The following is a 288,358-nucleotide window of genomic DNA, read 5'->3' as shown; positions in this document are numbered from 1 at the left end:
AGTTGTGCTGACATTAACCAAAGGTTAATTTGTGCCACAGTTGGAATCCATTGGATAGCTCAGTGCCTGCTCCCTCCTACAGCTCCTCTTCTCAGCAGCATCAATGCAGCTCTGCTAATCAGTAAAAACATACCATCCTCCTTTGACCGCGCAGACTCATGGTGTCAAAGAACACTTTCGTGTACCTTAGAATTCCAATGACTCCACTGGCACAGTGAAATTGCACTGCAGAAAATGAGAGCAGAGCCTGGCCACTTCCTGATGTCTCATATTGGGGCAGACAACAGCTGTGGGGTTTGGAGCATCAGGTTACTCAGAGGCTGAGCTGAAAGCTGAGACAGACAAAGTACTGACTATGATTTCTACATCTCAGTTTTTCATAATAAACATAGGTACCTGTAAAACAACACACAGTCCACACATACTGCTAATAACCTCTCAGTAAGTTACATTACTAAGATTTTAGTTATGTCTTCAGAGGAAAGATGGAATAATAATCATGATTTTATGCAGGAAACAGAGTATATAACAGGATGGATACATTACTCCCCAGAAGGGGAGTCATTCATCTTTTCCTATTCTTTTTTTCCCCTTTTTTTCAAAATTGGATGCAAACTGAGCAGCAAAAGCTCTGAGATCAAACAATAGTATTTTTACACCACAACAAAAACAAAAACCAAACCAAACCAAACCAAAAAACGTCTTTGTGTGCATTGTTCCTTAACATGCTGGGTGGAATTTGCGACACTTGGGAGAAAGAAATAATGTTGAGTTCATGACAGTTTTGAATCTGGTTGCCTGATGAAAGGCAACATGTATGAACATTTGATATTTTACTTTTATTTCTTAAAATATTTAGTTAAGCATGTTAGCTTCAAATACTAAGCCAGCATTTACAAAGAAATATTTGTGAGTGCAAAATCACTGTTAATAAAAAAAATAAACAATGTAATATAAACATTGTAACACTTGTAACTTACTTATTTCTATAAATAGTGTTCAATAAGTAACTGAACTTCCATTAAAAATGGAAGAAGAGAGGAAAGTTGCTCCTTCTTGAAACAAAAGTATTGCAAGATATGGTTCTTGGGAATTCATTAGCTCAGTCTGTTTTGTAGTTTATATTACTTATGATTTGCTGAGGGTAAATAGATTTTTCAGTTTAAGAAAGTTGAGTTAAATTAATTGAGTCCAGATCACCTGGATTTTCAGCAAGTTAAAATCCAGCACAGATGCAGATTTAATTCTTATAATCCAATCCTGCCTAATTTCAAACATAGATTAGAATACCCCAGGCTTTTTAGCAACATCTGTTGTGGACCAGATAGATACCTCCTATTTTAAAGTACAGTAATCCCACACTTGTATCTTATTCCCAAACCATCGTCCTACATCAGTAATATATATCTCATAATTTTTTTCTTGGGTCTGAGTGGTACCCCATAATTGCAAAACCATGGCTGTTTATGCTGTTGCTTATTAAAAGTATAGTTAAGATCTCAGACAAATATACCTGTCTATTGTGTCTGCTTGTTTATTTTTAACAACTGTGCTTTTAGTATGTATCTGTTCTTATGCAAGCCCCTTTATGGAAGGTTAGCTACCATAACAGGTTTTCTGTTTTAAAATATGAGCAGGCTGCCTCATCCTTGTGCTAATGTTCCATTGCAATAGGTACTGTAAGCCTGCTGTACTGTGGGAATGCTGCACAAGGGAAGAGTGAGGATCCAAGTTTCATGTACTGTTTTCCCATCCAACAAACTACTACACAAATACAGGAGTGGGAGACAGGCAGAAGCACAAAACAAAGATGTTCATGTCAAGAGCAGGTGATGGGTGCTAATGCAGTTTCAAAGTGAAACTGTAGCCCAAAGCAAAACATTTTTCAGCCTGGGTAACAAAAATGACTGTTAAGACCTACAAGATATTTTCTTACAAATCTTTTAAATACCTGACACTTGAGATAAACCAGTTGGCATCAAAGACAATTATGTTTGGGGCAGGGGGGAGAGGGGAAGTTTTGGAAAAATTTGTTTTACAGAAGTAATTTTATGTGTCCCTATGTAATTTCTGGCTGAGTTGGTTTAGCACAGTCATGAGAGAAGGCGAATGCTACTAGAAATCATCTGAATCTGAGGTTATTTTAATAGCAGGACAGTAATAAAGACAATCATGAGACCACTGAAGCACATGACTGTAGATTTAGTCTGATTTTTAACTCCTTTTTACACTTGTTAGAATTAAGGACTTACAGAGAATGTTGCCAGATCATGATAGATCCACCTCCAACTGGATATCTGGTTTGATTTAAAGAGTTAAAAATGATCCTCTGCCATATGTTGAGTATGACTTGAGGTTTTTAGCAAAGTATGTCTTAGATTAAGCCTACAGTATATGCCACAGCACCCTTGAGTTGTTTCTCTGAAGAGAAACAGCATTGCCTCTGCTCACCAGTTGAGAGGACTTTCCCTTCAGGCTAAATGAGACAACAAATTAGGGGTGGGCCCTTCAGTGTGGTCTTGTGCAAATGGAAGGTATTGCACTGTCTAACAGGGGAGATTTCTGACTAGGGAGGTGTAATAAGATTAGACAAAAACCAGTTGAAAGAACTGAATTCAGTCCTACAGATGCAGCTGCAGACTGTTCCAGTCCTGTGGGAAAGGGGAGTCTGGGCACATCCTGAAATGTGCATATCAAAGAAGAGTAACTGCTAACATCTATGTGTATATGTCCATCACACATGGCAAATAAAATACCTATGAAAATAACACTTCTGTAATAATTATGCTGAGTACTGCTTGGGATTTGAAATTTTTATGGAACAATTAACATGTAACAATTGTTCCAAAGATTAGAAAACCCCAATAAATTACTACAGTTTCTTAAGCAGCCATTATACAGACAATTTTGAAAAAGAATGAGAATTCCTCTGCTGATTGTAATGTCTCCAAAGGAAAGATTACTTGCATGTTTCATGTTAATTTCTGTATTTTGAAAACCAGCTAACAACTTCTATTATTCCAAATAGCATAAGATATATTTACTATAGATGTCTGGAACTCATCTTGCTGTTGCTTATTTCTAATGTCGTGCCAAGGTATAATTACCTAAAAAAGTTTGTTTTAATTAATCCAGACACATCTTCTGACAATCTTAGCTAGCTGAATTATGTCTCTTTAGAGATTTCAGGTGGATGAAGGGAAACCTGCTGGCAAGAGTAGGGCAGATCCAGCTCAATCTTCCTGCCGCTAACATGCAAAAAAGGCTCTTCTCATGACTTCAGTTTGTTCTAATGAGAAATGTATGTATCATTCTTTTCCCCCTTTCTGCATGCAAACATGAGCATTGCTGCAATCTGGAGCCATCTCGGTATACCAGCAGTGAGTAGCAGTTGTTATCAAGGATACTTTGAGCAGAGGACTGATGGGTCCTCTACAAAGCTACAAGCTTGATGTGTTAGTGCATCTAAACATTTGGCAACATTGGAGGTCACTGAAAGGGCACTAAAATGGATTCATGACATCCTGAACAGTACAACCTCACTCTCAGAATAGCTGTGACAACACAGATGTATGAAATGTGTCCATGACAATTAAAAAAAGATGTATATGTTATATGTGGCATTGGAGGTGGAGGCAGAGTGAAGGTATTTTTTCATGCATATTTACTTCTAGTAAAAAAAACTCCTTCCAAAATGTCTCTATACACTCCTCATTTCACATTGTAACATGCAAGGGCAGCAGCTTTCTGCAGCAGTAAATTTTGATGGCAAAGTCATGGGGGACACAAAAGATAAGCAAAAAAGCGTTTTAAAACATCATGTTTCTGCTGAATGTGTCCATTTAAAATCTACTCAGTAACTAGAACAAAAAGGTTTCAAGCCTTTTTGTGGTTATCAGAGTACTACTGACACATTAGGCATGAAATACCATCTGCAATTCTGTTTCTAAGAGCATCTTGTTGCTTCAGGTTATCCAAGGATAGCAAACAGCTCAGCATGTGATGCTACGTAAAGTGACACAAGATGCCCTCATCACACTGCACAAAAAAGCACAAAGAAACCAGGTTTTATTGTTTGATTGTTTGTTTTAAAAGTGAGTGAAAAAATGATAGGTTCTAAAGATGACTCAGAAAACTTATATCCTTGTATGAACCCTTCCTTTCCTTTTTCTTACCCTCACATTACTATTACTCATTGTACTTCTCTACAATGAACATAATCAGGTAGCCTGCTTCAGGCTGCATAGATATCTGATGGAGTGAATATTAGAATAGATTTTCACAACTTTAAACTAAAATATGTTAAAAAAAAAGAAGGTTAAATATTAGCTATTATTCCCAATTCAGAGGAAGGCAATCTTTTATTAAAATGAACACTAATTGCTTGAGATAGCAATAATCATCATCACACCAATGCCACTCTTACTAAGACATCATAGGGCACATAGGGTACATAGGGCTGTGTATGACAGCTATGCATTCTATTTTATAGGCAAGTCAAAGACAACATCTGAATCTTGAAGAACTTAAAATCCTTTGGAGAGTGGGAAAAGTCCTGCTAACCATTATTTCTAGATGAAGTCCTTACAGAATCATGTATCAGGCACTCTGTACAGATCTTAGGGGATATGTGGGTGTGAAATGATGACAAATAAAAAAATAATTTGTTTGTACTGTTAGGCCTTCACAGTGAGACCTTTCTTTCTTCTTTCCTTTTTTACTTTCCTTTTTTTCTTTCCTTCTTTTCTTTTCTTTTCTTTTCTTTTCTTTTCTTTTCTTTTCTTTTCTTTTCTTTTCTTTTCTTTTCTTTTCTTTTCTTTTCTTTTCTTTTCTTTTCTTTTCTTTTCTTTTCTTTTCTTTTCTTTTCTTTTCTTTTCTTTTCTTTTCTTTTCTTTTCTTTTCTTTTCTTTTCTTTTCTTTTCTTTTCTTTTCTTTTCTTTCCTTTTCTTTTCTTTTCTTTTCTTTCCTTTTTTTTTTTTTTTAAAGTTTCTTTGTCCAAAGAGGAGAGCACAGAATTGTTTATTTGTTTGCTTGATGAATTGCATGCTTACAGGGAGGCTTAGAGTAAACTCTGGAGGTAAAGAGCAGATGGAAGATGTGGACTAATGGGAAACCTGACTAGGAGAGAGATAGAGGAGAGTGAGGTGGAATGTGCAGAGTCCAGAGGCTGACTGGCACAGGAGATGAAATGCAAAAAGAAAGAAAACAGGCAGAAGTGACTAAGCATGGAGCATGGAAAATGGATAAGACATGAAATTAGAGTTTGACATGAAAAGCCAAAGAAACATACTAACAGAAGATGAAGAGGGCCGGCCAGAGATGGAGCATGTGGTCCCAGGTGATACAGACTGCAGAGTTATAAAGCAAGAGGCCTGGTAACTGTGGGTTGTCAAGGAATGAAGTAATAAGGCTTTGAGGCTAGGGAAATAGAAGTTATAATGAATATGGAAAGGGAGCAATAGGTCTCAGGGGATATGTGTAAAGGGAGGGAAACAAGGCCAGACGGATCATAGTAACAGCAATAGGCAGCAGGATGAAGGCAAGATATGAAGGAAGAAAAGGGACAAGAACAGGCCACAGAATAAGAGGGAAAAGAGCTGAAAGATATGGGTGTGGCCCTCAAGTCTGTTGTCAGTGTGGTTTGAAATGAAGGTTGCAGACAGCAAGAAGATACTGGCTGTCACCTGAAGCCAGTGGGCACACAGGCTGCCTGAGAGATGAAGGTTAAGCAAATGTAGACATGAGATTCACAAAAGAGAAGAGACTTAATAACAGATCCTCTAAGTAAGTGCAGCAGAAGACCTGAACATATCTCACTACTCACACTTTGATTTTTTGGAGAGGACAATCAGTCCTTTAGGGACAGACAGATGGAAGGGAAGAGTGAAGTGGTCCCTTTTTTTGGCTGTAGCCTCAACCCCGCAGATGGAAACTTCCAGGAATAAAGGAGACAGACAGAAGATGATTCCACATAATATCCTATATCTGTGATATATGTTGAAATATCTGTGAAATGTGTTGATGAAAAGTATCATCAGAGACAAAAAATGCCTCTGAGTAAGAAGGTGAAAACATTTTCCTACTAGCATCCAGAAGAACACTTGAGAGTATTTGAGAGGATAGCCACACTTCCTGCAGGCCATACTTCGATTTTAGGTTATCTGCTGTTGGACAAAGATATATGATAAAAATAAAAAGTACAGGAAGGCATTCTACCATAGTCCATCAAAACCAATACCACCTAAGAATATCAATGTTGATGATAACAAGAATATAAATTCACCACCAGCTTGTTGTCATAATTTCTGAGTGCCTTGAATACACACATCAAACTAGCACGTAGAAATAGCAACAGAAATAAGCTATTGAGATGCTGACCAGCTCCTTCACTTTTTCTGTCTATTGCATTATGAAATTACTTCCTTCATAGGTAGTACAAAGTAAGGTTTTTGTACTGTGAGGTTTTATCCTACAAAGGAAAGCAGATATGTAAATGCCATGTACTGTTATAATACAGTTCAAAAATGGACCACTGCCTTTTTTTCCTTGAGAGGAAAATCATTCCTGGAGAGGATGATCCAATTTTTAATTTTTTATTTTAAGGATGTGCCAATGTTTAGTCATTTTAGTTTTAACACTTGTCTGTAAGGAGGGCGAATGTGGGTACCTTACAAAACTTAAGACAGTCAGACATAAATAAGTTCATGATTGGGTTCCCTTTACAGTTCATAAAACGCTGGCTTGCTCCTCCTTTTATGTAAAGGGTCAATTATAGTATAATTAATATCCTATGCCATAAATCTCACTAGACCACAAGAGGGAGCAGCTTTCAGAGGTGCAGGCAGACACGCAAAGAGGAAAAAAACTCCACTTAACAAAAATAGAGGAGACGCTCTGTCTCAGAAAAGAAAAAAGAAATAGTGGCACGCTCCCAGCCAGCTGTGAGGTATTTGAAATTTTGTATCACATAACCAGCAGGCTCATCCTTCAGGCTAAAGTAGACAACAGGTAGATATTTGCTCTTCACAAATAACTCAGTTTAACAGATAATCCTGTATTCATTTTCAGACCTTTTCTTTGACTGATCTGAATATTTTCTCCCAGTTGAAGACAGAAGTTTCAGCCTTAACGTCTCAAGATGAGTAAGTATAGGGTCACATCTCTGAAAAAGAAGTACTCCTTTAGAGAACAATGCCAAGTCAAAACAATGCTAGAAGAAATATCTGATAGACAAAATTTCAGGTCCTATTTTCAATCCATCTGCTTTATTTCGACACTTTCTATAGAACCTGTACTTCAGGGTTGTTTTCCTCATTTTTTTTAGGGAAAAATACCAGAGACAAATACAACATGCCTCACTGGCTTTCTCTAATCTTGGTGAATAAATCTGTTCACTTAAGTAAATTGCTGTGAATTCAAGCCTGTTGCAATGGATCTCATCTCTTGCAAGAGCCATTAACACAGAAAGCTGGATTTTCTGCATCAGGTGAATCTGCGTGCACAGGCAGACCACTACCTCCTTCACTCTGCTGCACAATCACATGATGAAGCAACATTTCTGGGTCAGAGAGGTAAGGGCATTATGTTGTACAGTACCTTGAGAGCCACAGACTTAACAAGTGGAAGCACATATTGGTGTCCCCTCATATCTTTAGTGGCTTAGACAGTTCTAATGGGATGGAGTTACAACACTGATTAGTCCTAATTTAGTTAATAATGTGGTTTCAGATAGAACTTCTCATCTTTCTGAATATCAGCTTTCTTTATAAAATATGACAATATCATCAGAGTTGTTTTTTTCCCCTTGATTACCCAAAAAGCACAGGAAAGATTCTGTAGGACATTCGTTTCTTAATAAATGTAGTATCTTTGCATTTGTAAACAGCATGACCAGATGTCTGACTCGTGTCCCTGCCTCTTACATAGCTATAATGCCTGATTTCTCACTGGATCACACCCATCCACAGGGGCACTGTGTTTGCTGTCACCCCTGACTCCTATGAAAATAGGTACCAAGTGGCAGAAGTACACTGGCATCCCACTCTTATCTGCAGTGCTTACTGCAACATCTGAAATAAATACAAAAGTCTGGGCAGTACAGATGCAGCCAAAGAACATAGATTCAGGTGAAGGATTCAAGCTCACATCAGTTATCATATGTAATGGTAACATCTAAAGACTCAGTTATCTTTTTCTAGAACCCCTGTGATAAATCAGTAAAATAAGAAGAACAGGAACAGAGATGACAAAGGTGAAACAACTTAGGCTTGTGGTCCCTTTGGGGACCCCTTCTCACTTCCTATACACACCATAGGAAAGGTTTATTATATAAGAGAAATACTTTCCTGGTGGGAAATGCTGTGGACAACAATGCCTAAGGTATGCAATTGCATGACTCCCAATACTTTCAGCAGGGATTCTTGACTACTGCCCCTTCTCTGGAAGAAGACAGTGAGGATTCATTGCTAAAGTATTTCATGGCAGAAGGTCTTTCCCTGTGCCCTGTTGCATGCACAACCAGACTTAACTCAATGGTCCCAAGAGCAAGAGCTTACCTGAAGACAGAGATTAACTTTCAAATTCTCTATTGCCTTGATTCAGAGCAGGGAGTTGGATTTGGGTCTCCCATTCTCAACTATCCCCAAATGAGTCTTTCTTCTCTTTCAGCTTCATAAATCCCTTAATATAAATAATTAAGTGTTCAGTGAGCCACACAGGGGAATTGGAAATGTAAGGGAGTGATTCTCAAGCCTCCTGGTTAGCATGTTCAGCTGGGAAGTGGGCAAGTCAGGTTCAAACCACTGCTGCAATGACTAGTTAATTATTCATACAGAACAGCTTCAATGGGAGTGAGGCAGCGCAATTATCCAACAGACTGGCAGTGGATCTACTCTCCAGGGATTTGGGAGAGCTTAGTTCAATCCCCTTTTGAAAGCAAGGTGAGGGAAAGGTTTTGGGAATGGTCAGCTACATTGGAATAGTTTTGAGAGTACTCAGTTGATTAGAGCATGATGTTTATAACACCAAGGTTGTGTTAAATTCCTGCATGGGCCATTCACTTGAGAGTGGGATTTATCATTGTAAGTGTAAACTTAGAATATTCTGTGATCTAGAAATAAAGCTAGAGCTAACAATTTGGCTGTTAGGTGAAGTGCATACATGCAGGTAATTCTGGTAAACTCCAATTCTCTTCCCCTAAGTGCACATGCTGCCCTAACATGAAAACGTATCTGTTGAGGGTAAGCTTCATTTGTTGCAAAAAATATTTTGTTCTTCAAGTAAATAATCTCTATTTCCTTTACAGTAGTGGTGAAAAAGATCAAGGACATTTTCTGAATGGAATTCATCTCACTAGCCTAAAATCAGTGAAATAACATCTTCTCCAGAAGCTTTTGGAGATGCTTTTAGTCCAGTTCAGATGCAGATGTCTGTCTGGGAGGCATTCAAAGTAGCTGAGAGAAGACCCACTCAGGTTCCCATGATGCACCTTGTGTCACGATGCAGCCAGCCATGCATCGGGGGAGTGCCCTGATGCACAGCACTAAAGCAGCAGCAGAACCTCCCCTGGGGCCATGAGAGCCCCAGGCCTTACTAAGTGGCACATGCTCCCCTTGCGGAGCTCTCCCCATTAGTAATCTAAAATTGCCTCTTTCTTTTTGCTGCCTTATTTACTTTGGTTGGAATACACATCACAATATATGCCACTTTTCTTAGGGCTTAAACACAGAGCTCTAAAACATTGTTAAGCCTGCAAGGAGGCAGTATAACTTAGCAGCATGTGATTTGGTTTTGGTTTTAATCAGTTTACAAATTCTAAAGACTGGGACACTCTAATTCATACTGGAATGTCAGTTAATGGAAGGGCATAGTTCCTCCTTGGTGCTGTACTAAAAATGCCAGTAGAATCAATGAGTGGTAGTGTGCACACTGACACAGGCAGGGGTCTGATCCACCCAGTATGCTTGTCAGAGCCCTCTTTGAGACTAGCTCAATGCCCTCCAGATGGGGAAGCCACAAGTGAGTAGAATGAAATATTTTTTTCATATTAAACAAGTAATAAAGTTACATGGCTCCAGCCTGCATCATGCCTTTAAATGTGAAATTAGAATGTCAGTCACCTCCCAGCAGATGGGGCAAGGGGTTCCTCTTCACCGTAAAACTTCCTAGGGAAGCACACTAGGGAGAACATTTTGGCAGGAAAACCCTCATAGAATATTGGCATCCAAATGTGGAGGTATTTCTGGTAGAGAAAGAGTGTGAGTCTCATCAGTGATATAATGGACATAGTACCTAGGTCAGGAAACACAATGTTTTTTGGGTTGTTGCTCTGGCTGACCTCCAAGAGACAGTGCACATAGGACTGGAAGTACCAACGGGAAGGAGCTAGAAAGCTTACTTTGACATGAAAAAAAACACTTTTAGGAAGTACTCAAATGCGAGAAAATAATCCAGAAAAAAACACACTCCAGTAGCTATAAAGTTTTGCTGTGTTTTGAGTAATTATATACCAACATTTTCATCAAAAACTTGTCAATGTACAGTTGCCAGTGTGCATAGAATCTCATGGTTCTGGCAGTAGGAGGGCTACATGGAAATGCAGACTGTATTCTTCTGCAGCAGAGGTTATGACACTTCTCTGCAGCTAAGTCCTAAGGATGGGTCTCTCTCTTAACAGGCGAGTATGTATCTCTTTCTATGTTTTGATTAACAGATTTGAAGGCTAGCAAAAGACAGCAGGCAGTAGCTTTGGTGGCTGTGTTTTAAAGAGAAGGACCCTGGCCCATTTTGGCAGCCAAATATTAAATCCCAAGTAATGGAAGTGCTGTGCTTCAGCAAGGCGCAACAGCTTAGACACAGCTTTTCTACACAGCTGATGCTGGTGACCTCTCTGTAAGAACCTCCTCAGCATGTGTGTGTCATTGTGGCTCAGCTGCCTGTGATGCCTTCTTCTTTACAGACACTGGGCCTAGACTTTCACTGAGGATCTGCTGAGGAGCAGTGTGAGGATTTCACACTGCTGAGGAAACTGATACCTTAGAACTTTCACTTTTACATTTTTCATGTATTTGTAATACTGAAATTCTTTAGTGTGTAGCTCCCTATAGAGTGCTAGTTACTGCTTTCCCATTTTGGTCAGACAAAACAATTCCTCTCTAGGCCTGGGAATCAAGGACACTTGACTGTCTCAGACCCTGAGAAATGTACACAAAAGTGAGTTGTGGGGGAGCAAACTTGGGGTAAATGACTTCATTACCTGATGCTGTAATTGGAAGATTAACCCCCGATGTACAAATGGACCAAATTAATAAAAGTATGAAAACCTGTGACCCGTCGTCTCCTTGGTGAGGGCTTTGTCTGCCTTAAATGTACCTGAAGGCTCTTCAATAAATATAACCACTTTTTTTCCCCTTAATTTTGTCTGGCTTCTGTTTTTAGGTAGGCCTACAAGGCATCAAAACCAACTTCAGGAACCATGAAGAAAATGTCTTGCCTTGCCTTGCCCTGCCCTGCCCTGCCTTGCCTTGCCTTTGATGATTTCTCATCATCCATGCCATGCAAAAAATCATGGAGCATATCCATGTCTCTGATGCACATTAGGATCCCACAGAACAGTGCACATTCCCTCAGATACTAACATACAGATGATATGGCAACTTTGCTTCCTTTTTTTTGTACATATTTCATCCTTTAAAAATGATACACAGTAGAAAGGCACAATCCAATTTTTTTTCCTTTTTTTTCTTTTTTTTTTTTTTTTACCCTTTGGAGCTGGATAACATAAGCTGTTCAGCAGATGTGTTCAGGAAAAAATTTAATTTATGAACAGCTGCACAATTTTAGTGACAATAAATAGTTAACATGAAAATGAACTACACAAATGCAGGAATATGTGTACTTGATTTACAAAACTAGTACACATCTCTTTTTCTATTTCAAGCTGAACACATTCAATTATCAGTGTAATTACAGGGCAATTCTCTCTCTTCCACATCATGCAATTTTATTCTAGATTTAAACAATACACATGTATGGTTTGTCTGGTTTTTAATAGCTACCATATTGCTCATCTATTCTGTTAGTTGTATAACTTAATTTAAAATTCCCCATCTTTGCATGGTTCTCAAGTTTGGGTTTTTTTAAGTTTCCTCTTGAAGGGAATTGCTACTTATTGGTAGCAATTGTATTAGTTTAAATTCAGAGCTGTTTTCCAGCTGTTGTTCTTCAAGCAGGTAGGAATTGCCTCCAAAGCATCTTTATATAAATGAAGTATCTCTTGTTACACTGAGTGCAAGAAGATGGAAATGTGCCTGGTATGACATTACCATTATGTTACATATTTCACAATGCTTTATTCCATTCACTCCATTCCTTTCTCCTTCAAAAAGCAGAGAAGGAGATCTCTGTTCTTCCCAGCAGTGCTGTGAAGATGTCCTTTCTGAGATCTACTTTTTCCTAGATACCCTCTCAAAACATCCACCCTCAAATACCATTAAATAATGCTTGTCCTGAGCATCTTACCAGCTTCTCTTGCAAATTCTTCACGCTGTTACTTCTAATTAAAGCTTGCTGCACTATGGTTCTGAGCTACTTCTCTTGGTCATGGCTGAAATTGTATGTAATATTGAATTTTCATTATGCAGGGAATCTCCTAACAAGTGTTAGTGAATGCAAACACACAAAAGAGATTGTCACTGCCACTATCCACTTAGATGGGAATGGTTCCATTACATGTATGTTTTTGCACAGCGATTTCCTTTCTGGACACCAGATCTTGAAAGAAGAGACCATAAAAGGCCCTCCCATAACTTCTATATTGCTTATCCTTTTATGCACAAGAGCTGCTCTGGTTTGTTCCAGTCTGTGTTTATGTCTTTACTTGATCTCATGTGAATCATTTGTTATTTCAGCTAGTTCTTTCCTAGGCTTATCTGCCTATTTGCTGATCAATAGCAATAATGGAACTGAGTTCATTGCCAATGCCATGACAGCACCTGCTTGGTAGCTGTGTGGTTACTGGTTCTTAGCACTTTGCAGTATATGAGTAGTGCATCTGTAAATCCCTGAAACTTTCATAGAAACATAATTCCTTGGTCTCATTTCATTTGTATTGCCAGTGGACGTATAAAAAACACAGCATTTTTAAAGATATTATTACTTTTCCAAACCATTTATGATTTTTTTTTTTTATCTTTCATTGATTTAGCTCTAAAGACAGATGTCAAAATGCATCCTTTGCAATATGTTCTATGTTCAATGGGGCACCCTGATAACTGTCCTTCCTTTATCTATTTTGCACTATTTTCCATGCTTCCCTGGAAAAAGTTAATTTTTCACTAATAAGCCATATATACATATTGCACCAGAGAATGAAGTATTGCTCACAGCCATGTCTGAAGTCATTCAGTCAGCCACAGCAAAGAAGTTCAACAGTGACATTTATTTCACTTCTGGCGCCACACTAAGAGGCGCTCAAAATACATTTGCATGAAATAACATCAGCTTTAACGAATCTACTAAATTATGAGCAATTCTGCATATGCTAGTAGACATTGCCATTTATGATAATAAATAATTATGCACACACAGAGCTTACACCAATGCATGTATCTGGAACTCAGAAGACTACTGTTTCTTCCTTGGTTATGAGTGAGAGGTTTTTGGTTGCTGTTCAAATTATTTAAAAATGTAGAGGTCAAAGAGCAAAACAGTGTAAAGTGGCAAGACAAACAACTGTGCCTTGACATTTTTTTGAAAAAAAAAGTTTCTTGCAGCAAGACAAATAACTTGCACTGCAAGATTATTGCAAGATTAATAATTTGCTCAAAACAGCAAATTACTATTACTATTGGCTATTTTCAAAAAAATATTAATCTTGAGGTGATAATACATACCTTGCAATGTCAAGTGGCTTTGAAGCTAAGTTCTCCATCTGTCCACCACTGATTACTCACTGGGCTTTTTGAGCAGCTTGAGGCCATTCAACTAGTTTTCTGTGGGAAAACCTCACACACACACCAAGTATTTAAACATTCTCTAGGATATTCTCTCCTGCAGTGTGGATGAGCCTTGGAAGAGTCTGCCCAGCCACATTACCTAAATGTGCCCCATCTGCCAGTGAGACATTGTCATGACCTGGGACAACAAAATGTCACTTGTCAAGTGGGCCACAGGAGGAGGAGGAGGCTGCACTTACATTGAGTTTATACTGTCTGCCAGAACATTATGAGGACACAACAGGATTTAGGAATGTTTCATGGTTTTTCCAGGCTCAGATAAATTCAGGCATAGACAACAAAACGCAAAGACAGCACAAAGAGAAGCAGTACCTTTGTTTTCAGGACTTGCATCCTCTTCATATTCACCAAGTCTCCTACATTTATGTTGGATTACTATGCATAAAGTAATATTTCCTCTGTGGAGGATTTTGGAACAAATGCATCATTGTTTCCTATTTTAGAGAGTGCTAGCAGCAAACACTTCATTGTTTTCTATTTTAGAGAGTATTAGCAGCAAGCCAAGATGGAGTTCCCAGCACATGCCCAAGGGGTCTGCCAATTCCACTTGCATACACACACACTCCCTAGACACCACCCAAACTCAGCCTAGTGGTAAACAGTAACAAGAGATGTATCTACTACTAATAGGTGCAATTGTGTTTTTCAATGCAAAATACTTCAACAGTTTATAATCTTCAGACACACAAGTCATGAGCTGACTTCTACCAATTCAGAAGCATATATTCATAGTGTGGCTGAGCCACAGGAAACAGCAGACAATCCTACGACTGGCAAAAGAGCAGAATTAATATTCAAAGTAATTGTATTATTCTCTCAGGGTTAAAGTCTTGTGAAAATAATTTCAGAAAAATAAAACATTCAAAAATTACCAAATTTAGTATTATTATGATTGCTTCTTACAATTCAGTATTGACTCCATGACTGACACCTTTTTCCACAGCTATTCTTGATCCTGAGGAATATTTTGATAAAGGGAACAGAAGATCTGACCATGGTGTCCAAGATCTACATCTAAGAAAGATAATGAAAAAAATAAGGATATAATTCACCTATTGTTAGATGTCAATCTATTATTGCAGTATAACTCACCTATCATTATGTTATTACTTGAAGTATGGAAGCTTGGTACCAAAGTTGCTCAGGATGCAATGGAAAACAGAAATAATTTTGGTTACTATTTTTTATCGTCACTGTTCAGCGTGGGCAGGCTTGAATTTTTTTTTCACTGAACCTCTTCTCCTCAGAAATTCCTTCAAGTATTACAGTGACACACTAAAAGTAAATTTAGCAGAATCACTGCAGAGAATTTAGTAAGCCTTTCATGTACAAGGAAATGGAAAATTTTATATATCCCACACAGCCAGTTGTTACAATTAGTATTTGTGATTAACTGTAAGTAATCCTCCAAAGGTATTAAAAATCACAGCTCCACTGTCAACACTGGTTGAACATATGGACACCTAGAATTGGAATTTTGGTTCAGCATCAGTCCAGAAAAACACCTAGAGTGCTAAGGAGATCAGAAGTGATCTGAAGCAGTCATGACTAGGCAGAATTAATTGTCTTAATCGTCTAAAACAAGAAGTCACAAAGAAAAATACAGATTCAAGAAGTTTGCCTTGCATGGGCAAAACTCTCATTTGCTTCAGCAACTGCTTCTTAATATAAACCATTTCCACACATGGACCTCTCTCTCTGCATCTGTGTTTTTAATACCTTGTCATTTGCACTCATGTTCCTTAAGTCAAAGCTCTGTTTTTGGTTACACAAGTGGAAATGCAGTAGCTTTCCTCTGTATTAATATTAGCACAGTGAAGAGCAAAAATTTGACCTAAAACTCTGAAAGTTTTTATATGTATTTTTACTGGTGTGTCAGTGATGTACAATAAACACCCTGCCAGCAGTTTCAGAATTCCCATGGAAAAAACAAGAATACAAAGCCTGTGCTGAAAGGGATTGTTTCCAGCACTGTAACCAATTTCACAGCTGATAACACACACATCAACCAGCAGATAAGCAAAGAAAGTACATTTGTATGATTACCTATGTCTCTGATGTACTGTGCAGAACCTGAGTTGCAATTTTCTTCTCTTAACTTTAGAGCTACTTAGATGCTTAACCATATTGTCCCCACACTATTCAACTAATTTCTACTGTCTTACTGTGAGCATGTCTTATATACAGCTAAGAATTTCAGATTGCAGAACATCAGAAGTGATGTCTGAAAGTCCAGGGGGACACTACACAAAGCCTTTCATATTAAATGTACTTGTTCTGTATTCCTAGCCTGGAGTCTTTCCAAAGTGAAGTGGTACCATCATAAGGAAGGTTTTGGTCACCCAGCTCAAAATAAGCAACTTCCCAACACCGTAAAGGTCTGAATGGTTAATACTGACACAACGCAGTAGTACTGAGGTACAGCATCACTCCTGTGTGGAAGGGCTAGAAGAATTGGGGTTGTTCAGGCCTTTTAGTGACCTAACTGTGGCCATCCATTCACTGCTTGAAGGGACTTTACAAGAAATACAGAGACTTTGTAAGGGCATGTAGTGGCAGGACAAGAGGCAATGGATTCAAACTCAAATAAAGTAGGTTTAGATTAGATATTAGGAAAAATTTATTTACTTTGAGGGTGGTGAGGTGCTGAACAAGTTGCTCAGACAAGCTGTGGATGTCTCATCTGAGGAAGTCACATTGGATGGAGCTCAGAACAAACTTGTTTAATGAAAGGTGTGTCTGCACATGGCAGGGAGGCTGGGACTAGGTGAACCTTGAGGCCCCTTCTGCCAAACTGTTCTATGGTTCTATGACATTCCCAAGGATCGTTTAAAGTTTTCTCTTGAATTTCAAGAACATCACATATAACCCTTAATCTTAATTTAAACTTTTAATTTAACTTCAAGTAGCAAATTTTGTATAAAGGTATATAAGATTTTCAAAATAAAGAAAATTGTCTTCAACCTCTATGTATTCTGTTCTGTTAGTTTGCATATATCTCCATCAAATAATATAAAACAAAACTATCAGTCAAAATAAGGAAGTGACAATAAAAAGAAAGTAAACAGCTTTATGAATCTAATCTAAGAAAGTCTTGCAGAGAAAAGGAAGACATGTAGCATAACATACTGTTCTGATTTAAGACCCTTTCTAATAACAATGACTTCGGAAAATTTCTGATTTCATATGATCTCCAAATGAGCATTTTCAGTGAAGCTGAAATTGCTCATACTGAAAAGAAGCCCAAAGAACAAATGAACAGAAATTTTGTGCTACATCCCATGGCTTATATTCCTTTGGCTAAGGATAGCAGTAAATTATATAAAAAGGGCTGACAAAATAATAAATTACATAAAAAGGGCTCAAAAATAATGTAATTTTCTGAATATACTGTCTGGACTCTGTAGGACAGCTTCCAATGAGAAAAATTAACAATGTTAGCACTAACTTCTACTGGATTAAACTCTGTTTAGGATTTGTTGTCTTTTCAACGTTGCATTTTTGAAACATATTCAAAAAATATTTTGGAAACTAAGGCAAATTATTTCTAGGACTAAGGTATGCCAGTGAACCAGTTTCTTTCTGATGTAGCCTATTTTGGTCATGGAGGTTAATAAACAATAAAAGTGACTGATAGAGGTTTAAGTTGCATCCCATTCCCATTGTCAGCTTCCCACTACTCCTCTGTGCTCACTTGTGGTCACTCTGTGTCTTCAGCAATGCTTTCCCAGCACACACTGCTATTCACCAGCAGTGTCCCACTCCAGGGAAATCAACTGCACATTTCTGGAGCACTTTCGTTTTGCAAAGCAATGAGCTCCCTGTTGCTGTGGTCTGCTAAACAAGAAGAGAAAATATTAAATAGGCCTCTTTTGATGATCCAATAAAATGTACTTCAATAATCATCTCATGACCAACATTCTTAACTGTATATCATACAAGTAGCATGCCAGATATCCAATTTTTTGACTAAGCAGGACATGGGAGTGGTTAGGACAAAGTCCTGAGAAGCCCTACATTTTCCTGTATTTAGGCCAAGTCAGATATTCTGTCCATGACAGGCAATGCAATATATGCCAAAATAGCTTGTCTTTTTTTGAATTATCTCTGCTCACTCTCCCTGGTATAAACAGTTTTACAAAGTAAAAAAAAAAAAAAAAAGAAAAAAAAGAAAAAAAAAAGTGGGTGGTAGGACCATTATCCCTGTCTTCAGGGTGAAGTAAAGTTCATTGTCCATAATTTCCGCAAATATTTCCAGATAATGCAATCAGTGATACAGAGACTGAAAGGTATATTTGATTCTGGAAATGAAAGAGTGAAACATATAATTAGCTGCCTCAGATAACAGTTTCAGCAGATGGGTAGGAGAGCAATGCTTCTAATGGGCCTTTTTTTGACCCAAGGGAGGTCGTCAATTGCTTTTGCTGACTGCATGCAAAATGGAGGACATCTGGGAGATGAGTCCTTAACAAATGTGTTTATACAGTTTGTCAAACAAGCACATTTGTAGCAACACTACTTTAGTGATTATTCCCAGAAAAGAATCAAAAAGTTCACTAATTGCTGTAAGCCACCTCTCATGATCTGCCAAAGACACACAGGTGTATGAAATCTTACTTTAATTCTCAAATAATGCTGTACATCATCTTCTGCATACAGACTTTTAGCTGTCACATTCTCCCTCCCTCTTCTCTGTGCTCTTTCCCCTCCTCTCTTTGTTCAGTTATGCTACTATTACTCATAGGATCCCTTATTATTTCACAGATGTATTTTGAAATTCCTTACATTTTCTCCATCTCACATCTTACTTTTAATACTTGTCTTAAAGTTTTCCCAGGGTCCAAGCAACATTTTTTGCCTGTCAGCATTCTGAATTCACTTTCATTTTACAGATTATAGTAAAACTTCACATTTTGTTTCCATAGAATTAGGGAAAAAATACAGATTTTGAATTCCCTGATAATCCAAAATGTAAAAGTACTTAAACTAAAATTGTTTCTGAAAATGAATTTTCTATGTAATTTCAAAATAATTTCTTAATTCAAAATTATTTTGTGAGTGTCCTATCACTTAATTTATTTCACTTTTATTCATGCTTATCATATTGTAATAGAAAAATAATAAATTTTCTTTTTTTAATTTTTTAAAAAAATATACTAAGGGCAGCTTTTGCATAATATTGACTGAATCATCCTATCTCTAGATCAAAGTCTCTCTGGTTTGTGCAGTAATAATAAATTTTGACACTGATATTTTGATATATAGAGCAAGAAGATAAGCATCCGGTGTACTACCAGGAGAAACAGCTGGTTTCAATATCTTTGAATACTTTTTTTTCAGGACCCTGAAAACTAACACAGCAACATCTGTAGACACTGAGCATGCCTGTAATACTCAGCTTTCTAGGTTATAATATCCAGCACATCATCACCACAGCTGATCATAAACTACTTCAGGTTCAACAATTACTTCAGAATACAGTCTCTGACTGCATTTAAGATGCTGACATCTTCTAAAGTAAATCAAATACGACTGACATAAAAGAGAAAAATTGATTATGGTAACTACTTTAAAAAAATTACTAATGCAGTTAGCTATATCTCAGTGTTCTTTTGTCGTGCTTCTACAAAACCATGTGTTGGAAACTAAACTCGAAGACAGAAAGATTTTTATAAAATTAAGACAATTATATGAATCACTTCTCATTGTCTACCAAGAAAGTTTTGCTTTACTGCTCCTCTAGGTTAATTCACACTGATTTTGAAGTCCTAAAACTTTGTTATCCATGCACACATTTCTTTTTGGAAAGGCTTAAGTGCTCTCTCACCTTGGAACATGGTACATGGTAATGGAACACATCTGTGGGAGCTGACCCTGGCTGGACACCCACCAAAGCTTCCCTGTCACTCCCCTCCTCAGCTGGACAGAGTATAACAGAGTGTACTGAGTATAACAGAGTGTACTGAGGAGACAGAGTATAACTAAAGGCTCATGATTTTAGACAGGGACACTCACCAATTACTGGTCTTGGGCAAAACTTAGAGGAAATTAATTTATTACCAATTAAACCAGAATAGGATAATGAAAGAATTAATATGCTAATAAATGAAACCAAAACTTAAAATATCTTCCCCCACCCCTCCCTATTTCCTGGGCTCAGCTTCAGTCCCAAATTATCTCCCTCCTCCTCACCAGCAGTTCAGAGGAATGAGGGTTGTGGATTGTGGTGCATTCAACACACATTGTCTCTGCCTCCCCTACCTTTGTAGGAGGAACCTCACACTCTTCCATTGCTTCAGTTTGGGTCTCTTCCAAGGGGTGCAGTCCTTCGGGATCTGCTCTAGCAGGGGTACCCCATGGGCTCACATGTTCTGCCAACACATTTGCTATGTAGTCTGGTTTCTCTCCAGTGGGTACAGTTCCTTCTGTCCCCCAGCACAGGCTTCCCATGGGGTCACAGCCTGCTTCCACCTTCTCTGGTGTGGGCTTCTGCACAGGCTGCAGGTGGTCCTGCATGGGCTGCAGGGCACAGCTGCCTCACTGTGATCTGCACCAGGGGCTACAGGACACAGAATCTCAGCTCTGGTGCACAGAGCACCTCCTTCCTGTCCTTCTTCACTGACCATGGTTTTCCTCTACATATTGTCACTCCTTTCTTCTCTGGCTGAAATTTGGTCCTGCAGAGTAACTTCCCCTGCTTTTTAAATACATTATCCCAGAGGTTCTACTGCCATCACTGATGGTCTCAGCCTTGGCAGTGGCAGGTACATCTTGGAGCCAACTGGCATGCGTTTGGTTTAGGCACTTACATAGAAACTTCTGACAGCTTCTCACAAAAGACACTCCTGTAACCATAACCCCCACACTACTGAAAACTTGCCACACAAGCCCAAAGAAATGACATACATAAAAGACAGATATGCATCATAGTTAGAATTTAAGTATTGAAGTATTTCTTTCTAATTATGCCTTTATTCTTTAGTCATGTATTCAATGTTTCAACTGAAAGTATCTCATGTGCACAGTTTATTGAAAAGATTTGCCCAAAGTCGATAAAAGAAAAGCATGTTGTGTTATGGCTTCAGATAGGAGTTTACAAAGGGAATAAAAGGTATTTTTTCCCTCTAGCACATGCTGCAGCATATTTACTCTAATTAGGAGGGTTGTCTTTTCCTCTTGACTCTAAGACTGGTCATAAGTAGAGGCTGGAGGAAAGTCTGGACTCGCACTCTTAAAGTAGTACAGGGAATATCCTTTTCCTTTTTCCTGCTTGCTGTTAGATTTTGATTTTCTGACACCATTTCAGATTCAGAGGGAATTCATCAGGGTAAATTGTCAGGGAGCTTATCCATCCCTTGCTTTTCTTCAGGGACTTCAGACTGCCATGTTTATGTCAAAGCTTCCAAGCTCTGAGCCTTAAGCCAGGCATGAGCACCATCTCATACAACACAAACTGTATGACAGAATCTTCAGGGACTGAGAAATGAAAGACATGCATCACACAGTTCTGAAAAGAGGGAAACAGCACTTGAGATATGACAAAGGCCAGCTGAGGTACCTGCTGCTCCACTAGGAGACATGTCTGGGCAGCATTTGAAGCTACGTCACAAGATAAATCTGGTGTCTCTAGGATCTCCAAAGTTTATTGTCTTGTATTTCATGGGGAATTTGACCACAGCCAGACACAAATCATCAGGCAGAGGAGCTGCACTTGCTGCTTAGATTATACAGTTTGTGACACACAGATTGGTCACCCTGTATATAGTCTCAATTTCCAAGGTCTCTTGGTGTTTTTTCAAGAGATATAATCAGAAAGAGCTTGATGTCAATGATTCCTTCCAGTGTTTCTAAATTCTCATTTCTGTGGGTATGGAAGCCCTCATGAAGACATTGTCCTGATTTCAAAGGTGCACAAGGATATTTGCATGCATTCCTTTGCCTAACCCTGATAGTTACATCAGACTGTGAATTTCAGCAGCACTTGCTGTCACTCAGCCAAAGACTCAGCCCTTGCTGCCGCTCCTGTCTCAAGTCACCAAAGCTTGCATCCCATTCTGCTCTCACATCTGCCCAGGGAAATTTACAGAGGTGTGTTTTGAGGATGTGTTTTGAGAGGAGAAAAAGTTGTGCCATCAAAACAAAAGAACAGAAAAAAAGAGTCAGGATGCAGAAAAAGACAACAACAGTTATGACATCCAAAGAAACCTCAAATAAAAACAACCAAAGCAAACAAAACCAAGATCAAACCAAAACCACAACAACCAGAAAAAAACAGCCAAACAAAAAAAGAGTAAAAATGTCTCCTACAGTGTTTAATCTGAAGGTGCCTGTCATCTGCCCAAGCTTTAAAAAATAAAAGGGTTTTTCTCTCTGTGAGTCACTGAACAGGTAAATGAATCTCTAAACAAACTGAAGCCCTCAATGTGACAAACTGCTCAAAACTTTAAATAAATCCTTTAAACCCGTGTCCCTAATCACACCTATGTCCATTTGTGTATGGCCAGTAGAGACAGTAGGTTTGCAGTTGAAATGAAGGCTGTGAGTGGATGTGAATTGTTCAGCTGAACATACAGGAGTGTCTGGGGAATCTGCACAGGCAAGCTATAGTATTGCTTTTGGGGTAAAAGGCAGGCTTTGCCCAAGATCTATAGCTTTGTACTGGGAAATGGCCAGTAGTCTTTAAGAATGTGCAAGGGAAGGAAAGTTTATTTTTCAAAATACGTAGTTACTTATTTTAAAAATGTACTATTTCAAACAGAACAACAGTGGAATAACAAATGAAATATTTTGTAAACATAATAATTTAAATAATATAATGGATTTACTAACCTATATGTAAGGGACATTAAGCAAAATTTTCTGTACTAAGATTCCCTTCTGATATGCTTATAGAAAGCACAATAGCAAAAGTGAGTTAAGTGAGTTAAAAAGTTAAAAATTTAAAAAGTGAGTTAATCCAAGCTTTTTTCTCCGTGAAGAATACCAGGTATTTTACATATTACTCTGCATTTTAGACATATATATTGTGGATAGTGTGCCAGAATGAACACGCCAGAATAACATGCCAGCAAAGCATCTCTTAACAACTGAGTAATGTCTGAGCCTGTTATAGTGTGTCTTACCTTACCATTCTAATGTTTTAATTTAATGACATTTTACTGGCTAGCATTTCTTTCCCTTGCCACATTTGCATATAATTATTCTTTGTAGTTTCTTCTCTGTGGTTTGTGGCACCTGCTACAGCTAGAATATTTCTTTTGTGCTTTCAAATGTCCTTGGGTTCATTTTTTTCAAAATCCTGCTACATTATATCAAGATATACAGAAAAACGTACGCTGGCAAATTTTTGCTAAATAAGGAAAGCTTTTCTCTTTTTCTTTAAAATCCCCTTATTTTTACAACACAAGTGGAAGTTGAAAATCAGGATTCAATTTGATCTCAAAATTATTTAATATTTGGCAGCTAGATTCCAGCTACAAACACTGCTCTCTGTCTCTGTAATACCATATATTGAATACTTGGCACAGGGTGTGTGGTAAATATTCCCACAAATTTTTGTCCTTCAATGATAATAAATGTTGAAAACAATTACAGACATCGATAGAAATATTCACAAGAAAGTAGCATGTAGAAAGAATAAGGACAGTGATATTTGACCTACACAGTACTTCCACATAAGATCTCCCCTTTGTTCCTGCTGAGCAACAACTGAAGTTCAATTGTAAATGGTCTAGCTGTTGCTTTGAAGAATGGAGCATTTATTGAGTTATAACAAACAGAAATGTGGTTGAGGGGACTGCACTGTGTAGCTATTTGTATGTGATTAGATGGCAAATCTCTATGAGCAGATGAATGTAGTTATAGCAACACTCTCTCTGGGTTGGTTAATCAGTCTATGTGATCAGTAGTGGTACTGCAACATGTGGAGTTTGTCCATGAAATATCTCAATATAACATACTAATAGGGCCTCCTTGCTCTAGGGAGCAAGCACTCTTTTGCTAAGTCCACAGTCTGACAGCTGAGACACTCTAAGTCTTGGCATGAATGATGAATGGGATGGAGAACTACAAATGGTGAAGTTACATATTTTTTTATCAAGAATTTGGTCAGAGGCTGTTAGAGCCAAAACTCTTCCAATATGTCAAGTCCATGGAAACAACCAGCCCTGATCCCAAGAAACTCAGAGGCTCTGTTACTGCATGAGGTGCTGTCGGTCTTTCTCCTTTGGCGACAGAGACTACATCTGTCTGGGTCACTGGTCTGTGAGCTGGTTTGCTGCAGCTGCTAATAAGGGTGTTGTTACACCACATTACCACCATCTGCTTGTTGGATCCAAGAGCTGCTTCTCACTGAGTATAAAAATTTTAAAGTCTTTGGGGCTGAACCCAAATCTTTAACTTTAAAAAGCTGGACACACGCTATTTTAAGTGGCAAAGTTTTTATCTATTTGGGACTTGCAGGCATTTCTGAAGTAGCAGTGAAACAGCCTTCGCCTCAGATGTCTCTTCAGAATTGTCAAATACTCACACAGCTAATCTACTCTCTCTATTCTGTTACAAGTTTGTCTTCTATTCTATTACAAGTTTCTTTCATCCTATGGTTGCTGTAAAATCCACATTGCACTTGCTTGCTTCTATGAAGAGTATAAATTCTGCAAGTACATTATTCCCAACAAACTTTGCAGTGTTGTAGGGATGATTTGGGCACTTCACCAAAGAAGAAGAAACTCTGCAGCTCTAAGATCCAACCTATGCATGCACAGCCTATGAGCTCTCTAGGACCCCTTGGCAGAACACTCCAACACCCTGATGCCTGAAGTTTAAGCTTCCATATTTTCCAGATTCTGTACTGCATTGGTACATAACTCTGAACTTCATATAAAAAGTTAGGAAGTTCCCTTCACAGTTTAGAGAAAACAATCATTTTCCAGCCCGAGAATCAAGGACACCATTGCAGCTTCAGGCCCCAAAAGTATAAACAACAATGAATTGAGGAGAGCAATATGAGAGGATGGGAATTCATAACCTGAAGCTGTAACTGGACAATTAACCCCAAAATGTAAGTAGACCAAAACATAGAAAAGAGTGAAAAAGTGTGACCTGTCATCCATCTTGTGTCTCTCTTGGGTCCAGCTTGGGCAGAGCCACATCCAGGTGCTTGTACTGCCCAAGGTGTATCCTTTGAAGGCCTTTTAATAAATACCTACTTTATTCCTTTAACACTGTCTAGCCTCTGCTCCAGGTAGCCTCTGAAGGCATCAAACCAAAACCAGTAAAGCTTTTATTATTCTTCCCAGAATCTCAACAATAATCACCAGCCCAGTCAACAGCAAGAAGCGAAAAAACCAAAATTTTCATTTTGTAATTCCAGTTTTTGTTAAGATGCTGTTTGACAAAAGCAAACAAACTAGCAAATAAACCCCACAAATTTTCAATTTAAAAGCCTATTTTGCAATTACTACCAAGACGCTCACTGAAAGATCTGCTGGCAAGAAATTTCCATGACAAAATACAAGCTGAAGGGAACTCAAACAACTTGGATTTTTACGGCAATTTAATGCTACTCTAAAAGCAAAGGTTACTGTTCTGGCATTTGTACTGCCTATGCACAGGCAATTGCAGTTTAGTTATAATATTTAACTATTATGGCTTAAGCTTCTAAAAAACCCTGCATGTTTGTGCCTTGGCATTACAAAAGGCTGATCTCAAGGTCAGTTCAGTAAATTACCATGGGTAGAGCTTGGATCAGGAGCTGGGAAGAAAAGGCATACCAGTGTTCAGTAGAGCATTCTAAACCCAAATATATTCTCTCACAAGAAAATACTTTGAACACAGAGCTCTAAATATAAGGAGTGTTATTGGAGAGAAAGAGCAAATGCAATAAACAGTAAATTTTGAAAACTATGACTACCAGCATGCAGCACACGCTTTGAATAGCTTGGAACCTAGGCCTCCACCTTTGGCAGGAGCATCAGCTGAGGCAGCTGGCTCTACTACCTCCATAGGTTGCTGTCTGGGTTTACAGCACTCCAGCTTCTGGCTGTGCTGATATCCTCTCTCTAAGGCAGTTTCCAGATATCTTATCCATCAAGCTGTTTGTCATCTCCATATTGCCACTGCTTCCACTGCCCCTTCATTACCACTACAGACTAGAATAGTGGAGAAGGAAACACTTTACAGTCAGTAGGACTCCTAAAATTATTTTACTTATTTATTAATTTATGTATTTATTTATCAGCACATAAATTTAATAACACTGTCCCATGGCCCCGCATAATAAGTGAACAAGATTTGGCCCATCCAAACATCTCTTCTTGCCTGCCAGCAGATTTTTTTCTCCAGCTCAACACTTTTCTGCAGCAGGTGACTTGTCAGCATTTATCTTGGAGCGGTCTGGCTTTCCAATGGAAAATACTTATCTCCGCCTCTAATTCCTCAAAGGTTTTCTTCTGTTAGACCTTAGTCTTCCACTGTTAAAAAAAAGAATCACATCCGTTACCCCAGAACTGCTTCTGAACAAACACACATTCATTTACAAAATCTAGGGTGCACCAAACAAAGACTCCCTAAGTCATAAGAGTGGTGGAAGCAGACTCTATCAGTTTTGCATGCAGGCTTTTTCAAAGTTCCCATCCTGGAGGCAGGGGAAGGGAGAGTATTCAACAAAATATGACCCAGATTTCATAAATATGGTAATTCTTTACAATATGTGTACTTACAGAGTCCAGGACACATGCTTTGGACAGGTGAAGAAGAAGAAAACTTGAATAAACATCTCTCCTTTAAAAAGAACTCATCATAATTTTTGCTTTTCTTAAATATTACCTGTCTTTTCTTACACCCACACATACGTGTGGCTCAAAGATAGCCATAGCTTCTAGCTTTTCTGCCACTTTCCTATTTCCTATTTCTTTTTCGTTCATGTAAGAGGATGAATTATTGAGGAAGTAACATGGAAGCATGATTCCTTGGAATGCTATTGCAACCTTACTAAATGTAGGGGAAGACATGCGACAGGAGACTGCAGCAGAAAAGGATGGGTCTTGCACTGGCCTGTTTATGGAATTATCCTCCATGGAATTAAGAAAATTTCCTCTGTCTTGCTCATGCTTCTCTGCCTGATGTTGCTCATCACCTCTGTGCGCATGTGTGTGTGTACCTCCGAGGGGATTTTATGTTTTCCTTCTCCCACCCCTGCCAGTAATTACCAACACACAGTACCCGGGAAGGTAGAAGGAGGGAGAGCTCTAAGGGGCCTACCAGCAATTCAATAGGGCTTTGATTTAACAGCTCCGAGTCCTTTGAAAACATTTTGCCAAGAAAAGCTTGCCATCAACACGTATAATCTCTTATCAGGGGCCATTGAAAGCCTGGGCTCCGAGGTTAATTCTTCCATCGCAATGAGTTTCAATCAGTTCAAAACTCACATCGAGATGAAAGCTACGAAGCCTTCTCGCCCGGCTTGTCCCGCAAAACCCACTGAGATCAACCGACTGGGGAGGATTAGGGCATGCTCATCTGCTGGCTCTCCAGCAGGACGGGCAGGCTCAAAAGAAAAACAATAATTAGGGATAATTGCTTGTGTCCAAACACAGGCATTAAAGCCCCTTTCCCCTTTGGTACTTTGTGAGCTGGAATGAAAAAGACACCCCCTGTTTTGACAGCTGGGCAGGCGAACAGAGCTGGTGACAGATGAAGCGAGACGTCCCCGGGCCCCCGCGGCGCAGCGGGGCGGGCCGGGCCGGGCCGGGGAGGCCGGGCGGGCCCGGGGAGGCCGGGCGGGGCGGGCCGGGCCGGGGAGGCCGGGCGGAGAGGGCCAGGAGAGGCCGGGCGGGGCGGGCCAGGAGAGGCCGGGCGGGGCGGGCCAGGAGAGGCCGGGCGGGCCTGGGGAGGCAGGCCGGGCGGGGCGGGCCGGAGAGGCCGGGCGGGGCGGGCCGGGCCGGGCTGGGCCGGGGAGGCCGGGCGGGGCCGGGGAGGCCGGGCCGGGCGGGGTGGGCTGGGCCGGGGAGGCCGGGCGGTCCCGCCTCGGGCCCTACCCCGGCGGGCTGGGCGGCTCCGCCCGCGGGCGCTGCCGGGGCCCGGATGGGAGCGGGGCTCGGCGGGAGCGGCCCCCGCGGGAGGGCGGGGGCCGCGGGGAGCCCATATCGAAAATCCTATCTACAAGTGTTACGTTCCTTGTCCGCTTAATCGACAAATGCAGATCAGATGGGAACAGTAAGGCGCTTCAAAACAACTGACTAAAATTACGTTCTTGAGCTGTAATGTATACAACGGCATGAGTGATTAATTAGGGAAACCCACATCCGACAAGAACGATTTCTGAAAGGAATCTTAGAAAACACTGCAGATACAGCTGGGATCCAGATTAATACATTTATCTAATAAAGCTATTCCCGGTCGCCTTCCGTCTCTCGCCTGGTCCTGTCTACTTCTTCTAGCTCGCATCAGGATCCGGTCAGGCAGCGCTCTGCTGGCCTAATCGGACCAGATAAACTTCTAAACAAGAGATTATATTCGTGTGTTAACGGTCTATACAATAGATTAAGAAGTTGAACAATAAAATAACAGGCAAATGCTTTACTTTTCCACTGGGGAAGTGAAGCAAAGTTGTGATTTCTCGTCTGCGGAGCGGAAATGAAAATGTAGCTATATTCCTCCAGAAGAATGAGGCACAGCGAGAGTGTTTCGTAAACGAGATCTTCAGCAGCAGCACCACCGCTGCGGCAGCGGCGCTTGCAAACATAAATCAAGATACATTTTTGGAACTGCTGTAGATTAGGTAGTGTGTTACTACACACCAGGCTAAACTGGAGCACGGATTACCGTACAAAACTAGTCCGAAGGGTGACGGGGAAAAAGGGGAGGATGGAAAACGGTAATATATCTAATTCCAGCAGAGCAGACTCCACTGCTAGAGGTCACCTCCGGTAAAAAAAAAAAAAAAAAAAATTAAAAAAAAAAAAAAAAAAATTGTTAATTCCTTGCAAAATCCCAAACACCCGGAACCTGGGTGACCTCAGAATACACCGAGAGAGAAATAACGTGAATAGGAGGGGTTTTAAATCCCGATCTTATTTTACAGAGTTAAGAAAAACTTACAAGGGATAGCAGCTTTTCTTTCAATTTATTCTGGATTTTATGCATTCTTTGGAGCTAATCTAAATCTGTCTTCGTAGGAAGACAGTATATACTTGGGGGGGGGCGGAAAAATCACATTAAAAATGTTAAGGAAAATTAAAATTGCAGTCTGATTTCAGACCTCCAACGCAAGTAAGCACGTAAATTGCCCACATCCGTGCTCCCATTCCCCCAAGCCGAGGCAGGCGCAGCACCACGCTGGGCAGGCTGCCTCTGCCTCTGCCCCCGCTTCGCCTACGCCGTCCACACCGGCAACACCGCAACCCCATGCAGAAGTCAGGATAGCAAACTCTGGAGGGATATACGGTTTATCGCATTGGGGCAATACTAGCATATACGAGAGCATCCTCGGGATTGTTTTTTATTGTTGCTCTCTTTCTTCAGCTGCATAAAAATAATGAGTGGAAGTTCGAAGGCAGAAACATTAAAATAAGTACGCTACAACGCAAAATGCAAGCCTGGTCTCACGGGGAGAGATGCAGCACATCTCCGTACTTTCTTGGTATCGTCTGCAAATACCTATGGATCGGAAAATAAAACAATTATTAAAAAAATATTTTAAAAATACTCAAAGTATCTCTAAATTATTTTAGTTGTATGAGACACCTCTTTGAGAGTCTGGATCCCCATCACATAACAGGTTGATATTTATATGCGATAGTGTGTGGGTGTGTGGTGTGTGATTTCTTTTCTTCTTTCCCCCAAGGGAAAAGTCTTGACAGCTGTTTCTCACAAGAATCGTTTGGGCGATTTCTGTGGAGAAAAATGAACAGCTTACTGGCGTTATTTCCTAGCCCAAATGCCTGCTGCAACCTCACAGGCATGACTCGATCCCTAACCCGTCTCCCATCACCAAAATTACATGGCAAAATCCCAATTCTTTTCTTCCTAACTTTCACTTCCTCTGATTACACAAGTTTTGACAAGCTGAAGAGCCCTGATAGAGACCCTACTCTGACTCCCGGGAGTCAGCCAAGTCTGCCCAAATCCTCTATTATGCTGCCGTACTACCGTGTTCTCTGCTGCTGGATCGATACATTTTATTGGTAGTCTGTGCAATTTTCGTGGTTGTGATTATAATGGCAACAGTCATCTGTGTCTTGCTAAATGGAATAGTTCGTTCTGAAAAACGACTAGAAATCATAACTATAGGTATGAAAACACTGAGATCAAGTAAATGCACTAAGCTACCCTTCTCCAGATATTCCTGGGCAAGCTTCCTATTTAGTGCACGATCAAACCCCAAGCAAGAAACACTGAACGTCTGTATCGATGGTAGTCTGGATTTTAGGGGAGGAACAACAGTCCTCTCAATCTACTGCTAACCAGCATCAGAGCACAAATAAGAGGACATCTCGGGTTTATTCCTCCAGCTTCTCTGTTCCTAAGAAGCTCTAGAATAAAAGTAAGAAATTAAAAGCAAGGAGGAAATACGACTGGCATGGCATTTGTCTTGTGCAAGCGTACTTCCGATCTTATGCTTATTGCAAGTATAGAGATGGACAAAGTGAACGGAAATTTTAAGGAGTACTTTTACATTTCCTTTTAAAACGAGGTCACTTATTCTTTGACTACCACTGTGTGACAGTGTGTCACGGTCAAGCTCCTGCACACATCTGATTACAAATACGCAGATCAGAACCGTAGGCTGTATCAGTACCTGGTGCTTTTATTCTAAACACTACACTGCGTGGCTAGCTTTCTAACTTTTTTTTTTTATTTATTTACTTTTTCTGTTTGTCTAATGCAGTTTATGCCAGGTGGTTTTCTTTCAAATTAATCAAGATGTGTCAATAACTGTAAGAATAAGCTTGTGTCAAGTTTTAGTTGAAAAACGGAATTTGACAATGTCACAGTAGAATATTTCAACAGCCATTTACCATCAAAAAGTTCAGCTTCCAGAGTTATGTACCTTGTACTACAGTTCATAAACTTGATTTATGATGAAACCGAATTGCTGGATTTTACTGCTCTGGCCCTCCCAGCTGGTAAGAATTTGACTGCAACATGTGGGATTTACAGTGAGCGAAAGCAGCATTATATCGAAAGCTTCCCCTATATGCATGATTCCAGTCAACAGGTAGCGGAGAACTCAAAACCAGATTTTCGCCGTTGGATGTCACAGAGGAGGTTTGCCTTCCCCGCTGCTGTCCGCTCTGTCCGGTGCCGCACGTACAGCCGAAGCGCCCCGGCGGTGCATTTCAGGAAGCGGAGAAAGCTCACACCGACGACGCGCTCTCCGGTTCGGAGGCTGCCGGCGGGCAGCCGATGGGAGCGGCAGCAGCGCCGGAGGGAGGCGGTGAGCCCAGGCGGCGGTGCCGCGCTCCCCGCCCTCGGGTGCTCACACGCCGCCGACGGAGGTCGAGGGGAAAGTGCGGGCGATGAATTTTCAGGAGCAAATATTTTCCCGAGCATCCGCCGTTGTCCCAGTGCAGTCGCATGGACGCAGGTCAGGGAAGGGGATGGGATTTGTGACAGTTTGACATCCCAGTGTTTGTGCCTGGAACGAGTTGTGGATGTAGCCATGAAACCTGGCGTGGTTTAATACATCAGACTGGACAATAAGAACTATTCTATGTAAATCCCCGTATCGCGGTTCAGTCCCTCATAAAATCAGCCCGGCGCAAGATACCGTGATGGATGAATGCGTTGTAACCAAAGCATTAAAACGTTATTATTAACCAAACGGCTGAGAAATCAGAACGCCGCCCCTTCGCAGCCCCCCCACCCTCCCGAGGGGCGCACGGAACTCTCTTTGCTGTCGCTCCCCCCGTGGAGCCGCTCGCATCCTCAGAGCGCCGCTACCGGCGTTACCGCCCCTCGGGGACACCGCGGCCGGGGGCTCCCGGGAAAGGGACCCTGGGCTCCCCGCTTCCACCCGGGCTCGGCGGCCGCGGATGATGGAGGGGACATCGCCTCTGCGGGGCTTCAGCTATGTCCGCTCTGGGGTCAGCGGACGTGTGAGGGTATCCTCAGGGTCCCAATGGGCACAGCCCTGCTTTTTGTCTTCCTCCGACCCTCTCCGTTCTCCCCCGGACCGCTCTGCGGCTATGTCCTAAAATGTGCGGGGTCTTACCGAGGAACCTGGCAGAGGGCTACCTATCAACAGGGAAAAAAAAGGTGTTTCAAGCCTTTGCGAAGGAGCCGTCCAAGAAAGAGCGGCTTTTGCTGTCTGTGCCACGGAGGAGCCGTGGCCAAGCGGCGGGAGAGGGTACGTCTGGTACAGCCCCCTCCGCCCGCCGGCTCCGAGCACCGCGAAGAGACCCCCGGGGGCATTTTTGAGGGTGACTAGTACAAACCCGTGGAAAAGTCAGAGAGGAAGGGAGGGAGAAAAGAAAGGAGGGAGGAAAGTAGGGAGGGAGCGAGAGAGGAAGGGACGGAAGTGGAGAATATTTTTGAGAGTGCAAAACCCGTGCTGGTGAGGAAGAACTTGGCTTTGGAAGCACGGAACTGTATCTTGCCAAGGTGATAATTAGAAAAATATCCCTGCAACTCAGAGTTTCTACAGGTTTAGGGTTTGTTTTTTTTTGTTTTGTTTGTAGGTTTGAGTTTTTGTTGTTTCTGTTTGTTTATTTTTTTTTAATTTCCCTTATCCTCTGTCCCCCTTTTACCCTCCCCCGCCCCCGTCCCCATACAGCACTAGTTCATGTAAGATTTCGACAGCTGTTTCCATCCCTCATCCAGAAAACCCACTAATCTGAGTTGCCTTTGCAGTGGCTATTTACAGGCAATTATAGGATAGGCATATGTTACCAAAAAGAAGGAATGAATATCGTCTTCAGTCTTCTTTCATGCTTTTAATTAAATGGTTCTCTCTGTTCATGCACACTTAATCACTTTTCTTTTTTGCTTGCCTCCAAAGAAAGCTCTTTGCTTAAAAAATGCTGCCATACTGTAAATTATAAAGACCTCAGTTTTTTTACTGCAGTCCTCGGCGCTCAGTGAAAGGTGATGGTTTCACTTCAGACAATTCATACCTTGATAAAAAAGAGCCAAATAATGATTAATGACCATATTTCACTGCAGGGGTTCACATGGAAGAGGGAGAATATTCTGTGTGGCCAGCCACAGCCTGTGCTCCACCTCCACACCCTGGCTCTCTGGGTGGGTGCTTGTAGACCATGGGAGTGTTGCAAGGGTGCTGTAGAAACAGAATGTGAATTTTTCTTTTTCTTTTTCTTTTTCTTTTTCTTTTTCTTTTTCTTTTTCTTTTTCTTTTTCTTTTTCTTTTTCTTTTTCTTTTTCTTTTTCTTTTTCTTTTTCTTTTTCTTTTTCTTTTTCTTTTTCTTTTTCTTTTTCTTTTTCTTTTTCTTTTTCTTTTTTTTTTCTTTTTCTTTTTTTTTCTTTTTCTTTTTCTTTTTCTTTTTTTTTTCTTTTTCTTTTTTTTTTCTTTTTCTTCTTCTTCTTTTTCTTCTTTTTCTTCTATGTAAACAGGTGCCTTTCTATGTAAAAAAAAGGAATTCAGAGATTGAAGTGAGCAACTTCAGTGGTTTTGGGGCTTATGGCTTCTTATGGACTCAGTATTTTAATTGTTGTTCCTCTCACTGTAGAGATGCGATTACAACTGAGTGAAGTCAAGAAGCCAGTGAGAGACAATCACAGGCAAGACTGTCTCTTTTTTTAAGAAATAATAAAGGAAAACATTGCAAAACCAGTGTTACAGTCTCAGAAGCAGTTTAATTCTTGTTCACTTGTGCTTTCACCATACAGATACTATTTGTAAAAAATTCTCTTATTAAAATGGTTACTTTTCATCTGAGGTCTCTATACATGCTGTTTCATGATTTTCTGCTGTGCACGTTCTTTATTTGTGGTTCATAAAATTTACAAAACTGGATTTAAAAATAGACCCTTGCTGAGAATAAGTATAGGGAGAATAAAGAATGTATAGAGAGAAGAAAATCTACTATTAAATAACATCTTCTCTGCTCTAGATGAACTGTTCAGCAGCAGAACATGAGGCGACTACTCTTTTGCAGTAACATGGGCAAGATGAGACCCCCCCCCCCCCCCCACTTCCCAATAACTCTACTGCAAGTGATCAGGACATTGAGAAATCTTAACGCTGCAAATGCATTTTTGTAGTTAATTGGGGTGGTTTTTGTTTTGTTGTGTTGTTGGTTTTGTCTATTTGTTTGTTTTGTTTTTTAATACAAATCTCAGTAACAGTGTCATTTTCATTCTCTTTCTCAGCTCGACCTAGCCCTCCTTTCTCTAGATGAAAATGTTTCTTTTCTCTTAAGCTCTTCAAATCATACCTTTCTTCTTTTTACAGACTTTTAGGACCCTCTCTGTCATTCCTGAGAGCCACTTGATAATAAGAGACATCCTTTCAGGGCTGTGCCTTCAGCCTTGACCGCAGGCTGTATGTCTCCAGTCTGACATACTGAGGATTCAAGGAACACACTGTATGAAGGTCCAGACCAGGAAGAGTCAATCCAAATGACACTGAAGTTTGAACTGTATCATTTCCTTCTTTCTAAAATATTTATTGAAGGCAATATTTCATTCATTGGAATAAGAACAGGGTATTTCTATTAATGCAAGGGTATACCACAATTTATAGCAATTACAGACCAGTGTCATAGTCAAATGTCAACTTAAAAGAGTCAGATATTTCAGCAAAAAAGAAAGCCTGTTATAGGGTTGGAGAGGAAGGGAGAAGAGCTAGAATTAGGGGGTTTTTAGAAATCTAAAATAAGAGGCAGAACTGATTGCATTTGAGATTTTGCCATTTCTTATTTTATCCTTGTGGTTTACCAATTCCTCACTAAACAATAATAGACATTCCTTCATAATTTGATATTTAGCTCTTAAAACAATTCAGCATGTTCTAGATATAAGTTAATTAAGGCCCCACCTTAAATCAAATGCTTGCGTGTAACAAGTCCAGGTCCCAGTTGTGTGGGATAATTTCTCTGCTGCTTTGAAACACTGGTGTGGTGTGTTTGTCCACATAACATGAGGCAATTCCTGGGCTCTTTGCAGGCAGTCTCTGCAGATCTGGGCCTTTCCCTTTGTTAGGCACTTGCCATGTGATCCTTGTGGAGGACTGGAAAGGGCAGCCTTGTAACAACATTATTTCAGGAGGATAATAAGTAGCCATCATAAATTCCTTTTTTAATAGTTTATTGCCGGTTGTAGTCTATTGACAGTGCCTGCTTTATAGCATGGAGGAAAACAGTTCCTTGTTGGCACTAGTCACTAAAACTGTTTGATAGCTCTGGCCCTTTTTAGTGCCTTCAGAAAAAACCTAGTGGCTCATGAAATGAATCATAAATAGCTGAGCTGAAGTCGAACAAAAGACAGAAAAAGGGAGGAAAAACCAGTCTTGCGCTTACTGAAATATGTTTATTTTGGACAATAATCTATTAACTAGTTTAACAAAGATACCTTAAGGCTCAATCCTGCTGTCTTAGCTGGAAGAAAAAAAATAAATTCCATGATGATTGTCTCTTGGGTCTTTATAAGAAGACTGTTTAACAAAAATTGCTTTTCTTCCAGCTTAGAAATAGTACATACAAAACTCTTATGTCCCAGAATTCACCTTTTTGAAAGAAGAAGCAACACATACTAATGCTTAGAATTGTCTTACCGTCACTGTCATGTTGTGTAACATCAGACAATTTATGCAATCTCTTGGGGTAGTATACAATAGTATTTAGAGAGGGCTGAGAAAGAACTGAATGCCCAGTGGGTCTTACAAAATTTTGTCTAGGCAGCTGTGTAACATCTCTAGAAATTCACATACCTACTATAAATCATTTTATTCTAAACCCTAACACCATCACTCTTATATAAGTCTGTTGAAAATCCAGAAATCCAAGTGTCCAGGTCAATACCAGGATGTGTAGGAGGACTTGTCGTCTTTAAGGGCGCTGCTGGATAATTTTGCTAAAGGTTGCTACCCAGTCTTTCTTTTTCCTCTTTTCGTCCCCAAGGACTGATGAATGCAATCCTGAGATTTCAGTTTCACACAGAAGTATTAGTCTAAATTCTTGTCAGTTTTGTCCCTAACCAGTACTTTCCTGTGTGACCTATGTGAACAGTGGAATTCTAAGCCCATCTAGAAGACACCAAGAAGATCTGACTTTGGACCTAATTTATTTTAAATGAAGTCTGTTGCCAGATGTCAGCTTGAAATACAGGACTGAATGATGGAGTCTGTTATATACATAACAGTGTGACAAAAGTGAGACACCTGAGTTCAGTGTCCTTCTCAGTCTCAGAGGCTGAAAATATTTAAATTAAATCTATATTTCTCATTTGTCATGAGAATACCCAAGCCATTGCCCTTAGTGCAGACCTGCATTGCCAGTGCAAGGGGAGTATAGCTCTGCATGCTTTATTTTCAGGCATTCAGTTATGCTTCTGGTACATGCTTTCTGTTCTGCTAATACTTCTAATTTAATACTTTTGGTTTTAATATCTCAGAAGAGGACTCAAAGCCTCAGAACTCCCATGCTTTCCAAGTGATGTTATTCATGAGGGTTGAGCAGTGCTTACTCACTGTTTCTACACTCCTCACTCCACATAGCTAGAATATGGAATGTCAGTGCTTTTATGGATAAGGCAGATGCAGGTTTGAGCCACCAGTCACTGTGCAAAGGAAATGAAGCCGTCTTTCCTAATTCCAGAGAAAATGTGTTTCTTTAGATTATTTTATTTTTTTTTTTACTATATAGGTAATGATAACATTTTCTTCACCTGAGGTAACCTCATACTCTGTGTATGCACAGTATGATCCAAATGAAGAATTAGGCCATGCTGCCTATGAAGGTGAAGACAGTTTATATACACATATATCCATCAGGTGCTTAAACAGAAAAAATCTGGATAAGACTTCATTTGCTCCCCTTACCCTAGCATTCTTTGTGATCCCCTTCAGTGCTCCCATTTTGTAACCACTTAGGCCTTCTTCTTATTCTTCCTATTAGATGTACATGCACTGTAGAGGAAACCTGGACATTTCAGGCTGCATTTTTCATTTCAGTCCAGACAGACTGGTGTTCCTGTCATTTCTGTCAGCTTTCATTCTTTATTTTGTTGCAGTCTCATGATTTTATGGGGTGACAATCTGTGATTTTTATTTCCTCCAAGTAGGCTGCACACTGCTATATATCCCTGCATTGTTCACTTCAGGATTATATTTCTCTTGAATCCTGCTTCTGGACACTTGTCCTGAACACCACACATGTCAATCTACTCCTCCACCAAAAAACTTTGTGTGCATGATTTAAGATTGGCAGTGGTTCTCAATTTTTTCCTAGGGCCAACACGTAGCATTGGCCTGCCTGATGACTTGAAATCCTGTCCCAGCCTCTCTCTTCATATCACCTCCTCAGTGACACCATTGGCTGTGGAAGAAGACCCAGCATCTCTGGGTTTGGTGCAAGGAGAGACAGAGGTGCATTTATTTAAAAACTTTTAGTGAAGAATCATGATGGCACCAATTTTGGTGTGCCCTGTGGTAGACTTCTCCGAGAAGTGTATGGACTCTGATCTGTTACAGAATATGTTGGAAACCTCAGCAGTGGCTAGGGAAATCCAAGCAGAAGTCAATAATGAGTATCAGATCTCTCCTTCAGATCTGGCACTTTTTTTTTATTCCCTATGTACTTTTAAGACCTAAGGACATTAATAAATTAAATAAATATTGCAGTAATCCTGTCTGTTATTTGTCAGCAATCTGAAACTGCAGATGAAAGGTATAATGGATGCCAAAATGAGTATGCAATGCATATTTGGCCTGGTTTTGCTATGCCAAGAACAAGGCTTATATGAATGAATCACTGCAGTCACACAGCACCAGCAAAATCAACAGGGCAGCTGTTTGCATGCAACAGGGTGAGGGCCACAAGTCCTGATCTGCACACAGTTACACACAAGTAACTTTACACTGGTGAATGGTTTCCTTAATTTTTATTACCTCTGCAACACAGAGAATTCTCTTCCTTATTTCTTGTATGTTGTAAATGCAAAGTTGCTTGCTATCTTTTAGCCCTGGCAGGATCCTGGCCTCCAGCAATAAATTAAACAAATAATTTATTGTAAGTCACTGTGTATTTTTAAGAATTCCAGTCACCTGTGAGCATCTGGTGTAACAGCCCATGTTTTATTAGTGTGTTCTAGCTTTCTTTCACTTGGGTTTCAAAGTCCACTTGCTAGACAGAGTCAGCAAATCCCTTATTTCCACTGTCATAGGAACCCTACAATTTTTAGAACTCCACAGAAATGCTTGTGCTTGGAGAATGAGTACAGTTTTGTTAGTTAGTCAGTTTGTTTTGTTGGTGGTGGTTTTGTTTGCTTTGTTTTGTCCTGTTCTGTTTTTCCAGTGAGATAGTTTACATATTCTGCCACAACATCTTGTCTTTATAGACGGCTCATTCACTTTTTCATTTGATATGAAGTTGTAATTGCTCTCTGTCCAGCTTTTCCTCCTCTCACTGGGACAGAGTTGGGCAAGGAAACGCTGTGCAATACTGACACCTGCCAATATCTGTCTGAAGAGCAGTAACCAATTTACCAGTGCTTCCTCATGATCTGACCCTTCTGTACGGACAAAAATCCCCGTGACTTAATCAACAGTTTAAGAAGACAGGCAGAAATGTTAGAGTCTTCTATACTTTTCTCTTTTTTTCCCCCATTCAACTGGGGAAAATAAGTGCAAGGACGTCTTCCAAACCAAAGAGAAATTTAGAATCACTGAAGCTAAATACATATGTATCCAATCATTTTTGTGATATATTACTTTGCCTAATCATTAACTTAAAATGCCGTATAAGAATTTGTAATCCACAGTAAATCATTTAGTAAGAATGATTTAAATGTACTTCTGGCTAATATAAAACAGTCTAGTTTCCACACTCGGTTGGCTGCCAAACATTGTTTAAGAAAGAGGGGAGTGTGTGATCCAAGTTGACATAAGTTATAGCAGATATAATGCTCCAATATAGCGGTGGTTTGCAGATTATTGCATTTAAGAGATAGGAAGAAGATGACATATTAAGTACTATGAAGATTGCCAGGCCTATTTTGTGCCTTAATTAGGATGCTTTGCAACTGTGTTTAACTCTTCTCAAAGTCTACTTAAAAACGCCTTTATGACTATCTTATCTGCAGTGGCATTGGAAAAGTGAAATGCTAGTTGACTTACTGACACAATAAGAAAATAAAGAGACTACTATTATGGTAGATACACAAAGTTGCTCTTTTCTGTGTGATGGTGGAGGAGTTAATGTTTAAAAAACAGTTGAACCAAGTATGCTCTGTGCTGAAGTTCAGAAGGAAACAAGGAGCAGTGAGAGGTGACATGTCAAATGGATGTGTGATTGAGGAGGATGACAGGGAATGGCCTTGAGCTTAAAGAAAAGTAGTATGTGACACACAGTAAACAGTAGTAAACAGAGAGGGGATGGAAGACACCTTATGCTTTCACAAGTTCCTTAGTTTAGTTTTTTATTTGAAAGTAAAGGGGAAACCAGGGATATGTAAATACTGATTTTAGTATAGAGAACAGCCCCTTCTGTTAAGCGCTTGCTATTCACTATTTGTAACAAATATATTATTTCTGCTGTCACAGTCACAATCTTCTGGAAAATGGGACACTTGTGGATTGACTAGCATTTTCTATTTTTTATCTTTTTGTAGACTAAGATTATATTTGCCCCATGCTGGTGCAAAACGCTGGCGGCAGATCTGTTTAATAGCCACTGCAACATGATGCAGCACAGCTAAAAAATTCTGTGATACTCCTCGTAGTCCAGCTGTAGCATCATGGGTGAACTCTTTGAGTATTTACTTAGCTTTTTGAACAGTTTGTTTTTCCCTCCGTGCTGCTCCCTCTACATGATTTCCAGTGCCTGAGGCTCTAACCTTGCTGGAACTTCTTCCTTTTGTAATGCAGTCACGGAGACCAGCCATGTGGACAGGATATTTATGATCTCAGATCCCTCTGATGGATTGGAAATGTCTGTCTCGTGGTGCTTGTCTGCAAATCACCCTGTCACAACTTTGCTTGTGTGAGGTTTGAGAGCATGTTCCCAGCAGAGGAATGATACAGAACCCAGCTCATTCTGCAGTCACTGTGCAGTTCCTGCAGACATTCCCCCTGTGCCACCACCTCCAATGCTCTATTTAAAAGTACATCATAGTCAAATGGGTGTAATTCCTTTAAACACTATGCAGTGAATAGAAAACTTTGCAAAAAGATTTGCAAACTCAAGTGTTAATACAACAGAATTGGTGGGTTTACAGAAAAGCATATTTTAACAACATTGAGAAAACTGCATATGAGAGTATGGAAAGCAAGGCTATTCCTTAGGAAGTTAAAAATATCCATTTAATTAATATATTATAGAGCTCAAATGGCCACTAGTGAATAATGACTTTTAAATTAATATTTTTTGGAGTACTCAACTATAAGAGCTTAGAACTATGTATTTTTAGAGTGTTATTGAGCATTTTCTGACAGTTTTGCTGCTTGTAGTAGAGGTACTAAAAAGCAGATGCCTCCTAGTGTTAGGAGGCAGACAGCAAAGAGGGGAGGAGGCTTGTTAGAATTTTTTCAAGAGTAGGTGACTTTGAAGGGGGCAGGAAGGTTTTGTGCAGCAGGAAACAGGACAACCAGGCAATTAAAATTAAATTAAATTAATTAAAATTAAAATTAAAATTAAAATTAAAATTAAAATTAAATTAAGATAAACAGAGAACTATTTGACCTGACTCCTGCCATATCAATGACCAGCATCTGTACACCTAGTATTAACTTACCTTCTGCATGGTGCAGCATCTATTTATGTGGAGCTCTATCCCTCCTGCTTACAGGTCAGAAACCCCCAGCCAGCCTTACTTGATGTAAGGTTGTGTGTGGCCATGGCTGGAGTAGCAGAGCAGAGCCCTGGGGAAGAACACACAAACTTGAGTCCAGCTGCAAATATTATTAGTGCAGATCCAAAGGAGAGGACAGCAGAGGACAGACAACCCTGCCCTTGTGGCATTTATGTGTCAGGTCAGACAGACTGGTGGATGTGAGCGCTACTCACACTGAGTGGGGAGGCTTGGCAATGACATTGCTGGGGAGTCAGTCATCTTTGGGGAGGAGTAAGTCACCTTTTCCCCTGCTCTGAGCACTGCACTGGCACCTGACCAGGTCACTTGCAAAGCTCCTGGATCACATACATCTTGGAAGGAGAACTTGGTGAGGTTTGGTGCCACTGCCTCTCCTCCCTCTCTTCTACCCTCTGCAGGTGATGATGCAGTAGAGCTCTCATCTTAGCTCAGCTAAAACTGGCCAGTAGCATCTCATAGGACCTTGAAGGTCAGGAGTAGGGCATTGTCTCTGTGACTGGAGACAGATGGTGTCTGCTGGGCATACCAGATTTACCTGCAGCAGAAGAGCAGAAATTGTTTTCTGCTCTGGTGCTTCAGCTCCCTCTAGGAGGATTCAGGTATTCAGGAGCCTTCTGTCCAGGAGTCAGGATCTGCAGCTATCTTCCACACCATTCCCTCAACACTATTTTTCAACAGTTCTTGGCTTAAAAGAAAGCCATCTAGGCAAGGCTCCTTCAAGGTCCCTCTGCCTGAAATTCTTGCCTGTCCTTTGTTACCATTTCCTTTAATCCTGTGTCTGAACCTGCCATGAGATCTAGCAGCAGAGGGCTGTCCTTCCATCCCAGTGCATCCTGTCATGCTCCTGACTGCTTGGCCTGTTCCTATAGTTTGCACACCCCCTGGCTGCAGGCAGGAAACCCTGCAAAATGGCACTCTGGGCCATAGATTTCCTTTGGCTACCTCCAAAAATCTTACCTGCTCAGCTGATAGCCTTGCTAGCTGTGTAAACATTCTTGTGTAAGAGGAGCCATATCTGCATGTATGTACACCACCCTATCTTGTCTAAACAGCGACACCTCCTGATACCCAGGCTGCAGCTGCGTTAGTGGGTTACTATCCAATAAAGTTGTTGTTGTTGTTACACACAGTAAATGACCTCCCGAGGGCCACCCTTAACAAGAACCATGTCTGCTCCTGCGTTTCATTCAGTGCCAAGCATGCTGTCAGCACTTAACAGCTATTAATAATAACAGAAGGAATTACAAAGCTTCATGGGATAGAATAAAGCCTGCTTAAAGGCAGTTCTTTGAGGGCTGTCCTACATTGCTTGTATTCATACATCCAAACTGGATCTATTTAAGATGACAAAGTTAAAATTACCAGTGTAATGTAATTCTAAGTTTGAAGCTTTGCCAACCATTAACTGCTAAGACTATTTCTATAAACAAAGAGCACTTTCTAAAGGAACATTCACTTCAGTTTTTAACTGTGATTTCCTGGGGGAAACAGTTGTGTTGGTGAAAATTCAAATATGCAGTTTATTCATATGTTAATTAAAAAGTGTTTATAAAAGTAGTGAAGATTTCTGGTTTGGGCATTTTCTGGCAGCTATTTGATTAAAACTGGATTGAAGCATTCATCCTATTCTTCAGGTTCTGTAGCTGTCTGGAAAATGACAACAAATACCTGATATGAAAGTAATGATTTTTCAGATGTATTGCATCAGCCTGGTGTAACTGTGGGCAAGTAACATTATTTTAATTGGTTGCATCTATGGAACCATGGCTGAGTTCGTACCAATTTTCTTGATAATGAGCATCTTAGAAGTTTCTACAGAGAGCTGAAAAAACATACTCCTGTATGAAGCATGAAAAGCAGTGTGTAATTTGTCACTTTTGAAACAGATGGGTTTCTTTCAGTTTTCTGTGGCAGGTCAGGCAAAGTTTACTCCCATGATGGTGAGAGAAAAGAGAGCTGGGTAATATAATATTCAGTTGTTGAAAGGTGTCAAATTAGGATTAGGTGGTTCTTTAGTAAATGAAAGATGAAAAATTCAACTGCAAGGTACAAGTTATTAAATACTTTTTTATATATATATATTATTATTATTATAAAATGTATTGTGATGCCAATTAAATGAACAATGAAAATAATTTATCCTCTGATAATGAACAATAACATCAGTTTCTGAAAAATACCAATGGATACTTTTTCCTAGTATTTCCACTCTTGCTTTTCAGTCTTCAGTGACTTAATCAGTGTGTCATTAGGTTAAATCAAGATGTGAGCATTTCAGGCATGTCCGCATGTGATTATCAATTACACTCAATCATACAACCCAAGATGTTCTAAATGGGCTCGTGACACGACTCTGCAATCACACACTTTCTTCTGACCTCATTGCTTGTGTATTTAACTTGACTAAAATATGTGTCCAGTGCAGCAGAGAAGAATACAAGCAGAGATCCTGTGCTATGTTTAGGAACCTGCTATCACCTCTATGCCTTTGACAGAGAGCTCTTCAGGCTAGCCTACTTATCTTGTATTTCCACATCAATTTTCATACACTATTGGAACAATAGCAACAATAGTAGCCAGAGAGAAAGTGTTATAGTCAGTTCTGTTTGCTGGATGTATAAAAGCACATGGTGAATCTGGCAACCACAACATTTTTGTTAGTTTTTTTATGGGGTCTAAGGAAAATCTCTGATTTATGTTGCTCTGTGACAGTTTAATGGTGTTGCTTGTTATGAAAAATTGGGGAACCTAATGCTCCCAACACCAATATATGCAACTAAGTGCCAGATAAAATGAGCCTGAATTCATTAAGTTACACCTGCACCAACAATACTTACGCTGATGTTCATTCTGACCTGATGATATTACAAGTGAATTATTGTCCAGTTAGATGACATGTACAGCTTTGATTATGATGGCATGTTTATTCACATTAAGGTTTCATTACTTGTTTGGAAATAGGGACATAGTTTTGCAGCTCATTTGGATTTTTTTTCCTAAACAGATGGAGGAGAGGCTGGTTTTTGTGAAAATAACTGGAAGGTAACATAAAATACTTGAACATGTAATATAAAAAAAAAAAACATTTCAGTAATGCTACCCTCTGGGTCACCACCTTGGTCTGTATGGCTAAGTAAACATAAAAGATTAACACATTTGTCGCTTTATTTTGATAAGCTGTCAAGAGCAACACACAGAGCATGACCTGAGAAGGCAAAGGCATTATAACAGATATAATAATATGTAAAAGGAGTTTATTTCCCCCTCCCCCTAACCATTACCTGCCTTTTTCTTTTCTGCCATGTTAAGTCTGTCTTTCCCTTCTTGACTTTTTCCTAACTTCCATTAAAAGCAAGGCCAAATCCTAACTAATTCTTACATGGAGCTTGAACAATTTATGAAAGGGCTTGTGCAGTTGCCTACCACAGCAGGAGTCTTGCAAATATTTTCCACTTTGATGCTCCCAGTGCTGCATTCTCTCATCAACTGGCACATTAGTCCAGTTCCCACTGACACAGCCTTACAAAAGCTGATTTTAAACAAATCATTCTACTCTTTGCATGCGTGTACTGGGTTCATGTGTATCTATGTTTGCTCCCTTGGCAGCACAGTGCTGTCTGTAGGTGTCTTGATCCGTCTCTGTTTAGTCAGTGTGGAGGGCAGAAGGACAAAGCACCTGTCAGTCTGCAAAAGACCAAAACAACATAGAAAGCTCTACAATAGTGCACTGCTGGCACATTGCAAAACGCTCAAGTACCTCTGATTTGAGAGCAAAATCTGGGGAAGTGGAATAGAATAAGAATAATGCCTTATCTGAACTGATACAGGAAAAATAATATTTTTCTTCTCTTAATATTTTATCAAAATAAGTAAGATCACATATTGATGGATTATATATGTATATTTACAATAATTTGTTTCTTTCTGTACATTTTCATGAAAGATTTTGCAGGGAACTGCTGTTCAGTGGCAAAAAAAAAAGAATCCTACAGCACCTCTAGAGTTCAGAAGAGATTAATTTTTGCTGAAGTCAGTTTATTTTCTTCCGTCCCTTAAGAGTGCTGAAGCAGAGTGGGGTCAAATGGTTATCTAATGCATGCGTTTTTTGAAAAAGATAATGAAACAGTTTTCATGATGCAAGTCCTGTGGCAACTGCGGTCCTGCTCTACATAAATCCAGAAGGTGCCATGTTAAATGGTGAAAAACAAATGGTGACCAACAAAGATAGCAAAGAGGTGCAAATCACAGCCTTCTCAAGCTGCCAGCTTTTTTCTGGCCTCTGTGTGGGGCAAAGCTCTGTCAGCTGACCATGGGGATGTGTGGCAGGTGCCTGGGGACAAAAGACAGTGTGACAAGTCAATTCTGCCTTGAATGCCAGTGTTGATTGTTTCTGGCTGGGTTTGGGCTGCAGAGCAGAAGAAAAGAAGGGTACAAGAAGGGTACAAGAAGGGTACAAGAAGGGTACCCCAACCAGCCCCCATTACTATGGAAGCTACTGCCAGTTTCATGGTTAGAAGTTTAAAATTTACACCCCTTGTTTTGAGTTTGATTGTTTGTCAGTTTGTTTTGGAAATCATGACCTTGGACTACATTGTTGTTCTGTATTTCTTTAGGTATGTCTTCGGCTGACAGAGCATGAAGCTTTACCTTAGAGCTAAGCTCTTGAGCAGACTCACTGAACTGTAAATAAAGAGGACGCTGCAGCTATGCAAAACATGAAATTATCGAATCATCTGCCCAGGGCTGTTAAATAGCCTGCCCTATTCCCTAAGAAGCAAGCACAGCATCTTACATATAGAGCGACGATTCAGCTGCAAAAAATAAACAAAATAAAATCTGACATGATATAACCCAAATAAGAGAGCAATAATCTCATCCTAGGGTTTTATAAGAGAAGTACAGCAGCTAATCTGCTAAAACATGTCCCATGGTGTTTGCTAAATAGCGTGTGTAGATATAATCAATTGCTCATTAGAGATGCCACACACGACACAGATACAAACAATCATGCCATTACTGATTTACCCTTGACCCTGTGCTGCTATCACATAAGGAATGAGGTACAAGACTACAAGAGCTAGGGAGTAATTTTCCCTGTTCCCCATGGGAAAACTTCTTCACCACTTTGCAATTATTGTTCAGGAAGGCACAAACCTGCTACATCTCAAAATTAGACTACATGTACCTTTGGAGGAGTCAACACTACTCTGTGGGGTCTCTCCAAGTAACCTGACAGTACTGGGAAAGGCTCCCATGAGCTCACTGCTGTCAGAAAGTTGAGAGAAGCCTCTCTGCTCTACAACATGCAACTCCTGCAACTGCTGCAAGTCATCCCATATCTGCAGGGCAACAAGTGTCTGTAAATCAGGTGCTATTGAAGAGACTCCCTACACTCCTCACCTGCTCTGTGGGGCTTTTCATCACATCATCACATCACATCACATCACATCACATCACATCACACCACATCACAGGTGTGATATGAATAATTTCTATTGGATGAAGCTGTACCAGAAAATACACCATAGGAGAACAGTGTATTTCAGCTGCTAATCAGCATCAAGTCCACTGGAGTAAGTCTGATATAAACCTCTCCACCATGCAGTGCATGTGGTCACCGGCTTCTCTGCACCTGCTGTTTCCCTTTCAGACCCTCTCCCGCTGAGCAGCGCTGCTCAGCTAATGCAGGCACAGCCCATGGGATCCCACCTGGCTCTGCTGTATGCTTCTCTGACAGACACACTGATTCACACTGGGGATAGGGCAGCAACAGCGACGTTCAGCACGTCCTGCTGATGTCTATTCACCCTGACAGCTAAAGTGGAGCCAATAATGATACTTTCAGCAGGCACAGATTATCCTAGGTGCTGTGTACAAACAGCATGCCCTAGTTCTTTGCAAATGACCCTTGGATTCCCCCCTGCTCCTTCATGCAGACAGAAGCTTGTCCCATTAGGTCACAGCGGTGAGGAGGTGACGGGGGTGCATGTGAATGTACTGTGCAGAGTCTAGCCCCAAGCCGCAGTCCTTCCAGATGCCCCCACTCCTGCTGCGAGAGAGGGGATGGGTACCCTGTTCTTGGGCGAATTCACTGGGTCTTTCACCACGAGGTTTTCTTTTGGTTTTGGTTTTTTTCTTTTTTTTTTTTTTTTTCTATTTTCAGCTCGGTTGTTAGAGAGCACGGCATACTTTTCAACGGCGTTTTTAGTATTCTTAGCAAAGGACAAAAGCTTCGGCTCCCTGGGCTGAAATGCCAGGTGTCTCACAACGAGGGTCCGCTCACAAACTGCCGGCTCTGCTCTTCTGACACCCGTCGGGTCAGCGGGGGAACAGACCTGCTGAAACCCGCGCAGTTTTAACTCGGGCGGTCAGCACAGCCCAGCATCTCCGCGTCTGTGCCCGGGCGGTCCCGGCGCCCTCTGGCGCTGCCGGCGCGGCGGGACAGCCGGGCAAGCTCGGCTGCGGCCCGGGGGGAGCCCCTCCGGCTGGGACACGGCCCCGGGGGAGCGGCGGCTCGGGGCTCCCCGCGGGATGGAGGCTGCAGCATCCTCCCCGCGGCGAGGGGCCTGCCGTGCGTCACCAGCGCTCTCTGGAGAGGAAAGAGACCTACTTACAGGGGTTTTTTTTGGTTGTTTTTTTTTTTTTTCCCCGAGACCCAGATTTCCTAAATCCCCATCCAGTTTAAAAATAGCTCTTCGAAGGATTTCAGCGCCCCCGGCCTTGCGTGGTCTGCGCTGGCGAGCATCCCTCGCACGGGAGCAGCGGGGTCAGGAACGGCGGCGGATGGTGAAACTGGGCTGCTGGGGGAAAGGGCTGCTAAAGCACAGCGAACCGAACCCTGCACTCCCGTACGGGTCGCAGATACGGCAGGGCCGGCGTTAAAAAGCAGACTTTGGGTTTAATCTGAGATGAAATTCCCGCGCTGCACCATGTGGCTTTCAATGTCTGGAAATGGCTCATTGATCTTAGAGAAGCTGCGTGCAGAGTTTTTACTGAGATGAATAGAACATGCTCAGTTTCTTGTCAATAGACGTGTCTCTGCTCATTCCATAGGTTAACCAGTTTATGACCAAAATCTTAGAGAGTTATATAAGGAAAAATCCCAAGAACCCACGGAGGGTTACATAGCTGAAAATACATACGACATTCTATCACTACAACTAGAATGCAAGACACCTGAAACTACTAAACCCCCAATATTCTGCAGGTCTGCATTAGCACCGAAGGCAATGTGGGAGAAAACAATTTTGCTTAAAGAGCACCATCTTAAATTAAAAATGGATTTAACAAAATCTCAAATACAGTCTTCCAGGTGCTTTGTGAAGTTACATCAGTATAATCTAGAAGGGCTGTGACAGTTCACCCTGGTTGAAGACTTGGCCAAAAAGGTTGGTTCTTTCACTCATCATGGGGCAGAAAGAATTCTTAATGCTAAGAAGTGAATTCATGTGATGGTTACATCACATGTAAAACAAACCAACCAACCAAAAACTCCAAAATCCACATCCCAACCCCACCAAACCCTGAAGTTGAAAAGACTCCCATAGAATTCAGCAAGAATTCATCTGATGGGTAAAGATAATTTCAATATGTAGCTATTTAAATTTAATATTCAAACTTCTCTTTAAAGAGAAACTCAGGACTCTTCCAATTATTTTTTAGTGAATAAAGTGTCACTAGAAGTAAACTTTAAAATCAATATGGAGTCCACAGCCAAGTTCAGCCTTCAGAGTTTTCTTCCATTTACTCTGTCAGTATTATTTGATGTAATAAAGATATTATTACCTCATGACATTTAGGCTGGGGGGCAGGGGGCAGGGGGAGGGAGGGAGGGAAGAGCAGCAGGAAAAATATGTGGTGTCTGACTGAAGGAATTTTTTTGTTGTGGGGGAGGGTGACTGGGCAGAAATTTTGACCCTAGTCCTGCAATTGGATCCATCAAGCCTGACCTCTGTGCTACTGCAGTGCTTGCTGGAGTCAGCAGAACTACGTGCTAAGTGCAGGGCTCTGTCCATGTGGAACTAACTGGGGATTTGGGACCATTCTGTTTCCTACTGTGGAGGGAGGATGAGTTCACCTCTGTGTAAATTCCAGAAAAGGAGTAAAACACTTCCATAAGAGAAGCTTGCATTTATTTTTAGATCCTATCTTCTCTCACTTAATCCCATAGAGATCATGCTGAACACAGCATGCCTCCCCTTCTCCAACTACACGTGCCTTCCCTTCTCCAACTACCTGCTAACACCAGGCCAACACTGCTGAAAAACAGTGTGTCCCATATTCCTCTAATGAGAAAAACCTCCCACAAAGTTTGCAGTCACTGTTCAGTAGCTGCTGCTGTAGTTGCTAATCCAGCTTTGAGTCTGTTTAAATGAGTCCCAAATATGACTTCTGTCACAGTTTTGTCCATCACTGCAAAACACAGTGGTTGTTTTGTATGCCCCCAAATGCTTTATTTCTTGGCAGCCTCTAAAGTGTACAGCACAGGGAGGTGTGTACCTGCAGGTCTGTGCTGCTGGACAATGTTCTGAATGCACATCTCCATCCAGATCTATGTCTCCTGATTGCTACAGGAGCTGCAGAAACTCTGAGACTTCCAGCTGTCAGGTACATCATGTTGGTCTGCAACTGTCTGTGCTCAAGTGCCAGGCTTCTCCAGCCCCCAGGAATGAGATCAATCACATGGATGAAATCTGGCAAGAGCTGAGACAGCTGCATTGACAAACAAGAGAAAGTTGACACATTCCATAATGGACACCTGCTTTTAGCTGTGCCAGGCTAGGAGACTGACCCACAGGCACAGCGCACCACTTGGTTACTTGGGACATTGACCATTGCCCTCCAGGGTGTTTTGTGTGGTGCCCACTCCAGCAGGTGAGAGCTGAGATCAGCTTTTGGTTTGAGCCCTCTGAGGGAGATAAGCAAACCTAATGGGATCATCATAGGGAAATACTGGCTTGTCCAGCTCTGTCACACTTCTAGGCACATTCAAAAGCAGAACCTGAAATACATGTAGAAAAACAAACAAAAAAAAATTTAGAGACTCATAGCATGGTCATTGTTCTGGGGTTTAAAAGCTCCTGAGCATAGCTGTGTTGGATCTTCATTCTGGATTGCAAAATTTCAGAGCTAATACACTTCATCTTCTGTTAAATATAGTTGTAAATACATTTCACAGAATATTGTTAATTAGAAGGGACCTACAAGGATCAAGTTCAAATCTTAAATGAATGGCCCATACACGGATCAAACCCACAGTCTTGGTGTTCAGCAACACCATTCTCTAGCCAAATCAGCTAATCTCAAATTGTTGTGGATTCAATGTGTGGAAGCAAGCTGAACTTGAGCAAAAAAGTTTACCACAGCCTACAGTTGTCTAGATACTCTGGGGGCAACCTGCAGTCTGGGTTGTGTGCCAAAGACCCACATCCAGGTAAAGAAGGGACCTCAGAGGTGTTTCACCACAGCCCTCCCACAGAGGGGGTGTGCAGCAGCTGTGATTGTCAAAGTCCTTAACAGTGGGAGGATCACACATCTCTGTTGAGGCTTCAGAAAGATGCCATTTCCTTCAGTGACATTAACCTCACAGTTATTAGGACTCCTGGTGGGAGATCATGCTTTGCCTCCCATCAGGCAGGGAAGGGAACTGAATTTGATGCATGCGGGATGTCTTAGAGATGTATGTAAAAGTGGGCAGAAGTCATAATTTGTATTCTCTGTTCTGAGATGCTGTGGTTCAAGCAGGATGCTGCAAAAAATGCCTACAGGACTGGGTTGTGCAACAGGACTGGGTTGTCCAGGTAAAGCAAGCTGAGGAAGTCTAATCTGTATACTGGACTTACTAAAGAGTAAGCTCTTCTAAAGAATCAGACAAAATTAAAACAAAAGATGCATTTTCATGGATCAGACACTTGAGGTTTCCCAAGCAATCAAAAATGAATATACATCAAGAAAAAATCAAGAATTTTCTAAAGATCCTGAATGTCCAGGAGCAACCATGATCTTCCACAAACATCTTGTGCATTCACAGTTCCCACTATTTTCAGCAAGTCTGAAAATCAAGCTTCTTGTTGGAGACTCCTAATATGGATTTAGATCCTTGAGTTTAATAGCTTTGCTATTAATAGTTTTGCTACTAAATAATTAATAGCTGTGCTATTAAGCTGCATTGCAAAGGGCTAATGAATTTTGACAGAGAAAAAGGAAGGGATCAGTTAAATATCTTCAGTGATAATGAACTGTGTATAAATACCAAGATCTTCCTCACACCATCTTATCACACAAGTGTTTAAAGAAAATATTTTTTTGGATTCTTGCAGGCATCTCTTAGGATTGTTGTCCCTTGTCCACGATGATTTTATGAAGACAAAGGGTATATTTCCTCATAACGTGGAGGTGACAAGTTATTACAGGCGAAGTCTTCCAGCCGTCCTGCTGGTTCATCAGAACTGTCTTCTGACCTGAAAAGAGGAAGAGGAGCAGATGCAAAAATAATTTATCAAAGACAGAGCATGCAAGTAATTGCAGTGTTTCATCCTCCCAGCCTTATCTGGGAAAAGCACTCCCTGGCTTCTTGAGAAAATGCTATGAGATGAAGTTTCAGCGAGACTCAGCTGTTTGCTGTGTTTTTTCATGAAGTTTAAAAGTGTCAGGAGGTGACCTTTTTCTTCACCCAGCCTGTGCCTGTCACCCATATTGCTGAGGACAATGGGTCAGTCAGCAGTTTTTCAAAAAGACTTTCATAAATAAACTAACAGTGACTTGTGTTGTAGAAATGATATAATTATGAGTAATCCCCATAATTAGAATATTTTTCCTTAGAGGAAAGAACTATATAAAATTATTTTGTGTACAATTTGAGCAGCTCCATACTGCTGTGCAACATGAGAAATACTGTTTATGCCTCAAAACGAGGAAAAGAGGAAAAGCTGGAAGGTTGTTACAGTGAGAGAGCAGCATGTTGTGACCAGGTGTACTCAGGAGGGAGAGTACCTGGAAACAAGCCGATTCTTGCACTGTTGCAGAAATGCTGATGAGTGCTGACTTGTGCGTTGTGATTGTGATTGAGTGGAAGCCTCGGGCTCTACATGATGTCTTTTCCTGGTCTTAAAAAATTGAGAGGCAGACATGGTTAAGGGATAAGGGTTTTTTACCTTGGTATTTCAATCAGGATCCTTATGGGTGCACCATTTCCCCAAGGTGGGATGTGCTGCAGTGCACACCCATGACAGTTCGCCTATACAATTTATGGACCTTACAAATTAATTAACACAGATGCCCCAATGGAAGGCCTGGATGAATGGTGTGATATTCCCCTGAGAAATTCCCCCCTGGATGGGCCAAGTCTCTAGATTACAGGATATGTTCTAGAGTGGACCTTGGTTGCCCAAGATAGTGCAGGGTTTTCTGGTTTCCCACTATGAGGCCTTTAGGATGTTTGGTCTCCTGGCCTAACAGAACACTAGTTATGCTAAGTTATCAGACTTAAGGAATTACAGGTATGCATGCTAAGAATACTAAGGATACATAAAAGGTATAAAAGGTATAAAAGAAAAGGCAAGAAATAATCTTGGCATCATACCCATAACAACCTAAAGGTGGTAAGAAAAACATAAGAAAACCTCCACGAACAGAAGTACCTATATCTTAAAAAGTAACAAGAGATTTAGTTGACTGAAAATTGAAGGACATTTATAAAAGAATTTAAATTATATAAAAACATTTCCAGTTTCCTCACTCAAGAATAATTCCTAACAAAGACAAAAAAAAGTCTTTGAAGGGTAATACCCTGAACTAGCTGTAGTTTCTTATGAAACCACACATAGTACTTAAAATATTCAGAAGCCTGTGTCCAAACAGACTAAGGCATTTCAGAAGATTTACCTCTGATTCCTGGAATTCTCTGCAGGATAAGTAGTGTAGCTCTCATCTCCAGTAAAAGCCAGGTTATCCAGGGTGTAGGCAGGGCAGCAGTGAGGAGAACCCATGGTGAGAACCGGCGAGGGGCTGGGGGGACCAGCACTGCAGCAGCTGAGCACTGGGTGAAGGTAGCCAGGACTCACAGCAGCACCTTCCTGGGATGGGTAGGGTGGGGGGATGTACTGTACCACTGTGGCACCATGGAAAGTTATAGGCTGGTTAATCCCAGTGAAGACAAAGGACTGTCCGCTTGCAGTCTGGTCAAGTTCCGACGTATTTTCCTCTCCTTCTTTACAGGGCTTGCACGTAAGCATGTTAAATTTACAAACAGCAATCAGAATAAAAGTCACTCCCACAGACAGGAGAATAGGCCCTAGTAACTGAGTCCACTCCAGGTGAGTAATGCCATCATATTTTATCCATCCCATCACAGTGAAAGTGATCCCCACGAGTCCCAAAAACACACCTGAAAAGAGCAGAGTGGTGCCAGCTTTATCCCCATCTGACACCAGGGCATCAGATCTGTTTGGCTGACAAGGAGTGACAGAAAAGACATTCAAGGAGAAATCTTCTACACTGTTGTTGTTTTGCTCCATTACTGAGTATAACGTATCTTCTCTCTCAAGAGAAAGGGCTTGTAAAGGACTCGGCAGAGCATTTAAAGTCGAAGGTTCAGGTTAGTTATACAAGAACTTTTTGTGTGTATGGTTAACAGAGTCTATGCTTTGAAAGAATAAACTTTGCTTGGAAGAACAAAGGTCTGGGAAGTGAAGCCTGAAGCCATCACTAAAGATTTCTTGAATTACCACCATCACTTCCGAAATGGATTCACCCCTGCATGACCGCCTGTCTTTTTCTGTTTCTTCTTTAATTTAGCACCCATGATACTGTTCTCATTCTGGATAGCAGAAAAAGCAAGCTGGAGGTATTGCAGCTTTTCCGTGGCCCTGCCTAGCTGATGGATCCAACATATGGACAGCATATGTTTAGTCAACAGCAGAGAGGAGATTCTTGCTCTCCACTTCCTGCTCCATTTTCTGCAGGGAAATTCCACATGCCATTGCAAGGAATACCTTTCCATGCTCTGAAGCTTGACATTTATAGTTGTGCCTGGACCTCTGTTGCAGCTCATTTTGCAGTTCATGGTTTAAAAAAAATATCAGTGTGAGCTTTGATATCTTTCTGGGGCAACCACTAGGTGAGCAGGAGGATAAGTAGCAACAGGATGGTAAGAGCTAAAAAGACTGAGAGAGCTCTTGGCTGTGGGAGAAACATTATTTCAAGACAGTCAAAGCTTTCCAGATGGTTGAAGGCACCATAATTATGCTATAATTTCCCCTAAATTCTTGGACATTTTTTGTTGTTGGTTTTAAGGTTTATGGAGAATAATACCCAAATTCCCTGAATAGCACAACACTGCAGGAACGAGACAGCGTCTCCTGTAATGCTAAACTTGACAGAGTGAGGAATCTTATCCTGTTCTCACAGGTACCTAAGATACTTCTTCATATCACAATGAATTGTTCTGCTGAGCTCATGCCTCACATATTAAACAGACCGATCATTGAATTTTGAAATTTTCTGTTTTCTAACAGCTTCAGACTAAAGTATTGCTGCTGGAGGGTTCTGGTAGAGTGACTTTGTATAATTCCCTAAGGAGGAAAGATCTCCAACTACTCTGTCTGTTCTGACTAGCATGGCAGGATACACAACACACAGGACATTGATTACTGCTCAGGCAGTAGAACACATAATGCTATTTCCTGCTACTGGCAGCCCTGGGGAAGCAAGCTTATCCTGAGATTTATAAGACTAGCAATGGCTCTAGAACTAGAAAATTTACCTTTCAGACCGCTTCTTCAAAGTCAGTAAAAGTGCCTTTAGTCTACTGTGAATTCACATCACACTGTGTGACAACAGCTCTCTCCTGGAAAGGGCTATTCACCAGGTTTGGCACCTTCAGAACTGATGCTGAATGCAATTGCAGATGTCTTTCCTATTTTTTGGTGCATAGTCCTTGAGGAATATTAGTGCTGGATTCCTTAAAAAAACAGCGGTGAAGCTTCCAAATTCAGCATTGTTAAGTCGCCCCTGTTACCCAGGGTGTCAACAAATTTTCTGAGAAATACACTCAAGATCAGCCTTTCCCACAACACTAAGTCAGGTTAGGATTCTCTGCACCTCTTGAGCAGAGATCAGTCCCACACAATGCACTGGTTTTGTATGCTGACAAGTAAACTAGAAAGTGCTCAAATACTAGATAAACTGTCCTTGCATTGGTAATTATAGACAAAGTCTAAGTCACCTTTAACCTTACATTTGTTAAACTTCATGTAATGAACTGCTACTACTCTTTATAAATCGGGTTTTTCCATACCATGAGTCATCCTTGCCACTGCTGAATCTTTCAGGCTTTCCAACATCCTTTTAAAAGCAGCACTATATTATAACAGCTGTCTAGCTAATAGTTTATACAGATGTAGTATCACCTTGCTTCTTTCATTCATTCAAGAACTCTGCAACTGCTATTTGCAATCGGATAGTGCAGGAGCACTTCCTCAAACCCACAGAATGGTCCTTAGATCCTGTCTGGAATCGGAATTTTCCAAGTTGAGTGTTATGTAATCCCACAGCTCTCTCTTTGCCTCTGGTCTAGGACATGACTTCATGATTGTTGAACAAGTGCACAGTAGAGCTGGAGAATACAGGCTCTTTTTTTTCTTTCCAAAGCTACATGCCACTTGAACTTTTAAAACAGGATGGAAAACACTCTTCATTTGGTGTGCTAGGATCTACATTAAAATTACTCCTGGCCCTGTAAACTGTTCCCTCTCTGTAAGACAGCTTCCTCTATGTCTCCCCACATTTCTCCAATTTCTTGCCCAGAGTGGTAATGCTGCAGTCAGGCAGCTGTCAAGGTCTTAAGAGATGACTGGATCACACTGATTTTTTTAAGACCAGTGCTTTTCTTTGCCAGTAAGTGTGTGTTCTGGGGACTCACTTAAAAATATCAATTTAATAAATACATCCCTTTTACCTGGTATGACTCCTAAGCAAAAGAGTTTTGTGAAACCAAGGAAAGATGGACAAAGTGAGGTTTTTCACAATGAATGCTGTTTTCAGATCTCAATAAAGTTTTGTTCCCATATGCTTCAGACTTACCCTTGAACACAAGCACCACCACCGCTTTCCTTTCTGTTCCTCCACCTAATTTTCTATTACCAATGCAGACTTCCCCTGCAGTGCTTGTTGCTGGAAGCAGGTGCTCTGCACCCCCCCTCAGCTCTCTAACCTGTTTGAAGAGTCATGCTAGTGAACACTGACAGGCCATTACTTAACCCTTTTTTTCTTTTCCTTATGTTACCTATTTTTATACAGTTGTTCACATTATCAGCCTGTTGTAGGAAGGTTTTATTTTCTTAAACACCAGTTACATAAGCAGGGACTTAGACAAAGAACATGCAAAAGAAGTTGCACAACACATGGTATTGCACACTGATTAGCTTTAAAATGAATAAATACAACTTATCACTCCATAATGTAGGGGGATTAAGAAGCCAGTGAGTTTAGTTAGTGGGACCTGTCCCTAGAGAAAGGTAACTGCACATGGCATCATTAATGGAAAACATGAGTTACATGTGTAAGAGCAATGCATGAAGAAGCACTGTGAGTGGGCCTTTCAGCCCTGAACTATTGCACTGCCACCCCTGAACTACTGCACTGCCAGCCTCAATAAATTGTGAGGAGCAGGTTCAGCCAGCTGCCCACAACTGTATTTACCAGTAAGGTGGCTTTATGTGCTCTGGAGAATATTGTCTTGTGAGCAGGCACACCAAAATGAAGGTTTGTCCATGCCTAATTGTTGAGATGCACGCGTGATGGAGGAGCACTGATCCTCCAGATGAAATCTGCCATGTTCACTGCAGAAATGTGGAGGTATTGGCACTACAAGTCATGACTCTGAAGTGATAGGATGGAAAAGGGATAAATGGATATAGCAACACAAACCACAAAGAGCAAAGAAGGGGTAGGTGCGATGCACCAAGTGCTGCTATCACAAAAACATAGCAGCATTGCAAAGACCTGTGCAATCTCAGTTTTTCAGATGAGTTAACTTCATTTTTTTTAGCTGCTGTTGATGCAGGAAGGAAGGCTTTTCCTAGAGAAAAGGCATTCATTTATATTTTTGTGAATCACTCTCATATGCAAAGGATTGCAGTGTTGCAGTTAGAAGCAGGGCAAGGTCAGCAAAGGCAGCAAGGAAGAGAGAACTTCACTTAGAGAGGGCAAGCAACCCTTACCTCCCACTTTGCCTGTTTAAGTAAGTGTGAATCAGTAACCAACTTGATTTGCTCCCTAGCATTTATATGTCAAACACTTAAGTTAACCTTAGGGCAGAAAGAGGGTTATAGCACCATTAGTGGGACAGTAAAGTATCTCACTTCCTCAATAAAAATGCTATTCTGTATTATTTTAAGCTACTTTTATAGTTTTACAAGGTGTTGCTTCCTTTCTAATACAGACATTTCAGTCCTACTCCCCACATCAAAAATTCCTCCTTCTAATGCTGTTCATCCAGTGATAGCCTTCAGTGGAGACGGCAGACCTGCTAGCCTCTTACATTTTCTGACCTTGCTGCAACAGATTTCAACAACACAGTAGGCAAATACTGTTGCACTGGCCATGTTAACTACTTCAGTGCTGAGCAGCTCATGGAGATGCACTCAGTGTTCAAGTAATGATTTTCTAAGACAAAAATAGAGGATGCTAATACACCTGTAAACTGTAAAATTTCCTAAGCATCTTCTCAAAATTACACAGAGATAAATTCCATTTTCAATCCTCGTTTTCAGTGTTAACACCTATCCTTCCCAGGAAACTCAAATGCTGAATCTGAAGTCAGATCAGCAGCTCTCTGAATCACAGCTTCTGTGAAGACTGCTTTTTTGGAAATAAAGTGATCCACACTGAAGACTCTGTAGTAGATGATCAAAATACAATAACCTTGAAGGAAAACAAGATTATGTTTCTGTTACAGAGAATTCAGATGAATCAATGTATTCTGCTTGATTTGTCTGGTCTCTTGGGTACATCTTGGAAACATCTGACTGAGCAAATTGAAGGCAGCAGAGAAGGTTGATACTTTTTCAGTTCACCACCAGATACAACTGCTTTCTTTTTTTCAAGATGGTGAAGTGCTTCCAGAGTTGTTTAAACATGTTTTGATATTAAGCCTTTTCAGAAAATACAACAGCATAAAGATAACATGGGCTTTGTTGCATGGGATCTTTCCAGTAAAATATGCCAGCTTCTGTTCATGTTATACAATAGAAGGATAAATTGAGAGATAAACAGGCTCCTTAGACATATGCAAAGCTTTGTATGTACAAATCATGCATGGTAGTGGGGCCCATTGTTTAAATAGTAGAAGCAAAAGCTTAAAAAAATAATCACAAAGGTGGCAAACTATAGCTTGTATTGCAGATTGCATATATGGAGAAACAACCTTGAAAGATTCACTGGGTAAAAAGCATATGAGAGAAAAAAGGACAAAATGCCTACTGGCTTTTGTGGATTCCCTTTTATCATACAGACATTTCCCATGGCTGAGTCATGCCAGTTTAATCAGCTCCTACCCACTAAATCCCCCTCTGTGCCACGTTTGCTCATTACTCTGCGTGCATAAGCCCCTCAGCTCTATTGCTGGCTAAATATACCTCCCTTGCTGGCTGGTTTGTTTTTGTGTGCCTGCACAAAGAGCTGTTCTAGCATAACTGAGGGAATGACACTGAATGGGAAATAAATGGCAAATGCAGGAGCTCCTAAACTTCTCTCTAAAGCAGTCACCAGGTGAGAGGCATGTTCACAGAAAGATGATACAAAGCAATCACCTTTCCGTAGGCACAGGAGGGAATTTAAGCTCTTAATTCATAGTTTTACATTCTGTTACAGCCAAGTTCTCTGAAATTAAGCATGGTACACCTACAAGCGGAGGTGCAACTCAGGTCCCAAAAGTACACAGGTGTTCAGAGACTCAGCTGAACAATTCAGAGGTAAGTTTTACTGCTGGCAAATTCACCAGGCTGAACCAAGACCAAAGTGTAGCCCTGCCACTTTTCTGGGCACAGAATCCAGTCTGTTTTTCTCGAACACCAGTCAGAGCAAGTTGTAAAATGTCAAAGATTAGCAGCAATTCAATTCCTCCTAATTATCCTCACCTACTACAAGCTAATCCTTCAGTTTGGGAACAGGTGCAAACAAACAAAATAGAATTAGAACCTCCATCCACTACCACTACCCTGGAGTTGCAGCAGGATGGGTGAGCTAAGAGGGTTGTGTCTCTGAAAGGTCTGTCAAGCACTGTGTCAGTTAAAACCATTTATTGCATGGGTTTCCATGAAACTGTCTCTCGTGCATCTGCTGATAAGTAGTGTCTGCACCTCAAAGATATCATTGCTTTGTGGTGCTCACAACACACAATAAGCACTCCTTCTGTAATCCATGAATGATGATATAAAACAGCAGAATAATCCCTCTGAAACCAGTCATTACCACAGTTAAACTGTTAGCCTATTAACTATCCTCAGGGCTGCCTCTGGGCTCTTAACTGCAGCTAAAACTGATTTTCATAGGGATTATACTTACATAAGGACCAGAGATAGTCTAAATATGGAGTGTTTGTTACCAGGCAGACCAAAAGGTAGCCATTGAAGCTCTTCATAGCATCTTTGGTACCAACACTAACATCCCTATAAGTTGAATGCTCCCCAAGTTCTTGTAAAGGCCATAACTTTGCAAACAAGTATTTTCCACAAAAGACATGCAAAAATTGAAATAAAAACACTTCCTAATTATTTCTTTCTTTGAAACTCCAAACAGATTTAATTAAAATAATCAAAAAAGTTGGTTTCTACTTAGTGGCTTCATTATAAAAAGAACAGCTATAAATAGAAACTGAAGCTGTAACAGAACAAGATGAGAGTTTAATGAATGTTCTTGCAGTGAACTCCCTTCGGACTACTTTAGCAGAGGCCCAGCCTTCTCTAGTATTTCTTGAATTCCAAGCTCATTGTTTATTCTTTCTGATGAAAAATTAGACACAGCCAACATTATTGCTTTTATTATAAAATGTAAATAAATTCAAAAATTGTAAATCTCTGTGTACATTTTAATTAAAAATCAAGTGAACTGACAGTCCTTTATGAGCTGGTGTCAGATGTGGCTAATGAAATAGATGAAAAAGATGAGGAAGAAGATGGCAAATATTCATTATTTGTTATTGATGCTTTTTCTTCATATTTTGGTGGTGATTCGGAAGAAAGGTATAGCATTGGTAAAATATCTGAAGGTGAGTTGCTTCCAGAAATTGTATATATGGATTCATAGTCTCTAACAGCAACTGTTCTTTCATCATCAGCAAGCTGCGCTCTATAAAACACAAAACTATGTATTAGCATAATTAATTTATCTACAGTGAGTGAAATTTGACTTGATTTACATAAACATACATGTATGCACACACTTCCTAAAAATCCCTGAAGCAAAGAACTTGCATAAGCATTAGGATTCTTTGGGCTACATTATGACTCATATGAAAATTCTGTAATTTCAGAGGGGAAGAGCAAAACAAGTTCCCTTCTACCTTTCACCAGTCACAGCCTGGCTTATGGGTATTAGGTGCTTCTGGCTGGGCTGTTTCACAACCTTACTAAATCTTCTTCTGATCCTTAGCTCCTAAGGATCTTCCCTTTTGTAATGTATCACATACACAGTTCCCTTCCCTCATGTAAGACAGGTACTAGATTTAGAACGGCATAAAAAAAAAATCACAATCCCTAGCCTTTTGATATCTTACATGAAAAGCAATCAAACCTTTTTTAGGCATTCCATGACAGACATAAGGAGTCATATTCCCACTCAAAGCTGGAGAAACAAAAACGACTGGACATAACCAGACTGCAAAGTTCCCAGTGACATTCAAGGTGAGCAGCCAAGTATTTCCTGTCTTCCTCTAGCCATCATAGCTGTATCAAAATTGGTTAAACCCACACTGTTCTGCTACATTGCTCATCTCATCTGAGAGCTGGCCCTCAGCATACTGCTTCAGCAGCCCAAGGAAAGGAAAGAACTCCTTGCTCTTCATGATTCACTCCCAGAGCTGACTCATGCTTTTGTACATACATCTGTATCAATACCAATACTGAGTGAGGAGCTCAAAAACAGAGCACAGTCACCTCATCTTCAATGCTGTTACTGGTCTGTGAGGGTTTTCAAAGAAGAGAGAAATACTACAAGACAAATGCTGAAGTGTTATGCAGCAGACTGCAGGAAAAATGCAAGCAATTCTGGGATGAGACCATGACTCAGCTTACTAACACACCTCTCATCCAGCAAAGGCTGCAGCACAGTGCTTGCTTACAGAGCGCTGAGCAGTGGGTCGACGAGGCAAATCACTTTCGTCCAGTAGCCACCAACATACAAAGTGTGTGTCCCCTGCTATATTTGGGATCTTCAACCTCAGTTCACTGTTACAAACAACGAGGCCAATGCTGCTCTTCCATGAAGGTGCATGGGAAGCAGTTGACACTAGTCAAGATGCCCTGACTGCCAGCAACTGCTGAGCCACGAGAGAGCGGGATTGAGTGAAACACCCAGAGGTGATGTCAGCTCAGCAGGTCTCTGTGAGGACACTGGGAAGCATGGAAGGTAAACAGCTAGAGCATCCCCATCAGAAAACACCACAGGGTGAGGTCAGGCATTTTGGTTTCTGTATCCAACCAAGCCTGAGGTGTTTTATCCACTCCACTATATACTATCCCAAAAAACTTCCTCTTTATATACATATGTTCACAAGACAGATAAATCCACACAAGCATTAAACCATATCCACATGATTTTCCAACAGTTCCACGGATGGTGACTCCACCGCTTTCCAGAGCAGCCTGTTCCAATGCTTTACATATCTTTCCACAAAAAAACCCTTCCTAATAGCTAAGATAAACCTTTCCTGGCACAGCTTGAGGCCAGGAGCTCTTGTCCAGTCACTTGTTATCTAGCAAAAGAGGCCAATACCGATCTTGCCACAACCTCCTTTCCAAAAATTGAGAACAATAAGATCAAGCCTCCTTTTCCCCAGAGTGAAAAACTCCAGCTGCCTCTGTCAACTCCAGTGACACCTCACTTGACATCTGCTTCAGATCCTTCAGCAGCTGTACTGACCTTTTGTCACACTCCAGAACCTCTGTGTCCTTCTCATTGAGAAGAACCCAAAAGTGAACCACAGATTCACAGAACAGCCTGTGTTGGAAGGGATGTTAAAGATCATCTATTTCCAACCTCCCATGCCTTGGACAGGGACATCTTTCACTAGACCAGGTTCCTCAGACACCCATCCAATGTGGCATTAAACGATTTTCTGGATGGGACGTCTACAACTATTCTGGGTGACCTGTTCCAGTGTCTTACCACTCTTACAGTAACTAAATTCTTCCTAATATCTATTCTAAAATTGGTTTCAGTTTGAAATTGATTCCCCTTGTCCTGTCACTACATGCTCTTATAAAAAGTCCCTCTCCATCTTTCCTGTAAGCTCCCTTCAGGTATTGGAAGACTGCAATTAGCTCACCCTGAAGTCTTCTCTTTCACAGGCCCAACAAGCCAAATTCTCCTAGCCTTCCCTCACAGGAGAGGTACTCCAGACCTCTGTCATCTTAGTGGCCTCCTCTGGACTCGCTGCAACATCCCTGTGCAGGGACCCCAGAGCTGATGCAGCCCTGCAGTGAGGTCTCAGCAGAGCAGAGCAGAGGGGCAGAATCCCCTCCCTGGCCCTGCTGCCCACACTGCTCTGGATGCAGCCCAGGACACGTTTGGCTCTCTGGGCTGGGAGTGCCCATGGCTGGGTCATGTCCAGCCTCTCACTCACCAGCACCCCCAAGGCCCTCTGGGTAGAGCTGCTGTGATCTGTTCACCACAGCCTGTGCTGAAACCAGGGTTGCCCTGACCCAGCTTTAGCACCTTGCACCTGGCTTTGTTAAAACACATGAGATTACCATAGACTCACTTCTCCATCTTGTCAGGGTCCCTCTGGATAGCATTCCATACTTCAAGTCTGACAACTATACCACTCAGCTTGGAGTCATCTGCAAATCCATTCACATATGTCAGTAATGAAGATATTAAATAACACTGGTCTGAATACGGACCCCTGAAGGACACCACTTGTTACTGAAGTCCATTGGGACTCTGAACCATTGACCACTACTCTCTGGATGTGACTGTCAAACCAATTCCTCATCCACCAGACAGTCCACCCATTGAATCCATCTCTCTCCAATCAAGAGAGAAGGTTGTTGTGGGGGATTGTGACAAGGGCTTTACAGTAAAATGACAGATAAATGACATCTGTAACCCTTCCCTTGTCCACTGCTGCAGTCACCACATCATAGAAAGCCATTGGGTTGATCAGGCAGGACCTGCCCTTGGTGCAGCTGTGTCATCTGTCCTGAATCACCTCCCTGTCCTACATGTGCACAGCTCTAGGGGCATCTGTACCATGATCTTCCCAGGCAGAGGTGAGGCTGACAGGTCAGTACTCCTCAGTATTCCTCCTTTCTAACCTTCTTAAAGGTGGGTACAATGTTTTTCCCTTTTTCCAGTCACCTGGGATTTGCCCTGACTGCCATGACTTTTCAAATATCATGAAGAGTGGCTTGGCAACTACATCTGACTGACATCTACTGACCACATCTAGTGACAACTCCCTCAGGACTCTGGGATGCAGCTCATTGGGTGCCAGAGACTTATGTACATTCCAGTTCCTCAGATAGCCATGAACCTGGTCTCTTACAGTGGGAGAGACTTTGCTCCCCCAGTCCCCATCCTGCTGTCCATCTACCCCTGAGTAGGAAAAGAGACATTTAAGACAGAGGTAAAAAAGCTGTTAAGTACCTCAGCTTCTTATCCACTGTCACCACCTTTCCAGCATTCTTCATTGGGGGATATCCTTTCTTTGACCTTCCATTTCTAGTTAATAACTGTACCCATAGAAGCCCTTCCTGTTATTCTTGGTGTCCCTTGCCAGGTTCAGTTCCAGATTTGCCTCGAGCTTTCTCCCTACACAACAGTTCTTCATCTCTAAACTCTTCTTAGGTCACCTGTCCTGGTTTCCACTGCCTGTGTACTTGATTCTTTCCCTTAATTCTGACCAGTAAGTTCCTACTCAGCCATGATGGTCTCTTGCCCTCCTTGTCCAATTTCTTGCTCCTGGGGATTGCCAGCTCTTGTCCTCTATGGAAGAGTTCCTTAAAGATCTGCCGGCTCTCTTCTACTCCCTTGTCCCTGAGACAGACTGACTAGATTCCCAGAGGACTGAAATTCTGCTTTCCTAAAGTTCAAGAGCCAGACTTTTACTCCTTGCCTGACCCCTGATCCCCCAGCCCTGCACACTTCCCAAATGCACGACCCCTGCAGCCCAGGCTGCCTCCAGTCTTGGTGTCCCAGTTAGCTCACCTGCACTGGTGACCAACACAGCCTGTAACACATTCCCTCAGCAGGGCTGTCTGTCACCTGGGTCAGGATATTATCCTCCACACACTCCAGGAGTCTCCTGGATTGCCTACAGCCCTCCAAGCTACTTTCCCAACAGCTGCTGGGGTGGTCGAGCTGCCCCTGCAGGACAAGATCCTGCGGGCTCAATGCCTCCTGTGGCTGGAGCAGGAAGGTTTGCTCAATGGGCTCCCCTTGATTAGGAGGCTGTAGCAGACCCCAGCCACAGGGTTCCCTTTGCTGCCTCAGTCTCTACTCCTACCCACAGGCTTTCCACCTGCTTTCCACCTGGTATTCTGCAGGGACTGCTCTTCACATTCAACACACCTCTTGCTGTAAAAAGCAATCCCTCACCCCCTATTTCTTTCCCTGTCTCTTCTGAACAGCCTGAAGCCACTAACAGTCACACTCCAGAAAAAGGATTCATCCCACAAAGTTTCAGGAATAGCAACAAGGTCATAGGTCTTCCAGCAGCACAGTGGCTTCCAACTGCTCCAGTTTGTGCCCATGCTGTGTGCATTGGTGTAAAGGCACCTTAGCTGAGATGCTGGCCATGTTGCCTTCCTAGAGGAATATCCCTTTGTTCTTTGAGATAGTTCTCCAATATTTCCCTTCTGGCTTCTCTCACTTTAGAAGCTCTTGGCTCAACTGCTAAGACTGCAAGTGTGTTCCAGTGTGGCCAGAACACTCCAAATTCAGAAGCAGAGGACCCCTGAAAGCATCTTGTCCTTCTAATCTTTGCCTCCCATCCCACAGTTTTCCAGGAATGAGCCACTTACTGTCCCACTCCCCTTGAACATTTAGGTGCCCTGGTCCCACTGGTCACGCTATTGTTGATAGAAGCCTGGATGCAGCTGGCTGCCTTGGCCACCTGGGCACACTGATGGCTCATGTTCAGGTGCTGTTGGCCACCATTCTGAGGTCCTTTCCTGCCAGACAACTTTCCAGACACTCATCAACAATGGCAGTGATGGTGCTTCCAACTGTTACCAAACAGGTTATATTTCTGTCTACACAGAAGATGTAGAAGGGGAACATGTTGGAAAATTCTGTTAACTTTAGCGTAGTAAGTATATTCATGGTTAATGCTTATTTTGTCCCATACAGTGCTTAGTACAAATACCAGAGACAATGTGGCCTTGCATTAATTCCCTAATCTGTGACTAATAAGTCTTTTTCTAGTTAATGCTTCCTTGGTAAGAGAAATACATTATGACTTGATGACTGATTTGAGATTCTCTCAAGGAGACATCAGAAGATCTGGAACCATATCCAAACAAGTCCATGGAAATAATTAGCATATATGCATGTATTCAAGAAATGTGATGAATATATGTGATAGTTTCAGGAATATAAACAGATCTGTTAGGTTACTGAGCATACATGCTTTGTGGAGAATTCCATGCCTCCAGCACTGTTAATAAACTAATGTTGGCTTTGTAACCTAACAAATTGGTTGGAGAGTTTATTTCCCAGTTTTCAGTGACACAATGTTGCATGCAGAGTCTAGTGAATAAAGGTCATTAACTGATAGCCCCACATAGCTTACTGACTCACAGCTCAAACCCAGGCTGATGTAGGACTATTCTAAAGATATTATATCAAGTCATTTCTGAACCATTAAGGGCCTGAAAGTAAGTTAGCAACTCTAGACATGTTACACCTTGCTCTTCTGGCCAGACCTAGCTCTGCCTTCTAGTATGTGGCCCTTGCAGTGACTTTTTTTACCATCAAGTTACCACCCACAAGGGATAAATAACCCCACTACTTCTCACGGCATAGACAAATCTTTGGTAAGCTGGCAGCTCCTGATCCCTGAGCTTGGTGATGTCCGGCAATTCTGTCGTAATTCATGTATGTAAGGTACAAGATTTGAAATGAAACTGGCTTTGCAGCCTCCTTAATCAGCATGCTGGAACCTTCTGCGATATCAAGGAATCTTTCAACCTTGACACATGGCCACAGCAGGAACAAGGCAGACCAGCACAGTTTCACTTCCTCAAGGCAGAGGTAAGGGACATGGGAGAAATGAATATATTGGCAGATAAAGTAACATTGCAGGGTCTGAGGGTAGGCGTCATAAAATACTTGCTGCTCTGTTTCTACAGAGGCTCGTAAAATCTGGCAATATGGATATCATGTCACTACCACACTGCTGTCAGTGCCACCTTCTCTTGGACAATCTCTGGAAGAAATTTACTAAGGACCATTGATTTAAGAACCTCAGAAGTTATGTCCAGTCATAATAATAACAATTTAATCCTCATAAAGAACATTCTGCAGTTTGTAATTCCCCTAGTATACTACAACATTCTAATGCCAATTCAAGTAAAGTATCTGAAGTAAGTTGAGTTATTCATTAGAAAACTTTGTCATGGCAAGTAGTTAATTCACAGTGATTATATAATAACATGGGCTTGGACACCTAAAGAAACACCTCAGATTTCTAAAGTGAGAGATGAACACAGTCTTACCCATCACTGAAGATAGAGTGGTATGGTGGAGGATTTTCACTTGTAGGTAAAACACTTGACATAAGACAATGTGTCACAGTTGGTGACATAGGGTCAGCAAAATATGGAGGTGGTGGGGGTGGGAATAACATCACAGCATCACCTAGAGGAAAGTACACCAATTAGAAAAGAACTACCTCTGAAGAACTGAGCACATCTGGTTATACTAACAGTAACCTATATTTTTTACTTGCCTAGCTTTTAAGATAAATGATCCCACATACAGAATTGATACATTCTGGGCTGTTGGAGCAGGTTGGAGCTACATTCAAAACCTAAATAATCCCAAAATAAAGATGCAGCACATTTATAAATGAAGGATTTCATTTAGACAATACAGCTGAGAAGGAGGAGTATTTATCGAGCTAAGAGACACAAATATGGTTGGCTGTCTACAAGAATCAGAAGTGTAAAGCACACAGGTTACTGTTGGAACATTTTAAGGATAGGAGAGTACTTAGTTTCCCTCCCAAACATAAAATAGGTCATTCTGAGTTTCTCCATAAGTACTGCAGTGCTATAATGGGAGTCATTAATGGCTCTGAGGACTGATTTTGTGTGCCGTGACAGTTTCCCTACTGAGTTACTTGTAGCTTAAGGCACACTAATCGCGACGATTGATAGACAGTTCACTACAACAATATATTGTACAGCAAAAGAATCTACCAATTACCACTCTGTAACTGAAGAGTTTAAAACTTGTAATTTTATCTCTGACTGGTTGAGGATGTGGCCACAATTTAAAAAATACAGTACATTGGTTACAAATCAGAATCTTCTGTTTAAGGGCTCAAGGCTAAAATAAATCTTAAATATAGTCATACAAGTCTGTGATCTGCATCAACTACAGTGTTTGAGAACAGAACCGGGGTTAGACTCATTTGTCTCAGGTTCTGTTGCTTTACACAGTCAGACCTTTCTGTCTGTGCCAAAGAGAGATTCTGCCTTTTTGGTAAAGGAAACTGAACTGACCATACAGAAAGCGTACGAGACAAAGTAATATTATCTTATTTCGGCTGTCTTGACATGGCAGAACTGACATACTTAGAGCTCAAATAAGTGATATCCAGATGTAAATCATTAGTGGAAAAAACCCTCACTAATTCCCAGTGTAAAGTTCCAACATTTTTTACTCACCTACTGTAACCTGAAAAGATTCAGGGCTCTGAGGATGTTCTTCACTTTCACAGGATTCTTGGTTGAGATTTAAGTTTTGCTTCTTTTTAACATGAGCTATCACGAAGAAACACAACCCAGTGAGCACAATCAAAGGTCCCATGATTTGAAGTGACAGGAATCCACAGCCCTGGAGGTCCATGTCAGAAGTGCCAGTGTGGTTGAGCTGTATCGTATGCCAGCCAGGGCTGCAACCAGGAACCCAAATGCCCAGGATGCTAATTAACATTCCACTAGTTAAAAACAGGAATCCAAATATGAGAAACTGGGCAAACTGGCAGTTCCCACGACAAAACACAAGGCTGTACACCTGCTCATTTTGCAGTTGTCTTTGTCTTATATACATCCTGGCCCTTGATCGTGCCAGTAAAACACAAACCAGTCCAGTTACAGCCAACACTGGCCCAGCAGCCTTAAGGACCTCGTTACAGTCACTGAAGCTTCCAGATGGACATGACTGGAGAATAAAGACTGAAAGAAGGAATCCAGCACACAGCAACACAGCTCCAAAAACAAAAAGGAAAAAAATAAGTTTCCCATGTTGTCCATTACTTCCTTCACCTCCTGGTGCAGGAACAGCCACTGGATACATTACAACAGAATCTCCTCAAGATGGGTTGTTAGAATTAAATGGCAGCAAATTACGATCTGTGAACATGAAAATACACAAACTAAAAGAAGAAAAAAACCCAGCAAGAATAGCTACATTAAATTTCTTACTTTCATATTTGTTACTCAGCCTTTATTGTATATGCTCCTGTATTTTCTGTTTTGCAGTATCTCCACTATGGATTACAGGGCTTGCTCAAGTTTGCTGATGTTAAATGGTTATGAAAAGACAGAACTTGCTTTACAGTTCAACTTAGACCAATTGTAATTGCTGTTGCATAGCTAAATTAATTGTTTCTTTAGAGAAATAGTCTTACTATTAAAAGGACACTATTTTGAAAGTTTGAATATTTGGAATGAGGACAGATTAGCTTCCCCTTTGAAAAGAGAAAGCTATGGGAAATTTCTGTGCTGAACCACAGGAAGTGACAGCTTGTGAGAGATAGTACTTTAATGCAAATGAGCAATGACTACTGGACTTTTTAACCAGGTAAATTTTCTATTACATACCTTTTCAAAGCATACAAATCTTGCTTCTCTTTCCACAGGTAGTAAAGACCTTTCTGTTTCTTTAAATGAGCTTCCTGTCCTAGGCTGCTGCAAAACCAAGTACTGAGAAGGTTCCTTCTGAAATGACAAAGACAGAAAAAAAAAAAAAAACAAAAAGAAGAAAATGAAAAAAACCCAACATTCTAAAGACCAGTTCAAGTCTCACTGATTTCCTGGTTAAAGTTGGTAAGCATAGCACTCCTACATTTCCTTTCAACTCCCCCTCCTTCTGAATACTTTATCTTTGCTCAAAAGATCTTTAAAAAGGAATTAATGAATGTGGCTCCCAGAAGGATTCTGAGCCCACAAGACTCTAGATTCAGAAGTGAAATAGAAGAAAACAGAAAACAGTTTTGAGGCCAATAACAGTCCATATGGTAGTATGGATAACAAATCAGCTGGATGTGCATTTAGTGGGGCAAGGGAAGCCTAACTGAAAGCCAGGACACTGCTCCAGTCAGTGAGCTCTAGTACAAAAAAAAAAAATAAATAAACTTTGCGGTTACCTACAAGGAAGTTTCTGCTACTCTGACACTCTGTCACTCTGGCCTACAGAACCAGATGGATACCAGCCACCAGATGGTGACTAGCAACCATGAAGATCTCGGCTAACATCCATCAAAAGCCAGCCTGAAATGCAGGGGAAGTTCAGACTATGGAAAATAACAAGTCTCATGGATAGACCACGAGAAAGGTGTTTCCTACCAAGTGCAGGAAGTACTGAAGCATGCTTATGCTGCAGTGTTTTGACTCTGCCCTCTTCCCCTCATGAGCAGTCTCCCAACACAGACAATTTAACCTGTGTCTTGGATATGTAAGACCAATATATGGGGACTGGTGCAGTTTGTCATGGATGGAAGCAGGGAATCAGCTTAGTACTGCTGCTTGTTAGTTAACCTTCAGCCTTTTCTCTACCAGCTTCTACTGTCCTGCTACTAATTCAGATGACTGGAAGATAAAAAATCAAATTAGATTGGATCCTCCTTACATATGCCTCTGGTACAAGAAAATAAGGTATATGTGATTTCTGGAAGCAAACTGTTGAACATGTGTCAGCTACAAGTGAGACAAGGCTTGTGTCACTCCCCAGGAACTGCAGTGCCCCACTGGGACAAAAATAAAACACAACCATAGAACTCACTAGTGACTCAAACACTTAATTATTAAACACATATTTATCTGCAATGCAAGGTATTGAGTCACTACTCAGCGATTTTTACGAGTAGAACCCAATTAAAGAACAGGCTGAACAGATCCACAAATGATGAAGTTATTACACGTTTTACTGCTGAACATCAAACCAGGCCCCCCGAAAGCACAGGAGAAAGCAGGGTGCATCATACAGGTAAAAGGCACAATAACCACAAGATCTGAGCAGCATGAAACACAGCAAGAAGGCCACTGCAGGAAGCAACCAAGTCTCTTAGCTGGCCATCTTGAACAGCAAAACTGAGGGACCGCCCCTTAATGCATTCCATTACTGTGCAAGGTAGTTACCTTGCAAACTGTGACTGCTAAGTGGTTCTTCAGTGTTTTGAATTCAGTCTACTGAGAACCCTTTACTAAGACTGGTTTGAAAAACTGCTAACTAAGGGTCCCTTGTTAGAAGAGTCAGATTTACTCTGGGAGAAAAAAAAGCTATAGGGAGCACAAAAGATAGGACAGCATGTCACACACAAAAAAAATTTAAAAAATTTTAAAAAATGAATGTATCCTGATCGATTTCAAACTGAACACCTTTAGCTCAGCACACTTTCAATGCTGCATGAGCTGAAGTCAGTCTGAAGGCTCTACTGGGCAGAAAAAAATGCACTGGGATGGTCACTTCTTTGATTTCAGTGGACTTTGCTAAATTAATAAAATTATTTCTCATAACTGCATATGACCTATTCTCATAAATTATTTGAGCTGGCTCAGGCATCCTGACTATCACCTTATGACACTGACTTACCAAATAAGCAAAGCTGAGTAAAACACCTCTGAAACACAAACACATAAATAAATATATATAAACAAATAAATCCTCCACCAACACTCTAGAAAGAACTCTTGCAGGACTAGTTTTTGCAGAACTCTGAACTCCTTCTTTCCCTCTAGAAAAGAAAACATGGACTTAAATACAAGCAAATTAGAACAAAGTAAAATAATGTGAAGGCAAAAAAAAAAAAAATTCAACTATATATCCATTGCAAAAAAGATCTGGAGATGTGTCCTTCTTACTCCAACACAGTGTCTGCTTCTTTTCTACCAATCTTGTTGTTATGAGATTAAGCTAAAATACACATTAGAAATTAAGCATGTACATATTTTCTTCATTCTTTCAGGCCACAAAAGAAGGAACACTCAGAACAGTCTGTTGTGCTTTGAAGATGAAAGCCATAGATTTTATGCTGGAAAATCCAAGGGAATTTCCATTTATATTACCATTAAATTTTACCAGAAAACCAAAAGCAAGATTAAATTTATTTCTTGTGTTTCAAGAAAAAGTATTCTAACAAAGAGGCAAGTCTTTTATTGTCTATGTGCTTGAAATACTTCCACCAGATCGCATATCTCCATAGGCATATTGATGTAAAGGAATTTTCCCTTCATATTAAACTCAAGTCTGAAAGTAGACATGGAAATAACAGGTCAGAAACCATTAAAACACAATCCAGTAATGTAGAGGTTGTTAGGTAGGATGGGAAGAGCAAACTGGAAACATAGCTTATAAAGGAAGTCTGGTTATAAGCTCAACCTAAATGATATAGAGCTTTACCTTTTTGTAAATCAGGCCTATGCCAGGTACATAGAACCGGAAATAACTTTGCAATTTCTTACTATTTTTTCTGTGTAACACTTGTATTAAAACTTTCATATTATGGACAACTCCAAGAATTTAAAAAAAAATTCCTACAATTTTTCTTGAGCCTTCAGAGTTCACATTTTCCAAGATTTCCACTGCAAACACCAGGGCTATGAATTTACTCACCCTTACTCATAAGAAATTTGATAGCTTCATGCAGACATCATGAATTCAGGAACAGAATTAGAAGAAAAGTATTGGAAGAATTAAAACATTGCCTCATTCTGTTTTATCCTTCCCAAAGTAGGTCCCATTCCCCTTCTTTTTGCTTACGAAAGTACACAAATCATTTAATGCAGAAGTTTCAGGTCTAGTCTGTGTTATTTAAAAACTATAATACTCTGTCAGTTGTAGTCCACAATGGAAATCCTGTTAGAATTCATAAGCCATCCTTTACAAGGACTTTAATTTTTCCATTTTTTCACCTGTGTTTTGAACTACTACCAGGAAGTTGCCACTACCATTGTGCAATTATTTTTGTGATATTTTTTCCCCCCAGGTTTCAAATTAAACCATGACTTATTAGTCAACCTACTTGTAAGGAAAAATGCTCTCAACTTCATTCAGTTTAATTTCCATATCAAAACATGAATTTTTGATATCCCTGAATTTCCTGCTTTGCTCGTATCTGCTTCTGTACCCACACCATTTTCTGTTCTTCATTAAATCCCAGCTTCCCCCTGTACTGGACTCTTAACCTGGCATTCAAAGACACTCATACATAGCTGGTTGAACTAAATTGTAATGCGCAACCTTCATTCCAACACTCCTCCCTCCCCGTGGTGTTTTTAACTTATTTGAAGAGCTAGTGGGAAATGTCAACAGGATGTACTTTCAGTTTTCTACTTTTAAGAAACAAAACCATAAGCAGTAACAAGTTCTGAGATGCCAAATACATGCAATTTATGCACATATGTAGTTGCTAATTAGTACCTGACAGTGCTCTTATCTCACAGAACATAAGACTCGGATACTGTAAAAGACTTCAAGATTTAGACAAGCATATAAAGATTCCTAAGCTGGGAGTGGATGCCATGAGTACTCTGCCCATATGGGTCAACAAAATTATTGTTTCAGCTTACAGTATAGGAAGAGCAATGCTGTGGTGTTATTTATGATCATTGCAGATAGGCAGAAGCCACTTGGAGAAGTACTGGAAAGTAGCTGCAGTAGGAAATTCCAGAAAGTGGGATGAATCCTGCCACCCTCCAGAGATATGTGTACCAGAGATCCTTCTCACTACAAATCAGCAGTCAGGGATTCTGACTGTGCCACAGAACTGCATTCTGCAAAGCTGCCAATTCCTGTCCCTGCAGGCTACAAGAACAAAGCAGCTGCAGCAAAAGATGGCCCACAAATGTTCCTCACTCACTTCACCAGGAAGAATACTGACACAACAGTTGGACAGGAAGACCCCAACAGTCTGTTTGAAAAGTGAGGAGCTTGCAAAGCAAAGCTTGGTAACCCATTGACTGGATGCCATTCAGGCAACTAGGACAGCACCTAGATGCAAAAATGAGCTCTGAAGGGTCCCATGCTTGTTGGTGGGATGCTTTTTACATGAGACACTAGTGGCACACAAGAGCTGTGGCAAAGAATATTCTGAAGAACAGCAGGGAGACTAGGGAGAAAGCAGACAGATACAGTTAACACCAGAGCTGATGTTTTTCAAACAGCTAACCCATGACAGATCAGCTTCTGGAAATTCATACTAAGGTCTGTTCCAGGGTGCTGACATATCTCAAAGCAGCAAAAGGCACAAGATAAAAAGACTTACAGATCTTTGACCACAGGACAGGCCATGGTAACCATCAGGGAGACGTAAGGCTGCAAAAGCTACCTTAAAGCCATCCTGTCCCAGTTTCCTGAGGCTGGCCTGGGGCATTAAGCCAGACAATTTAATGGACAAGCAGTTAAGCTCTACTCCGTCTAGGAAAAACAGCATTCCATAGCACACTCCTCCTCATGCACCAGTCCATCAGGCATAGTCTATTCTAAATCACTTAGTTTTCTAAGTCACAGTAAGGACTTCAGGAAGATGGACCATGCCCCAAAAGCTGCCATGCATCACACCGGAGCAAGGAGCGACGCAGGGCAACCTCTCCACCACCTCTCCGTGACGGAGCAGCACCTGAACCTCCTCACCTGTGCCGTCCCAGCTGTACACCAGCATCAGCCACGAGAGAACTGCATGCCAGAATAACTGCAGAAGCCCCTTCAGAGATACTCCATCCTCCCTCAGGGCTGGCGTAGAGGTCGCAGTGTGGAAGCGGTGTGGAGAGCGGTGGGCTCTCCAGGGAGAAGACAGGCCACTTACACCCCGGATAATTCTCACACACACTGGATAAGGGCGAAAACACGGGAATGGCGGCGGCTGAGGGGAGACGCGGCGCGGCCCCGCCCGCCCGCGGCGGCCCCTGGCGGGGGCAGCTGCAGGACGAGCCGCCCGCCGCGCCGCCCCTCACCCCCGCGGGCCCGGCCGGGGCCGCCCGCTCACTCTCTGCCTCCCAGCCGCCCGTCACGGCTGCACAGCCGCAAGGCCCCGCGGCCGCCAGGGCGAGAACGCCCGGTCGGCGAGGGGCTCCAGGCACCCGCCCCTTACCTGGCGGCGCGAAGGACGCGGCGGCGGGGCAGGCGCCGCTATTTAAGCACCTGCGGCCGGCGGCGCGGGACAGGGCCGGGCCAGGCCCAGCCGAGCCGCCCCGGGGGAGCGCGGGCGCGGCGGCACCGCCCCGCCTGTGGCCAGCGCCCCGCCCGGCCGAGGCCCCAGCCGGGCCGGCCCGCAGCTCCTGGCGGCCCCGGGGCGGGGCGGCTGCCTCGCTGCCCTGCCGGGAGAGCTCCCGGCCGATGGGCCGGGTGTCGGTGCAGCCCGCAGGGCACGGTAACTCTGGAGTCGGGGGTACGTGGCCGAAGTCAAGTGTGCCCCTGAAATATGCACGGTTTCGAGGTGAGGCAGGTGAGCAGCCCCCCTCAGGATGCTAGTGCCACCTCTCTCATTTCACAGAATCACAGAATATTCTGAGTTGAAAGGAACCCGTAAGGAAAATTGGGTGCACCTCTCCAGTGAATGGCCCATACACGCATTGAACCCACAGCCTTGGGCTCTATTTCAAGAGCCCTTTGTGTTGTCGTCCCTTAACAACACTTGCCTTACTCCACATGCTTGGGAACTTGTTAGTCAATCTAAAGACAAGCTGAGGCTAGATGTGACAGATCTCCCTCAGTGGTGAGCCACTTTAGCTGGCGGAAATGGAAGAAGATGGTTTCTTGCCAGATATAGGCAGTGGAAGGACAAAGAAGCTGGCTTTGGTAGCTGAGACGAGGGTTGTGAGGTGCAAGGAGCAGCTGTGTGAGTAGACAAGGCGCCAGGGAAGGAAGATCAAGTTGGGCCATTTTTAAGTGCTGTAGCAGTGGCTGGACCAGGACAATGTGACTGCAGTTTGCCCAGCTGGTTAGCAGCAGCCTGGTAGCCAGTGAAGTGTGGGTGAATCTGTTTGGGTTTATGTGAGTCAAAACAGGAAGAGCCAGAACAGGGTTGGAGTGATGCTGGGAAAATAGATGGCAAGAGGAAAAGAGAGTGAGCAGTCTTGCTTGACAGAGAGATGCTTTGGTTGGACAGTACAGTTTGGTGAAAATTCTGTGTTGCTTCTCATAGGCAATCTGCATTTGGGTAAAGAGCAAGGGAAATTTGGAACTGATTGAATAGCCAATGAGTGTATGAAAATATATGTTGGGTGTAGGAAGGAGCTTGTCATGGAGTAGCAGGCTTCAAGGTTTCCAGAACTGTAGACCCTTTGGTTTCTCAACTGTTTTCTGTCCTGGCTCAGCTACCATTGACTGGAAGGGCTTCAGTTGTATAACACAGTATTACTGTGAAGGGTCTCATGGTAAGGAGACTGGGAAGTAACAATTCCTATATTCTATGAAAAGGGAAATATTCCAGTGAAGAATTTAGAAAAAAAAAAATCTGAAGACAACAAAAGAAAATGAGCTGTGCTTGTTTAAAAACACAAGCTGAAAATTAATTCTTGCCAAGAGAGAGCATCAAAAGTAGAATCAGACTATTTTATGAAGTCTGACAACAGTGACACAAGGAGATTTAGTTATGTTTATATGTCAGTTTTCTAATACCTGATTCTGGTTCTATTGTTTTTTCAACATAGAGTTTAAATAATTAATAAAAACACTTATATAGTGCATATTTTTTATGAAATATTTTGTCAGACTAAGCTTTCTTCGGTTCTCTGATACTAGTAAATTATTGGCCCACTGCTATGATATATGTTCTCTTTTCCTGTTACATAGTTTTTTATTTTATGTAAATACCTCTTGTACCAAACCTAACATGTCAAGAATTTCACTTAAAAAAAAAAAAGTCAGTCATAACAGTTAACAAGCTTGTATCTACCTAAAAATTATTTCTGTCTACAAAGCCTGTCATCAGCTTTTCCCCTCCATCCACCATTTAGGTTTCTCATAGTCTTGGGCTTAAGGACTTGACCTCCATGATGAAAGAAGGGATTGAAAGATTGAAAGATTCTTCAGTTTTTGAGATTCTGACTCAGCTGGTTTGAGTTTTCAATTCATTAAGTGGCTGTTGATTCCAGCCATGGGACTGCAGTCATAAAACTGTAATCTTGAGCCATATACTGTGATTTAAGATAAGAATTATTTTTTGACTGTATTTTTTCAAACTTTTAAAATAGTAGCTGTTGAACTACAAGTAATGTATATTTTAAGTGCACACCGTAAGTGGTGTAAGTACGTAAGTACTTGGCAAATAGAGAGCCATATTAGTTTTTACTATACAGGAAGGTACTGAGAGAGTTTTTTATGTTAAGACTGGATATGGTTGTATGACAGAAGTTTCTGGATGTTAATGCTGGTAGAGAAATTATAGTACTTTTGACTGTCATGGAAAACAATGCTAGAGCTATGAAAAAATGCAGTGGATTCACAGCTGGAGTATGAAGAGAACCCAGAGCTATCAGAAAGTCACTGTTTTTGAAATAGTTTCTTTGGTTACAGTCAATAATACTTATGAAGACACTGACAAAATTACCATTTGAGATGATGAGCAGAGAAATATAATTGCTTATGATTCATTGATCAGGAATTAGGCTATTTTGATGGAAGCCACTACTTACAGCAATAATCTGATGAAATATAAATGAAAGTTACTAACTTTGCATTCATGTTATTTATTTTTTTTTTAATTTAGAAAACTTGTTTAAAAATGCCAAAGACAGTTGGTTTGAATTGTTTGCCTAAAGATGATGAACTCTAGAAACAGGGGCACAAATGCTGGTCACTTCTAGATTAGTATTCTACTGTCTGGAAGAGATGTTGGTAAGTTGTGTGCAATATAAGATGGGTCAATAAAACCACAGCTGTTATAATTAGACATGTGACATACTGGATGTGCTGAGACTGTGCTTCAGCTCAAAACATTAAGCACAGTCTGCAGAATATTTTCAGAAGTTTGAAAACCCAGTGAGAGATTCCAGATTTTTCTAAACTGTCCTAGTGAAAATGTAACCATCATAGAAATACCTAGTATTTATAATTCACAGCACACTTTGAAGCTTTGTAGAAGATCCTTAAATCAAGGCTGATGCTACTTTCTTTGTTTCAACGACAGCTGACCCTGTGTTGGTACACTTTGAAGGAGGAGCTGCTAAGGAGTGCATGGAGGAAATTCATGGTAAATTTCACTTTATAATCGCCACTTGCTTGCTGTGATGGTATCTCAAACGAGATAATGATGCAGAAGTCAAGAGTCCCACAGCTCTCCAGTTCCCACCAAGTTGTGTGCAGCCAGTCCACATTAAGAAGTTGATGTGCACAGAAAGTGCAAAGCTCAACTGAATAACGAACTGTGTGTTTTGGTTTATTTAGGTTCTGGTAGACTCAAAATATCTATTCTTAGAAATACAAATCTATAAAATGTTTATTTTATTAAAATTGTCAATTATAAGCGTAGAAATGACAAAACCATTGCTGCCAACATTCGTTAAGCTTTGGAACCAAACTTAATTAATCCTGAAACAGTTATTCTGTGTAGTCCAGTGGATAGCTCCAAAAGAACCACAGGAAAGAGTATGTTGCTGCCTGTACTATAAGGGAGGATAAATGGGGGACTGACACCCTCCCCACAAAACAGTAGCTACCTGTGTCTTTGTACTGTAGTACATGGTACAAACATGTAGTGCATCCTAGTGACCTGTGATGATGCCTTCTCAGGAGCAACAGAAAAAGACCCAAGAAGACCAAGCTGACTGCTCTCTTCAGAGCCTGGTCATGCCAGGAGTGTCCGTGACTTGGCTGATGGTCACCATTTCCTCCTAATAAGTCATCTTTCCCAACCTCTTTGCTCCACACATCTAAAAGTGTGTGAATGAAACAGACTTTCAGTATTTCTCTTAGTAAATCACAGAACCACAGAACCAGAATGATTTGGGTTGGAAGGGACCTTTAAAGTTCATCTATCCTAGCCTCCCTATAATGAGCAGGGTCATCTTCAACTAGATCAGGTTGCTCAGAGCCCTGTCACATCTGACTGTGAATGGTTACATGGCAGCTACCGCTGCTCTGGACAACCTGTTCCAGTGCTGTATCACCATCACCAAAAAATAGCTCTTCCTTAAACCTACTCTACATCTACCCATAGTTCAGTTTAAAACCATTACCCTTCATCCTATTGCAACAGGCCCTGCTGAAAGGTCTACACCCATTTGTCTTATAAGCCCCCAGTAAGTATTGAAAGGAAGTGAGAGAGAAGAGATTAAAAATTAATGAAATTCAGAGAGGTTATGCATTAACTCTCATAAAAATCAAATAGCTGTGTTTTTTCCAGGAGAGGTAGATCCATATCTCAAATCTGTATCTTAATATGTTGGGTTTGTTCATTGTGCTTGCATTTGATTTTTAGGAGAAAGGCATGACAGCTATTTAAGTTGGTGGCACTGGAAACCCATAAGCTTTATCACTGTGCTGTGATGACACTGTGATGAGGAAGTGAGCCTAAGGCAATGTGCTGGACCTCTCAGAACAGGGGTCTGGGGCAGACAGCCTTCCTGGGCTGAAGGCTATGCTCCCAGTCAGGAATTGAATCCTGCATAAGGGCAGCTCAGTCATGTGGAGGAAGAAAGGAAAGAGGAATGCAAAAGTCTTCTATTACTTCTCATCCAGTTCATGTAGAGATGCAGTCTGAACTTGAGGAACTACTTCCATGTGTTAGAAGGGCATTTTTGAAATCTTAAAACACATGTAATTTTCTGTTCAAGGTTTTATCATAGGTGCCCATTGATTGTGTGCATATGTGTGATATTGACTGAGTTCCCTTAGCTTTTAAATGTACATGAGTAAGCAGCACAAGTTCAGCAGAAAGTACAAGAAAGATATTGAGGTGCTGGAGCATGTCGAAAGGAGGACAACAAAGCTGATTAAGGGTCTGGAGCAGAACTCCTGTGAGGAGCAGCTGAGCAAGATGGAGTTGTTTAGCCTGGAGAGAAGGAGACCTTATCACTCTCTACAGCTGCCTGAAAGGAGTGAGCAGGTGGTGGTTGGTGTCTTCTCCCAGGTGATAAGCAATAGGACAAGAGGAAAAAGTCTTGAGTTGTTACAGGGGAAATTTGGTTTTGATATCAAGAAATGCTTCTTCACCAAAAGGGTTGCCAAGCATTGGAATGATCTGCTTAGGAAAATGGTGGGGAAACCATCCCTGCAGGAAATTTAAAGACATGCAGACATGGCACTTGGGACATGATTTAATGGTTGACTTGCCAGTGCTGGCTTAGTGGTTGGACTTGACCATAAGTCTTTTCCAGTTCTGTGATTCTGTGGCTCCAGGGACCGATTGTTCATTTCTAGGCTATAAGGTTAGACTGCTTACTTTATGTGACCTGGGACATTTGTATTTTGGTTTACTAGAAATCTGCATCCAGATGTTTTTGTACTCTCACCCAAATCTGTTTTACAGAACTGTAGATGCTGGTTTTGTGCTTGCCCAAATTACAGCATAGTTCAAATAAAAGTGAGACCTTGAATTCTTGTACTAAGAACAGGTCCCAACTGAGAGGTGAGGATTTGTTTTCAAGCATACAATGAGATGTATAATTTTGATTTTTGCACTACCAAAAATGATTGAGTGGTTAAAATGTGCTGGTTTACATGTATCTTAGTGAAAGGATCAATGTTTATACAAGAGACATTGTCACCCTCGACCATCAGTGTGCTATATCAGACCGAAGAATGCTGTACTTGGCCCTCTTGGATAGACATGACACATTGAATAGAAAATAATATCTCTTGAATAGAAAATAATCTCTATCAAAGTAGAGAGCAACCTCAACTTTATGAGGTTGTGCGCCAAACATTATTGGCTTGATAAATATTTTGTTCACTTCCTGGCTGGAGGTCCTGCATGCACCAAAGGTGCTCTGCAATTCCCCTCCTCAGCTGGACAGGGAAGAGAGGATATAACAAGTCTCCTGGATTGGGAGGAGACAGGGAGAGGGAGAGATAATTTATTTATTGCTGTCATTGGAAAAGCACTCTTGACTTGGGGAAATCAACTGAATTTATTACCACTCAAAATCAGAGCAGAGCAATGGGAAGTAAAACAAGTCTTAAAACCACTTTCCCCTCAGGCTCTGCCTCCTCACAGTAGTGCAGGAATGGGGGATGAGGGTTACAATCACACTTTGTTCCTGCCCATCAGGCAGAGGAGTCCTTCTCCCGCTCCCACAGGGGATCCCTCCTACAGGAGACAGTTCTCCATGAACTTATGAAATGTGAGTCCATCCCACAGGCAACAGCTCTCTGGGACTGGTGCAATAGGGGTCCCTCTTCCACAGCGTGCAGTTCTTCAAGGCCAGGCTGCTCCAGTGTGGGTTCTCCACAGGGTCACAAGTCCTGCCAGGACTATGGATCTCAAGTTCCTCCATTCTTCCATGGCTGCAACTTTATCTGTGCAATAATTTTTTTAGTTTTTCTTCTTAAATATGTGACCCTAGAGGTTCTGCCACAGTCACTGATGGCCTTGGCCTTGTCCAGTAGCAGGTCCATCTTGGAGCTGGCTGGCATTGGCTCTATAGAACATGGGGAGACCTTCTGGCAACTTTTTTTTCTGACAACAGTGCTTTTGCCATACATGGAATACTGTTTTTCTACCTAGGTTCATATCAGCTGAGATGAAGTAACTCCTTAGACTTTGACAGAAGAAACAGACTCAAATCACTGGTGTTCTATTCCACTGGTTTTGGAAGTCCCACAGCTTTTTGTTCAATAGCCTCCATATTGATTTTAAAGGAAGGTAAATAATAGCAAGATTAATGTGTCTAGGTCTGCATTTAACATGTTAGTGCTTTCTTTAAAAATTTGAAAAAGAAATAAAGATTTTTATCTTTCTCATGGCTAGTACATTCACACATGATTATAAATGCAGTATGTTATTTTGATTGGATTGTTTTGGGTTGTTGTTTTTTTGTAGGGGGGGGCTTGTCTAAGCTGATTTTTTGGTGATATTTTGCTTACTTTATCTATTTATTTTGCTGTTATAGATGATGATAATTCATTTCCATGCAGTCTCAAAGTTTGTTTTCCCTAATGGAGTAATTCATCATCACAGAAGTAAGCAGATTATTGTTTCTTCTGAGTGTTGCAGGTGCATGTCTGTGCATGGATGTATCCAGGCACTGGAGCTGGAGGCCTTTCTTTAGCTAACAGTACCTCTGGGATGCTGCTGCCACACACCTAAGCTACCTGCTTCCCAATGTTAAAAGATATTAAATGTCTGTGTGGCACTACAGGTTGTTGAATTCTCTCAAACTCAAGATTTGTCTTATTTATTGAGGAAACTTGTAGCCAGAAGTAATTTCTGAAAGCCTTGAGACAAATGGAGAGATTTGAGATTTGAGAGATGAGAAGATTGGTCTATGTGCCGTGACGAATTTCTGAGTATTGATCGTATCTTTTTTTTCTGACAAATGGTCCATTTCCCTTTTTACACTATACTCCAAACAGGGAATCACTGATACATCTTGGATTATGCGAGTAAAGACTTCAGAAACATATGAAGAAGGTGCCTAGGACACTGCTCCACCAAGGTTTGTGTCTTCTCTGCACAGTACATGACTATATTATAGTGTGTAGAATTCAGTTTTGTGATAGAGCTCTTAATGAAGGTATAAGAACATTTGACTTGGTCCATAATATGTGCCTGAATCACATCAGACATCTTACTTGTCTTTAAGGGTCTCATCTGCAGACTTTTCACAAGATCTAGTGCTGGATGGCTTTTTAAGGATAGTTCAGGAAAGTTCTTAGTTATCCCAAAGGGATGTTCTTTTCTCCCTACGTATTTGATACTATAACATTCTCCTGCTCTTTTGGATGATGGTGAAGTGGCTAAGAATTGCTCTTGAGACCTAGCTTATTTTTCTGTCCTCCAGCCTTTTGTCATTTGCAAAACTTCAGGTTTTTTAACATCAGTAACTGGAAAAATATTAGATATTATGAAGTCTGCAGGAGTCTACCAGAATGGTGTTTAAAGTTGATTCCCTCTTCAGTTACATCTTAAGACTAATTTTTTAATTATGTTCTTGCATTGCTCTAGTTATAAACCCAATGTTACACACTTCTAAATCAGGCATCTTACATAAATCCTTTTTTTCCTTTGACCCTATTATTCTTATGATCCAGATTTTAATCCTAAATTAGTTTAAGACCTTTATTTGGTACATCCATGATTGACACTAATTATCTTAATTTTTTTTTTTTTTTATTTTCTCACCAAGTTCCATATTACAGATATTTGGATTGACACCTTTTTTTTTTTTTTCCCTATAATGGTGTTATCTTTCTTTTAATCTTCTAATCCTTTCCAGTATTTGAGAATCACTGATATAAAAATTGATGATCCATAGTATGGCATATTCAACTTCCTAATTGGATGTTGTTTATCTGATATGCTGGTTTAAAAGTATTTAGCTTTAGTAGACGATGTATTAATATCTCTCTTTAGATATTCTTGGATTGCAAAGTATTTTCACCATGTGACTACATGATATAGATAGCCTTTAAGAGATGTGGCAAAAAATTTACTGAATACTTTTCTTTCTCACTCTTTCTGTTTTTACAATTCTGGCATTTCCAGCTAGTATGGATCCCATAACACAGTAGAAGTTAAACATTTTTGTTGTTTTTTTTGGAGCAAACACCTATTTATCACCCTCAGTCAAACTATCTCCATGAATTTTCCTACCCCTGTGTTTAATTTTCTTTTCTTACCAATCTTGTATATAATACTGAATAATTTCAGGATTTAAAGCCACTTTTAAGAGAAGCCTTTCCTTAAATCATTGGAACCAGCTGCTTTTACTTCCCATCTCTGACTGTGATTTAGTGAACTGGTGGCCTGGGCTAGTGATGTTGCTGTCTAAATTGGGAGATCTCATTCTCTATCCCATCTCTCCTCATATGTCAGGAATCCCTATTTGCCAGATCCTCCTGCAAGTTGGTACAGTTGGCTTAATTTAGAACTGAATTTTCTTGTTTTATGGCTTTGACTTATGTTTGGTTGGCAAATTGAATCACAAGCAGATATGTACAGAGGTGGTACAAAGCTGATACAAGTGGTGTTTAGTGAAGATGAGTAGCTTGGCCCATGCCTTTTGACAATATTTAGCTATTGAGGAAACTGGCTCATCAAGAAGTAGTGGAAACCAGTTGGGTTGTGTTCAATTACAGCAGACATCTCAATCAAGGGATTACTGCTTTATGAGCATATCCAAAAATCTAAAAGTTGACCATAGTAAAACCTGGCCATACCCCTTGATTACTAACAACAAATGCAATCAAGTAATTCTGACTTGATTGTCACTAATGTTTGGTTGTGTGGTTCACGTAGGCAATTTGAGGTATCATTTATGATTCTTTGTCAATTGCATCAGAGAGCATTTCCTTTATGCTTATTTATTTTCACAATTGCTATGCTCCCACCCCACTTTTGAGCTCATTCTAGCACTAAAAATGAATTGCCCATAATCTGCTGAAGCCAGCAAGAGTGGCAGCTTCTGCAGAGTCTAGGACCTTCCTAGAAGAAAACATGTTGCTGTACCAGAGCACTGAATTTTTTAATTCAGGCAAGTGTTCAAAGGCGTTCTCCAAGATGGCTAATAGAAGACCACTTGAAAGTGAACAGTATCTCTTTAAATCAAGGTGTAAGCAGACTGTAAGTAGTTCCAATATAATCCCTACCAGCAGCTGTGTGTTTTTCTGATTTTTTTCATGAGGCTTACATCCGTTTCTTCACCATAGAAATAATCCCACACTATTTTTAACATGTTCTTCACCTTGACCCGATTGCTGCTACTACTGTAGTTGGGTTATGGAGATGACAGTGGAGTATATGCTAACAGTATTCTCTATAGATCCAGTAACATCTATGGAGAACAATGAAAGACATACCTGATGTGATCTAATACTCTTTTGAATTATTACTTGCAAATATCTGGTTAGATATGATTGTGTATCTGTTGTAAATATACAATTCACGTGTGTTTAAGTATAGATAGTGGCAACAATAACCATTAAAACACTTACCTTGCTGGGAGAGAGACAAAGAAGGGCTTCCTAAGCTTTAATGGAAGTACAGAGCAAGTATGGAACACTTTTAAATGTTGAAGAGAATAGATGATCCTTTAACTAAAGGCAAGTGTCCAAAAGAGACTTAACAAGAATTTTAAAACAATTGTATAATTAATCTTTGACTGAACAGATAAAATACTGTTCCTTACAAACACCAACCAAGGTCTTGACAATATCCTATTGCTTTTACAATTCCAGAAAAAAACCAACTGCTAAGACCACAGAATGGAGTAGCAGAAGATTACAAGTTACCACCAAGCTTTTACAGGGTTGATGCAGAAATCTGTCTTCTGTTCAGAATCTGTTGTATTATGGCACCATATGCTGTGAATACTTTACAGCTTCTGTGAAGAGGACATAGCAGATACTGCTGCTGCTTGTCCTACAAACAAGGTCTTTTTGCTTCATACACTAAAATAATGGCAACAGTAGACTGTTGTCAGTAGTTAAAATAGTGAACGTATCTTCTGCAAATACCTTTACTGATGACCTGCACAGAAGGTATAGCTAAGTCTATGTTCCTGGGCCCAGAAGGACTCTTAACAGGTAAAACTCAGAACATTTTTTTGCTTATAAACTGATGCTGAGGTAACAGTTACCACTTCAAGAATAGTGTAACACTTCTTTGAAAGCTTGTTTTACAACTTGTGACAACAGCTGATTTTTCCTAACTGTCAGTAGCATGAAAAGCCAGACTCTGCACTGTTGCTGCCTACATGAGGGATGAACTCCTTCCTGTAACACATATGGTTTCACATCTTTTTATCAAAACCATGTTACTGTAGGACTGTTTTGAGCTGAAGAATCACTTGGAGGAATGACTAGAAAATGCTATTTGCCAAAAATGTCTTGAATTCTAATGCATGTTTTTGTGGCATCCCTTGGGCAGCAGCTGGCAAAAGCACTGCCACCCTAAGCAATCTGGAAAGGACATAGCTGAGGAAAATGAGGTACAGGTTCCATATTTCTCTCACTGGGAAACTTACTGTTTCCTGTAAGCAAAGGCTGGTAATTAGGCATGTGCAGTAGTGACAAGTTTTAGCTCATAGCTAGGACAGGAGACATCTTCCATGTTCTCCCATCGTATTAAAGATACAACTTCTATTTAGTTTGATGGTCATCTCAAGTATCTTGCAAAATGCCAAGAAATTAGCTCTAATGGCCCATCATCGTGAATTTTTTTTGTGTTTCCTCCTCTGTGAGAAAGCTGTGGCAAATACATATTCTTCCCCTTAATCTGTAGGGAACACTTGTGCCCACATTCATTTTTCCCTGTAATTTCCTTATTCTATCTCCTGTGAGTGTAGTGTTTGCTCTATACTACCTCTATACTCTCTAAAAAAATTATGCCAGACTAACAACGGCTGCCTGAAGCCCGAGTTTCTTGTGCTAGATGTACAAGATGCAGTTTTTACATTGAGAAATTTTCTGCATTTTAGTCCTGAAATAAAACTGAATTTATTCTGTAATCCCACTAGAAGCAGACATCCAGTCTACTGTTTCTAATCAAGTGACTCAGAGCATGGAACTTTGATATTCAGCAGGGAAAAAAGTGTGATAGTATTCGGCCCACCCATGGGAATAGACTTGGTGAGACTTCAGAGGGATGTCAGCTGCAGAGATGGCAGATCACAGACGACAAGACTCCTCCTGTACTCAGGTACCTGAGCACTTAAGAGTGTGCTGTCAGTCTAGGGACTGCTCAGATGTGAAAAGGGATTCACGTACACAGGCCAAGGGTTTCTCACCTGTGAATGAGAAACTTGTGTTGAATAATGAGGTCAGGTGTTTAGGGGCTGAAAGTTCTGCCATCTGTCTGTGATTCTCTGACTAAATCCATAGTCCTGTAAGGTGCCAGAGAAAGAGAATTCAACACAGGTGGAAGGTAAACAACAGTTTTTGAGCTTACACTGTTAGGTTTTGGTTTTCTTCCATCCCAATTTGCTTTGGTGCATCCTACCTGGACACAATGTCATCAGTACTAATACTGGGTCAGCCTTAATGTTTCTGTATTAGTGATGACTATTTATATAACCTACCAATGACAAGAGTGGGAAACAGAAGAGAAGGCTGTGGATATTGTAAAGGAACTTACCAAATAGCAAAGTAGGAGGGGACATCTGGATGGGAGAATCAGCAGTTACAAAAATGGGCTGCTTCCTTAACCAGGATGGAGTAAGATTTGAGTCATTGCTGAACACATTACCACTGCTAACTTTCTGAAGCATAAACTCAGAACTTCAAGGAGACAGGTTGGGACATGATAAAAGGAAAAGTTAAATAATTAGAGTAGTGAAATTGGCATGATTTATGGCTTACGATTATTAACTTTTTAAAAAAACCTCTTAAGTAATAATAATAAAAATAATATAACTCTTAAGTAATAATTATTATTAGTAGTAATATTTTGAGTAATAAAATAATAATAATAATTAAAAATAAGTTACAGAACAAGATCTTTAAAAATAAATTCAGCTGAGACAATGGCAAACAAAAAAAATATTTTAGATCACAGTAATTAAAATAGTAATCCCAGATTTAAAAACAAAAACAATCTATTCAAAGGAAATAAAAAAAAAGCATTAACAGAAAATGCAGAATTAGAGTATTAAATGTTCAATAAGTAATCCAGAAGAGGCCTATGATGTTTTAAGATTATTTTATTCTTTGTAGACTGTATGCCTTATATTGGTTATTGAATGAACTAAGGGAGAATCCAAAAATCAACATGTCAGTAAACATGGAGGTCATAAGGAGCTGAGAAGGATTACTTACTGGTGTAATAATATGTAAAATTAAAGATAAAAATTATGCTTTCAGTTGAAAGACTTTGAAATCAATCCAGTCAAGGGTACCTCAACAATAGATGTTATCTGATGCTTTACTAAACTGAACTGTTTGCTAACTTTGAACTGTTTTTAGCTTATGCTATGCTTGGAGGAATTCCTGAGTTTTTTTCTTGCATGCTTCTTAAGTATAATTTCCATTTCATAACAAATGAAATGCAAACCAATTATCTAGCAATTGCAAAACCAAAGATAGGCATCTTAACATCTGTGTATCTTAAGCTTTGCAAACCTACAAGACTTGAAATGTAATCCTTTTTGCCATGATGTAAGACCTTCCTTTTTAATTAAACAGCAAAACTTACCACACATGTAACCCGCATACTGTTCCAGTTCATAATCAAATACCTCAGCTCCTTCAAATACCCTACATAAATGTTATTTGGCAGCAGTAGAGATAGGTTTCCCTGAAAAACTACCTGATTGTATACTTAGATAATCACAAACCTGTTTGGACAGTAATGATCCAGTTTGCAGCAGTTGTGAGCAGTACGTGGGTACAAGAGTTAACAGACATGCCAGAGCAGCCTCTGTCAGGTATATTACACTTCAAGTTCACTGAATACTAGAAGAACTGAGCAGCACCTTTTTACATCCCTAACCAATAAAGGAGATGCTGGGGGAGCAGGAAGCAAATGACACTTTAGCTCTAAGGCCTGTTCTTTGGCCAGTGTTGAAGACCAGACTACTGTGTTAGATTGACCATTCAGTCTGAACACTAAGCACTTGTGTTCTTCATTCCTGCCTGCCAGCAGAAGATAAGAATCAAGCCCTTGGACTACTGCTTTCCTGCATGACAAGAATGGTACCTCTATTGCTGCGATATCCAACCAGTTGAGAAAGTAAATTTAATAAGTCATTACTTACTAAACCTCTACAGGTCTTGGGATTAGTAGGAAACAGATTCAAAAACATTTGTTCAGTTTCAACTTCTGTTCTGTGCTCAAAGCTTAGAAGGACTGAACGATACAGACTGCTGAAGAAGTACTAAATAGTCTACTCTTTTTGACTGGTGGAACATTAGAAATTAGAAAGAATTACTTTAATCTTGTCATTAATTCTTCTGCACACAAAACAAGATATAGGCTTATTAACGAAGACATAATGTACAGAATTTGATATCACTACAGACAGCATATCCTCTAATCAAGATTTTTCTCAAATATATCCACAGTTTTGCCTGATCTAATTCATTAGTGAAGCAAATCAATTTAGTAAAGGCATAGGGCACTATGGACACCTCAGTTTACTAAAGATGAAAGGTTTTGGAGAAATCACCTTTCTATCCACCTTCTCTGTGATGATTTTAAATACACGAAAGAGTTCATAATGATCACTATCCTTTATCACTTAAAAATCAATCTTTTCAAATGCTCAATACAGGCATGGTTTCACTCTGTTACCTTAGAAGAACTTTGGAACTCAACTGCAAAAGTACAGACAATATAAATCAGCATTTAAATTATATATTACATGTTTATTATGGGTGCAAATTTTTGAAATTTACATTTTATGAAAATTCAGATTATTTACAATTTTTGAAAGATAAACTTGTATGCTCTAATTTACAGTCTAGCATAGTAACAATTCATACAAATTCAGATCCTTTAGAGTTGTGTTTACAAATTAATTTTCTTAGGAGGCAGCTATGAGTGATATTGCTGTATACACAAGCAAGAACCAGCTTGCTACATACTTTTTTTATTCAAAATCAGATAACTACGTGTACTTTTTACATTGTTTTTGAGTTTCTTTACAAAATGTCTATATAAACTTGTATGGCTTCAAAATTGTAACCTGCACCCAATGCAAATGTATGAAAAACACCTGAATGAAGGCTAATTTAAAAGTGCTGAAGCATTAACTACTTCATTTGACTTAGAAATTAATGTAATACTTGATTAAAAATGGCAATAATAGGTTTGGGTTTCCATTAATAAAATATTGTTGTGTTAATCTGTTTGATTGTAAAGCAGGTTACAATTAAAATTCCAATAAAAAGACTAACATTTTATGAGTTGTAAATTTACCGTCAATAAGATTAGCAAAATATAGGAGCCAAATACACTCTTCCAATCAAATCTACAGTACAATATGTTCTTAGTACTAAAAATGAAAATCTCTCTGGCAAAAGTGTTAAGTGTACATGACGATTTATGCAGCTTCTACAAAGGCATAATTTCATGTAAAGCTTCAGCAGTCAAATTCATTACTGGCTTTGCATGAATTAACTCAAGCATGTTTTTCTGTTTTAATAGAGAATTTGAAATAGATACTGGTACGCTAAATGTTCACTTGAAATTGCCACATGCAGGTTATTGAACTATTTTGCCCCAATGCTTATGATTTCAACATTACAAAAAACCAACTTGGTAATACAAATACATAGAAAATTTTCTAAATTACTGACTTGCTTTAAAAAATTGTTACTGATGTGTCACATCCCTGTGCTTAGGCTGTAGCAAGCAGATTAGATTACAATACAAATATTAAAATCGTAGCTATAAAAAAAATGAACATATGACAGGATTTGTCATCCTGCAGCCATAAAATATCCTTTTAAAATGCCTCCTGAAGTACTATGTGTACATTCACATCACACATCCCCAAAAGCACTCAAAGTCTGAAGACTTATAGCCAAAGCAAACAGTAACACTGTTTACTTTTAGAAGTTTTTTTTCCCTACCTTCACTGATTTTTCAGATTCTCCTCTTTGGTGACATTCAAATTACTTAATAAAAAAGTTTCTGAGTCCTGCAAAATGCAGCTCCCTTTACTAAAGCCACATTTAACTGCAATTATTCCTTGAGGAAGTAATTCAGTGTTTCAAATTTATTTTAATACAAACTACAGTTTTTGCCAACCTGCCTTCTAAATAAATTGCAGTGAAAATAATTTTTATAAACCTGTGTGTGTAATACAAACACCATGCTTTTTTGATCAAGAGCCAAACTTTGAAAAAGGAAGTGAGGCACGTAACAAATTGGATAGGCACAGGCTTTTTTGAAAGGCACGAATGTTATGCAATTAATATAAAAATAAATTAAATCTACTGCATTAACTCAAACAATCACAAGGCCCAAAAAATTTTACTAACTGCAGAAGTAAATTTCTGCTGTGTTTTGCAATTTGTAGCACATTGCACTTAGTGAAAAAAAAAAACCTATATAAAACAACTTACATTTTAATAATATCTGATACATGGACACCAAGTTACTTTTACACATCTCTAAGTCAGCTGGTCTTGTGGTATGAATGGAAAGAAGAACTACATGGGACTTGGACTCTGCTATCTTTATGAACTGTCAATTAAAAGCTGTTATTAAAGAATCTGAAAAATGAGTACTATTTATGAAAAGCTCAAATATTTCTTACTAGCTCTCCTACATTTTAGTTTTAATGTTTACAGTACAACATAAAATTTCATACTTCCATTACAACTGTGGATTACTATTTTGACCTCATCTATATAAAGTTATTAAATTTTCAACAAATTTCCCCAAGTATTGCAGTTGATCATTTACAGACAGTGTTGAAGTTAACTTCAGTGCTATTGTAAAGTAATAAAAAGTTTTCAAAATGACTCTTAAAAGTGCATTTACTTTCTGTAGTTTAGCCTCAAAGTAGGTCAATATTTTGGAAAAATTAATGCATGTTAAAATAGTGTTTGAAAAGTAGAGCTGGCAGAGTGTGTTTCTTGCACTCCTGATCCGATGATTTTCACAGGTCCATCAACAGTCTGCCATATACCGTCCTGAAAAACAAAGGAAAGATTTTTGCAGTTAGAAGATAAACCAGATTTTGTCAATATTTTCCTTGAAGCAGTCTGAATAACTATGGAAAACAAAACTGACTTGCCATAAGTCTTTCAATAAAGAGTCAACTGTTTATACATCACTCATTTAAACAGTTTTATATTTTAGAATTTAACACTAATTAATTTGAATATTTAAGTGTGTCAGTGTCTTACCAGTGGCAAATCTCTTCTTAAGAAGGGAAAGCCTATAGCCAGTGCCTACGAGTTCCACATCTGCTCCTGAAAGGGTGCTTCCTTCACTGATGAATTGCACTGCAAGTGTTGCGGGTTTACTGGGTCCTCCTGAAAGCTCAAATTTTGCCCTGAGGGATCCAGAACCTATAAAAACAACAAAACTGAGAAGCCGATTGTTTTGCAAGAACAAAATGATTTCCCCAAATTTTTAGTAGTAAGAAGTGAAACTAATATAGTGACCTTTCAGATCTATTCCCAGTGGCAGTCCTATATACTTTCAAAAGAGGTAAGTGTACAAGTCTGTTTTTCCCAACAGTCTATTTAAGACAATGACTAATGAATTATTTAAAGAGAAACAGTATAATTTCTGCAAGATTATCCAAAATGTGGGTATCAGCCTGGCAATCACTACTTATCTGATCGGTCCCTATAATCATTTATGCTTGCTGGTCCCTACGTATCTTGTGGTAGATGGTATCTGATTGATAGATAGGAGATACTATTTGCTTTTCACTAGCAGATTTGAAATCACATCAGAACATTTAAGAGTTGTCATGATCTGTCTGGATGAAAGTACATGAACAAAAACATTGGAAGAAATGCAGTTCTACAATAATGTACCCAGAGGAAAGAAATTACTATGTTTCTATTAAAGACAAAGTCTGATTAAATACTTCTTACAAATTTCAGTTGATTTTTTCAGACAGTGGTGAAGTGGCATCACTTTACTATTATATACTATTATAAAGCAATAATAGTTCAAAGTTACTTTAAGTACATTTCTGTAGGCAACGAAATGCATTTTCAAAATTCCCACATTGCTACTACTTTCTAGTTTTAAAACAGGTCTTTTCTTGTTCTTGCAAAATGTGCTGGTAAAATGAGATTTAAATTAAAATTAATGGAATAATTTCACTTTAAACCAACTTGCTAATCCTATCAATAAGAACTGATAAATGACAAGGAAAGGTAGTAACTGAAATGATACAGAGGTAAAAGCAGGAACTAAAAGAAATTATTTCACGCAGTGGCTTGTTCTTGATAAATTTAACTTAAGATCAATTTATTTTCTTTAGTAGGTCTGCCTTATTTCTGTAAACTGGAAATTCTTTCTGCTCTAGTATGGACACTTATATTCAAGTGCTTTGAAAGTTTGTTCTGTGTTTTATCTCTCTCCAGCTGAGAGATCACAAAATCTGTTGGACCATAAAAAAACCCAAAAAATTTTATCATGCTGTCCACCAGGAAAAAAGACTTGAAGACACTTGTCCTGACATTGACTGTTTGCGCAACCACTCCCTTTGCTTCTCTAAGTGCTACATCAGCACAGTTGCTGATGTAAGTTCCTCCTGAACTGAGAGTACTATGCATGTTTATACGCAAAGAAAAGGGGAGGAAAAGATGGAGGGAAGAGAAGGAATACAGCAGAAGCAGTGGGATATGTGCAAGTCTGCTGCCAACACACAAGATGCAAATTGTACCACTAGCAGCCAGTTCTGTGCTGTTCTGCAAATGTACAGTTCCTCTTCATCTGGCTGCATTTTTGTTTCAGTATGATTTTTCCTTTTAAAAAAAGACAGAGTTTTGAAAAAGGAAAATAAAAAAAGGAGTTCTAATGCAATGGAGCTGTAGACAAATAGCAAAAAACTCTGAGGTTAGCAAAGGACAATGTACACCAGACTAATCACCTGTGTTCAATAAAATTCTGTCTGATTCTGTTTGAACAATAACCACAACTTTGCAGCCTTTGCAGGAATAGAAGTTGTCTTGTCTTCTCATGCTTGTGGTTTCTATACGAAACCAGTCATATTTACAGGCAAATCTGTGATTTCACAATCCCCTTCACTCAATTCTTAACAGGACTAAAGGTCTTTCCTTTACATTTGTAGTTCATTTCTCCACAGAGGCTTTGAGGATGAGATGCTTTTGCTGCTGTACTACTTCAGAAAGATATTGCACCTGTAGAGACTGCAGGGGTCATGACATCAACCACAGCTCAGACAAAGGCACTGGGCAGAAGACAACTATTGGTACCTTACACAATATTGTATAAATTACCACTCTGAGTAGATGTGCATAGATTAAATGTTTTCCTGGAGTCATTATGGTCAAATCCAAGACTCAAAATGTTGGTCAAGAATAATATGTCTAAGCTCAGAACTTTTGGAATTTTTTTATTTTTTTTTAAACCCCCGGTTCTTCCACTTACCTCCTTCTAATGTATTTGAATTACCTATGTGTGGAAAGACATAGATATTAAACCTATTTTCATTTGAGTAACTGCTCACTTCCAAATAGCATGAATGCAATAATATCCTATCCCATCTAAACCCTATTTTAGAGCAATTAACTGTTTTTAGGGTAATTCATTATTTTCTCTTGTATAGCGAATAATTAAATTTATATTTTGACATCTCAGTCATAATGGAATCTCTCAGGAGGCAATTAATTGAGAAGAAGGTGAGCTAGTATTCAGGATACAGCATGAGAAATGGGTAAAAAGGAATTATAGGGCTTAGAGGCTAAAATGATCACCTCTTTTTTTTGTTAAAATTTTCTGTACAAGAAAGCAAAACAGAAGAGTTCAACTTGCCTCCATTCTCAGACTTCTCTGAAATGTTAGATATTTTCCAACATGCTTTCATCTGGTCTGCATTCCTGTAAGAGAATGGTAGGTTAGTTATAAGGACTGGTTTTAGAACTTAATTTCTCTTGATTTACACTAGTATATTACAGACATCTCTAAATGGAAGTCTATAAAAATATTTGCACATTTTAAGGTAAGTCTGTGGAAAACTACAGGAGAAAAAGAAAAGAGAAGGGTGTGTCTGCATCACTCCAGAGCAGTGATCTCAGAAGAACCCACTCCCTTACACATTTTATGCCATATTTTTTTACACATTTAACACTATCCTGTGTCCCCACCTATGGCTCCAAAATTCAAACCCCTATGCAGTCTTAAAGGTAAGTTACTCCAGCAGCAGTCTGGAAGCTATGTCTTGATGCTTCGTGAGGATGGTAGAACGGCAAGCAATGTTGATTGCTCTCCCCTAAGTGAGAGTCCTGGGAGCATGAATTTTATTCCATTTCCATTCTAGTAAAACTAATTGGCTCCGTGACACTCTGTTCAAGCTAATTTCAGACACTGTAAAGGGGCAGAAGTGGGTACCAAGAGTGTCTAAGCTGACGGGGCATTTTAACTCCTGGAGCAGTTGCATCAAAGGAAAGTCAACAACTTAAAGCTCTGAGCAGCATGAAGTGCTGATAGGTTTGAAATTGCTCTTGGCATTGACGGAGCAGGACTGAAATGCTCACATAAGTAGCAGATATAGTAGCATTTACTTACATGAAGTCACGCTGTAAAGCTCTTTCTTTCCTAAAAAAAGAGCAAAGCCCGACCACCCAATCCACTTGATGGAACAGGTAGTGCATCACAAGTACTACACCTGTCTGGGACATAACTGATTTTTTTACCCCCCCTTTGGTCAGCTTGCCAGGCTCAAAATCCTGGGCCTTGGAAGTTGCCTAAGTGAATCCACTAACGCAAATGTCCCTAAGTCTTCCCAGCTAATGCTAAGTATTTTGGGTGGGTGTTCCTACTTTCAGTCTGGTTGCATTACAGAGGGTTTGTGGAAGAAGCATGGGCAGGGAGACTGGCTTCACCACAGTGCAGTTGTGTTGTTCAGACAGGACACTGAACATGTTCAGAATAACCTTAAGATTTGGTTAAAAGTAGTTTCCTTGAAATACCAAGTCAAGAAGGATTCAGTCCTGTAAGGATTTTTTTTCCACTTGAACATATATTCTATTACTAAGTTGTCCAATAAACACCTGTAACTGTATTGCCTCCAGAAACACCAAAATCTACCCAATAAATGGATCATGTTTAATTTTCTTTTAAACCCTGCTTTGTAAGGTAAACTGATCTATAAGAAACAATTTTAAACAAAGCCTACTTTCCTTCAACTTGGTGTTCTTTGCCCTGCTCACATTAAAAAGATAATTTTGGGAATAAATGGTCCAGGATTTATGTTACAGCTGGGCAAGTATGTACATGCTGCACAGGCACAGTGATTGAATTCTGCTCACCTTTTGCTCTAGAGGTGTACTGCTCTGTCTAGTTCCACTGCCCTTTACTTGTTTCCACAAACTTGTAACATAATTTCCTGCTATGTCACACTTTGAAATGCTACTGTAAATGCAGGCTCAGGAGGTGGTGGCAGGTAGCTCTTAGATTAATAACCTGCATGACACTTGAATTGAGAGACAGTGCTACCTGGCTTATGGAGAGCTCCTCAGTTACTCAGTTATAGAGGTTTGTTTTAAAACTATTTCCATTAGAAGGTAATTTTTAAGTTAGAACAAACAGGAAATCATTTTAAAAACTGCCTGCTACTTTTTCCATATAATCCCATTATAAGAATACATTGTTACACATGCAGAGAAAATGTTTAACCATTTCAAATTACTGTATTAAAATTGTCTATTCTATTGGACAAAAGAACATTGGAAAATTCATAAAGGCTCGTATTATTACACAGTTGAGATAGATACTCATTGACTGTTTCTATTTATGTGAATTGGTTGCACATGACCTGTTTTAGACCACAAAATATCTAGACATCTGATAGTATACATTTTTCTATTTCTTCCTGTGAAAATTTTCAGGCTATGACACTAAAGAATACACTGAAATAAATCTGAAAAAATACTGAAAGTAATTATTATTACCATTTTGCAGGTGGAAGTGACTGCATGTTTATTACTCCTCCATCTACTGGTACCACAACTTGGACATTAGACAGCATACTAGGCACGTTCATAGACTCTGGATTGTATTTATAATCCACACGCACTTCAGTAGTGCTAGCATCACATTTCCAGTAAGTTGCAAGGTTCAAGGGAGTGGACTGTATGCCATTTGAAGATACCTGTAAAAGAATAGGCCATTGAAAACAACTTAATTAAAATATCCACCTTTTGGAAAGAATTAGGGGGTGATGGTAATTAATATAAATCTTAGTGCTGACAAAATATCAAGAGAAAAATTGACCCCTGAGTCCTTAATCACAGAATTTTGAAGACTACTGCCTACAGGAATTCCTGTTATTTTAATTTTAAATTAAAATACTTAAAGAAAAGGTTTAAATTCCCTCTGGCCTATGAAGCTCCTTCCTACTCTTTTATAACTTTTTGTAAGCTTTGTTTTTGTTGTGTTCTGCCTTATGCAAGATGCACGCTTGCAGAAAAATTACTTCATCCTTAGCAGTTGTGTGCTGTGCCAATTCAGCTGCCCAACCAGCCAGCACCAGAGAACACCTGTAATTATGGGACAGGCAGCTGGCAGAATAGCTCTTACCTCTAATGCTAATAAAGCATTATTTTCCTGTTGCAGGAAAGTTGAATGCTGCTTCTGTAGCTGAGCTCATTCTAGTGTGCTGATGCATCTCAATCACCTTCTCAATCTATTTGAGGAACCTCCTGTGTCCCGGTGCACACTCTTGCCTTTTTTTGTCAGTCCAAAACCTTTTTTATCTGGGCTTCCATGTGACAATCCCACATTTTTACAAGAATACACAGTACTCATTTCAGCATACCAAATGTTTTTTCCTTCAATTTTTCTCAAGAATTCTGTGTTCCTAACATGCTTTTTGCAGGTTCAGTATGCCAGGATTTTAAACCATACTAGGCAGATGTGGAAACTAGAGGTATGTAGTTGCACTGACAGGTAATTTTCAGGGGTTTTTTGCTGTGCATACAGTTGTCTCAGATGTTCAGACATTTCAAGGCAGGCCTAGGAAGTCCCTGTTTTCCCTTTGAGGTATGTCTTGAATATTCAAGAAGACTTTTTAACAGCTAGAACATCATCTCGCTGATGCACAGAATGGCTGAAGTTGACAGAGACCTCCTGGAGGCCATCTGGTCCAACCCTCCAGTTCATGCAGGGCCATCTCTAGCAGCCTGCCTAAGCTCCACACAACATTTGAACGTTTGCAAGAATGGAGGCTCCACTACCTGTCTAGGCAACCTGCGCCCAGTGCTCAGCCACTGTCACAAGAAAAAAAAGTGGTTCTAGCTGTTCAGAGGGACTCTCCTGTGATTCAGCATGTGTCCATTGCCTCTGATTCTGTCACTTTTCACTTTTTCAAGCAGTGAAAACAGCTTGGCTCTTTCCTCTCTGTGCCCCCTCTCATATGCCCAATCTCATATTGATGAGATTTCCCTGAACCTTCCAGGCTTAGAAATCCCAGCTCTCACAGGCTTTCTTCATGGGATAGATACTCCAGTCCCATCATCATCTTTGTGGCCCTTTGCTGAATTCTATCCAGTCCCACTTGCAATGAGCAACCCAGAACTGAACACAGCACCCAGGTGTGGTGTCACCAGTGTTGAGGGGAAGGATCCTCTCCCTTCACTTAGTAGCAATACTTTTGCCTAATGAAGCTCAGGAGACCATCCAGGAGATAATCTATGGCCTTTGCAGCATGAGCAGTGAGTTGTTCGGCTCATGTTCAACATGGTAACCCACAGGACCCTCAAGTCCTTTTCTGCCAGGATAATTTACAGCTAGTGACTCCCCAAGTGCACTTCTAGTTGAACTTCATGAGGTTCCTCTCAGCCCATTTCTGTAGCCTGTTGAGCCCCCTTAAGAAGGCAGAATGACCCTGTGATGTATCCAGAGGGCCTATCCCCATTTGGTATCATCAGCAAACTTCCAAGGGCACAGACTGTCCCATCATTCATTATTGAAGCTATTAAACTGTAAAATCAGTATGTCCTGTGGGGTTCAGTTCACCTCAGTGTTTGCTCATCCAGCCTGTTCTTCACCGGCTTCTCTATGCAGATTCTGTGGCAGATGGTGTTGAAAGGCATGCTGAATTCTGAGCAGACAATATCTACTGCTCTGCCCTCATCCACAGGGGCAGTCATGTCACCATAGAAGTTTGTCAGCTTGGTCAAGCATGACTTACGCTCAGTAAATCCATTCTGGCTACTCCTGCTCTATTACATTAGAGAAATCAGAATGTCATACATCTCAGATAGAATGACAGACTGGTTTGGGTTGGGAGAGACCTTAAAGATCAGAGTTCCAACCCAACCTCATCAGGAGCACAGACAACTTTCACTAGACCTGGTTGCTCATAGCCCTACCCAGTGTGGCCTTGAACACTGCTAGGGATACACAGGGCATACACAACTTTTCTGGGCAACTTGTGCCAGAGACTCACCACCCTTTGAACAAAGAATTTTTCTTAATATCTAATTTAAACCTACTCTCAACTGCAGACCAGAACCATGCATTAAAATTCATCAGTGATAGCATCCAAAACTTAGGCAACAGGAAAATCAGAGAGTACAAGTACAAACTACAAGAAGTCTTCATCAAATCTTTTAAAGGAGAGTTTGACTTTGCTGACAAATATAAAAAAAATCAGTGTTTGAAAATTGCTTGTGGGATTGGGCTGAAGCATTAGCAAGCCGAAACAAGCCCTGAATCTTAAGGACTGATATGAAGCATAGTAGGAACATGCTAAGCCTGGGCAGAGTCTATGCATTTTAAGTAGAGACATACCCAGAATTGGCCTAGATGAAAGACGAAAGTTCACCTCTATGCTGGCAGACAAAGAGTAATTCTTTCAATTTTTTGGTATATATCATATCTGCTGGAATTCCTTAAAAACTACAAAAGGATAAAAGTATTTACCTGATACTTTAAAACATCCACATTGTAATAGGATGCAGATGGATTCTGCTCTGATAATTTCTTGAGGTAGACAGTTATAGCTTGCATGTTCATCCAAAAGTCCTTAGTACTGGAGTCACTTTGTGACTGATCACTACAAAGAAAGATCATTAATTAGGGGTGAAATATTAGACAACTCATTCAAGAATACTAGATATTTTAACTTTTTTTTGCAAAGTATGCTTTTTCAGTATAATTCACTTTGTCAGATACAGCTCTAACATTTCAGTTATAAACTGTCAAATCAAACAGTGATTAAACTTAATTTTGTATGAATTATTTTGAATTTTGTATTAATTACATTAATTATGAACTAAAGAAATTAAATAGAAAAGGATACATGCATATGGTTTATTATTTCAGTAATTAAAAAAATACAGCATTTAAAAACATTTAGCTTAGTGTTCAAATAATTTCTCTAAGAAATGAAACAGAAACTGCTCAGCTGAATGGAAATTTCTGCTAAAAAATTCCAGCTTTTCTATTTTTTAAAAAACCAGTATCTCCAAGCACAATTTCAACAATTATCCTACTCAATCAGCAACCTCTTTTTTCCTAAATTCTTCCAAGCATGCTGCTACCCATCTGAGAGATAGTTATGTAAAGAGTCTGATTAGTGTAATGATTCATCTTTAAAATACACTAGTACATGGCAAATGAGAATACATGAATCTCCTACTACTTGTTTTCCATTTATGCGTACTGTTTCATCATTTAGTTTTACCATTATTACTACTGTGTAAAGAAATTATTTATAAAATACATATGAAAATAGACACATTTACAAATTGTTTTTATCATTCCTGTTATACTGAGCACAAGTTCTAAGTCCAGTAATCACTGAGATTTTTAATAGTAGCAGTGGAGAGAACTAAGCTGAACAAAATCAATTCAGAAAATTAATTACATATAATTAAATCAACCAGATTGCAAAGAATTCTGATTTACATATACAACGACCCATACTTTACAAAATTATGTAGCTTACAATTATGTTAAAAAAAATACAAAACCTGTATACAAGTTGTGCATTTGGAAGAATCTGCTCTAGTTTGCTTGTGTTTTTCACCCTGAAGCAGAGCACAGCAGGAGATGGGTTGCTGGTGAAGACTTTAATAATCCCGCTTGGGAATGATATTGTCATATCACCAGTAATCTTCACAATACATCTAGAAGAAAATTAAGAAATCAGCTTCATTGCAATTCATTAACTGCCTAGTTCTAATACTACTTTTAAAGCAACCACTGTAATTTTACAATCTTATAAACTGAATTAAAAATAGAAAAATCAATCTCAAATGATGGTAATGTGACTATGTACTGTCACTTTCAGTTTGGAAGTAAGATGAAATAAAAAAAACTGTAACTGCTTAAGCATACAGTAGTCTTGGATATTTTTCAAGCTTTGAAAATATGGCATGGTTCTGTCTAGGCAAGGCCTAAATAGAACAGCAATGGATGTGAGAGAGAATTAAGTGCTCTTAGCTGGACAAAACTACATATAACACCTACCTGACAATGATAAAAATCCTTGTCATTCTTAGTGCTCTCACTGAACACATTTTTGTAAAGCAGGTATATATGAACTCCTGGCATTATAGAGCAACAAGCCACATTTATACCCGGGGAAAAAAACCCCTTTGAATTCCCCTTCCAATGCATACTCGTTCCCCTCCCCCAGTATGAAAAGCAGACCCAGTGTCTTTTCTTAATGTAACTCAATACATTCGATACAATTCACTATTTAACTAACTTTGTGGGATCTGCTCCTTTAAAGTAGGCGTTAACAGATTCAGTAAGAGCTACTGCAACAGGCAAGGTGTCCTGGTTTCCAAGGCTGACAGGGCTGGGACCACGTGAAACACCTAGAATACATACAGTGTATAGATTTAATTTTCAAAAAGCTTAGTAGATATCAGAATGATTGACTACATCTGTAATTTTCACAAGAGTTTACACCAACATCACAGTTCATCTGAAGTATTACCTGTGTTTAGAAATACATAAACATAGTACAGTACAATCATACCACCAAAATGCTGTTGAGCAGCCTAAGAGCACAGGTATGACTATTGGCACGACGTTATGTAAACAGACACAAGGAAATACATGAGACAGAGGAAAACTGCATCAAAATGGCTGCTGGTAGGGGTGAAGTCAACAGACCCAAAGCAAATTGACTAGAATGCTTTAAAAATAAATCCCTACTGTATGCTTTTTGTATGGAAAAATGCATGATAAAATGGTCACAGAAATACATAGAATTCACTTACAGTAAAAATTAATTTAAACACAAATTCATCAATACTACCCCACATAAGTGAACTGTTGAACATTTTTTTAACTTTTACAGCCAACAAACATTGCAATTCCCAAGCACAAATTCTTGGAGAAGTCTTCACTCTTGTGTGAATCACAACACAATTCCAATATAGAGCTATAAAAATCAATGAAGCCCTCCCTCGTGCCAAGGTTTTTTGAGATGTGCAAATACAATTGATGAAACAGGTTGTCATGTGATTTCATTTTTCACAGATTTTCTACATATGTATGGAATACAAAAGACAATACTGGAAGTTTCTTTTTTTCTTAGTGCAGCAGTGTAGTAGATAGCATCTTATTATGTTTTTTGTACCATGAAGAAATGGTTTGTATCACATAGTATTACTTATCACAAAGGAGGTACAGTTTTTATCTTTTCATAAACAAATTGAAAAATTTCTCTTTCATACCATAAAACAGAGATCGAATGCTTCTGTATAATATTGCCCATGGCAAATTAAACCTATTTACTCTAAGTGTCTGTTCTTTCTGAGCTCTTTCAGAATTTAAAAGGAAGCTGGGGCCTTGCTCTTCACAGAGCACCTAATATCTCATTTTAGACCTTAAATTAAGAGGTAAGTAAACAAAGTAGTGACAGAAAGATAGCAAATACGGGAGTTGGTCTAATTCCCCTACCTTGTACCTCTCTCTCCATTGCAATTTCTCACACAAGGTAGCAAAATGTTCAGAATGCTTCTCAATACCATGAAAACATTTGTGCAACACTTAGGCCTCCTTAGAGCCAAAAGATCTAGTCAAAAGTGTTGAAAACCAAAAATTCTTAAATGAACTAATTATTATGACTCTGGCTAAAAACAACTGATTTATTCAATTTTTTCAGTATGAACAGTAGGTTGTTTTTCTTTATTCTTTCAGACAATACATGTATCATGATTCCAAAGTTTTCTCTCTCCCTGAAAACTACCAACAAATGCTGTGATTCTCAATAGTGTCAGGAATCCAGAAATCATTTTTCAAGAGGCAAATGTGCAATAAAATAATGAGTTATAAATTACTAGAAATTCTGTTTGGTGAAATACTGAACTCTAGAATTATTCTTCACTAAGGATAAAGTGTACACTCAATTAATGTGGTGCTACAGTTGCTGAGCTGATTTAATGTCTTTTTCTGCCAAATTACTAAGGAACAACAAACAACTGTAGAGCAGACACGATTGCCTTGTATAGAGGTGTATCAATTATTTTGAAATCTTTTACTTAATGGATTTATGTACATTTTAATAGCAATATTTAATAAATTATTCAGAGTAATGCAAACATATTTATTATAGTCCTATTGGTAAAAGACAAATACCGTTTGCTTGACTGAAAAATGAAATTTATTAGAAATAATAACACTATTTACTTTTTTTTAGGGAACACAAGTACATATGTATATATATTTCTCTGAGACCTATTTGGGGAACTACAAATGAGATCACTTCTCTCTTCTTTACTCTGCTCCCATGTGCTTTGAGTACAATACTTGGTGGTGTCTCATTAAGAGAGAGACTCTTCAATTCACTTTTCAGTCGTAGGAAGGTTTTGAATTGAAAGATCATTGTCTATTGCGTTTAAATGAAACAAAACATTGCAAGAAAACAAAATATTTCAAGCAAAAATATACGTTAAAAATTAATATTGAAAAAATACTTTGCAAACTAAATTAAGGTTAAAGCATAAAAAAGCACTCAATTAAGCACGCCTTGAAGTTCACTTGGAAAAAGAATCAGAGTCAATTCTCTATTATTCAGAACAAATGGGTTAAAGGGAACACTGGATTGTGCAAAAGTCAAAAGAATACAGAATGTATTGCAAAGTATATCCACATACCCCAAAGTATTTCAGCTTTTTGAACTGCCCTTCCTATTTTCCCAGGACTATTATTCATACAGTCAATGCAGATGGAACTGGACTTACTTATTTTTCCTAGGCCAGAATAATCACCATGTGAAACCTCTGTATCAGCACGCACCTCGTTACCTCCTGCCTCATCTCATTACTTCATTCTGCCACCATTTCCAACAACACACACACACCTATCTCCCCAGAGCTAAGGATATTAGTGCTCTTGACCCCAGTTTTTGGCTCCTTGACAACAGAGCTGACATCTGAGGATGTGAGCCTGGATAGACTCTGGCAACCAAAATATCAATTGTGTTTCTGTGATGCTTCTCAGCATTTGTGAAACTGGTAGACACTGAACCGTAAGAGCTAAGGTTGGGTAGAACTTAGTAGCTTTGCTTCTGCACAGGGTGGAAGCAACTCCACTGCAGAACTCCCACTAGGTGTTGCACAGATGCTCTTCTGAGCAGATGAGCCTGACTGAGGAATCTTTGGCATCAATAACATTAGCAGATAATTGAATGGTAATTCAACAAATTGATTTAATTTGTGACTAAAGATGTAATGGTGCTCAGGAATGAAACAGTTCAATACTGCTAAATAAACAAGTTTAAATGTCTTAAGCCCTGCCCTTCCCAAACTAAGAAAAAAATCCCAGCTAACTAAAAGAACCCCAATGTCTCCTTTTACCTTATGATAATCAAATATCAAAACTGAAGTGCCTTCCTTTAAAAACAAGAGGAAACCTTCTGAGATTAGTGGCAACACACGAAGACTAATTTCCTTTTAATCTTAATCTTTCTTATTTAATTGTTTTGCTTTTACTGCTTAGCTTATATTCTTAACTAACTTGAAGAAAAAGATGCATTAGATTTATTTTTTGGAAACTGAAATTATGGAACAACAAACAAAATTAAAAGAACATAAAAGAACTCGATTTTGTGAACATTTGTATTCATTCAAATTTTTCAGTATCCCTAAGTATTTCTGCACCTCTGCAATAACATCCTCTGAATAAATATATGATAACATGTTGTACTTGATGGATATAAAGCATACTATTCATGGAATGTTAACTCTGAATAATATTTCCCTAAAGAAAATTACTGTTATGCCAAGTGATGCAATAACTGAATTTATGGTCTATCTAATTTAATCTACTTTCCTGTGTCTCAGTGTCATTTAGAAGCAGACATTTCAAAGGATGCTTGAAGTACCTAGACTCACATATGAAACAACTAACTCAAACAAATGGTTCTTGCAACGGGTGCAACCTAGTGGCTGAGTTGTCCTGTTTCTCAAGTAAGAAAATGGTTAATTAAACTTACCAACTGTAGGTGTGTTTGCTGCACTGAGGGAAGCAGAAGAGGATATAGAAGAAATGCTCTCTGCACGTGCTAAAGGAGCTGCTGGAGGTGGACTTGAGTTAGAGGTCAATGGAGGGCTGAATGGCCTAGGCTGAATAAAAGACATCACAAGAATATAATATAAAGTCTTTTCAAAGATGAAAAAATACAATATAAATAGAAAAGTTCTTATTTCATGCCTCAATGAATTTCATAATATTTCTCCTAGTTTTTAATGTAAAACAGAGAACCTGCATTTTCCATTGGAGTAAATTCCATTATTTCATAGATTATAGTTTTTTTTGACAGAGTAGTCAAGTCTAATGTATTTGATTATGCAACAGCCTGTCAATAATAATAATAGAACACAGTATCAGAAACTAAGACTACAGCCCTATGTATGTGTATGCAAACATAGATTTAGAGAGTTGAAGCAGAGCAACTAATGAATTAGGAAGTGAGAGCAGCAGAGGGCAAAATACTTGTGACTGGAGCACAGGAGCAAGACAGGAACAGGCTGTAGGATCAGGGTTTTTTCCAGCCCAGAGAAAAGAAGCCTAAGAAGGGATTTATTAGCAGTTGCCTAGATAAAAAGGGGCATACAAACAAGTAGTCAGGCTCTTCTAAGAACTACAAGAACTACAGTGAAGAAATGGCAGCTGGACTTTGGGAAAAAATCCTTCTTGCAACCTTGTAGTACAATCCTGAGACAGGCTGCCAGATTGGCACACTGTAAAGTCTCCCACACTGGAGATTTTCAAAACTCAGCACATGTCTGAGCAACCTGATACAATTTTGAAGTCAGTCCTTTTTTGACCAGGTTGGCCTAGAGAACTTTAAAATCTCTTCCACTCTAAATCTCTGGATGGTTTTAGAATAAACTTAACTGTTAAGGTAATTAACTAATGATCATGCTAGGATTAACCTATCTGAAAGGTACTGAAACCCCCAAAGCATCATTTTGGCAGGATAACTGTGAGATCCCAGAAAATAAGGGGCTGATGGTAATAACAGACAAAGACTGTTGATAATGATCAAGGACTGTTGATAATAACCAAGGATTGTTGGTACTAACAGACAAGGTCTGCTGATAATAATCAAGGATTGTTGGTAATAACAAACTGTAAAAGAACAAGATTTAGCTGGAGAAGGTGCTATGCAGTGGTAGGCAGCATTTTTCCATGACAAACATCCTGTTCTGACTCCTGCAGATAAGCACAAGTACAGGTACAGCTCAAGTGCAGGAATGAAGCAGAGAAGCGAGCATCAGCTATAGGGGAGGATCAAGGCCACTCAGGACTCCCAGAGCCCTCTGAGTGAATTCCAGAAAGGTCTGAAAGAATGAACTGTGCACGATAACTAATTTGCATAGAAAACAAGAAACTAAGCTCCAGGGTGGGGAAAACCTGTGTATAAGAAGGTACTCCTAATAAGCCTAGGTGACACCTCCAGGACACTCCATCAGCTGAATTGACACTGGAACCAGGATTAGTGATCTTTTTCTTTCTCTTCCTGATTATTTCATATGTTCCTTTGTCTCTTTCTTTTGTATTCTACCTCTTTACCTATAACCCACTGTCATATGCAAACATAGTAGGTCAGGGACATACCAATTTCCATGCCAAGTGCATAATTTAATAATAACACTTTGTAAGTTTTGTGGACTCTGACTTTAGTCATTCCATTCAACCACTAGCATATGTGAATCTTGGGTGTTTCCTCCTCCCTAGGTATGGGATGTCTGAGTAACGTTTTTTTCCCCCATTCTATTGCGCTTGCTGGCTTTGATAGAGACTATGAGAATTGTAAAAGGAGTAAACATATAACAAAGACAACTGACAGCCTTCTGACAGATAATAGTAAGTTTCAAAAGCAACAGTATAAAATGAATGCAGCTTTGTTCAGGATCATACTTTATAGCAGAACAGTACCAGATAAATTGTTCTATTTAATTATGATGACATGAAGAACAGATTCCTTGGGCTAAGAGCAATTTCTACAGTGCTGTATTGGAAAGAAAAAATAATTTAAGAATGAATTCGGTTCTGATCCTACAGAAAAGTAAAGGAGTTAGAAAATATTTTGTCAGTTTTGTCAAAGCAAAAGATGAGAATTTTGTTTGTACCAAGAATATGGTAAAAATATCGTGTTACTTTGAAAGACAATACAAGGATTTTACCACAGGAACATTTTTCCAAGTCAGGAAGTCAAATGAAACCTGCAGAATACTAATATTTACAGAGGAAATTAGGCATGGCCTAGTCTGATAGGCTGTTGGTTATTTGCATTCTTTACCACATTCCTTATCGGCAGGTGAACCTGCACTGCAGGCACATGCAGACAAGTGTGCACCCTCTCACTATCTTTACAGGCAACTGCTGTGGTCTACCACCTCCCGTCTCCACAAACCAGCACCAAGTGCAGGGAGAAGTCACAATAGGGCTATTTCTTTCAAGATTCAACTGGAAAAAAACCCAACTCATTTCCCAAAGCTTTGGTCATATCACTAAATCAAGGGAGGTTTGTTAATAACTTCACTAGTATTTTGCATTTTGAAAACTTTGATCTTATGCATGCACCATCTTTCATTGTCAAATTACTGTTTTGCTCAATTAAAAACACTCAGCTGATGCAAAAATTATGGCTGGACATTTGTGCTTGTGCTAATAATTATTTGTTGTAATAAGATAGTTATCATAAACTATTAGCATACCTGCTTATGTGATTACTTGACCATTGGCTAGAAACTAACTCCACTGTAACAGTGTAAATGAATGGCGTGTCTGAAATCAAGTCAAAATGGCAAATAAAAAAATAAAAAAATCAATACGTACTATTTCATTAATCCCACTAAGTTTCCCAGTAGGCAGCTTTGGTCTTGAAGCAGGCCTTGGAGGGGGTACTATGGTGCCCACAGAAAGAGGAGTGGTGGGCCTTGCTGAAATAAAGCAAAGTTAAGAAAATATTAGAAAGATCACACTGAACAGAAATAATTATTTGAGTAGGTTATCTGGAAGTGATGTTTCTACTAGAGGTTCCTACTGTACAAGTGCCATGTTTTAAGAGTTACCATAAATCGTAAGTGCTTTTAAAATATGCCATGTTTTTAATATATGCCATGTGATACCCTGAAAAGTGCATCTAAAAATATAATCAAGGGCTTTCCATTGCCCTGAAGTGATTTCATAGCAACCACTCTTGGAAGCTTGTATGTAGAAAGAATTGTTTTTGCAAATGCAATTACTTAATCTCTGAGATCTCATTGCTGTCTGACATTTCACAAAAATACATTCCCATTTCTAGAAAAGCAACACTGCATAGTTAAGAGAAAGCAATGCCTTTTAAATGAATAATTTGAATTTTCTTCTTATTTCAAGCTGAATATTTACTTCACTGTCCCAACTGGTATTAACAAGCAGTTTAGTACATTCTAAATAAGAAGGTTAATTAACTTTAACATCAGTTGAGCAACAATAATAACAAAAAGAAAGATGAATCCAAAGCTTGCTTTTTGAAGTCAGTTATTAGCAAAGAGCAGTACAGATTGCATGCTTGGCATACCCTTATTTGTATGAGCACAAGAAGACACTAAACTATAGTCCAGTAGTGCTGAAGATGATGCAGAAGATATTTCAGCAGCAGTGCCAGTTTCTTCAATGAATAATTGTTCATGGCATATAGAGTTATTGAAAAGGTCACTTTGATCCTCAGAAGCACAGCTGTTGATAGAATTCCCAAGCAAAGCAGAAGAGGCAAGGCAGGCATTTTCAGTTTTAAAATGCAATCTTTGGGGCTCCTTCTTGTCTGTGCTTGTATGTCTAATTGTAAGAAGTTCATCAGCAAAGGAAATCCACTGACTCTGAGACCACGAAAAACTGGATAAAGTACTGGTACTCCCTGATGGCGCTGCTGTAACACCATATTTGCACAAAGTGCTAATGGTAAAGCCTGGTGAGGATGGGCTTGTAGACCCAGAATCTGTCTGGTGTCCAAGCAAAGACTGAGATATTCTACACCCAGGCAAATCAGTGGTAGATGAGGAGGAGCTCCTATTGTGCTCTGTTAGGGTAGCTGAAGGAAAAGGGAAGAATTGAAAGTAGGACCAACAATGAAAAGATAAAAATTTCAATATTCAGAAAAAGTATTCAATATCCACTGCACAAGGATTACTAGTCAGCATGAAAATAACAGCTCTACTAAGGTAACCTCCCCAACTCACAAAGAGAAGAAAGGAAAAAATCCAGTCACACTTCATATGTACTTCATTCATACTGCAAACCATGTTACTTTCCACTTTTCCAAAAAAATGATTATGTATCTCTCCACTTAAGGCTACATTTCTCAAAATTTTTGATATTCCTCTGACTTCCTACCTCTTGTGATTTAATTTTTTCTCATCTTTGTCTTTTCCTTCTTGCATCCTACTCCATTTTTGGTTCCTCTCCCCAGCTTTTTGCTTTTAATTTCCTTCAAAGTTATTTAATCAAACCTATCATGTTCCCTCCAAATACTTTGATCCTCTTAGTCCTAACATTTGTAATAGGAAGATCCAACAGATTTGGCTTTCAGGTGAATGAATGAAGACAATGGAGTCACAAGATCCGGTCTGATAGTTATTTTGTCTGTGTCAATCTGTGTCTAGTGAGTAACAATATGGATGAGGCATCATGCACCTCAGGTTTTTTTTTCCTCTCTCATCCTATAGTCTTCTGACTGCTGAAAAAAGGAGTTTTCCACAACTATTCCCTGCACTTGCTGTTGCCTGTTGTCTAGATGACAATAGAAGCAGAAAATACAAGGTTAGTCAACTCTCAACATCTTGCAGACTGGCAGAGCTAGGAGCAATAGCAGTGACAACCAAAATAAAAAAAAAGAGAAACACATTTAAAAGTTCAGTTCAAAAGTACAGTCGTCCTCTCCACAGTGGTCCTTTTGCCATAAACAAATACATTCTCTAAGTCCAGCTAAACACGAACAATTTTAACACAGCTTTCTCTTTCTAACAGATATTTTAACTGTAATTCAAAGCTTTAAAATACTATTATAAATCCTATTTTAAAACAATGTGGAGATGTTAAGAACTATTTTAAAAATACACATGGATGAAAATAAGGAAGATAACTAATAGAAGCATTTTTAAAGTATCAAGAGCTTGCTAAAAAATGTCTGTTGTTTGTTCAAGATAACAAAGTTAGCTTAAACTTCTAATAAAGTGGGATTATTCATGGATGACTGACATGATTACTTCTGTGCTGCATAAACCACTTTCTGCTCAAATACCAAGGTAGTTTAAGTGTTCAATGATTAACACAGTTATAAAACCATAGTTAAACAATAGTTAAACAAATGTTTAAACTGTAAGGGACATATACTGTATTCCACAGAAATAATGTATGTAATTTAAATTTTGGATTGAGATTTTCAAGATCTTTAAGCACCAGCTTACTACTAACCTTCAAGCTGAAGATAAAACATTGCTTTCAAGGAAAATACAATCAGATAAATTACGTATTTTTAAAAAACTTTGAAACTACCTTGCAAGTTAGCAAGCATTAGAACTCAATTTAAACAACATGACCTACATTGATCCAATTTTTTTTTTTCCCCAAATGTATTAGAAACTTGTTATACTTTGGAACACTTACTTTCTAATAAATTTTACACATTATTTCATAAATGTAAATATTTTAGTTAACTCCTAGAACAACAATCCTTGAAATAATTATTTATTGGATAAAGTTTGCCAAGGCACAGAGATATCTAAACTTAATTTATGCCCACAAGACCCTCTATTGCACCAATTTCAATGAAATGCAGGGCTCTGTGTACAATCCTGATGGGTATGAGGACTAGGGTAGATGACACCCTCCCAGATACAGCTACAGAGAATATTATGGATCTCTGTCATTTTTCATCAGCCAGAGACTACTTTCTCCACAGTTCTGCTGCCAGGAGGAGCTGTATCATGATTTCCTAACATGCTATCACTTCCCATCCAGGCACAGCAATAAACACCCTATAAAATAAAATAAAATACAGCTACAACCACCAGCACAACAAGTTAAGTATCCTCTGCTTTTCTCTGCAGACTCCTACACAAGACCAAAGCTATCAAAACAGAGGATTGAAAAAAAGCAAAATTTCTTTTCAGAATATTCCTGTAATCTCTCTAGAATATATTCTTAAATGTGCTACCATACACATGGTGGATTCACTTGCCAATACTACTGGCTGACTATGCAAGCCAGGATAAGGAAAGGGTGATGAATTCTGTAAGCCAGATTTGTTAAAACTGTGACCTTGAAAGAACACAAATTTGTAGTGAAAGACAAAATTCTACGTAAAATATAAAGTGTTATAAAGCAATGTTATTGATGCTAAAAGAACATTACTTAAGCCAAGAAATAACACCAGTTTTTCAGAATTCTCCTATGTAATCTTCCTTATTGCTCTTCAATCTGCATGATCAAGTACAGAAGAAAACTGCTAGAAAGCCATAATCATTAACAAAGAAGTGAGGATTATTTTTGGAATACAAATAAATTCGTGAACACGCTTCCTTTCTAAGGTTTGTGGGAGGAGAAAAGTGTCTATGTTAAGAGAAAACTAAAATGTTGGAGTAAAAATACACAGTAAGTAGACTGAAAAGAGCTATGGAATTATTTTTCGCAAAGACTGGATTTCAGGAAAGCCTGCCAATGTCCTACCAACACTGATATCCTGCAACCCAAAATTCCCATGCAACATGTACTGTCTCCCTCTGCCTCCATATGCCACACCATCCTTTTCCTTGCAATATCCCTGATTTCAGGATCTTGGCTTAATTCGTGTCTCAGTCCCGTCATTTTTATCCACCTGCCCTTGGATTATGCCTTCACATCTCCTAACAGAATCATGCCTAACAGAATCATGCCTTCCTACAGGAAACAAGTTCCTCACAGCGAAGTTCTGCAATGCCTTTGTACTACATAGCCCAACTGACTTTCCTAGAAAGAAGAAATCCATCCCTATTCATTGTGCAAGCTCAGCTTGTCTCACAGTTGCTGCAACAACCTCCGTTTAATCTCCCAGACTTACCAGCTGAATAAAAAGGATTACATTCTAGATGGTGAGCAATTCCTCAGTAAGTATGAGAAGGCAATAAAAAAGGCAGGAGCAAGATGGAATTTTCCTAAGGTGTCTAGCACTCCCTCTTCCTCTCTAGCTTGAAAGCCTTATATACTTATATACTATCTCAGCTCTGTAGTACTTCAAAGACGGTACACTGTTTTATAAAATTCTATCATTTATGCATCAAAGCACGTCTCATTGCAACAACTGAAAAAAAGGTGAACACTACCATCAAATATTTTACCATAAAAAAATATTTGACTACCATCAAATATTTTACCTGAGGAGGATGAGGATGCCAAAGAAGCTGAAGAGGAAGATTCAAGAGAAGTGCTGAAGAGTGGATCCCATGCCAGGAAGTCATTGTTCCCCTTTCTATATTAAGAATTAAAATTGAAAAAGAAATGAAAGGTTTATGCATTCAAAAATAGTAGTTTGATAATGTATAATTATAATAATCACAGAATAGTTTGGCTTTGAAAGAATATTTAAAAATTCTGTTCCAGACACACTGACATCCACTAGACCAGCTTGTTTAAAGCCCCTTCCAGACTTGCCTTGAACACTTCCAGAGACAGGCCATCCAGAACTTCTCTGGGTAGCCAGTTTCCACCTCTCACCAGACCTCACAAAATAAAGAATGCCTTCCATATATTTAATCTAAAACTACTCTCAGTTTAAAGCCATTCCTCCTAGTCCAATCACTACATAACCCTTGTAATAAGTCCCTCAATAATTTAATAAAACCATTTGACAAATTAGTCTATATTAGTCTTTGCATCTAAAAAGAAAAGAATTAGTCAAAAGTTGCAGGTCAAAGAACTGATTTACACATGAGGAGATTGTCTTAGCAAACACCTTGGTGAAAGTTTGTGTGTGAACATACTCAATAATATCAGTTGAATAACTGTAGTTTTTGAGACCCACATCTTCATATTCATTTATTTCAGCATATATGCACATAAGCAATGTATGCAGCTCAGTATAAATTGGGGCCTTCTTAAACACTTTGCCATGGACAGCTCTTGGATAGAAACTAAATCTGTCCTTATCAAAAACATTGTGTAACCATGTAATTGTAAACATTAACTGAGACTGATGACATAAATCAGATGTATTAGAAGGGGTAAGCAAATGGAAATATCCATTGATACACTTAGTCTTATAATGCAATAGAGGTACAACTTAAAATAGGACTCAGCTGTCATTTCCAATGAATCCGTGAGTATTACAAAAATAAGAAAAAATTCCTGCAAAACAGCATTTGATAGAATTTTGAATTTGAACTTACTCAGTAGTTGGAGCAGGAAGTTTTGATTTTGTTAACTCTTCGCCTAAGAAAAAGATACAGTAATATCACTAAAAGTGTGAAATATAATATAAAAATTTCATTTTCATTATAAAAAGAGAGTTAATGTAGGCAATTCAAAGCAAATTACTATTAAAATGGAAAAAAAAGAAAACGTATTATTTCAGATGACTTAGGTTTAGATATTCCTGAAATCTGAGAAGACTACATTTAGACCAATGCACTTCATAAGGAAGTGTTTTTTACTTGAAACATCCTCCTCAACTTATACATTTTGCATCAATACTGTTCTTCGGCAAATCTGGCCTGGTTTCCCACTGGCAAAAAAAAAAACCAAACCCAACCCTGAATAATAGAAGCTCATGCTCTGTCTTCTTTGTCAGTATTTTACATCACACACTTGGTGTGCTTTGCTGGTTCATGGATCATACTAAACTTGAGCAGTGAAAGGGTTTCAGGAATTTGCACAGGAGATTTTTCCATGGGGTAACCCCTTTGGCATCTGGATGTGTTCATCATTACTGTCAGATACAGGTTCATCTGGTCCCCAGAACAGGGAACAGCCAAATACATAGATAAGGAAGAGTTATATAAAACTAACAAGAGAAACATTTTGTTCCATTTAAAATACATATATTTAAGAACTTAATGTCTCCACCAATCAAAAAAATATATTTGTTTTCATTATATGTTAAAAAACTAACAGGCTAAAAGATTCACACTTACTTGATGAATTTTGATTCATTTGTGCCTGAAACACGAAAAAAAAAAATACAAATAAGTTCTTCTACTGTGAAATAAACCACTTAATAGTCCCAGAGTTCTTATTTCCACTCAACTCCCTCTGAGATATTTTTTTTCAATGCCAGGCAAAAACATCATGAGCTCGTGGAAGACCATGGAACATGAGCCCAGACAGAGCAATCAGTGCACCTCTGCCATACCAGTATGAAAATACAGGAATAGATACTATGGAGCTGAAAAAGGGAGCAGCATTTTTTAATCTCTTTACTGTCTGGGACAGAAAATTAAACAGCCTATATCTAGCACACAGTATAGATGAAACAAAACATTCCTCATGCTTTTTCCAACATGTCCCCTCACACACTACACTTACTTAATTTTAACTACAAATACAAATAAAAACCCATTCTCTACTTACAGGACTGTGCCTCTGCTTTCAAAATGTGGTGAGGGAAAAAAGAGAAAAAATATTATTTTAATATGTTATGTGCACTATTTTCTTTAAAGTCTGAATACTGTACTAGCATACCCTAATATTAATTATCATCTGGTGGTATAAAGAATTATACCATGAATTGGCAGGACACATGTAACATTTACAGTGCAGCTTTATTGATGCATCCTCATTATATGATTTGTTTTAAAAGACTTGTATGTTTCTGAAAACTAATTAGCAAATTATGTTAAAAGCCATGCTTGGCTAACTCTAAGATGTAATTGAATGTCTTGTGGTGGCCAAGAGCACAAAGACAAGAGCTGAGCACTCAAAAGACTCATAAGAAAGTTTAATTATGAGAAAAGTACTTAATGTTATACTGCAATAGAAAAGGGCAATCTAAACCTATTAGAATAGAAAGTGTACCAAAAATGACCTAGTGCATAAGAAAAAAGTTATTGAACCTAGAATAAATTCTGAACACTATCATGTATGCTTACAGTGCAGTTTCTTTACCACTTTTCTACACATTAAAAATACAAGGAAAAAAAAAATTACAGATATTGCTGGAGAAAGAGTGATGTTTCCTATGGATACTTTTAATTCATCCAAAGTAGGCATAGTGTATTGAGAGGTGTTATTTGGCTGGACAGGTTTTATTTCCACATGGAACCTCCTGGGTTCATCATCTTCAGAGTCAGAATCACTGGATGAATAGAAATGGTTCTCTTTGGTATGTTTTTGTCAGTTAAGGCGGAAATACCTCAAAGTCATCTGCTTAATCTACTTCATAATTTTGGTCCACAAAATGCTCATATTAAGTGAACTCTTTGTGCACTTACATACATCCACAGTCCAAAATTCACAATTCAGAGTTAAAATTTATGGGTTTATTCCATTTATCTTCAGAATGATGATTCTGTTTGGAATCTAAGAAAAGCTCTGAAAGGCCCAAACTAAATCTTAAAAACTGTATTTGTTTTGGCATGAAAAATTTGAAAATTTCCCTCTACAGAAACACAAAATTTTGTACCACCTGGAAGAAGTGTACATATTCTCTATGCCACCTCTGTTATTTTCACCTGAAAATATGACAGACATTTGCATTAAATTCCTTCAAACTATATCCAACAAAGTTTTAAATCTGAACCCTAAAGACATTCCAATTCCCTTTCAGCTGAAAGGATATGAAAGTTATGGTGAGGAAAAAGCCAAATATCTTAATCTTATGCTTATCTCTTCTTTCAAAATAAAGCACTTATAAAAAAGGTTTCAAAGACAAGTAATTCTAATTTCATCAAGAGATTTCTTGTCTTGAAAGTTATCACTGACCTTCAAGATTCATTTCCTACAAACGAGACAGTTATTGTGTTTTGCCAATACAGATTTAAGTCAGACTTATTAAGATTGACTGTCATTATAATAAAACAATGATATAATTGTTTTATATATATATAATATAAAATAGTTGTATATAAGGTTATTTAATTATAATAAAACATCCTCCAACAAATTATCTCATGACTTCCCATCAACAATAAATTTCTAAAGGCTAAGGGAGCAAAAGAGAAAGGGAGCTGGTAAGTTCCTGAAGGCGGTCAAGATTTTCAGAAGCTGAAGTACTATATAATGACAGATGGCAAATCATGGATATTTTTCATTGAATGTGTGCCTCTTCTCTTGCTTCACAACAAAAAAAAGATAATTTAAAAAAAGGATGTCCAGATGAATCATTCATCATAAGCACAAATGTTGTTCAGTTCTCTCTCAGAAATACATGCAAAGCATGAAATAATACTACTCTTAGAACTGGATAAAAGTCTGTCACTTTTATATAAATTTTGTAAACAGGAGATAACACCAACCGCTTTTATTGTTACAGAACTCTTCCGTGTGGGCATTAGAGGCATATTCTGCAAAGCTGATGATTACAAAGAAGTTATGATGATGAACTGGCCACTGTAATGAGCTGTTAACTCATTAACTAACTGCATTAAGGTTTTTGCAATTTAAGGTAATGGTATAGCCTAAATTCACGTTTTATCTGCAGTACCCAGAAAATTTAGTGAATACATTTCCAAAAATTACCTACCTTGCTAGCATACTAGGCTTAGTTAGATCTATGGTGACTATTCCCAGCTCTTAAGTAGAATTTTCCTCTGTGGTGGATGGGAAAAAAGTGGACAAAAATTTTCCTCCAAAGCAACAGGGGAATGGCAGAGAAAAATCTTGAGTCTCCATAAAAATGACTCAGAACAAAATCTATTCTGTATATGAAAGCTATTATTAAAAAGACAATAAAAGCTAAAAGCATCAATTGGAAACAGCATGTGATATAATGACTTCATTAAGTAACAGAAATTCTATTTCTACACTGCTCTAATGCTACCGAAAAATGGGACGGTGCAAGTATAGAACAGATAACCATTCAAAATGCTTTAAAAAGTTTGCAAACTTTATTTTAGAAACATTCTGAGAGCTTTTCAAGAACAGAGATCTGCATGGAATTTTGGATCTGCATTGGATCTGGCTATTTTTTTGCTTTTTATTTTTACTGTCCTTTTAAAGTTCCCAAGAGATCTGATCTAATCTAATCTTTAACATTTACACACACACATCCAAGAAAAAGTTTGGTTCATTTTACAAAAGTTATTAATGCAAGAATACAAGACTGCAACATAGGCTTTAACTCTTTAGTCAGTACTTCTCTCCAATGAATTGTAGTAACATCAAATAACATGGCACAACAATAGTAAAAAGGATATCCTGTGTTGCTTCTGGTTTAATGCTGTATCCTTCATCATCTACATCAGGAAAGTTCTAAAAACAACAACAAAAATCATGCTATTATTAAATAACTAAAAAATTATGTCATTCTTACATCAGATCATTGACAAATTAAAATTACAACAACTCATGAAAGTTATTTTTATTCAACATTATTACAGTTGTCAGAAGATATAATCTGTCATTCAGAAGTTGTGTGGCAAGATACCTCAGCACAAAATGTGAAAAAGAAGCTCTAAATTTCCTGTGGAAACTGACAAGTTTGAAATGCACCTTCTTTTTCTAATCAATCACTAAATAACTACTAATTGATTAATTACTAGTCAATTACTCTATCAAAAAATATTGACAGAAATCAACATTATTGTAACTTCAGTACTAAGTTAAATTAGGCTACAATTCTCTTGGCCCCAGAAAAAATTTCTAATTTTTACTACTCTCAACTAAGTCACAAGATCTTCTGACGGTGCAGAGACAAAACTTTCCTAAACACTGGTCAATATTCAAGTATGTAAGCCAAAGCACAGCTTGCAAATTCCACTCCCCCTAGAACAGGCAGCATGCTTGTACTGCTTCTTCAGAAAAGAATATCCACATCACAGGTGCTCAAAGTTTTACTCCCAAGTTTTCCTTCACACATCTCCATTATACGCTATCCTGAATTTCAAAGCTAATAGGCATCTGAGAACTTAAGACAAGTTTTGTTTTTCTGTCCTTGCAGGCAATTTAACAGAAATAGAAAAGAATTATGTTAAAATAACTTAGACGACTCAGCTAATATTAAAAAAACCTGCGGGGCAGAGAGAAACAAGTCTCCAAGATAATCTAAATTTTAAAAATGCACAAAACCCCCACATCACACATGTTACATATACAGGATAAACACGGACTCATAGATACTTTCCTCAATCAGAACCAAAAAAATTCACTCAGAACTTCGTATGCATAGGCAGTGTATGTGAACTGCTTAATGTCACAGTAAGTTTATCACAAAAACCCACAAAGACATCTTCAAAATGCAGTGATTTCAACAATATATAATAAAAATTATAACATGTATATATATAAAAATTTTTTTTTCTAGTGTAGCAACAGTTTATTCTATCAGAAAGTAGGTACTAGGAACCAATTTGACCAACAGATATGTATACACAGTATGGCCAAAATTTGCTAGAAGTCAAGAGTTAGAACAAAATTACTTATGCTGATGATTTCAAGTGGATAAGAAAGGAACCTCATGACTTCAGATAAAATTTGAAGCCAAGTTTAAAGTTCATATCTCTGAATAGCTTTTGAAATACAGAATACAAACATTGAAATTATTAAAATGTACTTATCCTTCTGTATCTTTTACAAATGGGATGTCTGATAATTCACTAAGAAAGAGTCTTGTCTGTACAGCTCCCTAAATTTAACACTTTTGAAATAAGTGGAATTTACACATAGCTCAAACTTTCTGCTAAGAAAAGTGTAAGAAATACAGTCCTGTACAGATGTAAGACTATACCAAATTAAATACCACATCAAACTAAGGGCAAAAAACAATATTTAAACTCTCAAACTTTAAAATATAGACATATAAATGCAATTTCTTGAAACACTTGCGAGATCTAGACTTCGCTGCTATTTGATTAATAAATAAATAATCACAACAACAAAAAAGTAATGAGTACAATCACACACTCCAATATTTTAGCTCTACTCACTCAAATCAGGATTCTTAGCTATGCTTGACCTTAAGATGGCCTTGTTTTCATACCAAAAACCACTAATGAAACTTGACATCAAAGTAAACACAACAAAAATATATAGCAACAGGGTAAGTATACTTTTCTGTAATACTACAAATTCTGAATTCTGAAATTAATTTAGTTTTCACACCAGGTAATTTTCCATAGATCAGGATTATTCATAGTTAATATGAATTGAAAATCAATAAAAAAATCTTTAAATATACAACATTTACTTTTTCTTACAACTGGGCCATATATGTAAGGGATACTATTACTATTACTGGGTTGACACAGCATGCACAACATAGCTAGCAAAACTGATTATTTTGATATAAAAATTGTAAGAGAACTTAGTTTGTAGAAGTTTTTTTCATTGTATTATTTTTAGTTTACTGAAGAGTAAACTCTAGGATTAAGAAAGCACCAAAATTGTAAAGTATTTAATGTTCTTTCTTAATACTTTCATTATACTTATTTCTGATACTGATAATACACTTGAATCACCTTTCCCTCTGAAACAGCCCTTTAGCATGCAGTCTGTTTTCACAGCTTCATGTACGTAACAGAGATGGATATTTTACACTTAAGTTTTGAGCCCAGGAGAAGAAAATTTCTTCCTTCTCTTTCAGCTAGTCTATGTTACCACTTCTTTTCAAACCCTGTATAGAAAACCTTGTTTATATTTTTTCCTATATGTAAAATTTAAACAGATGTAATTTCAAACATTCTGACTCTAAATACTATATATACACATAAATAATTTGCTTTGTATTTCCAGCCAATTTATGATCATTGTTAACACCTGCTTTAATTAACTAGATACTGAATTTATATTTTTGTGTAAACCAACATAAAAAATGGGTGGAAGAGATACCTGATATACCTTTGCATAGACAAAGGCAAATGGTGTCACAGAAGCAAAATGGCACCTCACAATCTTACAAGTTAAGTAGTAATTTCAAAACACTGTTCTCAATATTCTGAATGGTTGAACTGGTCACTGTTCTGCTTTCTGAAATATCAACATTTCATTTGCAAATCTACATGTAATAACAGTGGTAGGTAACACAGCAACCTGAGAGACACATACTCATGAATCTGATGTTTAATGAAGGCATTTACATCTATTTGATTAAATTTTACTCCCTTTTCCACACTCATACAGTTACAGAATGATATATTATGTCATGGATAACTGCGTCTCTTGAGCATCAGGCACATAACACAGATAAGACCTGATTTGTCTACCGTGCTGATCAGAGGTTAAGTTCATTACCTACATGTATACATGTATAATTTTCGAACTTCAACACATAAGATGATGATCTTTGCAAACTTTGGCCTTTGGGAAAAGTTATTATAAATATGATGGGGACAGAGGTCTGCTTTAGTCCCCTACACAAACATGTGGTCTTTGCAGTCAAAAAACTCCCAACAGCATCATTATGCATGTGAATTGAACTCTGCAGAAGCAACTTGAAAGGTGGACTTCCAGGAAGCCCTTCTGAGGTTCTGTTAAGCAAGTAAACATGTAGCTATAAAAGCCACAGTTTTCACTGTGTTTTCTGATGTAATGCATTAATTGATATCTTACATAGCTTTAAACATACGCCAGAAACTTGCCGTATACTTTTGTCTTTGTCTTGGCATATTCTACAAGCTTTCTGGGGTTAATAATTTTTCGAAGAATTAAACATAAAGCCTTGATAAATAAAACAATATTTCCTATGTATGAAGCTTGAGGACCAAGCATTCTATTGACAAAACACATTTTTTTAGTTTTGGTGAATAACTTATTTTAGTTTCCTTGCTCTGTCCCATCTGACATCCAAAGGTGATTGAAGAAGTCACACCATTACCATTTCATTAGTGTCTCTGGGCTACTTACAAAGGACAAGTGAGGAATGCATGGAACACTGCAGCCTAACTACTTCATTTGGCCCTTCCTCTACAACATTAATGCTACTGACAGGCTGGTCATCAGTCAAGAAGCAAAGAACCTTCACTATGCTCCAGTTTGGTTTCTTTATATTTTCTCTTCTTCTGAGATAACTACAGTGGTTATGAAAGCTCTTTATCAAGTTTTCCTGAGGGTACGCTTCAAGACATAGTGCAGCTGAACAGTTCACTATTTTCTTCTGCTGGAACTCAACTCTCATCCCACAATCCGGATGAGGACTCTAAGTAAGCAGCTGAAGCTCATAGGCTGGAACAAGAGAACAAAAAGCCTCTCCACTTTTGAGATATCTGAGATGTAAATTTGACTCTGACATATCCTTAGGTTAAGACTGAGGCATAATATTGGCCTCCTCTCCTTAGGGTGCCTATTAACCCAAGAGACACAGAAGAAGAGAGCAGACAGTCGGCTTTTCCTATTGTTAGAAATGCAGAAAGAAAAAAAAATGGGTATTCAAAGTGCCCCTGTGTTGTGCTGATAGAAAGCCTTGTCCTCGACATCAGCTATTTGAAATATCCCAGAATAAAATGCTGTAAAATGCAAATATGGAAAAATACTTGAATTTCACTAAATACTAGGTTACACTTGTGCTCCACTTCTCAGAATTTGATGGTTTCAAGTTCAACCAGTCCCCAACAATAAAAGTAGTCTATAATTCTATATAACTGTAATTATGCTACAATCACATGTGAAGAGGTTAATGAAAAGTTTTGGATGCCTTGATATGTGTTTGCATTTCAGTTTCCCATGAAAAAAAAAAACCTTTCACCGTTATGTTCTGTACATCTGTGACTCCCTTCTTAATTACTTTTGAACTTACTGGAGAATTTCAAATGGGTTTGACAGAGAGAATAGAGAACTCAAAGATAATTACATTACTACAGTCTTCATGAAAACAGGCAGTGAAGTAGAAGAAGCATCCCATCCAAGGGAAGGGTTGCAATCCCAATTCAGACCTTCCTGGACACAAGTGGAACTTTGTAAATGTTTCCCAGGAATAAAAGTTTCTTTTAGATCTCATATCTTCCTAGAGAGCATCTCTTGAGCTGCAAACTCATGGGAAACAAGACATTTCAGCCTTTAGAAAAACATTCTAAGGCAAAACCCCCATATAGAGTCAGTCTTCAGTTGCTATCTCTTTCCAGTGCATGCACTTTTAACTACAAACTTTCCACTTTTTTTAATTATCAAGCTTTACCTTAATGGAAGCTACACCATAGATGGACATATAAGAAAACTCAGGAATTTTAAATTCATTAGATACTGGCACCTATATTTAAACTGAGACTGGTTATTGAAGTGGTCAACCTTATCAACAAATACCATATCTCAGTCCACAGCTGTCTACTAATGAGCACATGAAAACCTTTTACAGCAGTTACAAAAAATACTTACAGGAATTAACATTCTATTAATTTATTTTCCAGTATATATAATCTGGCAGCTACAAAAAGGATGAGCATAAGCAAATCTGTCTTACCATGGATAAAGGAGAGGATCTGTTTTGGGACAAAATACATTTTTGACCCATCTCACCATTTGTTTTTGGAAACAGAGAATACAAATTTGATAGACTGCATCATACATTTTGCACTAGTGAGAAGGCACTCATAGTATTGACTACATAGTATGTTCAAAGATCTACAGCAGCATACAGAATTGGTAGATATGTATACAAATCAGTTCTTCCTACATCCTTAACTTGAAAATTTGCAGGTTTTTTTACCTTGGTGCCTATATTTATATACAATTGAAGAGTGCTTATCTTTTACCTTCCTTTCACAAAATTAAAATTCTTGAAAAATAAACATAAGCCAATTTTCAAAAAATGATCACATAATCATATATATGCCACACAGGTTTTCTGTGAGTGACCAAAACTGACAAAACAATGACTGGGACATGTTAAGTTGAATTTTCTGAGGTCAGTTCCTCAGTATTTCCTAGCAAATAAAAAACTAATTATAATTGCCTTAATTTATTTTATTTAATAATAGTTTTCCACATTCAATTTCTTGAAATGCATAATTTATTGCAAATATCCATACAAAATAAATCCTCCTAGAGTTAATAGAGACTGTTTAAAGTATTTAGATCAGGTTTGATAAGTTAAACAGACAGGAAATACAGAAGTAAAAGCCAAGAAAAATTAAAAACATTTGAAATGAGACCTTTCAGAAGAGGACTCCAACCTTACAACATAAAAGCACTTTGGATTGCTTGTTTGTAAGGGGTGAAATGAATCTCATATAATTTTTTCACTGGAATTAGAGTTATAGCCTCTACTATTACAGCATTCTATCACTAGATAGAATACTACTGTTGCTTGAAACAAGCAAGTGGAAATCACAGACCAAATTTTAAATTCTAAATGAAGTCATAAAATGCTGAGCAGGCAAAAAAAAAAAAAAAATACAACAGTATTAACAATTAACCTAGATGATCACATGGTGTGCCTCATGTAGCCAGAAGGAATTCCAAACCAATTTATAGTAGCATTTTTTAACTAATTGTTTTCAAAAAACATGGAGACCAAAATAAGCAAAGAAAATAAACATTGAAAGTCAAATCCAGTTGTGGTTCACTCCAACGACTCAACCTGAACTGTCAAATGATTTTACTTCCATGAGAAGACTGATAATTATAAGGATACTTCTATAGTTACTTCCTTTAAAAAGTACCAAAAGAAAGAAATTAGCTGTAAGTCATGATGACTACACAATATAAAAGAAATGACTTGGCAAGAATTACACATCTGTTCTTACACATATAGTTCTGTTATTTGGCAAAACTTACTTTTCCACATTTAGAAGGATAGTTCTATTAGATGTTTCAATTAAATTTCTCAAAACAAGTTTTAATATTAGATGCTAAAACCTCCTAGATACCAAATAAAAATAAGAAAATCCACAAAATAAATGAACTTGAAAACTTAAATTGTGTAATGTAATTGGCACCTAAATGAATGAACTAAAAACAAATCACTTCGATTACTCTGTAATTTTTTCCCAAATAGAGCTATAGGGAGTTAAATCTTTGTTATATATTAATTCAAGAGAGCATACATGTTTGCATAAGAAGAAAAGACTAAATTAAGGCAATAAAAATCATTAACATATTCAATTTAATTTGAAATGGTCATTTACCATTGAATTGACTAAAAAAAAATTATAAGACATTTCACAGATCTAACTAACAGTAATGAAAATTAAACCATTAGCAAAGTGAGTCTAGAAATGCTGCAGTTAAAGACATATTTTAAACAGTATATTCCTACAGTCTACTGCCAGCTCTAAAGCAGAACCCAATCAATATTGAAGGATAGATATAGAAGGATTTCTCGAAAGAAACAGTAATAAGCAGAAAAATATGGTGATACAAAGTTGAGTCCACAATACACGAAATATTTTTCTTTCTTAAAACCTATTAGCCAAGAAATTCAAACTGTTAGCTGAAAAATAAAGTAACATATATTTGCGGTGAAAACACCTTGCTTAAAATCTAAAATTGTTAAGAAACAAAAATGTATTATTGACACTTTTTTGTACATACTGCTGAAGACCATATATTGCACAAAATTAATACTTCAAGTATGCTATGAAAATAATAAATTGTCTATCAGATAAATTACGTATTGAAGAGACTGTATGAAACTTAAGTTCCATCATATTGTAGGGCTTTATAGTATTAGCATATGGATTTATTTTGGAAATGTCTACTTACAACTGAGTCTGCATCTGGACACTCCCTATTAAAAAAAAAAGTAAAGAAAATTTACGATTATAAAATGCACAACTTATTTTATTCACAAAATTTTTCCTTCAATATTTTCTATAAATTTAAAACAGTGCATTTGACCCTTTTGCCTCTCAGATTCTTGAAATTTTTACTTTAAATAATCCACATTCAACTGAATGAGATTTAAATAACAGCTGACAGTTTATGCTCAAAACACTGCAGAAGAAAATCTTAAAAGAAATCATGAAAAATCAAACTCACATGTTAGTGAAAAGAATTAAAAATAATAACAAAAAAACCCAAGGAAAGTGAGGACTACCACACTGTGTCCTGGGTGAATATACTTTAAGTTTCAGGTCTTCATGGTTGGTTTGCAGTAAGTAGAAGTCATCAATCCTAATGAAATAGTCTACGTGCAAGTGAAAAATGTTTTGGACAAAAACCAGTTCACAAAGAAATTAAGATTTTCTTCAGAGGAATTCAGAGCTTCCTCTTTTAGAGTTTCATTCTGAGTTCATGTTTGTCATGTGCAGTTGCAGTCAAGTACTAGAAAATGGTGAACAAAATACCCTCCTAAAAAATACTTAAAATAAAAAAAGCTATCTATAGAAAGGCAGTGGTTGCAAGCACATTATTCACAAGTGTTAAAATTCTCCACTGCAACTTCAATTTGAGCAGTAACACTTAAAATTAGGAATGACACTGATTCTCTCTGATGTCTTCAAAAAGCAGAAGCAATTACATTTACAGAATGTGGGAATATTTGAGTAGCATACAAGTCCTTTCTAATTCATACCTTGACAAATAGTGAAGCTGTAACTGAACAAGAGTGTTTTTATATCAGTAACCTGAACATCCTAAAATGCATGTATTAAAAAAAGAACATGGATAAAGAAAAATAAAATATGAAAAGATTAAAAAGAAAGATTATAAAGAAAAATTGCAATCTGAAACATCTTCTCTGAAAAAACAAATGGGTAAAAGGCAAAAAACTTAGTTTTTTACTACAGTGCATTAAAAACAGTTGCAAAAAACTTGCTAACATGGAAGCATTAATACAAAATTCAGTACAGTATGTTAAGGAAATGGCACTGAGATGAAGGATTCCATCTTCTCTGAAAAGTCTCACACAAAAGAGGATATATATGACCAAATTTATACTTGTTTTACATCTTTCATAGCAACAGAGCTGTTTTGAAAGATATTTTACTGCTTGAAAAGACAAAGTATATTCTTCCCTTGAGAGATGTGGTTTCAAAAAGTGTCCGTAGGCACACAAGACAGCCTGAGGTACATAAAAGTTGAGAAATGTGAAATATGAGGCAACTAAAAGAATAAAATTCAGCCCACAATGAAGGTTTCCAATATTAATGAGCTAGAAGATCTCAAACAGAAATGGCAGATCTAGTATCATTCAGAGGAATACTAAAGGCATCTCTCAGGATCTGTTCTACAAATGCAATGAAAACACAGCAGTTTACAAATGTTGGTGAGGTGGAAAATGAGGACATCAGGCTATAGACAAAAGTACTTTCAAATCACTAGATTTATGATCACTCTTTTAAAATTAAAGAACTGGCTCATGCTTCCACTATATTCCGTAAGGGAATATTTCAGAAAATTGAGATTTTATAAGAGATTTTAAGGATTGTAGATATAAACTAGACCAAATCATGCAAAGAAATGATTAGAAGTTAAATCCTTGGGTAAACTATAGCAATACATAACAGAATGCACCCTGTATGGTATTTCCCTGAATTAAAACAATTCACAGACACACCATGGGTTCAGGCATCAACAGTTTTAAAACTGTCTTGACAAACTGAAAAGCCTACTCTCTATAAGAGTTTTTCTAGATGTGGAAAGCCTGCCCTACATAAGCTAAACAAGCTTACAGATTAATAAAACACAAGACCAAGGGAGGACTTGACTTCTTTGTGCATAGAAGTTTCAGTTTTATTATTTTAAGACAGTTTTATCATTTCCAAGTCCATAACAGAGTCATCAGATGAAGATTAGATCAGACAAAATACAGACTAGCAATCTTTATGTCTAGAGATCATAAAAGAAGTATTAAAATATATTATGTAACACATAATGAATCCTGTTATTTATTTGTGATGTTCTAGTTCATTTAGTAGTTACAGTTTAATGGAAGTATTTCTATAAAAGCCTATGGCACATATTACATAGGAGATTGATATCATACCATTATACATGTTTCTTTCTGACCTCAGAATCTAGTCTCTTGTAGAGTGTGTTAATGTAGAAACAAAATACTATTAGTACCTGCTGTTCTTAAGTCATGAATTTTTCATCAATACTTTTTAAAAAAGATACCGGTAAAATACTTTTAAAAGTAATTTTTAAAAGTATTTATGCAGATGTTGCCTCTGGGAATATTTCTGTATTGTCAAGTTTGTAAAATTGCAAGCTATCTTCTTGAGAAAATACATGTGGAGATTATGAAAAAAATACAGTGACCATAAAGACTAATATAGACACTGTGACCAATTCACCTTAGAACTGTTATTCAAAATCACTTTTTGCAGAGATTTAACTCCTGGGAGACTGAGCACATGCAAAGATTAGAGCAAAGGGTATATTTGAGACAACAGCCCTGAGCTAGAATGACCTTGTTTGAGAAGGGAGTGTGCTCATGATATACTGCACTTTTCTGTCCTTCGACAGTATATGCAGAAGTTCTTTTAACAGAAGAATAACAGAAGCGTCAATTCTTCAAATACAGCCGTCTGGTATTTTTACCACATACAGACATATTTTTTAGGATTAATGTGAGTTACATTATCTACAATGTTAAAATGTAGAAGAATGGAAAACATCTATTCACAGGAAAGAAGGAAACATTATTGACTACTATGAATACATTTACATTATTTTTTGTTATTTATCTTAAAATCCTTGGCCACAAAAATTGTAAATAAATGTGATGTTTTTTATTCATTGTGTTCCTTTAAACAGCTGCTATAAACCCTTTTTTTTTTTTTGTTTAAATATTGGCTAATTTTTATCCCCATTACTAGTTTTCATTAAAGACAAGGCTTCAGGGTCGAAATATACTTACACAGATTCAGTATCTTTTTCTTTTTTCATTATTCCTGATAAACCAAAAGGCTTCCTTTTCCGTGGTTTTATTCCTATAGAACAAACACTTTTCATTTATAGCTCAAAGAGATAAATGAATATTTAGCAGTGTCAAATACAGATGCATATGAATGACAATGTTTTAAATGCTGCCACAGGTATGCAGTGGAGATGGGTATGGAGCCAAACTAAGGGAACATTATTCCAATTTGCTTTAAGTAAAATACCAATTAAAAAAAAGAAATCAAAATAGGGTTCAACTCATTAGTAATAAAATCCTTAAAAACCTTATTTGGATCTCCAAGTTGGGTATACAGACTGTGTTTGTTTAATAGACAGTTTTGAGGAAGAGGACTCTGCTCACAAAAGTTTAACAGAAGCTGTTGCTCCAGGTCATCCTGAATAGCCATGAATGAGAATCTGAACATTGTCTTCCCCAGCTACTGCACTTCAATACCCTGTCGTTATTTCCCTGTGTGCTCCCAGGAGCTGCAAGCTCCTCTTTCGTCAAAAGTAGGACCTTGGTTCTGTGAAAAACAAGATTGCTTCTTGGCTTTCCAGCTGAGGTGAGTTCATGATTTCCCAGTGCTGTATCCACCTCCAAGAGTGGTTCTCACTGAGTTTGGAATTACATTTCTCCCCTTTTGTTTCTTCCCTGCTTTTAGCACTGGATACGTATAGCTACAGTACTGAAAAAAAGTTTGCTTTCATTCCCATTTAATGTACTAAAACTAAAATACACTTATATATTCCCTCAGACTTACTGCCACATCTGCTTCTTCACGATGTTTTCTGAGGCAAAGCAGGCTGCCAATCTAAGTGCAAGCATCTGATTCAACTAGTCTACAATTTGGTTTTAATGCATGATAGTACTGACAGCATGCTTTTGAGCAGAGCAGTAGAAATAATTTGGTTTCCAAAATTAAACCTCTGTCAGTTCAAGCACTTTATTACATTTACCTTTACAAAAATACATTACACAGTGCATAAGAAAACTCTCCACTCCTAGATATTTTCAGTAACTCCAAACTTCTCCAATCAGGTAGCTGTAGAGTCAGTAATATATACTGAGGCACGTAAATTGCTCCAAGATTATTTTTAAATGTCTTTTTTTTTTCCCTAAATGGCCTTTTTTTTTTCTGTGTATATTTTTTCTCTTTTTGCACCAAAACAATGGCAAATGGAGTATGAAAATAATTTCTGAACATGGATCTTATCTGCTTCAGTTAGAAGAGGTTTTAAGTCTCAGCTGAAGTCTTGGCAACTTTTTTGGGTTTTTGGGTGATATACTGTTGACTTGGCAAGTTTTTGGGTGATATACTGTTGACTCCTCTGTCCCACAAGTAAAGATATATCTTATGGAGAGAAAACAGTTCTTAACCACTTAAAACAATGCCCTAAGCAAAATAAGCTGCACCAACAAAGACACACTTTGCAAACATAACACAATATTAGGCTTAGTTTAACTGACACAATAACAATGGGAAGAGCCCAGGCCATGTTTTGACACTTGTAAATTAAGCTACAACACATTCATAAATGAATCAAATCCAAACTTTTGCAAAGACAAAGCCTTAGCCAAAGTATACTTACAAGAAACATGCAAATTATCTGACCTTTATGCATTAGTCTTATAAAAGATTTATAGGTCTTACTGTCACTGGTTTGTTTCTCAAAAGGAAAACTGCTTTTTAGTCTACTGGAGCACTTTAAAGTTGTATAGATTCATAGACTGAGTACCCTTTGCTTCACAGTTCAGGTCCTTATTCACAGCATTCCCGTGTAAATAACTATGCTATGGCAACTTACCTTCAGCTACACTGGATGTGTTACATTCTTCAAACTCAATAGGGCCTTAAAGAAATGACAATGAAGATAAACATTAGGTCAAATTTAATCTATTTTAATATGAGACATTATTTAATTACTAAAAATAAGACATAATTTAATTTTTAATTACAAATGTTGGTAGCAACTGAAAGGCATCATTACTCTGCGAATGGCCACAGATACTGCAAAATCATATATAAAAGTTTTTTTCTATTTCACAGTGAAAAATTAAAATACTAGACATCATCTAACTACATTTGTCTATATCTATTTTGTGTCCTCATTCAAAATTGGATCCATATTATAGCATCAGTGTAAGGTTTCCAGTTTATCTTCTTTTAATGAACAGGAGTTGTATAAGTAAAAATTTAAAAGGAGAAGCTATAGCCCTAATTTTGAAAGTCACACTTTTGCTAATTCTGCATTACTAGTTCTAGTGTTTCCTCTCCACAGCCAATTGCTTACACAGTTAGAAGTGGCATGTAAAACCTTAAACACAGCAATAAAGAAGATAATTTTTTCTAAGAAGTCATTAGGACCAGCAGGACAAAAAACAAAACAACAAAAAAAGCAACGACAAAAAACAAAACAAAACAAAACCAACAAGAAGCAGAGAATACTAGTTAGGTTCTGGAACTTAAGAAATTCCTCATATTCTGTTATTACATTTGCCACAAATTAACAGTCAGTTGCCACTGCAAATTTATGTCCTAAGCTTCATTTATTCAGTTTGGTCAGGTCTAGAATTTAATCCCACTATGAGACATTTTAAGGAACAAGCATACAGAAAAAAGGGTGAGTTTCTGTAAGATCTTGTTCAGGAAATCACAATCATACCAGCACTTGGGAAAGTGCAATGAAAACTGAGAGCACATACAGGCAAGCACTCTTTTTTCCAGCCCATGTTGGATTATCTTGTAGCTATATCTACAGAAGAAAAAGTTTAGCATGCTATCACTGGGCCATAGGGGTTATTACTTACCTTTCTGCAAACATTTTGATAGCATGCACACAATTTAATATACAGATATATTACAGTTAAGACAGAGGGGAAAAAATACTTCTAATGACTTCTCTTTTTTGAATTATAATATGCTCAATGTACTGATTTATATTTACTGTAATTAAGGCTGAGTTTGCAAATTTTTCCCCATCAGTAAAAATAAATCAAAGGGTTTGTAAAACAGCAGGATCCAAATTTTGGACTAAAATCCATCAATATTTCACTTATCATAACATAATTATTTAGCCTCCAAATGATGCTCTTGAAAGCAGAATATTAAAAGACAAATCTCTAGTGGCAGTCTTAACAGCTGTTTAAATTTCAATTAGGAAATGACTTCAAATGCAAGTCCAATTATTCAATATAGCAAGACAAGATGCAAATTCCTAATTGTTATCTTAATCTGTTACATAAATACATGTGCATTTTAAGATGGTCTTCCAATCCTTTCTCTTTTGCTCTTCACTAAATCAACAGTAAAACAAAGTCAGCATGTTCCAAAAAGAAGCAAACCTGGACATCTTGCAAAACAAAAGGACAGGAAAACAAAAATCCAGGAAACTGATTTTTAGAACCGTACATGTCTACATCTCTATGCTGATTAATCAACATTTTATTTTACAAAATTAAACTCTATTATTCAAAGGATATTAAGGAAGACATTCATAAAAATACCACAAAATGTAGAAGCTGAAAAACACAACAGTTACTTTTTCAGAACTACACTTCAGACCATACATTTTGCATCACTTGCTAATGATTCAACTAATTCTATTTCTTGCTTCTATACATATTCTCATTTTCCTAGGAAAAACTTTTAAAAAGACAAAACAATGAGAAACACTCATCTGCAAAACAAAAGAAAACTATAAACACTAAGACTTAAATATATTTTCAGAGGAATAAAATAGGCTTTGTCAGAATTCCACCCCTTTCCAGCTACTAAGAGTGATCCCTAAATTTTGAGACTTTTACACTAATAATTAAAAGAAATAAAGAAGGCTCAAGTATAGTTCATCCATATTTCAGATCAGTATCTTAACTTCCACTTCTAAAATACGCAGAAAGGAAAGATTTTTTTTAACAAGACATCCAAGTACCTCTATTTTTTTGCATTATGCTTGCCTAAAACACTTGCCTTTAAAGGTGAATTTTTTACACCTTGTAAAAATTCTTATTTAAAAATACATTCTTCCTTAACTACAGAAACACACAGATATTGTGTGAACCAGTTACAATTCACAAACCTATTTTGGTGAAAGCTTACCTTTCCTACTTAAATTTGTATAGGGTCCATCTTCCGTTGCAATTTCAGAAATCCATGTCTGTGGTTGTCTCTAATTAGCTCAGCTGGTTAGGGCATGGTGCTAGTAACACCGAGGTTGTAGGTTCAATCCTTATACAGGCTATTCACTTAGGAGTTGGACTTGATGATCCTTGTGGGTGCCATCCAACTAAGAATATTTTGTGCATAAGTTTGCCCTTTTGAATGGAGCAGAGTGAAATTTGTAGCAGTTTTAAATTTTCTGAAAAGTTTTGTCCTGTTACTTCAGACCTCCCAAGAGTTCTGCTTCCTGTATGTCTGCCATAAAGAGTACCATATTTTGCCTTGGGGAAAGTACTTTTAAATCAAAGTAACATTTCAGAAATAGACATTTCCTGTGGCACTCTAATTTAGAAAACAGGATAGCTGTGAGAAGCTTTCAATAGCCTGCATAACAGCTGGAGTCTCCTCTGGACAGATGTCTTTGAGTCCAAGGAGGTGATAATACTGTTGTCCAGCCAGAACTGTGTGTTTTCACCACACTGCTAGAACCAGCTGCAGTCTCCTAGTCAGCTAGAAGACCTTAGGCACATGTACTGTTATGGGATCATAGCATCATTAAGGAATTCATAGTTTCTTAAGAAGATTTCCAGCATTGCCCAGTGTCCTGTTCCATTTGTTCCACAGAAACAAAAGCAGCTGCACTAGCACTGCAAAAAATTCCCCAAATCTCTAAAAAAATCCCAACTCAGAAAGCTTTCTCCTCTGCAACACCATAATGTCTGTCTTTCTGATTCCTTAATCAGAAGTCAAGAAGAAGCCAGAAGTTGCTATTATCAAGAACTACCAGTGGATTGGCATTAATGGAGATGCCAGACAGATGTAATACACAAATGGAAGTCAAAGCATGCAAACCTATGTCCCTGTCCCAGTATCTCAGTAACTTTTGTAACAACTGAACTAAAGGTGGATGCATTTCCTCTATGAGGCAAAAAGTTTCCTGAACAGACTCATGCCCAATGATTGTAGTGTAGACAAAGGCTCAACACCAACAAAGGACTTCAGCTCAAAATCTGGATGATTACAATGGGTAAAATTTTTGACATAAGTAAACAGATTCACTGTCCATTGCAACATTCAAAGAAAGAAAAACAGTTGCTTCACATTGAAGAAGTAGTCCTGATGTTTGGGATAGAAGTAATTCCCTGAAGCATTCTCTAGAGTCCATGCCATGTGGCAGCCTAAGGCACTGAAAGAACACTCTAAGTGTTGCCATACTGCAGTACAGGTGATAATGGTGTTAACACTGCTATTTGGCAGTACTGCTATAAAAACATTGAAATTTCCTTTGCTCTTTTTCCCTTAACAAGACAATAATGTAAATTGAGACAGAAACCTATTCTCAAGCATTCATATGAACACAAAAACAAATTCTAAAACTACAGCAGTACTGTAAAAATCAAAAAGACATTTCAAGACATTTTTCAGAAAGAAGTTATACTGAGATCTAGTCCAATATTTGCAAAGGTCTCTGATTTAGTGTTCTGTTGCAAGGAGTGCACAACTTTCAAAAGTCTACTCTGCCTGCTTAGAAGTATTATTAAATTAATCCCTATACTGGTAATGGTGGCTTTAACACCTCAAATACCTCGACATAAATTTGCACATATTTTCTACTGTAGACACACAAAATAGAAAAAAAAATAAATACAGTGTATAAATGAAGGTTAGTTAGCCTTTGTAACAGAAAGAGATATGATATTTAGTGGGATTTCAGTCACTTAAGAATATATACCTAGCTATCTGGATGCTAATGAGAAATGTAGTATTCTGCAAAGCAGGCATCAAAAATCAGTAAGCTCCTCTAATAGTACATAAAAATTCCCAGCAAGCATCACTGCAAGCTGCCCTGAGTTTTTAAATGCTCACAGTATTCTATCAGCTGGGACAGATAAAGGCAAGAAGAGAAGGCAAATGGAGTATAGCTTCACAAACACATGGAGACAGACAGCTACTCATTGAGAAAAGACTAAAGCAAATACACCAGGATCGGGTCAGTTCTTAGGCTCTTGAAAATAAAGCAGCTTTGGTTTGCTGGAACAGAAAAAGTAATTTGTGTAACTGGATTTTTTTTTATTTTAGTTAATCTCATCCTTTACAAGAAGTGACACTTGCATAAATTAAGCATCAGTGAGTGAGTGTGCATCTCAGGATGCATCTCCTAGACATGTAATATTTCTCTTGTTACAAGTGGCATGTGAGTATATGAGCTTTCATGCCACTAAAGACAAAGTATATAGCTAAAAATAAGGAGATAATGTTCTTATTAACAGACAAATGAAAAAGATGTCTATTATATTATAGAATCTCCTACATATTTAGCTCATATCTATGGGAACAGTACTTTCAGAGTATATTCAAGGCAACTACAGAAACTATAGCCACTATCTTATACCTGCTACTTGTAAAAAACCAAAGGACAAAACCTCTCTCCACAAAATCCTAGATACAGGTTTTCTGTCTGTATGACTTTTATATAAAAGTGTCTGTGTGAGAGAGACATTGGACAAATGTTTTGCTAATGTCAAAACAATAAAATAATTCCCACTTTTCTCAATTGAGAGGAAAAAAAAATATTCTACTGTTTGGATTCTTAAATAAACAAGTCAAATGCAAAAGTCAACCAATATTACTAGTAAGGAAAGCATAATATTATGTCATACCCTGAAAAAGTGCCCCCAGTAAGTATATCAATGAACTGGAAAATCCAACAGAGCTAAAAAGTTAAACAAATCAAGAAGTCAACAAATCAAGTAAGAACTGCTTTACATTTACATCTGCTTTTGTCTGCTTGCTAGCTTAAAGGGGGCATGCATGACAAAAAGAAACATTATATTGGTATTAACTCCATGTAATTCTCAGTAACTGGAAACACTCAGACCCTAAGAACACTGCTCAAAACAGCCTTTCCCTGCAACCTGAGGAATCAGTTTACATACACGCACGCACATATATAAACATTAACATATCTGTTTCAAGCAAAATCTTTTAAATACTCCATAAATCTGTACCTGTAGTTACAAATACAATAACAAACCATATTCTTGTTTTCAATAAAAACAAAAGTTTGTCTCTGAGTGTAAATCATGCATGAAAGGAGGACAATTTTTTTTAAACTGCATATGCTTCACATGCTGCCTCAAATGGCAAAGCTTTGCGTGCCTGGCTCAGTGCCAGTTGACAGCTCAGCTGGATATCAATGCACATTCTGACCCCCCTTGCAGCGTGTCACTTCTGAATTGTTTCCGCAGTAGAAAGTTTATTCAACCTCTCTCTCAAATTCAGTGGACCGACCATCATTCTGCTATTTAATCATAGCAGAACAGGTTATTTTTCTGACAGCACTAAAGCCAGACAGCAGTTCCTAATGAACAGCTTGATACAAGTGGAATTTCGACTGTTTTAGCCTCAATTAATTCTGCTGTCAAAACAAATGACTGCTTTTAGTGTTTAGATGTCAAGCTGCATCACAAAGGTCAATTTTGTATGTACACAAACATATAAGCAATCTTTTTCTTGCTATCATCTGATCCTGTGACATGTTTAGCAAAAAAATTCAGGCTTTCAAATTCAGAAGCCAGGAAGCCCAAATATATTTTGTCATTAGTGCTTCTAATACTAACTTTCCATTTTTACTACTTATTCATACATGACAAATTATTTTAAAAAACAGTAAGAATTTTTTTTTCCTAGAAAAGGACTTCTTAATCTACATTTTTAAGAAAGAAGAAAAAGCAAATTAAAGCATATCTTATTTGGAGGAATGCAGAGTAAAGATGAACAACTGTTTTCTTTGAGGTAAGTTTCATACATGTGATACAGTTATCATGCTAGTACCAAACTGCTACAAGCAAATCTTGATTTATGGATTTGGTCAGCTTTTCTTTGTCAAAAAGAGGATAAGGGACAAAAAACAAAACTGGCCTGCTAACAGTATGGTCTGACGGAAAACACTGAAATAATACTGGTAAAACTTTATCCTTTAATCTAACTTCATAAATACAGTTCCACCACACCAATCACTGAATTTCTGGCTACTCTTTGTTACCTTTGTATCCTTAGAGTGATGTATCAGCCTAGCTGTTACATAGCCTCTAGAGATGTTGAATACTTGACCAAATTTTCCTTTATAAAAAAAAACATGTTAAAAAAAACCCTACAGCACAGTAATAGTATTCAATCAAGGAAAAAAAAGAAAAGTTGGAGGTGATAGTGGCATCAGAAATACTGACAATTATCAGTAGCAACATATGTAAGCACTTCCTTTGAAAGAATTTTTTCAGATGAAGAAATTAACATATGAAGAGAGCATTTAAACAAATAATCAGTTTCAGCCCTGATTATGTTACTAGACTTCCAGCCCTGCACTCAGTTCACCAGATCAAAGGAAACATTATCCATCTCAGGCTTTTCCGGTACTCTGGGTACAAACCATGTGAATACAGCAAGTACATTATACTCAGGGGACACTATTTCTATGTGGTTTACAGAGCAAAAACAAAGCAGAAATGGATCATAATCTGAGTAGCCTTAAAATAAGTATTGTCAATTAAGATGTTTATCATCAGAAGGAAAGACCAGATTTTTTTCCTCTAAAATAACATCAGATACAAAGTATTTTTCAATTCTCTGATTATGTAAGAGTTTTCAAAAGAGACATGAAACATGTACCAAGGGCAATGATTCAAGGTAGAGATCCATTTAGGCAGCAACACCTGAGTATGACAACAAACACTGCAAGTTTCAGCTATGATCTATGAAAGTGTGAGGTCTGTGAGCAGAAAAAAATGTCAGCTAAGATACCAATCTGCAGAGCATTATGACCCCTTTTCTACTCCTGCTTTTGCTTCAGCTTCACTTTATATTTTCTCTTTGACTGCATAAACAGGATGAGAGATATGGCTGGTTTTAAATATTCACAAGCTAAATGGCAGGCCAACATACAGAATACATACAAATACATACTCAGCTGTCTGCTGATTCTCCAAATGAGTAGTAGTTTGGATGCTTCTTCTTTTCCCAGCAACCTCCTAATTTCTACACTCTCTTATTCCATCAAATTGTGTAGAAAGTAGCAGTCTTGTGAAAATTGTAGGAGAGATGTGGTAAAAGTACTAAGCAACTGCATAATTCTTGTCTGTAAGTATCTGTAACAAATAGCTCTGCCTGTCTACATGGTGCATGATGCATCTGCTGAAGACAGACCATGCAAGTATGCAGTGATGAAAGAAATGCATAGACACATCCACTTTTAAGAAGATTCAGTTAAGATTCTGGAACACTAGGCACTGTAAATATGTCAAGTTGTACCCACATATTCAAAAACAGCTTCAAAGAATCACATCTTTTTTAGCAGTCACACATTCTCCCTGTGAACTAAGAGAGGCATGTTATCTTACTGAAGTTCTGAAACCAAGCCCATTAAATCATCAGAGGTTAAGATGTTTAGTGTGACCCTAAGGAGCAAAAATAGGGTAATACATTTTATAGTATCCAGAATTTTCAGACAAAAAGATCTTTTTTCCATTAAAAAACAAAGAACATTTCCTACCTTAAAAAAAAAAAAATACCTCAAATAAATAAGTTTAAAATATCGAAACTTTGCTAAATATTAATAACATAAAAGGTTATATTTTTATATAAGTATAGTACAGGTCTTATTTACTTTATCAGCATACAAAGCATCTCAGTATGTTTTTTTTCTATTTTCAGGTGTTTTAAATTTATTCAAATTTTCTGGTCATAGTAGAATCTGCCATACATCCTACTGCATTTTCTGATGACTATCACCTACTTACTTTATTCTTATTTATTTAAGTTACTGAAATGAACACTGCTTTGCTCCCACAGTCCCAAAAAACTCTTTTTAATGTCAGGCTGCAACTGATTTGTTTGCCAGTAGGAAGAAAATCTAACAATTTTATATTATTTAGCAATTACTATATTTTTTATTAGTAACAGTACTTTACCTTGCTGACTCTTTCAGATCATTCACAATCTAGCATTTGCCCTGTTATGTCTACTGATGTTGTCTAAGATATTTTTATCAATGCTATGATTCTTCCACTTGCTTTAAAATATTTTTTCAATAAGACTTGCTCCTTTATAACTCTCCAGAACACTAAAAATCAGTAAATTGCATTCTAAAACAAGTTTACAACTTAGATATACGTAATTATTAAAAATCTATGCTGGCAGATCAGACTAAAAGCCCACAGAAGCTTTGGCAGTTTGCTGGAAGGACGAAATTTTTGCAGGTAAAATAAAATGGATATCCAGGACAACAATTAAGATACATTTGTTGGTACAGCTTTTTAGCTTGTAGCTCCTCATCGAAAACAGCTCTACAGCATAAGACCCTTAAAGACTTTTCTATCTGCCATAAGCCCAGCTTCTCACAAAAATCCTCAAAAACATTCATGCTTAATTTCTTCCATTAACTTCTGAAATACAGCAGTAGTCTGCCCTCCTTTACAAAGAATACTTTGTTGAATACCTTGGACACTGTCAGTGTTGATAAACTAAGCTCACTCCTCAGTCAGCCTTGAGTATAGAACTATACGTGGACACAGTCTTTGAGAAATTATGACACTCCAAACTATTTTTGCATTTAACCACTAGCATCAGCAGCACTAAAGTATTCACAGTATTTAAAGAAAATACAAAGAAAATAATTTATAAGAACATAAAATAAATACTTGCTTTGTTACCCTTCCCTGTGGAAAAGAGGCTCAAAGATGTCCTGCAGAGCTGTTCAAAAGTAAGTATTAGCCATTTTCAGTGTTTATTTCCATCTACTTTGTAGCTTGTTTAGTGTCCTAGAAAAGTATTTTTATATGTACTGTAAGCTACTAGGTTATCAAACAAACCCATGGAAAAAAAGAAAAGCCACACCCAGCACAGTTTAAAGTATTTTTTTTAAAAGCAGAGTTATTTAACTATATAAAATGCTAGTAAGCTTTAATTAAAGCAAACTTCAATAATCAGTGGGCCTTGTTTTGCCTCTCAAAATCTGGGAAAGGATTAACTTGTTTCTAAAAATTTTTAGGAGTAATACATTTATCCTTAACCCTCATTTTTCCCCCACTGCTTAATCTTGTTCATTTGGTTCATTTCTTCATTAGATACAAAACAGAGTTTAACAACAGACTAACTTAATAAGACTATTAAAATGGAGTGAGCACGACTGTGCATTAACACTATCAGCACTACTTTTCAGCTCTGGTGCAGCTTAGATACTCTCACATTTGCTTTGGAAAAAACACATAGGCAGTACTTTTCATGGACATTTACAACTAAAATGCTCACAACAGGCAAAAAGGCCTAAAAGCATGTGATAAATTCACACCAAACTTTGCACTAATGCCACTGCCAACAGCCAGCCACATGAAGCATTATTCTAATCAAATAATACATTGAGTTCACAGAATTAGAAATCAATTGAATTAAAGGCTAGGTGAAATTTGGGGGTTAGATGCTTATTGAGCTCGAAACTTTAATGCTGCACAATCTCTCCTAACAGGCAGAGCTCCCAAATGTTTTCCCTCAGAACAGAAAAGGATCACCAGCACACTAAGAAAGATGCCGGATTACTTTTTTTCTGGTATGTGCTACCTTGTGAGAGAGTAGTGATTCTGACATTACAGCAGTCCAAATTCACTTTAAGTTGGTAGACTAAAATGTATAAATTTAGTCTACTTCATACCATTTCCAGAAAGTAATTTAGGATTTTTTTGTCATTTTGAAATTGTGTCTCTACTTGACATGCATCACCTTACTCTTTTCCATGACTAGAGTTACCAGGAACCTTGAGACTATTTCTTCTTCATGGGCAAATAAAGTAAATAGTTTTTCATCAGCTCCAAAATCAACAGATGAAACATTTTTTAAAATCATAATTACTAACTACTGACCAAATTGTCAATTTTTGCATTTGGTAGAGGGAAGAAACAGAACAGGAAAATTACATCTGTCCTTTCTGAATCTTGTTATCTGTAGTAGCACCATTTTATTACAAATATTCAAACTCTATTTTTAATATACAAATGACAAGAGAAACAAAAGCCAAATACTTTGCTATAAGAGCCAGTGATGGCTGACCAAAAGCAACTGTTGATAATAACCATTATCAACTACTATTATCATTTAGATAATACATGCAATTCATCTACTCCAAAGAGTAGATGAATTGCAGGCATGAATTTTCAGTATTTTTAAAAATGCAAACCTCTTTAATGCCCTGTAAAAAGTTTAAATTTATTGAATGGATAATGAAAGGAGACAAGAAGTATTTTTATGGGAAAGGAGAGCAAAAATTATGGCTTTCTATTTTTTATCTGCATTACAATAAAATTCTTGATTTCATCTTTAATATTTTTTAAGAAAAAGGGCAAAAATAGAGGAACAAACTACCAATGGCCACTAACAATGATACCACAACATTCAATTAATGAAGACAAAGGCATTCTACAATGGGATTACATCACTGGTGGATAAGGGAAGAGCAACTGATGTCATCTACCTGGACTTCTGCAAAGCATTTGACACTGTTTTGCGTGATACCTGGGTCTGTAAACTGGAGAGATGCATTACTTGGACCACTTGGTGGATAAAGAATTGGCTGGATGGTTGCATTCAAAGAGTTGCCATCAAAAGTTCCATGTCCAAGTGGAATACAGTGACATGTGGTGTTTCTCAGGGGATAGTGCTGAGACTGGTATTGTTTAACATCTCTGTCAGTGATATGGACAGCTGGGAGCACCCTCAAGGAAGTCTGACAATGATACCAAACTGTGTGGCATGGTGGACACACCAGAGAGAAGGAATGCCATCCAGATGGACCTAGAACAGGCCCAAGAGATGGGCCTGTAAAAACCTCTGGAAATTCAAAAAGACCAGCTGCAGGATTCTGGGTCAGGACAATCCCAAGCACAAATACAGGCTGGGCAGAGAATGGGTTGAGAGTAACCTTCCAAAAGAAAGATGTGGTGATGTTTGTGGATAAGCAGCTTACTGTGACCCAGACATGGGCACTCACAGCCCAAAACCCCAATTGTATCCTGAACTGCATCCAAAGCAGTGTGGGCAGTTGACAAGAGGAGATTCTGTCCCTCTGATCCACTCAGGTGACACCCCACCTCCATCCAGCTCTGGGTTCCCCAGCACAAGATGTTACCCTGCTGAATTGACTCCAGAGGAGGGCTGCTACATTGATCAGAGGGTCTGGAGCACCTGTCCTGTAAGGAAAAGCTGAGAGAGCTGGGGCTGTTCAGCCTGAAGAAGAGAAGGTTCCAGGGAGAATTTAGAGCACCTTCCAGTACTTACAGTGGGCCTACAAGAGAAGTTGGAGAGGGCCTTTTCACAATGGCATGTAGGAAGGAGGGAATGACCTTAACATGCAGGAGGACAGGTTTAGATAAATACGAGAATGAAATTCTTTACTGTGGGGATGTTGGAATGGGTTGCTCAGAGAGGCATCTCTGAAAGTGTTCAAGGCCAGGCTGGATGGAGACTTCTGGGTGAAACATGTAGTGGACAAAAACTAATACAGGAACAAACACACACATTAGTTCCCCACATATGAGAAGAGGACATAGTAATTCAGTAACTAAAATTAAAAATTACTCCTTTTCAACAACAGATATATGGCATTCACTAACCTCTTAAAAGACATTTGATATTAACCTGACAATTTCAGATATAAAATCTAAAAAGAACATGAGCTTAAACTTCCTAGCACCTTCTATGTCTTGTGCACCAACATCGCACACTGGAACAAACCCATTTTTTAATAGATTAATAGAAGATTCAGTATCTAGAGCTAGAGCTCATTGATATCTCATTAATCTGGAATAAGATTACACTGATATCACTTCCATTATTGATTTAAATATACTCTGGAAGAAAAGCAGATATTTTCCGCTATACAATAAATTAATTTTCCAAGGAATATGAAGCAACAGGCTACAGCAAATAGGAAACTAATCAATCAGAAGTGGGCAAATTTTGATGAACATTGCTGGATTATTTGACTAAAGCATCTTCCAACTGATGGTATAAAATCTTCTATTAAACCTAACACCAGGAATGTTTCATAGAATCCTAGAATGGTTTGGGTTGGAAGGGACCTTTAAAGCTCATCTAGTCCAACCTCCCTGCAATGATCAGAGATATCTTTGACAACATCAGGTTGCTCCGAGTCCAGTCAAACACAACCATGAATGGCTTCATGGATGGGAAAATTACCACTTCTTTAGGAAGCCTGTTTCAGTGTTTCACCACCCTCATCATAAAAAACACCTTACTTAATATCTAGTCTGAATTTATTCTCTTCTAGTTTAAAAATAGTACTCCTTGCCGTATCACTACAGGCCCTATTTTCATGTCACCATCTTTCCTATAAGGCCATTTTAAATTCTGGAAGGCCACCATCAGTATGCTCTCCCTGGAGCATACTGTTCTCCAGGCTGTATAGCGTCAACTCTCTCAGCCTGCCCTCATAGGAGAGGTGTATTAATAAAGTTAGTGTCTCTCCTCAGGACTCTCTCCAACATCTCCATGTCCTTCCTGTTTTGGCACCCCAGAGCTGATGCAGCCCTGCAGGTGGGCTCTCAGCAGAGCAGAGCAGAGGGGCAGAATCCCCTCCCTGGCCCTGCTGCCCATGCTGCTCTGGATGCAGCCCAGGACACGTTTGGCTCTCTGGGCTGGGAGTGCCCATGGCTGGGTCATGCCCAGCCTCTCACCCATCAGCACCCCCAAGCCCCTCTGGGCAGGGCTGCTGTGATCTGTCCATCCACCAGCCTGGGCTAAATCCAGGGCTGCTCTGACACAGGTGCAGCACCTCGCCCTTCAAATCATGAGATTCCCACAGGCCCATTCCTTGACCTCATCCTGGTTCCTCCAGATGTTGGAGGCAGTTCAGGCAACACGTTAAATTCTGATCTGAAGCCTTACTGGTCCTGCCAGCTTTGTTTTTCACTGATTCACACTAAGTGACTTTCTTTTCAGGTAAAATTAAAGATTTGCAACTGGATGTAAGTGGTTTAGTCATTTGTTTTGTTTTTTTAACACTAATTGGAAGACAGAAAACAAAAATCATTATTTCTTCAACAACTGTTGTGTTATTTAAGCCCCTAAATTCTAAACTGATTTAATAGAGAAAAAATTAAAACAAATTCAGTGAGAAGCACATTATAAAGCTGACTAGGTAAGTTTTTTAGGTAGCAGTGCAAAAAGAGCCATTGTAAAGAAGCTCCTGAGTAAATTTAAAACCTCTCTCAAAGCATTACTGTTTGAAAGAAAAGCTGTTACTTGTACAAGAAAAAGTACATGTACTAGATGCCCCTGTACATAACAGCTCCAGGTGATAGAAACTAGCCACCAGAGGGAGCCCATATAATCTGATAAAACAGACATGACTGTAAAAATACATTTCAGATACACAATAAACTTTACTGTAAATGGTTTGCAGTTCTCCATAATAAAACAGCCTTCATCAGTACTTCATTTCAGATTCATTCTTATTTTTACAGATATAAATAAAAGCAAGCAAACTCTAATGTGCAGAATTATAAATAGGTAGAATATACTGAAATAAGTTAAAATAATACGTTATGCATTGCCTTTTTAATTTATTTTATCTGAAAGTACCCACCATGTCACTGATCATAGTAACCCACAAATAAAATGGATGAAAGAAGGCCTACATAGTCCTGGGGAATTTTAAAGTATTGCCTTTAAACATATCACAAACAACAGTGGCATCTAGAAGACAGTTTTTCTGTATTTGTTTTGTAAGCCAAGTCAGCATTATTTTTTACGTTGAATATTTATATTTTTCTGAGGAGCCATCTCCCTCTTCAGCCTAATTAATAAATACATCCCATAGACTTTCAACATTTGCTCCATGATTTAAAATATCTTTTCATTGTGAACCATTCTCAGAAGCAAAAAAGCAGGGATTTAATCAAGAAAAAGTGGTCCTTAACAGTGGATGTTTCCTTTTCATTCTTAGAAGGCTGATACCTCACTCTGTCTTCCAAACCTTTCTAACTAACAAAGTTTTATGATTCTAAGTTAAAAAATAAATATTTTAGAAGCAGTAAGCATAATTAACATCATTAGTGGTCTGTTGCTAGTCTTTAACACTTCCAAACTACTTTTGCTGCTGAATTTGACTATGCTTTCTCCCTGCACCATTACTGCTTGACAAAGTTGATATCAATACAACAATTTAATACTGTTAAGAAAATTTAAGGTCCATACATTACACACTACATGTGCTACTATTCCTTAAAATATTTTGCTAAACTTTCTTAGAATACACTTGAAGAAGTTTTCATTTGGCCTCAGAGAGCGCAGATAGGATTTGAAGAATTATAAAGAAGCAAGTAAGTATAAAATGTGCGTAATTTTTCCATTAAATTAAAAAGCTAAATATTACTTTTCTAAAATTTCAGTGTTGTCTGGCAAGACCCACACTAATAGCATGGATGACTTAAAGTGCACAATGTTCTAGGACAAATTAGTAAGAGTCTTTGTAACCCAGGCAGTCAGAATCTTAAATGTAAGATTGAGATCCCTAGCCATGACATCTTGGCAACAGCTAATCAAAGACATCTGAACACCAAATTTTCACATCTTTGTCCTGTTTCAGACCAACTGACCTTGATACCCTGAAGTTTATATATTTTCTTTTCTGATCTTTACTGAAAATTGATAAATACACAGGAAACTTTCAAAAATCGTTCCATATGTAATCTTACCTCATCCCACTTGGACATCAGCATTAGAGGATCACAGAAAGAATATGAAACAATGTTATGTTAAAAACACCTCACAGACACATTGCAAGACACCTAATAATATTTAACAATTTATTATAAATTTTCATTATCTACTCTGGTATGTACATTCTTGCTCGGGAAAGAAAACATCTTTGTGTGCCTCTACTACAAGACAGAGATGCTAGTGAGGACTCCCTGGCCTGAAGAAAATACTACTAATTCCTATTTACTAGGAATTTACTAGGTATTTAGATACCTAGTGACTTTAATATTCGTGCCGATATTAAAGTAATATGATATAGGCAGTACTGTGAGAACGTCTTTTTACGCCAGTCCAGGAAAGTCTTATCACACCCAACCAGCAGTACCTTCAGAAAGCACTATTCAATTTGCTTCTTACTAAAGAAGCAATACACATTATTGTATATTAAAATACATTTTATAAAGAAATAGATCTTGCGTATCTATTAAAATGATAATTTGGTAAACTGAAGAAACTGACACAACTCTTCCAATACTTCAATAAGCAGCTTTATAGACATCTGCTCTGAATATGTTTATATTGAATAAAATTCTGAAATACAATTTATGCAGAATCACAGTTTGTACAAGAAACACATAACAGACAACATATACTTTGTACAAGGAACTACAGCTTCTTGACCAATTTCCCTGATGTTTCAGGAAACGGCATAGTTTAGTAGAACAGACATACAAACTACCAAGTTTTATGAACACAAATAATACATGCACATAATGAAATCTGCATTATCAATTTCTATTACCCATTTAGTATCAAAGTTAATGAATACTAAGAACTTGAACACAGGTTAAAAATACAGCACATTAACAAATATGGGTTTGACCTTTCATTAGGAATGGAAATTTCCAGCTTTAAAACTAACATTTCCTGCTCTGTTAATCTCTTACCAGGTCTTTCCTTGCCAGTTCCTTTTGACTCAGCAAATTTCTGTATTAAACTCTCAACTGTAGTGTTTGTCATGTTATTAATAAACTCTTCATGCACCTTAGAAAAAAAAAAAAGAATGCAATTAACTTTAAAAAGTAGTTTTTGTTATAGGTTCAATAGGTTTTGTTAAGGTTCAAAAATCTTCCCTCTAAAATACATTACAGGACTTTGAGAAATCAACATATCAAAATATTTTTTATCTAGGAAACCCTGTTCTTTGCTGTAGCATTAGCAAGTGTGGGTACAATACAGACAAAAAAATGAAATTACAGCTCTAGGTTTTATTTCTATTTTTTCCATGTTAAACAACTTGTGTATACATAATTTTCTGAGTTTGTCAGCAACATATCCCACTATCGTGTCAGGAAGACAAGCAGTTTTTTCACCCAGCGTCAGTTTAGGGTGTGAACTGTTACTACTGTATTATCACAACTCCCACCTGCTTGAGTAAAAAGCATTACTGTTGTAATAGTTTTGATATAACAACATGTTGTTTTGGTCTAACAACATGTTGTTAATAAGATTTTCCAACAAGGATGATGTGTATATCCTTTAGAAATAAACAGCATAACCCTTGTGATGATCACTTATTAAAGCAGAAAACCTCAATACTAAAATGTTAGCAAACTAAGTGACATTTTAAGAATAAAAAAATTAAGGGCTGTTTATAAAGATTATTAATTAAACCAACTTCCATCTAAAAAAAGATAGAGAAGTTTCTGTTCCTAAATATCTTTTGCTCATAAAATCCAAGAATATAAAATATTTGGAAACTTCTCAGAGTGATATAATTTCTAGTTCCAATTTAAAAAGTAGTAGCCTAATTCTGTGTGAAATAAGCGTTAAATTAATATCCAGGAAACAGAATTTAGAAATACACAAAAAATTCTTCAAATTTCAAATTCTTCAAATTGTCCAAATACTTCGTTTTCTGTGAAGACAAAATTTATCTAGTCTTAATCTGTAAATTTTGTGACTCTGAACTTAAAAATACAACAGGAAGCCATGGAAATTTGAGATTATGATGAATTTCACAAAGTAATAAATAATTCATTTAATAGTTAAGGAAAAACATAAAGCATGATCCAAATATAGTATAAAAATACCTCTCCTATTTGTAAATGAATTTCTTTTATGGTATCTGACAATGACTGTATAATCTCTTTCATACGGAGAAGGTGCATTTCTTCTATGTCTTGAAATTTCTGCAAAAAAATATGAGCAATTAATCATAATGAAAATATTTCCTGAAACACTAAATCTTAAATTTCAATAATCAAATACACTAAAATGAAAAAAAGAACAAAAAAGCCTCTTTTTTTCTCCACATCTTAAGCATAATAATTACATTTAAGAAAATAAGGCACAGAATTCAGCAAGTTATGAAATAATGCACTTTAGAAAGAAAGCTATCCTTTCAGAATGATTACTGAACTTTTTTTACTTACTTTTTGAACTTTCATCTAACCCTTCAAAAAACATCTGTTCTATTTCTACTGAAAGAAAATATTTTTAGAAGGTGTTCAAATTTTCTCTTTTCTCCATTACTGAAGAGTCTTGTTTTTTCATCTAAACCAAGAAATCTTATTTCTGGATCTGTTTTGCACTTCCTTTTTAGAACACTTGTGTAAACATACACACTCTTTCTCTCTAGTTAAATCTATGTTCTTTGCTTCTTCAAAAGTTATTTGTTTGATTTTTAAAGTCATACATAATTTTTACAGTTTCTTCCTTTTTACCCAGGCTGTCAGTTGACAGTCATTTTAAAATCACTTCCGAAGTTTTCAATGGCCCCTTCCTGGCCAAAAATCAGAACTAAAAATGTTCTCATCCTCCCCAGCAGTCAACCATAACAGTCTTGAAATCTTTGTTTACTTCTGCTCTTTCCTAGTTCTCTGCCTATTTCTGTAACTGCCCTTTCAAGTGTGTCCAAACTTTGGTGCACCACTTAATCCTCTTTCCAATTTGCACAGGGCTCTGTGAAGATCCCCATCTTGTACCTCCTGCAACTCTAATACACAAACGTGACTCCATACATACAAGACACACATCTCTACCTTCTTAGACCCTCAGTTTTCTGCCATACTTACATACCTCTGTAGTCATTGCTCAAGGAGATGAAAATTATTTTGTTTTTCTTCAGCAGCCTTCCTCTTAATTACAGAAGATATTGTCGTAATCTGTAGCCTACCCCAAGATTTTATTTCTTTTACTGGACATTGCAAAACAGATTGAAGCTAAACCAACTGATTTTGCACTGAAATAAATGAAAATACTCACATCCCTCACTTGTTTAATTTTCAGAACTTATCAGCATATTTTCAAGTGAAATGTATGCTGAATTAAGAGAGGGTGTGCTTCACACAGAAGTGGGCATCCATATATTCATGGATATTATTTGTCCTATCACATCATCTTTAAAGTAGCCATTGTGCAACCAAACTGTGGATGCAGCTACACCATTATACTTCAAATGAATTCCACACACATATCTTTAATTGGCAGAATGGCAATTTTCATTTCCAATATGGCCACATGTGGAAAGTTTACAAATGTCCATTATAACATTAAGTGAAAATTTAAATTTTAAGTAAAAGGATAGCTACAGTTTAGGAACAAAGGACATTTAGCCAAATGTAGTTTAAAATGTAGCAAGAACTGGCATATACATTGATACAGAGAACCTGAAATCTTCCAGAACATAGTCTTTTAAAAATCCCCAGAAACAAACAGCTGTAACAGCTTTTCATAACTTCAGGTAAATCCTGGGTAGATATTTTAACAAACTGGAACTTCAGTGTTTTGATGGAATAATAATGAAAAGCCACAATGGATCCCAATATTAAAATTCCATTGAGTAAGTTCAGGGTGCCCAGCAATTCAGAGGATTTTCCACATAAACACAATGCATATACAATACTTCCAAAAGTTCTTGCTTTCTTCCAAAAATTTCTTCAAAATGTCTTCTAGAGTGCCAGTACACCACTGTGTCATTGAAGGACAGTGCTATTGCAACATACATGGCCCTTCAAACATGGCCAAGTGTTTGCCCTTCAAACAAATCGATTTCCAAAAGGACGAGTTTTTGAAATTCTCAGTTTCAGATGGCTCCAGAAATTAAATAGAATACATTAACTGACTTCAAAAGTAATTTGAAGGTTCATTGAATGCAACACTTACCTGTGCTGTTTCTGTCATTTTTAGTTCAAAATCAGATTTAAATGCAGCATACTTCTCCACATACAGTTTGTAAGTATCTGTTGCTTTTTTAGATTTAACTGCTGCCTACAGATCAATACAAAAATGTGTAAAATGTCACAAATACAAGCTTTTAAAGTCATTATTAAAAGAAAGTCTAGGATGATCTCTAAAAATTATCCAGGGGCATGCCAAAACAGAGAAGTATCATAACAAAATTTCAACACCAAATATCTCAGGTAAGAGCAATTTTACTATACATAAATCATATACAAGTGTAACAAATTAACTTAATTAAATCCCTTCTCCTTATAAGCAATGAAAATTTTATAAAACTATTTATAATAAAACTAATTTTGAAATAAATTTTTATTGCAGAAGATAAATCATTAAATCTTGTCAAATATGAACAACAAATTTATATTTGCAACAACAAAGTAGGAAAAAAAGAAGGGTTAGACTACAGAGTAAATAGTTATAAATGCATTGAAATAATCCATGCTAAAAAAAATGTGATGGAGAAGTTGTCTTAGAAATTAAGAAAGAAACTCAAAAGTATGCAAATTACATCAATGGATTAGCAGATATTTGAAAGTGAAGCTAATGCAAAATGTAGTGAAGGGCAGATTTAGGCAGGTCAGTGTTATTATTAATAGGCCTTTAGAGATTTATACTTTTCCTTATTTGTTGCTAATAAACCAAAATCTTCCTTCTGCGAGTGAAGTAAAACACAAAACAAAATACAGGAAAATCTCAGTATTACATGGAGAACAAAACTGAATTAAGACTGATTGTAGTAGAGAAAAAGTTATTTTCAAAGTTTACAGCATGATGCATGAGATGAAGTCTTTCAAACCTTTGATAATCTATTTCCAGGTTAAATAGATTGAAAATCATCTTGAACACATCTTGAATTTTCTTTCCTAGCTTCTTTATTGAACATGCTTACTATCTCTCTGAAATTTCCCATCAGTTGTAACACAGAAGTATTTCTGAATTGTTAATGACATCAGTAAAGAGAACTGTGTATTCTCTATTTGTTCTAGCTGAGTAGCCCTACTTCTACTTTCAAATAAATTCAATCTGTTTAACAAAAACTATTTTTTATTTACAATGATTTGTAAAGCTGACTGCTATCTATAATTTCAATTAATTAATAGATGCCCTCTGGCAAGAGGGAGAGAGACAGATTCCACAATTTCCAAGAGAAAAAACCAGATAATCATGAGTTACAATATACCAGATACATATTAGCACTTCAAATAAATAGGAACCAAAGCTAGTTGTTTGCCCAGCTACAAAGAAGGCCTAAGCAGATCTTAGTCACAAAGTCTTCTAAACTCAGCATAATAGCGTGAAAATACTTAATGTAACAAGAATGTGGATTATTCAGAAAAGTTGTATCAAATGTATGTTTATTATCCTGAATTTTACTTTATGATTCTCACTCTTACACATTTAAACAGAAGAATCACTGAGAAGCGCAGTTTTATCATGTTTCCCAACTGTCATTTACTATGCTGAAAATACAACATGCTCCATGAAATCTTGATTTTAGAATTAAGACTGCTTTGAAGTTGATTCCAAATTTAATCACTGAAATGGAAGAAAATGTCAAGCTAAAAAGTGTAGAAATGGGTTACATTTTGGTAAAGCATTTTTAATCGAACCCTGTGTGCAAGGGACTTTGACAAAACAAAAACATTCTCCATCTCCCATCATGTTTATTGTTATTTATACCAGTATTACATGATGAAAAGTGATCAAAAAACAAAGCACTCAGCAGGACAGGAAAAATTATAAAACATATGGACACTGTATGATTAACTAGTAATCTCTTCTGAAAATAGAATGTGACTACTCCCAGGTAGAGCAATTGCTAGAACTGTATTTACCAGATTTACAGTATGTGATCAGATTTACAGTATGTGAAAGAATAAGGATCAGTCAACTATTTTTTATTAAGTTACTATAAAAAGAGAAGTTTACATGTCAGACAACAACAGGAAATTATTACACAAGTTAGTATTAACTTTCAGCTGCAATGAGACTTGTAAGGCCTCAGATACCTCCTTAGATTCTTCAATAAAGTATCTCTCCAAACATTTGGCTTTGTGATAAACTCTGTACACTGTGTACACTGGTACAGATCCCTTTCTTGCTGAGAAAAAAGTTAATCTGTGATTTTGCCAGTAAATGGTTTTCATGTTGCACTGAAATACTATTTCTATTCTAATACCGAATCTATTTTCTACCAAAGCAAAAATAATTACAAAGTTTGGTGACTCTGTTTACAAAATTGCAAGTGTAAACTTGAATAGAGGCATGACTGAAGAGATGTGACAGTATCAGTTACTTGTTCCCACTGGAAATATATTTTAAGTACTTGCAAAGCATTCAATTATGACATAATTGAATCTTCTAAGGAAGATGCATAAAACAAAAAAAATTGCACTCCTCCTATAGTGCTTCCTTTTTCTCCCTTCTCATACAGACATGCTGAGTATTTTCTTGTTTCCAAACGAAAAAAGATAATGCTACATCTTAAAAAGCCTTCCCTCAAGTCACTCTTTCCTACTGAAATTCTACTTACAAGAATTCAGAAAAATTATACTTTGAATACACTGGCAGGAGAATATCTGCCAACACACATCTGGTTCATGTCTACAATCCAGCATGAACTGTCATTTGAGACAGAAAAAAGGTAGATTTGTAACAAAGTAAAACAATTGAAACATAGTCAACAGAATCACTTTTGTGCCCAGTGATAGAACCAGAGACAATGGGCACTAACAGAAAACACAAAAGGTTCCCTCCCTCTGAACACCAGGAAGCACCTGTTTCCTGTGAAGGTGATGGAGCCCTGGCACCAGTTGCCCAGAGCGTCCATGGAATCTCCATCCTTGAAGATACTAAAAAGCTGTCTTGATGAGGTCTTGAGTAACTGGCTTGAGATGGCCCTGCTTGAGCAACTTTCAGAGGTCCCTGTCAACCCCACAAGCTGACTGATTCTGTGAATGGATCAACCCCTCCACCATAACCCAAGGACAGTACTAAATACACCACAAGACGATCATCCCTTGAGTCTCTGGTTCATGAGATTGGAATCTCTTAAAACAGCAGTAAAAGTGTTGATATCTTTTTCTTTATTCAAGAGACTTCAAATACTCATGTACTCAGCTACTTTATCTCATTGCAGGGATAACACAATTACTCCTGAGTTCAGTAACAAGGGCACTGAGTATTCACTTAAGGAAATGTATTCAAAAACATGAGATTCTGAAACAATTGGGCACAATTTCTGTTAAAACCACTACACTAAACTATCATTGATGCAGGTATTAACAAAGTGAAGAATTAGAATTACAGTACAATAAGAACAGACAAGGAAATAAGTGTAAATAAAACATATCAGTATTAATGATATGTATATTGCAAATTACTCACAGCTTTTAACTGTTTAATTCTTTCTGGGCATTCCACTTACTAATACAAGGTGAACATACAAGACAACTATTAATACAAATAAAGTAAGATGTGACAGAGCTACCTTTTCAATTTCTCTCTGTGTTGCTCCTTCCTTTTTCAAGCGTTCTTGTTCCACACACTTTGCATTGTAGTTTTCTTTTGATTTCTGCAAGGCTTGAGTGATACTTTGAATATTTTGCACTGCTTCCAAAGTTCCTGAAACATCTTCTTTAGTCTGCCAAATATCACAAGGTTGTCAAAACCAAACAATTTTAATTTTAGTGTTAAAAAGTCATTGGACATACATAACAAAAAGAATTAACAACCTTTTTATAAGCTTTGATCTGTTCATCTCCATACTTGTGAACTTCTTTTATTAGCTCTTGTAACCTCCGCACAAGATCCAAGTGACAACTTGCTAGTTTTTCTGTTGAGGTTTTGAAAACATCCCAAACTGGTGCAAATGTCCTGGATTGAGGAAAATAATGTTAATCTGGGGTTTTTTTTCCTTCAGTTGGCAACTTTTTTAGTAGTGCTAAAGAATAATCAGTAAATTTACAGTTCATGTCTCCTCCCAAATTTTAAACAAACAAAAAAACCAACATCTGCCATAAATTATTATTAAATATGTTCCCAATGTACCTGGCATCCCACCTACTATTTTCTCCATGTTTTATGTTCTACTTGTATTGACTCTAATAAGTAAAACACAGCAAAATTTATTTTATACTATGATGAGCACACAATAATGCCGAGTGTCAAGACAGTGCAAGAAAAGCTTAAGATAATTTAACATGTAGTAAGTACTACTGTGTATACACCTGAACAGTGAACAAGTCAGGAATTTCTTGGTTAGTTACATTTCTAGTTGTCTTACATCATTACAACCAAAAAATGGAGGAAAAAAATGTTGGCAAAGATGGTTCGCCAATAAAAGGGATTTACTGATTAATAAAAATGAAAAAAGAGGTGGGATAATTTCTCATATTCATTTTTCTGTGCAGAATGGACCTTCTCCAGGTATTCCAAAGATATACTTCTGCCTTGCCATTCTGGCTAATGCTGCTAAAAATCAATACTAACCATAGGCTTTAAAGTTCTTATGTTCAAAGGTTTTGTATCTGCTTGCTAGTTTAAAGAGCAGCAACAACTATTATCAAATTATCCACTAATGAAAGCTCCCCACATTTCTAGATTACATTACAATAAATTAACAAAAAACCACTAATTTTTCTCAGAAGTCTAAGTTTTCATTGGCCTAATCTTCCTAATGCAAAAGCATCCATTAATCATTCCAGTTTTTAAAAACATACCCTATGTATAAAACTTCCATTTAACTATGGAATAAATCTATGGAAAAGTGTTATCCTGAACATCTTGGAGAACAGACAGCACTCCAAAAACCAGAAATAATGTAAATAAATAAATTCCCTGCCACATTTTCAGGCCATATGTTCTCTTTTCAAAATAATTTCCATAGCTTAAGAGGATGTAATAGAAGTCACTATGTCTGAAAATAACTCAGCTTTAAACACAGAGGAAAAGACAGTTTATCCATGTTTGAGCTTTGGTCTTTTTATTAAGTTTCAAAGAACTGCGCTTTCTCTTTGTCATAGCTGCACAAATTTTTGCATAGTTACTAAAGACCTATCATTTTTAAAGGTGGCAAAGTTATACCAACCTTCAACATCATCAATAAAATATTCAGAATCCAACTTGAGTCTTACCAGGTACTTACATTCACTTATTCTCTCTTATGTACACTTACTTACCCAAGTTGTGTGTAATTGCTTGCTGATTTGGCTAGTTTTGTCATTGACCTTGAATATGTCTCCTCTATTGTAGCCCTGCCAAAGAAGACCATCAAAAGCATAATCAAAAATTTGAAGGTATGAAGACTGAACAGTCATTCAAAAGGTACAAAACAGAAGGCTTTTTACATGAGCTAAAAATTACTCCATTTAAATGATCTCTCAAAAACTAAACAAGAAAATCACATTGTACATTTAAAAAAATAATCTAAGAATCCTGTGACAAAGGGGTTTGCAGGAGCAAAACAAATAAAACCCAGGAAGTGAAAGTTGAAAAAGACAATTCCTTCCTCTCTATTTGCTGTTCTCAACTGCCATTAATATTCCTTAGTAACAGACAGAACAAAGCATCATAACAATCATCCATCCAGCACTGTCTAAGCAGGAGAGTATTACACAGCAACAAAATAAAATCTATTTGTAATGAAAACTTTACAATAAACAAACAATATTTTCTGAGCAATCACATTAAACAAAATGAGGTCTTGTTTAGTCTTCTTGTTAGGAGTAGGCTGTTTTTCCTTTAAGTTCTTCACACAGTGATATTTGAGTTTGGAAACTACACAAAGTGTTCTTATATTTTCCTCCACTTGAACACACAATTTCACTTGTCTTTTAAAGATGCAAAAGCCAAGGGTTGGCACAGATTTTCTCCTCAGAGTCTCTGCAGGGGCAATTGCCATGGAATCACCTATTACAGCAGTGACTCCCAGCAAGTCTTTCCATATTAATCTTCCTCACACTCCTATTATTAAAGATAAAGAGTATTTTAATTTTTCACCCTAAACAAATGTTTATTGTATAGTGTCAACTCAGATGTAGAAGCATGCTAGATTTGAGTAAATATTGTAATTGGCTTTTCTTGAAAAGCTTGGAGCAATTTCTTTCCTGCTGTGTAATACCTTCACATAGGACACAAGAGAAGAAAAAAAGGAAGATGAAGAATTCATCCCCCTTGCAAATTACACCATGACTATAACCAGAGACAGAAGTTTTTATTTTTCCTGTAGTGAAACAGTTTACAAAAAGAATTGTCTTGTAAAAATATGAAAACAAAGTAGGGGTATTCACCTGAAACAGAGGAACATTTATTAAAACCTACTAAACTTCCAAAACAACTTTACAGTTAGTTAGCTGGAAACCTACATGGAGGAGATTGAAATGGAACATGCAACAAATTAATTTAATTTTGAATATCACCTACTGCAAAGTTATTCACCATAAAAGAAAGTCAATTATCTTTGTTCTCCTTCCACATATGATCATATCTTTGATGATAAGAAAAAGTTCAACTTCCCAAGCCTTGGAAATCTTGCACACTGCACAACAGCAAGGACACATACCCCAAGCATAGAAAATTTTTTTTTAATTACCATGATTAACAATATATTTTGACTAATCATCCATATCGTCTATCAAAGTTTTCTAGATTTTACAACTTAGTGCCTTATTTTGCCTCTTTAAATACAAGAGTTTTGACCAAAATCCACATCTCTTTTCTTTGAACCAATTCACAGCATACTTCCGTGAACTATCTTCACTAAACTGGAGTTCTGCAATTCACTGCAGAGTACTAACATACATCAGTTAAAAACACCAAGAACCAAAAGATGACCAGTTAGTACATTTGTCCTATCACCTAACTTTGCAGAGCACTCTCTTGTACAGGTAACAGACTATGATTCTCTTAGTAAATTAATTTTCACCCTTTTGAACACATGTCTTTGCCTAGGATCCGCTAAACATTTAAAAGTTAAATGGAAGCATATATTGCTAGTTTCATGTGATCTAGAAGATTCTTTCTATGATGCTTACAGGCAATGGGTGCAGAAAAACATTAGAAAGACTCTTGGATTAAAAACCAACACATTCCTGTATCTATTTCTTTCCTAGAAAAGCAAAATGATTTCTTACATATAAAAAGTTTCAATTTTAAATGCACACAAACAGATGACAGTTTACCTACAAAATCTTCCCCATATATAAAGAAAAAACAACTATGCAGGCAGCTCAATCTTCCTATTTCCACTTCTTTAAAAACCAAAACTTTCTACATGCTTTATCAATGAAGCATGACATTTATTCAAGGCTAGGTTGGATGGGGCATTGAGCAATCTGGTCTCATGAACAATGTCTCTGACCACAGCACGGGCAGTTGGAACTCGCCGATCTTTATGATCCCTTCTAACCCAAACCATCCTATGATTTGATGATTTTAAGAACTGGTGTCTAATCTTTCAGCAGACAGATAACCTGTTACACTCAAGATTTACCAACATTAAGCAGACTGCCCACCAGAAAACTCACTCCTTCAGATGACAAATTTCTCAACCACAGATCCAACTGGCTCTCAGTTCTTTTAGTATGTGATCAATAACAAATACTCAAGAACAAAACTGAAAAAGTGAAAATTGTATTGGTATTGACTCACTGAACACAGACAAGGAGGAAAACTTCTGCTCCTTCCAGGATATCAAGTAGGAACAGCAGATACAGCATAGAAATACTATTACAAATGAATACATTTCAAATGTTTGTTTTTCTTGGAGAAAAAGACTTTACAATCTCAGAATGTTCTTACAGAAATTTTGAAATATTTTTAAAATATAAATGCTTAAGAGAACAATAATTTGAAAATTTATTCCATATCTTACACATTTTTTCATTGCCATTTCTAGGACTGGAGAAAAGGAAACAATACTTTTCCTCAATTAGGCTACTCACAACTAAAACACTGCTCTGAGAAGCACAAGTAACAGAGATGGGCTTCACACAGACATGTGTCCTTTGTGCCCTAAGCAGTCTGTTAATCCAAATGCACTGACCCATCTATTCTTTCCATGCAAAATCACTTCACAAAAAGTATATTTTCTGGCTAGAGTGGAGACTCTAGCAAGCCCAGCTGACCAGATGACTGCTCTACCTAGAAAGGGTAAAGGTTTTCAGTTTTCACTCTTATGAATCCACTTCTAAAAAAAAAAAAAAAAAGACAGAAAAAGGCCAATATGTAAAAAGCAATGAAAGAACAGATTTGAAATTCAAATTTATGTAAAATCAGTTTTCATAGGGAAGAGTTCAGAAAATCATGTACACAAGACTCAAGGCATCAAAACACTAGATCTAGATAGCTCCTAATACGTGTTGCTCATCCACTTAACATATTTCCACCAGAAAACAGTACTATAAAACAATATTCAGACTATAATCTGCAGAATGAGAACAGATAACTGTGTGCAACATCTATTAACTTTGCACTTAACAAATGTGAAAAATAGATCACAGACAAGACAACAACCATTGCAAAATACTGCTCAAGTACAGCCCAATCCAACTTCTTTAAAGACCAAGAATTTCGCCCATGTGAAAAAATGTGTTCTCCTGAACCATTTTTGTTTCACAGGAAGCTGAATGACATCACACAGTAACTTCACAACATCAGCAAAGGGCTTCACTGCATGCATATGGACTCAAATTTTAATTAAAGTAAGGACACCATATACTTGAAGTCTCTCTATACTAATTGCAGCCTGGCTTATTGAGATGCAGCTGAAAAACAGGGCTGAAGAATACACAAGGGAACTTTCATATCCTGATGGAAGAAAGTCACTGGAAAGGACTGAATTTAGTGCAGCTGATCTGCATCATTCACACGGGCAACTTCCCCTTAAGGAACAATACTGCAGCTTTGTCAAGCAAATTGCAATATATCACTCAGATTCTATCTTAGTGAGAACTTAATGAGAACGGAATTTTTTTTATAGATCTTATAAAAAATGCTGTAAGATGGCTGCATATCTCTTTGGCACATCCTGACCACACATAGGAAAAAACACTTCTTGAACTCTCATGGAGGATAAGGTTCCAAAGAAACTTTAGAAAAAGGTCCAAAGATTTTCTTTATTGACTGCAAAGGCACATAATTTAAAAGTTATTTAAAAATAATTATTTAAATTAAAAATTCAATTTGCAGAAGCTTATAAATAGAAAAAAACCCAGAATGCCATATTCTTTTTACTTGGGATTTAGTGTAGAAAGAACTGTAAAGTTTTACTTTATATTTTTATTTTTATATTTATACTTTATATCTACTGTAAAGTTTAACTTTTATAATAAAGCAAAGAAACCAAGTCAGATACAGCAGCAAGTTGTTTTTTACCCATTTACTTAAGACCTTTCATGTTATGACAAATATGAATAAAATGGAGCATGCCCAAAGACTACAACATAAAGGAGACAAAAAGCAGAGAGAGTGACACTGTTTCTCGTCTAAATATAAAAGTAAATCTAAACACAAAGGATGTAAAACCAATAAATTTCAATGTAACCAGGTAAGGTACAGCTTAGGTCCATGATGTGCTGGTATGCTGGTATAAATGGAATGATTTCAAAAACTAAAGAAGCTTTCAAAGGAAGGATTCAAGAACTCACACAGATAACAAAAGGAAAATATTGAAGTGCAAAATATTTTAAAATTATTATTAAATAAATTCAAATATTAATAAACTATTAAATTAAATTTAATTATTAGTGAAATACTAAAAGTGCAAGTTTGTGAAGCATTAAGCATTTATACTAAATGTGAACAGTGTGACATCCCTCTGCTCAACCCATCTCAGGAGTTCACTAGACCTAGCTTCATAATGCATTCTCCAAAACTGAGGACTTGTAAAACAGAAGGTTCCTTGGGTTGTGCAGTTTTTCCAAAAGAAAACATCACATTTGGACTCTGGAACACACCCATTTCTACTTAGTGAAACCTTTTTTTTATTTTCTCCAATTCATTTTGAAATGACACTAATGTTAGTGCAATGGAGTATCTGTCAGATCTGTGGTGGTTAGATTTTTTGGAAATTTGAAAGTACTTTTTAAACTGAGATCTACTGGAGGCCAAAACTAATATTTTGAAGAATAATTCCAGTTTTTTTGACAGCTCCTACTACAAGAAGCCAGCATTGAAACAGGTCCTCAATTAACACCTTGGAACTGTGTCATCTAGTGTCAGTAACTGAGGAAAGACAAAATTCTGAAGTAGGCATGCAGGTAACTTTGCTCAGAAGGGAAACACATACGTTCAATGTAGCAGCAGCAGTGTTCTTTCACAAAGAACTAAATGCAGCACTTAGTCACCTGTTTTGGAAGTTGTCATATTTTCAGATTTCAGTTCTGTTCCTTCCATCCAATATAGAATCCAGTATAGAAGAACCTGTGTTATTTTCTGCATATTATTTTCTTGTCCCTATGTATCACTCTCTTTAACAAACCTAGTATCTCAGCTTCTGAAAGTATATTTTTTTTAAAATTTATACTAGCAATTGCTAATAGCCTAATTCCAAATCTATAGTAAGAACTTTGCAAGACTGATAATTTTTGCAACTTTAAATTATAATATTTCTTCCAACCAAAATGAAAAATTTGTATTAATTTAAATAAACTGCTGGACATCTAATACGGCACTTCTAGATTTTTACTTTCATCCTTTAATTGAAACCTGAGAAATTAGAAGCTTGTTATTAATTGATGTTTAAGAGTTCCTATTCAGTTCTAAGCAAATGGAATAACTATAGAAACTCCTGTAGAATATGAGAGGTATATTAAAATGATAATTGAGTTTTGGTAATTTAATTTTGCTTACATATTTTGCACGTTACTGTTGAATGCAATGACAAACAACAAAACCCATACATAATATTAAAAATATAGGACGAATACTTACCTTTCTCTAATAAAATCTGCTAAGTCCTTAGTTGACAAATGTCCATGTTTCATATTGTGATAGAGGACATCAAAGCCATTGTTCCTTTCTCCCTAATGATAAAAGGAAAGTAGAACTATGAAACACAACATGCTGAACCTATGCATTTTAATAACTGCTTTTCATTTTAATCACTTCATCAGGAAGTTAATTATTTCTAACGCTCTGTTTTTTAGCAATTGCTGTTAGTTCCCATGAATCCCATATGTGTAAACTAAACTAAAATCACCTCAGCTGTTACCACTACCTATTATACATTTCTAGGCTGTTGCAGATTTCTTGGGGACTTACATTTTTTCACTTCCCATCATATTAAACACATACTAAATACTGTACTCTCTTTTTATCCTCTCATATCTTTCATAATTTTACATGAACTAAAATTCAGTTAGGATTACTTGATATTCTACTTCCCAGTCCTTCACACTTCATTTTCCTTCCCCTGTATTTTGTAAAGCTGGTTAAAAAAAAAAACAACCTCTAATCTTATCCTTCTCACTAGTAGCTTCTCTTTGTCTATCTTTAAGTTTAGTTTTAAGATGTTTTCCAGTGAGTAAGGCACACCTCACTATTAAAACTGAGACACTGCAAGGACTGACTAACAAACTCAGCCAGTTTATGACCTCTGGCACTATGATGAACTTCCTCCTGACAGCAAAAAGCAAAAACAGAAATGTAAAGAAGACAAAGCATAGCATAATAGCACAGCTACTATAAAAGTTTTCCTGTCAGACTATCCGTTCCCCTCCTCCCTCAAAAAAGCTTCAGATCCATAATGTTGCTTCTACATAAGGTGTAAAGTGTGCTCTCAGGAAAACTGCAGACATGTTCAGTGGCAGGGAAAGAAGAACAGGATGTGATAGCATAGCATAGCATAGCACAGCGTAGCACAGCGTAGCACAGCGTAGCACAGCATAGCACAGCATAGCACAGCACAGCACAGCACAGCACAGCACAGAACAGCACAGAACAGCACAGAACAGCACAGAACAGAACAGAATAGAACAGAATAGAATAGAATAGAATAGAATAGAAGTATTTCAGCCTGAAGGAATATACAGCAATCATTTAGCCCAATTGATTGAGCACTCTGGGGATGACCAAAAATTAAATTATGGTGTTAATGGCATTGTCCATATGTCTCTTAAATACTGACAGGGTCAGGGCATTGATTACCATCTCTAGGAAGCCAGCCCATTCCAGTGTCTGACCACCTTCCCAGGGTAAATAAATCCTTCCTAGTGTCCCATCTGAACCTTCCCTGGCACAGTTTTCAACCATTCTTGCATGTCCTATCCTTAGCTCCCAGGGAGGTAAATTGCCCTCACAATTTTCCCTGCTCAGGAAGCTGTAGAGAGCAGTGAGGTCACCCCTCAGTCTCCTTTTCTCCAAACCAGACAAGCTCAAAGTCCTTAGTGGCTCCACAGAGGACATGTCTTCCAGCAGTCTCAACAGCCTTGTTCTCTTCTGGATGCACTGAAATAGTTTCACATCCTTCTTAAAATCCCAGACTTTTAACAAAGACAGCTCTATACTGTGAGTGAGAAAAGCCTGAGAATTTGGTCTTATAGCCTTCCTTTCTGCCTGCTCAGTTCTGCAAAAATTTGTTTATGTAGCCATAAAGCAAACCTTATCAGGGAAATTATACAGCTGAAAAATAAAGCTGGCAAACAAAAACAAGAATCACTGATCTGGATCACTGCAAGGACACAAACAAGCTACATCGCTCAGCAGAAGAGGGTGGGGCTAGGAGGAGAAGGCATGTAGGGATCTGCCATCTTAAATAAGGCGAAGCAGTCATGGGTGGATGGAAAAACTTCACAGCAGCTGTGTTAAGCCCACTTCCACTAAGTTTCAAGTTGCCTTAAAGGACACCACACAGAGACACACACATTTACAAATAATAAATAACTGAAGGCAATTTGATACAGATTACTAGCCAGGATTATTTGCTTTACTTCTTCCAGCTTTGGGAAAAACAAAGTGAAAGGAAAAAAACACCTATAAAATCATAGTTTCCATGGTTGCAGTGAGCTATAACCTGAAAAAGTGCACCAAAATTTGGATTAGTTTGGTACAAGTGCCATTACAATCTATTAAAAGTACAATCAAAACTAAACAAAACACATGAAAATACACCAAGCTCTAAAACGACTCTCCACAGAGCAAGGCTTTTACAAACTTGAAAAGTAAAAGAAAGATAAGAACTTAGTAGAACCAATTAGTAGAAAATGCAACTTTATTTAAATGGTGTCCTACTCGAGTACCAGTCTAAATATTTTCTTTCCACTTTCACACATATCTAAACATTTTTCATTGTAGTTTAAAGCCCACAATAACTTTGAATACTGGTGCACTAACTTACTAACTTTATGTAGCTACTTAATATAAACCCTAATGTCACTGCATTAAAATTAAGACCTCACTGGCATTTTCAACTAGAATACAGAATATAATTCTTATTTAACTTCTCCAAAGTTGTTACTGTACTCAAACTTACAAACACTTACAAATAAGTGTTAGGCATTTCTTCCTGAAAACCTAATAAAATTCTCCTTTGCGAAATATTCTTTAAGGTGTTTCTTCCAGCTAAAACAACATGTTATCAAAATGAGCTGAACATAGGCTGCTTCTAAACATAATTGAAGCTTTTAAAGGGGCCTTTTCTACACTAGAGTTTCATAAATTTCCTGCCAGTTTAGAAATGCAGGAAGGGGAGCACTCTCATGACCCAGCCTCTGGCTGCAGCCTTCCTGATAAACTGTCAGAAATGTAACCAGGCAAATCTTTAGAGAATTGAATGAGCCTGAACAACCAGCTGCCATCATTATCTTGTTCTCTAACTATAACTGAAGGTTACTGCAAAGTAAATTAATTTTCCACTTAAATTAGGCTTTCTAATCAGTCCTGTTATTTTTCCTGACTTCACAATGAATAGTAGAAAGCATGACAGAGAAACAGAACAGGTACTTTCCTCAATGGAGACCCCTGAAAGCCTCATCTCTTAAACACTATCAATAGGTATCAGAGGTTAAGAATCTACAGGCAAAATACATTAAAGTTTAAATAAAGCAGCAAGTCAAAAGCAGGCTTACAGATTTGAGGGCCTATGTGGCTTAAATCTGGCACAACTAAAAGACATGTCTTCACTTGTAAATCTAATGTGAAGAATAACCTATATTACCTATATCAAGCTCTATCTAGAAGCACGAACATCCAGACTTCAAAACCCTTCACATGACCAACAGTTCTGATGACTAACCTGATGACATTCTGCTCATGTTTGGAGACATATGTGTACCTAAACCAAATTAAGTATGGGGTCTCAGTTCAGAGAGAAGTTATTTTTCTGCTTTAGAAAAAGCTATACAGCCCTTCCACAACTTCTTCATTCAGTAGTTACATTTATGAAAAGCAGCAATCAGAGTTAAGGCTGTGTATTTAGCATAATGAGACAGACGTATGTGGTAGCAAGGAGGAAAAGCTATTCAATTTACTAAAGTCAACAAGTGTTTATCCTCTTACACGCACATATGCCATCCACACTGTTTGTGTCATTTTTTCTCAACATTTCTCCTTCCCACACATACTATATAGAACTATGTACATGGAAACTGTGTGTCTTATACACTTTTTCTTCATTGGGTGTTTTTACTGGTTCCTTCCTAGAGACAACAGTAATAGTTGTGATCACTGGAAGACCAGTACTGACCTACTTAAAAATAAATTAATGCAGCATCTAGTAGAGAGAACTGATGAAACCTTCCACTCCCATTCATAAGCAGTTACCATCCACTGGTAGAACAGACAGTGAAGCCAGATGCAGATTCTTCTTCTACAAGTTGCATAGCGGAGAAAGACAATCTTCTGTTGTCATGTATGGCTCTAGGTAATAGACTTCCAGATCAGTTTGAAAGACCATTCTGAATATCATTTTGTAGGTAAACCACCATCTGTTGAGGGTGATCCTCTCACTACTCAATAGAAAACAAACGTAAAATTGTGTATGAGAAGGCAAAATGTAAGTAGTCCTCTCCCATACAGGCACTATTTAATTACTCTGAAGTCCATTGGCAGTTTTCTCTTTTTTACTCAGAGCTAACAAAACTCTCTACAGAAGATGCTGTTCATTCTGAGATTTCCTTTTCCATACTACCTGAGTAAGAAAGCTCTTCTGTATCTAGAACACAGATGTCCCCTGATAGCAAGCCATTAGAGAAAGCAAGACAAGTAAACACTTAATTAAGCCTACAATGAAGCCTTACTGACCAACTCTGTACACAAAACAAATTAAGTCATGGAAAGCAAGAGCAACGAGTCATTCCATTTCCCTTTATCAAGAACTAGTCGCAAGGATTTCCTCATGGAAATGAAAGTAGCCCTGTCAGCAAGTGTGAAGTCAGAAATCAGTATTTCCATGACTTGTGCCTAACAAGAAACAGATTACAGGAACTCTGTGGTACTGAACTACTTAAAATACTTCAAGTTTTATAAATAAGTTTGTTGCAAGAAAAATAATTCTGAATTTAAAATCTGCATTTAGAAAAATAGCCATAAATTGCTGGGCAACCTGCAGCAGCATTTATTTTCTATATTTCCAATCAAATTGTTTGAGTGCAAGCAGTCTCCTTTGGATTAAAATTGTTCAACACTAACATTTATTAGTGTAAAAAGGTTACACTGTTACAGCTCTTTCTATTTACCCAGTACATATAAATGGCTATATTATGGCGAGCCTGACTGGTCGGACATTAAATTCAGGAATACATAAACTCATTTTAGATGTTCTGACAAATACTGTTGTCATGTTCTTTAAACTGTAATCCTTGTTGCAGTTTCAAATAAATGTCTGTCATGCTTTTTACTTAGAAAATAATTTAATGGGCCCTGAATACATAAAAACACTCATGTGATTAATATTATGGTGTTACATTTTTGAAAGTTATCTCTCAGTAAGTTTCGATTTCTTGTGTCTGAAAGAGCTGTAGAAAATGGACAGCATTGAAATATTAAAGAAAAGCAGTCGCCTGATGCTTACACAGGTAATCCATCTTCTTCAGTTCTGAAAGTTTTGACAAGACTGGACACAAAAAACAACCTGTCAAGTACAATTTCAACCTTCCCATTTCATCATATTAAATAAAGATCAGCTCCAGAGAAGCTTTATGCATATAAGGAAGGACAGATATTTCTCACCATATATATGTAACTAAAAATATTTTTAATGAACAGATGGAAGTCTGCCAACACATGGTAGATGCACACATAGAGAGAGGATACTAAGCAATTATTGCACAACAGCTCTCCTGAAAGAGCATCTAGATGTATGTCCAGCAGTAGAGCAGTGCTGCATAAACATCTGAATGTAATTCCAGATGTCAGCGTGGCAAGTCTCCCTGACATTCATATACCCACAAGTTCATAAGACAATACATCTTACTCTTAACAGAGCAAGTTTCTTCACAAAGCTACAATTATTAAACTGGGATACCGCCAAGATTTATGTCCCAAGTATTTGAAAACAAAAAGGAATTTTCAACACAGCCATTCTCAAAAGCTACCAGTAAAGCAATCAATTAAAAAAAATTAAAAATTGTCAAACCCAACTTAAATGTATGTTTTTATATGCCAGAACTTCCAGAGTTACCAAGCACAGAGTTGCACAGAAACCAGTTCCAGTTATTCATAAAACTTCCAGTAGTTTAATCAAATTAATTTTAAACAATTCAGAAACAACCACTGACTGGTTTGGAAGGGGCTTATTTTTACTACTTTGTAAGTAGTTGTTCTTTTAAACTAAGTCATAAGAATCAGCTGCACTGGTCAGTTTAAATGCAACATCAATGTTTAAGCAATGTTTTCTGTTAAGAAAACAATAAAACAATGATAAAGAACACTTTCTATACTCCTACACTAGTAGCAGCGTACTCAAAGTGACAAAATGTAGCTCTTTTTAAAGAAAATGGTTTATGATAGTGTTACCTTTAAATTATGACATTGTTTTGATGCAGCACATACACAGCAGCAAGCATACAATGGTTTATGACAATCCGAATTACGTGTTGAGAATGTTTGGACATGTGACTTGAATGCCTAAAACTCAGTCATAAGAATCAAAGCCACTTATAGCCTGTACTACTAGTTCATAACTTTTGACAACCAAAAAAATCCTCCTGACTTGGAAAATGGTTTTAGAATGCCATACTGCATTAGCAGACCCTTACATTTTTCAAGGTGATAGTAAATTTTAAAGTGACGGTAGAGGTCTCTGTACTTCAGCTTTACACATCCTGAAAACAGTCTTATTTATCTCTCATAGACCTCTTACAGACCACTGAAGAGATAGCAGGCTCATCCAATTTTCTAACAACAAAACCAAAATGTGCAATTATCTAAAGACTTTCAAAAGCAGTGCAAGAGGAAAGCCTCAGGAAAATTTTCAAGACTTGCAACAAAGTAGGTAAGATTTGTTTTTTTTACATGAGCCCGATTAGGAAGACAGCAGCTTAAAGAGTGTGTAAGAAATTGATACACTCATACACGTCACTCTCTTTTCTAGAGAAATCATTTAAGTCCCTTAAGTTTCTGATATCTTTTCCTATTACTTACAGAAAATAAGTAAATCAGGGAGAGCACCATACAGCTTAAGATCCAGATTTTCATTACCAATGCACAATTTCAGCTGCAAGTTTATGACAGGATCTATGTCAAGTAATCAAATATTAATTATGTTTTGGATACATTTTCAAATCAGTCCTTTAAAAAGCATAACTATCCTATTCCATATTTCCAAAAGTATTTTGTCTGGGGTTACTTAAAAGGGCAAGGAAGAAATACAGGATGATCCTTCTGAAGTTCTACATACTACCACCTTCCTTTCTCCTTACAAAATTCTCTTCATTATCTTCAGTCATTATGCATTCAGTGCATTTTCACATTATCTTCTAATTCCCATCTTAACTTTCTCACCACAATTCAGAACCTACATAGATTGTTTCCCAAGTCTTCCAAAGCAGTACCAATTCTGAACAATAACCTATTCTGAAATGTTAGTGCAAATGAAATGACTAATGATTCAAAATGCACAAACCTATAATTTAAAACTAGTTCTGAGGATATACAGAAACACAACACTTTCAGATTTTCCAAATCCATCATTACAGTAATCTTGAAAAATATTCACCCACAGCAGTAAAGAAGGAGTATTCCCTATTCCTTTTAATTTTACTTCTATACAAAATAAAACCCTATCTATGGTATTATAAAAATTTCTTGGTCAAATTTTGCAAGATCCTGCCTAATGTCTTTGTCATCACCTCAAGACAAACATGAACAAACTTCTTGTCCTACCTTGTGTCATTTCTGGACCTGTGAGAAGAACCTGTACTAATAGAAAGAATCATCCACATCTTGGCACTCATTGATAACTCACACTAGTGGTTTTCGTAACAACGCTATAGGTGGAGACTCTATAGAGCAGAAAGAGAATGGGAATTTGGGGTAGATGTCTACTACCTCATATTTGCTGGAAGCATTTGTGAAGACACAGACATGGAAATAGAATGCATGGGAATGGCCCACTATCTTCACCAATTTAATGGACTTACAAACAAAACAAAACACTACTGATCAGACAGGTAAATGAACATACCACAGCACATATCAAGGTCTAATAGAAAAGTTCAATTTCAGTTGTGATAGTTGAATAAACAAGTTCTGATTTGCTTTAATCTTAGGAGAAGGTAGAAGCTTTTCCAATGAAAATACATCTTTTTATATAATTTTTATTCTTATTTTTATGAAAGGAAAAATTGTTTCATGTTTGTTTAATACTGATCTCACATACTTCAAATTAAGCAGATTTGTATGCCAAGAGAGCAAATGTAGTGTCTTGGGTCATTATGTTGAAAGCAAAGAAGTCAAAACTGAACACAAGACTGCAAACAAAACATAAACTTGAGCTATGCTTATATTCAAGAATAGTGTAATTGTGAAATTAGTTTTTTCCCAAACTTTAGGCATAACTGCTGCTTACAATTAAAAAAAGCAGGCGTTTAAAAGATATTTTGTCTCTTTTTCACCTCAGTCTCAAGCAATAACAATTGCTTGAGAAACATTGCAATGTTTCCGCTACTACTTGGTAGAGAAGCACAGAAAAAAAAATCAAAAAAAAAAATCCAATAAGTAGCAACTTTGTAAACAATCCGGTTTCTACGAGAACAATTTTGTTTCAAACTAGCAAAGGTCACAATGAAAACTAGTTGCATTTCACACGAACATCAACCCAAAGCCATTATTTAACTTTTTATGCATATATATCTACCCACTTAAAAACACAGATATCTGCGCAGAGATGACTAATAAGATCGCGTGTCCAAAGCAAGCAGGAAAGCCTGTTGTTTCCCTAAGCCGGCTGCTGCTCCTCACGGACCTACACGGAGGGTCTACCTCCTCACGGGCACACGGAGAGGAGGTACGGGTACAAAAGCGCGGAGCGCCGAGACGCGGCTCTGCCTTTGCTTGAGATAAATGTGAAGCTGCTACAGCCCGTGCTGTTCTCCCGTACAGCACCAAGACCCACTGCAGCCCAAGTCACCCCCAGGCACCGCGCTGACTGAGAGTGCCAGACCCCTTCGCACAGAGTGGCGTCCGCGCATCCCTCGGCCCAGAGCCCACAGCAACCCCTATCCTACCCCATACCACCCCATACCACCCCATCCCTCTTCCCACCGTCTCTCCGCAGCGGAGCCCGAGCACGGCGGCGCGGGCAGGGCCGGCGGTCCCCTTGCCTTGCCGCGGGCTGCCAAGTACCCTGCTCACCGCGGCCCAGCCCTCCGCGGCGGGCGCGGCGGACACGAACCCCCCCCCCCCACGGCAAGGCCCCGGCCCAGTCCCCGAGGGTGGCGTAAGAGCCGACACTGCGCCCGCAGCGGGGACCGCGGCTGCTCTGCGCCGCGCCCTGCCCGTTCCGCCCGCAGCGCGGCGTCACCGGCCCGCACGGCGCTGCCCTACCCAAAAGCTCTCCACGAAGTACGCCATCCTTCCTCCTCCGCCGCCCCGGCCACCGGCGAGCCCGGCCGCGGCCGCCGCAGCCGCCGAGACTCGACGGAGGAAACGGGCGCCGCCGCCGCGTTCCGCCCTTCCCGTGACGGAGCAGCCACCGACACCGCTCCCGCCCCGGCCCGGCCCCGCGCCTGCGCTCGGCCGCCGCCGCCGATGCGCAGGCGCGGCGGCAGCGGGGGCGGCGGGCGCTCTCTGGCGGGCACGGCGGGAGGCACGGGTCCGCGGCGGAGCGGGCGCGGCTGCAGAAGGCGGGCTCGGAAAGCTCGAGTAAAACCCTGCGAGCGTCAGTGAGCACCGGGGAACGGGCACGCTCAGCGCCACGGAGGAGACGAGATTCCTGCTGCTAGAAGGCTCTTCACACAGCGGATGGCTGGGCACTGGAACAGGCTCCCCAGGGAAGTCACAGCACCAAGCCTGACGGAGTTCAAAGAAGTGTTTGGACAACGTTCTCGAGAAAACAATGCGATTCTTAGGAATGTCCTTTACGGGGCTATGGGTTGGCCTCGATAATCCTTGTGTCCCTTCCAACTCAGAATATTCTGTGATTCTGTGAAGTGGCTTCACAACTAAGTCTCATTCCAGACAAGTAGGGTAAAGGTCCTTGGAAGCAGGTGATGATGACTAGTCCTGCAGGGAATTCTGCTGATAAAGCAGAATAGCTTGCCCTCCTAACAGCATTGTCCTAAAGGATTTTACACTTCCAGTGGCATGCTCCTAATAAAGATGCATCTCATCTAAAGCCAAAGGGTCTGGAGAAACTAATTCAGGTCTCCACCATCTTCAACAACAGTCTGCAGTCTGTAGATCCTTCACTGACTCAGTATAGAGTATCAGCCAGCAGGGGTGATGGCAATTATTGGTCCAGAACACAAGACCACTCAAGTGCCACCTGTGGTCAGGCTGTACCTGGAGTGCTCCTTTTCCATACATATATATATAGTATTTGTGGTATTCAGCACCACTAGAGTCTTTCTGGCACTCCACAGAGTTCCTGTTCTATGTTAATATGGTGATTCCTTGCCCAAGACAGCAGATAGCTTTTCATTATCAACTAAAAATAGAGGGCCAGGTCTAAGCAGCAATGTGAAGGGCTGCAGCTCAATGCCCTGTGCAAACGTGGTAAGTGCTTTATCCCAACTTGACCTGTAGTTTTGTCAGCACAAAGTTTTATCCAAATCAGAAAAAGTAAAAATCTGATATTATCAGCTGGGTGTTCAAGGAGCTCCCTTCCCCTTTATGGAAACCCTATTAGCTCTTGTGTGAAAAACCTCACTTTCTTTCATGTTGACACTAAAGGTTTCCGTACTTTGTTCTGCCTGTTATTAGGTAAGGCATAGAGCAGAACATTCAAATCATCCCTCAGAACCTGATGAATTCACCAACTTGTATCAAATTTATGCTGAGCAAAGACTTCCATGAAATGAAATGGTTAGGCAAAATGTAGTTCGGAAGTTTACAAAGCTACAGAATTTCATCTACCCTTACTAGAGATATTTTCACGGAAGATGAGCAGTATCATTCAGAAATGGTATTACAGTTATTGGTCAGTGATGGTAGTTTCAAGTCCACCGCTTCAGTAGCTCCACAATGAGGTTAGAAGTTCCTTTCTTTCTGGCAATGTTCTCCCAAAATTCCAGTATGCCAAGCTTGATAACTTGATGCTGAGAAAACTCCTGTATCTCCTCCATAGTACAGATTTCTTTCAAACTCCCAAGACTATTGGATCTGGATCCCTCCTCTTTTGATAAGAGAAGCATGCGTACTGTCATTTAAGCAGTAATAGCATGCTATAGCGTTGTGGATAGGTAAAACTTTACAAAAGGAAGGCCTTGTAAAATCATGGCTCACTCCTGTTACTTTGGCTAAGTAGAAAAGGATACTGGGAGAGACTCAGCTGAATTAGAGGGAAAAAACCAAGTTACATAACCATCACATGTTCACATCATGGTGTATGGTGGTTGGTTGGATGATGTATTTTAGAAGTATCTAACTGATACAAGCCTAACTATTTTAAAAGGTCTGGTTTTTTGCAATAAAGGAGTTCCCTTTTGCACCTGCCTGGGGACTCTGCATCACTCTGCTTCATAACATTATAGAACTACATTTGAAGAAAACTACTTTAGCCTTCTTTCTACTTAAGTAAGCAGTATGTATTATGATCTGATCTGGAAAAAAAACACATTATTATAGAACATTCTGCAGTGTGCATTGCAATCTGTAAGGATGTACACCAGGACAAACAATAGATAAACGCTGCATGAGCAGAGCTGATGCTTTCTATTCCATAGCAGATAGAAATAAAAATCTGTCCCTTTCACAGGGACACATAGAAGTCTCAGGATCACTTCTACAATTCAGAGAAAAGTTCCTATCTTCCATATTTTCAAAGCTATATAGCTCTCCCTTATGTGCTGCTATACTAGATTGAAGCAATGGCTACAGTTCTTCAGCAACCTACCATGACAGAAAAAATCAAACCTACACTCACGTTTTCCTTTCCACATAAATTTGAGTGAAATGCACAATATTAATGTTAAGGCATGCTCCAAGATAGATACAGTTATACAGAAAAAAAATTCAATATGGATCATGATCAGGATTAAGATTACATTTCAAGATTTTCCTACATAAAGAGATCCATAATGGATTACTGAACACAGAGACAAAGCCCCTGTCTTGGGTTGAGTTTATGATGCTTGTATCCCCAGTTGCCTGATTTATGTTACATATTAAGTTCTGCACCTTTAAGACTGGCTCTGAGAGTGAAGGGGGAAGAAGAAGCCACAGTTTGTGTTGAGGACAAACATCACTCACCCACATCCTGCTCCTGGACTGTGGTGTCTGCAGCATGGACAGACAGCAGGACAGAGCTCTCCTTTGCTGCTAGCTAGTTCTTAGCTAGTTCTTAGCTAGCTGAGGCAGAGGCGTTCCCTGGACTGTTTTTTTCCCCCTTTTTCTTGGATCTGCTCAAACCTGCTCTGGACTGAACACCCAGCCAAACCCCAGGAGCTCACACCTGTGGCCCACCGGGGCCTGGGCCTTGGCACTTTCCTTATCAGAGGGACTGATAAGAGACTGAGTGAGCTGAGCTACAGCACATGAAAAGGACTTTTTCTGGATCTGCCGTCTCATCGAACAGCAAGAGGTTTTGAAGTTTAATATTATTCAATTTCTGTTAAATAAACATATATAAATAAATAAAGGGGTTTTTCCACTTTTCTCCAAGGAAATATTTTTCCTGAACCAGCTGGGGGAAGGGCCATTTGAATTTGTCTTCTGGAAGGACCACATTCGGAGGTTCTTTCCCAAATTTGCCCTAAACCAGGACAGTGCCTTATTTTGGAAGTCCCTGACCTGCGCATTAGTGAAGTCTTTGAGAATATTTTGCAATAGTGTCATTTATAGTTCTTTAATCTTTTCTTCCCTAGCTATTGGCTGCCAAGGAAAGGATACTAGGTTAGGTAGACTGTCCCAGTACAGTCATTGTTTTGTCTTCCTCCTGTAATGGAGGCAGAGAAAAAGGGACGTTATTTTGAAAGCCATAAAAACACAGTGTGTCCTGTATAATAAAACAAGAATTCCTTGCATATTTTCAGCAGTGTTCACAGAAGATCAAAATAGTTTTCTGGATTGCTGATTTTTTAAGAGTTTGAAAAAGCAGTTCAATCTCATCATCCACGTGAATGTAAGGTTAGAGAACCATCAGAACAAACCTCACGGGAAGGGTATGAAGAACTAGCTATACAATTTCTCTAGTTATATTTTGTCTTGGTGTTAAAGAATTTAAAAAGAAAAACTCTGGAATAAGTTGCTTCTCCTTACAGGCTTAACCAACTCTTTTCCACCAATAAGGAACAAATATGAAAAGGCTTAAGTGAAAAAATAATAATTTACTAACAATAAGAACAGCAACAGGAAAAGAATAACAGTAATCAAGTACTAGATACAGTATTGCTACATCTCACAAGATCCCACCTCTCCAAGATGGCTCTCCCCAGTCAAGCATGTCTCATGCACAAAGGGAAAAAAGAGTGCCAGTGCTCCCTTTGCTCACTGCTCTGCTTATCTCCCTGATGGCTGGAGCTCCAACTAATATTATCCGGATCACAGGGCTAGAACTTATGGAGGGACTTCGCTTTTCTCTTGTAGGAGATGGCAGGGCATGCAAGGCAGGACAGCTGGGTTGGAGTGGCTCATGGTCTTCTCAGCCAGGAGCTGCTGGTGGACTTTGTCCTGAGGCAAACCAAGACCATTAACAGCAGTCTCTCTGAGATGAGTGAAAAACAAACCCAAAAGGGAACCCAAACCTGAAAAGCCTGTGTCCAAACTGCTTTGGCACTATAGCAAGAAGCCAAGAGCCAAATCAAATAGCCAGAGTGAGAGCTCTGCCTCAGCAAAAATGAAAAGCCCAGCAATGCAAAAATTAGGTGACCAAAGAGGCTGACCTACCTGCAAGAGCTGACTTTTAAAATGCCCTAAGTACAACCTGCATCAGTTCCATTTCAACTGCAGGATCTTAAAGAGACACTAATGATTTTTGGGCACAGATAGATCTGAAATACAATAATGTTTTGGGTTATTTATGGCAGAAAATAATGCTGTTTTTGGAAAAAAAGTATGTTATTTCGCACTAATATGGGTCAAATACATGTCAAAGAAGGCATGTAGCTCAGTTACCCTTTCAGAAAAACATCCCTGATTTTGCAGTTTGCTATATGCATCTCCTTGTATCCATTCTCTTGTATTTCCAGCTTCTGGTTTTATAAGTGTTAATATTAACTCATTTTCAACAGACAAAAAGATTGTACTTTAGTTTTACTTACAGCAACTAAGTTAATTTGTTTTATATCTAACCTATCTGAAAATGAATTATAAACTCTAGGTAAAAAAACTGTATTCAATTACCAGTAAAATCCTTAACACATGAAAGTACAATTGAATGTATTAAGATCTTTTTAAAAAAGAATCCAAACAATTACCAAAATAACACCAAATATTATATACCTTTTTGTCATAATTACTTGCCAAAGAGCTAGCTGACATTTAAAGTTCCTTATAAATTAAGAGAGTTAAGAAACATTCAGGTAAAATACACACTCTGAGACTACACTTTAAAGAGAATCTGAAGAAGCAGATGGATATTTTATACATAACATACCACACTGAGAATATGCCTTGAAAAATACGCTTTCTTTCTTTATTGTCTTTTCTAAAAGAACTACTAACAAATCCATAGGTGGATTTGGAATACTAGAAGCAGCAGAAGGGGATATAAAAAGCCAGAGCTGTTTACCACTGTGGTGGATAACAAAAGATGAGGTGAAGACAGAGTGAATTGTTAGCTAAGTGCTTTTTAAGAGTTGTTTCAGTTTGGTGACTAGTGTCAGGTTACCTCGTAGGATTTAAAACCCACCAGGATTATGTTCTAACCAAGCAATGGTACCTGCATAGTTGCAGACAATACCAAGAAGTCCAATAATTCACTTGCTTATGACCTCCACATTACCTTCATTACTATACATTTACTGCAGCCTTTTTGTACAGAAACTGTAACAAAATCCTATAGGCAGAACGTTAGAGCTGGTAAAGCTTAGGGACAAAAATCTGGAAAAAGAGATTATAAAGTTAGCAGCAAATACAGCTAACTCGAAACAATTTATCCTAAGGGAATTCTCCCAGATAATCTTAATACAGGCTAAGCCCTTTTCTGAAATATATGCATAAACTGAAAATGTAGTCTGATGAGAGAACACTGCTGAGATTATAAACTACATCACATTTTGGGTAGGATGGGTGTTTCTAATGTTATTTCTAAGTATAAGATGAACAAAAACATTTCTTGACATAGTCATAGCCATGTTATTACAGTAAGAGATCAACTGAATTTCTTTAAATTTGGCACAGTATTTCATCAGTTATTTCAAATTTAGGAATAATATAAATGTTCTGTTGAAGATTTGCAGCAACTTTTAATGTCACCGTTTTCTACATCCTTGGAATTATGGATTCCATTAGGCTGTATCATCTGACTCACTGTATAGTTATGCTTCTGCATGCTTCTATTCATCTGGACACCAAGATGGATTGCATTCCATTCATTAATTCAAAAACTTAAGTTATGAAGCCAACAGCATTGCTTCACATTGAGTCACTTGGTGTTAATGGTATGCCTTTATAACTCTTCTGCCAAAAGAATGTCTCATCAAATCGACCATCAATCAAATGAAGGGCTCAGAAAGTGTTAGTAAACATTAGCAACAACCAGAATATCTGAGTGGCTGTAGATCCCATTTTAACTTCTTGTCCCATTTCAGTCCTGCATGAAAAATTCTGGGAGATTTATAATACATTCAGAAGGTGCATTACTACAGTAACACCATACTGAAGTTTTTAAGCTATATTCTGTGTAAGATAGGAAAATAACTGGATAAATTGTTATGCTGCTGTACCCTAAGGAGTACAGGCAATGGTTAGTTGAATTCATACTCCTGACACCTTAATATTTTTAATATTATATACATGCCTACTTACCTAAATTTCAATGAACTTGGAGCAGCAGCTTATTGGCAGTCAACTAGTAAAAATAACCTAAATTAAAAAAAAACCTAAAGTATTTAATATACTGAAATTCAATGACAAGTGATGAAACATGAAGTATTCCGAAGAGCAAGGTCTGACTTTATTACTAGTTAGTATCAAAGTGCACCATAGTACATCACCTACTTGTGGTGGTGTTCTGATCACAAAGATCTTCTCCACTCTTGTTATAATATACAACAGAAAAGGAAATTGGTGTGAAGCCAAGCTAGTAAGATTATGTGGTATCTCAAGGAAGTGTTCTTAGGGAAGTATATATAAGAATAGATGGTGCTTGTGTTCTTAATAAACCAAAGACAGCTTTTTAGTACTATACTAACAGAAGAGCAACTGGTTGGGATTGAGTCCATGCAAGGCAGTAAATGAAATAATGAAAGATATTGGTCTGGACATGTATTTTAGCTGTCGAAGTAGGAAGTAATTATTGAAATATTGTGAAAGAAGTGAAATTATTTGGCTGTACAAGTCCTTAATTAGGACTGAATATTGAAAATCACAGTATGACTATGAATAGAATGGTCAGTGAATGGCTTGCATTTGGGCAAAAGTATTGCTTTGTGAAAATGATTCTTACCTTATATTCTTAACATCCACAGATGGAAACACTAATACCTACTAATGGCAGTCATCAGCTCTAGCAAATAGAAAAAACATGTCAACTTCAGTGTCCTTGTCACATCAATAAAACTTTTTAAGTCGAATTACTTCTGAAGATGAACAGCAACAATTTGGAAGGCCTCCATCTCTGCTCACATGGAAGATATTTGAAGTTTATTTTTTGTTTTTTCGTGGTGCTCTTTGTGTTTGTTTGTTTGCTTGTTTTAAAGGTACAAGAGTAGCCAAGATGCTACAAGGGTGTTAATTAAAGTAACTAAAGTCTGGGTTATTGCATCAGGGAATTGTCTGTGTTAAATGCTGTCTTTGTATGGGATGAGAAACAGTTACCTGAGTTGAATGCTTGCAACAGAATGTGAGCTATAGTCTAACGTTCCATCTGGTTTTGGCCCAATGATGACAACAGGTTTGCAAGGATAAGGAAGATGGAGATAAACAAAACAACATGGAAGAGCTCTACAAGAGAAAGTGATTCAACTGTCATACTGCCTTATGCTAAGATATGTAAAGAATTTTAAAAAATGAATACTTGAATTTTTAGTTTGTCATGTGGTTAATCTGATCTTCCAAAGCTAGAAGGAAAAAGTGCATAGAATTACACATGTGATTCCAATATGTTTATTTGAGCATGTAAATTTCAGAATGAAAAACATATATGCAAGATAATGAACATCAATATGTTAAAGACAAAAAAAACCCCACCATGTAAAATGACTCAAAACCTCGATTTAAATAATGGTTTTGTTAAAAAAAGACACTGAAAGATCTGTTTCTAGAAGAAAAATACATTAAACTTTAGTTGTGAAACGATTTTGCACTTTTTTGGAGTGGCTTTGTTTACAAGCAAAATCCCTTTTTCAATGGTATCCTTCACTATGTTTTGAGTTTTTGAAGTATAGAACCCTTTAGTTTCCATACCTGTAAAGTCACAGAAACTTCTCAGTAAGTCAACATAAATGTAAAGCTAAAATACAGCTTAAGAAAACTGTTAATTAAACATACACTAACCTGTAAAGACATTACTTAACAATAAATCCAGGTAAAAGGTGAGGTAAATAAATCTCTCTTCCCTTTGTGTACTTTTATCACAGAAATAAAATTATATTTAGCATTTCTATTAAGCACAGAAGGTGCAGAGAGAAATAATGGAAAATTTAAAAATATTGGCATAAATTACAGTAACACTGCATTAGTTATGCATCCAAATTAACCTGTATGCTTTAAACACAGAAGGGCTTCAAATTCCCCTGCATATTTAACACAGGAAATTTATGACCATTCACTTTGCCAAGAGGCACTAAGAAAAGGAAAAAATAAATTGTCAGTTTAACAACATTATATTTCCATTTTTAATATGTTTTTAAGTATGGAAATACATATTTCCATATATGTCAAAATTATAAATTAAGATTTGAAAAGTAATATTTATACCTGAAGACACCTATATCTATAAACATAAGTGCATATAACAAATATCTCTATTTTAATTTTCACAATTCAAAATGAAGTCTGGAAGACAAAGAGTTGATGACACAAAGAAAAAAAAACCCTGAAAAATAGTGACTCAAAAATAATTCTTATATGCCCTTACTTATATATCTATGTATTAGTACATGCACAGCACAATTATATCTGTTTTCCTTAAATTGGATGGATTATAGGAAAATACTTAATTTTAAGTCTGTGATTATTCAGATTAACATTTGGATGTCTTTTGAGAGGTTTCAATGGTCTACACTGCTCATTTTATGCAGAACAAGGGTAAATGGCTGTGAAAGATCAGTCCCTTATAATGCAGTATGTTTCTCTGTGAATCATTCTGAGATAACAAAAGCTACCAGCAACTACTCTGTGAGCACTTAACATACATAAATTTTCTGCACACTATGCCTACTGAAATGCTTCTTCATTGAAGTACAACTTTAAACGTCCTTTTTTTTTTAATAAATACGATGATGTACAATTACAGTTCCATCCTTTGCACCATTCCACAAGCTTTGCAACATTCATTTCCCTTCATCAGACCCAAAATTAGAGGCCACAGCTTAAAATCAGGCTTTGAACTGATAGTAGAAGACTTGAACAAAACTAGTGACAGCAGTGCGCTGTCAGAACATAAGGTGAGTGGGAATTTCTATTTGAAAGAAAGCTAAACTTCCCCAATCCCCTCCCACACAGCCACTGATGTATTCAGGCACCAGGAACTAGTATTTCTGCTAAGCAGCTCGTCTCTACACTGCTGTTCCATGGCCTTCTCTTATTTCTGGAAATGGAAGTCCTCATTAAGCAGAGTTTCAGCGAACTATGAAGCAATTAGTTTCTACTATAAATTTCATTATAGCAGGTATTTATATCTATGCATTTTATTGCTATATTACACAGTCAGTCAATAGCATGTAGGCAATTTAGACCATGACACATATGTCTAGCACAGATTGCTTATATAGTGTAATGACTAAGTTCAACAGATAATCAACTGTTAAATAATGGAAGTGAACATAAAATGTTCAGTTTCACATGAGTGAATTGAAATAAACTGTTGTTTCATATTTTAGCTACTTCTAAACTATAGAACCTTCTAAAGTTCTGTAAGGACAGCTCCTTAAATAGTTTGTATTACCACAATCCCATGAAAGCTAGATAAAATTAGACTAAGACCACTGCAAATTTTGGTTCAAGATCTTGAATAATTTTAATTTATTTCTAGTTTACTCATTGTTTAATTATTCACATTATTGGTAACCCAGGAAATAAGCTCAACATTTTTCTCCCCTTTCCCATTTGGTCAGACTCAGCAAGTACCAACTGTTTCAAGAAACAGTTATTGTAACATTTCTCAGTAGTAAAGCAGTTACCAGTTATCACCCAACAGGTTATCAATTCAATACACCTAACCCTCCTTTTTTATACATTGATCTGCCCTCAAGCAGCATGAAGTATCTAAAGTAAATTGACATTTAATTGTCCAGAGACAATTCTCTTTCAGATAAATTAAAATCCTTACTTCAGATTCCAGCATCGATATGTGTGAATCAGGAGATTGCACTACTGGGTCAGTCAAAACATAAACTGAACAATAAATTTTAATCATTCATCAAAAATTGGAACGCAACATCTATATTTCAACAACTTTATTAACATAGTCAAGCAGTGATTAACATTCACATCTATTATGTCACATCATACAAATGTAAATACAAAATTACTACAGTACAATATATATTCTCTGCATGATCCAAAATATTTGGTGGCCCCAAAAACTCTTTTAAAATTCAGCAGCTTATCAAAAATTAAAACCATATTCTATTTAAAATGAAGTTCTGTTAGCACATAGGCAGACTTCAAGAAGTATCACTCAATTTAGTACAGTTTGAGAGGTTGCAGGAGGATATGTTTGAAGGAAACATTCCAACATTGTGGCAGATACAGAAACATAAGATTTAAAGCTTTCAAGCAAAACTTATACAACCTAAGTTGTCAGCAGAAAGATCTGGTCACCTTTCATTTAGAACTATTTTGTGTACTTCATCCAATTTAAAATTTTAGAAGTCTCTAGTATCACTAAGTCAGACAATGAACAACATATCTACCTCCTTCCACAAAAAAAGATATTACACTGCAGATTTCAACAGCCAAATAAACCTCCTTATGCCAATCTTTTTATTCTCATTGCTGTCCTCACAAAAAACACCCAAACATTCTTAATTTTGTTGCTCACCCGAAGTAAGGAAATAGATACCTAAAGAGAAAGTAGCACAACAAAATAAGTTTATAGAAAAATGATACTATACTGTAAGTGCTGAATTCTTTGCAATGTGGATTTGGCTTACTTAAAGCATACTGTAACACCACACAGGGATTCATCCTATAGAGCCATTTCAAACTTCCCTCATTTATGTACATTCAAGCAAGTATCACTATTTTAGCAGAATATACAAGGCAAGCAAGAAGAGCACTTGCCTCATTTCCCCATTTAAAACTGGCCTGCTCCAACCGTTAAGTGCAAAGAGCAAGCATCAGTGGTAGACAAAATGCAGCTTCTACTAGAGAATACATAGAAGACTATGGAGACAAATCATCCTGGAGAATGCACAGGTGAATGATATATATAGCTACTGAACAAGCTTTATTTATTTAAGGTGAGGTTATGTAATATTATAACAAATACGTGTGCAAACTACATCAGCATCTATCTGACATTAACTGCAGGAAGTTTTGCCATTTCACTGTAGAGCTTAACCCTTATCTAAGATAAAAAGTCACACTTTAGACCCTATAAAAGCTTTATGCATCTATCATCCTCATGAAAGACATAGTATGGAAGCAATTAGAGTTAAATTACACCTTCTTTCCTTGAAAAAATCTGAAACAAAATCTTTTCAACTTAATGTTGCATTTAAAGCATTTTAAAACAAATATTTCAGTTGTTTGAATATGGATGCATTCTCCTTAAGGGAAGAATGCTTTTGCACGTTATCTGTTAATACATTCAATATGAATAATACAGGTGAAGCAAAAGTCATTATCGTCCCACAGTAGATGGTTAATTTAGAGTAAGTTTAAGACAAGAGGAGCTGCCTAAATGAAATACGTAAACTGATAAAATTACAACACATCTTTATTAGCATGTGTTCTGAACAAAAAGGGTACAAGAGTATTCACCTGAGATAAAGCTAGTATTTGAATATTTCTAAGTAGAGTGAGTTTTGCTTGAGGAAAGCCACTTGAAGTTTAAAATATACATTTTACTATTATACAATATATGCAGTTTAAGTAATTAAGACTGATGCTAAACGTAAAAGTCCTAAAAAAAGAAATCACAGTGTGTATCAATATTATTAGTTACAAAATGTATGCTACTTCATAACTTTTAAAAATTATACTGATTACAAATTTTAACCTATTCTTCTAAAAGTGATCTGAGTACAAGCTTCAAGTAGCAATGAACCAAAGCATAAGAATTAGCTTCTTACAATTTAAATATATACATACTCACTGATTGAGAAAAGAATCAAGCTTTGGAAAAAAAAATACAAAACTGATTATTTTTGCTTGCACTGGTTAAAATAATGAACTAGTCTAATCTAATTCCAAAATGAAATGAAAATGAAATGAGCAGTTTCCTGACTGTGTTATGAAAAAATTTAACATTGAACTTCACTTAAGACTAATTTAACAGCAATTTTGAACTGCCAAAAAGATATTTATAAGGATTTTGAATACACTTTCTGTTACCAACTTAGGTTGATCAGCAGCTTTTTTTCACTCTCAGAATCCTTCAAAAAGGGAAACTCAAAACAGGAAAAAGGCATATATAAAAAACAGTAAACACTGACCTCCTGAGGTTCCTACAACAAAATTATTCAAGTAGAAAATCTACACCATTACGTAGCAGCGGCTATTTCTGTAGTTTAGCACACTAACAGCACTTTTTCAGTGTGTAAGGAGCAAATGAAGTAAGCCGTGCTTTTAGCATGCCAAGAGGCAAACACTGGAATGTAACAAAGACGAACTCACAATTCTACCAGTACAAACATTCAGTCAACATTCATGAACTGTCAAGACTACACCACAAGAATTAAGATGCTTTTTATATATCCCATGATGCAATAATTCAGTTTTAAACATTAATGCTGTTTCGGAACTTCTCTTACCTCACATTCCACTAGAAGGCTTCTGCAAATCTCTGCGCTATATTATGCATTAGGAATGTGGTTTATTTGCTTTAAAATATACCATGACAGAACTTACTGATACAAAAGACTACTTTGTTTATTCCTGTACTGGTTATTCCTGCTCTTTTAAATTATTTTCCTTGCTGTCACACCAGATCAGTTCACGTCTGTACAAATATGTATTAGAACAAATATGTACGAAAGTGGCATCCTAAGATAATCCAGGGTGAGGTGGATTGGTTTTACTTGGCTAAAGGGGCTTTCTAAAATTTAAGTTAAACCCAGATTTTAGTTGTTATGCTACTATACTTTTTGGGTAGGTTTTCTATTCTACAAACTTTTTAATGTCATTTCTCTGTAACTCTTCCTTAATGTTCAAACACACCTAAAATTAAAGCAAGTTTGGGTTTAAAATAATACCCCACCTTGCTAAATGTTGGGCTTGGGATAATCCCTTTCAAAATTAAAGTTTTTATTGAATTTTACTGATTTATATCAGAGTTATTAGTTGAGAAAGTATTTTTGGTCTGCTATCAAAGTAATGTAACTTGAAAGCAAGTTATCACATGCAATTTTGATCAAATTCAGTAAATACTGAATGTACTGGCATCATCAAACCTATTTCATACAGTACATGTCCGAACTAGCTTCAGGCATAATCCACTAAAATTTGCAAAGCCAAAAAAAAGGGGGGGGGAGGGGAACATAAAACATGCATGTGATCATGCACTGAAGGAAAAAAAAGTCTACACTCTTTAAACAGCATTTGTAAGTTCACACTCACACAGCTCAAACTTCAGTGCAATGGCTAAATCATTCAACAGTCAAAGAACAGAACCATGCGAAGAAGAGCAAGTTCTTAAAAAAGCCCCAAACAAAAAAAAACCCAAAATAACTCAAACCAAACAAGAACAAAACCAAACCAAACCAAAACCAACAAAAATACCCCTAAAACCCCAAACCAAATTAAAGAAAAATAAAAACAAAAAATCCCACAACCCCCAAAGACCCCCCCTAAATACAAAAAAAAAAAAAAAACCAAAAAAAAAACCCCAAAAACAACCAAAGGAGAAAAAAAAAAAAAAAAGAAAAAAAAAAAAAACCAAACCAGAAAACACCAACTAAACCAAAAACTGTTATCCAGTATCCATTCTGCAATGCAAAGGTGAGAAACTAAATCTACAAAAAGGCTGTTATGGCTTAATTTCGTTTTGCAGATTAATAATGCAGCAATTGAAAAATGGAAAGGTGTGGCTTCACCTCTGACCAGCAGAGTTAAAAATCTCTCCATTTTCCTTTATCATCATGGGATACTCTTTAGGCAATCTAAATTAATAAAGACTTGCCACTTCCAGATGGACACAAGATCAAGTGTACCAGTTACGATTTCACATTCACAGTACATAAGAAAATACACATGGAAGGAAAAGTAAAGAGTTAACTTAACAAGGATTTATTCACAGGAATACATGTAAGTAGAGAAAAAAAACCACAACAGAAAAGCTAAACAAATGAAATGAAGAGGATCCAAACCAACTTTCACTCTGTAGCTTTAAACTTGCACCCTTGTGCATAGAATTACATCACAAAGGGCCACCAACATGCGCCGATACAGTGTAGATACCCTGCATTACATCCATTAACTTAAACATCTCTTTAAGATCATGCTTTGAACAAAAAGAAAGCATAGAAGGTAATACGTTGAGTGGGAATAAACACAAATATAGCAATCTTGTCATCAACTTCTACAATTGTCTTTACGTGCCAACTAACATTTATGCAGCCTTTAACGGGTCTTACCATGTAACTCATTTTAGAGATTCTGATAAAATCACTAGTATATAACCATGCAGAAAGCACATCACACTGACAGCACAGAGGCAAATATTTTGCACAGCTATATCAGCTTTCCACATTGTGCAGGTTACACACAATACAATATCAATCTTATTCTTAACAGATCCTAAAAAGGTATTTCAAGGCCTAATTGTTAACTACAGTACTTTATATCTATATTCTTAATAAAAATAAATTCCACTGAATCTTAAAAAGGAATTTTAAATGCAGGGCTATATTGAATTGGTAAACTGCAACACAAAACTGGCGCAACATAGGTAAATGTATACCAATTTCACTCTATTTGATGCAAGCATGCTACTTTCCCACTAATTAAAATTACTTCTGATCACTATGAGCCAGAACGCATGCCTGAACCTTAAACTGCAAGTTAAGAATAATTCCTTACTCTAGAAATCAAAACTAACAAAGTACAATAATAAAATCATATCCACTACCTTGGTTGTTTTTCTTAATGCAAAAATTAAGATGTCAATCTTTCCTTTGCAGTGTCCCTCTCCTTACCCCAAAAATGAAAGGAGTGACTTATTTGGCAGCTTGCAGGTTGCTTCATTTTATCCAAGTTAACCTTTATTATTTTATGATGGGGTTTCTATACTGTACACCACAAGTGCCTGTTCCTAATACAGACACAAGCTGCATTTTAACTGTACTAACTTTGTTTGTGTAGTTCTTCATTAACATGCAAATACCTAGGAATCCCATCAAGCAGGATGAAATAATGTAGAAAACCCTTACTTAAAAAAACAGAAAACAAAAAAGAAAGCCTTTTACTGTTTGTGACCCCCATTCTTAGGTTTCCTTTATTGTGCGCAAAATATTTTTCCTCTTTACGTATCCCTATAGTTCAATTATATGGTTTCTTATTTTGGTACAAATCCCCACAATATTCCAGAATGTGCTGTTTTGTGACTAGATTCTTTTTTTTTTCTTCTTCACATCCAGTGCAGAGGTGTAATAGGAGACAGATTTCCACCCACAAAGGCTCCAGATGTTAAAACATTTCCCAACATCGACTTAATACAGTGACGGCAACACCTCCCTCCCGCCCCTCCCAGTAGGGTTGGGATTGTACTGTATTCCCTACTGGTTTACCCTTCCCCCCAGTAAAGGGTAACATTTTCCCTGGGTGCAGAGGCTCCCTCATAGTCTCCCAGACTGAAGGACCTGTAAAAAAAAAACATAACAGTGTAATTAAATCTTACCTTGAACCTCTGGCAGATAGGTACATAAACTAAGAGTCCTTTTCAAGCACTAAGTGCCAACCTCTAACTTAAAAATGGATTTATCCCTAATGTTCCCTTATAAGTCTGTTAAGAAACCAGCCCATGTGTATCAGATAAATTATTATTCATGAAACAACAAATGCTTTGAAGCTACATTGCCAGTTCCACTATTGTGCTAAACTCAGACTGAAGATACAAGCAGCCCTATGTATTCTAACCAGTTTTCCCATTTTTAACACAAAATTATGAGACAGTTATGACACTGAGAAAGAATAGTAAACATATATGCAACTGACCTAGCAACTTCCCTTTTGAGTGGATTAAATAAGATAGCCATAGCTTCTCTGCAGTTGAAACTAAGAACAATGGCAGATTTTTTCACTTTGGTTTCCTTTTCATCAGGAAACCCTTATGCCAGAACTGAAATGCCCTCTTTGATAAGTATGTAGCTGTTTTATTTTTAATCCATTGTTCTGATCAAACATGTAATGCAAATAGGATGTTTCGTAACACTGACTTTGAAAAAATCTTAGGCTAACTTTTAAATAGCTGTCTGTTCCAACACTAAACAGAACAGCATGACACACACTCATAATTTCAGTATAAAAATTCTACTAGAATTATCAAATTTGTATAAAAACTAAAAGAATAAACTAATTCGCTCTCTTTTTTGGGTAATATAATAATCTCTTCACAGTATCACACATGGGAAATTTGCTCTATACAGCACATACATGTAGCATACAAAGCAAAGTGGTGTAATACCAGAGCTAGTCTGGAATGCATTTTCACTCTTCTTTGTCAAAGCTGAATCATTCTCCACACAGAAGTGTCTAACAATTCTGAGTTGACACACAAAATGGAACATGGCAATAATAAATATATCAGCCTTCCCCAAACATCAAGCTTTAAAATTACTACAGTTACTGTAGTTACTAACATAGCATTCTTTATTCAGAGGAAAGATAATTTATTATGTAGTTAGGCCATTAGACTTCTCATAGCTACTGTGTTAACAAACCTGCTCTTTTATCCTAGAAGAGCATTCCCACTTAGACCACACCTGCCATCTATTAACTCATAGTATGTAAGGTAGCCTGCGTACGAAGTCATCTTTAGTACGATGACTTGAGGATCATATTCATCACTGTCTATTAAACTTGAACAAGCACTATGTTATACCTATATACTATATATATACACTTATATACACTTTCAACTTTTTTGATAAACTATTGTGTGTATCATAGACTCAGTTTTTCTTTCTCTCTCTCTGTAACAATAAAAAAAATCAGACAAATGCTTTTGCTACAGTCACCATTTAGGTATACTATCATCCCTTCTTTCTTTCCGTCATACAGGAAGGAAAGACAGCTCCTCCAGTGTAGGTCAGCAATTCTAGACTGATGAATTAATTATGTTTCATACAATGCAAACAAGGAGGAAGTCTCAGCTCTCTTTGGCAAGCAAGACTCAAGTGCTTACCTCTAATTATGGGACTGCAGCTACAGTGCATGAGGTTAAACTCCATAGTAAGCTGCAAGGCGCTCTTTTAAGGGAAGAGGAAACTGGTCAGAGAAACGCCTCCAATTCTCATCCCCAACTTGATTTTTAAATCCATGAAGAATCTAAAAATGAGAAAGGATAAGTCAAAATAAGCAAAAACCAGAGGGTACATTCTTTACTCATATGCAGTAAGCCACAAACTGCTGAGCTGTACATCTGGCAATTTGAATTCTCCAGTATCATACTGAAGTGCTACAAAGAAGCAAAGGAAGTAGAACAAGGTCTTTCTTAATGTGTTTCTTTAAAGGTGACATAAAGAATATAGCTACCCACAGAAATTAGTGTATATATATATGTATTTATATATTTTTAATAGGTAACTTAAAACGTAATGTTAAGCCACTTCAGAACATTTATTTATATTTTTTTTCAATTCATTTTCCATCCATCCATCCATCCATCCATCCATCCATCCATCCATCCACCCACCCACCCACCCATCCATCCATCCATCCATCCATCCATCCATCCATCCATCCAGTTAATGTATTTTAAGACTACTGTGACACATTTATTTTCTAAGAAACGTGAAGTATATTCTGGGAAGTTGAGTTAAATGGCAGCCAGTTTTGGATAGAATGTCAATTTCTAGCACAAATATAAAATCTTTGAGAACTCCATTTTCTACACAGAACCTGTAAGACAACTTCATTAGAAATGAAGCTCTTAAAATCTTCTTTGTTTTGAAAGAACAGGGATCTGCAGTCAATGGCAATCAAAAGCCAGTGAAAGAGGAAAACAACTAATCTACAGATTTCAGTCTGAATCTTCTGATGTAATAAACAAACTAAACATGAAATTACACTATCAGAAAAAATCTTAGTATGTTATTTCTTAAAACAGCAAGTACAAGACAAACATCAGAAATTATAAAAGCAGACAAAATTACTGTCCTTCATAGAAAATTATACCAAAAAAATCTAAAGTTTGGTTTTCCCTTTTTACACTCAATGTAACTGAATTCTGGAACAGTCTGTCATGAAGACATCGTCAAATAAAAGGCAACATCAAAATTCTAGCTCATGGTAACAAGTTCATGCTCAACACAAGACTGCCAAGCAGTTTTTAAACAGATGAAGTGGTAATGACATTACATGTACCAGTTAACTTGCTGCTTTTCTCCCTCCCACAAGCAGGCTCTTTCCTAAACCCAAAGAGTCACATTAACCAGCTGCTAAGAAACTACTAAAAATCTAAGAATGCTCTGGTATGACAAAGGTTATGAGTCAGATTTTAACACTGGCAGCTCATCTATCCTTGCTCTTAGAAGTATTTTCTCTTCCAGTTCTAGTACTAAGGAATAAATTATTAAAAAAAACTAACCCAAACCTGGACAAATCCACTTTCTTTCCCTTGTTCCTGAAAGTCATAATTAGTGCTGGAAAAACATCTAATTGGACTATAGCAATCACATATTCATGAAGAAGTAGTCTAAAAACCCTGCATGCAAGCACTGAAGAAAGCTTTGTCTCTTTTCCTGCAAGGCAAAACCCACAAAACCATTTTAAAATTTCTTAAGAAAGCAAGGATGTCCTTATGCCAAGTGACCAAGAACCACTCTGTTCAGTTTGAATGCATTGTATCCTAAACAGGTAACTTGGAACGAATCTGAAAAGGAGAGGTTTAACATGCTGAAGGACTGCTGTAAAAACATGCAGTGAGACTGCTTTGGACAATCATCACAGACTCAATCAAGGCCCTCCTTTTTAAGTTGCAATTGCTGTTTCATTCTGCTGATATTAGAATACTCATAGCCGAGCCTTCTCCAGATCTAATGCTTCTTGGAAGCACACCAGTTATCTGATGTTAACTAGGACACTAGGACAGTGAGATTTCTGTCTTTACTCTTAAAGATGGGATAGAAAAGTTCTAGCTTCTGATTTGATGCCCACACATATCACTAATGGAAGAGTAAGTGCCGATACCAATTCAGGATCCTAATAAGTACTAAAGAATATGCTATATTTTTGCTTGATAAATATCATGAACCTTATTTCTGAAACAGAACTTACTAAAAATGGGGATTTCACTTTAGAACTTGTGAGGTGAACCATTTCTCCCTCGTTTTTTCATTTAAGACACTAGTATCAAAATACACTGTATGGCATTCTGGGTGCAGCCTTTTGGTTTTTACTACTTAATACAAGGTAAAAACTTTTCAATTTCAAAATTCAGACTTTTAAATAAAAGTTAAATAAATAAAAATTTAAACTTTTGTTTAAATTCTACTGACACTTTGTCTAGGGATGTATTCTTGGGGCATGTTAGTTTCTTGAAATTTACTCAACCAAGAGGTATTCTGAGAATTAAGCAATCTCTTACTTTCAGCAGGAGCTAGGAGAAACAAATAAGATACCACTGGGATATTTTTAATCTGAAACTTTTGTATGTCTCCAAAATAAAGTAGCCAACTTTGTGGCAAAGAATAGCCTTCAACTATACAAATCTTGTTTTCTGAAAAAAAAAGTCTTACATGTAGTATAAAGTCCACTGTTCTTCCAAAGGCAGGAAAAACATAGTAGGCTGTACATTATGAAAAGCTGTTTGAGGATCATTATCCCTTCAAAAAACACCTCAAGTGAACCTTGTAACTGCTTACAAGAGTTTGGAATAATCCAAATGCATATAAGAAGATATAGGTTATAAAATGAAGTCAGGATATTCATGTTGCTTTTTCTGACATTTTATGACCATGGAGGGTAGAGAAACCTCCATGACCACAGAGTAAGTGCTAGCAGTGAAACAGAAAGAAAGAAATGAGAGGATGTAAAACAACCACCACTAGAACACACTGTTATCTTGGCAACCTTACCTTACAGAACATGTCTCGAAGATCATCTTTTGGGCTAATCCACGATGCAACAGCATCACAAAAAAAAATAAAGTCCTACAAGATTAAATAACCATACAGGTTAGAAACATCAATTTATACATCTGAAAACAACACTTGATGTTCATTCTGTGAACATCACAGATGGTCTTTGATCCTAATTCACAACTGCTTTTGCCTTTATGTATTTATTTTCCAGTTAATTCAGACAATGGTAAATTACTGTATTTGTATGAAATAATATGTATTATTGTATGAAATTGCTGAGTGTCTATAACTAAACTACAGTGTAACCAACCCTAACTCTCCCCTCTGCACCATACTAGTATAATTTTAATTCTTTCAATACACATACAATTGCAAGATCTACTTAGTTTAGTCACAAGCAACAAATGCATCTCTCACACATTTCCATTTAGGGAAAAAAAGCTGTTTTATTTCTTTAAGTAGGTTTTTTCTGAGACATAGAAAACATTTATCATACAGGTTCAAAACTAAAGCCACCTCAAAATCCCTCTACTCCAGACATCTGCTGTTATGCTTTACCTCCTCCTACACCAATAGAACACCAGTCTTCAAAAATAATGTTGCTAGTGCACATAATAGGAGCTGGGGATGATGACTAGAGAGGAGGGGTGAGTTAATGAAAGGAGTCCTTATTTAACCCCTCTCTGTAACCTACATGAATGAACAGACAGTAGAAGACTGAAATGCAAAGTACAGAGTAAGACTAAATGAAAAGAACTGAAAATTTCAAAGCAAGGTAAACATCCAATTTTTGTGAAGAAGAATTCCAGAAAGAGAAAAGGGAAAGATCAATTTTATTTTCCTCTTAGGAAATATTACATTGATACAGCTTTACTTTAGAGGTGTGGAGACTAAAGATCAAGTCATATTCTATTCTTCAGTTGTACCATCTATCTTAAAGAGATGCTTGTTCATTGTTCCATTGACTATTTGAAAAAATTACCCAAAGTTGAAACAGAATCTTCCCTACTCAAGTGTTAAGAACAAAGGGGTGGTTACTTGTTCTGTTTCTTGTTTTGAAAACCCAGGTTACATCTGGAAAATGTTTAAGAATATAAGTTTTTACCTTATATTTGCATACAGATCCTGACCACAACCTGTCAGAAGTCTCAAAATACAGTTATTATAATCTAAGTTCATTGTTTACACATTCATTGTAAGTAAAAGACAAAAACTGATTTTATCAATAATTCTCCCCTTTTCTTTTTAGATGACAAACACTGAAGCATCTTGATATGGATCATTCACAATATAAACATTTTGGGCTCCTTGACCTTAAAATAAAGCTACATCATGTACTGCAGGGAATCTCTTCAAGGTAAACTTTTTCATATTCCACACATAGCTTTCACTAGGTTTCACATGAGTAAAGAAAAATTAGCATCTATTAATGTATCTTACTTGGACTACTCCACTGGGGTTGACCGTAATCATGGTACATATCCCACGGAATGCTGAATCCTTTTCCTCATTGTCTCTTATGTTTCGCAGAGAGGTACACCTAACGAATTGGAAAGGAAAACTTAGATAACTCTATTACTTTTCTTCAATCAAGTCAAAACTAGATGACAGTATCTGATGGAATAAGTCACACTGATAAGACAATCTGAAACACAATTTTGAACACTTAGAAAAGTACTTGTTGCACACATTTTTTACTAGCATAATCCCATTAGGCATCACCTCCAGAATCTGGCTTTTTTGTTACACTGTAGTCAGAAAGTGTGACCTCTATTCCATTAAATACAAAAGAAACATATATCTGAAATACTTATATAAACTATCATTATTAGAAGCGGAACAGAAAATACTGTCACAGTATGAATTATGTCAGATACCACTTACAGAACAGTTATTGAACTTTAACAGCAGCAAGCAAGCTATTTTATACGTTACAAATCTATAAACATATATTCCTTAACAGCATTTCAAGCCTCCGACTGAATTTTAGGTAATGCACAGTTTAAATTTTACAGTATTTGCATGCATTGTATTATCATTCTGGTGGATTTTAAAATGCTCTTTCATAGTCAAGCTTTAACACAGCAAGCATGTGACAATCTTATCCCATGCATAAATTAGTCGTTAGCCACAACATAAAGAATACATGACGGCGCTACTAAAAACTCACAAACCTGATAGGACAAGATTAGTCACATGGTTGGCAATGATTAAGGATTGAGATTTTGTAACCAACTGAAAATATATCTAAAAGTGAGATAGAGAGAAGAAAGAAAGAAAGAAAGAAAGAGAGTGAAGAAAAATGAATTAAAAAAAAAAGATTGAATAATACACACCAGGGTCTTATAAACTGCTGTAGCATGGGGGCCACCTCTTGAGGACAAACGTAACCAAGACGACCAATTGTTATTGCTAAGGTAACGCAATCACGGTTATACACCACCAAACGCCAACCAAGACATGAGCAAATGAGGGGGAAGGAGAAAAAATAAAGAAAAAACAACAAATAACTCAGAAACAGAAACCAACAGAATCTGTGTATGATAATAAACATAAGATTTCACCAGTGCTGTTTATTACCACCCCCTAAATAAGAGGCAGCAACATATATGGTATACTCTCCAAGGTAAAAGAAAAATTAAAGAAGTATGAGAGAACACCAAAAACACAATTTTAAATCCAAAGGCGTTCTGATGTAAGCTATCATTCTGTCCCTCTTTAGAGTAATCATTTGCAGTAAATTTACCTCTACACATTCAATGTTTTTACTGAAATGTACTATTAATGGATATTTTTTAAAAAAGAAGTTAATAATTTTCAGTTTTAGTATCAAGTATTCTGAACAATTTACTTTATCCAATATTTAGAATTCAAGGTTTTTATAGACCTAATATATCAGTAAAAATACATTTCCAAATACTTTTACATAGAATATATTGTGGTCTGTCTGAAAATCCTAAATAGATGGAATACTTCTCAAAGAGTAAAAAATGTTTGTCTTTTTCATAATCTCACAGAGAATTTAATTAAAAATGGTTGCTAACTCAAAGCAATTGACTGCAGAACATTAATTCTTTAATCCTTGTTTTTCTCCTGCTCACAAAAGTTTTCCTTATAAGACATACAAGAATCTGACTTCTGATACCAAAGCATAAGGACACGTGAAAAGCAAAATTGTTTTACCACATGATTAGGTATTTTGGTTCTTTGTTCTAAGGGATAGATCAAAGAAAGTATCATTATGCAAATGTGTTTTAATGGTGTTTGCTCAACTCACAAAAGATTAATCTTTAGAAAAAGGAGAGGGTGGGGAATAATGTATCAGAATTACTTGAAGCAAAATACATGAATAATACTAAAATCCAGCAGATTTGTATGAAGCAGAAAAAGGAAACCTATGTTCAAGGGACATACTATGCAACACTCTAATTAACAGGCATTTGTGAACAGTTTCATGAAACATGCAATAAAGCAGATGATGCTTTCTCAAATAAAAGTTTGGTGTAGGATATACTAGCAGTCTGAAACATTAATTCCATGTGATGCAGCTCACTGTTAATGTAGTGATGTTACTCAATTTCCACATACAGTGTATAAATTGTTTTAGTATTTTACAAAACTTCACTGAAGTCAAATAAAAATACAATTTTAAGTTTAATCTGTAAATTCTTACAGCAACAGCCTGAACAGGGAATAGAAATCTCTGTCAAAGTATGTTTTCATAATTAATTACACAGCAAGCTACTGCAAAACCAGTAATATTCTTGCACATACTAGTGGTACACAACAAAATATCCCACAACAAACTTATTATAAGTACACCACACTCAACATTTATTTGCAGTTATCCATCCACATTTAAAATAACTACTAAGAGAATTAAAAAAAAAAATAAAAAAAAAATAAAAAAAAATCTGTGTTCAGATGCTTCCAAAAATTCTCTTAACAATGATGGAAGCATACAATTAACTATTGGATGCCTCTCAGTTACAGGTATTACACAACTATCAGTGCAGAGGATGGAAGTCAGGGCAGGGACAAGGAAAACTTAGATTGTTATAGTATTATACTGTTACACTATTCCATGGCATATTTCACAACTAGGTAATCGATTCAGAATTTTCTTTTCAAAAAGTAGCACCTATAATATGCTGTAAAACTAAGTGAATTTTCCTTCAAGTTCACCTTCCATACTAATAGGATAGAGGGGCAGAGAAAGTGCAACTTTTAAGTTTAGAGAATACTGAAGGAAAAATATACTTTTCAAAAAATGTCTCTCCAAATTATCTCTTGCTTTACTCAGAAAGTATAAGTGTACTATTGTATTTGCATCATATTCAATCATGTCAGATATAGCAATGAAACTGTCATTTTCTTACAAGACCATTTTCAAACAGAAGAGAAAAAAAATCCTCAATTAGAAAAATAGTAAATAATAAATCCATCACCTACAAAACAATAAACTCATATCATCTATATATTTTTTGCTCTAGTATGGAAGGTGCTTTTCATACCAGAACATGCCCTCTATAAATGCAAAAGAAACAAGCCTCAGAAATTCCAATTCAGTAAGGCATTTGGGAATCACTCCCAATTTGGAATGCAAAGCCAGAACATAACATATGAATGCCATTATTAGAATTGTTTTCAATAATTTGTACATGTCTAGGTAACAGAAATTAAACATAATTTCAGTTACACTGTGGTAAAACTGCCATCACAGATCTAGATTTTTGTGTGTGATATTTTAAGTTTGTCTCTAAAAAAATGCACTTTTTCATAAATTCAAATTTATTGTTTTATATGTGCCAATTACATTTTTTTCCAACAGTAGACATATATATACAGTACACGTGTAAGGACACGCACACATCAAAATCAGTGAGAAAGTAAGTCCTAAGTGTTACTGCATACATTTGTCATATTTAATACACAAATAAAACCAGAAGCATTATTAAATAGATGATAAACAGATACAATAAATGTTATAAAAAGAGAAATTAATTAGAATCTAGATATATGATTTGCTGCAAGACTGAGACTTGTAAGAGCTTGTGCAAAACAGAGTTGCTTTTGCTTATAAAACCCAAGTACATAACAAAATCAGTTCTGGTGTGGTTCCCCTATACAAATTCAAAAAATAATTATTAAAAAAAATTCTTCTAATTCCCTTCACCATGTACAGGTTATTTTTTGGGTACCTGTGTTCTCTAACAACGTCTTTGGTGTGTTGGGTCTGTTTATTATTTCTACAAGCTGGTGCAAGACCATTGGAATATAAGGCTGCATTTCTATACCTGAAACAACAATTAAAAAAAAAATCAGAAGAAAATGACCATTAATATACATAATGTAAACAGAACACACACACTTAACTTACTAACAAGGACAAGGATCACAAATGTTATTTAAATATTAACATAAAGGTATCACTTTTAAAAAAAAAACACAAAATACCCAGACAAATAATTCTAAATGTGCAGAAATTTAAAGAAAAAATTAAATCTTACCCATCTGGATAGAGATTTCTCCAATTGCCCAGGTGGCATTGTTACACACAGAAATGAATTCAGGATTTAGGTTGGTTCCCAAAATTGGCATGAAATCAGCTAGAAAGAATAATATATTAAAATCTCATCACACAATACAACCATCTTGTCCCATTACTTTAGGATTGTAAGGGGTAAAAAAAAAGGGATACTTAAGAAAAAGAAAATGTAAACCTATTTAAATACTTGGAAAGTGTTATATTTGAATTAACAAGAGCCATATTCCAGCTCAATATTATATCAGATTAACCTAAGGAATTTAGAACCTAAGCAGATAAATGCAAATATTTTCAAATTATGCTTTTCAAACCTTCCTAACAGGGTTTATCTTTATGTAACTTTCATGTAGAAATCTTCTTCTCTCCTTCCCTTTCTTAGGTGAGATGAGAGGAAGAGAAGGAAAAAAACACAGCTGCAAGTACTATTGGTTTTATCATATGATTGAACATACCCCAAATCAACTGAATAACCATATATTCAGCTACCCTTGAAAAAACAACGAAGACTAAAAGACAATCACATCTTTGATGAAATTTTAAGAAACGTGAGTCAAAAAGGTCATTATAACACCTGCCAAATTAATTTTAAATTCCAAGCCTATCCAAGCATTAACTTGGCAAGTGTATCTCAAAAGTGTCTGTGGGGAAAAAAGAGCAAATATTGTGGAAGTGTATCACTGATGCTACTTCCCACACAAATAAAAAACAAAACAGAAAACCAAGTAAAAGCTATTCTCTAGCTCTTTTTTGATTTATGTATTATATCTATTTTCACTTGACAATATATTCTAGCACAACAAAATGAGCTATAAAAATAAAGAAATATGAACTTTTGTACTGTCCACAAAAATAGGAGCATGTTTTCTTAACATACAATTCAAGGGACAAAAGACTACAGATTCTTGTTACTAAAGGAAAATTACTATGTACAATACCATAAAAAGGCAACCCACAGAACAGAGAGCATAACAATGGCTAATACAACCTCTCAGACATTTGCAAAACAAGTTATTAAACGTGTAAAAGAAACCTACCGATGCAAGGTTTGACATGCTGAAAACATGCCTTTGTCAGGTCACCTAACAATGCAAAAGAACTCTGCCGTACCTCAGGCATTTTGTCCTAAAGAGAGGAAGAAACAAATTACAATTCTAGAAGAGTTTCTAATTTTCTGAATAAAAATAATGTGTGGATCAAATAGCTTACTCATCTCACCTGCATGCATTGATACATTAGTGTCAGGATATTGCTGCGAGCCACTAGCTGTTCAATGTTGCCTCCAAGTCCTTCAGCTAAACCACTGAGTAAATCAAGAGCCACAATCATAAAATCTTTATCTGGAGCCTCATATTGGTCTGGCTGAGCATTATGCAACTGCAAAAAATAAGTACACATTTTCAAAATTACACCAGATTTTCTCAGGAACATACATAAAAAAGTTGCAGAGCTGCACCTTCATTTAGCTATTCAATTTCCCCACACACCTCTAATTTTACATAGTTAACACTTTGGTTTAAGTGAAGTAACTTTGGAATAGTTATAGCAAAATACCATGGCTTGTGCAAGTGTCTTCTGCACCAGATTTACACAACGCTGGTACACAGGTTCACAGTATGGAAGAAAGCCAGATTGCAAGGCAGTAGCAACTGACGACAGGCACTGGAATTTAAAAAAAAAGAGGAGAAAGAAAGCAGTCACTACTTGTCCTCATATCTCTGGAGAGCCTTTTACTTGGGAGAGGCAATTTGGAAGATATTAGGATTTTAAGTACACCAACATGTAACTGGTTAAGTAAATACAAACATAGAAAGGCAGTACCAATTTAGCTGAGCCAAGGCAACTATCAGCAAGTTGTTACTCACTCCTGTGTACAACAGTTGAGAAAATTTCTCAGCAGCAGCATCTTCATAAAGGTAGCCAAGAAAATGCATACAAAACCAGTTACAATAATTCAGACAGCACTTACACTAAGCTGCAGTATCTTGGCCATGAACAAGCCCTTATATAACCTAAGAGTTACAAAACTAATTTTTCTAGAGGTGTTTTCCTCTAGAGGTGCTTCACACTCAGCAAGTACAGAGCATTAGACTACATGGCCTGGTTCATACCTTCAGCTTGTCTGACAATAGTTTTAATGGAGGGATGAAGGGAGAGCAAGGAGAGAGAAGACAAGAATAAAAGGAGGATAGAACCCTTTTTTTCTAAAATAATCCTATCAAACAAAACCAAAAATGGCAGAAAAAATCTAAAGGATTTCTGCTAAACCTAAGGACATTAATTCAGTCATAAAATTTTCTTACAACAGTCAGAATAATTTTTCTCCAATGGAAAATAGCTAAAACTATACAGTTTTTATAGTCATATTTCCTAGGAGGAACACCTTCAGTAAAAACACATAATTTCTAAAATAAGCTGATAAAAAATATTCACATTTTAATATTTACCTCTAATAAAGGGAAAAGATCTTTATCTTCATCCTTCAGCATGTTCCACTTCTGGATTAATGGAGGCATTAGCATCTGAATATATTCCTGTTTAGGATGAAAATGCATCAGCTGCTAGAACACTTTACTGCATACCACTTTATTTTGAAGTTAAAAAATAACTGAGATATATTCTACTTTTTCCAAAAAAGGAACAAACAGGTGTACTGTAATTAAATAAATTGTTGCAATTCATAGAAATATTTTAGTACTAGAATTCAAAATTTGTGTTTGATATTTTTTTCCCAATGCACATAAAGTACCTTTACAGAGGGAATTTCCTCCTGCAGGTGTGGTTTCAGTATAGCTGCCTGGGCTATCTATCTGACTGCCACAAGTCATACCGAAAGCATTTTTATATTTACATTGTGGCTCCACATCTGCCATCTGCTTTTCTCAACCATCTTTTACTGCCCTGATGCTACAACCCTATCTCCACAACCACAAGTTCTGAAATTTCTTCCTCAAACTAACCATGAAGAAAGTAATTTCCTTTCCTTCCAGAAGGAGGCACTTAGCCCTCCTATATAAAGCTGGCTTCCTTGGCACTGCGCAGCCACGTCATAAAGACATTAAGCAAGACGCCTCTAGAATGCTCACAGAAGGTACCCAAAGGGCCAAGAGATTTTTCCATGTCCAAAGGTACAAAATTCTGAAGAAAGTCCCACGCTCATGAGGAGCTGCCATTTAGCTTCCTCCTGGTACTGTCAAATGTCAAGGTGGCCAGGCTCAGACAGAGACTGAAAAACAGGTCCTTTGATGGTGTGGGGTCCAGGGGGCAAATAATGCCCATGGAAACCATGGAAAAAACTAAAAATGTTTTTTCCTAGGGCATCTATGTCATTTGAAGCACTACAGAGAAATAAAAAAAGTTTCAATAACTGTCGTAAGATGCAAACAAATGACAAGTACATCTACTAATTAATGTACGCTACATGTAAAAAAAACCCCATCACATTTGCCTATGTTATCTGTGCTTTATCCAAAGGGGTATCTACACTGATATCTCCTCTGAGCTAAAAAACTTGAAGCATGAAGACCATGATTAACAGCACATTTCACAACACACCACTTTTGCTTGTTTACTCAAAATGGCAAACATTTGTGTAGTGGGAAAATTATGTGCAGTCTATGTATTTTATCTATAAGCATGTAGCACTAACATAAGGTACACGGAAATATCAGCCTTTCTGGTTTATAACGTAAAGTGTAGTACAAAAAACACTGAAAAAGTTTTTCAAATATGGCAAGTCCTACAGAACATGAGGTATACTCACTGGTTTATTTAGATGATGTCCTACAGAATCTGCTAGGGTTCCTATAGCATCATAAAGAATGAGCAGGTTTTTATGCTGGTATTTACTAAATGCGAAGACCAAAGTGTCAAGTATATATGCAAGATAAGGAACAAGCTCTGTACAAGCCTCCTCTTCTAGAGTAGCAAAGGCACTAAAGGACAATAAAACAGGTTAGTACCTTGGAAATAATGAAAAAAGACTAACCCAAAATGTCCTACTTAAAATGCCATTTCTGTTTAAACATAAAGCTGTATTGAAGTCCTCAAATTCATGTAAAACATGCTACCAAAAAGGTAATACTTAAATAACTTTGATCTTTTTTTGACTGAACACAGAACCACCCATGAGGATCCAGCTCTTCCACTGTCAAGAACAAAATTCTAAATATTGCCATAAAACTCATCGGATACACAGAAGCCCCCACTTAAAAGAAAAGCATTAGCAGAAAAGTTTATTTTATACTAGCTAAAATAGAAAACACAACAAAAGCTGATTATTTACGTTAAAAATGGACCACTGTCGTTAATGTACACAGTAGCTGCACCCATAGATTTTGGTGCTGCTGTGCCAGTACAATGTAAACATTACCTTGGACCCTAAGCTGTTCACTGCATAGAAAAAGATACAGAAAGACATGGAAAACTAAAAGCAAACATAGAGGATGAATAGTTTTAGCTGCTTGTGGTCAAAGCACACATCATGACATAATGGAAACTTTTCAGCTTGTCTATCCAGTGTTTCAACAGCAGCATTAAGAAAACCCATCCAAAATGAAACAAAACCAAAACCAGCCCCCCACACCAGAGACACTACTTCAAAGAAACATTAAGGAAAGAGAAAAAATTATGGAGTTATTGAAGATTTACTGGCCTAGCTTTGCCAATAAGATTATTATCAGCTTGTCTCTGCACTAAAAATGCATGCGTCACTCCATGAAGTGAACAATCCACTGTGTGCTACCAAATACAGAAACGCAGTTTTTTTAACACAAGAACTCTAAAAGGCTAGCATTCTTCATTTATTTATTTATTTATTTATTTTTATTTTATTATGAAGTATTCTTTCAGAAAGGCATACAACTTGAGCAGGAAAACATTTCAATAAAATATCATTCTGTGTGTCACCAACTAAAGCAGCAGCTTCTTGAAAGTACAGAAGTGAATATTAGACATCTGCTACCATACAGAAGTTATCTTACATAAAAACATCCTGTGGCCAATCTTCAATTTGGTAAACATAAATAATGTATGCAACTATTCAGTGTTGGGATGAAGCTCTTTGTTGTTGTCCAAGAAGGTTCACTGTATTTCCTTACAATTTAAAAAGCTAGTAAATATGTTTTGACTTGTAACAACTCTACATTTTCCTTACAGTGATGTTTCCCAGTTTATTTTTAGCTGCAATAGTAATTTTAGTGAATCTCTGCTCTAAAGAAAGTACATCAAAACAAGAGTATGTCTGATACTGGACTTATAATAATAAAAAAAAAAAAAATCAGGTGTACTATAATTTTAATACTTTCTAGATTTCCTGGTTTCCATGGCCCATTGCATGTCCTTCATAAGCACCACGTGAGGTTATTTAACTACACCATAACACAGCTGTGTTCACCATATGCAGATTTTCAGCCATGCTTTGGACAAGGAAAGCTTGAAGAGAAGTGGAAGACTTCCCTCTGGGGTTTTGTTTTTTGGTTGCTTGTTTGTGTTGTTTGTTTTTTAGGGTTTTGCATTTGGGTTTGGTTTTTTTTTCAATAGAATAAATAGAGAAGTCATTAAAGCTACTCAAACTTGCTAGCCAAGCAAGTTGTTTGGAGACAAAAAGGAAACAGTGTTTAATTACTAAATTTTACTAAGTACATTTCATAAAGTCAGTGTATCTGTTCTCAGGCAAGGATATATATTCCTTTTGAGCAAAGCTTAGCCCAAGAATCCTGAACTCATCACTGTCCTTAGGTACCACTGACATTCAGGGGTGGCTGATGATGATGATGTTTCTGATGTTCAGAGGCAGATATAACTGCTTCTTGAAGAAACACTGAAAGCTTGCTGTATATACTCCAGTCTGATAAAAACTGATACGTAATATTTTTCTTGATGCAATAGGGGATGTACACATTCCATTAATGCTGTGTCCACTAATTGAGCAATTAATTTTCACTTTTTTTAAAGTAGACAAGGGGAAGAAGTGAATCTCACTTTCCAACATCTCGCTTCAAGAGAAAGAAAATATCCCTTGAAATAATCGTAACTGAAATGTTTTGGTAATGCTGAGCTAAGTACAAACAGTTCAAGTAATCCAATGATAGGACAGCTTTCCACTGTAATCAGATCTGAGTTCATAGATGTTTTTAAAAAATGCTAAATTTCTGGTCAATGACACAGCAACTATTGAAAATAAGTGTTGCCAACAGCTAATATAGTACTATAAATTATTTAAGCTGCTGTTCTACACACTCTGAAAACAATGTGCACAAGAGAAATAGATGTCAACTTTTCCCATGTTATTATTATTTGGAAGAAAGTTGCCTCTACTCCAATTTAAGAGAAGGAATACATTAGGAGCTAGAAATGGAGTCATGCATTCACTGATAAGGACATGAAAATAGCCTATGGGAAACAAGCAGTGTCATGGATAGTGATGTTTGCTTAAGCTTTGGCTTACCTGCAGGCAGCTTCTTGTACTCTCTTGTTGCTATCCAAGATACGCTTTAGCAACTCAGTCATTAATGGCTTCAAGTATGTGTCTGGGGGTTGACTAACTACCCAGTGTGCATAGCGACTAAGAGTCCAGCATGTAATGGAGCGCACAAGAGCCTTTTTGTCAGAGAGGCACTGAATAAGGTGAGGGATTAGCTCTGGAAGATATGGAATCATACCCTGCATGCAGCCTGGAAAGAAAAATACAGCTAGTGAAGTATCATAATGAATGAAAAATTATATTGTTTTGTGTTTTCTATGAGAGACATATTTTTAATCTCTTTCACATAGGAACACAATATGCAAAGTTAAAAATACAAGTATTTTAACAAAGCAAGTCTACCTAATTTATATAATGTTCTTAAAAAACCCTTACATAATCAATAATTATAATTATTATATCATAATTGAAATTATTAGACAATTAAATCTTCAATTAAAGTTACATTATTTCCAATTACATTTCTACTTCAGTGCTTCCCCAGTCTCCAGAAATTCTGCTTTATTGAATGTAGTATAGCAAGTACATCCAAAGAGTTTCTAAAGCTGGAAGTTTCTACTTCAGTCTACTCAAGATTAAGCAAGAAAATACCAAGCAGAGAAAGACTGCCTTGACAACAAATTATCACATGAAAAAGGATTCCTTAAGAAATTCAAATTTCTTTGTCTTTCCTAAAATCATACAAATATTGATCAAAAATAAAAGCTGCACCCTTCAAGTCAGCAAGAGAAGTAAGACACTGAAATTTGCCAGAAGTACTAACTTCCACCTTGCTGGACTTCAAATCAAAACGAACTAAAACTTTTCTAGTAAAGTAGTCTAGTTTCAGTAAAAAAAAAGTACGTTCATTAGACAGTGAGGGGAAAAAAAAAGATAACCCAGGCATGAACCTAAATCTACTTCAGCTTGCAAAAGGGACAGAGATGCTGGAACTTCAGGCAAAAAAACAAGCAAGACTGTGAGTGAGTAAGTAAAAAATAATGGAAGTTAGCCTATTTGAATTGGAGGACCACCTACAAAAGTACTTAGTGTACTGAAAGCACAGAAGTGGTTTTCTCCGTTTCTGAAAACACTTAAAATCTAAGGCTAAAATTTATTAAATATTTATCTTCTATGAAATCAAGGTAGTATTTTGAGAGACATCAACAGCTCTATACCACAAAGTTTAGAAAAGGAGAAATAAAAGAAATTATGTAATCTATTTAACCTCCCAAACATGCATAAACTTGAAAATGAAAAATAAAATAATAGCAACCACCCATGAGTAGATTAAGAGAATAACCACCGAAAACAAACCAGGTAAGGACATATACTTGTTTGCATTATTAAGTTCATCCAAGCTACTTTAGAACCAATTTAAAAATCAGCAATCAGTTGCCTTACCTTCAGCAATTGCACCAAGAACAAGGATACCAGATTCTTTAACTACCCACTCGGGGTGGAAGAGCAATTCCTTCAACAGTGGCAAGATGTGTGGCAGAAGTTCATCACGAAATACATTAGCTAGGACATCTAGAGCAGCAGCTGAACATTTCCCTGAAGGGAATTAACAGTGTTAATCTCTGCTTATTATACAAACCATTGTAGTTAGGCAATATAATCCCCTTTTTAACTCTGAGCTGCCAGTGGATTCTTAGTGCACTAGGAGGGAAAATATTCACTACACTACAGAGGGATTCACTGTGCTCCTGTGCAAAACCATAGTTCTTAGAAAGACGTTTTTATTATAATATCAGTTCCTTCTTAATCTGTCATACAGAATTGCACTGGTCTAATTAGTAAGCAATGCTGCTAATTGTCAAGCTATGCTGATGCTTCCTCTCTGTTCAAACTGGAAGTCAAATATAGAACACTAGATATGAAATAGGGCATACAATTATAACTTCCAGATAATACAAATTTTCTCAGATCCAGATAACAAATGTCATTACAGATTTCTTAATTGTTCTACTCTTTCTCTCTTGGATCACAATTCATGAATAACCTCTGCTTTCTCACCGTTTTAATCAAAACCATGCATCACAGGATACCTTATGTCATTTGAGCTCTTTCTCAGAAAAAGTGTATTTAATTCTGCAATCTCTACACACAGCAGTGACAAAAAGAGTATTAAGAATATAAAACTTTTTTAAGAATACACATTTTTCCAAGATGCAGCTTTACAGAAACAAGCATATTGTATTCATATTTTCAACAACAATAATTCTTCAGATACGTCAGCCATAAGCCTCAAGTTATATTCACCTGTTTTGAAAATTTGTGGCCTTGGGGAAAAAGACCTTATGTGGCTATGCCCACATCTCATAGCATTATTCCACAATGAGTTTGCTTGCAAAGCAACTTCAAACCAGATTTGTCAGAATTTCACTAGCTATTTTCTGTCTGAACTGAACTTAGAATAAGTTTGTAGTGTTTTCTTTCCTTATAACATAGCCTACTACCCTCGACCTCCTACGACCCACACAACAGGCCGTCCGAACTCCGGTTTCCTCAGAGCCATCTCCTATCTTCACAACTAAAATACTGTATTGAGAAGCAAAATCCTCACTGAGAAAAGAAATACCTGTAGTGGACATAGGTAGTAGAATGTTCACATGGGAACAAAAAACAAGCCAAACCAAACCAAACACAACCCAATTTTAGAGGGAAGACTGAAATTAAAGAAAGCATTATTAAGCTTGCTCCAGTTATCAATGTGCAAAGCTTTTTTTTCTCTTTTTAAACTGAATTTAAACAAGTGATACAGGATTTTTATTATTTCACACAGTTAAAATTTTAAGTCTGAAAGCTCCATTGCATTGGATCAAATAAATATTTGTAACTCCATCTGCCATATTCAAAATAAGCTTACAGATGGATAGCTTTTGCCAGTACAGTTAAAAAAGTCGAAGTGTCATCTCAAAGACTCTCCCCCTCCAACATACCCACCAATTATGTCAGCAGAGTTATTTTTGAAGTTAAAAACAAAGCCTTGGTATTCCTTATATACCAACTTGTCTTTTTACTGTGGCTCTTGTATTATGCAAGCAGCTCTAGTTAAAGCATTTCACACATTACTTCGACCTACTTAAATTCCAGTCAGAAATAGTATCATCATCATCAAGTTCATCATCATCATCGTCATCATCTTCAATACCATCTTCTTCATGTTGCTGAGCTACTGTCTTCGAACGATGAAAACGAGGCCTTATATCCTGCTCACTATCTGGTATAGCTTCGTCTTCTTCAACATCCCCCTGTCATCAAATTGTTTTATTAGATAAATTAGTCCAACTGTATTGCCTAAGGAAGTTAACAACGTAGTTTTAGTTCAAGATTTTGTAAGTGTATAAAAGATTCACATCTCACCTGAGCTGCTCAACTAAAAAAAATGCCAGTTTCTGTGTTCTACAGCTGCATTTACCAGAAAAGCAATAGGAAGATACAAGCAAGAGAGGTACGCTCACCCCCAAAGTAACCTTCTTGTTAAGAAATTACTCAAGGGGAATGAAATAGAAAGAAGTGACAGAGAAATTTTGACACACAGACATACGTAATGATAAGAAAAGCCAGATATTCAGCATAGAAGGCATTAAAATTAGCTCTGAACGTTTTTTTAATACTGAATTCTTGCAGTAGTTCATGGTAACAGTATCCCAGCTCTGCCTAAATTTTGTGGGAGGGGACTGAAGCAAAGCAGGAGAGCCACAGATTATTTTCCAACAAACACAGCATCAATTGCATTTAGTATTTGCAACACTATACCTTGCCCCAGAAAGCTAATACTCTACTAAAGAGATGGTAGGCTAGGTCTGCCTGTTCTGATCTGAATCATTCTGATTTATAGGTCAGAGCCTAACCAACTATTCCAACAGAGTAAAAGAAACTGATGCTCACCTTCAACAGAATAATATCAATCTCTGAATATTTCATACCATTTACCAGCACAGGTATCAGCCTACAAAGAAATATTTACACACATTAAAGTAACACATAAAATAGCAAACTGGTTTTACCATCATTTTGGTCATAATTCTCACCTCCCAACTCAAAAGAGAAATACCTCAGCCTGATAAAAAGAGATATTACCTAAACCTTGTTCCATGTCGTAAGATTCATCAATACTTTGTGATGAGAAAAAGTAGTATTCCAAATGACAGTTTTTAAATAGAAGTACCCTAATGGCACACTGGATTAACTTATTCTGAAGCACCTTTCAGAAATTACATCTACAGATTTTCAGTACGAGTTCAAAATCCCCTAATACGCATGATAAGTTGACTCTTGCCAACAGCACTTGTCACTTTATTTACTTGTCAATGAAGACACTACCTCATTACTATTAAAGATGGAAGCCTAACTACATTAAGCTCTCCTATTACCTCGTGATTACTTTAGTAAGACAAGCCTTAGACATTGCAGAAATCTTGTCCAATCCATATTAGCATGTACTTAATTATTAAACAGGTTATGGTTATGGAACTCCAACTGTACAGATGTATAGCTAAGAAAGTACTAAGGAAAAAAGTCAAATACTTCCCATTAAAACATGTTCACCACAGCAAAAGAAAAAATGCATAACAATATATAAGCCAAATGAAACTAATAATGACCACGGATGATGCAGCAATGGTGACAGACTCAATCTTGCTATATTTTGCAGGTGAATATTGTTTTTGAAGGTATCAGGGTCTAATACACACACACTGCAATGCCACATTATGTTCTAAACTTTAACTGAAGGAATAGCAAGTATAAACATTATCACTAATTCATTGGCATTTCTGCAGCATACTTTGTGAAGTATATGTTTTGTAAGAAAGCCTACAGGCATAAAACGGAAGAGATGTCAGAAGCCAGTGAAAAGGTTTTAAAAAGATCTCATCCCATTTTCACTTTAGCATACAAAATTTTAAGGTTATTGAGTACTGACAAACTTATCAAGCTCCCTAATCAAATAGGACTTACCAACAAATATGTTGCCTTGAACACACATGACACTGAAAGATCATGAAGAAAATGTGATGTGACTCTTATTAATTTATTTTTCTAGAAATTGAAAAGCTTTTTTACAAAAAATTAGTATGATGCTATTATAGTGTCAAGGTTCATGAAGGGCAAAAGAGATTTAATACTAGTAGTTATTAACTATGTGGTGTGTGTTGGGAACTTGGCACTATGTTCTTTTGCCTTTTGAGCTACAAAAGTAGGAATTAAATCAGACCATTTTGAAATTTAAGAATAATTTCTCATAACACTTATTCTCCTGGTTTAAACTCCTAGCCTTTCTCTGCAATACATGTTTTAATCTCAATTTTCTACTTTTTAGTTGATTAGGAAAACCAAAATTTTGCTTTCTTTTTTTAATTACTTCACATCTCTAATGCTTATTTTTGCTGAGAAGGATGTGTCTCTTCTGTCATTCTATTCTTCCACTCAAAGTCTTAAAAGAACTCTCCTTATTTAAAAAATCTTCATATATGAAAAGAAAGAGTACTCATTTGCTGGCAGCCCTGAAGAACTAATTTCCTGTTGTAAAAGACTTCAAAATAGTCTGGATAAAGTTGCAAGCACTGTTACAGACAAAAAGATATTTACACAATCCACATGAATATTTACTTCCATTCAATCGAAGATCTGTCTCTTGAGGCATAGGAAAACTTTTTGACACTTTGAAAAAGTAGGTTTTGAAACTTGAACTACTCTCAGGCTGCAGAAGTGCAAAGGAACAAATTTTACAGGCTTTCTTCAAGTTTAACTTGTAACAGTAATTGATATAAAATTGATTTCCAAATCCAAGTTCAATCATTTTGTTTTATGCTTTTTTTTAAAATGAAGAACCCTTTACATGACTATGCACACTGAAGCACTTCACCCAGATGCCTTCATTACCAGTAGTCAAGACAACATGTTCATGGTCACCAGGTATTATGGACTGTCACGAGGAGTTGTTCACTTAAGGGCATTTTACAGAGTCTTTGCATTCATGTTAAGTGTAACACCTTGTTAAATTCGAGGTAAGCACCTCAGTGACACAGTTAAATTGTTTCTGGAGTTCACTGGGTCTGAAACCCTCAGAGGCTTTTTCAATTTTGCTGTGCACAAGAACTAGCTATGGAATTCTTCCAAGCATGCTTCAAGCCATATACACTGTCTCTAAGAGTATCCATGAACAAGTCAACTGAAATTTTAAGAGGACTGTCTCAAAATAAATATGAGTTGTAACTCTCGATACTTACTTAGTAAGATGCCGACATAATACCTCTTTACAAATTGGCTGTTCAGCCAAAGTCAGCCAAAATTCACATGCCTCCAAAGCCACATTTTCATCTTGGTCCTGGGTCCTTTGAAGCATGTACTACACAATATAAAAATAAATTACTTGTATAAAATATAACATTTATGTCAAAACCTTTTCATTAGTAGGTCAAAGAGCATCTCAGCAATGTAAAATAATATGCTTTATCCTGTTTATGGTCAATACACCCAAGGAAGTGACAACTTCAATGTGCAAACTGGAGCAGTTTCACCACCAGAGCCAGATTTTGAACATAATCTTTGCACTTAGGGTCAAGCAACGCCTGGCTGTGATCCCAGCCACTTTGGGATAACTGATTTAATGAAGAATAAACAACTGCCATATGCATTGCTTGTCAAACACAGTGTGTCAAGCTGCAATTGGGTAAAAATAATGTTTTGCAATCTCAGTCTTGGAAGGAAACAAAGAACCAGCAAGTGTAAGAGCAACATACCTGTCCTGATGAATGCTTTTTGTTTATTATTTCTGCAGTGTCAAACAGGGGAATCTGCAGAACACCTAGGAAATGAGACTCACCTCAACTATACTAATCATATGAGGAAGAAGGCGATCCATCCGAACTTCCAGCAGCATTACCAGAGCACGGCAAACATTTTTGCGTACTTCAGGCTCCTCATCGCCAGCCAGTGCAAAAAGATTCTGTTGGAAAGTAGTAACAGTCAAAAAACCTCAATTCATCAAGTTCAGTTTGGATTAGAATTGACATTACTGGCTGACTAAAGGAGATGTAACTTGCCCAATGCACACCTCAGAATACTATTTTATTTTCTAAGAATATATGGGTTAGCAAATTAACTCTTGTCTCTCAGTGTATGTTTTATACATAAATATGGCACTGTGTATTAACACTGGTACAAGAACAGTACTTCTGGATTATTTTTTCCTCCTAAACTGGAGGAAATAAACATTTAAAAATAAATGGTGCCAGTACCTAAGAGAAGCAAATCAAATACTCTAGACAACCCAAAACCTTCTCATCCAAGTTCAGTAATAGTATTCAGACAGGCAGACAGGCCCAATAACATGCACTTCTCAGGACAGGTATGAGACAGACTGCTGCCATTACTTTTGCACCTTTACACAGTAAGAGCTTCCCCTATGTAGGAAAAGGGAACATTTTTGAAATACACCTACTACTTTTGCTTAGAGTGGTTAGCTCTGAGCACAACCATACAGAATGAACTTCAATCATGGGGGCTGAAGCTAAGAATGGGCAAAGAGAAATGAAGTTCAAGGGCAGAGGTGGTTGTAAAATTCAGTTCAAGCCTCCTGATAAATAAGATAGGTAATTTGATTTAAACCTCCAACCAAGAATATACACCTACCTCAATAAAAGAATCTATGTGCAACATAAGAGCTTGAGTTCTGCTGATGATAAATTGATTGACACATGCCACTGCATGAGACCTACAACAGAAACAGTTTAAAATACATATGTTTAATGAGTTTAAAACATTTTTAAAGTGTACTCAGGCATCGGCAGCATAAACCAAATATCTTCCAAGGCAAGAGAGAACAAATCTATGCATCTGAAGCATTACAAAGCAAAATTACCAAACTACATTTTAAGTAATGCCTTATATGCTGATATACTTAATAAATATTTTAAAATAAAGTATTCAGTAAATAGGCTAGGATGAGATGACATATTTGCTCTGAACAGTATGTATGTTCTTACTGAGCATATTATGATTGTGATCTTCTCAGATAGTAATAATTCCATACTAGTCAATATGGTGAGATTTTAGCCTGACCTTCGTTGTTAAGTATGCAACCATATTTACTTTATGTTTAGAATTTGCTGATAAGAATGGGCTCACAATACAGATGTAGCTTATAACAAAAACACACTTGTTGTTGGATACATACTAAAACACTTGTAGAAGAAACATTCTAGAAAATTAAGCACTTTTCTTCTATTCCATTTCATGCAAAACCATTTCTTACAGGTGTTTTTCATTCTCAGACACAAAAGTCAAATTTTCAAGTCAGAAGGACAAAGCAAAACTACCTGTAGAACCCTTTGAAGATTCATTACAGTATTTTTACTACTGAAACTTCAAATTTCTATTCTGTTAAGACATTTCCTGGAAGACTGTGTCATAAAATATTGTCTGAAAGTTGTCTTTTGATAGATGTAAAGTACCGCACTTACACTACTAGTCCTTTTATACCTCAGCATTATGTACTGAAAATAGTAGTTTCAGTAGGCAGATAGCCGGCTTTTAACTTGAAACTGGTTTAATTGTCAAAGCCATGAAGATAGCAACACAGGAAAGAAGTGAAAGACTGTACAGTGTGGTAAGTACAGTGTGTTTTTCTGCCTCTCTCCCAGCTCCAGAGAATTATTAAGTTTATCTTTCTATAAGACCAAGTTCACACTTAGTTTCATAATTTTCTTAGTGAGCATCTATTATAGATGACTTTCTAAACTGTATTAGAATTCTACCATTAGTCTTAGTCTTCACTATCTACTACCCTTGGCAATAGATTTGCCACTTTACTGCAGTCAAATGTAATTTTCAAAGAGAAGATAAAACACATTTCACAGAACCACAAAGAATCATATAATGGTTGATTGAGACTGGAAAGCACCTCTGAAAGTCATCTGGTTGATGACTGTGCTCAAGCAGGGCCCCCTATAGCCAGCTGCCCAGGACCACATCCAGCTGGCTACTGAGTATCTCCAAGGATGGAGACTCCATTGCCTCTCTGGGTAACCTATGACAGTGATTGCTCATCCTCCCAGTAAAAAAGCTGTTCTCAGATATTCAGAAGGAACATTCTGAGTTTCCGTTTGTGGCCACTGCCTCTGGTTCTGTCACTAAGTGCCACTGGAAAGAGCCTGGACATTTTTTTTCCTCCCTCTCTTCAAATATTTACATATGTTGATGAGTCCCAACTCTCTTGGCTTCTCCTGATATGGCCCTTTGCTGAGTCTTTCCAGTATATCCATGCCTCTCTTGCACTGAACAGTCCAGAACTGGACACAGTACCTCAGATACCATGTCACCTGAAAGACGAAGGGAAGGATCACCTCCTTTAAACCAGCTGGCAATAGCCCAGGGTACCGTTAGCCTTCTTTGTGGCAGGGGCACTCTTTTGGTTCAATTCAGGATAAAAACTACTGTTCTTTGTAATGAATACTAGCAACAATTTAATTCTGGAATTTTTCTTCTATACTGTTACTTTGGAGAGATTAATACAGTTTTACAGTAAAGGGATGATGAATGCATTTATTTTGATTCAGTTAAATGCAGAACTTTTTTTTTCTATCAGAACTCAGAAGCTTTTGTCAGTGAAAGAATTTTCACTCTTCCATTGCTGAAGCAATTACAAAAGGAATATAAAATTGTTATTTCTATTCAGAATATTAAGTTCCAAGCACAACAGTGAATTTTTTGTAATAATATGCAAAAACCTATAAGAAACTAATTGTGTTAAGAGTTGAGATTCTTGAATTAATTATGAAGATAAACATGGAAATTACTGATGAAATTACCCTCTGTGGGTCTCTGCAAGACCATTTAAAAAAGCTAAGCAGATTTTAAACAGATGAACAAAATAGCAGCCTTGCTGCTAATGTAAGCAGAATTTTAACAAGTAACTGCAAGTACATCTCATAAACCTACCGTATTTTTGGACTGCTATGCTTGAAGAACTGCAAGAACTTCGGTATCATGATATTGAGTGGCCGGTCCAACACGTCACTATCTAAAATTTCAGCAGAATCTTCACATATCTTTTGAAGAGCGCCAAAAGCACCCTGTTTAAAAACAAATAAACAATTAAATAATAAATAAACCTTCTTTCACATTCTGAAGAAAACAAAATTTGAGACCTCACATAGAATGGATAATTTAAACACAACACAGTAAATGTAGCTAGTTACTGCTGTAAATGTAGTTAACTAGTTAATGATTATATTGAAATATTCTTAAAGGCATTTTATTTAAACCAGCATCTGAGCATCTGTCAGCTCTCAAGCTAAGAGAGTTAGCAATGACTAACTGATAACTTCAGTTTGATTTGATGCTCATCTATCCAAATCTATTTAAAAGAACACTCAAAAGATAATTTATTTGAGAAGTAAGTAGAATGAGGCAGAAGTACCCAAATTAATTGCAAATATAATTGTATTTCCTTTCATAATTCACTATGGGGAAAAGCAGAGATAATGATCAATTTGAATTTAATTTTCAAATGCAGGGTATTTTTTCCAAGAGAAAGAAGCACCAAAACACTACTCAACAACATATCATCTTGGATCATTAGTCATCTCTGAAGTTCACTTTATACAAAATGTTTCACACTTTCACGGAGACTTTATCAAGTTATTCAAATGGTGTGATCATAATCCTTTTTTTACATTAGACATAGCTTTATATTTTTTCTCACTGTTTAAAACTGTTATTTACTTGTTTCCCTTCATACAGACTAAACAAAACACTTCATTTCCTTGATACAGCAATTGATCACTTTTCCAAGTTACAAGAAAAATGAATACTACTTCTATGTAAGACATAATTCAACATCAACTTAATGATTCTAATAGTGTCTAAAAGATTAGGAGCAGTAATTTCAGGAGACTTCTCAGCTGAGATACTGTGATTATCCATCTGCAATCTTATTCTAGTTTTATGCAAAGAAAATCAATTTGTTTGAATGAACAGTAAGAACACGGACTACAGGTAGAAGAAAAATTATCAAATCTGAGTCACTGTTCCTCAAGAAGAACACATGGGCATGTATAAATACATACAGACATACAAACAATACTACACAAATACATAGGATCTGTGAAGAGAGATATAAATAATGAAATTCAGATGATCGTTTTCTATTTTCTATAAATCTCCTTACCTCACAGGTATTGTAATCTTCGGAATCCAACAGGCTGCAAAGCTTTGGCAAGAGTTCAGGCCAATTCTGTAACTCCCCTTTTGAGGCAATGGTTGTTATCAGAATGCCTAAAGAAAGGAAAAAATGAGATCTCACATGCTTTCACTTGTTTTATATCAATTTTTCATATTTTTCTTGTCTCAAATCTTTAAAGAGCTAAGAAAGTTATAGTTTGGTTAAGGACTGGCATGCATAAAAAGAGTGAGTACATTTAATTGCAAATGTTATTTGAACAGCTTTAACAGCAAAGGTGGGTTGCTCCTTCCTGCTGGTATAAAATGCTCAAACATTAGAAATTAAGCACCAGGTAACTTCATTTAAGGAAATTATAATTTATAACATTTATATATCTGTATAATTTATAATTAACAACACAGCAGGGCAGCTTTGGCTCTAAGTTTACTAAACACTGTACAAATCTCGATGTTTAATAAATACAGACTATTCATCCCAAGTCACCTCTTTTTCACTCTTACAGGAAAGCACAAATGTGGAAATCTGTCATTCAATAAGCATACAATCTAGTAATAAATTATATGTTCACAACTTTACTGTGTTTACATGAAACATTAAGGACACATTCTAAGACCAAGGTACCTACTAAGAGCTTAAACACAATGGTAGGTCATCCAGTTAGGAAATGTGAGAGCCAGCAAACAGACAGGTCAGGCCAAAGAGTCACTATTCAGTTTTCAGCAAATATAGAAATCCTAGGCAAAATTAATTAAGTAACAGAGACAGAGGTTACTTATAAACTAGGACTAAATTTGTATGAGCCCATTTTGCCCAATGCAAAACATAACAGCTAGCACAATCCTTCATGCTACTGGCATTCTAAGGAGTATGAACATAGAACTCAGCACTACTACAACTAGTAATCTCCCAAGCAAAAAGTGATGGAAAAACTTCAAGTTTTTCCTTGAGCTACTCACTCATTTTTCTTTGGAATAAAGTACTAAAATTCTTGTTTAATACACAAGAATAGAGGACAACATTACAGAGCAAAGGACATTCTGGACAGGACACACAGTAACTAATAGATATTTTGCATTATTCCTTTGATGCAATATGCTGAATCTTTTCAAGGTCCTAGAACTGGTTTCAGAGGTTGAAATGGTCTGGCATGCAATTTGGACCACATATCTCATTATAAACCTTCTGTACAAATTGTACTTTGCTTCTTTAAGTCCTGAAGCTGATTTCTGAGCTCCTTAACTTTTAAAAGCTGAACTTCATAACAAAATTCCCCCTTATAGGGCAATCATTAGCCTTCAATCTCCTCCTGCAGTGAAGGTCTACAGTTCCTCCACTACTTTCAAACACTTAAACTATTTTCCCTGCTTGGTTTCAGTTAGGAGCTACACTAAGGTCCTGCCCAGACCAGAGTCCCCAGAAAGTTTTAAGAACAGTTGCAGATGCTATCTAAAGAGATGTATTTATATCCTGGTAGATTTGTGGATCCTCAAAAAATGCAGCTTGAATCTATATACAAAATTAGCACACGGGGTTTTAAAACCTGTACCAAAGGTTAACAGCACAGAGAAGATACACTCTGTTACTCATCTGGGGATTAGAATAAGGATAAAGTAACTAAGGGTAAAACAGTGTGCAGTTATCATTAAAGTCATGTGCTCATTCTTCTTAGCAAGGTGACTTCTGAAGATGGGATTAATCTATTTGCCTCCATCTCAGCCAAAAAGCATCACCTTTGGCACTAGATGTTAGAGACCACAAAGGAGAGTGAATACTACAGTAAATCTTCTCTGATGCCATTTTGATATACTTGCTCATCTTGCTCTCAGAATTCCTGAGATGATATTTGCAATTGACTCATTAAATTGACAGTGCTTGAACTGCAAAAACATGTGCTCATCAGAAAGAGCAGCTCTTATTTCTACCTGCCAACCAGGACAAACCAGGATATCATGCTAAGAAGGCAGTCTACATAGGTAGTAACATCTTTACACCTCACTAGTACCAAGAATCCAGTGGGTACCGGACCAAGGTCAGACAGCTAAAAGGATCCTACAATTCAAACAGAAGGGTGCCAAAAACATGTGGAACAGCAACACGCAAGCATGTAGTTCATCAGCTGCTACTCATCCTCAGCATTCATACATGTCTAATAATCCCTGCAAGGATCACTTAAAGCTGAGCAATAACTGAGCTACTAATCCACAAGTATTTCCTATGAGGAAAAATTAAAGAGTAATTGCTTGAAAACAAACAGCCCCTATCTCCCAAAAAAACCACCACACAGACCATCACCAAATAACTCTAAAATAGCAAAACAAATGGAGCTGGAATATGTTCCTTAGCTAGCTCCATTGTACTCCACTGAAAACTACTATGAACAAAGAAGTAAGCATGACTTCTACAACTTGAAATTCAAAGAGTACCTGACACTCAAAGACGTGTTTCTACTCTCATTAGTAACATTGGTCATTAATAGAATTCATAGTAAAACAGCTTTACAACTGGCAAAACAGCAGGAAAAAGCTAAGAAACAAGTAATTTTCTCTAGACTTTAATTAATCTATAATCTGAATGCATGGTGAAGGAATCTTATAGAAAAAGCAAGTTATTCTAAACAATAACTGGTAGATTATTTTATAAGAGGAGTCAACTGAGAGAAGCTGAATTTCTTTCTGAACTGACACCCACACCCATTTTCAGTATTCAAATAGATGTTTTATCTTTTTCCAGTATTTTAGCAGACCAGGAAAATTACTACAAGGAAATTGTACTATCAAAGAGAAGGCTACTTATAAACTAGGACTGAATCTGTATGAGTCCATTTTGCCAGTTCAGATAGAATTTCTATCAGTTCAGATAGAAAAGCAACTTTACCTTGGACTAAGTAAAAATAATACAAGTATGTATATTTTATGAAAATATGTATCAAAACAAGGTATTTACAAAATCAAAAATTCATGTAACAAATAAAACTTCTCACTGGAACTAGATCATCTTTACGGTCTCTTCTAAGACCATTTCATGATTTTATGATACTATGAAGTTCTATACACCACACCTTATCTGCTGTTTTCTGACAGAAGCTCTTTACTTGAATGCCTTATGCATGGGACGACAATTCCCTGAAGGGATGTGCATAGGTGTGCATAGAAGGGGTGGGGTGTAGAAAATCAGCTAACAGAAGCATTTCATTGATGCAATCAGAGTACTGCAATAGTTCTTAAGTCAGACCTTTACCACATTACTGTTTTTAGGTATATAAGCCGGCAGCAAGCTCAATTTAAGCAGATTCAAATAAACTTATGTTCAGTTAAATTTCAAAAAATATGAAATGAATTGCTGTATCACTTCTAAGATAACAGGAATCTGAAGTATGACATCTCTATATTTACAATAAAGAAAAATTTCACTGAAACATGCTGAGGTTGTGACAATTACGAGAAACAAACAATTCTACAACTTTAGTAACTATTTATGTCCCTAGTACAGCTCTCACCCATATTGGGAACTTTTCCAGTATGCAGAGGACAGCATTAAGAACAAACTTACCTACAGTAGCTCTAATTAAGGGGGAGGAATCACCAATGTTGTTCAGACATTCACTTTTAATGAAGTCAGTTACCCCATTCGGAAAGTTGTGAAAATGTGCTTTTACATTATTCTTCAAGATAAGACCACTCAAGGAACGTGTTGGCTCATCTGCAACAGAAAGTATTTACAGTCATTCTTCAATCAGCTCACAGAAATAAAGCAGATTTCCAGAACAATGCCACAAGATCAAAGCCTATATATAGATATTAATCTTCATTTCCTTATCTCTCCTTGTAGCTACACCCATCAGTTCATGTAGCAGACCTTTTCAGGTTCAGAGTACACAAATTAATCACCAACTATATAAAGTTCAACAAGGGTAGTGCCCGATGCTGCACTGGGGATAGGGCAACCTTGGATGTGCAGACAGGCTGGGGAATGAGATGCTGGAAAACAGTGCCACAGAGGAACCTGGGGGTCCTGGTTTGAAGCAAGCTGAACATGAGCCAGCAGTGCCCTGGCAGCCAGGAGGGCCACCCGTGTCCTGGGGACATCAGGCACAGCATCAGCCAGGCAAGGGAGGGGATTGTCCTGCTCTGCTCTGCTCTGGGGCAGCCTCACCTCGAGTGCTGGGGACAGCTCTGGGTGCCACAATAGCCTAATGTAAAGCTATAGAGTGCCCAAAGGAGGGCCACAAGGATGGTGAAGGGCCTCGAGGGGAAGCCTTGTGAGGAGCAGCTGAGGTCACACAGTCAGTTCAGCCCGGAGGACACTGAGGGGAGACCTCATTGCAGTTACATCCTCCTTTTGAGGGGAAGAGCAGGGGCAGGCACTGATTTCTTCTGTGGTGACAGTGACAGCACCTGAGGGAATGGCCTGGAGATGCATCAGGGGAGGTTTAGGTTGGATATTAGGAAAAGGCTCTTCACCCAGATGGCGGCTGAGCACTGGTAAAGTGCTCAAAATCCTTGTTGATCCCTTCAATCTCAGCATATTGTTTGATTCTGTGATACACTATTTCTGTTTATTCAAAATTAGAATATGGATTATGAACTCTACATTTTAAGAGAAAGTCTTGAATAGACATATGGGCAAGTAATAGATCTGAAGTTACATGATACAGGAAATTTATTTAAGACGTTTGTCAGCCAAAGACATTCAGGCATTCTGATTATACTGACAGGCTTGCTGCAATACTTAGTTACTGATACTGTAAGAAAGTGGTGACAAACCCAGACAAACCACAGTAGGATATGGAAATGATGTAGGGATTGTGCAGTAAAACCTCTACCCCAATATTCACACAAATATAGTGTTCTATTTTTCTACAAAGTTAGGTACTTTAGAAATTCAAAATGCTGATCTATTTTATTAAATAATTAGAGGAAGCAGGAAAAAAAAACATCTGTAGACAATGCAACAAAAAGTTACACATCATGAGCTATAAAATAAATGCAACCAGAACTGACCTGAATTGAGTAAGAATTAAAGTTCAGGCAACGGTTTGAGTTCTGTTTACTAAGCTTTCTCTAAATTATTGGGCCAAGTAGAGGAATGGAAAAAGAACAGTCTAGATTTTTCATTTACAGTGGAGTAGATTTGTTTCATTCTTAACCAAAGGCTTGAATAACTTGGTATTACTTCTGAGATATGCTGAAGTATCAGAATACTCTATATAGAACGAGTTACCTTACAGTATAAGCAAATTTAAATTTACAGTTTACAGCAATCTTCATAGCACTGGAAGCTGATGTTAATCAGCATTTCAGCCACTTGTCAAGTTTTTTCTATGAAGTGCTGATTTGGGCAAAATAAGGAATCCCTTTGTGCCAAGAATTAGTCTACACATAGATCTATTCCAGCTCTCTAGAACTATTATTAAGCCAACAGAAATAAACATAAGCAAAATAAGAGATTTCAAATATAAAGTACTTTCAAACTAAAGCTACTGCACCACAACACCAAGACTCCCACAATACTGCAATGTCTGACTGACAGCTGACTAACGGACACTGGACACTTCAAACCAGTAAGAAGAGAAACAGAGCTTTTCAGAAGAGAGGGGATTGTTCGGCTAATCAGAAATTAAAATTCATTTTAATCAACTCATTTTGAGTGCAAAAACCAGAATGCCTTCATACACTTTTTAATCTTGTCTTTTACGTTCATATCTCAGTTCTTTTAAAGAATAAGTTAGAATGCTCTGGAACTACAAAGGTATTGCTATAGAAACAAACATGTCCCTTAGAATTCAATAACTTTATAAAACAAGAAGTCACCCAATGAATACATATGAGACAATTCTACAACTTTCCCTACACTATATGATTTAACTACCAACTTCTAAACAACATAAAAAATAAAACTCATTTCATTTGCACAGCACTACATTTGCTAGCACTTTTTCTGGAAGAAGGAGGGGGGAAAAGGGTTTATTATTTTAAATAAAAATCTAAAGACTGTATGTGTGGACAACCTCACAACTTAGTTGTAAGCCATCAGGAGTATTACTATAGTTACTTGGCAAGCCAAATCAAGTAATTCTGAGATAGTCTCTGAATTAAAAGTAAAATCTTTACAGAAACACTTGCACCAATAAAGTATGTCAAACTGATTGCTTTACATGACTGTCATCCATTGATAGGCACACACATCTTCAAGAAATTCAGTCATTCATAAATTACTACGATGATTTAAAATTGTGCCTGGGGAGAAAAGAAGCTAAAGGAATCATCCTTTAATTTCCACATTTTATAATTTTTGCAAATCACAAAAAACCACTATTGTTAGCAGCCACAAACAACAAACACAATAGTTACTGCAATTCTTTATCATCTAACATGATCTTCTTGATGTGAAAGAAATCAGTGAAAACCAAAGTTTGACTAGAATATAGTCTAGTCACTATAAGGATAAACTCTAGAATGAAAACACTAAACACTGCATGAAGGAAAAACATTAATCCATTAGAATACCTGGCTACAAAAAAAGGCACAAGGCAACAGCTTCAATTTAACCAAGCAAGAGATACACACATTATTAAGCTCCTTTTGTCAAAAACAGACAGATTAGTCAACCAGTTTAGATAAAAATAAAGGTCACATTACTTCAGGACCATTTTTTTCTTCAGAAAAAAAAAAATCTATGGTATGCAGCAATATGAAATATTTTTAATACAAACTTTTAGCCAAGATAACAGAAAAACTAGTCTTCATAAAAAGTGATTATCCCACATATCTGCAACAATGATTCCATGGGATTCATAATGGAAGTGGCATCTCTGACAAATGAAAAAGAAGTAACAAAATGAGAAAAAGAAAAATTTTTAAAAAAGGAAAATAAATTATCACCAGATTGAGAGGTGACAAGCAGAAATCACAAAAGACTTTGTGCTAAACAAACATTAACCATTTGAGAAAGAGAAGCTATCCAGAATCTGATATCCAAGCATTAAAAAAACCCCAAAGAAATAACACTGCATCTTAAAATCTTAGTTTGAGAAAAAAAAATTCAGATATGACTGGACAAGGTTATTTATGGAATACAGGGTGTTCAACAACTTAACAGCTACACCATCATAAAATAGTAATATAGATCTGTATGGAATTCTTGCTGTAACATCAAAATTACAGGCAGATGGCTTAAGAGCTGAGTAAGACCTCCTCAGTCTTCATAGATTTTATGACTAGTTCTGTCAGCCATATGCTTCTGCCATCAAAAAAGCTCACAGTCTTTTCTCCTTTTGTCTCAGTCAACTTGGAAGTACAGTTGACAAGAACCTACAGTACAAGAAAAAGAAGGAATATGAAGCAGACCTCTGGCGTTTGGTATAATTTTTGGTGCTAAATCATTTAATCAGTTTAGTTCACTGCCTCACTTTGAAATAAAACCATATAACAATTATTTGTTTCTAGTAAATTTTCAATCCTAAGATTCTCATGCTAGTTCCAAATTTTAATAACAGACAGAGCAAATGGATGCTTACCCACATTACATGACTTATTTCAGGGTTACTGCAGTGCTTTTAAGAACCAAAGTGTGTCTTCAAACAGCCACATTTCCTCGGCTGAGGGTTTGTACAAGAAAGGTTGCATATGTGAAAGCAACAAGGTTTTTGGAGTCCACCTACAAACCCAGGTAAGCATATGTTTCACCATGCCTTTTAGAATCACAGAATGATTTGAGTTGGAAAGCACTTTAAAAAAATTACCTCATCCAATGTCCTTACCATGGACAAGAATATCTTCAATTAAATCAGGTTGCTCAGAGCCCCATCCAATCTTGTAATGTTTAAGGGGATGAGGCACTCACTACTTTCCAGGCAACCTGTTCCAGTGTTCTACCACCCACATTGCAAAAAACTTCTTCCATACATCTAACGTAGCCAACCTTTTTTAAAATCATTACACCTTGTCCTATCACAATAAGCCTGGCTAAGAAGTTTGTCCCAATCATTCCTATATGTCCTCTTTCAGGTATTGAAAGGATGCAATAAATTACCCTGAAAGCCTTATTTTTTCCATGCTGGATCACACCAGCTCTCTCAGCCTTTCCATACTGTAGAGGTGTTCCAACCCTCCAATGGTCTTTGGGGCCCTCTTCTAGACCTGTTCCATGTCTTTCCTATGCTGTGCCTCTCCATCCACTGTCTGTGCATTTCCTTTTTGCTCTTAATTTTGATGAGCAGGTCAAACATAACTTATATTGGCAACATTAGATGTGAGGATGAGACTTTTTCTAAGGCAAAAATGGCTGTCAATCTCCATCTTAAAGCTGTAGTCTTTTTCAGAAATAAGCTGTCATTCTGTATTTTAACTATTGATAGGGATTTACTATTACAAATACAAAACATGTATTGACAATGATTAGTGTTACTGTTTCACATGAAGATTTTTGATGTGTTAATAAGACTGACTGTTAAAAGAGATAAAACTAGAAAAATAAGAATCCTGCCAGAACTGTGTAATATGGGAAGCAGAAAATGAGCAATTTCTTCTGTCCTAATACATATGAATATAGCATAAAAACAGCTTCACAAGCTTCCTAGCAGAAAAAAAAAACCCTGGTTTTATTTTTTGGTTGGTTTTTTTTTTGACCCTAGACTATGCCTTACATGTAATACTTTTGACTCAAATGGATATGGTTACCATCGTGTCAGGAGTGGAGCGACGGTATTTCAAAACATTCAGTTTATGTCAACACATAAATGACCTTGAAATGTAGACTGAAGTTAATCAGTGCTCTCCATTGACTTATGTGAGTCATGGAAAATAATTTAACCCAATTGCCTAAGCTTGGGAATGTCTGTAAGAGACCAAAACAGAGCTGGGAATGTTCTGCTGATACTGAGTTTTGCGTATTTATTGAATAGTAAGTTACACTTCTTAAGATGATGGTGTAAATAAAATTGAACTGTGGACAATATGGGAGGAAGTATTGAACTGCTGACCAAAAATAAACTTGTTGGTTAGTACATTTGAGTCAATGTGGCAAGGTTTTGGTAGTGGAGTATGACCTGCAGAGATGACTTCTCTGAGAAGCTTCAAGAAGTGTCTCCCAAGTTCAACAGAACCAGCACCAAATGGCTCCAAGATAGACCTGCTGCTGGCCAAGACTGAGCACATTAGCAATGGTGGGAAAACAGTAGAAAAGGAGGTGCCCACCTCTTCACTCTCAAGACAGGACTTGGGGAATAGGCATGAAGCTGAGCCAGGCAAGGTTTAGGCTGGATATCAAGAAAAGGATTTTCAGCCATAGGGTGGCTGTGTGCTGGAAGAGACTCCCCAGGGAAGTGCTAACAGCACCAAGCCTGAGGGAGTTCAAGAAGCATCTGTGTAACAGCTTCAGGCACCTGGTGACATTCTTGGGGTGTTCCGTTCAGGACTAACTAGACTCAATGATCCTGATGGGTTTATTCCAATTTGGCATATTCTGTGACTCTGATTTAAGAAAGGAAAAAAATTACTATGCAAGGAAAATTGCAGCCAGAGTAGTGAGAATGTGTAAGAGAAACAGCCCTGCAGACATTAAGGTAACTGAAGGAGAGACAGGAGATATGCCAGCAGCTGGAGCAGAGATTCCCCACTGCAGCCTGTGGTAAAGATCATGATGAGGAAGGCTGTCCCTCTGCCGCCCATGGAGGTTCATGGTGGTGGAGATATACACCTGCAGCCCATGCAGAATCCCACACTAGAGCTGATGTATGCCCAAAGGAGGCTGTGACCCTATGGGAAACCTGCACTGGAGCAGTTTGTTCCTGAAGGACTGCACCCCATGGAACGGACTGCACTGGAGCAGTTTGTGAAGAACTGCACCCTGTGGAAAGGACTCATGTTGTAAACACTTGTAGTGGAATGTCTTCTGTGGGAGGGAACCTCTCACTGGAACAGGGGGCAGTATGAGGAGTGCTCCTCCTGAGGAGGAAAGAGTAGCAGAGAGAACACGTGGCAAACTAACAACAGACTTCATTCACTGTCCCCCCACATCACTGGGGGAGAGGAAGTAGAGAAAAGCGGGAGTTAAGTTAGGCCCTGGTGGAAGAGAGGTGTTTTTAAGAATTTGCTTTATTTGCCATAACCCTAATCTGATTTGATTGGTCATAAACTATTTCCCCAAGTCTGTGACAGTAACCAGTGAATGATATTTCCCTGTCCTTATCTCAATCCAGGGACTTCTGTTATATTCTCTCTCCCATGTCCTGATGAAGAAGGGAATTACAGAGCAGCTTTGACAGGAATCTGGCATCCAGCCAGATCAACCCACCACAATTAGTTTCGGAAGGTTTTGTATTCTAACTAATATTTACCATATACCAATCAGAATGCCAAATTCCGTGTATCTCTACATACTTGCGAAACCAAGTAAAGGTTAAAGAACTACTGGTCTCATTTCTACTTCAGCTTCTCTATCAAATGTCTAAAACCTGGTTGTCCCAGCACTTTTCCTCTCATGTAGTCTAATGTGTTGTCTCCTGATTCAGCAGCTAAACTAGTCCTAGAATTCTATCAAGAGCAGAATAATCATTAATAAGCAACAGGGATTTAGTATGATGAGAACAAGATTCACTGCAAGGTCCCAAACTATACAACAAATGCAGGACAGTGCTGTAGTTTGAAAACATTTTAAAATTAATGTCATGTCTCTGGCATTTACTTTTTGAGGGCGGGGAGGAGGATGACATGGACTTTTGCGCTTAGTCAAGGATAGGAAAAGGAAATTATGACGTTCCCAATGGAACTTGCTTAGACAGCATCTGGCAGTGAATGAATATGGATGTAGAGTCATTAATCTATCTGAAGAAACTGCCTTGTCAGATGAGTAGAGGTTTTGTCACTCTCTGAATATCATAAAGGTGAATCTTCTATATTAAAATATGTGATAATCTATCATTTGAATAGTTGTTGGTACACAAGGCTTACTGGAATGAGCAAACTAAGACTGTATTACCAAAGGAGTAATTCAGAATTCTATTCAAACTGGTAAGTATTGGGAAGCACAAAATACAGGACACAACATTGGTGTTGTACTGGGTGCTGCACAGTGGAAATTTTGCTTAGAGACTTCTGTCTCTATCCTACAGGTATAGCTTAACAGAAAGTTGCGTGGTAGCATACAAGTGTAAATGTTGGTTTTAAGGCCAGACTGCTTTCTTACTCTGATACCCTTACCAGCCAGTAAACCATTTTTCCCTAAAATGACCACTTAATGAAAGGAAACCTCCTCCTTTTTATTTCCTAAGTCTATACTCAGTGTGCTGCTTCTTTTTTTTTTCCCTTCATTCTGGCTGACTTTTCTGAACAATATCGTCAGACTTTTAATCAGCAATATCAGTTTGCACTCTGGTAAACATCAGAGTATCTAGCTAAAATAAGAAAATAAAGAACACAGACCTGCTTTTTAATTCAATCCACTTTCATACATTTAAAATTTTATTATTGTTATTATTTTAGGACCTTAGATTTTTTTTTTTTTTTTTTTAAATTTTCCTACACAAGAGTTCTTAACAGGAACTTTAGTTTTCAGTTTCTACCTATGACTTCATCAGTCTTCTTTCTTTATAGGGGAATGAATATGAGAAAAACTGGGAGCTCTTAGCATTTTGCAACGTTCAAAGCTCCTGAGACTTAGAGTTTGCCACTCAGAATTTTTTCTTATCAGTATTATATCTATTGATTCAGAGAAAAACATTTATCACTTGAAGTTATGTGAATGCTTTTCCTCGTAGACATCAAACAAAATTTGTCCCATTGAATCTACACTTGCTTGAACTGCCAGTGTGTGACATTTTAGATGAAGCAGACAACTGCTGTAGGGCAAAGCAGTTATAAAATCCCTACACAGCCTGAGTGCAAACTGCAGTCATTGTTACCTGGGATCGAGTGCTCCCTTAGCATATTGGCACAAGACACAAAGCTAAGCAAGGCAGTTGACACAACTGAACCAAGGGATGCCATCCAGAGTGGCCTGGACCAGATTGAGAATGAGTCCATGAGAATCTCATGAGGTTCAACAAGTCCAAGTGGAGGTGCTGCCGCGGATCAGGGCAGTCCCAGATATGAGTACAGACTGGAAGAAGAAGCCAGTGAGAGCAATCCTGTGTAGAAGAACTAGAGTCTGAAAAGCTGGATATGAGGCAACAATGTGTGCTGACAGCCCATAAAGCCAACTGCATCCTGGGCTTCATCTAAAGCAGCATGGCCAGCAGGGTTAAAGGAGGGGATTCTCTCCCTCTACTCTGTGCTTGTGAGACCCCACCTGCAGCGCTGCATCCAGCTGTTTTCTTTACCACAGGAAGGACAATAACCTGTTGGAGCAAGTCCAGAGGAGGGCCACAAAGAGAATCAGACAGCTGCAACACTTCTCCTGTGAAGACAGCCTGAGACCTAGGGTGGTAAAGTCTGCAGAAGAGAACAACTTGGGGAGATCTCAATTGCTGCATCTCAGTACTTAAAAGAGCGAGAGTGACTTTTTTCACTGACAGATAGTGGTAAGACAAGGGAGAAGATTTTTTAAACTAGAAGAGGAGAGATTTAGGTTAGATGTTAGGAAGGAATTCTTTACTCAGAGGATGGTGAGGCACAAGAAGAGGTTGCCCAGAGAAGTAGTGGATGCTTCATCCCTGAAATTATTCAAGAGTCAGATAGGGCCCTGAGTAATCCAATACAGTGGATGGCATCTCTGCCCATGGCAGGGGAGTTGGAACTAAACTTTACTGTCTCTTTAAACCCAAACCACTCTATCATTCTTTGATGATTATGTAGTTCTGTCATGGCACAGTTGCTCCTCAATGCCTGTTGAAAGCAGAAGACCTGAGCTTCATGGGGGCTCTGAAGAGTGCATATTATGTTATTAGAGAAGGAGAAGAAAGGGGTTTAAAACGCTTTGCAAAAGCAGCAGTAATGCTTAGCCTATTACTGGTATTAGAATGAAACTGTGGAGTCAAGATGTGCCTTTCCTATGGACAGTAAAGATGCTCAGTTCTGGAGCTCGTAAAACATACTGTAGATATTATTACTTGTAGCATGGAAGTATTTGGATTTTTGTCTTCTAGATTCCACTCTCTTGTGACATTAAAGGAAAGATGTTTTAATTTGTACATGAGCAGTGGTAATGGGCATTCCTTTATTTAAACAGGTTTGGCTTTATAAAAATGGTTGGCTATCCAATTACATCTGTCCCAGCAACGCAAGATAACATACATGCTGAAAAGCTTTATCATCCTAATGACCCACAGTAAGTATGCTTTCTGAAAATCTAGAAAGAAGTGGTGAAATTGCTTCCTAGGAGCCTAAATCAGACACCAGCATACGGCCTTCCAAATAGGAGGCACTTCTGAACTGCACTGAATCAAATACAGCCGTGTGAACAGAACCCCTTCAGAAACACTGGCAACACTTTTGCTTTCTGTAGGAAAACACCCCATAGGAGGCTAGGTTTGATATAAAAAAACAATCAAACATCACTATGAGAGCTGACTTTTTAAAAAAGCATAAAAAGAAATACCCATTGCAGGAGACTACATTCAGCTTGTAAAGAAGCATTAAGGAAAGGCCTGAAACAGCTGGTTAAATACCTCCACCTTACACCTACAGATTTATTTAAAGGCTGAAACAGATCTTATACTAAAACAAATCTAAAACAGCTCTTATACTACTTAAACTACTTGAACTTCAGACAATGACATAGCAATTCTTTACTTGTATGGGCTTTAGAGACAAGGAAAGAAATAACAATGGAGACTTCGTACTCTTGATTCTGGATGTTCATAGTAAGGAATTCCAGGAAAGTGTTCCTGAAGCATTTAATCACCTTACAAATCCACAATTTAATTCAGTTTATTTCAAGACTTTAAATAAAGAAATAATCTGTTAGGAGAAGACTTTCCTTAAACCTGCACTACCAAATCCCCAAAGAAGCATGGAAAGGAATAATTAACAAGCATATTGGGGAAAGCCATGAAATTTTTACTAACGTTACAAAATTAATTATCTCACAATACCTATACTAAGTAAGTCTGCTGATAATGCTAAATTGGGAGGAGCTGCTGACTTCTTCAAAGGCAGAGAGGCCCTGCAGAGACCTGGAGGTCTGGACAATCACCAACTGTATGATGTTCTAATGAGTGCTGGATTCTGCACTGGGGATGGAGCGGCCCTGGATGTGCAGACAGGCTGGGGAATGAGATGCTGGAAAGCAGTGCCACAGAGAGGGATCTGGGGGTCCTGGTTTGAAGCAAGCTGAACATGAGCCAGCAGTGCCCTGGCAGCCAGGAGGGCCACCCGTGTCCTGGGGACATCAGGCACAGCATCAGCCAGGCAAGGGAGGGGATTGTCCTGCTCTGCTCTGAGCTGGGGCAGCCTCACCTCGAGTGCTGGGGACAGCTCTGGGTGCCACAATAGCCTAATGTAAAGCTATAGAGTGCCCAAAGGAGGGCCACAAGGATGGTGAAGGGCCTCGAGGGGAAGCCTTGTGAGGAGCAGCTGAGGTCACACAGTCAGTTCAGCCCGGAGGACACTGAGGGGAGACCTCATTGCAGTTACATCCTCCTTTTGAGGGGAAGAGCAGGGGCAGGCACTGATTTCTTCTGTGGTGACAGTGACAGCACCTGAGGGAATGGCCTGAAGTTGTGTCAGGGTAGGCTTAGGCTGGATATCAGGAAAAGGTTCTTCACCCAAATGGTGGCTGAGCACTGGTAGTTTCACCAGAGAAGCAGTCACAGCACTGAGCCTGACAGAGTTTAAGAAGTATTTGGACAGCGCTCTCAGCCATATGGCGTGATTTCCAGTGCAGAGCCAGGAGCTGGACTCAATGAACTTTGGGAATGAGTCCCTTCCCACTCTGGATATTCTAGAATTCTACTCTTTCCCTTAAGATATTTAGGCAACTCAATTATTAGATTTATGCACTGATTAGTAAAACTCAGTCCTTGTGTAATTCTTCTTGTATCTGAACTTCAGAGAAGAAAATGCTTTGCTGTTGTTAAGTAGGACACTATGTAGGGTATGCAGATGCAGCATTTTAAACTGTAAAGGCATATTTCTGAATGGTAATGCAATCAGCTTCACTGCTTGACAACTATTTTTGTATATTTATTAATGATACGGAGAATGACTGTACTGAGGAAAAGTGGTAGGGGAGCTTTTGTTTTAATTTAACAATTAAAGCTCCCAAACACTTTTCTGGATTAATCCTTCTCATCAAAGATGTCTTCTTGAAAAGGCTATCTGGCAAATTGACACATAATCTCATATCACGGTCTTTTTCTTGCTCAGCTTCAATTATCTTTCAATACCAACACTGGGATCAAGAAAGATCCTAAAGGAATGGATTCATCAAAACTGCTCTCTGGATCAAGTTTAAATTTCAAGACTCATCTTGAAAGCCTTCACATCAAACCCATGTGATCATTTTGAATTCCAGTATTATCTTATAAAAAGCTGTTTCGAATTATATGTGCAAAACTAGATTATTAGTGTTATGATTACCAGAACATAAATTACCGTCTGTGAAAAGCTCGGTAGAAACAAAAACTTGGTAGAGGGAGGGAGAGAAGGGAGTAGAGTGAGGACAGGACCAGTCTCCATGGTAATGTTCCAGATCAAAGTAAATGACTTTGATCTGGAAAATCAAAGTGAATGACTAGGTCATCACATGAACAAGACCAAGAACTGCAGAGACCATGCTCTTCTCCCTTCAACTGGTTTATAAAAATCCAAAGTATTTTGGAAATAAGCTCAAAAGGCCATCCTTAAAATCTGTGACAAAAACAGTACTAAAGTAGTGCTCCCAGATTCAGCTCATTCACCTTTAGAATAAAAGATCATTTTAAGGACTCTGATACTTGACTGCAATAGCCTTAACACGACTGACTGTGACCAATTAATCCACTGAGATAACAGTTTGTGGAGAATAAACAGTGGAGTTCCCATGTTTGTATAGGGTGAAGAGTCTATCACTAAAACACCTTCACAAGATCACAATTGTGTAACTACAACAGACTAGACAACTACAGTAATACAAGCCAGCAGAAAGTATCAGGACCATTATGCATTTCTCTCAATATTTTTCCATTAGCACAAGGACCTGCTGAGAGCCCAGTAGACAAGAGGGGGAAATGAACACAGAACTTTACAGAAATGATGTAAAACTAACCATGTCCCATCTAGGGCCATGGACATCATCCTTCAATAATTTAGTGCAAGCTACATCCAACTCCAATTCACAAATTTCAGGATGCTGCTTGGAATAAAGTGTGGTGTCATTCTGCACTGAAACTAAGCACAAAACACCAGAAAATTGATGAAGTTGTCCTACAACAGGACACTGCATATTAAGAAGGGTGCTGTTTCTGTCTACCTATTTTAGAGTAGAGGGAGAAAGAAATATCTTACAAACATTGATTTAAAGAAGGCATAAACAAGTTTTCATACAGACAACTTTGGAAATTTCACCATTACAGTCAACAAGGTCTGAAACAAACTCAACACTTCTGCTTCCAGTATGAATTGTCCATATTATGACATCTGGAGGTTCTGACCTGCCTCAGGCTTCATATACCTTGGAAAACTGACTCAATACACCTTAACCAAAGAAGAATGGGTCTCAGCAAGACAGTAAAGAGGTTGAAATTAGGAAAATACATACTTTCCTTCAAAGAAACATAACTTGGACTAGGGATGCAATAATGCAAACAAGGAAAGGGGGATTTAGATGTATGACTTGGATCAAAGAAGGGAAGATGCAGTTACATGGAAAAAGCAACAACAGAAGCAGAACTGATGCTTCCATATAGCACTAGACTGTTTCAGTCTAAATGCTACAAACCACATAAAATCCAGAAAATGATCTGAGAAGCAGAAGCAAAAAAACCCAAATTATTACCAGAATACAGAAGACTACAGGATTCTGAGCTCACCTCAGGGAACGCTGGAAAAACAAAACCACAAACCCAATACTAAGGACAGAGCAGTGTGACTACATCATCTGTGACGTTTACCTTCCAATCCAAGAAGGACCAACTACACTAACAGTGCCTACAAGTAATATTTTTATTTACAGATAAATTAGTAAAACAACTCTTTTTTCATTCAGACTACTTTTCAGTTAGTCTGGACTCCATCTTACCTACCTAAGGAAGATATCTAAGCACCATATTTCATGGGAAGTACATGCTAGAGATCTATATCTTAAACTTTAACAGCTTAGGATCTCACTTTATTTCATCAGCCTGCCTACTGTCTAACTGAATGCTGTTTCCTTAACAAGTTTTATATTGTGATATTTTTAACATGGGGGTATTTTAACATGGGATATTTTTTTAACATCTGTGTTTCATCCAGATTCCCAACTCTATCTTTACAAATGCACATTGATTTTAAAATAAACAAAACAAACAAATGCTCAACAAATAAAAAACCAAAAACCCCAACAAAAACCCCACAAACAAAAACAAAGTAAAGAAGAAAAAAAACCAACAACCAAACCTAAAAAAAACCAAACCCAAAAATCCAAGAAAGAAATTAAGTACTTAAACCTTGGGCATATACATGCTGTAGCAGTTAAGTAGGCCATATATTTTCATTGATGAAAAGGCAGCAGGGCATTCCTGCTTCCAGAAAGACACAAGCTTAACAAGCTTTGACAGGGACCAGAAAGATTTAAAAACCAAGAAAACCCCTACTTACATCTAGGCTTGTCACAATAGGTCTTAAACCAGTAAGTCACAGGTAGTCACAAACAGAAGCCTGACAGAACTAAGATTAGAGGAAAAGTAATAGTTTGTTCAACTGAATAATAATGGTGCTAAAACGAAGCAAATTTCCTACACATAAGGTTTACTTAAGTATCTTAAAGGCAGGGTTCAGTAAAATCCAGTTTTGTAAATGAAAGATTGTGGTTGCAAAAGAAGTTTTCTTGCAAAGTTAATTGTCCACAGAGGTGTAAGACTCAGGTCAAAGGTAAGCTGGTGCAATCTTCGCTGCAGTAGACACACATTCACACATTAACACACATTTCAACCAACAAAATGACAGAATTCCCACATTCAGGAGCTGTCACCTAAATGTATCCTTAAGCACCATTTTCTCAGCAGAAGTTTCAACAGTAGCAAAAACTGAATCACAGTTCAGTTCCATCTGCTACCAAGCAGAGATCTTTTTCTCCCAGACTATGAAAACAACTTAATTTTTATTGAATAAGCTGTCAGAGATGTTGTAAGACTATTTTCATTGCTCCTTCTGCTGGAATAGTATGGACACAATAAAAACATGAATTGTAATAGAATGAATATCTATGCTTTGGTCTGTGGCAAGGCCATAAAGACAGACAGCCAACAGAACCCACTTCAGGAGGCACAAAAACCAGAATGCTTTCTGAGTCCTAGTGAAGACAGGTATCTACTGGGATGAGTCCACCCAAGTATTGTAGCTGTTCACCAGCAGTTCTAACATTCTCATTACTATACTTGAGCAGGAGGGAAGGTGAAGGGCTGTTGGTTGGATTCAAAGGAAACCAAATCAACAGTCTTCTGCCATTCTTCATGAGTCCTACCAAAGCAAGGCAACAGAATTTGAATGTTTAGAATTTAGAATTCGGCAAACATTATGAAAAATACCAAGACAAGACTTGGTTATGGTATCTTCGATATTTTGCACATTTCCAGAAATAGAAATACAAAGTTAAAAAATAGGTGCTTTGGACAAAAGGTTATGACCCTAAAAATGTCGTGATTCAGAACAAGAGATCACCAAAGTAAGAGATGCTTTCCAACAGTCTCACAAAAGACCTGATGTATTTGTGAGAGGTATCAATGCAATCTAATCCAAAACACCTCTCCCTGGAAGTTAGCGTACTACTTCTTCCCAACCTGCTTGGCTCCTCAGTCTGCCAGAACACACCTTTTCCCCCTCACATAAAAAAGCTATACAAAACCATTTTATAACAGCTAGCATCTCCTAACCTTCTTCCAATTATAGAGGTTGATGTGATTAAACATAAGGAAGGGAAAAGATGACTACTGAATTGAAAGAATTCTGTTAGGAAGATAGATCTTAACACACCACTAAATGCCAAACATCTTTGACAATCTAGAACCTCATGCTCAAATGGTGAATGAAGAAAGTGAAATTAGGAAGATGTGTTAGTGTCAGAAAATTCATGGACAGAAAAAAAAATAAGTGAAACATCCTTCTTGTCACATCCTTTGTACAAATTCCATATCCCACTACTGGAATTGCTTTGAATTTTTCTGGTAATGGTATAAAGGATATGATATCTACATTGGCACCTTATCCAAAAATTCAGTATCCTGGCTGACTCAAGTCTTGAAAATGCTCTCAACATTTAAGGTACTCCCCCCAGGACTTTACAGATTATTAGGTGACTTCCTACTGAGAACACACAGAAGCACTTAGATATATACTCTAGCCTTCAAACAGGAAAACATAAGTTCATACTCCTCTCTGTTTCCCTCCTCCTAAAATAAGCTGATAAAACCAAAACAGTACTTAAAATGTAGACAAACATTCTTGACAATTCTTTGAATGTTACAGGACCACACATAATTAAAATCTAATTCAAAAGGAAAAAGCAAGCATTCACAAGGACATGAAACACCAAACGGCAGAAAAAGCACTAGTAGCAGAACATTAAAGAAAAAAAACCTAGAAAATGACCCGAACAACCAAACACGATTACAAACAAATGTAAAGAAACAGATGTGCTAAAGCAGACCTTGAAACAAATTTTCTTTCTCTACCAATGACATCTCAAAACAATGCCTATAGTATACTGAAAAGAAAATCTTTCACACACCCTGATCACAAAGGAATTGGCTGAATTTACCAACTGGTAGACGCTATACACAATGCCATATATAGTCTGTTAGCAATTAAACAACATGATTGATTTCTAACTGTATTTTACTACAATTAAATTTTCAGAATGAAGATTATGACAGACATCTTTGGACAACTCTAAATACATAGTATTCAAAGTATTTAGCAGTCTCATTACTATGAAGATAATTATCATAATTGAAATTAGCAGTATGTTTTATAATGTATATAGTCATGATTCCTCACAGTTATTCCACAACTTTACTGCAGTCCAATAGAGGCATGATGTGCTAACATTTCTCAGTAGATTTCAATGGCCATTTAGAAGGGTTTCCATTCTAAGATTGATACTACAAATATGAATAAGTTATCAGATTTTTTTCCCCACAAAGACCACTGAGTGCATAAGTGAATTTTACATGACTATGGACAGCTCAACCAGCCAGCAAACTGACTACAGTCAGCTTTCTATTTCTTTGAAGCTAAATAATACTTTTCTTTTAAAGGCCAAAAAAAATAAAATAGAACGATTACTGTATCTCAAGAACTTACCTTCAGACTTCAACTTTGTAAGAACGAAAATCAGGTAGTTGTTGAAATCTGGATACTGATTGAGTTGTTCTAGTTTCTGAAGAGAGAAACTGTTAAGGAAAGTTGAATCTTTACATAGAACATTTATAGCTTTCTGGATACAAAGATTGTTGTATTTGTTATGTACTGCTACATCACTTCAATCAGCTGTTACTATAAGCTCAGGATATACAGAGTATGAACAACCCAAAACCAGCTTTTGTAATTTTCTTACTGAAACAATAGCTTTTAGTTATGGGTAAAGCCTAAAAATAGGACAGACATAAAAATTAACAGATACTTAAAAATATCCGTAAAGCTGTATCACTGTAACAGGCAGCTGTACATTACCAACTGTGTAGTCAAATGGATCAAAAAGTAACAGAAAGGAAAAGAAAGAACAGAAAGAGCAGTATTTAACAGAAACTTAATGAGAAAACACTTAACTGGTCTTAGAAGTGAAGACTAGGTCTTAGATGACTTTTCGTAACTTCTTCATACACTTAACTATTTCTTTTTTATTCAACAAAATACACAATAAATTAATCTGAAAAACATCTGAAACCATACCAATTTATAACTTTACTAACGAAGGCTTTTAGCTAACCAGTACCTCCCACTTCATTATATTTGACATCTAAAAACCCAAGTGTGCTAAAACAGCATCATAAAGAAACAGCATTACAAAATATACACACAGCTTTTTTGATTTTTTTACAGAAATTATGGACTAATTAAATTTGAAATCATTAACCACAACTCTGCTCGAACATACTATTAAATAGCATCCTAGAATACAACAGACATCGCAATTTTTTTTTGTGTGTGTGTGCAAACAGTCTCAAAGGACATGCATCATTTTTTTAGGACATGGCCTGTCAATTGCATTAGATAATTTTTCCAAATGTATAATACACATTATGGGATGTGTGGGATGTTAAAACCATCCCATTTCTCTAACCTTTACAAGACAACATATGAGAACCTACTGTAAAGCACAGGTATCGACACAGCAAGGAGTTTTCACTAACACTTAAAAAGAATTTCAAGCATCATTGAAAGGACTTTATGTTCAGTCAAGTTCTATACATCATCAAGATAGACAGCATCACATATACTGCCCATCCTATAATATATGATGCTATAGCTCAATAAGCAAACCAGACATAATTAAATTATTTGAAGCAAAGCTTTAAAATGTAATTTACACTAAAGCTACACTATAAACACTGTTCCTATAAACATCTGGATATTTTAAATACTAAAGAGCAGCAGTTTAAGCTTGGGGTATTATCAAATCACTGCTTCTTTAGACTCTTCTGTTTAGGATTTTTCAAAGTAAGCAATCATATTTTAAAAATTTAAAACACAGCTGAAAGAACAAGATGATCAAGATGCAATCGATCTTAACCTTTCAGACAGGAGAAGAAGCCTTCCTGAAATTCCCTGCATTTACTACAAAAGTCCGTAAGTGGACCAAATTTGGCTTAAACACTTAATATAAATATATACAGACACGCATATGTTCTTACCTACTTAAACAAATTCTGTTGCTTTCTATGGAGACCTTCAAGAAAATGCCTTAAATAAAAAGAGATCCAAATAACAAATTCATATCCTTCATAGAATTTCAGCACTTCTATAAATTTCAAAGCACTTATGGCTAGCTCAAGGAGCAGGACACAGTAGATCAGGCCTTTATTTTTTAAGGCCTATGCTTCTACTAGTCTTAATTTAAAGTTTTGCGTTCACAATCCCTTTTTCTTAAAACCTTGCTATTCTTTACTTCTACAATGAAGAGTGAGTGGGGGGGGGAGGGGGGAAGGGAGGAGGAGGGGCAAGGGTAAAAAAACCATCGATCCCCATCAACACCAAATGTACTGCAAAGCGCTACAAGAAAGCACATAATGTAGAGCTCCCCTTTTTCGTGAATTCTAACGAGCCGAGTTTCAGGATCAGGCTTCCAGGCAAATAAAAACATCCTCATCACGTACCAAAATGCGCAGTGTCAGAGCCAGCAGGCCCACGAGGGCGCGCATGCAGCGGCTCTGCCAGCGGCACTACCCCCACCAGCTACGGTTTTCACCTCGAATCCCGTTGCCAGATTACTTCCAGAGCCCCCTCCTCGCCCCTCTTAGCCGTGGGGACGGCGGGCACACCACGCGGGGCACCCGCGGCCCCCTCAGCGGGACCCGCCGGGCCGAGGGCCCCGTTCCCGCCTGACCGCCCTGGGGGCTGGGCGGGGGAACCCGAAAGAGCGGCGGATATCGGCGGAGACGCGCCAGAGAGCAGGCTTTTAAAATAAATAAATAAATTGAAAAATAATAAAAGCCCCCCACGGCCAAACCCAACGCAGCCTTCTCTCTGGGCTTGCAACAGGTGCCCAGCGCCCGCCGGGTAAAGGCGGCCCCGCGGCCCACAGGCCGCCCCGGCGGTTCAAACGCCGCGCCACGGCCGCCCGCTCCGGCCAGGGCTCGGCCCCCCGCGTTGAGGCGGCTCCGCGGCCAGGCCAAGCCGGGCAGGCCCGGCTGCCGCAGCGCCGGCCCCGCTGCCGCGCAGGCCACGCTCCCCCCGCCCGCCTTCGGCGGCCCCCGGCCCACTCCCGGGGCCCCCCAAGCCTCGGCCAAGGATACTTGTTGCACGGCTCTCTGCGTCGTGGTGTCCGGAGACTGGGACTCCTTGAGAAGCTGCAAGATCTGCTGGAGCCCCTGCTCGTCGGGCTTCCACTCGTACTCCATCTTGGCTGTCTGGAAAACAGCAGACAACAGGCGGTCGCGGTTGGCGGCGCGGCAGGGCCCGGGCGGGGGCGGGCGGAGATGAAGGAAGGCCGGGCCAGGGAAGAGGTGCGGCAGTGCCCGCTCCGCTCCGGCTCTCGTGCTCCCACGCACCCCAGCAGCCGCCGGATAGACGTAGGACACCGACCTGTTCCCGCTGCCTCCGCGCCGAGCAGGGACTGAGTCACGACGAATTTGTGATCCGGACCGAAGAGCCGCCTCGCGTCCTGCTGGGTCCTAGCGCCGGGCACGGCTCCGCCCGCCCGGGCCGCCTCTGGGCCGCCGGCGCCGCCGTCCGCCTCTCCCCGGTGCGTCCCACACTGCCGGGAGCCTGCGTGCGACAGAACGCGATCACCTCAATTCTGGGGTTTTACCGGCGGGAAACGGGCAGCCCACGCCACCCACCCGAGAACAGACAGAAACCTCCAGCAAATGAGACAGGCGAGGGGCGAAGGGGCGCCTCGGGCCCGGCCCAGCCCCCTGGGACAGCGCCCGGCAGCGAGTGCGGAGGCTCCCGCCTTCCCCCACGGAAGTGAAGTGCAGGCGCGAAACCAGATCTCGGAGTCAGGGACATGGTACCTGCTACACTTCTACGTCATTTGTCTGAGTGCTGAGCAGATCTCAGAAGTTCCTAATTCCACATGTAAAGAGGGAACAGGACGAAGTACGCAGGGAAGTAAGAGGAAGCTGGGACATACAAACTCCAAAGAAACTGCTTTGAATACCTACAAAAGTATCTGAAACTTAGACCCAAAATATATCACGCGAGATCTCGGGTTAAAATTGACAATTTAGATACATATATGCATATGCATATATGTAAAATATGCATTACACGTGTATGTAAATAGTTATTTTTACGTATTATACTAACAGAAGAAAGAATACATGCTGTTTAAAACTGGTCTAAAACGTCAAAATGAAAGCCAGTAATTCCCTGATTGTTTTTAATAATCTCACTTTTAGTCACTGTGTTTGTAAGCACCTCACTTGACGTGAAAACTAGTTTCTGCTGCTTCTCCTGCAGTATAAAACACTGCATGTCTCAGCCATAACTGTTCAGAGGTACTGAGGACAGGCAACAATACTGATTCCCAAGGGTGCATCCCAGCTAATTTGCTATACGGGTATTTGTCTCACCTCCCCAACAATGACTGTCCAGTCCAAGGTACTATGAAGTGTCCTTAGCTAACTTTCCTTCTGTTACTATGTGATGATATTCTTGAAGGAGACAACAAAACTTTTTGTCTCCAACAAAACAGCAAAAGAAGTCATCGTAGGCAAGAAGATGGGTAGTGTACTTATACTACATATGTGGATAATGAGTACAGTGAGAGAGATTTTTTTATGAACCAGGAAAGAGTGCACACTGGTGTAGGAAGTAGAGAAATATGTAGAGAAGTACTCTGTGTAGCATACAAGATAAAAGCAATGGAGAGAACAAAAGCAGCTTATAAAAAAAACCCAAAAAACAATCCAGAAACGAAATCTATTTATTAAGCTCTTCTATTTTAGAAACGGCTGTAGTTATCACAGAACTTTTTCAGAGACTACAGAAGCTGAGCACCTCTTGAGAGTTTACAGCACCTAAACAAGATGAAGTCAGTAAGATAGGTACATAAAGACATGCCACTACTTAGTAGGAAATAATAGGCTTAAGATTTACATGAGATTTTTCTGATCAGGATGAATCTCCACTCATTTCCTTCTAGTCAAAAGAAAAGGATTTTGAATCAGACCATTAAAACTGATGTTAATGGCTCACACTGTGTATGGGCAGGAGATACCTTTCTAGAATGCACGCATAGCTGCAACAAATGAAAGCTGAAGTCCAACAAATCAGGGAAGAGCTAATGTAGGCCTCATCCACCTAACTGTGCCTTAGCAGTAAGACTGTAGAAACTTGATTTTTCTTTGCAACTTCTGTCCCACGTCTATCAAGTTTGTTAGAACTTGATTAGAGCTTTGAAAGTTACTATTCAGAAATCATGACACAAGGATTGTATCTGCCTAATATTATCTGGAAACCAAAAAGAAGTGCTAAAGAAGAACATTAAAGATGGGAAACAAGGGGAAAGATCAGAGGGGAAGAGACTGAACAGGAAAGAGCAGGTAGAGAAGCATGCCATACTTAGCATCCATAACTAAGAACAATGTAGGTTTCCTTTCCAAGAATGCAAATAGAACTCAATCAGTCCTGGTAAGAATTTCCACTTCTGCAGTGGAAAGGACAGGAAAAGGCCTAGAAATTGGAGCCTCTATAGAAGACCTCCAGTGGAGATGTCTAAGTGCTTTGTATCATCATCCTCCAGGACAGGTAAGAGTAATTTATGAGACATTATCAAGAGGAGAAGGTATTCTGTAAGATGAGGTGTCTCCTGCAGCTTCTATGTATGAAATGTGGGTGAAACTTGAGGAGGAACCTATCTCTAGTCCTTGAAATTATTTAAGGACGCAGAAGAAGTCAAAATAATTTTACTGAGACAAGAAAAAAAAAAAATCAGGTTTAAAGCATTACAGAAAAAAAAAAAAAAAGATAAAACTGCTTATTTCTGTATGCTTTGCATTTATACATCTGTATTCTTTGCCTTTTTTGTTTTCTATTACCTGTTTTCTCCAAGAAAGAATCTTGTATAGAAAGGAAATCAACGTTAAACAAAGGTATGCAGGTATGCATGCTACCCTCCAAAACACAGCCTGATTCATCCCACTTGATCAGCAAAATGCAGCAGAACTACATTTGCCACACTTCATCTATATATGTTAGGATTACAGAAGTTCTCTGAAGACAGAAGCCTTGTACAAATGCTGAGGTATATTTGATTTCTCTGTTACCGAGGCTTCAGATGTCAGGCACTAGCCATAATCCACTGTTGAAAAAATGTGTAATATTGAAAACAAACAAACAAGCCAAACAATTATACGGCAAAACACTAAACTGTGTCTTAAGATATAAGGACCTTGCAATTTTCTACTTAAGTGTCCACAAAAAGTCTATAAATTTTTCTGTCTTCTGTTTTCTTGATCTCTTCCATTTCTCTCCCACAATTCCCCCTTAATTCAGGCTGAAATGACATATCTAGCATACAAGGAAACAAAAGAAATGGCTACAATATGTACTACTAAAGGATTAAAAATCCAAGTTTTTTAGAGTAGTAGCTGTGAATGTACAAGAAAGGCTTTGATTCTTGCTTCTTCCCAAGGTGATTAACCCAACTTTTTTCCCGCCAAGTGTCTTTATCATCACATTAGAGTGCATTTGGTGCTAGGTCTTTTCATCTCTCTTGTTGCTTTTCATTGTGTTATAAACAGATACTAACAGGAACTTGGATTAGAATCTGGTTTTTGATAAACAACATTTATTAATTGACACTCAAAACACACAAAGACAGATCCAATAGGAGATTCATAACAGAATACCCACCCCATCCCTCCATAGTCTCAGTGCACTTAGAAAAGAACCAGGAGACCGGTGCAAATCCCTCCCAACAATCAACCAGAAAAGAGACTGAGATCTGCACTGCTAGGAAGACTTCCCATCCCTCAAATGCCATGGACTCCAAGCTGTACATTTGGAAACTACAATTTGTCACTGCCAGTGGTTTTGAAACCAAACAATTATTCTCCAATAAAAATTAATTCTTGAAATAGTCTTATTAATTTCAGAACTGCTACCGTTTCAGCCACTTTACCCTTTAGAAAATTTTCCCTATTCTTTAGTTTTATTTTTTGGATTTTTTTTTTTTTAATTTTGAGACAATTCTAATAGCAACCTTCTTGTAATAAAATTCAGGCATTTTAACCTGTAACATTGGTATTTAATAATGGTAATCAATCATTGATTACCATTTAGTAATGGTAATCAATTGCTAAGATTGAGCCTTCTGAATTTCCATACAAATTGCTCATAGTGTTTCTCTACATAAGGTTGTATGCACAGAGGAAATAACAGATGTTCCATAATAGCTTTCTGTGTAAATCCTTTTATGGCAAGCTAAGAGTAATGTAGATTAAGCAAAGCAGAAAAAAAGTTCTCATGACACCAAATAAATGTGTTTATATGAAGGAGCTCATGCAGAATAGCTACTGCTATACTATTTTGCAATTGTGCCTGGATACATGCCCTAAGCTTTCACTTTAAAAAAAATACTAATAGTCCTCACATCCAACATATCAAATGAACATCCATTCTAAAACATTTGATGCAGTCTGGGTTCAGCCATATGATACAAGATTAACATTTATTACACAACTAATTTGAATAGTTTTGCAAAGAAAACAGTTTGACCCTGTGAAGCACCAGAGAAGTTACTAAGGAGATGATATGAAAAGAGTTTGAAATTATTTTGTGTTCCTGACTGAAATGTCTATGAAATTAATTTTCTACTTTTCCAGAGCTGATTTGTTATGATATAAAGATTGTTTTAAGCAGAAGCCCAAGCAAACTTTAGAAAAATATTTTTAAGATGCGGTCTCAACATTACTTTGTATTTGTGTTGTTTAAAAATAAGAGCCAGAAGAGGCCGTAAACTTACTGTTTTCTAATGCAACACTAACCAAGTCCACTACTGCAAGTGTAATTCTTTTGAAAGTAGAACTTCCTAGTTAAGGCTGGTACAAAGGGTATTAAGTTGCCAGATGGAGTGGAATCTCTTCCTGGTAACTAAGGTTGCAAAAACTCCCTTATTTTTAAGGAGTTCTTTAATGTCACGCTGGATGACAAAAGGCTAAGAGGAAAACCACCTTGCAGAAGATAAACCAAATTCAACATGATCTGTCATATAGTCATAAGCTTTGGACTAAAGAAAAAAGTTTTGTGGAATGTACCAAACTAAGAATGTGTTTCATTGGTAGGGTTAAGACCATCTTAAAAAATAACTTTTTTCCTATCTATAGATAGAATTTCTTCTACCTCTGAGGAGCAATTTGACAACAACATTCAAAGTAGCAAATGTATGGGCTTTCAGGTAATATAACTTCAGATTTGTATACCATTAACTGACCTTTCTTTCCTACTGTTATTTATTCTCTCTGGTCAGTAGGTCTAGGAGCAGAATAAGAAGCTGAGGAAACTGAGAGAAATGTCAACTTTCTACCCTCCTGAGATAATTCTAGCTAGAATTTGTTCTGTCTTATATTGTGTATGAAACTATAAAATGTGTGTGTGTACAAATTCTCCCATAGTACAACACCTCATAATGAAGCTGAAGTCAAATTTCCTGAAACACTGACATTTCAATATTCAAGGCAAATCAATCTGTAATGTGATTTGCTGTAAGTGGAACACCATGAATTTGATGATAAATTTTTTCTGAGTGTATCTAAAGTTACAATAACATATCTGCTCATGAAATCAGTTACATTGTTGCCTGTGTGAAAGGGAAAACTGTTCTGGCTCAGTATTGTTGCAGTCACCATCCATGATTTTATGGCTAATTTTCTCAAAGGTGAGGAGCAGTATTTCTTTTTGCAGATAATGTCTGTAAAAGCCTGCACTGTGGAATCCCACTGAAGAGATGAAATAATACTCAGGATAAATTGACGGCCTGTGAGTCCACTCTACTGAGAGAAGTACATTCCCTCTTTATTTAATGAACACCTCTGCTTCTCATACATCAATTGAGCATAGAGGAAAGAACAGAGCAATACAGTTTCCATATATATATGAAGGTACAAAACGATCCCAACATTGCAGATAAAATGGATGACCAGCCTCAGCATGCATTAATATTTCTTGTTTTTTATAACAATTAAGACTTAATTCAAATTAGGATAACAAACACCAACATACAGGCTTATGTATATACAGGTCAGAACCGAAACCCAAATCTCTTGCTGCTCATGGGTTAAATTAGACACATAGCATTTTCAGCTGCAGGGACAAAAACTGGTCAAGCTTTCACCAAGTAGAACATCATCACAGGAATTTTGATTTTGAATTCTGCTTTGACAGGATGGAACACCATTCTTATAATTCACTAAATGTCCAGCTAAATGAAGTAGTAGATGGTGCAAAACTGCAAAGATCTCTAGATTTAAAATGCCTTTGATCAACTAATCTAGACAAGGACACACCATCTCTTCAAATATACTAGTCTGAGAAGACAAGAGGAAATGACCTTGAGTTGAGACAGGTGAGATTCTGATTATTAGAAAAAAAATTTCACTGTTAGGGTGGGCAAGCATTGTAACAGGTTGCCCAAGGAGGTGGTGGAGTCACCATCCCTGGAAGTGTTCAACAGGCATCTGGACCTGGCACTGAGTAATGTAGTTTAGTGATTTAGGGGTGACAGTGGTAGTGCTGGATGGATGGTTGGACTGGATGATCTTCTAGGTCCCTTCCAATCTTGCTGATTCTACCATTCCATGATAATTACATTTCCACAGCTAGAGATACCAAGTGGAAAAAAAGTGTGTGGTTAATTTGCCCCTCTGTAATCATGTTGGATACTAAAATGGTAGTACATACTTTTAACACTGGCAGTCAGAAAACAATCTAAAACTAAATGGAGAGCCGTTTGAGATAAACACTACCTCATGAATTTGTGACAGAAAATACCAGAACAATCAGCTGAAATCTTACATGGTAAAGGGAGTAAGTGGGTGTACAAAGGATGAAAGGCATCATTCTTTGTTGGGGAAGGTGAAACAGGGAAACCTTATGAATGTGATTGTTTGGCACTAGATTGTGAAAATATGAAGGCTAGAATCAAAGTAGAAATGAAAGCCTGCTTGAGTTATAGGATACTGAGTACTGGTTAACCAAAGAACAATAGCCTAGCCAGCTAGAGGAGAATCCCTGTTGATAAAACAATGTCCTTCTGCTGATAAGAAGAGTCCAGCAGTAAAGAAGCAAGTAAAGAACTTGTAAAACTCTGTAGAGTATAAAATGCAACACTGTATGTTAATATAGGGAAGCCCATAGGTTGTATGTAAATTCTTTAGTGGGTGTGTCTCATGGTGATTGGTTTCTGGTAATTAGAATATTCTCGATAGAAAAAGATATATTGGATTGTAACAAGAACTTCGCCCTCTTTACTCTTTACTCTTACCTCTTTACTCTTAACTCTTCCCTCTTCCTTCCCTCTTCTCCCCTCTCCCAGCTCCCCTCTCCCCCGCTCTTACCTCTGAACCCCTCTTAACTCTCAGCCCCCTCTCCCTGCTCCTACCCCTCTCGTCTTCCCGCTCTTACTCCCTCCCTCCCTCCCTCCCCCTTCCAACCTCACCTCCCCTGCTCCACCTGCACTCTCTCCCCTCCCCCGGACCACGTGGACGCCGAGGCTGGTGGCGGACACGGGTCTCTCCTCCTTTTACCCTTATAATAAATTGCTTATACTTGAACAGCTTGACCCTGGAGAAGTCTCTCACAGCGAGCGTTTTTACATCTCCAATAATTCTTGAGTCAAATCTTATTTAAACCTTGACTGTCAAATTTCTTGTCCGAAATCCAGCATGCACTTTTTACCTACTTAAAATTAAGCATGATTAGACCCCTGTTCTACTCCCTACTTAAAGTATACAGTAAGATTTCTTCCTCTGAACAGTAGGAGGCAAAGCAACTGGTACCTGCTGGAGGATTTTTGCTGAACTTCGGTTTTTCTAATTGGTAATACAGGCTTCCCCAAGATGCAAATAAAAATCAAAATGATACACAGCTCTTGAACCTGTTCCTTGTGATAGGTCAGAATGCAGAGTTTTGAAAACATCTGAGGAAAGTAGCAGTTATAATTTAAAAATTAAGTTACAGCTGAAAAAACCGATAAACATGGATGGGTATAAGGCTGTGAATAAAGAGATGCAGTCCCTGAAATTCTAGCATTCACTTTCTTTCAGTTATACATTCATTCTTATCAACTAACAGTGATTAATAAAGACGTTAATAGATGCATGATTCCTGTTTTGACTTACTGTACGGCTGAGAAAGTGGTCCTAGTCCCTGAAAATCTTGGAAGGAAAGTCATAAACTAAGAAATTCCATGGTGCCTGTTCCTCTCACAATGGCTCAGCCAAGACAGACAGGGCCTTTGTGTGAGCCCTGGTGGCATAGGCACGTGATAAACATCTGTTGCTCTTCTTTTACAATAATGTTTGCAGACAAAATCATCCCTGCTACTAAAAACAGCAAATATAAAGGAGATTACACCTCATCATGGGACAGTGCCAAATTTGGTGAAGTTCTTGGCCCTGAAAAAAAAAAAATGCCCTGTTTATTTAAAATTAAGTTATTCACCATTATTTAAAAAACTTAATCTAAAGTAAGCGATGATCTGTTTTTAAGCTAACTTTGAAAAAATCTGCACCATGATGAACCAAAACACATCATAGTTCTCCAATTGTTGTCAATATGTAGGCACTTATAAACCAACCAAGTTTAGTGCAAAGGATATATAAAATACCGATACAGCCCGCATGAAACAGTTCACTAATTTAAATTCCTTTTTGTACAACATTATCTTAACAATTATAAACAATAATAATACATTAGAGGGTCAAAATTAGGAATCTCATTAATTAAGAAAGAAAACTTGTAAAGGTGCTGAAGACCCTTTGGTAGTAGAAAAAGGTACCAAATACAAGTCAAATGGCATATTTATTTGTAAGTGTGTTTTGATTCAGAAATGAGGTATAAAATTATCTATTGTGGGAAAGAAAAGCTAAATTAAAACAAAATACAAAAATTTAAATCTCTTGGCCTTCAAATTTCAATTATTACAATTAATTTGTTTACACTGTTTAAATCATACCACTATCTTTTCATAGTATGCACCCACTGTAAAGAAACCAACTGTAAAGAAAACTCAAAATACTGGAAGTCTCCTCTGGGAAGCCCATCAGGTGTAATTAGGAATTCAGTACAAGGTTCAAAGCAAAAATTATATTGGAAGCCTTAAGACCTGATTAATCAGGATTAGGTTTTATTTTTACTTCTTAGCAAAATACCTTGCATCCCAGGATGCAGAGAATTCAGAACCACACACTCATCTACTTGCCTCCCAGTCTTTTTCTGAACATTCTGGGTTTTAAAACCTTTACACACAGAACATTGACTAAGACATACACCTGTCAGTGACACTACCACTGTCTGATCTGTCATTAGTGACAACACTGGTGATTTGGTGATACTTGCAATACTGACAACAACAGTTCTGGCTAAACCATCATCACTGGTCATTGCAATAGAATGCTAGTTTATTTTTCCCTGCATAGCTGATTAATTTCTTTACTGCAATGAGTGGCCTATCAAAGACTTTTAAGATGCTGTTGCCTCAAGGAAATGGCAGTATTTCAGTTTCTATCAGTCCCTCTGTATCTCCTGTGAGCACACTCCCTGTCCTGCATAGGGATTAATGGGTGGAGTCATATTAAGAGCTGGCAGGTACACAGGTGGAAGATCTACAAACCTTGAGAAAGAAACTGGAATTCAATCTTATCCAGTGAGCCTGAGTACTGGGTGTTCTCTAATGTCAGATAAATATTCCAAAATTACATCTTTGTGGAAAAGAGTGAGGAAATAATTACTGATCTTACTGAATTACTGAATGGAGCTCCTTCCATATGAGAATGTGTTCATCAGTGAGAGCCGTCAACTGCTCCAATCATACACTACCCACCCTAATCAAAGAAGCAAAACTTTTAAGGTAAATAAGCAAATAGGAGTTATTGATCTTAATGAGAATGCTAAAGAATGACTGCACATTCCTTTTCAGGCCTCAGATTAACTAGGGAGTAAAAAACCAATGATGGATAAAGGCAGAAGTACTTCCATTCCCAAACTGTTCCTGCATCTATATACACAGTGGAATTTACAGACATATCAAAACCAGTGTTTCTGCCTTCTCTGAATTTTGAAATGGCAACGGTATTTTCAAATGGCAAGCAATTATATAAGTTGAATGTATGATTGTTTTATATAACAGTTATAATCCAAGTGCTTCAAGATGAACTTGGCAGAAGTTTTGCGAGACAACTATAAAAGAACAGAGAAATGTCTGTCTTATTAAAGACAGATTATTAATACAAATTAAAACAGTATTAAAAATTCCTAAAGAAAATTTCCAGTTTTCATCTGACCAAAGAAATAAAACTGATTGGATATTGTGGCAAGGAAAGCAGGATAATGTTAGGAGTGAAGACTATTTCAATTAATAGATGCACAGTGAATATCTAATAGAAATGGCCAGTGGAAAAATGTGTCAACTTTCTCAGTTTAAGCATATTCAGTCATACTCTAAATGCCCTTGGATATGACATCTGAAGATGAGGTTTTAGAGAGGTCTCAGACTTCCAATTAAACAAGATATTCAAGTTGCTGTAGTTTGAAGCCAACAGAAAAAAGAAAACCTAAAGAGTTCTTCTGCACAGATCTTCAATGAAGATCTTCCAGCATGAGTGTTAAGAGATCACTGACTAATTACAGGTAGACAGTGGACTTACACTGTCTAGTTAAAAAAAGAGCACAAGTACAGGAAGCAATTTAAAAACAAAAGTATAACAGTTTAATACTTACTGTATTGTCTCATTTCTAGCCTGTTTTTTTAAGAAGTATTCTCACAACTGCAGCTATGAGATCAGTTTTGAAGCAATGTCAAACCAGTGTAAAGGAAACTGCAAGCAAGTCTGAATGTACACCTTACCTAAAGCTCCTGTGCTGAAGTGGCTACATAGCTGTTTCTGCACAGATAAAGATTGTTATTGTACAAATGAATGATCCCGTAAAATTCCATGGGCAGTTTAATGCAGACTTAATCAACTTAAACCCCCTTAGCAATTCTTTTACCTTTCTGGTCAAAATGCAGCATTTCACGAAAGAAGAAACATTAGAAACCAAAAACTAAACTTAAAGTACATTATGCATTCAGGTTAGAAAAGAGACCTAGACTTAAAGAACCTGAACATATAAAAATGTAATTCAATGAGGAATTTATTTGTAATTCTTACCTAAGTTTTTAACATTTTAGTCATTTAAATATTTATCTGTTGGTTTGTGGAGGATATCAAAATGTATTTGAATCAGAGACTAGTTGCTGTTACCAGTTCCTTAGTCAAAATGATACATAAATCAATTCATTCCCTTAAAATGCTACTAACGAAACAACCAATACAAAACAAAAAATTCAAGATTTTTAAAGGTTTGGTTTTCTGCTTCCCTTGCTGAAAGATAAAAGAAATTTATTCAGTGGAAAAACTAATTTAAATAATTTAATCTTAATGCACAGGTCATTTAATAAATTGAAGGCCCCTTAAATACATTTTTAATAAAACCTGACTGCAAATCATTTCACCTACTCCCCTAAATAAACTTGCTGGCACTCTACATATCATCTTTGTCTTAAAAAAAGTAATGCAATCACTACATGAAACATAAAGCTATGAAGAGTTTAAACTGCAGCCACAGCTTAAACTGTCTATAGCCAAGAGAATAAATTAACATCTTTCCCCTATATAACAGTTCTTATACATTATCATAATGCAGAATATGGGCTTTTTTTCCTGCTAGTGATTTTATAAACTTCATCTTGAGGATTAATTTATTGACCTGCACCATGCTTTCTCATATGATGCCCTTTAAAGCATGTAATACAAAAGGCATTCCAAGATACATTCTGGCCTTTCTCACATTTTATGTGGAAATTCTCCTTAGGTGAAATGTTCACAGAGGCCTTAAGTCTCTCTCATACTTCTTATTCTCCCTGTATTTGCCTACTGAAAACCATTTATATCCTGTTTTGTAAATCAGTTGTAAACCATATGCAGAAAAGGCTGTTTCGTTGCACACCTGACGTGTTAGAGCCTCACTTCTAGAGCTTATGGGCACTACCATAAGTGAAAATTAAATATAAAATTATATATTAAATTTAAAATAATAATAATAAAAGCTATTTTCTGCATAATATGGCAGACAAGTTTTTTTAACATCTTTCAAATTGTCTTCCAATAAGAAAACTGACTGTATGACAATGTAATGAATGTCTCACATACACAGTGTTTTATAAACAAATAAAAACACTTTTAAAAAACTTGGTCTTCCCTGATAGTTTAACTGAGAGTGTTAAAGCTGTTCAGCATGGGTAAGACCAATATTGATTTTTAATATTTTTTCAGAATTTCAAAATAAAACATAAAAGTCTAAGTGAGGAAATCAGAGGTCACTTTCAAACACATTTATAACTAAATTAACATAATCTTAAAGGATATTTGTATAATAATAATTTTCTCTATTTAACACTTACTGAAAATGTAAATAGACAGCTGAACCTCACCCAAATAAAAATTGGTTTGCTTTCAGACCTACCTATAACAGGGCTGAAGTAATTAATCTACATACTACTGTTGCAATGACTGTTGCAATGAACTAATGAATTTTATTATCTTACTTTGATATCATCTTCTGGAGGACCCATGGATTAAATTGCAATGAAAATATTACACTATATCTAATCACTCTGAACTTGAGGTTCCTCTTTTTAAGTTCCACAGAAAACACTAGAAGGCATGTTGCAGAGCTCAGAACCATGTACTACAGCACCTTTTCTAGAATTCCTTCTGCATGTAATATTTTATCAGAGATATCAAATTCTCAAATTAATTTTTAATGTCTCACCTTATTTATCACTTTATCACACTTAATTCTAACACTTAGGATTTCTGCTATTATCTCTGATAAGAGAGCAAGAAGAAAATGTCAAGAAAAATAGAAATATTATTTTCTATTATTGTTCTTCCCATCTGTAAAATTTTAAACCAAATATATAGAAAAATCACGTTTTATTTGTGAAAACAGCAAGTCAGATTACAAATAATTCACAGACCAACATTTAAAATTTCCATCACCATTTAGGTCCAACTTGTATGCCCTCACAAAATTCAGGATAGTTAATTGTTTCCATGGGTATACTCTTTCTCCTGAGCTCCAATAATAAACAATTGCAGTAAAGAAATTGTACTTATGTTCAAGTAAATCAGCATTATTACCCAAAGCAAGACCTACTGATCATCAAAAGACATCCTCTGCTATCTCAATTAACCTTAAAAAAAAAAAAAAATAGAGAGAATCCCACCCCAATGGAGCTAAAATTATCAAAGCCTCACTATGATCCATTAGCCCTGTTACCCAGAACAAAAGAAACAAAACAAGGACAGTATTCTCAATGTCTACTGATTATCAATCTCACGTGCTGATATAAAAACTCATATACTTAAATATTAAAAAATATTTTAAAATGCAGCTCCATATAGCCTATTAATTTTCTCATACCTAAAAGAAATATTTCATCTTTAAAACACTACAACAACTACTAAAAACAGAAACAACTAACAAAACAACCAACCCAAGAGCGGAACTCTGTGGTGGTTATATGCAAGATTAACCTAGAATTCCCTTATCAGCATCATCTTTTCCACCCCACATCTGAAAAGACTGAGCTAGAAGGAGCAACCAAAACAAAGCATACCTTGAAATGTGCAGTGCAACTGAGGGATGCTTTGAATACTGCCAGTTGTGCTGTATTTGATTCTTGCTTGCTATTTTGATTCTGTGTAATCACCAAGAAATTAAGAGAACCACTGGAACAAACAATGCTTGATTTAGGACAGGATTCCTTGCCAAACTGAAAAACATACTATCATCACAGATTGTGAAACATGATACAAGCACTCATTGGCTCAGAAAACCAACAGTGTTATCTCCTGGGGGAATAGGAGATTCTCCAGAAGAAAAGAATTGTGAAGTTACAGTTTTTAGTGGAGTAACAGAAGGCAAATATACCAAGCCTTCTACATGGAAGATTTTGGAAAGAAGGTGTCTGAAGTCATTTGTCAGTATAATCAAATGACCAAATAAATTCTTAAGTATGAAAGGTTAAAAGATATCTGAACACATGATATACAAAATTACATACATTTGCACTTAGGGAATACATGCTCTTTATGTTAGAGAGAATAATGAAACAACATAAAGAATTTTTAAACCAAGCATTTCCTGTCATCTGTTGACCTACTTCTATTCCTTTTCCAAAGGGCTCCAAAAGCATCTCTGCTCCAGGCACCAATGTGGTGTCTGTTTTCTCACCTACAAGCAAAGAATGCAAATAGATAACCCTTGTGTTCTTGTTAATGTGATTCCCATTTATTCAAAATCTCCCATTCAAAGCTCATCTTGCTTGTTTTTAACTACTTTTCATGGGCCACATTCAACAACTGAAGCTTCTGCCTCTTATGCAAAATTCATCTATTTGCATTACACTTAATGGACTGTAGTCACTCCAGATTTCCAAAGACATGGCTTGGGGCCTACCTGCACAACCTTAATTTAAGGTTGGCTTTTTTTTTCCTGATGAATTGACTCAAGCAAAATGGATGTAAACAGACTGAAATATCTGTTTGGATTTTAGCACTGATTTAGCTTATCTGGTAGAAGAAGCAGATGTGTGCTTTTTAGTCTCTTAAGAAAATTACTCTTGCCTTTCCATGCATGTCTGCTACTGATTTTTCTTCCTCGTCTATAAAAGAGGTGGCCAAAGTGTAGTGCAAACACCACTTTTGCCTGCTTCCATGCTACATTCAAAACTTAACTGAGCCACACTTCTGGGTCTCACTGCTCCTATACAGCCAGCACAGCAATGGCCCCTTGGCCTCCATAAAACCTGTTGGGAACTACTGCAGCCACCATCCACATTCAACACAATGAATAGCTCTGGTGTCCACAGGCAGAGTACACTTCTGGTTCGGGATAGAAGAGGACCAAGACACGGTGAAGTAAGAAGAACAGGATTAAAGAGGCACATACATGCAGGGGAAGCCAAGGTTCCACTTTTTTTTCTGGAAGTGAAGGTTGCTGATACGGGTATGTGGAGGAGAAATTGTATGACTGAAGTCTGAAATTAAGAATAAACTTGTATGGGTGTAAGAATGGATAGGAAAGCTTAAATGTGAGTATTAGACTGCAATCCTAACTTGAATGATCTGAACATGCAGTAGGGAAGGTGGAGAAAGGCCATAGATTAGGCTCTGGTTTGGCATGGTTGGAAAAGCATGTGACCCTGGGTGCCAGAAGTCATAAAGTGATGATTATTACAGACCTACTTAGTACAGGCCAGAAGTTCCCAAACTATCACACCATCATTTCCACAAGTGTGTTATTTTTGAATTCTAAGACAGTAAGTTTTCTTGCATCTTTGTACCACCTACTATCTATTTTCTATTCTCTGCCAAAAACAGTTTGTCTTGTCATTTCCTTTTTCATATGTAACACTGATCTATTATTTAAACCAATGCACTTAGTGCCATGCTCACCATAAGCAACACATTTTCAGTGTTTAAGGGGTATCTGACAATAACTCGTAGAAAATGCTCTACAAAATTAAATTACTTAATAGGAGAATAATATGAGAGTTATTTTCTGTTCTTTAGTCAAGATTTAAAATCCAAAACTTTTATTTAAACAAAAATTTTATTTGATTTTATGCCTTGAGATTTGACTCACATACACAAGGACATACACACTAGATGCAGACACATACACAAACTGAAAATTTCAGATGCATTCAGTACACAGGAAATTAACAAATAATTGTTTAAATTTCACTCTGGAGCCTGGTAGGGACCAGGCTAAACCACCTAAAAGCTGAAAGTAACATTTGGAGGTTTATTTCATAATGTTACTAGAAATGCCATATTCAACAGCATCCATGTATATATGCATAAATATGTACAGTGTTTTACCATGTACATGACAGGTCACATACATAAACCAAACAGTGGATCTACACAACTATATCTCTTTCAGTGAGAGATTTAAAATAATTTCAGTATGAATTGAATAATATAGCTATAGTAGTATCTTTCTAAATATGAATATATTATTATTTATATATGTAAAATACATGCAATAAAAAATTGTACAGTATATATTTAAAATCTTTTGCTGTATGTAGAAAACCTACCCCAATTATCCAAATCAATACTATGAAACAGTGAGTGGAAAGCAGTGGATTCAGTGATTGAAACATACTACTATTATATGTACTTAAATGCTTGTAGAATTTGAACAAAATTAATGGGGAAAATTAATTTTTGTGATCAAAATTGATCGCAACTACAACATATTAAGACATGAAAGTAATGGAAAAGCAGTCCCACCCTTTCAGAAACAACGCAAGGAAAAAAATCCTCCCTGTTTCATGCTACTGGCACAGCTTGATAATAATGCACTGATCAGTGCATACCAAGTTCACAAACCTGTTGTAAAATTTTTTATGGCAAAAACCTGTTTTATGACACTGACAACATTGGGTCCATGAAAGAAGATCTTTATTATTAAAACATTTCAAAGATAAAATGTCAGTCTCTATTTCAGCCCCAATCTTTAACTGGAAAGATTCTGAACATCAGCTTTGATGGAGGAAGATAGTACTTGGCCTTCCACCACCCTCCTTTGTAGCCACAGCATCTTGGTGTGCCTGAATTATGAATAGGATATACTCTACCAGAGCTCTGCCAGTCTGCTGAACAGTTCTGTGCATACCTATCACTGGACTATAAAAGGTAGCTCAATTCCTGAAGCTAAAAATTAAGCACACATACATGCTTTATCAAATAATCACATACGAGGACTCCTAAACTGGATTCTAAATAAATATAACAGAAAAGTGTGACAGATAATCCAGTAAAAGCCTACATTCATAAAGCCATTATTATGTTGTTTCAACCTCCCTGTCACAAGGCATAGCTCAATTTAGCAGCTGTACTTGCACCTGTATTAGTCAATGAAATGTGACATTGCCTGTATCCAACAGTAATCATGGTCCTTAGTCAATATTCATTCTAACCAGAGCTCTCCTCCTTTAACAAAGTCAATAAACTGTTTTTGTAACCCTGTTTTTGCAGCATCATAATTATTTTGTCTTATCTCTGCTTTGAATATAAGCTAGCTAAAGCTTGAAAATGCATTCTAAAGTAATTTTGCTCATAAACTATTCTTCCCAACTGTAGGCACCTTTCATCCATCCTCCCACATATCACTCAAAAATAACTACAATTCACACAGCAGATGTAGAATGAAGACTTATGGGCTCAGCTTCCAATTCTATCATAGGCTCCTTTTAAGAGTTTGGGCATATGACTATTTTTTCTGTTCAATTACTCATTTACAGAAGGAACACAAGTCAACTTTTTGTTCCATGTGTGTTGTAAGGATTTAACCATACCTTTATGTATTCGAATGCCACATTAAGGACTACTTAACTATGCAAGAGGACAAGCAGACAGGTTAAGAAGCTGTGGTAGCCTGAATACATGGCAGAACAATCCTAACGGCAGGAGGATTTCTCAGGTCTTGAACAGAAAGTTAAATGAGAGGAATTATAACATTCACAGCCAGGAGATAAGTATCTTACAGACTAAACAAATCATTTGTACCAACCCAGAAAGCATTCCTGTGCTTTGTACAGTCACCCCACAACAGATTCACAAGTTCCACTATCAATTTCCATCGAGTACTTAAATTAACAACCGTCCTAGGCAAAAGAAAGTACTAGACAAACACGAGATTTCTCGCCTCTCTAATATTTTGGAATAAAAATCTAAAACCCCACCTAGGCAAATCTTTACAGCAGGGACCCCACGCACGCCAGGAACTACGGTAAGAAAAGGGCCACGTTCGTCTCTCCTGAAGCGACTTTCACTTTCCGGCTCGCTACAATGCTGCGGAGACGGCGCCAGCCGTGGCACAGGAAGGAGCCAGGGAAAACGGGGGACGGGAGGGGATAACTCGGGGGTCTGCCCGGGTCCTCAGTTTCCAGCCGAGCCCCGTTTCTCCATCCATGCATCCGTCCATTCATCCATCCATGCATCCGTCCGTCCATCCATCCATCCGTTTATCATCCATCCATTCATCCATCCATCCCCGGTAGGAGCGGAAGAGAGCCCACGGCCGGTACCACGGCTCTCCGGCCAACAGTGCCGCGGAGGCCCCTGACATCGGCCGGGGCACGCGGCGGCGGCGGCGGCGGCGACGACTACCGGGAATGGGACGTCCCAGCCCGCCCCTCGCAGCCCGGACACGTACCCACACCATCCCAGAGCCCGGCGGCAGGGGAGTGGCGAGGGAGCGGCCCGACCTCTCCCTCCACAGCTCCGCGCGGCGCCACTCCAGCCCCCGAAATGGCTGAACAAAGGGAACCTCGCTCGGCCGCCGCCGCCCCTCGATTGGCCGCGGGGCGGGGCCGGGGGCGGGGGCGCCGCTGCCCCGGTCACCCTGGCAACGGCGGGCGGGATGGAGGCGGCGGTGAAATGGCCGCCAGGCCCCACCTGGCCTCTCACCGTTTCGGCCGGTTCGCCCCCTCAGGGCGAACGGGCTCCTCGCAAGAATCCTTTCTCTTGGGCCCTGCCAGGCTCCTCAGGCCGGCCTCCTCTCCTCGCACACCCTCACGCCCGCACCCCTCCGGCCTCAGCCGCTCTACAGCAGGTATCTGACACAGGTGCCAAAAATGATAGAAAACCAAAAATGAGGCTGCGGGCTAGACAGCAAAGGTATAGATAGTACCTTAGCTTTCATCTTAGGCAGGCAGTACAAGTGCACGCAGGGTCTTGCCAATGGATTGAGTGAATGGTATGAGAGGAGCCTTGTGAAGGACTTGGCAGTACTGGTGTACAAAAAGCGGGACATTATCAGGAAAGGTGCATTTGCAGCCTGGAAAGACAACTGCATACTGGGCTGCATAAAAAAACACGAGGCCAGCAGGTTGAGGAAGGTGATTATTCCCCTCTGGCTTCTATATCCAGCTCTGGAGCCCTCACTGCAGGAAAGGCATGAACCTGTTGGAAAAGGTCCAGGGGAGAGTACTTCCAACCCAGACCACTGTATTCTATAATGCAATGATGTGTGGCCAGCTGTCATGGCAAGAAGACCACTGAACATTCGTTCATGGCTGTGTGCACCTGTTGGGGGTTAGGTCTTTAATTTCCTTTAGTTCTGGCTCACCCGTGGAATTTTTACCCATTAGTGGAGGGGAAAACATGACTGCTTTGTGGGTGCTTGAGAAACAAAGTTCAGCTGGGCCTAGCGGGAAAGGAGGGCAGGAAAAAGGGAGGGCGGGGGCAGTTCTGGCGGGTTACTTCGGCTTGAGAGAAAGAGCTGGGAGCTGTTGCAATGGAGAGAAGGAAATTCGCCATCACCCAGACGGAGCTGCTGCTTCTCCTTCTTCCCTCTTTGTTGGTGGCCTCGCACTCCGTATCCTGCCAGGACGTGAGGCAGTGCCAGCCACCGCCTCAGAGCTGCTGATACACCTCAGCCACCGGCCCAGGATCTCAGCTCATCCCTGCTGTTCCAGCTGAGTGTTCCTCAGAGCCCTGCAGGAGCACCGGGACTGCCCCCCCGAGGGGGTTTGTGAAGCAAAGCCTCTCCTCCATCCTTTCCCGTCTCAGCTGAGAAAACTGTCACGGGGTCCCTGGTTCTGTTTTGTTGCTAATGCTGCAGTTATTGTTTGTTTGCCTTGTTATACATACTAGTAAAGAACTGTTATTCCTATCCACAAATCTCTGCCTGAGATCCCCTTGACTTCAAAACTGAAATAATTTGGGCGGGGGGGGGGGGTGGGGGGTGGGGGGGTGGTGTCTACATATTCCTTCCAAGGGAGGCTCCTGCCCTCATTAGAAGACACCTGCCTTCCAAAACGGAGACAGCAACCAACAGGATACAGCAGCAATCTCTAATTGTGCTGCAGTCCTTGATAGGATTGCACTACTTATTTTTTAATTAAACAATGAAAGCTAATAATTTTCACCCAATTTCTAAAGCTTATGGACCATTTAGAAAAGCATGTTCTTGAGACAAACTCAGCTGGTAACTTAGCTTATGGTCCTGTTGTGTGTCTTCTGCTCATGGTCTTCTCAGTCCTTGCTTAAACAATCCTCTCAATCTGCATCTTTGGCATACACATAACCCTTCCACAACCCCCACATACTACTATGATTTCATTACAACCAAAAGCTTTTGACAGGGTCTTCCACAAAGGGGATTGCTCGCCCAGATGCTTGTCTAAGTCAGCAACTCAAACATTGCTGTGTAAGTTCAGCTCTAGCATTGTGCCACACTGTATTTCCTAATTCTTGCAGAAGAAACCTTAAAAACACAACTGGTCTGAACACCAGAATTTTATACTCATAATGCATTCATCTGTCTATTACTCCAACACTTAACTCAATTTGTTTCTTTTCATGGGATCTGTCTGTTAATCTTGCAGATACTAGCACTTCTATAGTGTGTCTAGGTCACCTCATGCAGGAAGATCTGTGTGGTAGATTGTAATACAGTTATGAACTGAACTGTGATTTATACCTTAATACTGACACCTGCAACAATCACTGTAAATTCATTATCTCATTATAAAATATCTCAGCTAACAAGAAAGTAGGAATGTGGGGCTGTATCTTCCCGTTAAGCCTTCCTGACAGCAGCCAATATGTCCTGTAGCTTACTTCCAACCTTTACCAGCAACCTGCTGGCAAAGTCCTGGCCTGCTTTCCTCCTGAAAATATTCTCTGTGAGCACAGTCTGCCGGGTTGCCTAATCCTCTGCTATTCTCTTCCTGATAATTTTCAACCTGTTGGTCACCTGCAGTCAAATCTAACTGACATGAAAAGGTCTCCAAAAGATAACAAAGTTCAAGTCTTGAGATAAACAAGAGGGAGCCAGGTTTAGGAGAGGGGCTGTGCTAATGAGGAAATGTTGGAACTGATTAAAGGAAGATAGTTTTTGCCTGTTTGATATCCTGTCAGTTCATCAGTACCAACATACTGATTGGTCCAGCCCACACATGTAATTTAAAATGAAAGTTGTAATACTGTTTCTGGCCCAGCTGTCTGCCCAAAGATGATGGAGTAGGCTCATGGTAACAGGATTTAATGTGTATGGGAAGGGGAGCTACAGATACTCAAATTGCAGTGCATTTTGAGCACCTAATATAGGTATTTTAAACCAGTTCATAGTACAAGAAAGCTACAAAAGAAGCATAGTCAACTACTCAAATATTCCTCTAAAGTGAAGAGAGAAACCAGTGTGGCCACACTGCCATTGTCCATCACGATCTCCAACTGCCAAACTGCTTTTTTGGGGCATAATTAAAATGATCCAGGCCCAGTGTGTCCTTCCACTGCTAGAGATCAAGAGATGGAAGAAAGAAAGATAAGATATACCTTTGACTGACTTTACCCAGATTTAAGACAAATACATATTACTAACTTCCTGACAACTTTCTGAGGATTTCTTTGTTTAAATAAAATGAAATATTAGAAACAAGCAATGCATTTTCTTAGCTAGACTTCATTGAAATGCACTTTCAGACCTGATGCACTAGTCTGCTATACTTAAACAAGACAAATAAAATTATAATCTAAGTATCCATTTTACTGTAGTGACAGATTACAGCAGAGTATGTTTAAATAGTTTTGCTTTGCTTTGCAAGGCATCTTCCATAGAAAGGAAGGTCCTTCCCTGGTGGTCCATTTCAGCTGCTGATTATGTTCTAGCAACAAAACATAAAGGAAACAGGTTATTGCAAAATTAGCATGTTTACATACAGGCACTGAAGGTTTTTGGGATTATGAGGTGCCTGGGTATTAGACACAGCCTCATCATGATAACACATAGCAAGCCAGAGCTAATTTATTTGTTTCCCGATTTTGACTGAGAAAGGCAGAGGTCTATGCTGAACAATTCCTAAATTGTTAATCATGTCTACATTGCGCTGATGGTACATTACACAGACATATATTTATTTTTTTTTTTAATTTGAGGTTGCAATTCTGTCTGTGTGACTGCAGAGTGTTTTTTAGGAGCAGACTTGGTTATTTTCATTATGATTTGTTATAATTTGTTGGTTTTTAAGCACCTGATTTTCCTTGACAGGATCAAGCATGGAGATTCATCATCTAAAAGCATGGAGATATATCATCTGAAACTGCAAGGGCAGTGTTCTTAGTAATAAAGGAAGCTGTGCAGCTCCCATGAAAATTTGCCCTCCAGCTTACAAAGAATGACTTAATTGAATTTTTGGGTTATTGTACAGAGGAATTGGAAACAAGTTGAGATGTTCTACAGATAATGATAATGTGTCCTGTAATTTTTCCAAGTTTGTCTTCCATTTATAAGTAAGCATAAAGTTAGGATTGAATAAACCCTTGAAATTGATGTAAAGGTGTTTTGGTATTTGCATGAGTTTGCAATTTTGAAAGCAGCAGGTGGAAGAGGAATTACTGCCCAATACATATCAGTGAGATATCAATTTACATAATCATGGACCAATGCTAGTACCATTGTTTTGTTGATCATCAAAGCAAAGAGGATGTGTTTTCATCTTTTAATACACATGAAATTATGACAGCAGGATTGTGAGCCTTACTCATGTCAGAGGTGGACAAGAACTTGGCTTTGGCCAGTGTGTTTGAATTTCGTGTCATTGAGAAATTGAAACACAGAAGTTCTGTAACATGGGGAAATTGACAAAGTATCCACCAAGTTTTTTGGTGGTTTCTCAAAACGGCCATTTGACAGCAGTTTTACCTCTATATAGATATCCAGTATCTGTTCTGATCTTTCTTCGTTATCTTGCTGTCGTGGTTTTAAACCAATAACTAAGAAAATTACTTACTTCTTGCTGTGAGATATGGATTAGAACAAGAGCAAAACAGGCATACAACTTAAAAGGGAAAAAAAAGAAAGTTTATTGACAAACTACAACAACAAGAACACCAGAATAAACCTCCAGAAAAACCCTTCCATCCCCTATCTACCCACCACTTCCCCGTTCACATGACAACAGAGACAAAAACTCTGGAACTTTGATGGTTAAAACAGTCCCAATTCTTGCTAGTCTTTTCACCAGTCTTTATAGAGAAACAGAAGTTTCTTCCTGTTAATTTATGGAGTTTTTCACAAGAAAACTATTTTTGTTATAGTTTTCTATTGCCCTAATGTTAAATGCTCAGAGCTGCTGTTATCAGAGTTCACTCCTCCAATTTTCACATCACTCTGAAAGTGTGTATGGGCCATGAGTCTAGGGATTTTTAAGGATAAGTTATTCAAAGGCAAAAAAAAAAATCTTCTTCATCTGTTTCTGTGAGCTTCACCAGAAAACAGTTTTCTCATTGCCTCTCAAGGCTTCAAATCTCCCAGCACTTCACTATACTATAATTACTCTTTACTCAAATTTACACTTTGAACACTATTCCTCTCTAGATCCTGTATCATGAATTAAAAGAGTTCTTTTCAGGACTTCATTGTCCATCTCCATAGTTTTAACAGGGAGATATTTCAGCTTAATTAAAGCATCTTCTTAATTCTCTACCTTTCCTGAAGCTTCTTTTCTTTCCTGTCACTGGTAGTTTATAAAGTCTCTTTTCATGTTGATCTCTCTCTCTCTCTGGATAAAAAGATTAATCCGCAAGTCTCATCTGGGTAATGAAAGAGTTAAAATCTTGCCCAGGCTTTTGTAGATGGTTTGGGGATCTCTGCCGAACAGGAGCTGGAGCCCTCTGCGATGGAAAGTTCCTCATGGCTGCTCTGGAGCGTGTAGTCGCTGCTCCAACCCGCTGCAAGTCCAGGGCCTCTCTCTTTCTTCACTGGGCAGTTTCTAGTGAATTAGTTACAGCAAAACCTGCAGCCGAGCCAGAGATCGGCTCGGCCCGGCCCGGGCCCGGGGAAAACCTTCCCCAGGCCCCCCCATCTCCCGGCCGGGAGACGGGGCAGGCCCGGCCCCATCCCCGCCCGGCCGCATGGCCTGGGCAGGGACGGGAGGCCTGGAGCTCCGCCACCCTCCACAGCCAGGAAACAAAGAGAACCCAGAGAGCTCTGCGTTTACACTTTAAGGTAGGGTTCACAAGTTGATCCCACTTTTCAATGGCCTAAACTGCTGTCAATTCCCAGCAATGACCGATAATTGGTCAGGAGAAAAGACTCCAAGCACTTCCAACTCCCTTAAAGGTAAAGTAACTCCATGACACTTGCTCAATTAAGTATGCAATGGGACTCTGATGTCCAATTACTGTACTGTAGTACAGAAATGACTTAATATGTTTACAGGTGAAGGCTGGGCATCTAATGTTGTAAAATGTGTGACTCTTCACTAAATATGAAGAGAAGGCATGTTTGCATATCCTTCCCTGTATAATGACGTTTCTTACCTTGTTAGGTCTTATAACAACTTCTTCTGGGAGCCCGATATTCTATCTCAAGATTAATTTGAACAAAGTACAAATTTATCTGTTGGGTTTTTTCAGTCAGTCTCCAGCTGTTGTAATCTATTTGTCCTTTCGTTTCTGACACATCTCCCAAAGTATTCAGTGGTTGTGCTACAGCTGAAGTTCTGTGGGCACTTTACAAAGGCCCTTTCTGAGAGCAAAATGAAGAAGTACTACCTAGTGATGCACCTCTAGTTTATGGCTTCTGGATTGTAGAGACAAAAAAACACGTGGGAGGGAGGGAGGGAGATTTAAGTAGTAAATTAAATATATAAATATATATAGATAGACGCACAGTTAATTAGTATCATAAAATCAAGCAGGATTTGTTCAACAATATGCAGTTTACATACTTTGGAAGCATTATATATGAAGACAAAGTAAGATGATAATCTTGGCCAAGACCTTGTCACTAAATGTGAGAAATACATGATTAGCTAGCATAGCTAGTCAGACAAAAATAACACAAATTACTTAATTGATTTCATAGGCATGATTAATTCATTTCATAGACAAAATTTTGAATCAATTTTCAGTACGTTAAAAAATGTTTCCTGCTTTGCGAGAGTCTGAAAATATCACCACTATTTTGCCTTTTCAAAGAGTATTTCTTTTGAGTGAGGTTCATAAACTATCTCTGTTCATATGGGGACTCACTGTAAAGAGAAATCATATATCAATTTTTTGTCTTTGTGTCATTGCTTGTAAGAATTTGATCCACTATTTTAGCTAAAAGTATTATTTCAAATACATACTGGCAAGATGGTGTTTAGTGTTAGCTGTTAGATATTTTTCAACTTAGTTTCTATTTTGTATCACTATAAAGGAATAAACTGCTTTCCTAAAGGTTTTGATTCACAATTGCGGATAAATTCAGCAGTAGCAACTGAAGCTGTTATTGCCTGAAGCAATCTACACCAGCCACTTCTCTGAGATTAGTCATAGCATGCCAAGTACATTTTAAATGGAATTTAAAATATAAGTGTTCTGGATAAATGTCAAATTCTATTGATTATAATGTGTTTAAACTTTAAAACAAATTAAATATATGCTTTAAGCATATAGTTTCATTGGGCTGGCTGAAGGTCAGAAGGGTTAATATTGGGCTAGCATGTTAAATAAATGAATGGGAAAAATTTGTGAAGCAGGAGTAGCAGGAGCAGACATTAAAAAAAAACAATTATCATCCGTCTAGGTACCATTTTTAACAGAAAATTCTTCATGAACATTTTCTGAATCTTCATGTTATTCTTGATTGGCTGACAAAGAGACACCCAAGGACACACCTGTATCTGCTCCTAAATGTTCTGATAAAAATACATACTTGCAGTATTTTTCTCACGTAACATAATTTATTTATTTCTCAGAATTCTGTTTAATGAATCCTTATTTCATGGAAGAAAAATCCCAAACCATAAAATTCCATCTGTTAACAGGTCAGCTAGATTTGTGCCAGGTTTGACACAGCTGTCATTTATATGTCCTCTTATACATTATGATGCATTAAGAAGAAATACAATTACCGAACCATTAGGATACATGATCCCAAGTACTTAGCCCTGATGACATAAAAATAGAGAAATCAATTGTTTGCATTCCAGCATGTCATGTTTGCAAATAACTTAGTCCTGAAAGCAAAAATGATGACATGACAAATGTCACTTTCAAGTAGTATAAGAACTATATTATCAAACATCTCCATATTACAAATAAACTTAGGTTGCTTTTCTCTTCTGTTTAAATTGTTGGGGTTTTTTTTGTTGTGTGTACAAATATAAAGAAGAAATTATTTGTGTTTCATAATTGCAATTTAAAATATTACAGCATTCAAGTTGTGGTGGGATCTAGATAGTCAGGAAAGTTGCATAGTAAATAAATGACATAGTCCCTAAATAATTCTGACTTCATCAAAGGCATTGGTAGCATACCCACATTTTATGTGGTACCACGATTTCAGTCAGTGCCCAGTGTAGAGCAAAAGGCCAAAGAATTGAATTTCTCAAGGGCATCAACTTTTTAAACATGGGAATATCCACCTGGATTTAATAATGAGGTCAAATATTTAATAAAATTCATATGTTTAAGTCAGAAAAATAATTCCGAAAGAACTCTGTGTTGTCTCAGTACTGCTGTGGCAACGACCACCTCTTTAGAAAAACAAAATCACTGTAATTTTAAAAGCATCATTCTCTTTTCTTCCCAGTAAAAATGACTGTTGAAACAGGGAATTCACATCTAATTAAAAAAAAGAATTATGAACATGTTAGGCATGAGAGAAGAAGTCTCTCCCTCTCCCCCAAAAGAAAGAATGAATAATTTGACTTAAGTTTACTTGAATACTGGAAATTTGTCAAAGGACAAGCATCCCTGGAAAGCATTCCAGTGACAGCTATCAACATTCTTGCTAAGGAAACATTTTTGGAAATAGATTTACTGACCTTTCCCTTCCAAAATATCGTTTTATAAAATACCAGAGATGAGCCTGAAAAAAATCATAGCTCTTAACTTCAAATAGATGTTAACCAAGCTAAGTTAATTTGCAATATTATAAGGCATTAAGTTTGGTTGAATGGCAGCAGAGCTCTTGATTTGATTTATATTTCATCACGATCTCCAGAGGCACTTTGACTGCTGTCCAGAACCATTCCAGAGATTACTGAGAGCATTTATTGCACAATCTCCCTTGAACTCACTGTGGAAGTTTGAAAGCAATGATAATTTTACTATTTGTGAGCAAATTGTACCTGAGTGTATTATAGATATAAAAGGAGGGGTGGTGGTTACATGATGGCCTTTTATTCCCTTTCCATACCTTTGGACATGTAATATGGCTGGTTTTCCCCTCCATCTCAAAGGTAAAGGAGTCAGGAGGACATGGCAGCTGTGGAGCTATCCCACATGCCTTACCAATTCCTCTGGGAGCCTGGACTTTGGAAAGGATACTTCCAGGAAGAAACACAAATGCCCTCAGGGTGTATTTCATTCTGCATCAGACACACTTCCCTTGGAGATGTGGGAGCTCAGGAAAGGAATGTGCCCCATCAGGGATGAAAGTCAGCTGTCGGTATCTTTCAATTTTGGTAATACCGTTATTAGATAATGATAATGTGTTCATTAACAAAAGACAAAATCTATGCCCTTTATCTATTCTTATGCAATGTCTGTGGCTCTCTTTTGCTGGTCTACAGTAAAAGGCTCCTATGATCTTCATCCGGTGCTATTTTCTAACTGATTGTTGAAAGGAAGAGCAGCCACAGTGGGCAAAATCTTAGAATACTGTATTTTCTCTTTCTGTTGAAAAATCAATATAAGCATAAAAAATTAGCCATTAACATTTTAACTTTGAAATCTTTCAAAAATCTTTCTAGGCTGTGAAAACCTCTTTTTCTTCTCCAAGTTACTTAAACAAGGTAGTTTTAAGTCTCAAGCATTTATCTGTTCTTTAAGGAAATTCTTTAGGTGTCTTAAGAAATTCTTTAAGTGTCTCATCCCTTGTCATATTCAGATTGTGAATTTAGTTTATATGTTGATCCTCTAGTCATAAGTAATGCTTTCCTGGGATTACTGCAAACTCTTTCCTACACACTTAAACTGACTTCTCTCACCTCTCTAATTTTCATGTGGCCTTCTCCCCCTTTTTTTGCACAGTTTAACTTTACATTTTTTAATGCCACATCTTTGTTTTTGCTGGCTGACGTTGTTCCTTCCCTATATGTCTGTGACCAGTTATCACAACCACATGGATCATCAGTGTTTTCCTGTTGGAAATAATTTCCCTAAACATCAGCTTGCTGCAGAGCTCAACAGCCACTGTGTTTACTCCATTGGAAATACCACGTACTAGTAAACCTATTTGTTTCTGTGCACAGGGGGATGAGCATCCTTTCTGCCTGTCATCTTTAAATAAAATTTATAGTTATCAAATATATTTACTTCTGTAGCAATTAAAAATGAAATAGTTACTGAAGTGTCTTCCACAAGATTTGCATTGCTGCCTAGTTTGAGAAGGGTTTTTTTCTTTCTTTAAAACCTATGCCAATTATTTTCTTCATAGATATAATTCTTCAAGACTCATTTCTCTTGTTTGTAGCTTTGTGCTACATCCTTTCTGAAAAATAATAAAAAACTCTCTCAACATACAAATTAGAAAAAAAATTGTTATGAACCAGAAAATATGTTTAGATACAATAAGTCAATTTAATATGTTTTGTTCATTCCTTTGGCATGCTTCATTTTAGAACTGATGAAGTAAATAATTTGCTGTCAAGAGAAGAAGCATATGGCTATGGCAGTTCTAGGTGAAAAAAATCTCATTTCTGAATACATAACAGCATATGATTCCATATAAACTTCAGATATGGCTCTATTTTATTTTGGACATATTTTTCAAATCCTAATGTATTTCATACATAAAATAGTTTGTGTTAGAAGGCAGTTCTGGAAGTCGTCTGGTACAATGTCTGTGCTCAAGCAGAGTCCTCTAGAGCTGGTTTCCTGGGACCATGTCCAGATGGCTTTTTATGATCTCCAAGGATTGAGATTCTGCTACTTCTCTGGGAAACCTCTGCCACTGCTCTGTCATTCTCACAGTAAAAGCAATTGTTCTTTACATTCAAGAGGAATCTTCTCTGGTTCTGCCTCTGGTCCTGTCACTGGGCACCATTGGAAAAAGCCTGGATACCTTCTCTGTGTACCCTTCCATAATGTATTTATATACATTGATGGCATTTCCCTTGAGCATTCTCTTCTCTCCTCATCATTTTCACATCCCTTCTCTGACAATACTTCTAATACAGCCCAGAGTATCATTAGCCTTCCCTGTAGCAAGGTCTTTACACAAGAAATCCCATTCTTGTACTGTTTTTGCGTTTTTTAAAGCAACTTGCTTGTAGAAAATTGGCTTCCTTTTTTTTCCCCCAGAGTTTAAGACATTGTTTTTGTTATTTCTGTGCTTTTCTTGGGGACAATATAATGATAGTAATTTTTCTAAAAACAAACATAAACAGGATTTACTTCATTCTTTAACTGGTATTACATAATTAGAGATAGTTTCCAAGTAATACTCCACCTCTAGTGCATCAGGTTTGTAGTTCAGCACAGCTAATAATTTCCCAGAACAAAATTCATGAATGAATTATTATTGACATGCAGAATTTAGTGTTGAAGTTCATACAGTGCTTTGAAAACTTGTGCCTTGGTAGAACTGATTTTAATCTATCAGATCAGAGACTTGCGCTTTTTAACTACAAAACTGAGACTGCTTCATTCATATCTGTCACCAGGTTTCAGCCACTGTCTTTTCTTGTTCCAGTGTTTTCCATTATTTAACAGTTACAATATAACACCTGGCAGATTCTATTCGTGTTTATATTTTTGTTCTTTGTCTCTAGCACTGAGAGCAATAAGTCTTAGCACTTGTATGCTATTTGTCCTTCAAGGAAGGCAGCTGATGTACATTCTTCCCCCACTTAGATAAAGAGCAGTTTAATGAGATTTACGTGCTGTTTCTGGTAAGAGGCCAGTGGCTGATTAGTGAACCAGCAGTATACTGACCTTTTCCTTTAACCTGCTTTATATTCACTGCATGTTGACCTACCAGTGTAAAGCTTAGAGCCAAATATTTAATGATGTGTCAATTATTCTAAGCCCAAATTTTCACTCACAAGTACTTTGATGTATGCAGCGGGCTTACTGAATGTTATTTGATATCCTCAGTTCATCATTGAAACAGAGTATGTAAATAAAAATGCTAGTTGCATAGAGAGTCTGTGTCTCACATTCTAGATTTTACGTATTTTGAAGTACCTTTAAAAATATTCTGATAATTAAGATTTCCTAAACCATTTTTTCTTTAAGCTACCCCATGACAGCACTTAAGCATGATTTGAAAAAAATATAGTGCATTTGGATTATTCTTCACATGATGAATCATACCTGTGCTGTTTTTTCATATTTGCAAGATAAAATTTCAGAGGAATACCAGAATCTTTTTTAAGCCATTCAACTGATATTTTGGCTTGCATTAAGTAATGGGTAGAAAAGGGTTATTATGGAATACATCTAAAAAAATTCTGCTCTAAATCAAACTATGGTGGAATGTAACAGTTGCTGCCTTCGTCTCAATACTATTTGCTGATGCAGCTCAGTGCTGTTGAATCACCACAAGGGAGACATTTGAAGAGCTTGGTATTCAAACATCTCTTGGATGAAATCCATAAAAGAGCAGACATGAGCTGCGTAATAAATCCTGTAGACATGTATGCTGGTGCTATGAAATGGTATCAGTAATCCTATCCAGAGTAGCAATTAAAATATCGCAGCAGTAGTCTACTTTTCCTTTTAATAAAAACTCTAATAATGAAAACAACGAAGTAAGAGATGATAGAAATTTTTATATAACAATGACGTTCTATTTCCAGTTAACAATGTAACACAATGGTGAAATATATGACTGTCTTTCTCCCTGTAAAATGCTAAATATAAATATATGACAATGAAGTCCAGACAATTAAGCTTTCTTATGCACAGAATCAAGCATGAAAAATTCTGCATATATATATCCATTGATGTGCTGACTCTCTCAAATTCCATAGTAGTGTCTAACAGCTGGTAGTATACACTGTAGATTGAAGCCTCTTAGCTTATTAAAGTTCACAAAAGATTTTCAAACTTAAAAAGCTAGAAAATTGCAGTCTGATTTTTTCAAGGCTATGAGCAAATAAACTTTGATTTTCAGGACAAATAAATCAGACTTTCATGACCACTGTTAATAGGCTATTACAGGAGCAAACACTGAATCATCTGTAACTCACTTGGTCTCTCCCAGGACTTCTGAGGTTACTCTGGCAGCTGTTGTCTTTGACAAAGTGCTTCCTAAAGATAACATCTGAGGATTATTTTGCCAAAAAAACATAGGTAGCAAGCAAATTAAAACAAATAGAGAAAATCTTCAGTGGCAGGTATGTGAAAAGTAATTAGATTGAATTAAAAATAGTGAAATAATTAATAAAACACACATAGGTAAGTTAAAAATAGCAAGTAATTTTGAGCATGTCCGGAAGAGCTTTCAAATTGACTCCAACATGATCCATTTATGTGTTTCTCTATTAACCTTATTAACCCACAGACTTTGGGCCCACTTATTTGGGTAGGAGAAATACAATTCCCTTCACATGGAGTATTTTATAATTAAGAACAGAGAGATATTATTTTCATATATTTTCATGTCATTCAACTGTCTCTTCTGAGTGGCTCCATTGATTTCACATTTGTTTCATTGTAAATTTGACTGAACTGAATTTGACCTTCATATCTAAGTCAGTATTTTCATGTAGTTACTTAGTTGGCTGAGGTCCCATATAGCACAGTAAGAGCAGCATTAACCCTCTCTGTGCTTACATTTTCCAGTACATATCCTATCTAAAGAAGTGATGTTAGCAATACTATTGTAACATGGATTGTTATCCTAGTGAAGAGTGCAAGGGAATTTTGTACTTAATTTTGAAGGTGTGCTTTAAATTATTTCCCAGCCCCTTATCAAAAAAGTAAGTTCTGTTATATGATAGGTAAATAAAGAGTTTCAGTGTCTGTGTGTATAAATGTTAAGACATGTGCACAGTGTTTTCACCACAATTTCATCAAGTTATCTCCTCCCAAGAGGAGGGATCAGTGAATTTTGCACTCAGCTGCTGCTGAATAGAGTTTTTTTATGAGCCAGACTTCTTGGAGACTCCCTTGAAGTGGACTTGCTTTGTCTGGTCAGAGCATGAGATCTTGTGGAAGGGGCATTTTGGTACACAAGAACTCCAAAGGAGTTCCTTCCCTTCACATTTGAATATTTTTGATTCATTACAACGAATTTCACATAGCTGGGGAAATACCCGAGCCTTTTTCTGCTCTATATTCCAAGGAGAATCAAATCTCCAACTTGCCAAGAAAAAATGAAGTTTGCTTTGTTAAAAGTGTTGGAAAAATGTTGTAGGAGAGAAAAATGGTCAAGATAAAGACCTATATGAAATTCACTTGAGAATAGAAAGGATAATAACAGCAAAACCCCTATACCAAGACTACTCAGTGCAGTCAGTCCAAGACCTTCAAAAAATTTGAGCTTTCTTTTTGTGCTTCACTGTATTATCGTTCAAATCCACGCTAAAATACATCATGACTTAAATACATGTAAGCCAACAGTTGTTATCTTGACTTAATAATTAGTTTCTGTAAAAATCTGATTAATTTTTAATTTGTAACACACCTACATTTCACAGGGGTAATCATGTAATCCTCATAATCTGGAGATAATCTGTTGATGACCCTAACCCAGACTGCACTGTGTTATACTCTGTGTTCCTGTCCATTCATGAAGCTATTTTTAACAGTGTAATTAAGAGAACAGTCTTTACTATAAATAAAAAGGCACAGCTCCACATCACAACTGAAAAAAAAAAAAAAAAGTATCATGAATTAATGAAACAAAGGCTCGAAGTAGCCTATCAGGAAAGCCAGATGACAGATTCTTTGTTGATTCTGTGTTGAGTCTTTTTATTTATGACAGAACACCTTGTCCCATTTTATCATTTAAAAAATGCCTATTTACATACTATTTTCTTAATGGTTCTAATTTATGAGTCTGTAAAGAGAATGTTTGGTCATGGGATAAGAAGTAGCTTCACTTTCTGAAGATTAACTTGTTGTAGCACATACAAACACATTGATCTACTTGCTTAGATACCTTTTATCCCCTAATAATAGAATGAATGATATTTACATTCTAAAAGTAACTTTTTAGACTGTATTTAGAGACATTGTAACAGATATGAAAATGTGAAGAAAGAGAAGAACCACCATTTGTTTAATATAAGAAATTTGCATTATTTTATGACTAAAGAAATTGCAATTAAATAACTAGCTTATCTTTCTAAGTACTCTGCCGTTTCCCTGCAAGTAAATATTTGAGTTGTCTCATCAAATTGGACAAATTTATTCTGTGGTTTGTTTCTTTGCTCAGTAGTTCAACTATTTTTTTCAACAAATCTGAGACACTAAAAATGATGTTTGGATTTGCAAATTCCTAAATGTATTTTGGAAATCAAAATAATAAAAATATCATAAAAATATAGGACATTTTACCTGAATATTTGCATAATTTTGTGACATAAGATGGCATATAACTCCAGTTATTAATGTGAGATTATAAAATTGCAGTGCTGACAACATCCTGAAGTGTTTGCTGAAATGGTAAATGCATTTAAGAGCAATTTTTTCCTGATTTATAGCAATCTGGTAATTAATGTGGCAACCAAAGCAAGCTTGTATACTAAAATGACCCAGTAAATAATGAAATTATAATGTAGTATCTTCTGCAGGAGTTTCTATGGAGTATAAAAAGGAAAAAAACAGTTTTAAACAAATTGGCAAATTGATTTTTTTTCCAGTTACTTTGCTTTAAAAGTTTACATTGGCTCTGTGCTAAGGGATTATTTGAGGCCATGTAGAAATCAAGAATGGGCTGATGAGGTTTTGAATGAAACCAGAGTGAAAATTTTAAAGTTATGAGCCATTCAACTTGGGAAGTTTCCACTGGAAAGAAATGGCTGGGAATAATACAGACAGACTGATGCAGGTGTACATAATTACATTGACTCAATAGAACAAAAAGATATATATAGATAAGCATTAAAAGATATGCATTACTGGGAGAATGAGACACCAGAAACTAAGGCTACAGGTATAGATAGTTTCCTAGAAAATTATTTCAGCTTCTTTTCCTTTTCCTCATACATACCAATGCTCTTTCTGCCTCCTCTATGTATCCCCTATTTTCTCTCTATCCTTTGGAACTTCAAGAGGTCAGTTCTGAGGCAGCCTGTATGCAGCATAATGCTGGGGAAAACATCCAAAAGAGCTCCCAAAATTTCCCAAAAAATCACAAGAGTTCTGAAGAGCACAAAAAATCTTGTTTGTGAAAGAAAAGAAGGTACTGCTTCAAATGGTGGGTATTTAGGAGTCTGGCTTCCAATAGTAAAGATCTCTATTTGCAATAACCAGAATAGCACTTCTAAATTTTATTTCCTTACACCTGACACACCCAAGCTGGCAAAATTAATTATCTGGGAATGTCAACAATGACACAGTGATGGTGTATGAGGTTGCCAGTAGTGAGTGTGAATTTTTACTTCCTCTTCATGTACAGGGTTGCATTACATAAGATGCCTAGAAGTGGAAAACCTTTACTTTTCAACCTTCACTCCATTCTCAGGACTTAATTGGCTTTATTAGACTCTATTAATAAATCATAGGACTTCTTTGGGTTTATTAGTCTTCTGTTTGATGGAGCAACTTGGGCATTTACAAGACACATAATTTTTATCTATTCAAACTAAGGAAGAAAGAATCAGCCTAAACCTGGCTATAGCTGTTTAAGTCATTAGTCAGGCAAGTCTGCCTCATGCTGGGTAAATGCAATTCTGAACCTAGAAATTGTTCTGACATAGACTTGCTCTGCTCCTTTGAACAGAGTTTAGTGTACTCAGTGAAGACAAAATTCATAAGGCTCTGGTCTCTTACACCCAGTGTAACAAAATGATTCAAGAGTTGTATTCACTGTATTCACTGCTTTAAGAATTCACAGCTTAATGGACAAGGATCTGTACAATTAAGAGAGGGAGAAAGGAGAGCAGGAGAAATGAAAGGATCTATCATTTGACATGCAGGGTTGCCTTCAAAAACTTCTTGGAAGCTAATTTTGTTCTAGAGACCCTGCAAAAACTGTGCTCATAGCCAAGCCTTGCTCACTTGGTGCTAGGATTACCACCTTTACCTACCTTCTTTTCTTACTCTGATAGTCTCTTTCCCACCAAAAATGGGTGAAAGAGTTGAAAAGACAGTGAAGGGTAGTAGCTGCTACAGCAGGGATCAGTTTCTACTACCATTTTAGGATTTTGATCTTTGATGGTGATGAAAGGTGTCTCAACTTCCACTCTGTCTTTATGATTATGGAGGTGTATTATAAAACATGTTTGTTCAGACAATTCCATGACCTGTCAAAAATCACATTTAATTTAACATTGTGTCTGATGCTTTGGTTACACTGAGCTGAAGTTTATGTAAGAAAAAGGAATGAGTGAAAGCACCCACTAAAGACAGCATTTTCAGCACTTCATTTTCAACGTGGAAAATACAACACTATTACCTGCTGTTGCAGGGAAATATTTATTTTGGTATGTGCAGACATGGCTAGTGACCAGTGACATGCTCAATAGGACAGAAGATCTCCAGAAGCCAGCAGGTAAAGCAACGCAAGAAATTTGCACCTTTCCAAGAATTTGTGCAGGAGCCCTGGTCAGAGATAAGGGCTGAACGTCAGGCAGCTACAAAGCTGATGTGCAAAACAGGCTCCATGAAGAAAGAAAAGACATCAGTGAAGTCAGGAAGACATAAGGAGATACCAAGGCTAATGAAATAGAAGAAGGAGGAAAAGATCAGTAATATCCAAATAACACACTACATGGGAGAAGAGTGTCAAACTCATGGCCAGCATTTTCTTTCTCTTCAGCCAGGTCTGGATTTTCAGGTCTTATTCATCACATATTGGGGGGGGTAGCCACCTGTCAGTTGCCCAGGCATATGTATTACTATGCAGTTAAATTTAAAAGAAAACTAATATGCAGAGCTAGTACTCAAGATTGCTACAGACAAGAGAAGCTCTGTCTAAAACATGAAAATTATGTGTGAATTTTTGGAATTGGAACACTGAAGAAATCTTCCCTCCCACAAAACCCCAAATCAAACCACAAACACATAGAAACAAACAAAAAACCACCAAAGCAGGAAAAAAAATAGGTTAGAAAGTTTATTTTATAGTGGCTTGCCTGCGGTGTGCAAAGGAGGTCTTGAGGAAATGTGTTCTCTTGTACTCTGAAATTACCAGCTGTGAGGTGGGAAACTCCATGATGCCACAGAAACTGACCCTACACAGGTGTTTCCTCTGCTGAGATGGAAAAGCTTACCTGTACTTTACTGTGAGAATGAGTTCTCACATACCTATGTTTGTCTTAGCTGTTCTTTATTCTAAGAAGGAATGGGCTATGTGTACCCTGGAGTTAGACCTGGTACTACAATTGCTATTGACTATGTGTGTTGTAAGGTGTAGACTATAAGATGTTTGTACTGTATTCTTTTATGTTGTTTTCTTAAAACAAGTTACTTTTCAGTAACTTATTTCCACTTGATGCATTGAAAATATACGTGCTTTGGGAATAATGAAAACCCACTAATTTAAGCACCTTATAAAAAATATTAAATGTCAAATACCAGCCTAAAGGAAGTCTCTATACTTAGTTTTCTGGGTGAGTATGTAACTCCTGAATGCACCTCAATTTTGTTTAAGCTGTTGCTTAAGTTGGCCATACTCTGCAGAATTTCTGTGAATGTATCATATACTTTGCTCTGTCTCTTAATAGATTTCCCAAAGAAATAAAGTGTAGTCATCTGTAATCCCTACAGTCTGTGAGTCCAGCACTTTCTGAAGTACAAATACATAATATCACATGAATATTCACAGCTACAATCAAACCCATGGTACATCCCTACGGCATTAGTATCAAACAGAAGGGACTTCCCACTGGAAAGCTGGTGCAAGTAGGCTTAGGCAGACTGTTCATCTATCCATTCATTTACTGTCACGTGTGTCATGCAAAACTGACACAACAACTTGTTAACAGGCATAATATCACTGCAATATATCACTACAACCATAACTACAGAAGCACACATTTACACCAGACTGTAGGAAATATAGCAAGTAGACATGTTAGGAACAAAATTCTTGGCCAGCACAGTTTATCTTAAACTTGCATGTTTAAATATCAAATAATATTTATAAAGTATTAAATAATAATTTTATTTACTTCATCTAGCTCTCTAACATCTTTAAATATCAAACATTATCACAAATATTTCTTTTAATACTGCTGAAGGGAAACTGACAGAGGGAGATTTAAATTGCACTCTTCAAAGTAGCACAAAACAGACATCCTCAGACAGGATGTTCATATTACCTGAATGTGTAAAAGTGAGGGGACAAAAGCCTTTCCAGTCTCTCTGAACTCCCATCAAAACCACAGCTAAATAATGTTGGAGAAGAGATTCACTTTGTATTTTCAAATATTTCTTCCCATAATTTTAAGCTCTAACTATGAATTAATGAAAAAAACAAATACATAATATTTATATGTAATAACATAAAATTGTGTTAAGATAGCATGACAAAAAGAAAAGCATTTAATTTCTATGCAGTTGGCTTCCTGTGACAAGGGGAATGATACCAAATTTATGCTTCTGTAAAATGTGACAAAAAAATTTCACACTTTAAACCCATCAGTGCCAAATATCAGTCTTGTGAGATATTGCCCTGGTTTTGGCCAGGCCAGAATTAATTTTTCCACATTAGCCACGAGAGGGTGTAGCTGCAGCCATGTGGGCATGTCTAGGTTGTTATTCTATACTATGAACACACTCCTGGGGGTGGAACTGAGAGATTCTCACTGCCAAGAAGAAGGGGTGTGTCGATTGAAGTTGGAAAGAAAAGCGTGGGAGGAGAGGGTTAGTTCACCATTTTGCTCATTGTCTTGAGGGTGGGCTACAGTGGGTCAGGGTGAGCATATTTTGTATGTAAATCACCCTCTCTTTGTACACTTTTTTTTTGTTAATATTGTTGCTGTTCCAGTTCATTTTCTTGTCCCATTGTTGATTTCAGTTAATTGTTCTTATCTCAACCCTTAATCTCTGCCTTTTGTCTGTCTTGATGGGGTGGGAGGTGGGGAGGGGGTAGAAAGGGCAGCTGTAGTGCTGTTTCTAAACCATGATAGATTAATTGAACTTCCTGGGATCTGGCTGCTGCTGCAGTCCAACAAGAAGGGATGCAACAATGAAAGCTTGAGAGTGTGTTCTGCAGCCCGTTGCCTGGCTCTGATCATCTCTGACAGCCACAAATCAGTGGGACTCAATAGGATGTATCAGGGTCCTGGGGAAACTGGCTGATATTTCTACCAAGCTACTCTCCTTTGCTTTTGAAAAGTCATGGTGGTCTGACAAACTCCCTGGTGACTGTAAAAAAGGAAACAGCTTTCCCATATTTAAAAAGAAAGGAAGATCCAGAGAACTAAAGCCTCTCCTCTGTACCTGGGAAAATCATAGAGCAGTTCATCCTAGAAGATACATTAAGGCACATAAAAAGGAGGGCATGATCTATGGCAGCCAGCATGATTTCACTTGTCCAATCTGATGTTTCTTCTGTGAGGGAATGGCTGCAATAGTTGAGAAGGGAAGACTGACCAACATCATCTACCTATGCCTCTGAAGGCCTTTGATGCAGTCCCACTGGACATCTTTATCTCCAAATTGGAGAGACACGGATTTGATGGATGTACTATTCAGTGAATAAGGAATTTGCTGGATGGACACAGCCAGAGAGTTGTGCTCAATGGCTCTATGTCCAGGTGGAAGCTGGTGAGGAGTGATGTTTCTTAGGGCAGACAGAGGTCTGGGGACTGGTGCTCTTCAATATCTTCATCAAGGACATCAATGGTGACACTGAGTGCACCCTCAGCAGGTTTATAGATGGCACAAAGCCAAGACTTTGAAAAGACAGGATCTTTCCCAGGGGAATGAGGAGGGACCTGGACAAGCTTAAGCAATGGGCCCACGGGAATCTCAGGAGGTTCAGCCTGAGAGTGTCAACAGTGAAGTGTGAAGTGCTGCCCCTGGGTCAGGGCAGTCCCAGTTATGAGTACAGACTGGGAGAAGAAGTCATTGAGAGTAGCCCTGTGGAGAAGGGCCTGGGGGTTCTCCTGGATGAAAAGCTGGACATGACCCAGCAGTGTGTGCTCACAGCCCAGAAGCCAGTGATGTCCTGGGCTGGACCATAAGGGAGGAGCAGGGCGAGGGAGAGGATTCTGCCCCTCTGCTCTCATGAGACCATACCTGGAATGCTGCATCCAGTTGTGGGGTTCTCAGCAGAAGAAAGACATGGACCTGTTAAGATGGCGAGAAAGATGATCCAAAGGATGAAACGCATCTCCTGTGAAGACAGGCTGGGGATCTCTAGGTTTTTCCTCCTGGAGAAGGCTTTGGGGAGGCCTCAGTTAGCCTTTCAGTACCTTAAGGGGGCTTATAAAAACAAGTCTTTGTATGATCAGATAGGACAAGGGGTAATGGTTTGAAACTGAAATATAGCATGTTTAGATTAGATGTTAGGAAGAAATTCTTTACTCAGAGGGTGATGAAAGACTGGAAGAGGTTGCCCACACAAGTCATGCATGCCCCTTCCCAGAATTGTTCGAGGCTAGGTTGGATGGAACTTTGGGCAATCCGATCTAGTGAATGGCATCCCTGCCCATGGCAGGGGCTTGGAACTAGACAACCTTTAGTATCCTTTCCAACTCAAACCATTCTATGATGCTATTCTGGTTGATCCTGGCCTTCTCCTGCCTGGGTTTATGCCCTGTTGTTTTCACAAAAAGTAGTTTCAAAAGTAGAATTTCAGTGCTCTAAACTGTCAGAATTCTTGTTTTGTTCCTCCCCCATCCCCTCCTCTTTCTGCAGGTAAAAATGTGTTGTAACAAATTTGTCTTTCTGTAGAATTTACTGTATTCTTTTTTATCAAAATTAAATTTTGGTTATTCTCTTGACTCTGGCTTTTAAACAAATAAAATGCCTTGTTCTGTGTTTAGAGGACTAAAATGTTGTTTCAGCTATCTATTAATAACAGACACATCAGGTCAGCCCAACAAACTTCCTTTAACAAGAGAAGTTTTCTCCTTATGAATGAATAATGCATATTGGAGAACTAACACCACTCCTGCATTTTCTGTGTAGGCTGATAATGTCCTGTCTTTCAGCAAATGCATTAGGCAAACGAGAACACTTTGGGGAAACAGCCATCTCCCAGAATAGAACATTGTGTTCTTGCTTTAGCAGAAAGTAAGTTACAGTGGTAGCAACTTCATGGTTTAAAACTCCAGATGACTCGTCTTTGCAGTCATAACTGGAGTTGTGAAGCAGGAGGAGTTACATATTAATGGTCCTCTTTACTGTCAGAAGAAGCAGCTGGCTCCAAAGGGCTCATGCCATCCTCAGCAGGTGAGAAAGCAGGGTAATGCTTGATACTTACAAAACAAAGTTGCAGGGAGGTGCAGAATGTGTCACAAATATATTCTCATGCCAACATTTTACCGACACTAGTCTTCCCAGCAGGTCCTTAGAAAATGTGATAACGTTCTCTGGAAAAAGACAAGATATATCCCTATTCACTGAAGAGATTTTCTATGATTTGCAGGCTTTGAATGCACAGAGGTCCTCAGACTCTTTAAGGGCTTAGAGAAGGGAGTCCTCACTGCCTCAACCAGCTCAGCATATCCTATTTCAAAGAAAAATCTTCTTAGACTGGCATTAAAACAATGGATTTTATATGTATTGATAAAGAAAAAACAGAAAAATATGCATTTATAAGCCTCACACTATAAACTCTCTCAGGCGGGGACTTTAATGATGAGAATTCCTTTACATAGTAACGGAATATAAACATATGTATTGTATGCAACATATAAAATGCAACATGCATGCGGCATAGAACACATACATTTTTTGACTGTATTGTATTGTTCTGAAATACATGGTAATTATATTATTATTATTATTATTATTATTATTATTATTATTATTATTATTAGCAGCAGCAGCAGCAGCAGCAGCAGCAGCAGCAGCATTAAAAATTACTTCTGTATTAAAAAACCCTGCAAACAACACAAAAACAACAAACCAAACCCGAGTGTCTCTGTCTGAGAAATTTAGGAAATAAATGCAGACAAGTTAGAATGTTCTGACACTCCCTTAGAAAATGTCACCAATTTTCTTTTCATTTTCTTAATCTTAAATATGTGGGTGGTGAAGACAGCCGATTACTGTGTCTGTGAGATCATAAATAAACTGTGTCTCTGAAAAAGATCTGAATAGAAAGAAAGCAAGAAGGTGGTATGAACAGAGACAAAATCAGAAAACTAGAGAAGAAATAAGCTGATGCTACACAGCCATATTTGACAGCTCTGTATTGAGTGTGGGGAAGATTGAATGCAACAGAAAATGGGGCTAAACTGAAGATTAAATGTTCAAATGTAGTTTGAAAAATACCTCAGTGCATTAGAAAGCTAATGTTTTATCAGTGGAATGGTATGTACATATGTGATGTACATGGTATAAACAAAACAGAAATAATTTGAATCATTTAGAACAGTTTTCCCACAGGAATATAGTGAAATATAGTGAAAGGTATACCTATGCAGAAAACACCAGGTGTCTTTAGTGCCCACTAGGAATCTGCATCATGGGTTATAGTTCAGTCATGTCCTGTACATTTTGCTTACATGCTTGCAAAGGTACAGTGTCCCTTTCTCCTCGGGGATAGAGACTCCTGCCTGCAGCCATTTGCTCAGTGCCCTGGTCTGTATCACAATAGTCTGGTGATCTGCTGGAGATGTGCTGGGGTCTTGGATGGACTGCAGCATTGCCTAGTGGTGGTTTCTTGGCTCACTGCCCAGACTGAAGAGTTACTGAATATTTTATGAGTGTATAAAGAGACTCCTTAAAAGAAAGCTACCTCAGAAGCTCTGACTATGATTTATGGCTTTTGAAACTCAAGAGTCAAAATGAAGAAGAGACTGAGAACATAGCAAGGATAATTCTTCCTTCTTATTTCTTACTTCATCTAACAGGAAAGTAAAACCAACCCTCTGTTTCCACAATTTGATTATTTTCTCTGTGTTGCTGATGAACATGATTTTCATCCTGACTCTGGATGCAGTAAGGCATCTGACCAGCACATAAAAGCTTCTTGAATATCATGTTTATTCCTGAAACACAGGCAGAAAATATAGTGCAGCTGCGAGTCTTGTCAATTTGTATTGCTGCACTGCAGAGAGTCTCAACCAAAGCGCTTTTTCATATTAGCCAGCTACAAACTGGACATGAAAACCTCTGTGCACTTGTCTTTGTGCCCCAGTCCCATAGTTTTACATAATTTCTCCAGATGAATTCACTTTGTTATGATTTATTTCATGACAGTACCCATGAGGATCAAAACAGAAATATAAATTTCTCCATATATAAGCTATCAATGTATAAAGAAAGAACCACTGTAGGGCCCCAGTATTTTAAATGGATTAGAATTTTTTAGTATTGTACATGCCTTCAACAAAAATAATTATAAAAGAATGTAAGAGTATGCCTTCATACCAATTCTCATCAGAAATACTGTATTTTTATACCTCAAACCTCCCTGCTAAAACTAGAAACTAATTTGAGTCTTTCAATGTAAGTGCTGATGTTTTCTCACTTCTATTTTGCTTATTAACTGTTTTGTAAATGTCACTTTAAAAATCTGATTTCCTGCAGTTAAGTCAACAGCAGGTCAGTTTATAGCATATTAAGGTGGAATTATTTAATCTAAAAATACATAACAAAGGTTTACTTTTCACAAATAAAATCTTGTGGAATAAATTCTCTGCTAATGGGCTTTTTGGAAGGGCTAAGAAAGTTCTATCACTCTGCTTAAACAACAAAACAACTGTGCCCTCCTTGTCACAGCTCATATATTTCCTTTTGTGATTGTTCTTACAAACCATGAAATTTGCAGTGGTAGCACTTTATGTGGAGATACGGGGAACTGTTTAAGAGACAATTTTTGAGAGCAGAGAAACATATGAAACACCTTCCAATAGTAGAATACCTGCTCAATTTCTATTGAAGCAGACCAACAATATAATTACAAATTGAAACCTTGATTTGAAAGCTTCCATATGATAGACGGTATATACACATGAAAGTTATGTATACTACTGTAACAGCAACCATTAAGAGAAAAATCTTTAAGGATTGAGAGAAAGCCAGTCTGAGAGCTGGGACTTATTTTGCATTCTGGGCAGAAGGACAAATTTCACCGTATGTCTGTCAAAACCGGTACAAGAAGCAGCTGACTAAATTAACTCACAAAACATAAGTGGTAACACTCTCTAAAGATAAAATTTTTTAACACCCTTGGGCAACATTCTTGTACAAAATTCTTCTGTTGCGATGAGCAGACTAATTAATTAAGATCAGGGTATTAATGGAGAATTTTCTATATCACTGCATTGAGTTCTTTAATGCACAGTCATGTTGAAACTAGCTACAAAATGTCCAAATTTATTTTAATAGGAGAAATCCCTAAAGCTGCAAAATACCACTGAGAGCAAAACCCCAAACTTTACTGCTATTAGTCATTCCCAGTAGTAGTTACTCCTTGAGTGGACCCTTGAAAAACAGAAGTGTTTTAGAAAAAAATTGCTACTCAGCTGAGTAATATGTGAGTAAAAGGAATGAACAGCTTGTCTAGTTGATCCCAAATCTTTTAAATAGTGCACAGCAGTGCAACAGTTGTAGAGACATGGCTTTTTTGGCAACAGTTCAACAGCTCCAGCACTGTAATCAGCTTGCAGCCCTGGCATTTACAGGGGCCTACGCTGCACTGATCACCAAGCCTTGCCAACAGTAGCAAATCACGACAACATGCAACCTAGTAGAGCTTTGAGGTTGAAAATGTCCCACATTTCATTCAGAGGTGAAAGGTACAGCTGTGACCAATCCTTCATCTTAATCTTTGCCTCAAGAGGCAGTTTGTGCTCTGAAAGACTCCTGTATCAGACAAAGTGCTGTGGAGGAGCAACCTTCTCTTAGTTCTCTTAGTTTCATTACATTGAAAATGTAATGAAAGGTTATCTGTAATTGGGACTAACTTGAAGCAGATTGTGCTCATCATATTTCAGCTAGAGGCTCCTAGGTATGCTGATCCAGGAGTAAGAGACTGAGGCATGCCTGTCGAAGCAGCTGGCTTTCTGCCCACTTGAAAGAGTGGCTTGAAAAGCCAGCTGCTCGTACCATAAGTGATGAGTCATTTTTCTGGTAATACACTGGTAGTGAAGAATCATTACAACTAGCAGTAAATTACTTAAAAAGAGAATTGTTTCAGTTCATTCTGTCACTATCATAGACAACAGCTATGTTCACTTTTTGTAGGTTCAGGGAACTTTGGCCCATCTAAATTTGCCTTAATATCTTGTTCACCCAACCTGCATTTAATTCCCTGTGCCAGGTGTTTCCAATGCCTAGCTGTACATTTAGGGTCTCTGAACTTCTGAGGACATTAGAATATTCATTGCATGGCTCAAACCTGGAAATTTATGTATCAATTTTATTAACTTTTGACCTGAGCTTATGAGGCAGCGGGTGACATCTGCTCAGGGCACTTGCCGCTCATGGAGTTCAATGTATCATCTAGTTGAGCTTCTCAAAGAAGGCTTGTAGTGTTGTAGACCAGAAGTATAGTAATCGAAAACTTTTTTAATATTTGAACCCATGAGCACACCCTTTGAGCACCCATGGCTGTGCCCAAAGCCACTCATATAAGGCACACCTTGCAGTACAATTTTCATGCAGGACAACCCCTGCAGAATGAAACCATCTGGAGTAGTATCTTGGTGGCAAGAAATGCTCTATAGCATTATGTAGAAATGGAGAAATACATTAAAGTGCCTCACATTTGGGCAGTGGCACATGACCAGTGCTCTGGTTGGAGGCCAGAATCCTGACTAGATACTAGTTTACACAGCTTCTCTGAGGCTCTGCAGACAGAAGCACCTCTCAGCCTTGCCATGGTCTTAAAAAGCAGACACACTTATCCTCTGCATTACTTGAAATTATGAATGGAACAAGTGTACCTTGTTAGGTACAAAGAGATGCTATGAGCAAGAGATCACATGTCTGCAGCCAGGTAAGGTTTTACTGGCAAAAGAGAAGAAGGAATATTTGTCAAGCTGCTAGGTGCAGTGATGGTAACTTGCCTAATAATAGTAGAGAGGGATGTTGGTGTCGGTTTTGGGAGACAGATGTCTGCTAGGGAGGGCAGGAGCCTCCCTTGGAATGAAAAATGTAGACCCCCTCCCTCTGAATTACGATAATCCTGAAATCAAGGGGATCTCAGGCAGAGATCTTGGGATAGAAATAACAGTTCTTTACTAGTATGTATAACAAGGCAAACAAACAATAACTGCAGCATTAACAACAAAACAGAACCAGGGACCCCGTGACAGTTTTCTTGGCTGAGGCAGGAAGGGATGGAGGAGAGGCTTTGCTTCACAAACCCCCTCGGGCGGGCAGTCCCGGTGCTCCTGCAGGGCTCTGAGGAACACTCAGCTGGAACAGCAGGGATGAGCTGAGATCCTGGGCCGGTGGCTGAGGTGTATCAGCAGGGATGAGCTGAGATCCTGGGCCGGTGGCTGAGGTGTATCAGCAACTCTGAGGCGGTGGCTGGCACTGCCACACGTCCCAACAGGACAGGGGGTGCGAGGCCACCAACAAAGAGGGAAGAAGGAGGAGAAGCAGCAGCTCCGTCTGGGTGATGGCGAAATTCCCTTCTCTCCACCGCAGCAGCTCTGCGTGCCCAAAGTGTCCTTCTCCGAAGCCGAAGAAGTCGCCAAACTGTCCCCGCCCTCCCCTTTTCCTGCCCCCTTCCCCCCCTGGGCCCGGCCGAACTCTGTGCTCTTCTTCTTGGTGTGTATCCACCAAGTACCCGCTGTCAGGTTTTCCCCTCAACTAATGGGTAAAAATTCCACAGGTAAGCCAGAACTAAAAGAAGGACACCTAACCCCCAACAGTAGGAAAGGTCTCATGTTGGAGACAACATGTGGGGCAATTTCCTCCATTATTTCTTCTGCTTCTTCCTGAAAACGTAGTCATTGGCTTTGTCTGTGAAAATGCATTTCTTTTTGAGGAAATTTGTTATTCTCAGCTTTCCAAGCACTCACCCAAATCACAAAACCATAAACTAAAGCTGTCTTCAACATTTTGTGAAACATGCTTTTTTTCTGAGAGAAAACTCGTGCAAAGAGATAATGTAAACAAACTGCTTGAATCTTGATTTGCAGATAAGCTTGAATCTTGATTTCCAGATAAGACGTTAAACCTGATTAATGAAATGACTGCACAGATTTAGATACCTTCATTTAAGGTTATTTTTCAAGTTCTCATGGCTGGTAACTCTTGTGAAAGGTTATAATACTTTTTCAATGCATCTGAAAGACAAGGCACATAATTTGTCAAGTAACCAAATTACACATCTGGATTTTGTTTTGATACATTCTGAGACTTAAAGTGTTGACCATCTCTTTCGTAGTACTTTTCATCAACTTGAAGATGTTACCAGAGGATGACTGAGACTTTACTATAATTTTCTTAAATTAGAGATCCAGGAAGATCAGGAAGATCCAGGCACAGAGCAATTCCTACTGTCTTATTTTTTCATCATTCAGCAGTTAAATTTATTTGATTCCTTTTTATTCAGTCTGCTGCTGAATCCATTGCTTAATGGATTATGCTGAATGCTTAATGCCATTGCCTTTTGTAACCTTCCAAATGTCCTGTTAAGGGGCAACAAGCACTTTCAAACACAATTCTTCTTCATTATTAATTCAGAAAAAGAAGTTCACAAGGCCCAGAAATCTGTTCAGGTTTTCAATTTTATCTTTATCACTATACTTATGAAGACCAGTAGAAGAAATGACATTTATATAGAATCTGCATTTCATTAAAATTGTAACCTGGTATAATGACCTCCATTCTGTTTCCCATTGTTGTTCTTTGAAATCCTCTAGTTGCTCCTACTGAACATTTTGTAAAACAAAATAGATAAAGTTATATACACAGACATTGGGTGAAATAACTTGTTCTACAGACCCACCGAAATCCATCACCTGAAGAATGAGCTTGGCCAACTGGTTCAATCTTTGCTGTCACTTGCCAAATAGAGATCCAAATTTAATTTGCTAAATCATGGCATCATAAATCAGCCCTTTTTGGAAGGGACCTTAGATGTTCATTTGGTTGAATCTTTCACAGTACCTGATGAGTCTTGCAAGGATCCAGAATTTGACATAAGGTTAAATTCAGGTGGTATACTGCCACTCATCTGCAAAATATCTAGGAGAGTTTGACATGCAGTTACTGAAAAAGCATTTGTATTTATGAAAATAGTAAAATGGGTTTATCTGTTATTGTTATTACATCAAAGTCAAGAGATTTCAACTCAATTCCACAGAGCAAAGCATTCTGTAGCTATGCAGCAAGCTCTGTCAAGAGCTTGAGGCTTATGTTAGTATCTAAATAGAAAAGAAAGAGAAAGAGGAAAACACAACCATTTTCAAAACACCTTGTAGCAGGTCTGTGAATGAGAAACCTGTTACTTCAATCTGGTTTTTATGACTTCATCTCCCACATGATCTCATCAATATAAGCAGATGAAGCTAGCATCTTGACACATGACATTTCTACTTCGCACTTTATGTGTGTGTGCACTTTATATGTGTGTGTGTATGTGTGCAAGTCTTTTTGTTGTCTGTAAAGTAGTAAAGAAAAAAAGCTATCTAAACAACAGCCCCTCAAGGGCAAGCTTGGTACTACCACATAGCTTCATGATTTTTGTCTTACTGTGATCTCTGCTTTTTTTGACTATGTTACACAGGTTCAAACCACTATACAATAATTATTTATGCAAACAGAGGTTACATCACTGCCCTTGGCAAGATACACGGGTGTGTGAATACCTGAACTACTGTATTAGTACTTTTGAAAATGGTAAGGAAATCGGGTATTTATTTGTATATTTGTACAATATATGCCTTAAGACTCCAGTTATGAGACATCAATACATAATTTCTGTAATACATAAAATACAATATGTAATTTGACAATTCATATATGCAGTTATTTACATTAGGGGAACAATGCCTGTGTTCTAGTTCTAAGGTGTTCTATTCTGTGTTTACTGCTCTAAAAACTGCAACTGGGATGGTATAGAAACTTCACATCTGTCCTGATTCAAGCACTTAAGTAATCCTCAGTTCTGGGTGTTCAAGCCATCACTGAAGATCTGTCTGGTATGTGACGGCAGGAGAACTTTTTCATCCTTTTATAAGGATAACAACATTCTTTGTCCCCTTCCATCTTTTCTGTCTCATCTCAGCTTTTCACCCTGCCCCTCCTTCATCATCTGAGCTTGAGCAAAGCCGGATTTGTACATACTGGTTTTGAAGGGCCTACATAGATACTAATGACCTGAAAGTGCATGGACTCCCTCAGCTACAGAGCATGTTTGTTCAACCATTTAATATGATGCTCTACTAAGTTTAAGTATTTACCTAATTTCCAATTACTGTATCATCAAGAACTCTTTAAGATTGTTTTTTCTATCAGCACATCCCCAGAGTGAGACCAAGGGCCTGCATTTTTAGAGGGCTTACTCTTCTCCAAATAACTTTGACAACTTCTTTCCTTTTCCAGAGAGATGTTTAGAAGCAGGATTCCTGCAGATGTGGTCCACCACAACAATCTCACCAAACCACAACTGCTGATGCAGTAGCATCAGCAGGGGTGCAGGTTTGTGTGACTCCCTGCTGCTGATGGCAACCAACAATCAACTGGGCTGTGAGAGAGCTGGCCCAGGTCTGCCACAACCTGCAGGAAGAGATGCCAGCCTACCTTTCAGCAGACTCATCTCAGGGAGCCCTGATTGCATGAACGTGCACGTGCACATGCACATACTCAGGTATGCATTCAGAGCATTTTTCTCATGATTGTTTTCTGTGGCTGTGGGTCTCCACCAAATGAAGCTTACCAATTTTGAAGTATCACATGTTGAATGGAAGTGTGACAGTAAAGTAGCCAACACCTAACAGAATTGCTTGTAGAGTTTTACATGTAATTGGAAAATCGAAGTCCTGTACTAAGCAAGCTTCTGTTTTGTTTCAACCTGACTTCAAATTTTGAGAAATTTTGAGATAATCAATTACCATAAAGTACAGCTTCCCAGCACAAAACATAGCAATGACCATGACACTCTGCAGTACCCTGTGCTGCAGAACTACACTGTTTTGAATTTCTTTGCCAACTATTTGAAGACAAGAACCCTACAGCAATATTTTTTTCATTTTGGTGATGGAAATTGCACAGTGATTAAGTTCAGTATCTCTTCTGATGGCAAACTACTGTCATGCAAGACCTGTGAGAAGAATTAGGTTTGACACCTTACCAGATTCTGAAGCTGACAAAAAATGAAAGACCTGTGAGGCTTTTTGAATCAATAGCAAATGACCATAAATTATTAAAATGGACATGAGCACTGAAACTCAAGGTATAAAAGCGGGGCTTGAATATCACACCCACATAAACACATGCTCCAAAGCTCTCAAGACCTTCAAAGAATGGAAATTTGGACTGAAATAGTATTGCACTGAAGCTCCTGCTATTTGGATTTAGCAAGTGTGACAACACCACATGGTTTATGACTTATGTGACTTATGGCTGATGCCTCCTGCTTTTGAGATACTGCTGTTTTGTGTGTCTGAGAGGTTGGTTCTGAAGAGACAAGCAGACCTTTTACACGGGGCTGTTACAATCTGCAGCAGAAGATAGACACAGCGTTGATCCTGCTTCTAATACAGATGAAAACATTTCATGTGGAAGTTCCTTATAGTAGAGAAATATTTATACTCTGACCAGCAATCTAGATACAGGTGTATGTGAACTCAGATATAGCCCCAACTAAAGTGGATTTAGATACCAGTATTACATCTTGTGCTTAAAAGGAAAGTTGCTGTTTCTTCTGCTGTCATTCTCTTTTCAGGTTTAGAAAACATTAGTAGGAAATGTTAATTAGCTTAGCCATCTGAGAATTTTACATCAAAATTATGTTTCTCAGAAAATGTCAACAATTTTTTACATTTTTTTAACATGAAAAAATACATTTTTTTCTGAGTCACATTAAAATTCCGTTTTACTACAAAGGGATTATTTTCTGGTCATCCATAGCAGGTGGTGTTTTATTTTGTATAAATTTTATTTTAAAACAGCTGTATCAAAAGTAACTGGTCTATTACTGAGAATGACACTAGAAATGGACATTAAAACCTCAAACAAAAAACCAGAAAGACAATTATAATGACTCTTAAAAATTACTTTTTTTTCAAAAACCCACAACATAGGTAGAGGAAAGACTGTTATTTTCTGCTAAGCTGATGTCATCAGGAGTTACAGTGATTGCTTACAGAGCTTTCTTTCCTAAGTCTGAGAAGTTCTGTTCAACTGTCAAGTTCTGCTGCTATTGTTGCAAAACACTGTCAATTTCCAGGATGATAACAACAGAAAAAAACTGGGTTTGTAAAACTTTTATACGCAGAGTTTAAGAATACATCCACTTGTATTGTCCAGCAGATCCCTTTTAAAGCTACAAAAGCTGAACATTTAAGAAAGAGATTGAATATTTAGACATCATACTACATACTTTTTAGTAGGAAACAGGTCACATTTTTGCCTTGTAGATCTCTAACCAAGAACCAGCTGGACTGAGGATGAAACAGTTTGGAAAGTATATAGCAACTAAATACAGTGATTTAATGGTTAAAACCAGTGCTATAAGTCAACTGTAATGCAACTATCAGTCAGATGAGATGATAGTAATAATATAGTTTTCCTTTATATATTATACCTTCTTCCCACACAACCTCTTTTAGAAACTTTCTAATATTAAGCACTTAACATTACCAGTTGATTCCTGTGTTTTGTTGGCAATATATCTGCCTGAGACTAGGCCATCTGTCTAACTGACTGTTCACTACCTCAAAATGGCTTGCTGACATCCTGTTTTCCCATCTCAGGTCTGTGGGACTGGAAGTGAATATACTGGTGACCTCAGTGAAACGTCTACTCTGAATAAAGGCTGCGAGGGATACACAAGTCAATGAACAGATTGCCCAGGAAGGCTGTGTATTCTCCATCTCTGGACAAACACAAACCCAAACTCTGCATGACCCCAGCAGGCTCCTCTTGGTGACCCTGCATTGAGCAGGATGCCCTTTCCAATCTCAACCATTTTGTGACAGCAGAGATGCCTTGGCTTTCACAGCTCTGAAGGGAGTTGAGCGACTTTGGAAATAGATGCCAGTACCTTAATTGTCTCTCACTGAGCTGAATAAATCAGAAAGGCACCAACAGGCTGAAAATGCAGATCATATGTAATTGACATAGATTTCAAAATAGCCGAGTGCACTATTGTGGGCAACAGATCAGGAAACTATTTGATATTTTGTCAGATCCCTTCCATATCAATGGCTTGTCATGGTCCTAGATTTCTTATCAGGAACTTAAGAAGACAGCATTTTTCTTTCATGACTATGATTGCATATATATATATATATATATATATATATGTGTGTGTGTAACTATAAATCACATTGCCCATATTTGGTGTAATATAATGGGCCTTAATAGGTGACTCCTATGGTGATACAACACACAGTTCTTTTTAAATGAGGATTTTAAATGGCAATATAATGTAGTATAGAGTAAAAAAGAACACTGAGTTGCTTAGGTTGCATTTGTGGTGACTGCTTAGCTAAATTGTTTAATCTGAGTTATCATTTAAACACCCTGGTTCCCAAGTGTGTGGCTTCATAGCGCAGTTTGTCCTCTGGTCTTAACAAATACAAGGATGTAATAAAATCCTTCCACTGACTGTTACATTACAATGGTTTGACTTACCATTTTCCTTGTTTAAAACAGCTAATGCACAGATCTGAAGTGAGTAGTACTTTGCACATTGAATCAGACACTGCGTGGCATGGTCAAGAAAACACAAAAATAATAAAAAAAATTCTTCCTTAATAATGAAATGTGGACATTTAAGTCTTTAACAGCTACTTTGAGTCCTTCTGCAGGACAACTATTGCATATCATAGCCTCAGGCTTCTCTCTCTAGTCTATGCAAGACAAGCATTTCACAAGACACATATTGTGCTTCTAGTTTAAGGAAATTGCCAGGAAACCAGTGAATTAAAAATATAGTTTGGTGTAAAATGAAATTCTGATTAAGGTTGACTTCAATCAGCAGTGATTTTTAAAAATTTATGTAAACAGTTAAATAAAAGCAGAAAAATCTGTTTTATTCCTAACATTATAAACAAACCAAAAAACACTTAAAAATAATAGGCTGTCCTCAAACTATGGTTGTCAGATCTCAACAACCCAAAGAAAAGCACAGGTGGTGTTGAAAGGTATCCTGTGAAAGGAACTGTATCAGCTGCCTACCCCAGGCTGTAGTGAGTCCATGTCTGAAAGTGAATGCATTTCAAGCTCTGCCAAGATTTTACAGCAAATTAAAATGGAATAACTGAATATATTTGTCAGTATCAGAACAC

At 37.7% G+C, this 288,358-nt stretch overlaps 4 protein-coding genes and 2 long non-coding RNA genes across 27 annotated transcripts; 1 reads left to right on the top strand and 5 right to left on the bottom strand.

Moving 5' to 3' along the window:
* Positions 1-25,285: 25,285 nt before the first annotated feature.
* LOC111940799 (uncharacterized) lies at positions 25,286-27,763 on the bottom strand. Its single transcript, XR_002869698.2, has 2 exons — positions 27,276-27,763; positions 25,286-26,485 (listed from the first exon to the last, which is right to left on the bottom strand). It is a non-coding gene; the product is annotated as an uncharacterized LOC111940799 (long non-coding RNA).
* Positions 27,764-51,273: 23,510 nt separating this feature from the next.
* On the bottom strand, positions 51,274-56,277 carry TMEM174 (transmembrane protein 174). The gene is made up of 2 exons (XM_086869861.1): positions 52,887-56,277; positions 51,274-51,463 (listed from the first exon to the last, which is right to left on the bottom strand). The coding sequence occupies exons 1-2, from the start codon at positions 53,516-53,518 to the stop codon at positions 51,361-51,363; spliced, it is 735 nt and encodes a 244-aa protein (XP_086725987.1). The 5' UTR covers positions 53,519-56,277; the 3' UTR covers positions 51,274-51,360.
* A 3,749-nt stretch (positions 56,278-60,026) lies between these two features.
* TMEM171 (transmembrane protein 171) lies at positions 60,027-74,902 on the bottom strand. Of its 2 annotated transcripts, none has more exons than XM_086869859.1 (6): positions 74,761-74,902; positions 74,304-74,498; positions 69,275-69,391; positions 68,117-68,803; positions 66,941-67,082; positions 60,027-60,350 (listed from the first exon to the last, which is right to left on the bottom strand). In XM_086869859.1, exons 4-6 carry the CDS (start codon positions 68,745-68,747, stop codon positions 60,122-60,124), a joined length of 1,002 nt encoding a protein of 333 aa, XP_086725985.1. In that variant the 5' UTR covers positions 68,748-68,803; positions 69,275-69,391; positions 74,304-74,498; positions 74,761-74,902; the 3' UTR covers positions 60,027-60,121. The 2 variants fall into 2 exon arrangements, with proteins under 2 accessions (XP_086725985.1, XP_086725986.1); XM_086869860.1 differs by lacking the exon at positions 74,761-74,902 and adding an exon at positions 74,656-74,733.
* Positions 74,903-74,914: 12 nt separating this feature from the next.
* Positions 74,915-90,031, top strand: LOC111940818 (uncharacterized). Of its 3 annotated transcripts, none has more exons than XR_002869711.2 (9): positions 74,915-75,114; positions 77,380-77,507; positions 77,800-77,862; positions 81,337-81,474; positions 81,722-81,791; positions 82,185-82,267; positions 85,008-85,355; positions 86,351-86,469; positions 88,408-90,031. It is a non-coding gene; the product is annotated as an uncharacterized LOC111940818 (long non-coding RNA). The 3 variants fall into 3 exon arrangements; XR_015281170.1 differs by having other exon boundaries at positions 74,927-75,114; positions 88,411-90,031; XR_015281169.1 differs by having other exon boundaries at positions 74,941-75,114; positions 77,732-77,862; positions 88,411-90,031.
* FCHO2 (FCH and mu domain containing endocytic adaptor 2) lies at positions 89,112-169,187 on the bottom strand. 6 transcript variants are annotated; one of them, XM_086869854.1, is made up of 27 exons: positions 168,975-169,136; positions 159,924-160,015; positions 154,172-154,246; positions 152,726-152,867; positions 152,482-152,634; positions 148,914-149,018; positions 146,840-146,938; positions 145,694-145,790; positions 129,631-129,675; positions 127,802-127,874; positions 124,702-124,726; positions 117,267-117,321; positions 115,060-115,238; positions 114,484-114,498; positions 114,048-114,072; positions 113,304-113,346; positions 112,293-112,387; positions 108,464-108,973; positions 107,737-107,840; positions 104,885-105,014; positions 101,144-101,255; positions 100,404-100,559; positions 99,352-99,484; positions 96,378-96,577; positions 94,240-94,304; positions 91,626-91,790; positions 89,112-91,409 (listed from the first exon to the last, which is right to left on the bottom strand). In XM_086869854.1, the coding sequence occupies exons 1-27, from the start codon at positions 168,999-169,001 to the stop codon at positions 91,387-91,389; spliced, it is 2,943 nt and encodes a 980-aa protein (XP_086725980.1). In that variant the 5' UTR covers positions 169,002-169,136; the 3' UTR covers positions 89,112-91,386. The 6 variants fall into 6 exon arrangements, with proteins under 6 accessions (XP_086725980.1, XP_023799443.1, XP_086725979.1 ...); XM_023943675.2 differs by lacking the exon at positions 168,975-169,136 and adding an exon at positions 163,675-163,936; XM_086869853.1 differs by lacking the exon at positions 114,484-114,498 and having other exon boundaries at positions 168,975-169,162.
* Positions 169,188-183,342: 14,155 nt separating this feature from the next.
* TNPO1 (transportin 1) lies at positions 183,343-254,216 on the bottom strand. Of its 14 annotated transcripts, none has more exons than XM_086866679.1 (26): positions 254,112-254,216; positions 235,942-236,124; positions 235,653-235,766; positions 233,002-233,077; positions 216,134-216,283; positions 212,570-212,676; positions 211,339-211,472; positions 209,032-209,113; positions 208,223-208,345; positions 207,627-207,745; positions 205,285-205,345; positions 204,476-204,644; positions 202,792-202,944; positions 201,373-201,598; positions 198,688-198,859; positions 197,372-197,458; positions 196,479-196,586; positions 196,143-196,301; positions 195,962-196,049; positions 194,890-194,988; positions 194,581-194,676; positions 191,716-191,791; positions 190,820-190,919; positions 189,374-189,448; positions 186,481-186,623; positions 183,343-184,936 (listed from the first exon to the last, which is right to left on the bottom strand). In XM_086866679.1, exons 3-25 carry the CDS (start codon positions 235,755-235,757, stop codon positions 186,516-186,518), a joined length of 2,673 nt encoding a protein of 890 aa, XP_086722805.1. In that variant the 5' UTR covers positions 235,758-235,766; positions 235,942-236,124; positions 254,112-254,216; the 3' UTR covers positions 183,343-184,936; positions 186,481-186,515. The 14 variants fall into 14 exon arrangements, with proteins under 14 accessions (XP_086722805.1, XP_086722801.1, XP_086722802.1 ...); XM_086866675.1 differs by lacking the exon at positions 254,112-254,216 and adding an exon at positions 253,858-254,028; XM_086866676.1 differs by lacking the exon at positions 254,112-254,216 and adding an exon at positions 236,217-236,338.
* Positions 254,217-288,358: the final 34,142 nt, after the last annotated feature.

This window comes from Cyanistes caeruleus, chromosome Z (assembly GCF_971803275.1).
Source record: "Cyanistes caeruleus chromosome Z, bCyaCae1.hap1.1, whole genome shotgun sequence".
Lineage (NCBI taxonomy): Eukaryota > Metazoa > Chordata > Aves > Passeriformes > Paridae > Cyanistes > Cyanistes caeruleus.
The sequence above is the reverse complement of the archived record's forward strand: the minus strand, read 5'-3'. Positions and strand labels throughout refer to the sequence as shown.

What these genes read in the sequence shown, in the direction of transcription:
- FCHO2 (XM_086869854.1), bottom strand. Translation starts at nt 169,001, where the DNA reads ATGGCGTACTTCGTGGAGAGCTTTTGG. An exon ending in AACTGGCAAGGAAAGACCTG is followed by an intron (nt 129,676 to 145,693) that starts GTAAGAGATTAA and finishes CATTTCTTTAAG; the next exon opens with GCCCTATTGAGTTTGAAGAA. An exon ending in AAAGGAGCAGATCCCACAAA is followed by an intron (nt 100,560 to 101,143) that starts GTTAGTTAAATA and finishes ATTTTCTTCTAG; the next exon opens with ATGTATTGTGAAGATTACTG.
- TNPO1 (XM_086866679.1), bottom strand. Translation starts at nt 235,757, where the DNA reads ATGGAGTACGAGTGGAAGCCCGACGAGCAGGGGCTCCAGCAGATCTTG. An exon ending in TCTTGGTGCAATTGCTGAAG is followed by an intron (nt 201,599 to 202,791) that starts GTAAGGCAACTG and finishes TTTTCTTTCCAG; the next exon opens with GCTGCATGCAGGGTATGATT. An exon ending in GACATCATCTAAATAAACCA is followed by an intron (nt 197,459 to 198,687) that starts GTGAGTATACCT and finishes CATCCTAAACAG; the next exon opens with GAATATATTCAGATGCTAAT.
- TMEM174 (XM_086869861.1), bottom strand. Translation starts at nt 53,518, where the DNA reads ATGGAGCAAAACAACAACAGTGTAGAAGATTTCTCCTTGAATGTCTTT. An exon ending in GAGAATTCCAGGAATCAGAG is followed by an intron (nt 51,464 to 52,886) that starts GTAAATCTTCTG and finishes TCCTCTTTTCAG; the next exon opens with GTCAGAAGACAGTTCTGATG.
- TMEM171 (XM_086869859.1), bottom strand. Translation starts at nt 68,747, where the DNA reads ATGTATCCAGTGGCTGTTCCTGCACCAGGAGGTGAAGGAAGTAATGGA. An exon ending in ATCTTTTCAGGTTACAGTAG is followed by an intron (nt 67,083 to 68,116) that starts GTGAGTAAAAAA and finishes ACTTTCCTCTAG; the next exon opens with GTGATGCTGTGATGTTATTC. An exon ending in CACTCTATCTTCAGTGATGG is followed by an intron (nt 60,351 to 66,940) that starts GTAAGACTGTGT and finishes TGTGTTTTATAG; the next exon opens with AGCGCAGCTTGCTGATGATG.